Source organism: Peromyscus leucopus, chromosome 20 (genome assembly GCF_004664715.2).
Source record: "Peromyscus leucopus breed LL Stock chromosome 20, UCI_PerLeu_2.1, whole genome shotgun sequence".
In the NCBI taxonomy this organism is placed as follows: domain Eukaryota; kingdom Metazoa; phylum Chordata; class Mammalia; order Rodentia; family Cricetidae; genus Peromyscus; species Peromyscus leucopus.
In genome coordinates, this window is record NC_051080.1 from 39029829 (window position 1) to 39308364 (window position 278536).

The following is a 278536-nucleotide window of genomic DNA, read 5'->3' on the forward strand; positions in this document are numbered from 1 at the left end:
CAGCAAGAGTCAGAGTAAGCAAGCAAAGGGAACAAACCTCCTTTTCTTATGCCCTCTGTATAGGCTACTAGCAGGAAGTGTGACCCAGATTAAAGGTGGGTCTTCCCACCTCAAAAAAACCTGGATTAAAGGTGTATCTTCCCACCTCAAAGATCCAGATTTAAAAGTAGATCTTCTCACTTCAGATGATTTAACTAAGAAAAGAATCCCTTGTAGGTGTGCCCAGCCATCTGGGTTTTAGTTCAGTTGTAGTCAAATTGACAACCAAGAATAGCCATCGCAAGTCCACCCCTTGTCAACTCGACACACAGTCATGTCTCCTTATGTCATGCTTAATTTCCAAATGAAAACAATCATCAGATCATAATTATGCTAATTAATTATATATGATATAACTATCCCATGTAAAATTACAAATGTGTTATATATTTAACCAGATCATAGTTAAACCTAAAATATAACTGTATAAACTGACCACATGACAGATCCCTCTTATTGTCAAGGGGAAGGTTTTTATTGTGGATATGAGAGAGAGAATAGCTAGAGGCATCTGGAACAGTGTGGAGCAGAGCAGAGCAGAGAGAGAGAAGAGAGGAGAGAGAGAGAGATGGGGGAGAGGGAACAGGGAGAATGGCAGGATTCTAAGGAGAATGAGCAGCTGGGGAGGGAAGTCATTAGCTGGAGGGAGTTTAGGGTGGGGAGGAGGTGAGAAGGGTTAGTATGCTAGCATGGACTTTGAAATGTGCAGCAGGTCCTTGTGATACTCAAGGAGCCAGGAGCCCAGCATGCGCTTTGCTATGCTGATCGGTGCCGCAGGTAGTCATACGTCCCTTCTACCAGAGGTAAGGGAGCGACTCCTTTTGGTGGAGGGGACCAGTTTCATAAGTTCCTGAGGAATGCCGGCCTTTGTCTAACCACCAGAGATCCTATAGTCCAGGTTGCTCTTATTTCTAGAGAGGTGGACCGCCTTTGGAGTTCGGGGATTGGGAGTTTCCTTTGGACCTGATAACTATTCCTTGTTCAACCTCAAGCACATTATAAATTTAGATGGCAATGTCCCTCGAGGGTCAGGAACTCAACTTATTTTACGTTTTCTTAGATATAAAGGAGCAAACTCCAAGGAAGGAGAAAAGCAGTTAAAATAGAGTAGTTCCCAGCCCTGGCTTCACAACAGATTTACTAAGAGACTCCAGCAATGGACTCACATTTTATATTAAGAAAAATGATTTTCAGGGGTCATTGAGATGGCCCAGAGAGTACGGTTGATGACAAAGCCTGATGCCCTGAGTTCAATTCCTAGGACTCACATAATGGAGGAAGAGAACTGACTCCCAAAGGTTGACTCCACACACACACACACACACACACACACACACACACACACACACACGTAATAAAATGTTTTAAAAGGCAAAATATATATATATAAATAGGAAAGCATATATAAATACATAAGGAAATTCAACTAAAATACATTTTGAGATACATATATATGCTTACATTTGTGCACATTTAAGAGTTGTTCACATGGAGTACTTGGGGCCAGGTGTGGCGGTACATACCTGTAACCCCAGAATTTGGGGAAGATAGAGGCAGGAGGACCAAGGAAGGGTTCAAGATCAAACTTGGCTACATTGTGAGTTCAAGGCCAGCCTGGACTACATCAGACCGTGTCTCAAAGCGAACAATAAATAAATGAAAAATAAAGATATCTGGCTTCTTTGTAGAGACTCTCATTTAATGGTCTGGGATGGGACTTGGATACTGGCTTTTCTTCTTTTTGTTTTGGTGGTGCTGGGGGTTGTGATAAGCAGGCGCTCCACCATAGCCATGGCCTCAGTTCCATATTAGAATGTTTTAAGAGCCTAGGTGATTCTGGTGCGCAGCCTGAGTCAGGAACTGCTAATACAAAACAATAAATGTTGTCGCGTGTAGTTTAATGATAGAGACAGAGAAACTGATAGCAACTGCCACAGGCAAATTACCGTCGTGCCTTTAGCTTTAGTAGATGGGCCGTGATAGCGGGACTGTGGGTGGGTGGTTGTCTTCCGGTTTGTAATGCTGTTGTGTCTCCTCAGTCCTTATCCAGCTCACCACCCAGCTGAAGCTGGAGCAGATCATCCATTGCCTAGTGAACGAGTGCCACAGAGAAGTGAGTATGTAGCTGTGGGTCCTTGAGACCCCTCAGAATCCTCAGATTCTGTCAGAGCTCAGTCAGTCCTCCTTTGAGTAGGTGGGGAAATTGAACTCTAGAGATTTGCCGAAGGCCCCACAGCTGGTGCCAGAGCCGGAGTATGGCCCTGAGGCTTCCGATCCTGCTCTGGCACACTCAGCAGCTTCCTTCTACTTTCAGTATCCCAGATTCTGCTGCTGTGCAGAAGAGCCTCATAGTGCCTGTGCGGTCACCCCATAGCCCGTTCTCGGTGTCTTCCTAAACACAGCACACAGTGCGGTCATCCCATAGCCTGTTCTCGGTGTCTAAACACAGCGCACAGTGCGGTCATCCCATAGCCCGTTCTCGGTGTCTAAACACAGCACACAGTGCGGTCATCCCATAGCCGGTTCTCGGTGTCTTCCTAAACACAGCGCACAGTGCGGTCATCCCATAGCCCGTTCTCGGTGTCTAAACACAGCACACAGTGCGGTCATCCCATAGCCCGTTCTGAGTGTCTTCCTAAACACAGCGCACAGTGTGGTCATCCCATAGCCTGTTCTCGGTGTCTTCCTAAACACAGCGCACAGTGTGGTCATCCCATAGCCGGTTCTCGGTGACTTCCTAAACACAGCACACAGTGCGGTCATCCCATAGCCCGTTCTCGGTGTCTAAACACAGCACACAGTGCGGTCATCCCATAGCCTGTTCTCGGTGTCTTCCTAAACACAGCACACAGTGCGGTCATCCCATAGCCTGTTCTCGGTGTCTTCCTAAACACAGCGCACAGTGCGGTCATCCCATAGCCCGTTCTCGGTGTCTAAACACAGCACACAGTGCGGTCATCCCATAGCCTGTTCTCGGTGTCTTCCTAAACACAGCACACAGTGTGGTCATCCCATAGCCTGTTCTCGGTGTCTTCCTAAACACAGCGCACAGTGCGGTCATCCCATAGCCTGTTCTCGGTGTCTTCCTAAACACAGCGCACAGTGCGGTCATCCCATAGCCTGTTCTCGGTGTCTTCCTAAACACAGCGCACAGTGCGGTCATCCCATAGCCTGTTCTCGGTGTCTTCCTAAACACAGCACACAGTGCGGTCATCCCATAGCCTGTTCTCGGTGTCTTCCTAAACACAGCACACAGTGTGGTCATCCCATAGCCTGTTCTCGGTGTCTTCCTAAACACAGCGCACAGTGCGGTCATCCCATAGCCTGTTCTCGGTGTCTTCCTAAACACAGCGCACAGTGCGGTCATCCCATAGCCTGTTCTCGGTGTCTTCCTAAACACAGCGCACAGTGCGGTCATCCCATAGCCTGTTCTCGGTGTCTTCCTAAACACAGCGCACAGTGCGGTCATCCCATAGCCTGTTCTCGGTGTCTTCCTAAACACAGCGCACAGTTCTTTGATAAATTTATCAAGGAATAAGTTCTGTGTCTGAATTCTGTATTTCCACTTGGTTTTGAGTTGTGTGCTTGACTTGGTATCAGAATCTGAAGCAAATCTTGTACATGCATGTATAACATGCTTTCTTTACCAGGCTAACAGCCACTTAAACAGTATCTTTTGTAATATGCCTAAGACTGAGGGATAATATCAGAGCTACCTTTTTTGAGATGAAGTCTCACCATGTAGCTTTGGCTGGCCTAGAACTTGATGTGTAGATCGGACTGGCCTTGAATTCATGGAGCTGTTCCTACCTCTGTCTCTTGAATGTGGGATCAAAGGTGCATACCACCACACCCAGCTTAGAATCACTTTTTATTTATTTTTCAGAAGGAAGACAAATGTTTACCTTAACCTCATCAAGAGGAATGTTTAATTTTATATTGTATTTAAATTAGATAATTATTTTGTATGTGATTAATTAAACATAATTATATGTAAATACTCATCATGATGATGCCATTAACACTTACTGAACACTTGTTCTGTGTTAGGCACTGTGAGGTGATTTGTATGCAAGGTCTTTTTCTATCTTTTTCTCTTTTTGAGATAGAGTCTTCCTGTCTGTTGTCCAGGCATGGAACATTCAATCCTCTTGCCTCAGCCTTCCAAGTGCTGGCATTTTATACCACAATACCCAGCTTATATGAAATATCTTTTTAAATTAAAATGAAGCTTTTATTTTAATGCATATGGGTGTTTTGTCTGCCTGTATATCTGTGCATCACATGCATGCCCTTGGAGGCCATTGGGAGTTGTAGATGGTTCTGAGCTCCCATGTAGGTGCTGAGACTCAAACATGGGTCCTTTGGAAGAGCAGCTAGTCCTCTTAACCACTGAGACATCTCTCTAGACCCCCTCCCCCTTTTTGAGACAGGATCTTATTAGTAGACCAGGTTGGCCTTGGACTCAGAGATCCCACACCTCTGTCTCCTGAATGCTGGGATTAAAGGCATGAGTGGCCGTGCCTGGCCTATGTGCAGTATCTCATCCAGTCTCATCAGCAAACGTAGGAGAACACTGCTGCTGTTGTTTTCCACCAGAAGAGCCTATGCAGTGGAAAAGGTTGCTCTCCCTGTAAAGCACAAAACATTGTGCTTGCCACACAGAGTGTTCAATAAGAACTGAGCACAGTGGTACAGTCTGTTATACCCAGTCTCAGTTATATAGAGAGTTTAAGCTAGCATGGGCAACGTGAGATCTCAAAAAACAAAACAATTAAGGTTTGCCTCTATCATAAGTTCAGTAAAATAAAAATGATTACTCAAGTCATGTAATATTCATTATACTGGGAATATAGGTCAGTGGCATAGTGAAGTCCTGTTTTCAATCCCCAGTACTACATCCACAAAAAAAAGTTCAATAATGGTAGCTAAAATATGTAGGTATGTACATTTAGAGTCAGTGTTTTATCTTTATGAAGTTTCCAATTCTTATCTTCCAGTTTCTGGTTCTAAAGGAGGCCAAAAAATACTTACCAATTTATATATTTTGCATTTTAAAACATTACGTACATACACATGTACGTGTGTGTGTGTGTATGTGTGTGTGTGTACGTGTACGTGTGTGTGTGTGTGTGTGTGTGTGTGTGTGTGTGTGTGTGTGTGTAGATTGAGCCTAGGACCTCAAGCATGCTAGGCAAGTGTTCACCCACCAAACTATATCCGCAGCCAGAGTATGTTAATATTAATACAGTTTAACAAGCATGTACTGTAGTTGTTTTTGTTGTTGTTGTTTTGTTTTTGTTTTTTGTTTTTACTCTTTGATCTTTGAGGGCCCGCCACCCAGTTCCCAAATAAATACACAGAGACATATTTTTACTTATGAATGTCCAGGACTCACATTGTCTTAGCTTGACTTGTTTCTTGCCAGCTTTTCTTAAATTATCCTGTCTATCCTTTGACTTTGGGCGTTTATCTTTCTCTATTCTATATACTTTTCATTCCTTCTTATTCCGTGTCTGGCTGTGTGGCTGGGTGGCTGGCCCCTGATATCCTCCTCTCCTCCTTTTCTTGATTCTCAATCTTCTCTTCCCAGATTTCTCCTTCTATTGATTCTCTCTCATGCCAGCCTCGCCTATCCTTTCTCCTGCCTAGTTATTGGCCGTTCAGCTTTTTATTAGACCATCAGGTGTTTTAGACAGGCACAGTAACACAGCTTCACAGAGTTAAACAAATGCAGCATAAAAGAATGCAACACATCTTTGCACCATTAAACAAATAGTCCACGGCATAAACGAATGTAACACATCTTCAACTGATATTCCACACCAGTGTGCTAAGCTGGGCACTAAGGCCTTGGAGAGGAATTTGACTTGGTCCTTTCCTCGAGGAGCTCCTAGTTGAATGGAGGAGATGGAGACTTAACTAAAGCTAACTGTGGTGAGAGACATAACAGGCACTAACTTGGGGAGGTCAGCCATGATTCCGACCGCATGTGCTCACTCTCTTTAGCTGTGTAGCATGCCCTCCATGGGAAGCAGCCTGGCCACCATGACTCTTCTTGGCAAGCTGGTGGATGCCATCCCTGGTTTGGCGGATGAGCTGGTAATGGAGCACGGTGAGTTTCCTGTGGAGAGGGTGGCTTCTTCCCTTGACCTCCTTTGTATTTACTGTGTATGCACACTTGGGAAGGCATTGCTTTCCTTATGTACACTTTAGTTTTGTTTTTCATCTGCAGAATGTGTTCTATATTGGTCAGTTTGAAAAAAAGCCAGTTTCTTGACTCTGGTCTTTTTTGTTGTTGTTGTTTTGTTTTTTGTTTTTGTTTTTGTTTTGTTTTGCTTTGTTTTGTTTTGTTTTTCAAGACAGGGTTTCTCTGTGTAGCTTTGCACCTTTCCTGGAACTCACTCTGTAGACCAGGCTGGCCTCGAACTCACAGAGGTCTGCCTGCCTCTGCCTCCCGAGTGCTGAGATTAAAGGCATGCGCCACCACCGCCCGGCTGGTCTTGGGTTTTTTTTTTTTTTTTTTTTTTTTGTTTTTGATTTGTTTTGTTTTTGAGATAGGGTCTTACTACATAGTCCAGCCTGGACTCAAACACACAGTTTTCCCTCATTCTACCGAGTACTGGAATTAGAGGTGTGCACTACACACGTGAATAAGGGGCCTATCATGACCTCCCTTTTGGGTGGAAAGGCAACTTCATTCTGGGACACAGAAGCACTCTTACATTTTATTTATTTAGAATGTGAAGGTGCACACTTGTGTGCAGGTGTGCATGTGTTTCAGAGTCTGTGGGGTTCAGAGAACAGCTCTTGGGAGTCATTTTCCTCTGCTAGTTTGTGGGATCCAGAGGTCAAACTCAGGTTTTCAGGCAAGCCCCTCCACCCACTACTCACAGACACAGAAGCAGCTAAAAAAAAAAAAAAAAAAAAAAAAAAAAATCAGTGACATGCAAATCTGTATCTCCTAGAGGGTTATCCTTTAAGTGTTGACCTTCTGTTTTGGTTGTACATTTAGGAAGCATTTCTTGTAGGGAATTTAGGAAATCACTATTACCTCACTGAAGGCCGGAAGAGAGTATCACATCCCCTGGAGCTGGCGCTATCAAGGTGGTGCGAGCCCCTTGATATGGGTGCCGGGACCTGAACTCAGGTCCTCCGTCCGAGCACTAAGCGCTCTGGAACTCTGAGCCACTTCTCAGTCTCTAGTTTGGAGTGTGTGGTGCCTGACGCGAGACCCCTTGTTTGTGGCTGGAGAGGTGGCTTTAACAGTTCGGAAGACAAGTTCCGTTCGCAGCGCCCACATCCCGCCCACAACTGCCTGCAGCTCTGGATCTGACCCCCTCTGCCGCCCTCCTGGGGCACCTGCTGCCCTCTGCATTCCCAGGCCCAAACCCGCCCACAGGCACAGCATTAAAAATAAAACTTAGACGACTTCTCCTTGCTTCTTGGTTGCTTTCTGGACAGGCAACTTGATGGAGCATCTGTTGAGAGGCTTGGTTTACCCCAACGAGGGAGTGCAGGCTTCCATCTGTTACCTCTACGGGAAGCTCTACTCCTCCCCGCGGCGGCTGAGATGCTTTCAGGCCATTTCCGGGAGAAGCTGTGTCCCCTCTTCCTTTCCACCCTGGACACCGCCCAGACCAAGGAGCTGCAGTTCAACTGTCTGGGTAAGGCCGTGTGTTGGAGAGTAAAGGAAGAAGCTCTTGACTTGGAGGACTTAAGACGTGGGCTGTTGCAGGTGCTGCGGGGGTTTGCTGCATTGGAGAGAGCAGAAGGCAAGTTTGGGAGAGAGGAGTCGTAGAGTGTGTGCGGGGTGCCTAGATTTGGTGTGGAACCTTAAGAATGTTGTCTTTGGCAGGAAAAGATGGAGGAAAATAGAAGTTTGTTTTTTTTGTTTTTTTTTTTCATCTCCCATATAGTCACTTTCCTAGTCAGAAAATCCTCTATGCCTTCTTCTGGCCTCCAGGGTGAAGTTCAGGTTTCCCTGCTTGTTACATAGGCTTCTTCTTCCTCCTCTTCTTTCTCCTCCTCCTCTCCCTCCTCCTCCTCCTCTTCCATTTGAGACAATGTCTCAGTATATGGCCTAGGCTGGCCTTCAACCCTGTCTTCCAGACTTGTGGCACCATGCCTGGCTGTGTGAGGACTTTAGGAGCCTCAGTGTAGCCTTCAGGTCTCGTGTCCTGCTCCTCGAGTGAATGTACATGACCTGGTGGATGCTTCTGAGTAGTGAGCTGTCTGTGGACACTGTGGGTTGACACCGTGGATAGGTGACTGAGTGTGGGCTGGCTTCAGAGCAGGAGCCAGAGGGAAAATCGTAATCTACTATGACAACAGCTTCTTGTCACAGTCTATGCCAAGAGCTGTTAGGAACAGTCGGGCCACTCCGTTAGTATCGGTTCTGAGCCAGGCTGTGTGCTAGACTCTTGACTAACAAAGATGATCAGCCCCAGCTTCTTTCCTGAAGGAACTCACAGGCCATGTGGAGGACGGACATGGATGACTGGAATACAGTGTGGGACCCTGACGTAGAGATACAAAGAGGATGAGGGGAGCAGAGGACAAGAGAGACTTTAGGGAAAGATGCTCAGACTGAGGCCTGAAGTGTGCGTGGGAATCGGAGGGAGGATGAGGATGTAGAAGTCACATGGGCAAAAGGACCAGGCATGAAGCAGCCTAAATGTGGACCTTGTGACAGGGCAGTGTTGGAGTCAGAGCATCAAGAGGGGCATTGAGTTGAGATCCTGGTTGGTCCCAGAGCGGCCTAGGTAAAGAAGAGGTAAATCTTAGTTAATAATACATTTTAAATCCTATCTCTTCTCTGGAGCTTTCTCCCCAAACAGGTATGCAGTTATATTCTTTTTTAAAAGTTTTTTTTTTAGATGTATTTATTTTTATTTTATGTGTATGGGTGTTTGCTTCTCTGTATGTCTAGGTACCACATGCATGAAGTGCCTGCAGAGGCCAGAAGAGGGAATCAGATCCCCTCGAACTGGAGTTACAGATGGCTACTGTGGGCGGTGCCACCTCTGAGTAGGTGGACCTGGGCTGTAGGAGAAAGCAAACTGAGAAAACCTTGCAAAGCAAGCCTAGGAAGCAGCATCCTACGTGGCTCCTAACTGTGGTCCTGCTTGAGTCCCTACCCTGACTTTCCTAAACAGTGGGCTCTGACCTAGAAGTATAAGACAAATAAACCCTTTCTTCCGCAAGTTCCTTTTGTTCAGAGTTTATCACAGCAACAGGAACCCAGACCAGGACACAATCAAATTCCTAGACTCGTAGGCCTTATAGTTAGTAGGCTTTTCTTGGGTGCTTGTGGGAGAAAGCTGGGTTTCAGAAAGCAAACTGATGCCTAAGGATTCTAACCATACTTCATGTCTACAGAGACCCTAAGAAGTCTCTCAGGATGTCTGAGGGGCCCTCTTGGGAGGACTCTGGTGCCCTTCTGACCTCACCCAGCCCCTCTGCATCCTAGGTTTGCTAAGGCAGTTGTTGAAGTACGATCTCTTCGTGTCCGTGATCATGAACAAGTCTGTGCTGGCGGGGAATGCTGAGAGCGCTGAGCGGCCATCAAGAGAGACCTCTCTGCCTCTGGTGCTCAAAAAGGTAGTGGTGGGCCAGGGATCGTAGCTCAGCCGTACAGCATGTGGCTTAGCATGTGAGGCAGGAGGGTCAGGAATGCAAGATTATCCGGGCCACATGGGATCTTCTCTCAAAACAACAACGATAGCAGTAACAAAACAAAAACCACCACCACCAACAACAACAAAAAACCCAAACCCTTAAAGAACAAAGCAAAATCAAAAACAGCCTTCCTCAAAACAACCAGGTTTTGATGAGACACTTTAGTTGTGGGAAGATCTCTAAATTTACAATTGTCTGACCTAAATTCCTACCTTGGCTTTGCCTCTTCTCGTCTGTGTGGCCCGGAGTTTGACGGTCTGCTGAGAGGACGCATCGGACTGGACTGAGTGTTTAGTTAGATGTCAATAACTTCTTACACTGAAAGGCTGCAAACAAAATTGAAAAGGGAAAAGGCACATGTGGGGAGGTCCAAGGGAAACTGGACAGCGGTTTCTAGAGTCCTCTTCCGGGGTGCTAGAGCTCCTCCAGCCGTTCGTTGTGAAAACAGCTGGGAAATGTTGCCCACTGAGGGGGATCTTTATGTTCTAGAGTTTTGCCTGGAGCAGGGTGGTCACGAAGGTGCCCTCTGCCTCCCCTAGCCTGAGTTTCTGGGCTCCCGGAAGGACAGCGGCTGCTCAGCAGATTCATGTTCACATAGTTTAGTCGAGGTTACTCTCATTGGTTCTGGCACGAGCAGGGACCCTCCAAAAATCCCGAGTTCCAAACCCAGCCAGAGTTCAGTTTGGCAGACACGTCTCCCCAAGAGCAATAGCCTTAGGCTAGTTACACTAACTCTTTTTGACACACTCAGAAAAGCGGAGACCAGAGTGGCGGAATCTTCTCTCCTTGCGTCACGTGACTGCAGCAAATGCCCAAGCCAGAGAGGAGGAGCTTTTGCTAATGAATCCCTGTTTCTGAGTTGGTGTTCCTTTGAGAATTGTCACTGGTGGGGTTCCAGTTCTTCATTCTGTTTTTCACTGTGTTAGTCAGAGACTCATTTCCACAATCTGTAATTGTTCCTCTGTTGCCGGGTACTATGACAGGGGAACCCTGATGATTCGGGCTTCTGCCTGAGCCCCGTAGGTTGGGGCCTCTGGTCTTGTTGATGTGGCTGGGACGCTTTTCACTCTTTTTCCAGTTTCTGCTCTCCAGAGACGAGATCCTGCAGGTGGCTAGCTCCCACTGTATAACTGCAGTGCTGGTCCACTCCCCTGCGAAGCATGCTGTTGCCTTCATTCATGCTGACATCCCAGGTATGGGAAAGCTCTCACCTTCCTCTCTGGGGCCTCGAGAATTGTGACTAGAGCCGTGAGGTCGCAGCAGCAGCTCTGTCAGAAGATCTCTGATGACTCACCCTGGAGGGACCGGGGCAGGGCTGAGATCAGTTGTCTGTGAAGCAGCCTTCCTCGTCTCTGACGGACTCGAGCAGTTTCTTACGGGTTGTCATTCATTTGACCTTCCGTGTGACAGAAAGACCCGAGACAAGAAGGGCAAATGTCCGTCTGGGAGCTTTGAGGGGCCAGGAAATAAGCCTTGCGATGATTGCAGAGGTCAAATATTTTGGTGCCTGTCCTGGCTATTTTTACTTTTTGTGGCTCAGGGTTTCAAACCAGGGCCTGGCACACGCTAAGCAGGCACTCTGTCGACACGTGTCACCAAGCTGCACTCCAGCCCATCACTATTTTATGGTTTAGGAAACTGATTTTTTCCTAGAAAAGGTACAAACTTATATGTATACATGGAAACAGTGACACGGTACTCACCAGGCCAGTGTGAGCAGATACGCCTTTTTCCATAGAGGATGTGGGAAGATGTGGAACGCACTCAACTTTGAAGGGTTGGTTGTAAATGATAACTGAGGAGAATTAAGTTTCAGGGAAGGGAAATGACATTACAGATCAACAAGAACAGTCATTGGCAGAGATGTGATGGGTAGCGGAGACTGATTCTCAAAGCTCCCTCTTTTAAATTGTGCTGGTGCCCATCTGCCCTTCCTGAGAGTTTGAAAACCTGAAGTTCCAGTCTGCCGAACAGAAATGGCCTTCACTGTTCCTGTGGCTTTTTCTGGTCCTCAGTTTACCCATCTGTTAAAAAAAGAAATGCCTTTGTGACCCTGAGAACACTTGGAAGGTTTATCTGCGAATTGGCAGTTTCTGATGGAGACGGGTGTGTGGGCAGACGCAAGGAGAAAGAAGGGATAGAGTTCATAGTTCCCATGTCATTTGAAGGACTGTGACCTCCAGCTGTCATTGATTGTCTTCTCCTTGGTCAGAGTTCCTCTTCGAGCATCTTTCATCCTCCAGCGAAGTGCTTGTGTGGTCCAGCTACAACTGCTTGATCCTCCTGGCAGAAGAACCGCTCTTCTTTTCCAAGTGCCACACCGTGTATGGTTGGTAGTGTGGGCCCCGCGCCGGGTTCATGGCCAGCAGTTTAAATTGGGTACCGGCTACAGAGTCGGTGGAGGGGCTGGCATTCACTTTAGGGGGTGGAGCTCAGACTCATTCCATATGCAAACACTGACATCTAGGCGGTCCTGTTGAGACTCTTCATCAAGGGAAGGCCAGTCTTCTTAGCCGCTAAATAAATTCTAGCTGCACATCAAGCACTGCGGTGATATTTTGTGTGTGCTCTAACAAATAAACCTTGTCAGGAGATCAGAGTGTAGAGTTAAGCCACTAGTTAGCCATAGAGACCAGGTGGTGGTGGCTCACACCTTTAATCCCAGAATCTGGGAGGAGGAAGCAGGAAGATCAGGAGTTCAAAAACTCCTGGGCTACAGAGTGAGACACTGTCACACAAAAATCTCTCTCACATGCTTGGTTTCCTTCTCTTCCTCTTCTCTTCTCTTTCTTTCTTCCCTTCCTTCCTTCCTTCCTTCCCTTCTTCTTCCCCTTCCTCTTCCTCTTCCTCTTCTTCTTTTCTCTCTCTCTCTCTCTCTCTCTCTCTCTCTCTCTCTCTCTCTCTCTCTCTCTTTCTCTTTTCTTTCCCTCTGAATTTCTCTTGGTAGGCTGGTCACTATGGCTCTGGCCTGCAGAAGACCTTGCTTGGGAATGTGGCTCTAATGGGCTCTGGCAGGGCTGACTGGACTGACATGACCCATGCTATCTGTCCCAAGTGCTATGGAGAAGTCCCTACTTGAGAGGTGACCAGTGTCCTGTCTGCTGAGTGTGTGTGACTTTGTGCTGGCCCTTTTCTCTGAGCCCCAGTGCCTCCATCTGGAGAGGAGGGGCTGGTGAGATGTCTCCTTTCGGCTTTGGGAGTCAAGGCCAGCCATGCTTGCCCAGTGGGACAGTGCCTACCTAGCACTGGAACTCAGGCTGTCACTTAACTAGACTGGGCAGCTACATTGCTGACCTGTTGGTTAAATAGGGCCCCCCAGTCACTCTGCCCATTGACTTCACCCTCCCTGTCTCCTCTGCTCAGAGAGTCCAGTTTGAGCAGGACACAGTGGGGCTGGCCTGGGAGGGAGAGAAGGGGCCTTTGGTGGAGCTGGGCGAAAAGAGATTTGGTGGCTGGAGAGATGCTCAGTAGTTAGCAGTGTGTGCTCTCTTCCAGAAGACCCATGGACAGCTTGCAGCCACTCTTCCTGGTTAGACTTTTTTGTCAACTTGACACAAACTGGCATTTGGAAAGAGGGGACTCAACTGAGAAAATACCTCCATCCAGATTGCCCGTACACAAGCCTGTTGGGACATTTTCTTTTTCTTTCTTTCTGTTTTTTTTTTTTTGACAGAGTTTTTCTGTGTAGCCTTGGCTGTCCTGGAACTCTCTCTGTAGACCAGGCTGGCCTCGAAACTCAGAGATCTGCCTGCCTCAACCTTCTTAATGCTGGGATTAAAGGCATGCACCACCGTCCAATTTTTGTGTGCTGTTTCTCATCTATGTTGGGTACCAGACTGGGACCAGAAAGTTTAGAAATACATATAACATGGTCTCTTGCTCCCAAGAAAGGAAGAGAGGTGTGAAGAGGCAATTTTAATACAAGTTAATTCAGAGTCTCCTAAACAGAAGCAAAAAGGGCTCCTGGGGGACGCAGTTCACAGCTCTTCCTGGATGGAGATGGAGGGCTTTCTGGAGGAGCAGAGGCTGGACCTAATCTTCGAGGAGGAAGGGAGTGTGCTAAGTGGGAAAGATGTGACTTAATCAGTAGGGGTCAGTAAATCCCTCACATGCTTGAGTCTGTGTGGATGTAGGGGAACAGAAGTAAATAGATGAGGGCATGTCCTTGGGTCTCCACCCCCCTCCACCCGACATGCTGGTGCTTGAGCCCAGGCCTTTAGCACGAGGCAAGTATTCTATCATATATGATAGTCCCCGTCTTATGGCATCGGTTCAACCTTGTCAGGGTCCTTTCACGAGGGTCCTATAGCTTGTAGGTTCTGTTTAGAGTATATCACCCCTCCCGGGTGGTTAATGGAAGAACCACAGAGCACCGACCCCTTGTCTGTGGTCTGTTTGCCCGAGGTAGGGATCGAGGCAGTGGTGAGGAGCCTCCAGGGAAGCCTGCAGATGACCAACACAGAGCTGCAGAAGCAGGGTCTGCTGCTCTTTGCCGAAATTCTGACTCGGTAAGCAGAGACGTGGGCGTGGAACTGGAAAAGGAGAGGGGGACATTTATTCCGGGTGGGCCCGGGGATGATTCATTCCCTCGTTTCTCATCTACCATTTCCTAGGCAGCCAGAAGAGATCAGGCTGTTCACAAGTTCAGCCATGTGCAGAGACGCCAGCCGTGCCCTCCAGGAGGCGGTGAGCAGCCCCGTGTTAGATGTGGCCGCAGAAGCTCTGAGGGCCATTTCAGCTTTTCTGAGGTGAGAGGCTGAGGCAGGCTGAACTGAACATGCCTGAGGGGCTGTGGAGGCCAGGGAGTTTCTAGGGAGGCTTTCTTGTATCACTGTCCTCACTATTATTTGTTGTTACTGTTGTTTTGTCGAGACTGGGTCTCCTACTGTAGCCCAGGCTGGCCTAAAATTCACTCTGTACCCCAGGTTGACTTCAAACAATAATTTTTCTATCTCTGCTTTTTTATTTTTTTATTTTTATTTTTTTATATATTTTATTTTACAATACCTTTCAGTTCTACATATCAGCCATGGGTTCCCCTATTCTCCCCCCTCCCACCCCCTCCCCTTACTCCCAGCCTACCCTCCATTCCCACCTTCTCCAGGACAACTCCTCCCCCGAGGACTGCGATCAACCTGGTAGACTCAGTCCAGGCAGGTCCAGTCCCTTCCTCCCAGACTGAGCCAAGTGTCCCTGCATAAGCTCCAGGTTTCAAACAGCCAACTCATGCAATGAGCACAGGACTCGGTCCCACTGCCTAGTTGCCTCCCAAACTGATCAAGCCAATCAACTGTCTCACCTATTCAGAGGGCCTGATCCAGCTGGGGGCCCCCTCAGCCTTTGGTTAATAGTTCATGTGTTTCCATTCCTATCTCTGCTTTTTAAGTGTTAGGATTCGGCATGAGCCCCACACCTGATTTCTTCAGTTCCTTCCTCCTTCCCTTCCTCCTCCTTTTTTAAAAACTTGAGACGGGGTTTTTCTATACAGCCCTAGCTGCCCTGGAACTCACAATGTAGACCAGGCTAGCTTTGAACTCACAGAGATCCTTTTGCCTCTGCCTCCTGAGTGCTAGAATGAAAGGCTTTTGCCACCATGCCCGGCTTCTGTTTGGTTCTTTCTGGGGAAAGGTCTGGTGTAGTCCAGGCTGGCCTCAGAGTTGCTGTGTAGCAGATGATGACCTTGAATTTCTTAGCATCCTGCCTCAGCCTTCTGGGTACTGGGATTATGCAAGCATGTCCCACCTCCATCAGCCAACTGTGGTTTGAGAAGCAACATTTGTTCACATTTGTTGCTTCTCATTCTCTCAGCCCCACATCGCCCACCAAGCCCCCTCTCCTTTTCAAGGTCAGTTAGCTGTAACTTATTTTTACTGTTGTAAAGGTTGTTAATATTTATAGTTTCTTCCTTATATTTAAATCTTTGTGATTTGACTCCAGGGTGGTTCTAAAAATTGAAACAAAAAAAAATAACATTTACATTACAATAACTTGAGCCTGTCTCTCTTTCCTTTTGTGGTTCCTTGGATTTGAATCTCTAAATCTGGAGCATGAATCCCGGGGTGGATGAGATGAGTAAACCCACATGGTGCCAGAGGCGTAGACCGAGGGAAAGTGACAGCAGTTAGGCTCCTGTGCAGAGGCAGAAGTCTCCCACAGGAGGTCTGTGCTTCTGAGAGGCAGGAAGCGGCTTTCACGCAGGTGGTGGTATTTGAGCTGTGCTAGGAGGGCTGAGGGAATGCGGGCTGTGGAAGGATAGGGTTGGAAGCACAGCGTGTGTGTGTGTGTGTGTGTGTGTGTGTGTGTGTGTGTGTGTGTGTGAGAGAGAGCAGGGGTGCAGCCGTTAGCGCTGTTAGCAGGCTACAAGAAGTGAGCAGCACCAGAAACGCTGTTTGGTCCCAATTTCCGAGAGAGTTGGGGAGGGAGGTGAGTGAGTCCTTACTATTTTAATATTTGCATGATGCTGAGGGGATTGACTCTGTCCCCCAGAATGTCGACTGAAGTGGTCCCTCTGAGATGGAAGGGTTCGGAAGCTCTGGGAAACACAGCTAGAAGGGAGAATGAAAAAAGTGAGCTGCTAAAAAACAAACAGACAGCAACCAACAAATATAATGGGCCCGGGCCTTGGTGATCACTGTAGGGAAAAAGTTAGAGGTCCAAGATTTACATGGTGGTGCACCCCTGTAATCCAAGCCACTTGGAGGCTGAGGCAGGAAGGTTACTTGAGGTTAGTGAAAACCCATCTGCATGGGCTGGCAAGATGGCTCCATGGATCAAAGCACTTGCTGCAGAAGCCTGATGGCCTGAGTTCAGTCCCCGGAAAACCATGTTGGAAGGAGAGAACTCCCTCCTGAAAGCTGTTCTCTGACCTCCACACTCCTCTGACACACCGCCTCACACGTGTATCACACACCGCAATCAATAATTTTCAAATAAATGGTCTGTGCAGCATACTAAGACCCTGTCTCAAAAAGCAAAACAAAGGCCAGGTGGTGGTGGAGTACACCTTTAATCCCAGCACTTGGGAGGCAGAGGCAGGTCGATCTCTGAGTTCAAAGTCAGCCTGGTCTATAGAGTGAGTTCCAGGACAGCCAGAGCTGTACAGGGAAACCCTGCCTTGAAAAACAAAACAAAAACCAAACAAAGAAAACAAAAGAGTTTCCAGAAATGAAGGAGAAGCCAAGCCTAAACTATGTGCAGTTGACTGAGAACTTACTAGAAGGCCAAATAGATGACTCAGTGTTCGAAAAGAACCCAAGAAAGAGAGGTCATAGAGTGTTCCCTAATTACTATACTGAGTTTTTTTTTTTTTTTAATTTTTAATTTTTCCCCTGAGACAGGGTTTCTCTGTGTAGCTTTGGAGCCTGTCCTGGAACTCCCTCTGTAGACCAGGCTGACTTCACAGAACTCCACCTGCCTCTGCCTCCCGAGTGCTGGGATTAAAGGCCTGTGCCACCAGCGCCCAGCGTACTATACTGAGTTTTATAGAGTCTTTCCAGTGTCATGTCTGTGAGTATGTCTTAAGACATAGAGCTTTGTGGATATTGTCAAGTTAAGATAAACATACATAGCAGGGGTAGCAAATTCAGTGACTACTGTCTATATTATAATGTGCAGTGGTGCCGTTTACCTGTAATCCTAGCGCTTGGGTGGTGGAGCTAGGAAGATCAGGAGTTCAAGACCATCTTAGGCTACATAGAGTTTGAAGTCTACTTGAGACACCCTCTCAAAAAAGCAAAACATAACAAAAACAAACAAACAAACAAACAAACAAACAAAAACCATCCGGACCTGGTGGTGCAATGCCTGTAATCTCAGTACTTGGGAGTCTGAGACAAGAGAATTTCTGAGAGTTTTGGGTTAGCTTGGGCTACATAGTGAATTCTGCGTCGGTCCAAACTAAGAGTGAGACCCTGTTTCAAAAAGGTTGGAGTGGAGGACTGAGGCTGGAAAGGTGGCTCAGTGGTTAAGAGCACTGGCTGCTCTTGCAGAGGTCCCGGGTTCAATTCCCAGCACCCACCTGGCAGCTCACACCTGTCTGTAACCGCAGTTCCAGGGGACCTGATGTCCTCTCCTGGCACCCAAGGTTACCAGGCCCCACATGTTGTGCACATAAATACATGCAACCAAAACATTCCTATATACAAATCAATCCAACTTTAAAAGGGGGTGATTTAGACACAAGGTGACATGGATAAGAGGTGGGGAAAGATGCCATTGTGAAGATGGGTAGAAATTAGAGCAATGCCAAGGAATGCCAAAGATTGCTGGCAACCACCAACAAGCTGAGATAAGGCAAGATTCTCCCTAAGATGTTTTAGATTTGCAGGTCAGTCCAATCTTCTAACATTAGGACAAGACATTGTTGTCTACAAAGTTCACACTCAAGAACTATGCAGTTGAGCCCAGCGCTGGTGGCACACTCCTTTAATCCCAGCACTCGGAAGGCAGAGGCAGGCCGAGCTCTGAGTCTGAGGCCAGCCTGGTCTACAAAATGAGTTCCAGGACAGCCTGGGCTACATGGAGAGACCCTGTCTCAAAAAACCAAAAACCAAAACCAACACCAAAACAAACAAAAAACAACTCTACACAATTGAATTACAAATTCTCATAATATCCTAAATATGGTGGTTGGTCTAATGTCAACTTGCCAGAAATTAGAATCACCTAAATAGGAAACCTCACCCAAGAACTGTCCTGATGGCCTTGATTAATGTAGGTAGGAAGACCCACACTACAGGGTGGCCCCTTCCTTCTGCTAACAGCTAAAAAAAAGAAAGAAAGAAAGAAAGGAAGGAAGGAAGGAAGGAAGGAAGGAAGGAAGGAAGGAAGGAAGAAAGAAAGAAAGAAAGAGAAAGAAAGAAAGAAAAGAAATGTGTCAAAAGGTGTGTCCCTTTTTGTTCCCTGGCCTTCCCTCTTACCCTCTTCATTGATTTGCCTAACATGGTCCCCAGAATCATTCTGTGATGTTCTCTGCTATTCTCTTCCTTCCACAGAGGAAACTGGTGAGTGCAGAGGGAAGCATGTGCAGAAGCTGTGTGTCTTCTTTGGGCGTCCCAGTGCCCCAAACCCTGGGGGCGTGGATTTTAGGGCTACCTCGCCTCTCTGAGCTTATTCTTGTCTCCGTGGTTGTAGGAAGGACCATCAGAGCTCTCTGCCTGTGCAATACAGAGCACTTCGGGCCTTACTTGAAGCCATGCTGAGTCGATGTATGGAGTTTTCCCAGACACCACTGAACAGGAGGCCCCTGGTGAGGGAACTGCCACCATGCGTCTTCTGGAGCCCCTGCTCTAATGTCTGTCAGTCTGTCTTTTTTCTCTGCCATGAGACTGTAAGCATGCATCACCATACCGATCTTAATTTATTAGATTCTTTTATGTTGTAATACTGGGGATTGAACCTAGGGCCTTGTGTATGCCAGGCAAGCACTTTACCACTGAGCTGCATCTCCAGCTCTCCAATTTCTTTTCAGAAAAGCTATTTGTACATCATCTTATCTCCTGCGCCAGTTTATGGGCTTAAGGGTAACTATCTCCACTTTGGTGATGAGGAAACTGAAGCCGTAGGGGCTAAACACTTTTCTTTAAAGACCAAAATTTCGAAGTACCTTAGCAAGCAAGGCTCATACCTATCATCCTTATATTCAGGAGGCCGAGGCAGGAGGATTGAAGAGTTTGAAGCTAGCCTCAGCTACATAATGTCTCAAAACAATTTAACTACTATCCGAGTGTTGTTAATTACATCATTTTTCTTGTTTTGTTTTTGTTTACTTGTTTGTTTATTGTTGTGCTGCTGGGAATCAAACCCAGGGCTTCATGAGTAAGAGACAAGTACTTCACACTAAGCCACATTCCTAGCCCTACGTTGTAGGCATGGTAAAGATTCTCACAACATTACTAAATACCGGATGCTTTAGGATCTTAGAAAGACTCTGACTGATGTGTACTATGTTGTAATTATTGGCTTTTAATGGTTCATAGACTTCTATATCAGGAAAGATACTCTCATTATTAGTGTTACGTTTTTCAGGATTATAGTTCTCAGACCTGCTGGGGTGAGGATTTTCTTGTGTTATTGAGCAACAATGTGGACATTACAGCTACTTAGGCTATTGTTCACCAGCTGTGACAGCTTTCTGTATATATATATATATATATATATATATATAATATATATAGTAGACCAAGAGCCATTCTTGAGGTGCTTAGGCACATGGGGTTAATGTTATCCCTCTGCTATTTTTAAACGAGCTACTCAGATTTGTGAGGATACGCCTAAGATCCTTGGAAAGTTAGGTATATGCAAAGGGCGGGCTGCAGTGAGGGAGGGAGAGGTCTGTGGCATCCAGACCTAGGCTGGCACATGGAGTGGGTGTGTGACTCATGAGCTCCCCTCCCCTCTTCATCCCAGGGCCATGCTGGCAGTAGAAACTCAGAGAAGGCCACTCTTCGAAAGGGGAAATTCCTCCTGAGCACTCTGGAGGGGTTTAGGAATGCCTGCAGGTAAGGGCCTTCTGCAGCCTGAGGCTGGAGAGGAGGGGCTGGCTGCTTAGGCAAAGGACAATGCAGCACTTGGCCTCTGTGGCTCTCCAGAACTGTGAAAGGACTTTGCCTGGGCTTGGGGTATGTGGAGGAAGTTTCAGGACGGGTAGCTAGAGGCTGGACGGCTCTAGATTTCCCAAGAGCATCCTGGTGATGCTTCTGCTACTGTACCATGAGTTCATTTTAAAAACATCTTTTAAGGTTTATTTATTTTTATTTTATGTGTGTGGGTGTTTTGCTTGAATGTATGTATGTGTACCATGTCCATGCATTGTCCATGGTAGCTAAGAGAGAGTATCAAGCCGGGTGGTGGTGGTGGTGGTGGTGGTGGTGATGCACGCCTTTAAGCCTAGCATTTGGGAAGCAGAGGTAGGTAGATCTCTGAGTTTGAGGACAGCCAGGGCTACACAGAGAAACCCTGTCCTGAGAGAGAGAAACAGATCCCCCCCCTGGAACTGGAGTTACAGAAGGTTGTCAGTCACCATGTGGGTGCTGGGAATTGAACCTGGGTCCTCTGGAAGAGCAGCCAGTGCTCTTAACCACTTGAGCCATCTCTGCAGCCCTCATGAAGTTATGCCTTATTCACTTTTGTTCCTCCCTGAAACTAGCCTAACACTGTCACTCTTCTCTGAGCACACTTCACATAAACAGATGTTTGTCACATCTGTGTGCCAGACCTGGGGATAGAAAGATAAGTCGGAATGACGCCTGCCAACAGGGAGCTGACAGTGTCTGAGGGAAGGGACACTTTTGAGTATGTACGTGAATTCTCTAAGTTGTGTAGAATCCAAGAAAAGTGTTATAGGCAGGGAGAGGAGCATTGGAAAAGGCAAAGAGATGTGTATCAGCAGATCGCATGAGATGCTTGGGGGTAAACACAGGGAGCCATATGTGATGGGGCAGCAGAGACTTGGAGGGCTAATTAAAGCCCTGAACTTCTCCTCTTGAAGACTCTTAAAATTGCCCCCACTGAGGGTGGGAATACTTTCCCCGAATTCTGAGCTCAGTCTAAGAGGGTACTTCCTCTTATGGTGCATGGGTGTTAATAAGCCTACATACTGGTTTCGCAGGTTGGCTGTGGAATTCCAAGGTGAGCCTTGCGCCCAGGAGAATCCCTTCACGGCTCCCGGTGCAGAGAAGGAAGATACCTTGGAGGCCTTCTCAGAATTTCTTCTCCGAGCCTGTGACTCCCAGTGTATCCCTATGATGATGGTAGGCTCTTCTCCGCAGGCAGCGTGGACCTGGGGGACTAGTCAGCTAGCCCTCGGGCCCTAGCCATGGTATTCTTTGCAGCCACCTTTACTCTGGGTATAAAAAGACAGTGCATTTCATTATAAAACTAATAGATTCATCGGAAGAAAACAGTGAAACGAGCAACAGCAAAAATAATATGCAGGTGATGTTTGTAATGTGGTGCTTGTCTTACAGGCACTGTGTAATTCCATCCCTGTGGCCATGGAAGAAGGGTATTAGACGTTTCCCTAATATCTCTCCCCTGCCTCAGACCTTACACATGCAACCAGTGTCTGCTACTAAACTATACTCCTTAATTTCTGACTGATGCTCTTCTGCTGTTAGAAAGCATGTGCCAGGCCTGGTGGTGCACACATTTAATTCCAGCACTCAGGAGGCAGAGGCAAGCGGAACTCTGTGATTTTGAGGCTATCCCAGTAGTGAATTCCAGGACAGCTAGAGCTATGTAGAGAGACCCTGACTCAAAAAAAAAAAAAAAAAAAAAAAAAAAAAAAAAAAAAAAAAAAAAAAAAAAAAAAAAAAAAAGAAAAAAAAAAAGAAAGCAAGTGCATTACAGTGCTGAGAAAGAGCATGTAATCTCATCTTTATAGATTTTCTTGTTTTCTTCCCTCCTGAGTAGTTAGCAACAGTGAATATATATGATCCTTGCTTCAGTAAGGACATGTGTGTTCCACAAATCGGAGATACGAGTCCGAAATGAGACCTGGTCCCACAGAGCTTTGTTTATAGTTGACCTAGGATTAAGATGATGGGGGTGGGGTGGGCTGGAGAGATGGCTCAGAGGTTAAAAAAGATGATGGGGGAGCAGGTTGCAGAGTGGTTGGCTCTGGAGTCACCGAGAGTCCTCATTTTCTGAGGGTTTGAGCATCCTGTGAGCCTGTCAAGATTCCCTTGTTAGTCAGGGTGGATTATAGTTATTATGTTATTCCTGCTTTCTACTTGCCTTTATTTTTGTAGATTTTTCTTTAATAAGTGCATACTTATTATTATTTGGTTTTATGTTTTTGAGACAGTCTTACTGTGTAGTTCTGGCTGGCCTGGAACTTGCTATGTAGACCAGGCTGGCCTCTAACTAGAGAGCTACTTGCCTTTGCTTCCTAGTGTTGGGATTAAAGGCATGTGCCACTACCCCCAACTACTACTTTTATAATAATATATATGTATTTAAATGTTTTGTTTTAAAACTAAAGGACTGGCATGTCCAAGAATAATGTCTTAAGGGTCCCAGCTGTTCACACATAGGAACTGAAATTCAAAGAGGAGAACATGACTGTCTAAGGACATTAAAGAGGTGGCCCTGAATTGCGCTTGGCCTTGATAGTAGACAGATTCCTTTAACTTTAATCCTGAGGTACTATATCAGCCTCTCTCATGACTGTCCTAGGATCACATGGATTTAAAAAACTCAAAAAGCCAGGTGGTGGTGCATGCCTTTAATCCCAGCACTCAGGAGGCAGAGGCAGGTGGATCTCTGTGAGTTTGAGGCCAGTCTGGTCTGCAGAGTGAGTTCCTGGACAGCCAGGCTACACAGAGAAACCCTGTCTGGGGGGGGGGTGCAGGGAGTGAAGGCAGGTGACTTCTATATTACTATTGAAATTGTAACTGTAGCGAGAGAAACGTGTCACCCTACATTATGGCCTAGAAAGCGCCTTTGTACGTTATAACTCTCTGTTCCTAGGAGGCAGGAGTTCCTGTTCTTATTTGTGGGGAGGGGGTAGAGCAGAGGCCAGGGAGGTGAAGTGTCTGGTACCATCTGCTGGCAGAGTCAGTCCTTAGGTGTAGGTTTGTGACTTCAGAATCCCTGGATTTTCTTGTGTTGATCAAAGGAAAGCGGTTATCTGAACTCGGTAGTTTTGATGCCAGTTTCTGAAGATGTCTTCTCCGGAGACTCGGGCCTGTTGTGTTCTCCCTTCTGCTTCTTTCAGAGGTACTCAGAGGAGGCCACGCACCCCAGCCTGATGGAGGTTTTCCTCTCCATTCTGCACAGCCTCTTTGTCATCGTTCCCCACATGAAGGTGAAGTTCTCCAGGAAGCTTGGTAGGTGGCAGGTCATTATGGGTGGCTGTAGGGAAGGTGAGCCCCGTCAGCAGCTGTTGAGAGTGCTCGAGAAAGCATGAGCTAAAGCGGACATTTGCATGTCTGTTAAACTGTATATCCTTGTCTCTGTCCAGTGTTGAGTGGTGGGAGAATCATGGGGCAATCAAAGCCATTGAAGTCAGTTTCCCAACTTACTGATGCTTTCAGTGTTGTCTAGAAGTCCAGGAGGTTCGAAGCACAATCCTTTCCCCCTTCCTTCCTTCCTCCTTCCTCCCTTCCTCCCTCCCTCCCTCCCCCCCCCCCCCCCCTCCTCCCTCCTCTCTCCCTCTCTCTTTCTTTTTGAGACAGGATCTCACTATATAGCTCTGGCTGTCCTAGAATTCGCTCTGTAGACCAGGCTGGCCTTGAACTTACAGAGATCCACCTGCCTCTGCCTCCCGAGTGCTGGGATTAAAGGCATGTGCCGCCACTCCTGGCTCCCCCATTCCTTTCATATACCATATCCCCTGAGACTGCAAATGATGTGTAGGGGCTCTGGCTTCTTTTCTTTTTGGTCAAGATTTATTTTTAAGTTACATGTAATGAAAATTTATAAAAAATAATAAAAATACTTAATTAAATTTAATTAATGAATTAATTTTATTTATTTTTGTTTTTTTGAGACAAGGTTTCTCTGTGTAGCCCTGGCTGTCCTGGAACTCACTTTGTAGACCAGGCTGGTGTTGAACTCAGAGATCCACCTGCTTCTGCCTCCCTGAGTGTGGGGTTAAATGTATGCATCACCACTGCCCGGCAAAACTATTTTAAAGATCATAAAAATCATAAAAAATTCAATGAATTTCATGGATATGTGTGGTTGTGCTGATACGGATGGGTGAGGTTTTATGCATGTGAGTGCAGGTGTTTGCAGAGGCCAGAAGAGGGTGTTGGATCCCCTGAAGCTGGCTGGAGTTAGGGGTCACCTGACAGGGGTGTTGAGAACTGAACTTAGATTCTCTGCAAGAATGGTATGTGCTCTTTACTGCTGCGTCGTCTCTCCAGCCCCAGGATCTCTGATTTCTGAGTACTGGATGCTAGGGTATTAGTCATTGTGAAAACTGAAAAAGGTCTTAACATACCTCCAAGTGTCTTGTATGGGTGCAGTCTCACTCTGTGTAGAAGCTACTGTTTGTTGGTGTGCCAAGATTTCTTCCTATTTTATTATTCGTTCATCATTCATCATCCATCCATCCATCCATCCATCCATCCATCCATCCATCTAGATTGTGTGTGTGTGTGTGTGTGTGTGTGTGTGTGTGTACATGCGCACATCAAGGGACAACTTGCATAAATCATCTCTACTTTTCTGTGTGGGTCCTGAGGATCCAACTCAGGTCGTCAGTCTTGGTAGCAGATGCCTTTATTCCCTGAGCCATGTTACTGGCCATGTGGCTTCTGGGCTTTTTTTTTTTTTTTTTTAGCCTTCTCCATCCTTAATAAATTTAATAATTTAGGTTCTTACCATGTGAGACACTGTTTGAGATGCTTTACGTATAATGATTGATTGAAAACTCGTTGGAATTACACAATCCTCATTGAAGTGAGGAATAGACTGAGTATCAGGGAGATGAAGTAACTTGCCCAAGGTTATACTGTGAGTGAAAAGTTTGCTTTCAAATCCGGTGAATGTGTATTTAGAGCTTTCTTTCTTTTTGAAAGATTGTTTTTGAGGCGTGCGCGTGCGTGCGTGCGTGCGTGCGTGCGTGCGTGCGTGTGTGTGTGTGTGTGTGTGTGTGTGTTTAGGGTATATGCTCATAGTAGCAGATGGAGCCAGAAGAGGGCATGGACTCCCTGGAGCTGGAGCTACAGGCACTTGTGAGCCACTTGATGTGGGTGCTCGGAGTGAAAGCCCAGTCTTGTGGTGGACCGGCCTGGACCAGGGACACTAGCTCAGACAGAAGCTGTTGTCAGGTCTGTGGTGTGAGATCCAGTCTCCTTCACAGAGGCCACATAGAGATGGGGATAGGCAGCGATGACCACTGTTCTGTCCGAGTCTGAAACTAGAGTGTTTTCTCCAACGATGGGACGAAGGGTAGAAGCAGCCATGTCCTTCCTGGTGCCTTTAGAAAGTTCCAGGGGACAGGAGAGCATAATTGAGAGAGGAAGGAGGTGAGGGAAGCATTTGTTAGGTGTACTTATGCCCACCAGGTGGTGGAGGTGGTGGTGCCTGGGGCGGAGCACACTGTTGGGAGGCAGAGGCAGGTGGGTCTCTGTGAGTTGAAGACCAGCCTGGTTTACAGAGCAAGTTCCCAGACAGCCAGGTCTTCACAGTGAGATCCTGTTTCAAACAAACAAACAAACAAACCAACAAAAAGATGTACTTATTCCCAACCTATGGGGTAAAGATATTCAAAGCAGAGTTTCAGAAGTTACTACTACTAGATCCTGGTGAGCCAGACCCCATGACTACAAAACCAGTACTCTGACACCAACACCTGGAAGTTTCTGTGACAAACCTGGTTTGAACAGCTCTGCCTTCTTCCCACTTCTCCCAAGCTGACTCGTCATTCATACGACTGACCCTGGAGCTGAAGGCCAGGTTCTGCAGTGGCCAGAGGTATGTATGGTCCCTGGCAGAACTGAACAGCAAGGGGCCAGAAAATTTTTTGACTGGGCAAGTGCAAGTGTCTGGTTGGTGTTAGTCATGGGACCCTGGTGTGTTGGAAACAGTGTCAGTGTTGCCTAGCGACCAACACATGAGCTGGAGGTCCTTTTGTAAGTTGAGTTTCATCTGCTACGGAAAGGCCGTGTGTAAGTGGGCAGCTGTCACATCAAAGCTGGAAGGGCCCTGCCCCAGTTTCGTGTCTGCCGCTGCGATAAGACACCCTGATAAGACAACGTAGGGGAGGAAAGGGCATGTTTCAGCTCAGAGTGGGGAAGCGAAGGCGGCAGGTCCTTCAAACAGCTAGTCACATCGTACCCACAGTCAAGGGAAGAGACAAATGAACGCGTCCATGCTCACTCGCTTGGTTGCTTACGCTGTTTGCATTCTTTATTGTCACACGGTTCAGGACCCCCTGCCTAGGAATGGTACCACCCACAGTGGACTCAGTCTTCCTACACCAGTTAACACAATCTTCAAGGATGTGCCCAAAGACTAACCGAATGTAGATAACCTCTCCCTGAGACTCTTCTAGGAGAGTCTAGGTGGTGTCAGCTTAACAGTGAAAGCTAAATATCACAGGCTCTTGGAGATCATTTGTGTAATCTCATTTAAATGGAGAAACCAAGGCCCTCAGAGGTGAAAGGATACAATATTTCTCAACTTGTAGTTGTTGCCAGCCCAGCAATTTCAAAGGATCAATCTTTGTTCATGGTGGATATCACTGTTTCGGTGTCTTGCTAGTTTTCTAGAGCACCCCTCTGTACCTTCCCATCTGGGGTTTGCCACTGTCCAGAGCTTAGAAGTGACCACAGTGTCACATGTGGCTCTGCTTCCATAGCGTTGAATAGAGCACCCACATTCAAGAGAGTGTTCAGGAATCAGTCTGGGTTCAAAGTCAAAACTGCAATTCAGTGTCGTCGTCATCTTTTCTTCCTCTTCCTCTTCTTCCTGTCCATCTTCTTTCTCATCCTCTTCCTTCCCCTCCTCCTCTTCCTCCTTCTCCTCCTCTTCTCTTTCTTCTCCTTTCTTCTTTTTGAAAATGGTCTACCCCAGGCTGGATTTTGTGGCTATCCTCCTGCCTCGGCCTTGGAGTGCTGGAATTATGTACTACCATGTCTGGCAGCTCATTACATCTGTACTACTCCTTAGCCCTTTCTTTCTCTCATTTGTAGGTTTGGGTAGCTCTTGTTGGTTGTTTTCTTTACTTTTTTACTCTTAGCTCTCTGGGGGCCCACCACCCAGCTTCCAAATAAATCACACATGGAGGCTTATTATTACTTATAAATGCCTGGCCTTAGCTTGGCTTGTTTCTTGCCAGCTTTTCTTAAAATTATCCTATCTACCTTTTGCCTCTGAACTTCTCCATTTTCCTTCCTTCCTTCCTTCCTTCCTTCCTTCCTTCCTTCCTTCCTTCTTTCTTTCTTTCTTTTTCCCTGGAACTCACTCTGTAGCCCAGGCTGGCCTCGAACTCACAGAGATCCGCCTGCCTCTGCCTCCCGAGTGCTGGGATTAAAGGCGTGCGCCATCACCGCCTGGCTCATTGCATCATTAAACAAATGTTCCACAGCATAAACAAATGTAACACATCTTAAAATAAGATTCTACAACAGGTAGCCTTCCTTAATTTATTTTTTGAGGAAGCTTTCAGTGATTCCATATGAGCCAGGTGCCTATTGCAAATGTGGCAGCTGGTTCCATATTTACTTTAAAATATTTCTTGTTTTTATTTTATGTGTATGTGGGTACCTACTTGTCTGTATGAATGCTGTGCCTGTGGAGGCAAAAGAGGGCATTGGGACCCTTAGAACTAGTCGTTATGTGCTGTCCGTCATGGGTGCTGGGAACCGAACCTGGGTCCTTTGCAAGATCAGCAAATGCCCTTAACCACTGAGCCATCTCCAGTTTCTCTCCCCAACTACTCGCTTTCCATAGCCACCGTAGGGTCTCCTCTGCTGTGGCCATGGTTAGGCTTTCACTGGGCTCTGGTACAAGGCAGTGATGTCTTAGCACATGTCGGGGTTAACGGTGTTGGGGCTAAAGTAGTAATGCTGTCTCTTTCCTTCTCCCTTCTCCCTTTAAGTCACTCATCCCTAAATCAGGTGTGTTCCAGTTTCCTCTACTACCTGTGCCTCAGTCTCCTCTCAGCTCCCGAGAAGACAAAACCGCCCTCCCAAGAAGGTGAGATGAAGTGACCTGACCACTCCTGAATCCCATGACAGTTTTCAGTCTGGAAGTCCTGCTGATTGGCTGGATAATAAGCCAATACAATGTTTTCAGTCTGGAAGTCCTGCTGATTGGCTGGATAATGAGCCAATACAATGAGACCTCTTTGCTGGAAGCTGCCCTGATGGAATTCTAGATCGATTTCTTTTCTTTTTTTTTTTTTTTTTTTTTTTTTTGTTTTTCGAGACAGGGTTTCTCTGTGTAGCTTTGCGCCTTTCCTGGAACTCACTTGGTAGCCCAGGCTGGCCTCGAACTCACAGAGATCCGCCTGCCTTTGCCTCCGGAGTGCTGGGATTAAAGGCGTGCGCCACCACTGCCCGGCTCTAGATCGATTTCTAAGGAGAGGGGAATAACAGTAGAGAAACTGGGGGGATCCAAGGTTCCTGGGATGTTAGACTCCAGACAATTGAGAAAGACCGTGAAGCTTATCTGGTCTAAATCCTCTCTCCCAAGTGTCTCCTCTACATCATCAGCACTTTGCTGGTCTACATCCAGCTCAGGACTCACTGTCTCTCGAATCATCTGTTCCATTTCTCTGTTCATTCATGAAGTAGTTCTTGTGCATACATGGTGTGCCAGCCTGTATTCCAGGTGCTGCTCAAAGAGCTGGGGAGACGAAGCCCTGTTCTCTTCCAGTGAGAAAGGCAGACATTATACACTAGATGCAATGTCAGGGATGGATAGCACTGTGAAAGAAATAAAAGTGGGCAAAGGGATGGGAGAAGACAGGAGAGGAGGCCGTGCCAGACAGGGGACCAAAGGAGAGCCGTGCAGGACCCAGGCGGGAAGAACAGTGGGTGTAGGTAGGTCTCATGTTAGAAGTCTTCTCTTTTGTTGAGTATTCACCAAATTCTCCCCTATGCCTGGAGAGGCAAAGGTAGGTCAAACAATGATTACAGTGTTATTTCCTGTGAATTTCCCCTAATCTGGACTTCTCATTTAGTATAACATAAGGCGATCAATGTTTTATGTACTCACTCATATTATCCCGTCTTTGCGGGTTAGACTTGGTGTTGAGTGTATTTCCTCCTTTTATCACGATGAAGATTCTGTGTCATCCTCTGCTCCCCTGTCTCCCCCGCCCCGTCCGTTCCCTTTCTCACACACCGCGCCGAGACAGCCGGGAGTCCAGGCGAGCATTTCACTACTTCCAGCATGACCTGGGTCCCGATTCTTTCATTACCCTGGCCAGTCTTGGCTGCATGTTTCCCAGCAGTCTGCAGCTCAGGTATAGCTTGCAGAGAGAAGACCACAGTGCCTCTGCTGGGGTGACAGAGACTGTGTTGGCCACCACATCACCGTGGCTGGTCCCTCACACCCCCTCCTTTGTCAAGAAAACCCCTTTCACCCATTCTCTTGGGCACTGGGCACTTGTCAGACCTCAGAATGCCAGCGAGCATTTGACTTACCCCCACACTCACAGCTTCGTTTCCTTTTCCTGTTTGTGTCACAGGAGAGGGCAGGCAGGCAGGCGGATGTGTGAGGCTCCAGGACACTTATCTTGTTATGGAGCAGGTTGGTGGAAAGGGAGGTGAATTGGAATTAGAATACCTGATTCGCTGTGCTACCCTGTTGTTTGGGGGATCACCTCTGTGTGTTTAGGACTTGGCCTTAGCAGGATGTGGTCTCTCAGCTGGCCATCAGCTTGGATACCTGCTTCTAGTTGCGCATGCTCCAACCTGTCTCCACTCACTGCTGACGTAGCTACATGGGAGGTTTTAGCATCTTACTTCCTCTGCTCTTCAGCTGTGGTCCTCGCAGTCTGTGGAGCAGCGTCAGACAGTGGGGGGAGAGGTCGCTGGCCTTTGGTGAAATGTGGACAGTAAGGGTGATCGGTAACTTGCCAGGAGCTCTGAGATCCTTTCATTTTCTATTCCTCTGCTACCCTTCTTTGTAAAACAGGTTCCATAAGAAAACTAGGATCTCTGCTCCCAGGAGAACATACAAATGGCTTTTGCTATTTTGTTTTGTTTTGATATTTTTAAAGATTTATTTATTTATTGTATATACAGTAGTCTATCTGCATATATGCCTGCGTGCCAGAAGAGGGCACCAGATGCCATTAGGTGGTTAGTGAGCTACCATGTGGTTTCTGAGAATTAAACTCAGGACCTCTGCAAGAGCAGTCAGTGCTCTTAACCTCTGAGCCATCTCTCCAGCCCTTGATTTTTTTTTTTTTTTTTTTTTTTTTTTTTTTTTTTTTTTTTTTTTTTTTTTTGGAGAGAGGCTCTCACTAAGTAGCCCAGGCTGTCTTCCCTTCTACTTCAACCATCCTGATGTGTCTCCAATGTGTAACAGGAACTGCATGTACCACCCCACCCTGCCAAAGTACTAATGTGCCCGGCGGCTAATGTTCGAATTCTTTAAGCAGCATATGGCGTCTTTTGCAGTCACCTGATCCTATAGTCCCTGATGCCCCACACATGTTCACACTGAACAGAAATGTGTCCGCCTATGGCTCTGGGTCTCCAAACAGCTTGCTTCCTGTCCCTTGGACATTTCTCTCTCTCTCTTGCCTGCCTGTTTTCTGCTTTTCCTCTATGATTTTCTGCCCCTTAAGGTTGCCCTCTCCACCCTAGGTGGCCTGATTTACTCTTTCCACACTGGAACATGGCACTGACCATTTGTCTGCAACTGTTTGTCTCATCAATTGTTCCCTTCGGGGGGCTCCGAGAGGTTTCACAGTCTGATGGAGAGTGGCCACTCAGTGAACAGACATCAGAGGAATGACTGAGTGAGTGAGTGAATGAGTGAGTGAGTGAGTGAGTGAATGAATGCTGCATAAGGGGAAAGGAACCTCTGAGTCCCTTGGTGTTACCCTTGGTGCCCTGTGTAGCCTCCACATGCAATGGTTCTCAGGCGTCATTACCTGCTTTCCTGTGTTCTCTTTGTGGCCTTCCCCTGCCCGCTCCCTCCCAGAACTCTCTGCAGTGTCTGAGTTCCTGCAGCATGGGTTGCCCCAGATCAGCAGCCGGACCCCAGAAAGCCTTGCCTTCCTGTCAGGTCGCCAGTATGTGGAGGTCGCCGCACGCCAGAGACAATACTGCCTCCTGCTCCTCTTCTACCTGGCTCACATCCATGAGGACAGGTCAGTTCTCAGGGCCAACGGTGGTGTGAGTCCTGGGGCTTTCGTCTGTAGCCCAGTTCCGCGTAATGAATGCATGTATGTATGTATGTATGCACGTTCATCTGTGCACATGCATTTGAGTGCATTGTGTATTGCACATGTGTGACATGCTCTGGAAGTCTACACAACACACTGTGTGTGCATGGCAGCCTCAGGCTGTGGGCATGCTGGGGAAGGACACTGAGTTGAGGGAGGATGGGGCTCCACTGGCCTGGCCACTCTGCCCTTCTCACTCAGGCTCTTCTTGGTCAACAGGTTTGTCCCCGAGGCAGAGTTATTTGTGGCCGTGCAGAGCTTCCTTTTGTCTGTGCAGGACCAGGGCGAGTGCCCTCCGCCAGTGGTCTGCAAAGCCTCCGTCTATCTGCTGGCAATGTGCCAGGACAAGGACAGTGCCCTGGGTGAGGTACGGGCCAGAGCGCCTGGGGCTCTCCTCTGCGCCTCTCTGCACTGACGTCCTCTGGGGGAACATGATGATGTGTGCAGACAGGGGTGACAGAGAGAGGCCGAGGTGAAGTGCCATGGGAAAAGAGAGGAGGACAGTGCTGAGCGCAGTGAGCCTAAAACTCAGCTAGTTCTCTCAACAGCCCCCCCCGGGGGGGGGGGGATGGTTACTTCTGTTTTATAGGTAAGAGAATGGGGACAGACATGAAGGTACATGGGATCACACCTGTAACACTAGTGCGGTGGAGACAGTAGAGGCCCTCCTGGGTGACTGGTGACCTGACTCGAACGAACACACACCACCACCCTCTGCCTGCAAAAAAAGAACAAGTGAAAATAACTTTCTTTTGGGCACACGGGCCTGTCCTTGGTGCCACCTCTGTGCCATGAGAGAGTTGTGACGAAAGTTCATGAAACTGGGTGATCGTTGTTAGTTGGACTGGTTGTGGATCTGTGTGTGTGTGTGTGTGTGTGTGTGTGTGTGTGTGTAAGAGGAGGTTCTGGAGATTGAACCCAAGGCCTTCCACATGCTATGTTCAATTACTCAGCTATATTCCTAGACTCCCCCCCTCCCTTATTTTATTTTGAGACAAGATTTCACTAAATTGCACAGGCTGGTCTCAAACCTGCTTCAGTCTTCCAAGTAGCTAGAATTAAATGCTCTACCACACCTGGCTATTGGATTTTTTTTTTTTAACTTCTCCCCTACTTTAATGATGCTTATAGTTGTATTGTCCAAGTTTTCTCTAGCTGTTTTATAAGTCCTAGAAATCGAGAACAGTGTCTGACTCATAACTGAATTTTGCTTCTATGTCTTTTAAAAACATATCTTATTTTTATGGTTGTGTGTGTTTATCGAAGTGAATGTATAGCACATGTATGTGGTTACCTGTGGAGGCCGCAAGAGGATGTGAGATTCCCTGGAGCTGGAGAAATTAGAGATGTTTGTGAGCCATCTGCTATGGGTGCTGGGAACAGAACCTGGGTCTTCCGGAGGAGCAGGAAGTGCTCTTAAGTGCTAAGTCAGCTCTCCAGCCCCACTTCAGTTTCTTGACTGTGAACTTCTCAGTTGTTACCTAAGAATATATGTATTGTTTTTGTTTTTTGAGACAGTGTTTCTCTGTGTAACAGCCCTGGCTGTCCTGAAACTCCATCTGTAGACCAGGCTGGCCTCAAACTCAGAGATCCGCCTGCCTCTGCCTCACAAGTGCTGGGATTAAAGTGTGTGCTACCACTGCCCAGCTACCATAGATTATTTTTATTGCTCTGTTTACTTGTTTATTTTTTTCAGTGCTGGGTATTGAACCCAGCGTGCTGCATATGCTAGGCAAGTGATATATCAGTGGTCTACAGGTAACAATTAAGTTTTTGTTTTTTGAGACAGGGTCTTACTACGTACCCTTGGCTAGCTTAGCACTCACTTTGTGAACCAGGCTGCTCTTGACGTTTAAGAGATCTGACTGCACCGTCTCCTGAGCTCTGGGACTAAAGGAGTGTGACACCACGCCCAGCCTAACAGTTAACGTTGCTTCTTTTTTATTGCTATTGGTCCAAATGTGATGTAAACAGACTAAGTTTCATTGGAATAGAAGCATAAAGAACGTGGCTGTGTACGGTGTAACACACAGGGTCCCACTGTTTGTCTTTGTGGGTTATCAGCAGCCTTCAGTGAGTGTTGTCTACACTCATTACTTCCTTGGAGATTTCCACACAATAATATCCTAGTTCTATCATTCTTCTTGTTTGTAGATTAAAAATTTGATTATTAGCTGGGCGACGATGGTGCACGCCTTTAATCCCAGCACTCTGGAGACAGAGGCAGGTGGATCTCTGTGAGTTCAAGGCCAGCCTGGTCTAGAGTGAGATCCAGGACAGCCAAGGGTACACAGGGAAACTCTGTCTCAAAACACAACAACAAAGCTTGATTACCATTGTGTGAGTGTATATGTGTGCACAATGTCTGTGTTACGTGCGAGCACACACGCCGAAGCATCGTGTGTGGAGGTCCGGGGACTACTTTGTGGTGTTAGTTCTCTCCTTCTATCCATATGTGTGTTCCAGGGATCAAATTCACCTGCTGAGCCATCTCACCGGCCTGAGTTTATCATTCTTTATTTGTTTAGTTTTTGTTGTTTTGAGACCTGGCCTCACTTAGTTCAGACTGGCTTGGGACTTAGCTCACTCAACTTGTTTGTGTAGCCAAGGATGGCCTTGAACTCTTGTCCTCTTGCTCACACCGCCTGGGTGCTGAGGTCACAGGTAGAAACACCATTGCCCCACCACCACCAGTGTTAACTAGAATACTTTATCAACTGTTTACTTACTCTCAAGGATAGATTGATAGACTGGTTCCAGGAATGAAACTCAGGACCTCACGTAAGCGAGTACGCATTCCACCACGGAGCTGTACCCCCAGCCTCGATTCTTTATCTTCAACTAGCAGTTTTCAGAAAAGAAATAAAAAAGCATTTCTTATATTTTCATTCCTGCTACATCTTTTTTTTATGTGTACTGGTGTTTTGCCTGCATGCATGTCTGTAACAACATGCGTGTAGTCTGCACAGAAGCTAGAAACACCTGCTGCAGAACTCAGGTGGAGGTCAGAACACAGCCTGCGGCTCATTTCCCTGTGTGGACCTCGGGGACTGAACTCAGGTTCTCAGGCCCGGGTGGACTCGATCACAGACATGAGTAGCTGGGGCCACTGAAAGAAATGGGGAGGAAGTCACAGAATTTAGAAGTCGGGGTTCCGGAAGTAGGGAGGTGGAACAGAAAACACTTCCTCTCGAGAGACTAAAGGCCACGCCAGTGTTTGGAAGAGAATCAGAGTATCGGAGGGGAGGGGATGTTCAGAGAAGTTTGAGAACACAGACTTTTTCAGTGACTGGTTTCCAGAGGACACAGTGCAGACTTTGAGGACCTGAGTAAGACAGGACAGGAGGACAGCAGAGGGCGTGTTGAGCCAGATGGGGATGATTCTGGGCTTCTGTGGCTGCCAGAGACAGAGGAGAAAGGCATGATGGGAACTGTCTCAGTGGCTTCTCCATGATGGTGTATGTAGCAAGGTCTTCTTCACACTGCTGCTGGTGTGGGAGCCAAGCAGGAAGCAGATGGGACTCTGGACTTTTGCCCTTTTAGGCCTGAATCCATAATGTCATATAACACCTAAAAAACCCTACAGCCTTTTACAAGGCAGGCAAGCACTCTATCATGGAGCTATAGGTTTTTGTTGTTTGGGTTTTTTTTTTTTTTTTTTTTTTTTTTTTACATTTTATAAAATCTTTATTGACAAATAATTCACATAGTATATAGTTTGCCTGTTTGCACAATTTGATAGACTTTAGTCCAGCATCCTCATAGGCCCATGACACCATCACCACTTTCTATTTTAGAACATTGCTATCTTCAATTTCATACACACATATAATGTATGGTGATTACATTCTGCCTGATTTTTTTAAATGAATATAATGTTTGTAATTGTAACCATTTTTAAGTCCACAATTCAGTGGCATGAATTACATTCAAGATAGTAATTATGCTCATGATATTAATTACATTTGTGATGTTCATTGATTACATTTGCAGCATTCATTCAATAACTATACTTATGATATTCATTAATTACATTAATTATATTGGTTTATTACATTCATGATAGTATGTCCTGATACTACTGTCCGTTTGTGGGGCTTTTCCATCACACAAAACAGAAACTCTGTACTTAGGAAATCATTGTTGAGCTTAACTTTTACATAATATGTAAGTGATAATACACAACCACAACCTGATTTAAAGGCGTTAAGACAGGTCTCATGCTGTAACTCTGGCTGCTCTCAAACTTGAAATAATCCCCCTGCCTTAGCTTTCTTAGTGCACCATCATGCCTAGCACCACAACGTAACTTTATTTATTTATTTTATCTTTTTTTTGTTTTTCGAGACAGGGTTTCTCTTTGTATCCCTGTCTGTCCTGAAACTTGCTCTGTAGAACAGGCTGGCCTGAACTCACAGAGACCCACCTGCCTCTCTCTGCCTCTGGAGTACTGGGACTAAAGGTGTGTACCACCACTGCCAGTGATTCATCCCTTTTTTAAAATAATGATTTTAATTTATTCTCCCCCAGTCTTATCTTTCTGAACCATTTGAAAATAATTCTCAGACAATTTTTGATATGCTCTTTTTTCCTTAAATGCTTCAGTATGTATTTCCCAAGAATATCGGCCTTCTAGATTGGTTGTGGTGGCTTATGTCTGTAGTCACAGTGTTTGAGAATCTAGGGCAGGAAAATTTTGGTTAGCTTAGACTGCATATTAAGTTCTGGGCCAGTCTGGGTGAGGCTCTGTCTCAAACAAACAACAATCTAGAGATATTATTACTATACTCAATCCTTAAGTCAGTAGTCTAATTTCACTCTTTTATTTTTTTGAGTGCTCGGGATTGAACCTGCTGCTTTTGTTTTGTTTTGTTTTGTTTTGTTTTTGTTTTTGTTTTTGAGACAGGGTTTCTCTGAGTAACCCTGGCTGTCCTGGAGTTCACTATGTAGACCAGGCTGACCTTGAACTCAGACATCCGCCTGCCTCTGCTAGGATTGGAAACATGTGCCATCACCTCCGGCTAAGCCACAAATTTATAATGGAGTTTTTTCCTTTTCTCCCTTTTATTCCGTTTTAAGCCCCCACCCTCTTTTTGTTAATCTTTATTGTCAAGATTACCTAAGGAATCTGAATGTTGATCTGTTTTCCATGGGAAAGGAGTGGGGTTTTAGTGTTTAGTAAATGATTCAACACATATCTGCTTTCTCCCTTCTGAGCCGGGCCCTCTCCTAAGTGCCCTTTCAGTCTAGGGTAGGAGACAGACAGACAGACATATTGACGTATAATAATATAATATAATATAATATAATATAATATAATATAATATAATATAATATAATATAATGTAGTATAATATAATATGATAATATGATATAGTATGATATAATATAATAATATGATATAGTATAATATATAATAATATATACACACATATATATACATATATAATATAACTATATATAATATTCCATTACCCTGAGGTGTCACTGTAGGGCTGGGTTCCTCAGCCTTAGTACAACTTCTGTCTTGCACTGGGTTTTTTCCCCTGTGAGGGTCTTGGCTGGCATTGTAGGGTATTGAGCAGCATTCCTGCACTGTCCCTAGTAGATGCCAGTGGCACTTTCCCTGTCATGGTAATCAGAAATGTCTCCAGGCTCAACCAGATATCACACAGGGAGCAAATCGCTCCTGCTTGAGAACTGCTGTTAAAAGGCAAGCACTGTGGGGTGGGGTTTTCTCTCGAAGCCCATCGGGATGAGCAGTGAGATGGACTGGGATTGCTGAGATGCCAGTACGTTGTCCTCGGTCACTGGTTACGTTGTTGGGGTCTCAGGCCCTCTGCAAAGTGTATTTAGTTGCTTTCTTTTCCCTCCAGGCTGTGATCAGTGCGATCAGAAAATTCCTAGAGGGCATCTCAGACCTACACCTGGTCTACACTCACCACCCACTCCTGCTCAGATTCTTCCTGGTTTATCCAGGGCTGATGAGCAGGTTTGGGCATCGTGCCCTGGAACTTTGGTTTTCTGGGGAAGAGTGCAACTATGAGAACCTAGATGACGATTCGTCTCCCGGACGGACCATCTTTCCTGCCAACTTAGCAGCCCTGTTCCAGATGCTCAGAAGCACGCCTAGCATCCTGCTCATTTTGCTGGTGGGTGCTCTCATTCATTTCTGCATTCACAGACGGCAGGCTTTGGGAGATGCGACTCAGTCGACAGAGTGCTTGCCTAGCGGGCGGGAGGCCCATGGTTTCACCCCAGTTTGCATAAACGGAGCATGGAAATGCATACCAGTAATCCCAGCGCTTGGGAAGTGGAGGCAGGAGAATCAGTTGTTCAAGGTCATCCTCTACTATAGAGTGAGTTTGAAGACAGCCTGGGTTTAAAAGAATGAGAAGGAGAAAGAAGGAGAAAAGAAGGAGGAGGAAGAGGAGGAGAGAGGTGTGTGTGTGTGTGTGTGTGTGTGTGTGTGTGTGTGTGTGTGTGTGTGTAAGTGTAACTATGCTCTAGTTGCTCTGAAGGCCTTCTCCCTTTACCTATGGACTCCTGAGTCTCTGCCTCCTGCTCTTTATGTTTTAATTTCCTTCCTTGGCACAACCCTACTGTAATTGTCTACTTCAAGCTTTTCACCTCTATCTCCTTAACTGATCGGCCCTTTGGCTTCCGGCCCTGATGCTCCTGAAAACTGCATCTCCACGACAACAAGGATGTCTCCGTAACTAATACCATAGGCTTGTTGGTCATCATCTTAGGTGACCTGTAGATATTGATGGCTGTCCACTTTCTTTTTAGTGGCACATTCTGGATTTAAGGAATGCTATCTCTTGATTTTCCTCACCCTTCTCTTGAGGCTCCTTCTCAGTGTCTTGGAGATTTCCCTCTGCCCTGGCTAGGTCTTAAAGATGGTATTCTGCAAAATTCTGCCTGAGGAACTTCACTCACTGCGTTTCTCCCGGGTTGGCTCACCTGTGCCAGCCTTCTACCTGTGTGCTGATGCCAATGAAAGTCTACACGCCACTTCTGACCACTCCAAACTCAGTCTTTTTTTCTTTTCTTCTTTCTTTCTTTCTTTCTTTCTTTCTTTCTTTCTTTCTTTCTTTCTTTCTTTCTTTCTTTCTTTCCTTCTTTCTTCCTTCCTTCCTTCCTTCCTTCCTTCCTTCCTTCCTTCCTTCCTTCCTTCCTTTCTTTCTTTCTTTCTTTCTTTTTGTTGTTTTTTTGAGACAGGGTTTCTCTGTGTAGCTTTGCGCTTTTCCTGGAACTCACTCTGTAGTCCAGGTTGACCTCAAACTCACAGAGATCCGCATACCTCTGCCTCCCGAGTGCTGGGGTTAAAGGTGTGCACCACCACCGCCCTCAAGCTCAGTCTTAAAATGCCAACCATGTACTTAGTGGTTTTGTCTAACATGGAGCTCCTTGGAATGGAAGTGTGAATCAGTGGTAGAACGTGCGCTTGGAACGCACCAAGTACTGAGTTCATGAATAAGTAAACATGTAAATCTATAATGAATATGAAAAAGGTATGGCTCATTATCTCCTCTTCCAGTTCCTTTCACAGTTTCGGCCTTGTTAGGGTGGAGACTACCTACTTTGGCTGAAAACTGTCCTGGGCCACCAGTTTCAAAGAAAATAAGCTCTTAGGAGAAGCAAGCCAAAGAGAAAGTGAACCTCAGAAGACCAAACCCTTAGATTCTGTGTTCTCGGGAAGGGGTGGACTGCCCCGTTTTATCCTTCCGGCTCAGGCCTTACCCTTGGATGTATACTGTCCCATTCATCTCTTCTTGGAGGGGGCTGCATCAGGCCACAGGAGGCTTTTACTTCCCTTTGCCTAGAGCTCAGTTGGAAGGAGCTACCTTCATGGCTAGATGCTGTTTAGAGATCTGGGAAGTGGAGGCTTTCCTGTGTTTCAGGTGAAGTGGAGATAGCAGAAGGGCTGGGAGGTAGAGGAATATTAAACGGATACCGCATACAGATGATCACTTACTAATCCACTGGCTCTGAGTCTGAGCTAGATAATGTTCATGTCAGAGTTGCTAATAGAATTGCCCAAGGTAATAAGGATCATGGCCAGGATTGGAGACCACAGTCACTGAATCTTACTAAATTAGATCCTAGAAACATCAGTGGTGAAAAGAACAGCAAGAAACAACTTTGTTTTCTGTTCACACATATAATTCCCACCATTTCTTCCCAGCTTTTAGCCACAGGAGGGAATAAAGTCTAAAAATATGTGCTGGGACCAATTTCTGGTTTTGATATGGGTAATTAGCAGCTGAAAACAAAGCTGTTAATTGCCACTCTTATCCACGGGTGGTCTTTCACGTCCATTGTTCAGCTGTGGAACACAAGGATGTCACAGATGCTCTGTTCTGAGTCTGGACAGCTTTGGACAGTTGAAAATGCAGTGGGCCATGGGTCCGCCCAACACCTTCTCACTAACCCATGTGATGAGGTACGTATCAGCACGAAGCATTTACTGTGGCCGACAAAGACCTCGTAATCCCTTTCCTTTTAGACCTTTAAAACACACAGGCTTCTGAGGGACCAGTTTTGTGACCCTGTGGCAGGGATGGACCAGCAAAGGACAACAGGGTAGTAAAGGCTTGACCTTTACTCTCTTGACCCTGAGTAAAGTATTCTTACTTTAGATTTCAGCCTCACATTCTTTAAAGCAGAGGAACTGGATGAACTTGGGACCCACCCATCTCCGTCTCCTGAGTTCTTAGAGTTTCAGGCTTGTGCCACACATCTATCTCTGAAATTATCTAGATTTTCCTTAACCCTCTAACTTATGATTTTGTATTCTCAGAGATGGCTTTTGAGTCTCTGTGAAGTGACGGAGGTAAAGCGACCTCATTAACCCCCTCCCCTTCATACACACACACACACTAGAGTAGAATTTACAACTCTTATTCCGTAGCCTAGGCTAGCCTGGAAATTAATATATAGCCCAGGCTGGCCTCATACTCATGGAATTCCTCTCCCTTTTATCCTCCTGAGTGCTGAGATTGTAGGTATAAGCTACCACCTCTGACTCTCTACTACTTTCCTGATAGACAACTAGTTTATTTGCCTCAGTTTCCCCATTTGAAAATTGGGATGACACCTAACTGGAGGAGCTATCAGGAAGATGTGAAAATATACAGACAGTCAGGCATAGTGGCACATGTCTTTAAATCCCAGCACTTGGGAGGCAGAGGCAGATGGATCTCTATGAGTTCAAGGCCAGCTTGGTCTATAGAGCAAGTTCCAAGACAGCCAGGGCTACGTAGAGAAACCCTGTCTGGAAAAACAAACAAACAAAATGTATAGACAAATGCATGGCTACGATATAAAAACAGGGCAGCTCCCATGTTATTAGGTTCTAATTGCTGATATCATCGTTGTTTCTCCAAAGCCCATGCCCTATGCTCATGCTTCCACATCCTGCCCTGCCTGCCCAGTGGTCACCACATCAGGATTTGTTTGGCTGAAGTGCCCTGGGGTCATGTTTCTCTGCACTGGGAGCTGGCCTCTCTGTATAGAGTCTGCGACCTTGGATTCATAGCACCCTGTCCTAACTGGCCTGACACATTCGCTTGTCCAAAGGCATTGGCGTATTTGAGCTGGTAGATGCCAGGAGCTATTAGAGACAGCTACTGGTGCCCCTTCTGCCTGTTTTGCCTTCAACATACGTTCATTAAAATAACTCCAAAAGCAAAACAAAATAAAATGTCCTTTTTCATTTCCCGAATCCAAGACTTTCACTGCCTGGGGCAGGGATGGGCAGATGCCGTGGCAGAGAAGAGGCCTGACCTGGTCCTCACTGCCCGTCCCATACCCTGAATCTCTCCTAGCCTATCCTTCCCTTGGCCTGGGACATCTCTGTTCTCTGTGTAGTCTTCTGGTTCTCAGGTTCCTGGTCCTAAAAAACGATCTCTTCATGACCCTCATACTTCCAAGAGAGAGGCACCCTGAGCCCAAAGGTCTACATTTACACCCCTGGGGCCACTTACTACCTTTATGTGACCTCGGGCCCATTGTGTAATGTCCCGGGGCCTCTGTTTGCGTCTTGATGTGATAGGATGGGACTGTTCTCCAGGAGTTGTGAGCAGTCAGTGCATCCACCAGGGTATTTGGTACAAAATCAGGTGCAAAGTGAGACTTCACTCCGCTTTTGTGAAACCGTCAACCTGGCCGCATTCCCTGACCCTCTTTCTGGCACTGTCTACCTGTCCCTGACTGTGTGCTCTCTGAGTGAGCTCCGGCTTCTTTCTCCTCTCAGGACCTGGTCTATTCCAGTCCCATGGACACAGCCCGCAAGGTACTGATTGTCCTGAGGACCTTCATCCGGGAGAACGAAGACATCGAAGTGGGTGGTCTCATCCGCGGCCACTTCCTGATCATCCTGCAGCGCCTGCTGGTGGAGTATGGCGCTCCCACCTCCGGAGGTCAGTTTTCCTCGGACGTGTTTTGACACGCAGAGTAGACCATTCTATTTTGGTGGAGTGTGCTCTAAGAAAGAGAATCAGGTTTTGCAACAGAAGAAAAATTCAGGCCAGTCCCTACCACGCACAGCATGTGCTTGGAGCTGTTTGTCACAAAAAACGGCAGCTCCCAGAGGGAGAAAGAAAGTGGAAATCTGGAGGAGGCTGGGGAACCAGCAGGGCTGTGGGAGTAGGGTGGATCTGTGATGTGTTGAATCCCCAGTGAGCTCCAGGAGGATATGCTAGCAGTCACAGAAGCCGGCTTTTCAATATGAAGAAACTCAAAATTAGGGTTGATTTGTCTTTAGCTATTTTTAAAGAGGCTGGATTTTTTTTTTCTTTGAGAATCTGATTTTGGTTTTGTTTTTTGAGAGACGATCTCACATGGACTAGCCTGGTCACAAATTCATAGAGATCCACTTGCCTTTCAAATGTACCACCATGCCTGGCTCAAGAATCTGAATTTTTAAAAAATGCTCTCCCTGGGTAGCCGTGGCTGGCCTGGATCTCACTTTGTAGACCAGGCTGGCCTTAAACTCACAGAGATTCACTGACTCTGCTTGCTGAGTGCTAGGATTAAGGCTGTCATGGCCACACCTGGCCCAAGAATCTGATTTTTTTTTTTTAAACTAAATTTCTGAGCCATCAAGGGCAAGTGGGAAGAGGTTTGTGGCTCCCAGGCCCAGTCCTGAAAGAACACTGGAGTTCTGAGAGTCCAAGCACCTCCTTCCTAGCGAAGAACAAGATGTGTCTGGATGACAGTACTGTTTACAGTAAGGTTTGGGCCAGGGAACCGGCTCTGCAGGTAAAGCACTTGCTGAGCAGCCTGCCAAGTCGAGTTGGACTGTAATGTAAAGGTGGAAGCAGAGAACTGATTCCATGAAGTTGTCCTCTGATCTCCATGCTTGTGCTGTTGCACCCTCCTCCCGCCCCCCCTGCATTGCAGGTGCACACGAGTGCACACACACACTCTAATAATAATAATAATAACAAATAAATTTTAGGCCAGGTGTAACAGCGTGACAGCATCGGAGAGACAGAGGCAGGGGGATCTCTGAGTCTGAGGTCAGCCTGGTCTACATAGTGAGTTCCAGGACAGTCAGGGAGGGTTACATAGACCCTGTCTCAAAACAAAAGAAAATACATTTTTTTTTTTTTTTTTTTTTTTTTTTTTTTTTTTTTTTAGAGATTCACTATAGGCAGGTATGGTGGAGTATTCCTTTAATCACAGAATTTGGAAGGCAGAGACAGGCAGATCTCTGAGTTCGAGACCAGCCTGGTCTACAAGGGGAGTTCTAGGACATCTGGGGCTTCACAGAGAAACCCTGACTAAAAAAAAAGGGAGCGGGGGGAAGCCGTGGGACATGGAACTTTCTCCAAAATTGACCACATACTTAGAAAGAAGATTAGTGTTTTTATGGGATTCCTGAGTGTGTGAACCAGTGGGTTTCTGCATCAAGAAACATCACCAGTTTCTTGTGCTTTTTCTTGGGCTCTTTTCCTTCGTTTGTTTGTTCTGTCCTATTCAGATGTGTTAGTTTTGGTTTTCTCTTACTATAATTTATTTTATTTGAAATAAATAAATAAATAAATAAATAAATAAATAAATAAATAAATAAATTTTAAAAAGAAAGAAAGAAAAAGCCTTGGGAAATAGATTTAGATGTGTGTTCAATATCTGTCTTTGTTTCGGTGGTTGTAACGGAGCACCATAAACTAGGTGACTCGTGAACAAGAGGATGTTGTTAACAGGTCTTGGGAAATCCCGAGTCCAGATCCCAGCAGATTTGATGTCTGGTGAGAATCCACTATGTTCAGACATCTTGTATCCTCATAAGGCGGAAGGGACAAGTGACTAGTCTTTGGAGTCTCTCTTATGGGTACTAATCCTGTTCATGGGGACCGTGTCTTATGACTCAATCATCTTCTAGTGGCCCCACTTCCTAGTACTCTCACATTGGAGGTTAGGATTTCAGCATAGGAATTGGGGGCTTAAAAACATTCAGAGCATAGCACCCTGCCTTTCAGGAGCTGTGGGACCTCTGTGAGAAATGACTATGTGCTTTATTTTCCTAACTGCAAAATAGGAACAAAAGTCCCTGTTTGGTGTCTTTTTGCATGGACTTTAGTGAAGTAATGAATTCCCAATGGCTACCCAGAGTTGGCGTCCAGTGTATGAGCTACTACTGTCCCCATGAGAAGAAATGAGAGTCAAGTGGCTTTCCTCAGGGCTGTCTGTGGCAGGGAGGTGTTTGACCTTTGGGTGGGCTGAGGTCAGTTAGCTCTCTGAACAGCCCATTTCTGTTCTCCGTAGCCTCGGGGAACCTGCCGCTGCTGCTGAACCTCCTCTCCTTGGTGCAGCTGAGGAGTGAGCCGGAGCAAGAACTGGACAGCATGGCCATGAAGCTGCTTCACCAAGGTGCCTTGGCTGCTCAAGACAGGGCCCACGGGCCCGAGGCTGAGTATGGCGGGGCCCACTGGGTTCGGAAGATGTGAACAAGTCAGTTGTCTGTTCCTGGGGGCGTCATTGGATCTCCTCTACTCATTGTAAAGGAGTATTTGGGAGACACCCCCTCTAAAAACAAACCCAAACCCCAAATAACAAAGTAACAATCAGTGTATGATAGGCACCAGCTCTAGTGAAGTCAGAAAGGCCATTGCATGTTCGCTAGCAAAGCTGTGTGGACCTTGCCTGTGTAAAGCTCATAGGTAAGATGGACCGTCTCTCATGTAGATACAGATATGTGTTTGGGTAGATGTGTAGTGCTTGGCACACAAGTTCCTTCTGGATACAGTCTGTGCAGGTCATGCTTCCCAGTATCTGGCCAGCTGTCTTCCCTGTCTCGCAGCTGACTCGGATCTCTGGTCATCCAGTTCACAGCTCTCTGCGCATCTTTCTTTTTTAAAAAATATTTTTATTAGTTGAGTGGTTGTGGTTTACATGCCTTTAATCTCAGCACTCGGGAGGCAGAGCCAGGCAGATCTCTGTGAGTTTGAGGCCAGCCTGGTCTGCAGAGTGAGTTCCAGGACAGGCACCAAAGCTACACAGAGAAACCCTGTCTCGAAAAAACCAAAAAAAAAAAAGTACTTAAGAGGGAGAAGGATCAGGAGCGCAAGATCATCCTTTGTTATTTAGTGAATTCAGGGCCATCCTAGACTGCATTAAATGCTAACACAGAATGATTTTGATTAATCTGAAATGTGAAATATAGTAGACATTTACACACTGTTCTTGAGTCCTTCTGTCTGAGAGAGGAAAGGACTGTTTTGGGAGTAGAGGTGCTGTTGAGGGAGACTTCTTGCCCAGTCGACCACGAGCCGGTGAGAAGTCAGAGTGTGATGTGGCTGCCTTAAAGTGAAAGGAGACTTGGGTAGGATCCGAACGGTAGTGGAGAGGTGGGCGGGGCTTCCAGGATGAGAGGGAAATGTTGTCTAGAGTGCTGCTCTTTGGTGTCCTGACTGCTCTGGCTAGGAATGCAGACGAGCAGTCCAGCTGGGCAGAATGGTTACAGAGATAACCTGCCGACTGAATATTTTTTGTTTTGTATAGATAACCCGTGATGGCTTCAAACTTGGAATTGTTTTTGCCTCAGCCCCTTGAACATTGGTTATTACAGATGCATGCCATCGTGTCTGGCCTAAGCCAAATCTTTCTGAACCAATGTTCTATCTCATCCTCCCTCCTATCCACTTTTCTTGCCCAATCAGAGGCTGTCATGGAGGGTTCTGTCTTCAGGGCCTTTTCACACGGTTATTCCTTGCTTTAATAGGCATGCTCCCTCTAGGCAGCCTCAGTTGTGTGTCTTATCACTCAGGGAAGGAGCCGCGAGACTGACATTTATTATTATTCGGTGTGTGTATGATTTGTACGTGATCACAGGTGTGCTTCAGCATGTGTGTGGAGGTCAGAGGTTAACTCTGGAGCCAGTTCCCTCCTCACATCTTCTTGTAGGTTCTAGGGAGTGAACTCAAGTTTTCAGGCCTTGTGGCAGGTGCTTGGACACACTGAGCCATCTCTCCAGCAACTTCCTCATTTTAAACTTTGTTTATTCACAGCAGCTCCTTATAATCTCGTTCCGTATGTGTTTTCAGGGATTGCGCTTTGGTCCGTCACCCATTTGGGGGACATCCCTGTACTCACATACATGGTAGACAAAATTCATCAAGGGAGCGTGTCACCCCACATGGGGAAAGATGGCTCCCTGGGGATTTCTCCATGCATGCTCCACCTCAGCTGGCTTAAGCGTGACTGCGTATCTTACCCACCTCTGGCAGAGGCCATGTAATTGCTCCACTCTGCGTCATCTTTGGTTCTACAGTGTTTGTAATGCTGCACTGCTCTTCCTGGGGAGATGTAAGGAATGTCTGTTCAGCTCAGATGGGGCTCTGACAGACCAAAGAGGATTCCCTCCCAGTTCAGCCAATGAGGTTCGTGGAATTAAGAACATGGCTGACTCAAAGATAGCAGCACCACTGAAAAGCCTAGCTGGGTGTGGTGATGCATGCCTTTAATCCCAGCACTTTGGAGGCAGAGGCAGGAGGATCTCTGTGAGTTCAAGGCCAGCCTGGTCTACAGAGTGAGTTCCAGGACAGATGGGCTGCACAGAGAACCCCTGTCTTAGAAGAAGGAGGAGGGGAAGGAGGAGAAAGTGGAGGAAGAGTCCTGGCCCAGAATGGGCAGTTCATGAAAGCCTGCAACACTAGAATCCCCGACCTGAATTTTGGAGGCTGAATAGGAGTCGAGTTAGCCAGAAAGCAGCGATACAAGAAAGAGAACACACCGGATACAAGTGTCTACCTGTAACCAGAGAATTCTAGAGGTTGAGGCAGGAAGACTGTAAACTCAAGATCACCAGGACTGTACAGCAAGATTCTGTGTTTTAAAAAGGAAAGCTTGGAGTGGTGGCGTGCACCTGTAATCCCAGCACTTGGGAGGCAGAAGCAGGAGGATCAAGGGGGTCAGTACCATCGTCAGTGACTAGTCCAGGGTACACAAGGCTTGTCTTAAAAACCAGAGAGAGGGTGGAAGGAAGAAGGAGGGGGAAGAGGCAGGAGGATAGCAAGTATAGGACTTGTCCATCCAGCGTCACCGAACTCCCTTGGGAATGCAGCAGGGATGGTTAAGTGGCTGGGGGGCGGTCTTAGGGAGTGAGGACCACTGCTAAGGTAGCAGGCTGATGCATGCACAGTGAGAGGATTCCCTTGACAAGTGAACTCCTAACAGTGTGTTCAGGTTGCCAGTTGGTTGTGGGTTGCTTACGTGGCTTGTACAGACGGAGGGTGTGAACAAACATCCCTTCGAGTTTGTCACCGTCCTGCTCTCCGCTGGCTGTGCCAGAATGTCTGTGTTCTCCCCTGAGACTGGCCTCTGAAATTTGCCAGCTGTTGGCCAACATCTGTGTAAAGTGTAAGAGTACTTAAACCACGGAGCGCTGTGCCACATAGGCTACCTGGGGGACTCTGGTTTCTTGCAGTCAGCAAGCTGTGTGGGAAGTGCAGCCCTGCAGATGTGGACATCCTACAGCCCTCCTTCAACTTCCTGTACTGGAGTCTTCAGAGGACCACGCCCAGTAGCCAGAAAAGAGGTACAGGGGCCCAGGCAGAGTCACCGAAGAGGCCAGTGGCGGGGGTCCTCGGTGGTCTTGGGTTTCTCTTCTTAAAACATATCGAGGTGTTCGTGTGTGGTTGACGATGATGAGCCCGACCCTCCAGTTCTGGTAGTCTGTGATTCTCCGGGGTGCAAGGCTCCTCGGGTCCCCTCGATGAGCCGCGTTTGTTTATTTCTGTATGCTCGAAGCCCTAGCCGCAGGCGCCCCACACCACAGAGGTGTTAGGCTAGACGGCCGCCCCTGCCCTCTGCTCCCTCCTCGCAGCTGCTGCTGTTCTGCTGAGCAGCCCGGCCTTGCTTGAGCTCCTGGAGAAGATGCTGGCGCTCACCTGGACCGAAGGGGGCTCTCCCAGGACTCCACTGCTCTGCTCTGCCTGGCTGCTCACCGCCTCCTTCTCTGCCCAGCAGCACGAGGGCAATTTGCAGGTGAGCGTCTGGTGCCATGTCTTTGGGACAGGAGACAGCCCTCGAAGAAGTCCTGAGTCCCCGTCCCCAGCTCTGTGGCGTATTAGCTGTGTGACCTTGGCAAAATACTTAGCTACGCTGAGTTTCAGACCTACAAAGTGGGAATCGAGGGAGTCAGGGTCACTGACAGCTTGGTTTAAATTACTCTTCACAAACGGATCACCTCCATGTCAGGCTGTGTTCAGAGCACAGAAAAATAAAAATGCTTAGGGCATTCGCTCTCGCCTTAGGGAATGTGTTTTCTAAGTAAAGCCTTGAAGGAAGGTTCTGTCCGGCAAAGGGGCTGGGGAAAGGTGCTCCAGGGCTGAGTACAATAAGAGCAAAGACATAAAAAGGCGCCAATTCGGACCTGGGTACGGATTTAGTGATAAGCCGGTGTGTGTGTATGTGGCTAGAACGAGGGACTGAACGAATAGATCGGTTTAGACAAGAAGGCAGGAGCCAGCTGTGACCTTGCCGTGCCCAGTGGCGAGACGCAGAGTGCCACAAGTAGTTAGTTGTCATTGTCACCGTTGGAGGTGGGTGCAGGGGACACGAGAGCCGTGGACGTCTGCACAGAAAACCTCGTGTCCTTCTGGAGGTCCTTGTCAGCCCAGTGTCCTTTGTGAGCGCCACTCTTGGCTAGTTCATATTCAAGTATCTCTTTCCCCAAGCTGCACCTCGCGGTCCGTCTCCGAGCTTCCACAGTATCTGCCCAGCACCCCAGCACTCCCAGGCTAGTGATGGCCACACGGTTCATCTGTTAGAAGGGAATCAGTTTGGACTCCTGTGGTGGTGACAGACTATGGCAGTTATGTGCTGAGGCAGACCCTGTATGGTGTTGCCTGGGGTTGATTTTTGTTTATTTATTATTTATTTATTGAGAACAGGATTCCTCTATGTAGCCCTGGGGCTTGCTGTGTAGGTTGCTATGAGCAACCTATGGATTAGGTTGATCTCCACCTCATGGAGACCTGCCTGCCGCTGCCACTGGAATGGTGGGATTAAAGGCGTGTGTAACCATGCCTGTCTCTTTATTTATTTATTTTTTTAATTTTATTGAGACAGGGTGTCATGCAACCCAGACTGGCCTCAGATTTGTTATGTAGCTGAACCTGGCCTTTAACTCCTCATCCTTCTGCCTCTACCTCCCAGGTGTGGTTTTCTAGGTGTGTGTCGCTGTGACTGTCTCAGGGTTGACTCAGAACAGAAGCCTTCTCTGTTTTTCTTTGTGAGGAGCTTGGGCCACTTCTGTGGTGATGTGTCTGGGTAGAAGCCTGTCCCTCCTCCCCCCTTCTTGACCGCGCCTGGCCATCGGCATGTGCCTGGCTGACGACCTGCTCCCACCCAGCTCCACGGTCCTAATTCAGTCTAGGATGTTTAAGGAATTGCTTTGTGCTGGACTCTGAGCCAAGCCGAGTCGAAGTCGCTGCCCTCTGACAGTTCCTGTTCTGGTGGAGGAGAGCAGAACAGACCGGCTTTGAACCTGCCGCCCCGTCTAGCTCTCAGTTTGGACACCAGGCTCATGTTTACTTATGGTGCTCCTGAACCAGTCTCCAAAGTAACTCTGGAGGTAGCGGAAAGCAGGGAGCACCGTTTTCATTTCACAGGTGAGGAAAGCAGGGCAGGCTGAGAGAGATGCAGTCACTTGCGCACTATAGTTGTATAGTGATTCGCTCTATAATTCAGGCTGGCCTCAAACTCGCAATCCTCCCCTCTCAAGAGGACAGCAGGCATGTGCCACCACCCTTGGCTAGAGCCAAGGTTTTGATTTGGTGTGTCAGACTCTAGGTCTTCTGAGTTAGGTGAGGAGAGCCAGAGACCAAACCACACATGAGGCTGAAGGAGGCTTCCTGGAGGCTGTTGATGTCCGGGATGACTTCAGAGGGGAGTTAGTTCTCTAGGCAAAGGCTTGACTGTCCTCCTCACGCTGCTGACGTCAGGATGTCTTGATGTAGCAGGTGTAACAGGAAGTGGGCAGGCCATTTTCTACCCACGTCTCCAGAACATTGATTGGGCTTAGCCCCCCCCCCCTCACATATCCCCCCCCCCCCCCCTCCGCTTTTCTGCCAGGTTCATCAGACATTATCCATGGAACTCAGCCAAGTGCTGAAAGCTCTCAGCTTTCCAAAGAAAAAATCTGCACTCCTCTCAGGTATGGTGTGGACTTCCCAGCAGGAGAAAAGCCTTTCCCTCAGGTTCTGAGGTAGGGCCATGCACCCAGACCATAATTACTTATCAGCACCATTTCCCCTTCTGGGTGGAAGATGGGGGAGCGGGGAGGAACCGGGCGTCAAGAGTCTCCTCTTTCCAGCTGCCATCCTACGATTCCTGCGGACAGCCCTGCAGCAAAGGTTTTCTTCTGCCTTGGTGGCCTTGGTGCCCTCAGAGGGTCAACTGAGGTCAGCTCCTGAGGACACGGTCCTAGCTCCTCTGGGAACATCACAAGTGCTCTCCCTGCTCATCGGGCTTCAGAACCTCCTGGTGCAGGTAGGGCTCTGGCTGTGTGGGCCCCTGGCGGTGGGAACTCCTGTTTTCAGGGCAGCAGGAAAAGATGGTGTCCTCTCGGGAGACCGGTGTTTCCATCGGAGGCAGCCATTGTGTCATATACGTGAAATCCCGGCGTTTGGGAGGGTGGAAGCAGGAAGACCAGGAGTCCAGAGATCACTGTGTTCCAGATCTCTAGGGAACAGAACAGACAGAATGAATATGTAGTAAAAGGAGTCTGTTAGATTGGCATACGACGTACAGTTCTGATTCCAGCTGTGGCTGTCTCCACACCGGAGAGCTGAGAATCAGTAGCTACTTAGTCCGTGAGGCTGGCTACATCCATGGGCCCATTCCAGCGCTGGTCTTCCTGCCATGTTGGAAGGCTGAAGAGACTGGGTTCTGATGCCAGGGAAGGATGGGCAGCGTAGAAGGGCTGCCTAGCGAAACATAAGCCAGCAGGCACGAAGCAGCAGCTGCCCCTCTGCCCTGCTTACAGCGGGGCCACCATGGCCAAGGTGACGCCACACTTCTTCTGCCTCAGTTAGCCTAATCAGGAGAATCCCTCACAGGTGTGCCCAGGTTCAGTAAGGCTGAAACCAAGGTTAACCAGCACAGTTATCCTCGGAATATAGAGAATTCAAGGCTAACCTGGGCTATTTGAGACCCTGTCCAAACCAAACCAAACCAAACAAAAACCCAGCAATGATAACCAAGCCTGAGTTGGTTCCTGACTGAGAAGTGTGGGGGACTAATGACTTCAAACACAGTCTCAGGCTCGAGGACCTCTCCCTTAGCTCAGCTCTGTGCTCCTCACTGTCCCTTTGTTCTCACGGGCTGCATGAACAGCAGCTCCAGGCTGATATCCTTAATGGAAAGAAGTTCTTTCCCTGAAGTTCCTGGAACCGAGTCTCCTTACCCTGGAGTAGGGTATAATCACCATGCTCGCTTGGCCTGATTAATGCCTCCTGGAACCTGGGACATATATGGTCAACTCTGTGCAGCCTACATGGACTGAACATGAGAGATGATGGTTGCTTCTCCAAAGTAAAATTGTTTTCAAGGGAGAATGGATCCTAGCCAAGCAGAACGAATGTCTCCCCCTCTTAAATTAAAAAAAAAAAAAAATTGAGATGAGGTCTTACGTAGTTCAGGCTTGCCTTGAATGCCTGATCCTCCTGCCTCTGCCTCCCAGTGCTGGGTTCAGGTGTGCACCGCCACGCCCAGTTCTGAAGAAAGTAGCTCTTACTACTATAGTACACATTTGTATGTGGATAAATAAAGGTTTCTGGGTCAATACCCCAAAATGGGACTGTTGGGTCAAATGATGTATTAGTGATCTGTTTGTTTCTCTGTAATGAATTACCAAAAACATAGTGATATAAACACCCCCTACAGTCCTGTTAGTCCCCTCACAGTCCTATAGGTCAGAAGTTTGGGTGAACTCACTACTTAGGTCAGTGGTGTCTTTGTGTAGTTTAGGGGTCAAGCCCAGGGTTCTCACACACTAAGCAAGAGTTCGGTCACTGGGGTATCCGCATGGCTAAAATCAGTGTTAGCCAGGCTGGGAGCTCTGAGGGGGAAGTGAACTGTTCCAAGGGCCTCTTTCAGCTCTTGAAGGTTGTTCAAGTTATTTCTGACACAGTCCTTCCATTTTCAATACCACAATGGCACACGAGTCTTTAAGTTACTCTGATTCTTCTGCCATAGGGCAGAGAAAACTTCTAAACAGTTCACAGGGTTGTCAGTCTTTAATTTTAGCTCTTGCTGGGTGTAGTGACAATCTCATAGTAGTATTAATTTGCATCTCCCTAATGACTGGTGATAGTGAATTTTTTCATGTGTTTGTGAGAGTTTAAAGTTTTGTTGGATAAAGGAGAAAAAATAATTGATACCTACTGGTTTAGATACACTCAGGATACCTTTTAGATACCTATTAGTGGATCCCAGGGTTCATTTCCTTTTCTAAAACAAATCACTCTTTCAAAAAAAGTAACTTAGTGGTTTGGAGAGGCGGTCAGTGCTTTGGGGTACTCCTTCCTCTTCAGAGGACCTGGGTTCACTTTCCAGCATTCACATGGTTGATGGCAAGCATCCGTAACTCCAGTTCCAGAGATCAAATGCTCTTTTCTGGCCTCTGTGGGCACTGTATTCACATGGTATGCTTTCATACACACACACACACACACACACACACACACACACACACACACACACACATACATATAAAATAAAAATAAATAAATCTTTGGGGGCTGGAGAGATGGCTCAGTGGTTAAGAGCACTGGCTGCTCATGCAGAGGATCCAGGTTCAGTTCTCAGCGGCCACATGGTCGTTCACATCCATCTGTCACTCCACTTGTATGGGCTGCAACACCCTCTTCTGACCTCTGAGGGCACCAGGCACACATATAGTGTGCATAGACTTACATATAGGCAAAACACGTATACACATAAAATAGAAGTAAATAAATCTTTTTTTTTTTTAAGTTTGTTACAGCTGAGTGCCTTGTTGTGCCCCTAATCGTAGCACTTGGGAAGTAGAATCGGGAGAATTGCCACAAGTTTGAGGTCAACCAGATCTCCATAGTAGAATCTAAGTCAGCCAGGTATATAATAGTGAGACCTGTTTCTAGAAGAATAAAGAGGGATGCTTCACAAAAAGGTGTTACTTCATAGAAGCATTGTGCTCTGTATGTGACAGATGACTAACATTTAAAAATTATCTACAGGACTGAATTCTTTATCTGAAAAACTGAAATCTAAATAACTAAAAACAACATTTTCTTTATTAAAACTAAGCCATATATATATATCCTGGAGTTTGAGGCCAGACTGGACTACATGAGATACTGTCTCAGAAAAACAAATAAATCCTGACCCTAATTCTGTTTTTGTTTTTCTGTTTTTTGTTTTTTTTTTCTCCCCCAGAAAGATCCTCTGTTATCTCAAGCCTGTGTTGGCTGTCTGGAAGCCTTGCTTGACTACCTGCATGCCAGGAGCCCCGACCTGGGTAGAAACCTTCTTTATTCTCTTATTTTCCCATGATCAAGATGGGAGGGAATGAACCCTGTAATCCTCCTGCCTCAGTGCTTTGACAGCACTGAGAGAGGACACTGTCACGCCCGTTGTACAGATGTGGGCACTGAGTGTCAGAGTGTTCGAGCGCTATGCCTAACCCAGTCACAGTGCTCTGAAGTAGCAGACACCTCAGTTGTCTACCTCTCCTAGTCTTGGGACAGACTCACTGAGAGTCCATATAGGTGGGTAGAAGTCCAGGGCAAGAGACCTCATGAACCCAGTCTGCAACTGGCAGCCTTTTTTTTTTTTTTTTTTAAGCCAATAGGAAAGCCTCCTCCTTGGGCATGCTCCTGGGTCTCTAGAAGAACAGCATTAACTACTTGAGGACTGATGTTTCTTGCAGCACTCCATGTGGCCTCCCAGCCCTGGAATCGGTTTTTGCTGTTCACCCTCTTGGATGCTGGAGATAATTCCTTCCTCAGACCTGAGATATTAAGACTTTTGACTGTGGTAAGTGCAGAAAGGATAGTCCTGTGGTCGGAAGGTATCAGCAGGGTGCTGCTAAAGAGGTCCAAAACATGACGGTATTTTAGGTGACCCTAATTATCAAGGAGCAGAGGAGTTGGGTAGCCTTCACGCTACAAGAGACCTGCCCAGGGACTTGCTGTGAATAGCGACATCTAACCTTAGGACATATTTTCTCTTATTTCTTTCGTGAAACAGTGACCAGGGGTTGTTGCCACATGACAGGTCTAGGTACTAAGGATGTGGCGGAGCCACCCACATACTCCGCCTCCAGAGGTCCCTCATTCTAGGAAAGGAGAAAGACAAGTAAATGCATAACTGAGTTTGGTATTTTGAATAGTAGAGTATTTGGCACATAATAATTCTTGTTGAATAAAGAACAAAGGAACAAGCTCAGGGGTGACCGGGAAGCTCCCCCACAGACAAACCAGAGGTGAAAACGCAGAGAACAGTAATTGCTTTTGTGAAGAGTAGGTGATGTTTCAGCCGAAGCTCAAAGGATCCGTAGGCAGAAGGAGGCAGAAGTCTAGGAAGAGAGGTGAGTGTAGGAGGGTCAAGAGCACATCAGGGAGGCGACAGGAACCACACATCAGTTCATCTTGGCCAGGAGTTTGCAGTACAAGGCTGGAGGAGGGAGCTTGATGTGCAGGAGTCACCGAGGCCAGCTCTCCCAGGACTGCAGCCTACCTCATTTGCCCTGTTCTCCTGTGAGACAGCCCCGCCCATTCTCACCAGTACAGAGCCTAAAAGCAGGACCCTAGACTTTAGAATGATGTTCCCCGCGCAGTGCTGGGCACAGCAATGCACAGAAACGGCATCTCCTCTAATTACGGACATTTGGGGCTTTTCTTCTGGGCTAGTTTGTGCAGTACCGGAGCAGCAACGTCCTCTCTCGTGAAGAGGTGGGTCTTATTTTGCAAGGTGCAGCTTTGACTGACCTGTCAGCTCTCCCAAATGATACACTCAAGGCCCTGCATGGCTTCTTCCTGCAGGTGAGTAGAAAAAGGATGCTATGCAGTTATATGAGGCCAGACCCTCAAGACCATCTTCTCTGCGGAGGGTGGAAGCTCTGGCCACTTAAGCCATTGGGAAGTCAAGAATATAAGTGGTGGGGGACAGTTAGAGAGGCCTGTCTTTCCTGTCCCTTCTCCCATAGGTCCAGAATGTGGGTCTCCTGACTGACCACAATACAATCCAGACCTTGCAGACCTCTTGGAGGGCCTTCCCTCCAGCGCCCTCCCAGCCCAGCCACCCCTTCAAGACATGCTGTATCCTTTCTTGCATCTGGGGGCTTTGGCCTGGGCAACATCATCAAGGCTGTGAAGGCTGTAGCATTATGCTTTTCCCCAGTCCAAGTAGGGAGGGCTGGTGAGTGATAAGTCCTAAGAAAGCCTGGGGTTGAGACCAGTCATGGTAGCACATACCTGTAAATCCCAGCACTCAGGAAGCTGAAGCAAGAGGACCTTAAATTTTCATGCCAGCCTGGGCTACATAGCAATACCTTGTCAGAGAGAGAAAGGAGAGAGAGATATTAATCTCAGCACTCAGGAGAGGAAGGCAGAGCTCTGTGAGTTCAAGGTCAGCTTGGTCTACAGAGAGAGTTCTAGAACAGCCAGGGCTGTTACACAGAGAAACCCTGTCTCAAAAAATGGGGGGGGAGGAGAGGAGAAAGGGGCAGGGGAGAATAAAGCCTGGCTGTCCTGGAGGCCAGAGTTGTCTAGGTTGTGTTGTGCTGGAGACATTATAGTTTCTGTTCAAAAATTTAGAAGCATCAATGCTTTTTAAAAAAATAATGTATTTCTACTTTATGTGCATTTGGGTTTTGTCTGCATGTATGTCTGTGTGAAGGTGTCAGATCCCCTGGAACTGAAGTTACAGACAGTTGTGTGCCACCAATGTGGGTGCTGGGAATTGAACCGAGTTCTCTGGAAGAACATCCAGTGCTCTTAACTGCTGATCCATCTCTCCAGCCCGGCATCCATGCTCTTATCCGACAATTCTTGCCCTTTTGGGGTTCTGGAAGTGTGATATTCCCTCCCCTGCCCCTTTAGCTCCCTCTCTCTTCTATTCTCCTCTCATGTTGCGTACCAGCTGCCTTGGAGGTGTGTATGTCTCCCTGTCCCACATCAGAGGCTGAGCCTTAAGGATATAAAGGTCCAGACACAGAAAGAAGACCTGCAGACAAATTCAGGACAATTGTTGATAGAAAAATGACAATCTCAGTCATTCATCTGGACCCATTTTACTCCACCGTGGAAAAATGGAATCAGGAAATAAAACAAGGCATTCGCATTCCTGTGTGGGCTTTCGTTCTGAACTCATCTTTCTGGAACTTGTTCCACAGCTGGTCAGTCGGACACTGGGTTGTTTCCACAGAGGGTGGAGAGAGACAGAATGGAGATAGCATTTAAGGAGCATGTGCAGAGTGCCTCATAGTAGTTTGGTAGAGGACACGAGGAGGTCCCTGAGCTGGGAGGGCAGAGAAAGGCCTTGTGCTTGCAACTTGGAGAGGTACTTTACCTCAAATAGTCATGGGGAGAGGTTGAAATCTCAGGCAAAGAAAAATCAAACCCTCAGCCTGCCTCGCTGAGCAAATCTGTCTCAGCTCTCCTGGCTCCAGCCAGCCCCCTCAAAGTCCTTTCCTGTACCCAATGTCGCTGGCTGCTGGCAGACAACTCTGCGCACATCTGTTTGTCTATCAGTCCAGCCTGGGCACCGTGTTCTAACTGACCACTCCACCTGTCTTCTCCGTATCTAGCTGTCCTGACACCCGCCCCGCCCCCCCAACCCCGAGCAAAACTGAAGATGTATGAACAGACGGAGAACTCTGGTTTAGAAATTAGTGGACTGGAGGGGCAAGTAGGTGGTGCCCGCGGTCCGCGCTGCGGATTCTGCTGGTTCCTGTAAAAACTTCTTTGGATCTTGTGAACTGCGGTTTAAAGACGGCTCAGTTGAGACATCAGGCTTGGCACTTACAGCGCCCGGGCAGCCAGAGTTTCGGGCCGGGGTTTGCTGACGCGCTTTATGCAAAGTAAAGGCCCCGCCGCAGCTTAACTTCCTCCAACTCGACCAGAAACGAGCCCTGTCGCGCCGAGCGACACCTTCGACGGGACCACGCCGGGGCTGACAGCTGGGGCGACAGGCACCGGAGCCCAGCCGGGGCGGGGCCGGAAGTGAAGTCAGCGGAGCGCGGCGGTCGCGGCCCGCTCTCATTGGTCCGGAGTAGCGCAGTGGGTGGGACGGCCGCTGGTCCGTCTCCTAGCGCGGCTGGCTAGGTGCTCCGGAGTTCGGCGCTTTCCGCGGAGTTGGCTGCGTCCGGCAGTTGAGCTGCACGCGGAGGGGCGTCCGGCAGTTGAGCTACACGCGGAGGGGCTGCCCTCGCCTCCTTGCACCGCCGGTCCCGGTAGGTGGTGGTGGGGGTGCAGATCGGCTTCTTGGGAGGGGAGTGCGGAGCCCCCCGCACTGCGTCCGGGTTGCGAGACTCCGACACCTCTAGCAAGGGCTCCCTTAGCCCCTCGGACGTCCCAAGGTTTGGAACCAACCAGCGGCCGGCCACTACCTCTAGCTCTTCAAAACGAGTTCAGAGTCGCTTGCTGAGCCTGAAAGAGCTCTGGGGACGCTCTGGACAGAAGTGAGCTTTAGAAGCCGAATAGTAGAGTTACAGTCAAGAAAACCAGACCTGTCCCCACAGTCCGCCTCTTTCTTTCCTTTCTCACGTTTGTCCTGCTTGAATATCTTAGTTTGTGTGGTAAATTTCTGTTTAGCTAAGTTTTGCTATGGCCTGGTTCAGGTTCCCTTGGGTCCTGGAACGTGAAGCGGAAGGTGGAGGGTCCTGGATGATCTTGGAGTCCTCTAGGCTTCAACTGTCCTGTCTAAGTCGAGGTAGAGGTTCCCTAAGGGCCTCTCACCGAGCAACTCAAACTTGGGGCTGGCGTATGGCCAGCTCTGATATGCAGTGCCCTGTGACTATTTAGAGACAAGAGACGGTACACTGAACTGAGAATCGGACTTTGGGCTCAGTCTAGGAACAAGTGTGAGACTCAGGACAGCCACTTCATTCATTCATTCGTGCGTTTATTTTTGTCCCTTAGTTTCCACATTAGTAAAACTGGGTATCTGAGTCTGAGGCCTCTGTTGACTTTCTTCTTCCACCCCTATTCTATCCATTTTGGAGTTTTAGACAAGATCTCACCTTGTAGCCTAGGTTAGTCTCAAACGTAAGGAGGTTCTCCTGCCTCAGCCTCCCGAGTGGTGGGCTTACAGTCATGAGCACTCACTACTACTGGCCCCCACTTTTTACTGTTGCACCGATCAGCTTCCTCTCATCATTTTCTTTTTAAATTGTGTATGTGTTCATGTGTGCGCGCCTCTCTCTGTGCATGTGGAGGCCAGAGATCAATGTCAAATCTCTTCCTTAATTGTTCTCTGCCCTGTTGTTGAGACAGGATCTTTCACTGAACCTGGAGCTCCTAGATTCAGCCAGACTAGTTGGTCAGTGAGCCCTAGGGATAGTTCTGTCTCCAGCTCTAGGACCACAAACATGCACTGTGCCCAGCTTGTACATGGAGGCTGGAGATCAGACGCAGGTCCTCATGCTTCCAACTTTACCAACAGAATCATCTCCCTAGTCCCGTCTTTCTCTCTCTTTTTAAAAATATATATACTCGTGTATTTGTCGATTTGTCTCTTACACAAGGGGCCGAGTACAGGGTGTTTGGCTTGCCATACTTACAGTGTCTGTTCCTGGCTCTAGGACTTCCTGGGCTGTTGGAATAGGAACAGACGTTGCATGTGGTTCCTGTGGTTCCCGTGTGAGTGAGTGGTAATCTCCAAGAGTTCCCCACTTCCCTTCCCACCCTGTGTCCCTCTTTCTTTCTGATGTCGGAAGAAGTTGGAGGACAGGAAACCACACAAGTTTTACATACTGTTTCACGGCCTGAGACTTCCTGGTTGACCCTCCTAGGAGGCTAGGGCCAGGGAATTAAGAGGAATGCTATGGGCATTCCTCCAGACATAGTACATCATCCAGACCTGCCTCTCTGCCTCAGGAAAGAGACCTCCTAAGCCCTGTTTTACAGGTAAGGAAGCTTTGGTTTAGAAAGCTGGGACAATTGCTCAGGAACAAAGGCAGATGTGGTCAAGACCCCAACCTGCACTCTAGTCTCAGTTGGTCCCTATCCTGTATGATAAGCATTGCTAAAGTCTCTCTTTCTCCTACAATCCTCTAGGCCTACATTGTGTGCCTGCTAGTCACCAGCCCTGACTAGATCTTCAGGGCTTTCTTTCCAGAGCTGGATTCTTGGGATTTGGAGGTCGGGCCATGTCTGGGGAAGTTGCTTTTGCACTGAACTCGCTTGCCTTCTTTGGTTTGTTCCTCTAGCTCCAGAGTCTCAGATATGGGCCTTCGTCAGTTCCTGGTGTCCTTCTTTGTCCTGCTGTTGTCTGGCACAGAAGTCACAGGCACCCTAAAGAGCACCCTGGACCCGAGCCTCAAGATTTGTATCTCTTTAGGGATTGGGTGGGGTGGATGGGCTGTCTTTGATGGGCTGGTAAAGGAGGTCTCTCAGCACCCATAACTCCTTTGGGGGGAGTTCCAGAGATGAGCAGACAGAGTTGGTAAGAATGGGAGGGAGAGGAAACAAGCTCTAGCTAGACTGTGAGCAGGTCAGTTTTCTCCTGAGCCGGTTCCCCTGTATGTTAACTGAAGTTTGGGTCCATCTCTCAGATCTGCAAGGCGCAGTGAGGAGTGTATGTGTGTAGCACCTGACTGGTAAGACCCCAGGTGGGTCCTCCAGAACTTTGGATTGCTAGCTTGTCTTGACACTGGTCCTCTGAGCCATGCCTTGGCAGCATAAGGATGAGACAAGATCGTCCCTGATTTTGAGACATCCACAGAGCTAGAAGGAGAAAGCATGTGTCTTAGTTACTGTTCTGTTGCTGTGGAGAAACCATGACCAAGGCTGCTTACAGTCTCAGAGGGTTAGTCTTTGATCGTCATGGTGGGAAGCATGGCAGCAGACAGGCAGCCATGGTGCTAGAGCAGTAGCTGAGAGCTTATATCCTGAGGCTGGAGGCAGAGAGAAAGAGAGTGGGCCTGGTGTGGACTTTGAAACCTCAAAGCCCATCTCTAGTGGCACACCTCTAACATGGTCACATGTCCACCTCCTCATCCTTCCTAAAGGATCCAACAAACTGGGAACCAAACATTTCAATATGACTTATGGGGTCCATTCTCATTTAAACCACCACAACATCTGAACGAATGGCCTTTCTTCGCTGTGGTCGAGGCTCTGGTGGATACAGGAGGTCATGGGGGAAACACTGTGCTGTGTACCTTCTGAGCAAGAGAGAACGGTGGGGGCATCTCAGGCTGAGGTTACGGTCTGAGCAGATGGCTGGAGGTCCTGGAGCATGGAGGATTGTGAGAGATGACAGGGAGACACAGAATGGAAGGGTAGGTGCCAGGTCTCCGAGTGCTGGGATCCCGCTCTTTGAGAAATGGTACGTTACGGGACCTATATGCTACACAAGCAGTCTCTTCCCAGGGGGCATCTGGCCACGGCCATCCACGGCTTTTAGGGGTACAGGTTAGGAAGGGGCCCTCTGGGTCAGGGCCACTGCATTGTCCAGGTAGGGCTCTTGTGCTCATCCCTTAACTTCATGGTGCTCAGACAAGAAGATGTTTGAGGTGAAGCGGCGGGAGCAGTTGCTGGCACTGAAGAACTTGGCACAACTGAACGACATCCACCAGCAGTACAAGATCCTTGACGTCATGCTCAAGGGGCTCTTTAAGGTGTGTCGGGGGACAGGGCAGCTCACAGCAGGGCAGGGCTTGGATTTGTGCGCTGATGGATGAATAGGAGTTCTCTGAGGGGATAGTGTTCAAGGAGGGAATATGAACTGTCTAACCAGAAGAATTAGAGTGGGATTCAGGTAACGAGATGGAGCGAGGCTGTGAAGGTCTCCACAGAGCCACTCAGCTGACCCGGGATTCCTTCAGGTGCTGGAGGACTCCCGGACAGTGCTCACTGCTGCAGATGTGCTCCCAGACGGGCCCTTCCCCCAGGATGAGAAGCTGAAAGATGGTATGGTCTCCCCAACACTTCACTTGGCTCCCTGCCACCCTAGTATTCTCTAGCTGGTCCTTCTCTGTTCTTATCATTTGTTCCTGGGAATATCCTCATGTGACACCTGAAGAGTTGGCCTAGTCTATGGTTCTTAAACATTTCTGGAATCTGGAGCCACTCATAATTACAGAATTTTTCTGTCCTTAGCACATATTCCTTTATGTTCTTCTGTGGTTAGGGCAGGGGAACTAGAGAAGAGTCTGCCTACCACCGCTCCAAGGGCCAGGGCAGAGTCTGCCAGTCACTTTTGGGGATTGTTCAATAGGGATTGTTCCCATTGGAAGAAGTGACTGAGGCCTATCAAATAGCTGAGTGAGTGTGATTGCCAGCACGCTTCGCTACTATAGGAAAAAACCCAAACTCCTTAAGTCCCTTTTCAGACCAGGTGAGAAAAACAAGTAAGATGACGGGATGTTTCATGTCCCTTTATCCTCTCCTCACTCATGCCTACCAACAGTTCATGGTTTTTTTTTTTTTTTTTTTTTCTTACTATGTAACCTTGGCTATCCTAGAACTTGATATGTAGACCAGGTTGGTCTTAAATTATTATGATCAACCAATGTGAGTCTATTAAATGGGTAACAGAATTTATTAAAATATAAATTGAGGAAATACACTCATGATTACAGAATGGAGTAGATTCATTTGTAATCCCCAGTGAGGCAAAACTTTTCTTACTTCTTTAAATATGCTTTCTAAGGTGCCTAACTTTGGATCAACTAATAAGATATCATTCATATAATGATAAATTATGGATTGTGGAAATTTCACACGAATTGTCTCCAATAGTTTTTGCACAAAATATTGGCATAGGGTAGGGCTGTTTAACATTCCCTGTGGGAGGACCTTCCATTGATATGCCTTCTCTTGACTGCCTGGGAATTGTTATAATTAGGTACTGTGATGGCAAATTTTACTCTATCATTTTCTTATAAAGGTGTGGTAAAGAAACAGTCTTCTAAGTCAATAACTATTATAGGCCATTCTTTGGGTAACAGAGAGGGCAAGGGTATCCAATTCTGTAGGGAGCCCATAGGCTGGATTACTTTATTAATAGCTCTCAGATCTGTCAGCATTCCAATTACTAGACTTTTTTTTTTTTTTTAAATAACAAATAGAGGATAATTCCAAGGGCTGGTAGATTCTTCAGTGTGTTGAGCATTTAACTGCTCTTGAACCAGCTGTTCTAAAGCTTGTAGCTTCTCTTTTGTCAAAGGCCATTGTCCAACCCAGACAGGTTTATCAGTTAGCCATTTTTTTTTTTTTTTTTTTTTGTTTTTCGAGACGTTTCTCTGTTAGCTTTGCGCTTTCTGAGCTCACTTGTAGCCAGGCTGCTCGAATCACAGATCGCCTGCTCTGCTCCGAGTGCTGGGATTAAAGCAGTTAGCCATTTTAAAGGAAGGGCTCACACCTATAATCCTAACTTTTAGAAGAAAGATCATGAAATCAAGGCCAACCTGAGCTACATACTGAGTTTTAGGTTAGCCTTTGGTCACACAAAGACACGAGAGGTGGGGGGGGGAACTTAATAGAAAATTAAAGCTAGTTATGGTGTGCACACCTGTAATCCCAGCTCTTGGTGGGTAGAGACAGAGTTAGGAGTTCAAGGCTATCCTCAGTTACATAATAGGTCTCAGTCCTACTTGGGCTGCATGGGGACCCCCCCCCCCCCCATCAAGCAAAAAGAAACAAAATTAAATGGAAAGAATATTTTAAACAAAACTACTACAACTCTCTGCTGGCCATCCTGACAGAACTGACCCTGCACAGACAGTTAACACCAAGACACACTCTGGACACTGAGTTCCACGGCTGGGGAGTTGGCATCTTTGTACAAAACAATGCCCATCTCCGAGTCACAAAGTAAATGGATTTTTTTTTCCCCCAAAACAAGGGAATACCTAGGATTTTATGTAGCCCAGGCTGGTCCCATGACTCTATAACCAAGGATAACCTTGAATTCCTGAGCCCTGGTTTTGGACTGCCCAATGCACTGCTGTGCCTGACTTCAGCAAGTGAGTCTTCCCAGCAGCAAGTTGTGAGTCTGAACACATTCCCAGGTTTGCAGCCTGGTTTGACCCTCATCAGTTAGTAAGCACCAGTTTCCTATCTGTGTCCAGGTTTGCTCCTGTTCCTGTGATAAACACCTTGACCAGAATCAACTTGGGGTGAGGGGGTGGGAAAGGGTTTCTTTTTGCTTCCGGATCACAGTCCATCATTGAGGAAAGCCAAGGCAGGAACTGACGGAGAGACCATGGAGGGGTGCAGCTTACTGGCTTGTTCCGCATGGTTTGCTCAGCCTGCTTTCTTGTATAAGCCAGGGTAGCTCACAGGTGGCACCCACAGTAGGCTGGGTCCTCACATTAATCCTCAGCAAGAAAATGCCCCACAGATATGCCCACAGACCAGTTCTGATAGAAGCAGTTCTCTGAGGTTCCTTCTTCCCAGATGACTCTAGCTTATGTCAAGTTGAAAAAAAAAAAAAAATCCAACAACAAACAAAACAAACACCTAACCAACGCAGTCTGTAAAACAGGAGCAGCAGTTGTCTCTCCCTCTGAAGTCCGTCAGTGGGGTAGAAGACTCTGGCACATACTGCACATGCAATGAACAGCCTGTCTCAGTGGGTGCCAACCCTTCTCTGATTGGTGGGTTTAGTAAATGCCTCCATTCCTGGAGGAGGTCTGGGGCCAGCTAGGTGGACAGAGGAGAAGAGCAACTAACCCCGACGACTCACTGAGATCCTCTTGCCAGCTTTCTCCCACGTGGTGGAGAACACAGCCTTCTTTGGTGATGTGGTACTGCGCTTCCCGAAGATCGTACACCACTACTTTGACCACAATTCCAACTGGAACCTCCTCATCCGCTGGGGCATCAGCTTCTGCAATCAGACGGGCGTCTTTGACCAGGGGCCCCACTCACCCATCCTCAACCTGGTAAGGACTGGTAAGAGGGCCGGGAGCCCTGTCACGTGGTGGGCTGGCGGCCTCACATCTGTCTGTGGTTGGCCTTATCCGTTATCCTTGGTCGGGAATACTTAGCTACGTTTGTTTGTGTATTTCAGGGCACTTTGGGTCATGGAGGCCTAATTCAAGGGGTTCTGTGCTGACCTGGAGGGTCCCTAGGGATTGTTTTTAGCCTACATCTGGCCCAGGGTCTGAGGCTTAAGTCCCTGCATGGTAGGAATGGCTCTCTGGCAATCAGGAGCCGAAGGCGGAAGAGGATGACGAGCTTTTTCATTCACAGATGGCCCAGGAGCTGGGGATCACTGAGAAAGACTCTGACTTCCAGAACCCATTTAAAATAGACCGGCAGAGGTGAGCTGCTGGGGCCGGCAACTGTTTGCTTTCTGTCTGATGGGCATGGGAGGCTGGGTCTGCAGGGGCTACGGCCTAGGGAAGGCTGTGAGAGCTTTGAACCTGGAACCCGATACTCCAAGAATATGGATCCAGAAACCGTTCCTCAAGTCACTGTTCCTCCCTAAATGTGTACCATAGCTGGAAGTGGAGTGGAGATTGGGGGGGACTCCTGAGACTCTGATCTTTATCTCATCGCACACTGTGTACCCCAAGTTGTGAATGTGAGAGTGACCAGGTGAGGTCAGACCACATTCTTCCCTGCTTCGAGCCTCTGATACCGGTACCCTGGGGCTTCTGTTCTTACTCCTACACATGCCTTTCTTTCATCTAGAGTTCTAAACTTGGCTCTGGGGGCTAACAGCTGCAGTTTGAGAAAACAGATGGTGACACATACGGGGGGAGGGAGCAGAGGGAGCAGGGCAGGGCCAAGCAGGGCTGGGAGGAAGGGCCCCTCCCATGCCTAGGAAACTAGGACGGATGCCTGTGTAGAGAGGGGCGTGAGGATGACGCGGCCGAGGTGGTACGGCTTGCAGGCTGACCAAGTAGCCGGCCACTGTTGACAGATGTCAGCGGGTCACAGACGCTCTTCAGTGCAGCAAGAGCGGGAGCTAGACTGTTGGGCTCATGGTCTCAGGAACCCTTGTTCTTCCAGGTCTTTCCGTGGAAACCGGGCAGGTGTTGTGCATGCAGTGGGTTTGCATTATACCTGCAGACCGCTGTGCTTGGAAAGTTAGCCATCTTTCTTCATGACAAATTAAACAGATTGATGCTTTGTCCTGGGAATGATTCCTCAACCTTCCAAGATTAGTCTCTCTGCAAAAAATAACCCTGAAAAGTGGTCTGGGTCAAGTTGCTAGAAGGGAGGTATAGTGGTGCTCGCCTGTAACCCCAGCACTCAGGAGGCTGGAGCAAGAGGCCACCTTGGCTATATAGTGAATTTAGGCCAGGCTGGACTAAAAATGCCTTAGAACAGTTATTAATCCAACTAGAGAACTTACCAGATTTTGCATTACTATGCTCAGCAAGAACATAGGATGGTGCCCAGTGCCAATCACAAATAGCCTACTGCCTGATCAATCTGAGAGGCAGTGACCAAATCCATTCAGTTTGTTCCATGTCATTTATTGAAGCTGCAGTTAGATGTATTGCTTTTTGATTGTTGATTTGACTTTTAAGACAGCCTTACTCTATAACCCCAGTTGACCTTGAACTCTCTACATTCCTGCCTTAGCCTTCTGAGTGCTGAAATTACAGGCACAAGCCACCACACTATTCTGAATGCTGGGGTGAGGCCAACCTGCAAAACTGACGGCAGTTATCATGTTCCCAGGGTCCCTGACTCAACTAGTCTTGGGGGGGACTAGTGTGTCTCATTTTGAACCATCAGAATATCATCTAAAATTAATGTATTAGCCATTACACCCACCTGAAATTTAGATTTTTACCTACCAATCTCATTGAATGTATTTGTTAATAATTTTAGGAAGCAATAGATGGGCCCAAAGCAACAATCATCCACCGAGAGTAGACATTCCTGTGGCCCTTTCTCTCCCACTTTACACTTTTAAGTCTTCAGTACATTGTTTGCCTTTCAGTGCATTGAGGGTATTTAGCTGCAGAATTTTAACCTAGGTTGCCTGTGTGGTTTAATCCAAGGCTGCTCAGGCATTAGGAATAAAAGACAGGCCAGGCAGTGGTGGCACACGCCTTTGATCTCAGTACTCGGGAGGCAGAGGCAGGCGAATCTCTGAGTTCAAAGCCAGCCTGGTCTACAGAGGGAGTTTCAGGGCAGCCATAGTTTGTCCGTGAGAATAAAGCAAGGCTGTCCTATGCTTTGTGTGTGCATAGGTACTCGGAGGAGACCTTTGATGGGGTGGGACACAGACTCGTTCAGGGCTGACTGTATCGATGTGAGTCTCCATCATGTGGGTGGGAATTTGCACACCAGTGACAGTCAGTAGTGTCTGCCCTGTGTTGTTCTCTGGGCCTTCTAGAGTCTCAAGCCATTCCTAGGTGCTGGAGTCATTGCTGAATTATTCATGTGTCCCATCCTGATACCAATAACTTCTCTTTTCTCTAGTCACCCGCTGCTTTCACCTAGACCTTTCAGAAGGTTCAGATATTAGTGGGACAAGGGAGTTTTTACAAGGTTATAGAGACCTGTTGGCCAATTGTGGTGGCACATGTGATCCCAGCTATTTGGGAGGTTAACTAGGACAATCACTTGAGCCCTGGAATTTGACACCAGCTTTGACACATGGGACAAAGTCCAGGGAAACCAGCTTTCTGTATATATTATCTCTCAGTGGTCACAGATGTATTTAATTCCCCTAGCAACAAGTTGTAACATGTGTGAGCTTGCTTTGTCAACTTACTAGAGACCTAGTACCCTGGTTTTTACTGGAAGTTGGTTATATGAGTACCCTGTATCTAACTAGTACCCAAACTCCAAGCTGCTGGAAGGAAACTTACCATAAACCATATTGATTTCACAGAGTTTGAGAACAGTGAACCACTCTTACTGATCAAGACTATGGTTTCCAACTGCCAGTCAAGGGCCAACTTTAGACACATGGCCTTTAAAAGATAGCAACCAGACCTGCAACTCTTCCTGGGTTTCTCTATTGTTTCCTTGTTTGTTTTGAGACAAGGTCTTATGAAGTCCAGGGTAGCCTGAATTCCTGATCTTGCATTTACCTCCCAAGTGCTGGGATTCCAGGCATATGCTACCATGAACGGCCACACCTGCAACGTTTGCTAATTTCTGGTCAGCAACTTTGTTTTGAACCTAGCTGAACCACAGTGGACCACGCCTGATTATTTACATCTAGCAGAACCTCTGAGGTTCCTGTTGAGCCAGAGTTGTTTTCTGTGCCAAGGGTAGGGAATATGGTTTCCCCCTGAAAGTAGCTGCTGCTCCTTCCCAGTGGTACACCCCTCAAGGCTGCATGCTGTAATCTTAACTCCGATAAGTAGCCCTGGACAAGACCTTGATTCTAGGTGTACCTAGTCAGTGCATGCAGAGGTGCTCAGGGCCTTGGAGAGATTCTTTTTGCCACAAGGGGGCACCTAGGGAAATGCTTTATTTCTGCAAGTAGGCGCTTCTCATCCTGCAGTCAGATATGCCTCTGTCCCACAGGAGGGCGAGTCAGCTAAATTCCAGGATAAATTTACTGTAACATTATGATATGCTCTTAGACATGACCATAGGAGCAATATAATTTCCTTCTTGTTGGCTGGGATGATCCTGATAGTTTTACCAATCCTCGCTCCCCTCCTTCCCCTACTGGGACTTAAACCCAGGGCTTTATACATAATGTAAGATGATCCCCAGCCTGCCCACTTTTTTTTGTATTCAGCATGGACCTCTTAGTGAGAAGATTCTCTTGTGAGACAAGAATGGTAGGTATCTGGGAGATGAGTGGGATGCCTGGTTGGATTAGTCCTAGTTAGTTGGGCGTTCCATTAGCTGTGTGGCCTGAACACATCATTCCTGTCTCAGACCACTCTTGGGACGTCCCCCTTTTCCCAGAGGCACGGACTACTTATGTGGCAGGTAGGTTATGCCACAAGGTGGCACTCTTAGTTTGTTTTTAACGCCTACCTTGATCACACTTGTCAATTTTGTCCTAAGAATACATAAAAGGGGCATATTTCACAACCTAAGTTTCGGATCCTTTTGTGTTTATAGTCTACTGAGCCATTCATTCATTCTGTTAGAAATGAATGAAAAACACTGAATGCTGTTATGGTGCTCTGTGCTTGGGACATAGTGGAACACAACACCCATACCAACATTCCGTCTTCATGAGACATGCATGCTGTTGTAGGTGACAATCACAAAGTAGGTGACCACAAAGGAGAAGCACAAGAATAAATTAGTACAAAGTTGAAGAGAGGGTGCCAGTGAAGAGGCAGATGCCACTGAGGAGGCAGCCATGGAAGAGGTCCCAAGGGCAGTGGTAGCGGAATTGGAGCAAACGAGATGAAACCGACAGGCCTGGGAAGGGCATTCTGGGCCTAGGCCACAGCATGTTCAAGGCCTGCAGGAGTGTAGTCATGGGAACCACGGTCTGTGACAGACAAACAGACACAGAGATGCAGGTTTGATAGTAATTAGCCACAGAGACCAGCAGAAGCTGTGGGTTAGGGGAGACTTCTGGAAAGGATGGAGGGAGAAGAGTCATGACCTGGGGTTGAAGTTGAAGTTGCCCCCAAATCCTTGTCCTCTCCCATCTCTGTCTGCCTGGCCTTCCCATCTCTTTCCCTTCTGATCCGCTTTGCTCCTGTGTCCCCCTGTGTGAGCACACTGTCCCCTGTGTGGGCACACTGTCCCCTGTGTGGGCACACTGTCCCCTGTGCACAGGAGGCAGCACCTGTCGCCTAGGACTCCAGCTTGCCTCGCTCCGGAAGGGTGTCAGGCAGCTATTCCAAGAGCCACACTGCTCCCTCTTCCTGGAAGAGAGTATTTGTTTTCCAGTTCATGCCTCGGCTGACATCTCCTGTCTCCCCTATCTGCCTGTCAAGCCCCTGATTATCTCAAGATCTAGTCAGCATTTCCTTGAGCCCTTTCATCTGATTCCTTGTCTGAGACTCCCTAAGGGCAGGGCCTTCTCCTGGAACCTTCTTGTTTAACATTCCAAGAGTTAGCTCGGAGGAAACTCTTTGCTACTCCTAGACTAAATCAAATCACTCTGCTCTCTCAGTTCATTCCTAGCACTGACCCTTTCCAGAAGGCCTTGAGGGAAGAAGAAAAACGCCGGAAGAAGGAGGAGAAGCGGAAAGAGATCCGAAAAGGCCCAAGAATCTCAAGATCTCAGTCTGAATTGTAGCCCTGGAGCAGTTTGGGACCTAAGGGATCATCAAGAGGCCAGTCAGAAGAGTCGCAGCCGTGTGGCTGTGGTATAGCAGCATCAAGCACCATGGTGAGCACCAGCCACTTCCGGATGGAGACCCTATGTTTGCTGAGTCCTCAGGAGCTGGGTCTGAGCCTTGGCCAAAAAGACTGAGCCTCTGGGATCTTAGGGCACACCAAGGGGTCTTGAGAGGACACTGTTCTGTAGACAGGAGCTTGCAGAGAAGCTGTTGGGGGAGGCTGGCTGAGGGACTCCTGGTCTGGATCCTCTTGGTGAGAGTTGCAGGCCAGCTGCTGGCCTTTGTGAGGAAGCGGTAGAATCTGGCTCTGAATTACAGGTGAAGGTGTCATGCTTGTAGCTGGCCTCACTGTATTCCTGGACTGCCTATCACCATTCCAGCTCTCTGCAGAGCAACGCTAAAAGGCAGCAAATTCATTGGCCTCACCAAGACTGACGAGGAGGCTGTAAGGACACCAGGAGCTTCTAGAAGCGGCAGGACCAGCCTGGAGTATGTTTCTGCCTCATCAGGAGGGAGCCCCAGGCCTTTGCATTGCAGAGAAACAAGAACAAGAAACAAGAGGTTTAGGCCTCTCATTCACTCACTGCTGCCCTTCATAAGGGATCAGTTTGGAGGGGACCCAGAAGTGTCCTGGGAGGGTGTTTATTTCAAGGAGACCTTAAAAGAACATGATCTCTAGTCTCAGATAACTGGGGACAGTCACTGAGCTGGTTCAGGGGACAATCAACTTGTTCTCTCTACTGCTAAAGCTAGAGCCTGTGTGGGGGGTGATGTTATAGGGGACAGGTTACAGGAAGCTGGCTTGGTAATGGGACTACTGTAAACTGCGCTGACCAGATGGTGGGCTTCTCAGTTCAGGGTTCAAGCAGAGTCTCATGGCCACAGGGCAGGGAGCTATGGCAGGAGTTAGGCCCTCGGAGGGCAGCCTGGTCTCTATGAATTCCAAAGCAGGTGGCTGCCTTGCCTCTATTGAAATTACAGTGCTACCTCTTCGATCTTGTCAAGCCAAAATGTATCCCTTAAAGGCATGGAGACACCCACCATCCCTGTGTCATCCCCAGCCATACCCCTACCTTCAGGAACACTCTTCCTCTTACTGCTGACAGTGGTGGCGAGACCTGAGCCTTAGCCCGACTGACCTTGGCCTACTCTCTTTCTTCCCTGAGCTGTGCCTTCATTGGTAAAATCAATTGGATGATGTCTGAATCCTCTGCCAAGCTCTAACCTACATCCTTGGAGGCTTGCCTTTCTACTGGCCAGCACAGCAGAGGGAAGCCAGGTGTTGGGGAGGCTTCTTGGAAGGTCCCAGAGTAGCCTGCATCTCAACAGTCATGCAGGAAAAGTATGGGGATGAGAAGTAGTCGGGAGGAGGGCTGGAGAAGTTTTCCCATAGAAATGCTTATCTGATGCAGAAGAGATACACAGCTGGCCCAAGAGACCTGGGCTGCATTCCCAGCCTGTCCCTTTCCAGCTGTATGACCTAGCCAATTCCTGTGAGGTTTCTATGATATGACAGCACTAGAGTCTGGGACTTCCTGGCCTATGGAAAGGATGAGATCTACCCATCATCGATTGAACCTGTGCTCGTGTTGTGGGACTAGGGGCCAGAGGCAGCCATGAGGGTCCTCCCTGTTCCCTTCCTCTTTGAGAGAGGTTGTGGTTGATGGCTTTGCAAGGAAAATGCTTCTTCCTTTAACTGAAGGAAGAACTTCTAAGGAACCAGGTCAACTTGGCTGTGGACCTGTCTTTCTTTTCTGTGATTTTGTTGTTGTTTGGTTGGTTGTTTCTTTGAGACAGGGTCTCACTATGTAGCTCAGACTGTCCTGGAACTCACTCTGCAGACCAGGCTGACCTCAAACTCACAGAGATTAATTCTGAGATTAAAGGTGTGTGTCACCACACCTAGTGGTGGGTGGGAGGGTGGGTTTAGAAAACAAAAACACAAAACACTTGAGGGAGGGCACTTGCTTCTCCAGCTCACTCAGTGGCTGGGATTCAATTATGTGACTGTAGCTCTACCAATTGTATGTTTAGGTAGTGGTCGTGGCCTAGGTAACTGTGTATGTTTTCTAGTGGCCTGACCAGTGGCCATTGCTATGGGTGCTCATGGTGGCAATAATGACAGTGTAGTCTTGGATGTTTCAGCCTTCTAAGTCCAGTCCATGGCACTCCTGGAGACTCCAGGAGTCCCTTAATTTTCCCTTAAGCAGGGCATTTCAACAGTGTGGCACTGTTCACATTTTGGACCACTTTACTTTTGTATGAGAAGGCTATCCTGAGTGGTGTAGGATATTTAGCAGTATCCCTGCTCCCCACCTGCTAGATGCCAGTAGAGTCCCACAGTTAGGACGACTAACAATGTCTCCAGCCATTGCTAGATGTCTCTCCTTCCCTCCTCCGTTCTGTTTTCCTCGGCCCTCCTGAGTCAGTGTCCAGATGGACGAGGGCTTTAGGGGATGATCCTTCTGGGTTGTTCTTGTTCCCAGCTCTGTCCTTGGTCAAAGTCTGCTGTCTCTAGTAGTGTCTTCCCTTGGCGTTTCTTTAAAGGAATAGGTATTCTGGCCTAGCTTCCCTTCCCTTGGCTTTTCTTCTTGGACAGTCACAGCTTAAATCTGCCCTGCTACCACCTGACAACCGTCATTTCCTGTGTTTCAGCTCAGTCTAGCCACACTCTTGATTGATCCAGCCAGAAAGCTTCCTAGAGGTAGTGATATCCGATAGATGGGGGAAACCTGAAAGCAGAGCTCTTGGAGGAAGTCAGTGGGAAGTATTTCCATGGTGTACAGCAGCTACCCAATGCACAGTAGATATCTGGACATAACACTTAGTCCAGTCACTTCAAATGAACAACCCAAGTCCTGGGGAGTAGCTTGTGCAGCGGGAGCCAGCTGAAAGAGACAGTCAGTTATGTGGGCAAGGCTAGAAGGAGGTGTCAGTGTTTGCTGAGGTTTGGGCCGGGGCAGTGACCATCTTATTACCACTTATTTTTTATTTTTATTTTATTTATTTATACTTGGTTTTTCAAGACAGGATTTCTCTGTGTAGCCCTGGCTGTCCTGGAACTCTCTCTGTAGACCAGGCTGACCTTGAACTCAGAGATCTGCCTACCTCTGCCTCCAGAATGCTAGGATTAAATGTGTGGGCCACCATTGCCCTGCTTAAAAAAAATAAAGATCTTTCAAGGAAAAAAAAAGTCTAGTTCAAGGACAACATGTACTACATATAACCTGTCCCCACAGAAAAGGTGTGTGCCACCAGTCATTTCCACTGGGCCTTTATTTCTGTTTGTTCGGGTCAGTTCACCAAGCATACACGGAAAGGCAGAACTTACGGGAATTGGTTCTCTCCACTTGGTGAATCCCAGGGATTGAACTTGGGTCATTGGGTTTATCGGCAAGCACCTCTACCCACTGACCCATCTTGCTGGTCCCAGGCCAGAGTCTTGATATCACAAGGCAGGCCCCTTGTGAGTCTCCTCACACCTTTTCCTTGGTCACTTGTACCATTGTCTGTTACTTTTATGTTCAGTGTTTTTGTCATTCACAGACACACACAAACACACACAAGCACTTAATGTAAGGCCCTCAAGTGGCCAGGTCCTGTCCCCAGAGTACTCTAAGGTCCCTAAAGGCAGTTTTCAGCCCCTCAAGATACAGGTGGCCAAGCTCTGCTCTACAAAAAAAAAAAAAAAAAGGAGGAGGAGGAGGAAGAGAAGGAGAAGGAGAGAAGGAGGAGAAGGAGGAGAAGGAGAAGAGAAGAAGAAGAAGAAGAAGAAGAAGAAGAAGAAGAAGAAGAAGAAGAAGCCCAAGATCAGCCACAGAAACTCACCAATCCCTACTTGCTCCTAAGATCAGGCCACAGAATCCTGCCAGGAAACCTCCATCCACACATACCCTCAAGCAACCCTGTATAAAGCCTGCCTCCTGCTCAGTTCTCTGCGGCTTCTCCCAGCCACACTCTTGTGTCTGTGCCTGTAAATCTCTTGTGTGAAGTTTGTTACCTTTCCCCTCAGAGCTGCAACACTTGAGTTGGGAAAACCTTTCCCCTCCCAGGGCTGCAACACTTACACCTGGAAGGCAAGACCTGTTTGCTTGCTACAGAAATCAAATAAATGTGAAAATTGCCAGGTGACCTGTGCTGTTTTGAAGATAACAAAACCGAGGCTTAGCAACAGTTGCCTACCCAGCCCAATTGCACGGATTAATGGAGCCACAGCCTGTATGACCCCTAAAACAGCTGCCTCAAACTCAGGAAGATTTTCCCATGTATGTCATGAAAGCTTTTTCCTGTCAATAAATACACACGTCTTTCTTCTAATGCCCATGCCATAATTTTTTTAAGGATGCCATGATCTTTCACTGTGGAGGTAGTTTATATGGTGACTTCCTGGGCGTCTTGGGTTTTCCCTAGTTACAAAGAACTCTGTGATGAATGTCTTTGGGTACGTGTATTTACTCAGCATTTCTCTGAACACTAATCTTTGTTTCCTCGGGATACATTCTTGGAAGTTTGCACCTTGGTGTACTATGTGGCCACCTGTAAGATGATGATGCAGTGAGGTGACCGACTGCTGGCGTAGGATGCTTCAGGATCCTCCCGAGTCCCACCTCTAGAGACCAGGGGTGGGCTTGGGCGAATGACCCTGTTCAGAGGTCTTGAGTGATTGCGAGGTTCCCAGGGTTGAGGGCCAGCTGTAAGGTGTGGACAGCACTCGGGCGATCCAAGACCCTGTCAGGTCTTGGGTGGAATAAAGTGACTGGCCGGGTCTGGACCGTCCATCCCTGCACTGTGCTTCTTTTCTGTTCAGGGCTAAGAGCCAGGGAGCGGCAACTGGGGAGATGACGTAATGTGCTCACAGCGTCCCGGGGGTTGTGGGAGGCGGCGCCCGGCAGCGGTCTGTTAACCCTTCTGGTCCTGGACTCGCGCCGCCGTCGCTCCTGGAGCCGATCCAGCGGGAAAGTAGCGGCTCCTTTAAAGCAGCGGAAGGCTGGGTCGAGGGCCCTGCGGCTACCCTCCGCGGGCGCTGGGCGGCCGTGAGGGGCGGGGCCCCGCCATGCAAATCCGAGCTGCTGATCGATGACGCGCCATCACCCCACGAGCCGCTCGGCACGCCGATTGGCTAAGCAGAGCCTGGTCCCATTGACAACAAACATGGAGGCGCGCGCGGGGAGGGAGGAGCTGGGGGCGGGGCCGCGATGGGCGCGGCCCGGGCGGGGCGGGGGGGGGGGAAATCCCGCCCCGCCCCTTCCGTGGAGTCGGGGCGCAGCTCAAACATGGCGGCGGCTGGCACGGGCCGGTGAGGCGGTACCAGGTGGGGGCCGTCGGGTGTCATGGGCGGTGGCGGCGGCACCGCCTCCGCGTCTCCCTGAGCCGGACCTCACGGCCGGGGCGGGGGTGGGGGGGACGGGACGGGACGGGAGGACGACGACGACGACGACTCTGCGCCAAGCTGGGCGATGGAGGAGAGCAGCGAGCTGGGCGGTCTGGAGACCATGGACACCCTCACGGAGCTGGGCGACGAGCTGACGCTGGGGGACATCGACGGTGAGTGGCGGCTGGGTGGGAGTGCGGGGGGCCGCGCGGGGAGGAAGGGGTTACGGGCGGCGCTCGCGGGTGCGCGTGCGCCCACCCCGCGACCGCCCCGGCGTGCGCGGGAAGGGAACCCGCGGACCGACCGGGGCTGCCCCGGCGGTGCCCGGTTCTGCCTTGCTCAGAGCCTGAGCCTTCCCCCACCCACCCACCCCCGGGCCGCGGCGCAGGGGGCTCCCGGAGGCCGGAGGAGTCCTGGGCGCCGCGGGGTCTGAAGCGGGGCTGGGGCTGGGGGGACGTCGCGAGCGCGGCCAGAGGAGGAAGCGAGGCGGCCGCCTCCCTCGCGCGCCCACACGCGCTCGCTCGGGTTCGTCCGGTCTCCGTCGGCCGGCGTCGCACCTGTCACTTCCCTGGCCGGCCGCCGGAGCGGCTTCGGGGTTTCCCGGACTGGGCTCTTAGGCTCGGCTCCCCCCACGCCCCTGCTCTTTCCGCGACTGACTTGACAGCCGGGTCTCCAGGCGCTCTGGAAAACTTGGGGGCAGCAGCTGCAAAAGCAAGTTACGGAGGGAGCGGGCCGAGCCGGCGGCGCGGCGCGGCGCTCTCGGCCGGAGACCTGGGCGCTCCTGCCGCCGCCCCCCTGCAAAGGGAGTTGAGCAGCAAGAATGTTGAGTTGTGGCCCCCTCGGGGTGCAGACTAGGGAGCGGGTGGCCTTTGTTTCGGCAGCCTTCACGGCGAAGTGGACGAACTGGTAGGAGCCCAGGGAGCCTCCCTGCCAGTCCTCTCGCTTTTCGGCCCCGGGAACGAAGGTTTGGAGAGGGTCCCAGACTTGCCCGCGGTCATCGCGCTGGTTAACAAAGCCCAGTTCTCTCAGCTCCTGAGCCAATGTTAGTTTCTTTCCACTCCACCTTTGAGGATTTGGAGTCCAATGAATAGGCTAGCAATTTAGTCAGTAATTGGGTTCTTTTGATAGTCCCAGTCCCAAATACTTTGCGTTATTTCATTTATTCCTTGCACAGTCCTGTGAAATAGGTATCATTCTCGTTTTTTACAGGAGTGTTGTCTAAGGTCACTTACTTTAGTGAGTCCAGAACTCTTAAGCAGTGACTCAGTTTATTGGAGTGTTATTACATCTAGAATCCACAACCTAGCAGGCAGATCTGTTGGCTACATCCTCATTTTGCAGATGAAGAAACAGGTAGAAGGTTCTCTTCTGTAAGAAGAAAGAAGTGACGACAGTTGTTTGAAAAGAGGTGTTTGCCCTTTTCCTGTTTTGCTTTTGTATCATTTCCCCCCCTTGGTTTGCCCTTACTTTTTATTCTGGTCATCCAGGCAGTGTGACAAGACCCTGTAATCGAAGTTCCACTTTTAACCACCGATTCTTCCACTAAGTATTGCTAAACACAAAGATAGGTTAACAGATGGGAGGGGTTAGTTCCTGGAACACAAGGGTAGCTGGTGTGTTTTGAGCGCTCTGGTGCAAGACACAGTGTTCAGCACTCACTCCCATTCTCAGTCCTTATAATAGCCCTGCCAGGTAAAGATGACTGTTAACCAGTCATCTCCTCCCACCATGGGTGCTGAGCCTGAAGCCCAGGACTCTTCCTTAGCTTCCCAAATGTTCCAGTCAGTAAGAACTAGATCTAACTGCCCACTATCAGGGGCACAAGAAGAAATTCATGGTTTTTTGTACTTATATTTTATAATGGCCTTTATTTGTCTTAATTTTCAGTATGTTAAGTTACCTAGTGCTTGACAGTACCTTTATCTTCATAGGTTGTTAAATCTGTGCATAAGTAGAATGCGTACTCTAGAAACTACAGCGATGGGCCAGTGCTTTCATAGCCTCTGTGCCAAGCTTGGGAGGTGCTTCCTTGCTTCAAGAGCAGTAACTCGAGCGCTGGCTTTGGTATCTCGGTTGTAAGGAGCCATGGAAGATTAGAAAGATGGTGTTTTATGGCCACGTGGGATGAGGTGAGGGCTACAGTGCTGAGCATACAGTAGCTTGTGTTTGCATGGGGCAGTGAGTGAAAGTCAGGGGTGAGGAATCTGGCCGAAGGCTCCTTTACCAGGAAGATCTCACCAAGGAGACAGCCATTGACCCTTAAAAGACAAGAAGAACCAGTTGGACAGACTAAAGGCCATAGGTCTAGAGACAGAATTGTCCCTTGAAACCCATCTGTTCCCCTCAGCATGTTACCACCACAAGGGAAAGGACTTTTCCTCTTCTTCCCACAGTTCTTTGCACCTAGAACAGCACTTGGGACAATGAGACTGTTCACTAGGTGTCACCAAGGAATGCCTGTATCAACACCTGGGACAGGATACTAAACGATTAGGATTGGATTAGGTTAGGTGGCCAGCCCATGTGCTTCTAGGATGAGGAGAGATTATATGAATGCATTTACTTTTGTGTGTAATTGGGGGTAATTCATGACCTAGAGATCCCAGTGCCTCAAGGAAGTCCTCTTTGGAGCTATGAGTCTAAAACCAATAGGGTCTCTTTTCATAGCTTTAAGTTTTTGGTTCATTTGAATAAAATAAATGGTGAGTGAGTTGGGAATATAGCTCTGTATAGGTACTTGCTTGGAATGTGTAAAGTCCTGGGTTCAGTACCCAGGACTGCAAAGACAAGCATAACGTGAACGAGCATAGTGGCACACAGTTACAATCTCAGCTACTTTAGAGGCTGAGGCAGAAGGGTTGCCTCGTGTTCCAAGACCAGCCCAAGCAATTTAGTGAGACCCTCATCTCTCTAAATATAAATAAATAAATAAATAAATAAATAAATAAATAAATAAATAAATAAATAAATAAAAATAAATAAAAATCTCTCTAAATAAAAAGTAAAAAGAGAAGTGGGGGCCTAGCTCAACAGTAGATCTCTTGCTTAGCATACATGTGGTCCTGGGTTCAATCCCCAGTACTATCAAAAAAGTAGAATAAATAAACAATTTTAGCAGGACACTATACAATGGAATGGGGCTATTTTATAGAGAGTACTGAGATAACCTAGTTTAGATTAGGTAGTAGAGAAAAGTGTCTTAGAATATAAATGCCATTCTCTTTGAAGCAATGTCAAAGTCTAGATTTTTATGTGAAATCTTCAGGTTTTTAAGCATTGGCTTCATTATCTTTTTTCTTTGTGTGTGTACATGTGAGTCCAGCCACAGCTGTGCCATAGTGTTTTTGTGGAGGGTAGAGTCTGAGTTCAGGTGTCAATTTTGGCTTTCATCTTCTTTCAAGCAGGGTCTCTCTTTTCTCTCTTTTGTTTGACACTGCATACACTCTCTGGCCTCCAGCCTTCCACGGATTCCCCTCTTTCTGCCTTCCATCTTGGCAAAGGAGGAGCACTGAGATTGCAAACTTGCCCTACCATACTTAGCTTCATGTGGGTTGTTGGGATTTGAACTCAGGTCCTTACACTTGTGTGACATTTCTGCAGACCTTATTTATTTTTTACATTTATTTATTCAGTTTGTGAGTGTGCATTTGCCCATGTTTGAGTGTATAGGACCAGAGGGCAACTTTTAGAGTCTGTTCTCTCCCTCTGCCATGCAGGTTCTGGGGATTGAACTCACATGGTCACATTTGGCAGCATGCCCCTTACCCACTGTGCCATCTGCTGGCTCATCCTCTTAAAAATTATGTTTGAGAATTCCATACATGTGTACAATGTATTTTGATCATATCCATCCACCAGACTCTCCCCAAACCCCCACCACATTTCCCTGCCAACCCCATGAACTCTTTTCTCTTTTGAATAACTCACTAGTCCAGTTAGTGCTGCCCATATGCACATAGGTGTAGGACCTGCCATCCACTGGAGCATGGCCACCTTCCTTCCAGGATCCACACTCTTGGAAAGAACTGGCTCTCTCTGCCTTATCAGCTGTTTCCTTGCTTATTAACTGTTTGTTTTTGAGACAGGGTCTCTCACTCTATAGCCTTGGTTAACCTAGAACTTGCTATGTAGACCAGGCTAGCCTGAAGCTCACCAAGATTGCCTGCCTTTGCCTTCCAGGTACTGAGATTAAAGGCATGTGCTACTAAGCCTGTCTTGTCCCTCTTATTTTTAATGATGAAGAGACAAAGGCCTAAACCGAAACTCTAAAAGAGCCACTTGTTTTGGCACATCTTGCATATCTCTCCTCAAACTTGAACTGGCTTCCCACTTGGCTTGTGTTTCAGAGTAGGGTCTTTGAGGATGTCCTTGTTGACAGCAGCCAGGTCTGTCTTTTTGGGGGGGTGGGGGTGGAGTTCAAGACACGGTTTCTCTGTGTAGCCCTGGCTGTCCAGGATCTCATTCGGTAGACCAGGCTGGCCTCAAACTCAGAGATCCTCCTGTCTCTGCCTCTTGAGTGCCTGACTCAGCCAAGTCTTTTATAAGGGCAAAAAGATAGAATCTTCCACTGGGATTAGGAAGGGCAAAGTCAAGAAGGTGATTTTTTGCTAGGCACAAAAGAAATAGGTGTCAGGGCTGCAGAGATGGCTCAGCAGTTAAGATCACTGATTGTTCTTCCAGAGGATTAGGTTCAATTCCCAGCAACCACATGGTGGCTCACAGCTATCTATAACTCCAGTTCTGGGAAGTCCAATGCCCTTATAGTGCACAGATATATATGCAGGCAAAGCGCCCATATACATAAAAATGAATTAATCAATTTTTAAAAATAGGTGTCAGGAGCAGCACTGATGAGCATATAAAAGAATAACCAAGCTACCTTAGAAATAAAAGGCTGCTAAAGATGTTTTGTAATTAACATTATGTGTAAAAAAAATATTGAATGAAATCCAAGAGGTAAGTTAGAACTAAGTTGTGTTCTAGATACAGGTTTTTTTGTGGAATTTTAGGAAGGTAACTGTTGAGCATGTCAAAGTAGAGATAACTCTTACCATAGGTTTAAAAATTTCAACTCTGTCGGTAAGAAACTTCCAGGTTCACGTGAGGGTGTGACCTCTGTGGAAGGTTGACCCTGAAGACAGAGCATAGGTGGAATTGTAGGATTCCATTGAGGCCTTGAGCATGGGCTTTGATGAAGCTTAGAAGGGTATCTATACTAGGAAAGCTTGCTGGGGAGATGATGAGATTTAGTCTTAAATGGGCGTAAGTGGGGAATAGTCACAGAGTAGGAGATGGGAAACATATTCAAAAGGTCACAACTGGCACAGGGGATTGAGAGTGGGAAGAGAACTAGAGTGGTTGATAGAGAAGTGTAACAAGAAGAGGTGAGTTCTCGAAGAGCAGTCAGCACAGGATGGACAGTGCTGCAGAGAGCAGCAAGGATGGTAAGGCATGAAAGGAGCCAGGAGCTGAGCAGGAGCTGGTCAGGAGCTGGTCAACCTGGGGTAGAGCCATCAAGTGGAAGGGTGGGGATCCAAAGCTAGATGGCCCAAACAGGAATCCGAAATGGAAGGGTGAGGGGCAGGCAGAGGCAACTGTTCTCCCTGGAGGAGACTGAAGAACTGGAAACTGCACCCAGGGCCTTGTGCATGTGAGGCAACCACTCTGCCACTGAGCTGTATTCCCAGCCTCAGTTCTACGCTTCATTTTGAAACAGGGACTCACTAAGTTGCTCAGGGTGACCTGTCTCAGCCTGCAGGATAGCTGGGGTAGCAGGCCTGCCACTACCAAGCCCAGCTTTACTTTCCTGTCTTGATGAGTTGTCTGTTCTAAACATTTCGTGTTCATGGAACCAGAGCCCGTGGCTTCTTTCACTTAGCACATGTTCAGATTCATCCTTGTTGCAGTGTAGTGTTCCAGTACTACATTTTGCTAACTCACTTGTCAGCTGCCAGACGTTTGGACTCTTTCTCCCTTTTGGCTATTAGGAGAGAAGCAACTGAGAACATGTGGTTTTCTGTGGGTATGTGTGTTCATTTCTCTCGGGTAGACGACTATCCATGTTCTTGTTTGTACGTTTGTATCCACTCACTCACTTTCTTAGTTTCCCTGGTCAGTTCTTTCGTTTCTTGGGGCCCGCCCTTTGTCTCCCATCTCCTGGGTAGGCCGGCCACCCTTAACTAACCTACAGAGTGATGTTGAAGTTCCTGTTCCTGGTTCTTAGTTTGGGGTGGTCAGGGTGTTTGCTTCCTTGGTGTTGCTTGATATTGAGTTTAATGTAGCCCAGAATGGCCTTGGATGTACAGCCACGGTTTGAACCCTAGTCTGCTCACTTCTGACTTTGGACGCCTCCCTTTCCATCTGAGGGCTCTACTGAAGGTTGACCTGAAGTTCTGGAACCACAGGCTTGGCTTGGAGGTCAATTTTGAGGACTGGCCTGTTTAAAAATACATAGTCAGATCTCACTCCAACTTAATAGTTTGGTTGAATTTAGAGTTTTAGGCAGAATTTTTTTTTTTCAAATACAAGGTTTTGTTGTGCAGCCCTGGAACTCACTATGTTGAAGAGGGGAGTGCTGGGATTAAGGGTATGTACCACACCCCCCAGCTAAACATGCTGTTTGAGACCAGGTCTTGCTCTGTAGCCCAGGCTGGACTTGTGATATTCTTAGCTAGGCCATTGGAGTGCTGAGGTAATAAACCTGGTGTGCAGGGCAGGTAGGACAGAGTTGGTATCGGAATTTTGACGAGGTTGCGTGTGCTTTAGCTTCTAGTAGTGGAGAATTCTGATCCTAGTGTGTAGCACAAGCTTATCTAGAACTCATATCCCCCTGCTTCTACACCCCCCACCCCCTGCCCCCATCCCATAGTGATGGTAATAAAGGTATACACTGCTATCCCCATCTTGCCATTGATGTACTGGGAACTGAATTCAGGTCTTTGTGCCCACCAGGCTACACTGAGCTACAACCCAGCCCCACCATTTTGATTTTGTAGTTTTCTTCTGAAAGCTCTTGAAATCTTGCTGTTGTCCACAGCTTGTTTATTTTCCGCATGCTTTAAGTTAGTTCTTGGTTTTATCTAGTTATATTTTCTGGGGCTTCTCAGACCACCAGACTAGAGTCCTCTTGAGTATCTCCTCTCCCTGTCTGATCTCACCCTTGTTAAACATTCTCTGTGTTCACACCCAAGCCTTTGGGCTAGTAATGTTCTTGAGCATTACCTGTTTCTCATTGAAGTCTTTAAAACTGTTTTTAAATTTTTTATAGTTTTTATACTCCACTCAAGATCCTGATACTTTTTAAAAAAAGTGTGTTTTTGCTTCTATCTCAAGTAGATCTTGTTCTTAAGTTAGTACCGAAAAAGGAAACTCAAGCAGTTATATCAATTAGAATTTCCTGGGGCTGGGTGTATAGTCTAGGGGTTCATTCCTCAGCACCACATAAAGCAGTGTGTGGTGGCCTACTTCTGCAGTCCCAGGCTAGCTGAGCTACAGAAGATCCTGTCTCAACAACCAGCAGCAACAACAAAATAACCCCTGAGTATCAGATTGTCTGTATCCTTTTGCACTCTTTTGTTTGTTTGGTTTTGGGTTTTTTTGAGGCAAGGTTTCTCTGTGTAGCCTTGGCTGTCCTAGAGCTTGCTCTGTAGACCAGACTGGCCTTGAACTCAGAAATCTGCCTGCCTCAGAGTGCAGGGATTAAAGGCTAGCCAGAGCTTTTTGGTTTTGCAAGACAGGGTTTCTCTGTAGCTTTGGAGCCTATCCTGGAACTTGCTTCTGTAGACCAGGCTGGCCTCAAACTCATGGAGATCCACCTGTCTCTGCCTTCTGAGTGCTGGGATTAAAGGCGTGCGCCACCACTGCCCGGCTAGCCAGAACTTTTAAAGTATATACATAGTCATCATATTTTCACACACAGATCGCCATATGTTGCAGTAGTTGCAGTATAATAGTAGATAATTGAGTGTGATCCAGCCAAATAGACAACTCACATGTCTCTGGCTCTGTTGAACATTTTTGTTATTTGTAACCTCTCATTAGCGTAAATGCTCGTGCTGCAAACACTTAGGAAAGTCACTTTGGAGTTAGGTCATGAGTGTGTGTTACCCAGAGAGGAATTGCAGGTCAAGAGCTGGAGTCCACACTGCTAGCTGTAGCCTTTTCAAATTTTTCCATTGCTACAAATTACTGTGGTGAGTATTTTATTTTTTTGGGGGCGGGGTGTTAGGGAGGTGCTGCATTTATATGGTCAAAATTTTAAACGTGTAAAACAGGGCTGTGGAAAGTTTTGCTCTGTCTACTAATCTCCCTAAACTACACTTCCTCAAAAGTAATCACATTTGAGCTGGAGAGTGGGTCCACTGGTAAGAGCACTGACTGTTCTTCCAGAGGACCAAGGTTCAATTCCCAGCCTTCACATGGCTAAAAACCTTATGTAAATCCAGCTCTAAGAGATCCAATACCCTCTTCTGGCCTCTGAGGTTACTGCACACACATGATCCACAGACATACATGCAATGCAGGCCAGATATCCATACAAATACAAATATATCTCAAAAAAAAAAAAAACAAAAAACACTTTTTTAAGTTTCTTTTACCTCCTGCTAAACTTGTTATTATAAGGACAAGCAAAGACAGGTGATATGACTTAGCAGGTAAAGGTGCTTGCTGCCGGAGGACCTGACTCAATCCACAGAACCCCAAAGATGAGAGGAGAGAACTAACTTCTGCAAGTTGTCTCCTGACCTCCATATTGCATGCACTACACATACACACATTGTAAAAGGAAAACAAAACAAAACAAACAAACAAACAAAACAAAAAAACAGGTATGGTAGCACTCAGGAGGAGGGAGAGGCAGGCAGGCAGGTCTCTGAGTTCAAGGCCGGGCTGACCACTTTTCACCATAATCTTCAAATTCAGGAAATGCCCTTTTGTGTTTTTTCTCATAATACTTTTAATTTAAGAAAAAAAATCCCTCCTGAAGGACTAGAGCAGTGGTTCTCAACCCGTGTGTCATGACCCCTTTGGAGAGGTTGAACAACCCTTTCACAGGGGTTGCCTAAAACCATAGGAAAACACAGATATTTATGTTATAATTCATATCAGTAGCAAAATTACGGTTATGAAGTAGCTTTGAAAATCATTTCATGGTTGGGAGTCATCACAACATGAGGAACTGTATTAAAGGGTCACAGCTTAAGAAGGTTGAGAACCACTGGGCTAGAGAGGTGGCTCAGCAGTTAAGGACTGTACTGCTCTTACAGAGGACCTGAGTTTGGTTCCTAGAATCCATATCAGGTTGTCCTCAACTGCTGGTAATTTCAGCTCTGGGAGTTTGGGGGAGTCCATTGGCCTCTTCTGGCCTCTGAGGGAACCTACTCCACTCGTATGCACATACTCATATACAGATACACAGTTATATACAATTAAAGTTTTTAAAAAGTTTTGTTTTGGTCAGCCTTGAAGTTGGGCTTGGTAGTGCACACCTTTAATCCCAGTACTTAGGAGACAGAAGCAAGTGGGTCTCTGTGAGTTCAAGGGCCGGCCTGGTGTATAAATGGGTTCCAGGCCATCCAGGGCTTGCATAGTGAGACCCTATCTAAAAAATAATTGGCTTTGGTAGTTTTTCTAAACTGGTTAGGGACAAGCTTTCTCTTTATTTCTTGGGCAGGGTTGGACTGCAACTAGTGATAGCTGTTTTCCATGGTGGTTTTTTGTGTTTTTTTTTTGTGTGTGTGTGTGTGTGTGCATACATAAAATTGCATATAATTGTTTAAAAGATTAATTTCATTTGTTTATTTAGTGGGAGGGGGCATATCATGTATCTCGGAGTATGTGTGTGGGGTTAGAGGAGTTGGTTTTCTTCCACAGTTGGTTCTCTAGTTCAACATGTGGCCCTCAGGGTTATCAAACTCAGCTCTTCAGGCTTGGTAGCAAGTGCCTCTATCCACTGAGCCATCTTGCTGACCCAGGACCATTTATTTGTTCTTGATTGTAGATATTGACACTGATGTTCTCCAGGTAAATGTGACTTGTTTTGTTCCTTATTAGTTACTAGCCATCTGCCTTAGTTTGTTTTCTGTTGCTGTGATAAAACCCCGTAACCAAAAGCAATTTGAAGAGGAAAGGGTTTATTTTGCTCACACCCCTGGATCACAGTCAATCACTGAGGGATGTCAGGGTGGGAATTCAAGGCAGGAACCTGGAGGCAGTAACTGAAGTGGAGGCCATGGAGGAGTACTGCTTACTACTGGCTTGCTCCATGACTTGCCCAGTCTGCCTGCCCAGGGGTGGTACCACCCACAGTGGGCGGAGTCCTTCTACATTAATCACTATTACAATCAATGACATTAATCAAGAAAATGCCCACAGATTGGTTGACAGGCAATCTGATGGAGGCATTTTTTTTTCATTTGATGTTCTTTTTGCCCAGATGACTGTAGCTTGTGTCAAATTGACAAAAACCAACAGCAAACTAACCAGCACACTGTCCCTGTAATCACATCTACGTTTTGATCTTCACATTTTAAAATCACATGTAGGCCGCAGTCACCATATGCTCGGCACCACATCTGTTCAAACCTTTTCAGAGGATCTGTTTTGTAGTATGCCCTGGAGTGGGACACTGTCAGAGATAAACAGAACCCCTGATACCATGACATGAATGTGTTGGCCCTGAGTTCCAGGCACTATTTGCTCTCTGAACTATGTTGTTTTCTAGTACAATTTTGTTTTTAATCTTTTCTCTAGTTCTCCAATAACTTAGGATCTGAAGCCCATGCCACACAACTAGAAATCAGTGTGTTGGTAGCTTTAATCCAGATGTGTCCAGTTCTAAAACCTGTGTATTTTTCCTCTGGTCCATGCCACATTCCTGTCTGATGTAAGCAGGCTTCTGGATTGCAGATGCAAAGTAGTGTGATGGAATTCAAAACTAGAGAGATGCTAGATTACGTATTAAGTTTCATCTTCGGTGAACGTGTGCTTAATCCCTGGGCATTGGAAGTGACTTCCTCTGGGTCACCTGGCTCTTCTGTGCATTCCTTTTATGTGTAGGGTAGGGGTTGGGATATCTGTATCTTGGGTACTTGAAGATGAGGTGAACTAAAAGCACATAGTTGGAGGGGGCAGGAACTATTTTTTTTTTTCTCTACTAAGAATAAAGGAATTGAATGAACTTCAATTTGATTGACTAGAACCAAGGGTGTTTTTTTAGAACAGTTTTAGAAAGTTTATTTTTTCCTTTTGAAAGGGCTTTTGTAAGTATGTTGGGTGGGACACAGGAGCAGTCAGAGTGTGGTATGAAACATTCAGTTTTCCTCCACAAGACTCATGAGTTAAACTTTTTGATGTGGTGGAAATTTTTAGAGGATATCAGAGTAGCCTGGGCCTCAAGGTAAAGCTCTCTGTGGAACTCCTCTTAGAAACTAACCTCTGAGCCCTGAAGGACTCACAGACTGGGAGATGGCTTTTTCTGCATCTCTCTAGCCTTGGGAGTTGCTAATGATCCTCATAATCTTACTCTTTCATCTGGCCTGGGAACAGGTCTGTTGGGTTCAGGGTCTGGTTTGGAGTGGTGATGAAATTCTGAGCTGCTGAACCAGGTATGGAGCCGCCTTGTTGAACCTTCTGCCTTTCCCTGGCTCTTGCCATCCCACAGCTTCAGGGGAAATGAGCTGTTTCCTAAGTGCTAACATTCCTGTGAGGCCTTACACTTTACAAAAATCCTCCTGATGGCATTTATCTGCCTAACAGTGCTGTGAGGTTGATCCTTGATTTTTATCCCCATTTTTCATGGGCATCCATAGAGGTTCTGTAAAAGAGAAAGAAAATGATTTATACAGGACTTTCTATGTTGAGCAGAGTGTGCCATTCATCCTCTTCCTTGCCCTGTGAGTATGAGGTGGGAGATGTCCTGATGTAGGAAGCCTGGTTGTCTAGGAGCCTTTTCTCTGGTCAGAAGTTGCAATGAATGAATGCCATATATTCATAGCCCACTGCTAGAGGATATTTGAAATTAATACAACAGTCCCTGTTTTGGGGGAGCTTTTTCTTTTGGATTTCTGTACTCAGAGTACAAGCTTACATCTAACTGTTCACAAGGATAAAATGTAACAGGCACCATCCAGGAAGAATTCTAAGGAATGGACTTCGGGAAGTGTTCACAGGTACTTTGTCACTTGGGCTAAGTTATGAAGAGGGGGTGAGCAGATCCATTCTTGATAAACTGTTAACCTCAAACAGTTTTGGTCAGGTTCTTCTTTGCTTCAGTGTATTCTTTTTTTTTTTTTTTTTTAATATTTATTTATTTATTTATTATGTACACAGAAGAGGGCGCCAGATCTCATTACAGATGGTTGTGAGCCACCATGTGGGTGCTGGGAATTGAACTCAGGACCTCTGGAAGAACAGCCGGAGCTCTTAACCTCTAGAGCCATCTCTCCAGCCCCCAGTGTATTCTTTATCTGGCTAGCTTGAACTAAAAGTCGGGATTTATTTGGGGAGGGTAGTATGTGTATTGACCAGAGAATCTCTAGAAAGCTGGGCTTGGGAAATGGGTTTGAACCCAGAGAGGCTCAGCACCAGAGCCCAGCCATGGTTAAGCTAAACAGCAGCCTGCTTAGGACCCCACCATCCTTGTGACCTGTTTTCTACTTTCCTGGGTCGGTCCCTGGTAGGAGCATGCTTTAATCAGAGCTGACTGTAGGAAGCCTTGTCAAGACATGCCTGGTAGGCATTCTCCAGAGGAAGATCAGGGTGTTCGTGGGGATCCTGACCTGATGATGGACAGATGAGACAAGAATGACAACGGTCCACTGTGCTTCTACTCTGTGATGATGGCATTAAGGCCTTTTACATTTTACCTGTAGGCAGCTCTATCCAGCCCCTTTCCTTCTACAATCTCTGTTTTAACAACTTGCAGGACATTTCCTGGCGCTGTGTTTTGTTGTTGTCCCCCCCCCAAACTTTCCTTTTTTTTTTTTTTGAACATTTTTCTATCCTTTAACTCATAAAATCCTTTTTATCCTAGGTTTAGCTTTCAGTCTCCCACAGTGGATTGGTCCTTTACTCTCTGACAGCCTTTTCTTTTTGAGGCATTTGCCTGTTCTCCCTTATGTTAAAGTTTGTGGAATTGGTTGGGTTTCTGTCCTTGCTGAGATTTTCTCGAACATGCCAGGCAAGCATTCTACCACTAATAGCACTAAGCTACAACCCTAGTGTGCCCTCCCCCTTTTAGACACTGTCTCACTGCAACAGAATGGCATCAAATTCACAAGCTCTTGTTTGAGTCTCCCAAATGCTGGGGGATTAAATCCAGGGCCTTATACATGCCAGGCAAGCACTGAGCTACACCCCGGAGCGTCTCTGAGATTGAAGGGTGAGAACCAGCACTTTTCTTTTTTCTGTCTTCTTTCTCTCTTCTTTCAATCTTCTCTCTTATTTTCCTGTCTTCTGAGATGATGAGGTTTCCCTTTGTGTCCTAGGCTGGTCTTCAGTTATCATCCTCTTTAGCCTGAATGTTGAGATCACCGTTGTGAGCCACCATGCACACAGCTCAGTGCTTTTGTCTGCTCTGTACAGGGTCTCACACGAGGCATTTATATAAGATCCTCTAAGCTATCAACACATAGTAAACATCACAGACAAGGTACCAAGTGGATGTTTGTATATAATTTAATAACCTACTTTGCATACATTTTTGGCCTTAGTTTTAGGGAGATTTGAGAGTATGATAGTGAATTGTAGAGTCTTGGTGTCTTACATTCCTTAATGGTTTTAGGACCAATGGGGGTTAAGGTCCTTTGCTTTGTGGACTCTGCCCCCAAGAGCACAATTCAGGTGAAGTGGTTTGTGACTGACTTTTTGACAGCCAGTCATCTGTCATTGTGAAACACGAGGCCCTCTTAGAGCACAGAATTATGTAGGATCAGTTTCTGGAGCATCTTGCTCAACTTTTACTCTGCTGTTTGAAGAGCATTAAAAGAGCCGTGTAGCACTAGGGTGGGGACAGATAATGAACTAGGAAAGACAGGAAAGGCCTGAGAGGATGACTCGTCCTTTCCTTCCCGAGCTTGGGTGTTCACTCTGCTCACTCATCAACGAAGCCCTCACTGAGTATCTGCCCTGTCCTTCTGCTACCAGTCTTGGTTTGCTGCGATCCATGTGATAATGGAAACAGAGCAGTTGTGCAGTGACTGAGCTTGAGTTAAGTCCCAGCTCCACTACCTGCAGGTTGTGTGACTGTGGTCAAGTTACTTAACCTCTGTGCCTTGTTTCCTTGTCAGAGGGGGTGATGGCAGCACCTATCTCCAAGTATTGTAGAGATCACACAAGGAAGTCCATGCCAAGTGTTCAGTGGGGCACCGTCATGCTGGTTTTGTTACTACTCTAGTTACTAATCAGCCCAGAGCCATTTCTTCTGGATTGCTGTACTCAGAGTGCAGACATATCAAAGTAATACGTGTGGAACATCATGGGGACAGCCCTTGAAACATGGGGTGCCAAGAGTCCGGTGTCTCCTCACAGCCGTAGGTAAGAACTAGAGTGCCTGCAGAGGGTTCTTACATGGGTGGGAACTCCCATGAAACACTCTAGAATCCTGCTACTGTGAGATGGGGCCGTCCTAGGGAGGGAGTTCTTCAGGAAAACCACTCTGTGTATGTTTATGGGGATAACTTCTACAGTAGGATGCTTGTGGGGGAAAAGCAAGACATCCCCACCCCATCTATCTCTCTTCTCATTTATATGCTTAAGACTATGTCCAAAACTCTTCTTTGGACTTGAACTTGTTTTCTTAGGCACAGTCAACTCCACATTTAAGCACTTCAGAGCCAGGCAGTATGTAAAATGCCTTACACGCCAACACTTGAAAGCGGAACCTCATGGGGTGATGTTGAAGATTATACAACAATGTGTGTGAAAGTGTCTAACAAGGTTTACAGGGAAACAGCAATGGCAGTGCTAATGGAGTTGTTTTCCAGTATTTAAAACCATGTTTATACTTGGCTAATAAACATACACAGACTCTGCACAAACACAGGTAAAGGAACAGCAGCGAAAATGCAGCATCTTGTCAGGCAGCAGACCCCTTCTTAACAGTCCCTGTGCTTTGTGCCCGGCCCCAACAGATGTCTACACAGGCTTTCACCACCAGAATCTGCCTCTTGGAGGCATTCACTTTTGTGACTGGCATGTCATAGGATCTCAATGAATGTTATTCCATGCATGTCTTTCTTGGTTTGCTGTTTATTAAAGCAGAAGGGGCTAAGGAGACACTGCTTTGGAAGGAATATCTTGTCAAAGCAGATCTCCTTTATAGAGTGAGAATTTGGATAGAGAAGTATACCTGTAGAAAAAGCTACAACCAACCAGGCAAGACTCTCTCTTCCCTATTTCCCTCCATGAGTCAGTTATACACATACTTACCTCAGGGGGATGTTCTTCAGTTAGCATGGTGTGTGTGTGTGTGTGTGTGTGTGTGTGTGTGTGTGTGTGTGTTTATGATGCTGAAGATGGAACCCCAGGGTTTGCTGAGCTCAGTCCCCAGATCTCTTCCATTGACATTTAAATCAATATTGAACGCAGTCTGTGGATTATTTCCTAAGTGCCTTCTAACACCTTCATTTTTTCTTTATTGTCACTCAGGTCTGGATTGCATCTTTTTCCCAAGTTGTGATTCATAAAGTATTAAGACATATTTGGGAGCCAGGTGTGGTGGTGGATGCCTTTAACCCCAGCACTCATCAGGAGACAAAGTCAGTGGGATCTCTATGAGTTTGAGGCCAGCCTGGTCTATGGAGCAGGTTCTAGGACAGCCATTAACAAGAGACACCTTGTCTCAAAACAAACAAATAAACAAACAAACAATAAATAAATGGGCATTTTGGAAACCAGGCATGGTGACACATGCCTATAATCTTAGTACTCAGGAAGTGGGGGCAGGAGAATCAGGAGTTCAAGACTAGCCTAGGATACATGAGGCCCTATCTCAATACCCTACACACACCAAAAAAGGGAGGGGGCAGCAGTCAGTTGTAACTATTGTATTATCACATAAAATTAATACAAATGAACTTGACTTCAATTGTAAAATATAAATATGCTTTCTAAATAGAAAATAAAATTTGCTTTTAGACATAAATAGTGTAATGGTTTGTTTTTTTTTTGTTTTTTTTTTTTTTTTTTTTTTGTTTTTCAAGACAGGGTTTCTCTGTGTACTTTGCGCTTTTTGGATCACTTGTAGCATTGTCGACTACAGAGATCCTACTCTGCTGAGTGCTGGATTAGCGTGCACAGCCGCTTTTTTTTTTTTTTAAATGATTTACCTACTTATTTATGTGGGAGGCACACATGGAGGCTACAGGACAACCTGCTGGTGTCGATTGTCCCCGTCTACCACACGCATTCCAGGGATCAGCTTGGCTCATCAGACTTGGTGCTGCGCCTCTCTACTCACTAGACCATCTTGCTGGCCCTCCTTATTTTTTTTTCCCCACTATAAGAGTTTATTAAGGGGAAGAAATAGAAGGGGTTGCTTAGGACTATGGAAAGATCGTGCAGGAGGCCCCCCTTATTTTTTAAAAAGATTATTTTATTTTATGTGTGTGAATGTTTTGCCTGCATGTAAGTGTGCTACATGTATGTCTGTGCACCATGTACACACCTGGTACCTACAGAGGCCAGAAGAGGGCATTGAATGCTCTGAGACTGAAGTTGCAGATTGTGAGCCACCATGTAGGTGCTGGGAATCAAACCCAGGAAACATCCTTAAGAAGAGCAACCTATGGTCTTAACCACTGATCCAGCCTTTATATTTTGTTTTTCACAGAGTCTTGCTGTGTATCTCAGGCTGTTTTGGAACTCCTGCCTCACCCTCCTGAGTGCTGGAATTATAAGCATGTGTCACCACACCTGGCTCTCAGGTCTTTGGTTTGTTTTCAGTGCTGGGGTAGAACCTGGGACCTCTCTCTGTTAGTCAGCTGCTGTACCACTAAGCTGTATCCCCAGCCTAGGTTCTTGTAGAAGAAATCTTGTGTATTCAGGAGCTAGCAGGTGTGAGGTGGGGAGTCCTTGGCAGAAGCCAGCAAGTACTTTGAAGTAGGATGTCAAGACAGCTCAGAGGAAGAGTGAAGGCGACCTCAAGCAGAAGTCAGGACACAGTGGTCTCAGCCTGAGAGTGACTGCCCAACCCCAAGCCTGTGCCGAAAGGGAAGTGCGTGTCTTTCAAGGGTAGATGAGAAACTAGTGAGTGAGAAGTGAAACCGTAAGAGTTGGAGACTGGGGCTGGAGAAATGGCTCAGAAGTTAAGAGTACTTGCTGCTCTTCCCGAGGACCAAAATTCGATTCCAAGCACCCACAGTAGTTGGCTCACAACCACCTGTAACTAACTTGAGCTCAAGGGAATCTGACTGGTCCCCTATGGCACCACATAAGCTGAACACACACACACACACACACACACACACACACACACACACACACACACACACACACACACCTTTAAAAAAAGAAAAAGAACCAGGTGTTAGTGGCGCATGCCTTTAGTCTCAGCACTTGGGAGGTGGAGGCAGGTGGATCTCAGAGTTCCAGGATAACAAGGCTACATAGAGAAACCCTGTCTCAAAAATACAAACAACAGGAGTCAGTCAGAGCAAGTGGTAGGAAGCTCTGAAACTTGTGTTTAAGAAATTTGATTTGGATCTAGAGAGATAGCTCAGCAGTTAAGAGTACTTGCTACTCTATAGAGGACCTGAGTTCCGTTTCCTGCACCCACATGGCAGCTAACAACCATTTGTAACTAGTTCCAGGGTATTTGATGCCCTCTTCTGACCTTTCTGGCAGCAGGCATACATGTGCAGGAAAAAGTGGCAGCACTTGCTGTTTTTGTGGAGGACTTGGGTCTGGGTTCCAGCACCTACATGGCAGCTCACAGCAGTCCTTAGCTAAATTCCAGGAGACCAGTATCCTCTCTTCTCCTCTGTGGGCACCAGGCATACCTACAGTGCACATTAAAAAAAAAAATAATTTAAAAATTTTAAATATGATTAGAAAGATGGTTCTCCCAATCAGATACTCAAAGCTAATGCTATTGGACAGGAGACTGGTTGAATTCAAAGCATGATATAGGATGGAGTGATTGATAGCTGCTGCAGAGCTGCCTTAAAATCACATCTAACAACTTCAGGGTGAACTTGTGGCAGAGTAGAAACCATTGAAAGTGGCCTTGAAAATAGCTCCTCCAGCTGGCCTAGGCTGGAAACCAGTGAGCTCTCCAATCCATCTCTTTCAGCCTCCTAATTCTAGGGTTATAAGCACACACTGCCATGCCCAGATTTTATGAGTACTAGGGATTTGAACTCAGGTCCTCATGCTCACAGAGGAAGCACTCTTATGGACTGAGCCTTCTGATTTTTTTACTTTAGTGTAATATATGTGCAAAGGAATCTGTAAATTTTTAGCTTGTTATGAACACAAGCATTTGAGAACCTCTGTCTCCCTGTCCAGTTTTCTTTTGTGGTTTCTTTGGCAATTAAAAAGAATTTACTCATCTGTCACTTAAAAGTCTGATAGCTAGCTGGGCATGGTAGTAATAAACATCTTCAATCCAGCACACATGAAGCAGAAGCAAGTGGATCTCTGTGAGTTTGAGGCCAGCCAGGGCTACATGGTGAAACCCTTAATCCAACTCATTATGACAAGAATGACCTTGGGATAACCTTGAACTCTCTGCCTCCTTCAGGTTCAAGGTTGCAGTCATGTACCACCATGCCCAGCTTTTCATGTTTTTTGAATCTTGTGACCCTGATGCATTTTTCCCGTAAGCCCCTTGTTTATGAAGATTTCTTTTTCAGGATTTATTAACTTCATTTGTGTGTGTGTGTCACATTTGTGTGGGTGCACATGGAGGCCAGAAGAAGGTGTCAGAGCCCCTGGCCTGGAAGCTAGAGTCACAGGTAGTTTTGAGTTGTCCGACATAGGTGCTGGGAATCAAACTCAGGTTGTCTGGAAGAGCAGCAAGTGATCTCCAGACCCCGGTTTTTATTAAAGTTTTTGTTGTTGTTGTTTTGCTTGCTTGCTTGCTTGCGTGCGTGCGTGCGTGCGTGCGTGCGTGCGTGCGTGCGTGCGCCTCTGTGAGTGATTTATTTTGTCTATGTGAGATTTGTCAGGGAAGGGGGACCGTGCCACAGTGTGTGTGTGTGTGTGTGTGTGTGTGTGTGTGTGTGTGTAGGTCACAGGACAACTCTCTGGGGTTGGTTCTTTCCTTTGCGTGGGTTCATTCCAGCAATCAAACTCCAATCTCAAGCTTGCATTGTTGGGTGGAAAGTGCCTTTATCTGATGAGCCATATTGCCAGCCCTTGTAGGTAATGCAGAAGATTTTAAAGCAACCATCTGTTTTCACTAAGTGATTAAATGATTAACTCTATGGCACCGATATTATAAAATATAGTACTGTAGAACTCCTGGTTTTGGTGGTGGTGGTGGTGGTGGTGGTGGTGGTGGTTTTTTTGTGTGTGTTTTTGTTTTTGTTTTTGTTTTTACAAGGTTTCTCTGTGAAGCCCTGGCTGTTCTGGAGCTCACTGTTTAGACCAGCTGACGCCAAACTCAAGAAATCCCCTTGTCTCTGCCTCCCAAGTACTGGGATTAAAGACACATGCTGCCACCACCACTTGTTCTGTTTTCTAAATTTGTCTATAATGAATACATTCCTTTCATGATTTAAAATATTGTCTAAGGATGGCAAGATGTCTCAGCAGGTAAAGGCATTTGTTACCAAAGCAGATTGATGACCTGAGATTCATCACCAGAGCCCACATGATTCGAGGAGAGAACTGACTCCTAAAAGTTACCTCTACAATTGTGCCCTAGTATGCACATGTCCCCTTACCCCAAGGCAAATAAATATAATTAAAAAATAATTAAATAAAAATAAATTATATTACCTTAACACAACATTTATAATAAATATAAAATGTAAGAATAACATTTATGAAAGTCTCGAAGAATTAATAAAATGTCAATTAAAAAAATGAGTAGTGGGCCTGGAGAGCCTGCAGAAGACCCATGTCCAGTTCTCAGTATCCACATGGCAGTTAATAACATCTGTAATTCTAGGGGATCCAATGCCCTCTTCTGTCCTCTGTGAGCACCGTGTGCACATGGTGCACAGGCCCATTCAGGTAAAATACCCATACAATAGAAATAAATACGTGACCTTTGCTGTATGTGGCCACTCACAGTGTAATGTCATGTCTGAGGAGTGTAGGAGAAGCCAGCCTTGGTAATGTGGTAAATTCCAAGTTATGTGGTAAGTTGTGTAGTAAGACCCTGTCTTAACACTTCTTCCTACCCCACCCCCACAAGAAGCAGAGAGTAATGACCTCTGTACCAGCTCTTCCCTCACCTCCCAGGCTAGATAGCAAATACCTAAAGAATTAAGACATTGTTACTCCATCTGGGATAACTCCAGGCCCATCTGATGTTACCCCATCAGGGGCCTAGAGTGATGGCTCAGTGGCTGCCCTTTCGGAGGTCCCAGGTTCAATTCCCAGCCACCCACACACATGTCAGCTCAAAACCATCTGTGACTCCAGTTCAGGGCATCTGACACCCTCTTTTGGCCTCTTTGGGCACGATGCTTACACTTGCTGTACAGACATATGTGGGTAAAACATCCATATACATAAAATAAAATAATAAAAATTTGATCTGATCATATTTCGGGTTATTTTATTGCACTCGATGCTGTGGGGTTAAGCCAGCCAAGATAATTTTTGTTGCCTCTAGGTCATAAACTCCATAGAGCGAACATGAACTTGTGTTTCTGAAGCATGTTAACTATTTGAAATACATGGATGCTAAACAGTGCCTCTAGTTTTGTTTCTTGCTTTTAAAGAGACAGAACCCAAATGTAGTTTCTTAGTGCTCCAGCAACTTACCTCTAAATTTTAGAGACAGCTAAGGCTGGCAATATGGTGTAGAAGAGTGAGGTGAGCTTGGATGTGCCGGTCCACTTCTGGGAAGCCTTTTTTGCCCTTGTGCTCTGTTCAGCTGCAGCTGGAACACAAACTCCATTTTCAAAGCTTCATAAAACCTTTCCCCAGTCGTCCCTTTTCCAGGTCTCATGGCTCTCTGTGGAAATGAGAGTCCATGTAATTGCCTGACACAAAGCATGGAGCAGGGAACAGTAAAGAGGCATTACGAGGCTCCTGCACAGTGGAGCGTGGAGCGAAAGAGCGTGACCGTTCCTGCAGCCTATAGCTTAGCTCACTGGGGTCCCAAATGGTGTCCCTATATGGTGCCCCTTCTCACAAATGCTCATCGTTCCTTGGTTAGGGCCTGCTGCCCAGCTGTCAGGGATGGTGCCACTGGAGCGCTCATGAGAGTTAAAAGGGATTCTACTTTAACAAAACAAAACAAGACAAAAACCAGGCAGTTCAATTCCATCTGCCTATACACTCTTAACCTGCTTTGTCAACTAAACCTTGTGACCTCTGCACACCAGCCTATGTGTCTCCCAAGCAAAGGGTTTTGGAGAGCAATTGATGAAAACCCAAGTGGGCCCAAGTGCCTGTGTAGTGGGTGCTCGAAGGGTGCCACTAATGAGGGGCTTCGTAAGGGCCTGCCCCTTGCAAGCACTCTGCATACATTATCTTATTAATCCTCAGAGCAAAGAATCAAGTGTGTGTTTCCCAGACAGCCTTCTGTGGTGAGGAAACTGAGTAGAGAGAAGTAATTTGTCTTCACAGCTTTTTAGGGTGCCTTGCTGAGACCCAGGCCCACAGAGACCAAAGCCTGTGTCCCTCCAGCAGACTGCTCTTTTTTTATCTTGGCTTTCTGGAAACTGTGAAAGACTCAACAAATTGTTAGGTTTCTCTTGATGGTTTTCTTAAAGTTTTCTATAATCTATGTTATGCTTGAAATGTATGAACATTAGATTTGTATTTGGTTCATATTTTGTTCTGAGATTAAGGACGGCTCTTAGTTAAATTGTGTGAAAGAAATTGGCCTTAGTTGACAGAGTTGCAATATCTGTGGTCTGCCCGCTCTCCCACCCACATACAACAGGCTAGTGATGGCAGAGCAGAGTGATGAGGTGTTCATAAGTACTCACACTGTGGGAATTGAGCTTGGCAGAACAGTTATTCCCTATGGTTGAACTGACGGAATACTTAGAGTACTGCAATTGAAATGCTAAGCTCCAGTTACTCAGTTTGGAGCACACCAAGAATCTCCAGTCACACGCTGCTTGCCGCACATATAACTGACTCTGCTACCTCTGACATCTCCCCACAAGGTCCCTCCCTCCTTTAAAGACTTAGAAAGGATTTGCTGCAGGGATTTGGGGGAATGCATGGAGATGGTGCTTTTCTGTTTGGGTGGTTGGTTTTGTCTTTTATTATTATTATTTACATTATTGTTTTGTGTGTGGGTACACACGCCATGACACGTGTGGCGGTCAGAGGACACCTGTGAGAGTCAGTTCTTTCTTTCCAACATGTGGATTCTAGGACTCAAACTCAGGTCATTGGGATGGGCAAGTGTCTTTTCCCACTGAATCGTCTTGCCAGGCATAGTGGCTGTTTTGGTTGTGGTGGTTTGTCTGGTGTCCAAATCAGAGCATCAGTGGCCAAGAGAATTTGGAGAGAGGGATTCTTGACCACTTGAAAATCACTACAGTGACCACAAACAATCACTAACTTCATGGGTACATGTAGGTATTAGAAAAGGAAGAAATGAACAGTGACACGGAGATCTGAAAATAAGTAGGACAAAACTGAAGCTCCAGGCATCTAGTAAGGAACAACCCTAAGAACAAGAAGCAGTCATGAGAAATCAGTGGGGCATGGAGTAAGCAGAGTTTAGGTAAGCCTTTGCAGGCTTGAGACTTTGAGGGCTAGAGATTCAAGGGTTATAGTCACTTGGAATATGATCTAGAAAGGGGAGCATGGTTTCCAAGTGCACACATCTTCTTGGCCCCACAGATTTCTTTCCCAGAGGGGAAAGGACAGTCAGAAGTCCAGAAGGGCCCTGAAAAGCATGGAATCTGGTTCAGGACCAACTGCTGCGTCTTGGCCTTCAGACAGGGCTCTGTGGTACCACAGGTGAATGAAATAGTATGGCAGAAAACTAGATCTGAACCTGGCTGTGTGCTGACAATCCGTGTTACCGTGTTCTAGTTATTTCCAGGACTTTACATGTGATCTTTTCACCCGTTCTTCCCCACAAAATTCTTGACAGTTTCACTACTGAATGTAGCGTAGGCTGGCCTCAAACTCATGAGCTGAGCCCCTGCTTCTGCCTCCTGAGTGTAGGGATTACAGGCATGTGCCACCAGGCCTTGGGCTTCTGAGGATACCAGTAATACCCAGACATGTGCCTTGGTTGGAGCAGATGACCAACCATATGAGTCAGTATCCCATTGAGGATGAAAGAGTTGAGAAGAAGTAGAGTTCTGGTACAGCTACAGCCCCCAATAGCTCAAGCACTGCCATCAGGAGCAGTGCTGAGGCTGGGGATTGCTTCACGGCCAAGGCTACTGTACTCCAAAGCTTTGACAGTGATAACCCACCCTCTGCCTTAGGGTGGGTTGTATAGACCCATCCTGATCCATTTTTGCTTTAGTCTTAGAAAAGTCATTGGAGAGCTGGAAATAGTGGCTTACACATGTTATCTCAGCACTGAGGTGGCAGAGGCAGGAGGATTGATGCAAGTTCTAGACCTGGCAAGGATATGTAGCAAGACCTTATCTCAGAAAAGACAAAACATTAGATTTTCTTTTGTTTTTGTTTTTTCCAGACAGGGTTTCTCTGTGTAGCCCTGGCTGTCCTGGAACTCACTCTGTAGACCAGGTTAGCCTCGAATTCAGAGATCCACCTGCCTCTGTCTCCTAAATCCTGGGATTAAAGTCGTGTGCCACCGCAGCCTGACATTAGATTTTTCATTCCCTATATTTTCCTGTTTTGTGTTACACTGCTTATGGTACCAGAAATGGAGCCCAGAGCTTTGTGCATTTATACAAATGCTGAGTGCCACCCCAACTTGAATGGATCATTTCTTTTTTTTTTTTTTTTTTTTTTTTTTTTTTTTTTTTAATTTCTTGTAGTTTTTTTAGCTCATTTACCAGCTTGAAATGGATCAATTTCTTAATCAAGTTTAAAAGTTAATATTTAGGAGCTGAGGATGGAACCCAGTGACAGAACACTTGCCTAGCATGCACCAGGCTCTGAGTTTAGTTTCCTGGCACCTCAAAAGAGTCACATTAAAGAGAAGTTGGCTCTCAGTTCAGCTGTTAGCCAAGAGCTCTAGGCAATAGGATTACACCTCTTTGCGCACACAAATCCATAGGAACCATTTGAAAAAAAATGTGCTTGTATTTCATCAGCCTACCATAGTGGCACCTGCCTGTAATCCCAGAGCTTGGGGGACTGAAACAGGAGGATTGTTTTGATTACCATCCACCCAGGTCTACATAGCAAGGCCCTGTCTCAAAAGACAAAACCAAAAAAGTTTATATTTTGGGTAGCAATACAATTACTTCTTTTCTTTTGTTCACAGAAATGCTACAGTTCGTCAGCAATCAAGTGGGAGAGTTCCCCGACCTGTTTTCAGAGCAGCTATGTAGCTCGTTTTCTGGAGGGGGCGGTAATGGTAGCGGCGGCGGCAGCGGCAGTGGCGGTGGCAACAGCAATGGCAGAGGCAACAGCGGTGGAGCCGCAGACCCTGGAATACAGCGGTCGTTCAGCCAGGCCCCATTACCTACCTTCTCCCCCTCAGCTGCCTCCTCCCAGGCTCCAGCCCTCCAGGTCAAAGTCTCTCCTACCCCACCAAGGGCAACCCCTGTTCTCCAGCCCAGGCCCCAGCCCCAGCCCCCACCTTCAGCTCAGCTTCAGCAGCAGACGGTAATGATCACCCCAACGTTCAGCACTGCTCCACAGACGAGGATCATCCAGCAGCCTTTGATATACCAGAATGCAGCAACCAGCTTTCAAGGTGACTCAGAAATCAGAGGAGTTGGTTGGTTCCAGAGCCCGTGTGTCAGTGTGTAGACACTGCGGAACTATCACCTGAGCATGATAGAATATTTCAGTATGGTCCTGTCTGGACGAGTTTCTGATCAGTGGCAGAGTGGTACGGGAACATGTCTCCTTCCTCAAAGATCCTAATGTTTATTTAGACCTACTTTGAGTCCAGCAAACATGGTAGATGCAAGGTTGTCTTGATAGCCAGAGGTGGAGTCCTGAATAAAATTAGGTCTGAAACTTACATAGTCAACATCAGATCTGGGCATCCACAGATGAGAACCGTGCCCTCAGCACATAACTTCTAAACAAGCACTGTACAGATAAACCACTTTGAAAATCGGTGCTACATCTCTGAATAGTAGCCCTCATGGCGGGCAGCATTCTGGATATGTGGAGTGAATGAGTGACTGAAGCACTTATGCTTCCTGGGATGTGCTATATCCAGTGACAGTGGGGAGCTCTGGGTAGGCTCAGTATTGCTCTCAGTTTGAAGACTCACGTAGTTTGCTGGTGGGTTTTGAGACTTTGGAAGAGGCGGTATAAAACAGAGCAGAGACTCTCATCCCAAAGCAGATTTTCCATCTAGAAAGGCTGGGAGGCAATGAGACTCTAGGGGGTTGTTGGTTCCCAGCGTCTGTTAACTCCATTGCGGGTGCAGCCGTTTGCCAAGTAGCTTCCGTTACTTTCCCTCCAGCACCCAGAGTAATAAAACAATTTGTACTCATTCTATCAGAAACTGATGCAGCCCTTATGGGATGTTCCTATCCTCTAAACCAGCTTGTAAATGGTTGTGCGCATCTTCTTCAGCAGCAGGTGGGAAGTGGAAGTCATTATGAGACACTCCATCCTCAAGTTATGCTGCAGCTACAGTGACATTGTGCATTTCTTATCCATGTCACTTTTTTCTCTTCTCCCCCAAAGTCCTGCAGCCTCAAGTCCAAAGCCTGGTGACATCCTCGCAGGTACAGCCAGTCACGATCCAGCAGCAGGTGCAAACTGTACAGGCCCAGCGGGTGTTGACACAAACAGCCAACGGCACGCTGCAGACCCTTGCTCCCGCCACGGTGCAAACAGTTACTGCACCGCAGGTGCAGCAGGTCCCGGTAGGTGGCCTGGAAAGGATTCAAGGGGACCTGGGGGGAGGGGGGGCTCAGAGCTATTCCTTGGTAGAGACTTGGGCATGCTAAGAAGGGTCATCGAGAGCGTGCACAGAACAGCTGGGAGGACTAAGAAGGGAACCTGGACAGGCTATGCCTGTGAGTACCATACAGCGACTGACTGAGCCTTCCCTGGAGATAGACTCCGGCCTCCCTGGCAAAGGCTGGTATAGTGACTATATAGTGTTGACTCCTGGTGGGTATAGAACTGGAAAGAGAGCGAGTGAGTTGGCTCAGTGGACATAGGCACTTGTTACCAAGCCTAAAAACCTGAGTTCAGTCCCCAGGACTCACAGGGTGGGAGGAAGGACCAACTCTTACCAGCTGCCCATGACTTCTGCACCTGAGTTGTGGCATGTGCTCACCCCCTGACCCTCTCCATACATGTAAAACTAGTAACTGTCAGGTAACTGTCTTTAATTTCGTTTTCCCTGTTTTGCAATGGATACTAAGTGTGTATGGGGGTGGTGGTAAATGTGCATTATTTTTGTAATTAAAAAGACAAAAACAAAAAACATGTTTTAGGGGGCTAAGGAGATGATTTAGTAGATAAGATTGCTTGCTCTGTAAGCATTAGGACCTGTGTTTGATTTTGTTTTGATTTTTGTTTGGTTTGAGACAAGTTCGCTCTGTAGCTCTGGCTGTCCTAGAGCTCACTCTGTAGACCAGGCTGGCTTCAAACTCAGAGAGATCTGTCTGCCTCTGCCTCTGCCTCCTGAGTACTGGGATTAAAGGTGTGCACTGCCATATCCATTAATCCTGTGTTTGAATCCCCAGTACCCATGTAAAAAGCTGGGTATGGCTGCTTGTGCCTTTAAACCCAGCTTTGGGAAGGGGAGAGATAGGCTATCCCGAGAGCTTACTGGCATGCCGGTCCACTGAAAGGGTGATAGCCAAAATGGAAGCTTTTAGTTCACTAAGATCTCTTGAAAGGCAGTAAGGCAGAGAACCGGTGTCCTGCGCTGGCCTTCATGTCCTCTTAAACAGATGTGTGTATTTGCAAATACATGTGCTTTCACTACACACAAACTGTTTTCTTACTAATAAATCTTTTTTTTTTTTTTTCTTTTTTTTTTTTTCTTCGAGACGGGGTTTCTCTGTGTAGCTTTGCGCCTTTCCTGGATCTTGCTCTGTAGACCAGGCTGGCCTCGAACTCACAAAGATCCACCTGCCTCTGCCTCCCGAGTACTGGGATTAAAGGAGTGTGCCACCACTGCCCGGCCAATAAATCTTTTTATTACATTTTAAAATATTTGTGTGTGTGAGTGAGTGGATGGGTGGGTGGGTACACACATGTGGAGATGAAAAGATACCTTGTGGGAATTGGTTCTCTCCTTCCACGTTGTGAGTCCTGGAGCTCAAACTCATCATCAAGCTTAGTGACAGGCACCTTTACCATGGAGCCATCTTGCTGGCCCCAAATTAATTTATCATAAAAAACAAACAAACAAACAAATATCCTGGCTCTCTCTCTCTCTCTCAGCTCTCCATTATGAGCCATCCTTCCTCTGTTCCTGCCACACAATAGCATTACTAGCCTGAAAGCCCGAACGAAGCCTTAAAACACTCTGCAGCTGTCCCTCTCTCCTCTTCAACACGGGATGCAAGCTGCACAAAATAGCCAACTTTGGGAATCGTCTGTAGGGATTTCCTTTTTGTTTGTTTGTTTGTTTTCGGTTTTGTGAAAATGTTTTCTTACTCTTTTGTGATGAGTCTATGTAACAAGAAACAAATGAAAAAATATAAAAATAATGCTCCTTTTTGTCCTTCTCGTAGGTCCTGGTTCAGCCTCAGATCATTAAGACAGACTCCCTTGTTCTGACCACACTGAAAACAGATGGCAGCCCTGTCATGGCTGCAGTCCAGAACCCAGCCCTTACTGCCCTCACTACCCCCCTCCAGACAGCTGCCCTTCAAGTACCAGTAAGAGTTGCATTCTCCTTCCACTGCACTTCAGAGTTTTTAAAGCCTACTGCTAAGTAGACGTTGGGAGCGTTTATGGAATATATTCGTCAGATTGTAAATATCTCTGCACTTTTAGTTTTGCTTTTTCCCTTGAAATGTTGCCAGGGTATGTTGTATTAAACCTTGGGATCTTGCAAGAGGGTGGAAAAGACCCCAGATGAACCCTGCAGCTGGGCAGCAGCTCCACACAGGACCAGCATCTCCTAGGCACTGTTGTTGCCATGGAGCTTTGACTTCTAGGGTCACCAGACTGGGAGAGATGTCAAGACAAGGAAAGCGCCATCCTTCAGTTACGGGATCCCAGCCACTTTGAGTAAAAGATTATTTAAGTTTTGGAAGCACTATCTTTATTCATAAAAAACAAGAACTAGGGTTTGAGATGTATCCAGTTGATAGAACACTTGCCTAGCTTGCATGAGGCTCTGGGTTCAATCCCCAGAAACACATAAACAGGGTGTGGTGTCACGTGACTGCACATGACTCCCCAGCATTGGAGAGGTAGAGGTTGGAGGTTCAGAAGTTCAATGTCATTCTCAGCTACATAGCAACCTTGGGGCCAGCTTAAGCTATGTGAGACTTTGTCTCAAAACGAAATAAAAGCTGCCAAGAACTAGAAACATCCAGTGTCCATCCCTGGGATAATAGCTCACAGCGCACCCATAAAATGGAAGTGTTGCCAACAGTAAGAAAGGGGACTATTGATGCCTAAGACAACCTGGCTAAACCTCAGAATGACAGAGAGCAAAAGAAGCCTGTCTCGGAGGTTCATACTGGTGATTCCATTGGTAAGAAGCTCAGGAGATGAAACGTGGCTGTGGTGATTGTCCCAGCAGGGTTCTGGGGCAGGACATAAGGAAACATTCTCAGGATGTAACATCCTAAGGTGAAGGGTTTTTGTCTTGACTTGGGTGCTACATGTTGTGCTCATATGTAAAACTTCATCTCACTTCTAAAAATGATATTTGTTATGTGTAAATTATTATTTGTTTTGCTTTTATTTTGTTTGTTTTTATATAGGATCTCTCAGGTTGGCCTCAAACTCAAAATCTTCCTACCTTGAGCCTCTGGGGGCTATGGTTATAGACATGTGCCACCTTGCCTGGATGACTTTTTTTTTTTTTTTTTTTTTTTTTGGAGACAGTGTCATTATGTAGCCCTGGATGGCTTGGAACTGACAGAGATCTACCTGCCTCTGCCTCCCAAGTGTTGGGATTAAAGGCGTGCGCAGTTACTACCAGCCGAGTGAAATATTTCTAATTCTAATGAGTTAGAGCAGGTTTTTGTCTCTTTAAAGAAATAAGAATAAACATTAGTAAACATGGGAACAGGGAAAGGCAGAAATGAGGGATAGAAGCCTCTGTGGTTGAGCTGATTAGTTAAGCAAACAGCTCTAAATGAAAGTATGAGTTTTACCTTTGTAATCTCTGATGGTCAAACTATAAAAAAAATGTAGGAATTTGTCATTTGAGAAGAGAAAAAAATGTGTCACACACTCAGAGAAAGTTTTCTCTTGGCCCAGTTAATGTAGTTCATACATGTGTGTTCAGAGGTGGCTGACAGTTTGACAGCAAACCATACAGCTTTTTTCCAGCACCCCCTAGATCAGAAGTTAAGGCTGAACTAATCTTTCGGTGGTACAGCTTATTGACAGTGACTGTGAGGGGAAGGTAGGCACTGATGAGCTTTTGGTCAGCTCTTCAGGTTTTGGGGGACCTGGCCTCATTAACCTAGGAGGTGTCAGACCACATGGAGCATTCCCAGATGACACCCCATATGTAGAAGCATTCCCAGCTGACACCCCTTATGCAGGAGCGAGCCACTTTGTGTTGGGAGGTTACTTTGTTTAAACTAACAAAGGATAACTCTGCCCTTGTTCTAGACCCTGGTGGGCAGCAATGGGACCATTCTGACCACAATGCCTGTAATGATGGGCCAAGAGAAAGTTCCTATTAAGCAAGTACCTGGAGGCGTAAAGCAGCTAGAGCCCCCCAAAGAAGGAGAGAGGCGGACAACACACAATATCATTGAAAAGCGGTATCGATCCTCTATCAACGACAAAATCATAGAGCTGAAGGACTTGGTCATGGGAACAGATGCCAAGGTAGGTGCCAAGAAGAATGGAGATTCGTGTCTCGGTGTCTCCTGTCTGTCGTGGGAATAGGGAAGATGCAGGCTTCAGCTGAACAGACACAGAAGTGAGTTCGAGGTCCATGCTCATGGAAGTACCTCAGTGTTGGACAGGATTACAAAATACTGCCCAGGAGACACGGCAGGAGAACTGCAAGTTCTAGGCCAATCAAGGCCAAAAGTCAGTTCCATAAATGAATGACTGACTGAGGAGGGCTGGAGAGCTGGCTCAGAAGTTAAGAACATGTACTGCTCTTCCAGAGGGTTCTGCTCCCAACACCCTTGCCGTTGCTCAGGACAGGCCATAACCATAGTTCTGGGGACCCAGCGCCCTCTTCTGTTCTCAAGCACTGGGCACACATGAAAGGCAGGCAAAATACTCATAAAATAAAAATAAGTGCAAATTATCATCTAACATAAATGGAATGTTGAGAATTGATGATGTGGTGACCTCCTAGTACCTTTGAGTCCTTCAGCCATGCTCTGTTGTGACTGTCTATGACACCCAACGTAAGGGATGCTCTGCTATGACAGACACCCCAGTGTTAGCGGGAGATACAGCTTCTTACCTAGTGGTAAGTATAGATAGGATGGTGTACCTTGGAGGCAACTAAGGACATTCTTGACGTATTTTGAGTAGTATTCCCTTTTAGGGGAGAAGAGAGAGTGGTGATTGAGTCCTTTGACCAAGAGCAAAGCAGAGGAAATTAATTTTCATATCTATATATATAGTTGAGTTTTTTTTTTTCAATGAATGTGTCTCCTGGGAAATGGGAGGGGTTGCTTGTTTGTCTAAAATACCAACCCTATTTTAAAGGGAAGTTCATTGATTTCCTTACAGTCTACAAGAGTATAAGTATAAGTTAAGTAGAAAATATATATTCTTATTTAAAATAGCAGTTGAGAAATGCTCTGGGTTTTTTGCTTGTTTTAGTGTTAGACTGAGTCCATGGTTTATACGTGCTAAGCAAAGCACTTTGTTACTAAACTGCCTTTCCAGCACAGTACTGGTTTGTTTGTTTGTTTATCAGCCTGGGTCTCATTAGCCCTGGCTGGCCTAGAACTTTCTATGGATCTCTCAGGTTGGATTCAAACTCAGAGAGGTCCACCTGCCTCTGCTTAAGTGCTGGGATTAAAGGTGTGCATCACTATACGCAGCCTCCAGTGCTATTATTGTGTTTGTTTGCCACGTGTATTCCTTAAAGTTTTTCTGTTGTTGTTGTTAATGGGTTTTTTGTTTTTATTGTTTTTTGGTTCTGGTTTTGGTTTTTCTGAGACAGAGTTTCTTTGTGTAGCCCTGGCTCTCCTAGAACTTACTCTATAGACCTGGCTGGCCTTGAACTCGGAGAGCTTCCTGCTTCTGCTTCCCAAGTGATGGAATTAAAGGCATGTGCCGCCGCTGCCCAGCCTTAAAGTTTGTTTGTTTTTTTTTTTTCTTTTTCTTTTCCTTTTTTTTTTTTTTTTCTGGTTTTCCAAGACAGGGTTTCTCATGTAGCTTTGTGCTGCCTTTCCTGGAACTCACTCTGTAGTCCAGGCAGGCCTCGAACTCACAGAGATCCACCTGCCTCTGCCTCCCAAGTGCTGGAGTTAAACGCGTGTGCCACCACTGCCCGGCTAAAGTTTGTTTTTATGTTTATGTTTATTATAAGAATTATAATTATAATTAGCCAATATTTATATGTCAATTATATGTCAGTACTACCAGCCTATGGTTTACATACTGTCATTATTCACATGTTAAAGATTAAGGGGAGGGCTTAGTAAAGATTTAGCTCATGATAGAGTTAGAATGTTCCAAACCCTGGATCCAATCCCTAGTATTATCCCATCTCACACACACACACACACACACCCCAAAAAAGAAAAAGAAAAAGAGGCTCAGAGTTAGGGTGAGTTTTATGCCAGATAGCCAACATTTGAACCAGTGTTTGACACCTCACAGCTGTGCTCCTCACTCGTGAACTCTGGGGCTCTGCTCTCTTTGCTCCAGCATGCACTGCTTTAACTGTGTTTCATCTATCTTCTTCCCAGATGCACAAGTCTGGCGTTCTGAGGAAGGCCATTGATTACATCAAATATTTGCAGCAGGTCAATCACAAGCTGCGTCAGGAGAACATGGTGCTGAAGCTGGCAAATCAGAAAAACAGTAAGTCTTTGTGTTGAGAAAGGCCTATCAAACCTCACAGTTGTTTGGAGAAGTCCTGTGATGGGCACAGGGAGGACTCAGATGTGTTATGAGCCCTGTCCATGTGGGATTTTGTAAAAATTGATAGTTTTCTAAGGGGGAGTTTTCTTTGCAGAGCTCCTGAAGGGCATTGACTTAGGCAGTCTGGTGGACAGTGACGTGGACTTGAAGATTGATGACTTTAATCAGAATGTCCTTCTGATGTCTCCCCCGGCCTCTGACTCGGGGTCCCAGGCAGGTTTCTCCCCCTATTCCATTGACTCTGAGCCAGGAAGTCCTCTGCTGGACGATGCAAAGGTATGAGCTTTTAAAATTTCTCACCCTCAGAATCTCTCATTTTCCCTAAAGCAATAGTGACCACAGAGAGGTGACAGGATCAGTGCTTATCCAATGAGGGGTGAAGAGGACGAGGAGTTCTGTGACATTAGCTGCATTTAAAGAGGCGAAAACTGCTAAGTGTGGTGGCGCATGCCTGTAATCCCAGTGCCAGGGAGGCTGAGGAAGGAAGATCTTGAGATGGCAGCAAGACCATCTCAAAAAAAAAAAAAAAAAAAAAAAAAAAAAAAAAAAAAAAAAAAAAATCCAAAAAGGAACAAACTGCCTCTGGATGAGGACACAGACAGACTCAGATTTAACAGGTCCTTATAGAAAGGCCCATCAGAGAGGAATGAGGACACAGAGCAGCTGTCAGGCGGGTGGGCTCTGGGAGTTGCTAGATGTGCTCCATTACTTCCTCTGCCCATAATGGGCCTGGCAAGACCACTTTCTGAGGCTGCTATGCTAGTTTAGAGTGAGGCCGCCTCTGGGTGCTCTTTCCGGAAACAACTACAATTTGCAATCTAACAGATAACATTCTACCAACCCAGGGCTCTTAAATGGTCCCTGAACAACAACAACAAAACCCATGGCAATTGAAGTTTTAATGAGTTTCTAGGAACCTTTGGAGTCACTGGATCCTATACTGCATCTTGACATTGGTGTTTCCAACTCCAAAAGCATATGGTTTCCTTCTAGCATTTGGTTTTGTTTGTTTGAAGGTTATCATGTTGCTCTGGCTGGTCTAGAAGTTGCTATGAAATTTAAGAAGACCTTGACCCCCCCCATCTTCCTGTCTTTTTACCAAGTTCTGGGATTACAGGCATTGCCAGTGCCTTCCATGCATGTGGTACTGAGAAGCCATACCCAGGACTTTGTGCATGCTAAATAAGCATTCTTCTTCCTTCCTTCCTTCCTTCCTTCCTTCCTTCCTTCCTTCCTTCCTTCCTTCCTTCCTTCCTTCTTTTTTTTTTTTTTTTTTTTTTTTAAAGATAGGTCTCACAGTCCTAGCTGCTTGTCTGGAACACTCTATTTTCTATGTAGACCAGGCTGGCCCAGCACACAGCAAACATTCTTTTTTATTATTATTATTTATTTTTATTTCATGTGCATTGGTGTTTTGCCTACATGTATGTCTGCTTGAGAGTGTCAGATACCCTAGAACTGGAATTACAGACAGTTGTTAGCTGCCATATGTGTGCTGGGAATTGAACCCAGGTCCTGGAAGAGCAGCCAGTGCTCTTAACCTCTGAGCCATCTCTCGAGCCCCACAAACATTCTTTTGAAACTTTTTTTGTAAATATGGTTCTGTTTGGTAGTAGTGGTCCATATAACATACAATTTGGAATATGTGCATCAGGGCTTGGGGAAAATCTTGGCTCCGATCCTCTTCCTCACTCCTTATCAGTTCCCTAGGGCCTCTGTTTCCAGTTCTGTAAAATGAAAGAGACACAAAAAGCACATTCTAGTTTTTGTTGTTGTTTTGGGGTTTTGGTTTTTCAAGACTGGGTTTCCCTGTGTAGTTTTGGTGCCTGTCCTGGATCTTGATCTGTAGTAGATCAGGTTGACCTCGAACTCACAGAGATCTACCCGCCTCTGCCTCCCGAGTGCTGGGATTAAAAGCGTGTGCTACCACCGCCTGGCTGCATTTTAGTTTTAATAACCGACCTTCAGCTTCTCTCTCCTCTTCAGTGTTTCCCTGACCACTGAGGCGAGACAAGCTCAGTTCTCAGTTGCTCAGCTCTGCCACCATGGCTGTCCCTGGTATGAGGAACTGAAACCTCTGAGTCCATGAACAAAAGCAAACGTCCCCTTTAAAAAAGTCACATTCCTTTTCTCTAAAGCATAGTTTTCATCATTATTGGAGTGTGGTGTAAACACAATGAAATAGTCAGTAGGATGGCCCAGCAGGTACAAGTGCCAGGCATGGGACCTGGAGCACCTGAGATCCAGAACTCACGTTAAAAAGCCAGATTAGTGGGTCAAATTTGTAATCCCATCTACAGGACTCTTAATCTGTTTTTAGCCACAACACTTTTGCTCATGTATACAGCAAAGTGGCAAAAGTAACAAGAGACCCTGCCTCTAAAGCAAGGCTTGGTTTCTTTGTAGTCATGGGACTGCTCTTTGATCTCCACATCTCCAGCCCCAGTATGCTCTCTATTGTTGGGGAGAGCCGTTTTGTAAGAAAGTTGATCTGGCACTCAGGAGGCAGAGACAGACAAATCTGTGAGTTCAAGGATCATTGTGGTCCACATAGAGAGTTCTAGGCCAGCTGGAGATATATAGTGAGATCTGTACTCCTTACTTTTGTTCTGTGGAATATGCTCAGTTGGTAATAGAAAGATTATTCCAATGTTTGAGTAATAGTTTGTGAATCGTGGACTTAGGTCCCTCCTGGCTTTTCTCCTCTCTGACTTAATGGTCTTGAACTTAACCCCCGCAGTTTGGTTCTTGGTGTATATATAAAAACAGTGTCTTGGGTACTTTTCTGTTGCTGTGACAAAACACCACGACCAAGGCAACTTACAGAAATAAGAAAGCATTTGATATGGACTTATGAATTCAGGGGTTAGAGTCCATGATGCAGAGCAAAGAAAGCCAAGGTGGCAGGAACAGCGGAGAGCTCACGTCCAGATCTACAAGCAGGAGGTGGAGAGAACACACTGGGTATGGCGTGAGCATTTTGAAATCTCAAGGCCATTCCAAGTGACATACTTCTCCGGCCACCAACTGGGTGCCAGATACCAAATGCCTGCGACTTCTGGGGGACGTCACATTCAAACCACCCCTGCAAAGTGCTGTAAAAACACAAATGGTAATCATTCTAACCCTGAGTTGCTGTTTTGAAGGTCAAAGACGAACCAGACTCTCCTCCTGTGGCCCTGGGCATGGTGGACCGCTCTCGAATTCTGCTGTGTGTCCTCACGTTCCTGGGCCTCTCCTTTAACCCCTTGACTTCCTTGCTGCAGTGGGGAGGGGCCCACGATGCTGACCAGCACTCATATTCAGGCTCTGGCCGCAATGTACTGTCACTGGAGTCAGGTAGGTGGGTCCCCTAGTACTGCCTGGGTTAGGTGGACTGCTATGACAAAAGGGCCCTGTGTAAAACTGCATCGTGTATCTACCTCGTCCAAAACAGGGGTGGGCCTCCTACCTGCTGGCTTCCGACAGGGGCTGCCTAGTTATGTACATACAATAAGACAAACTTAAGTTTAGTTGGAGCAAGCTGGAACCTGCTTTGTTACAGTTACCATGGAGAGAGGGGGTGGGAGAAATAGGGGAAGTGCCTGCTTGAGGGACTGTGTGGTATTAGGTCAGGTGTGAGATCCATGTCCTGATGTGTCCTGTAACTGAGCTTTTTGTGGCACTCAGCTCCATGGTGCCAGGGGATATAAAGATTCCTATTAGGCTATAGAATTGTCTACCATTTCTTCTGAAAATGATGCAGAAGGCTCTTTGATCTCCCACTTCTGGAGCCCATCAGGTGCCTTGCTGTTCCTCAAGGCCCTGCCTGGTAGTCTCAGCTGAGATGCCCCTCTTTAGGTTCTGGGGGCTGGTTTGACTGGATGATGCCAACTCTCCTCCTATGGCTGGTAAATGGTGTGATTGTCTTGAGCGTCTTTGTGAAGCTGTTGGTCCACGGGGAGCCAGTGATCCGCCCACACTCACGCTCCTCAGTCACCTTCTGGAGACACCGGAAGCAGGCGGACCTAGACCTTGCCAAAGTGAGTTCTGTCATCCACCTTTCTTCACCTTCCTCTGTGCTCAAACAAGAACACAGTGAATGTTGTTGACTCCCCGGTGTGTAGGAAGTCCTGTGGCAGGTGCTGGGCTGACGGGCAAGGAAAGGGCACTGTACCTGTACCAGCCACAGGGCAATGCAGAAATCAGCTATGGATACTGGATGGTCTTTGTCCGTTATGACATGCGGTGCTGTGAGTCTTGGGGTATAAATGGCGCTGTCCTGGTCAAGAAAGACAGGCAGGCAGGCAGGTCAGGACCTTTCAAGCTGATAGTGCCATAAGTAATATCTTAGTCACTTTCTCTCTGTTGTAACCAAGTACCTCACAGAAGCAATTTAAAGGGGAAGTTTATTTGAGCTCAAGTTTTCAGTCCCTCCTGGGAAAGGCTGGTGGTCATGGGGCAGGAGCTTGTGGCATGGTATCCCGACATCTCAGCAGATCAGGAAGTGGAGCATTCATACAAGAACTACAAGTGGAGATCACTCGCAAGATCTGCCACTAGCAGCCCACTTCTGTCAGCCTGGCCTTAGTCCCCAGGGATCTATGACCTTTTAAAGCATTGCTACCAGCTGGGGACCAAGTGCTGGAATACATGAGCCTGTGGGGGAGGCATTCACGTTCAACTATGACAGAGTAGACAGAGGATATGTGTGTCTAAAATGCAGGCTATGTCGAAGAGAGATGCCAGTGAAGGCTAGTAGTGTAGTGGTCCACATGTGCAGAGTTTTGACTAGCAACTGAGTTAGGTGGTTTTTTATTTATGGGTGTGTCTGTGTAGAGGTATATGCACATGTGTGCAGATGCCCACTGAGTCCAGAAATGGAAATCAGATTCCCTGGAGCTGGAATTGCAGGTGATTCTGAGCTCCCTGGCCTGGATGCTGGGAACCAAACTTTGATCCTCTGGAAGAGCATCAAGTGCTCTTAACTCTGAAGTCTCTCTGACCTCTGAATTAGGTTTTTATTTCCAGTTCACTAGTGAATCAGGGAAGATTTTTGAGCAGGAAAATTAGCTGAAGGTTTTTGTTTGGAATCAGTATAAGGAGAGGTTATAGGGAGGGCTCTGTGGCATCTTGTGACACTGAAGGATGTTACTGTTAAACATGCATACTTCGGGAGTCATGTGACTCAGAACAGTCCTGAGCAACAGTAAACCCAGTCCTTACTCTCCCTTTGGCCCATTGAAATCTGTGCCCACAGCCCTGGGTCCTAAAATACAGATGTGATGGCGGGGGGGGGGGGGGGGGGGGGGGGGGGTTTTTGTTCACAGGTATATCGTAGAGGCGGGTTTAAGGGTGTTGCATGATGCCATTCTAGTGACTGTATGAAGAGTAGGTTGGGGAAAGGAAACATGAAAGGTACAGAAACAGTTTAAGAGGCTCTTAGAATGGATGGAATAAGAGATGAAAACCTAGAATTTAACACTTTAAAATGGTAGAAGTGAACAAATATTTTGAGATGTAAAGTAAGTAATAATGGTGTTAACTCAAAGATGGAAGAGGCTAGAAGGTGTTGAGGGCTCTTTTGAGGCTATTGCTTGGAAACACGCAGATGCCTTTGTATGTGAGCAGTGACCAGGAGGCAGGCTGCGGGGCTGACATGAGTCAGTGCCTGAGTGGGGAGCTGCATTCTTGCTAGGAGAGGATGTTTAGGGAGAGTTGGGCTGATTGAGGCAAAAGAGCAAAATCAAAGCCATCCTGAAAAGCAGCGAGCCCTCTAGGAAAATAGCTTCTGGTTGTCATTGACAATCTCTCAGTTACCAATATCAGCAGGGTGCTGTAGACTCTGTTAGACCCGCAGTGGGGCAGAGATCCCAAATTGAGGTAGTTTAGCAATGTAGCTGTGAATTGGCCTTAAAGCTGTGGTTCATGGACTTCTATAGGCCACAGAATCATAGGCTACAATTGCAGGGCTGTGATTAAGCAACTCTGAGGTGGGGCTCAGCAGAGTTCCAGAATCTAAGCATGTACTTTATCTCAAAACTAGTTTCTACCTATTTATAAAAGCTACTGTGGCAGCTGGCTGGTGGTGCTGGCAGCACAAGCCTTTAGTGCCAGCACTCGGGAGGCAGAGGCAGGTGGATCTCTGTGAGTTCGAGGCCAGCCTGCTCTACAGAGTGAGATCCAGGACAGCCAGGACTACACAGAGAAACGAAAAATAAAACAAAACAAGAAGTTGCTGGAAACTGCCAGCATTTGCTCAAAGACAGAACACAGCACAATTTAATTTGGTAAAAAGGCCAGGGAGTTCTTCAGAATGTCTGTGGTAATTCGTTGTGGGGAATGAGGTTATAGGTAGCTTCTTTTTATGTTTTTGTAGCTTTCCAAAGTTGTTCTTTAATGGAAGTTGTGTTTTATTCTAATAACAAACATGTTTTATACTCATAACAAGATGGGTAAAATAGAAATATCTTAAAACAAAAAGGCCATGCTTGGCAAAGCCAGTGACCATTATTACCACTTGCTGCTTTATAGGGTGATTTTGCAGCAGCTGCTGCCAACCTACAAACCTGCTTGTCAGTTTTGGGCCGGGCACTGCCCACCTCCCGCTTAGACTTGGCCTGCAGTCTCTCCTGGAATGTGATCCGGTATAGCCTGCAGAAGCTGCGCCTGGTACGCTGGATACTGAAAAAAGTCTTCCAGCGCTGGCGGGCTACCCCAGCCACTGCAGCTGGCTTTGAGGATGAAGCTAAGAGCAGTGCGAGGGATGCAGCCCTGGCCTATCACAGGCTGCACCAGCTGCATATCACAGGTGAGAGCACAACTGCTGCCTGGTTTGCTGTACAGGGCCCTGCACATCGCCTCCTTAGCTTGCTTTGCCAGAGCTCCACTCTGACAGAAGCCACTTTACATGGTTTAATCCAGCCATCAGCCTGCAGCGTCTAGAGCTGTAGTTTACCATTTCTTTCTTTCTTTTTTCTTGTCATTTATTGATTTTATGTGTATAGATGTGTACCACATGTGGGCAATGCCTTGTGGAGGCCAGAAGAGTGCGTCAGATCCCCTGGAACTGGAGGTACATATGGTTGTGAGCTGCCATGTGGGTGCTGAGAATCCAATCCAGGTCCTCTATCTGTAAGGGCAGCTAGTGCTCTTAACCACTGAGCCCCCTCTCTAGCCCCAAGTTTACCATTTCTAGGATGGACATCATTCACAGTGACAATGACACTTCTCTATCTACTTAGGCCTGGCCGGCAGGCACACACCTATAATCCTAGCACTAGGGAGGTTCAGGAGTTCAAGATCATCCTTGGCCAACTTGAACTACATGAGACCCTGTCTCAAAAAAAAAAAAAAGAAGAAGAAGAAGAAGAAGAAGATGAAGAAAATGAGGGTCCAGCAAGGTGGCTCAGTTGGTAAAGGCACTTGCCACCAAGCATAACGTCCTGAATTCGATCTTATTGACTCCTGTGACAGGAGAAAACTAACTTCCTCAAGTTTTGCTCTGACTTGCACACACATGCCCACAGGCATACACACATAAATTATCAGTAAATATTTAAAAAACCAAAAGTGCTGCTTAGGATGGCTTCCTGGCTTCCTGCTAGGAGTTTGGTTGAGCAGTGGTACCACTGACAGCTGACGGAGACAAGAGGCAAGTTGTTTTCCAAGGAAGGGTGTCATGCACTGTTTGGGACACTTGCCTATGAGACACAGAGGAGAAATTTTCAGTAGACATTGGACCTATGGGATCTGCAGCCAAGATAATGGCCCTGGGCCTTCAGGGGAGAGAGAGAACCAAGGGTGTCTAGAATATCTCACCAAAGGACAGGTAGAGCAGTGTAGTCGAGACAGGTGCTGCCTTGCTAGGCATGGTGGCACATCCTTTACTCCCAGCACTTGGGAGGCAGAGGCAGGTGGATCTATATAAGGAAGTCCAGGTCAGCCAGGGGTACATGGTGATCCCTGTCTCTAAAAACAACAAACAAACAAAGCACTGCCTGAGAGGGGCAACAGTCAAATGTCAGAGGAGAATCAAGAGGTTTGGCGTGTAAGAGGGACAAGGTAAGGACAGAGATGGTTAAAGAAGAGAAGGCTTGTGCCGGGTGGTGGTGGTGGTGGCGGCGGCGGCGGCGGCGGCGGCGGCGGCGGGGCGGCGCACGCCTTTAATCCCAGCACTCAGGAGGCAGAGGCAGGAGGATCTCTGAGTTTGAGGCCAGCCTGGTCTATAGATCAAGATCCAGGACAGGCACCAAAACTACACAGAGAAACCCTGTCTCAAAAAAACAAAAAAAGAAACAAAAAAAAAAAAAATGAAGACGAGGAGGTGAAGGTTGCTGCTGATGTGTCCACTAGTAGTAGATGAAGTCAGAGATACCTGTAAGGGTGGTCCTAACGTATAGAACATTCCTTGTGAGTTTGAGAGGGAGCAGGCCTAGTCATCTAGGATGGAGGAGGGACCAGGAGTTAAGATTGTGGGCATCAGCTTTGACAGGAAATCCCTAGCTGCAGATCTCTCCCACTGGTTTGTTTTTTTTTTTTTTTCCTGCCGCTCATGGTACCCTTAGAGCAGACTCGACATCCCAGTCTCTGCTCAGGAGATTAAGCTGCTAGGGTCTAGAGTTCCAAGCCAGAACACTTCACACCACTCATCTCCACACTCACTGAACATTCTCAACCCTGGGACCTAAGGGGGCTCTCCAGGGTTAGGGGTGCCCACAGCATGAGTTTCATGCTGTCTTCTATCCTCTCCCTAAAGGAGAAAGCTTAGAGCTTCGTGGGGAAAACAGGTAACCCACACTATACAGAATGAACTCAGGGACTAAGAACTCCCATGCTGATAACACAAAGGCAGCTGGGTAAAAAGAACCCTCAGCTAAAGAGGTTAAGAGGGCCTGGTTGCTGCCTGACCTCAAAGCCAGGAGACTGCTAGTCCTTTGTTACCTCCCAGCTTCTGTATGAGGACCAGAGCAAGAAACTAACTGTATGAATGCTTCAGGACAGCTAGGATGGGTCCTTGGGTCTGTGCTGGGGCAGGCACTTTGTCCACTGATCTCATAGTGGAAGCCTTTACCTACTAATCTAACGTGTGTAACTGGCACTGTTCAGTGTTCTATTTCCTTTTCTGTGACGCTTATGGGAGGAGGCTGATGAGAATCAAATCCATTCTGTTTTTATGTTGTGTTGTCTCTCTTCAAATATTTGGAAATTCAGACCTTTGTCAACAGAATGAGGCCATGCTGTTGACACTGCTTTGGAAGAGATTGCACCACACACCTCGGAGTTCTATCCAGTGACCGGCAGTTCCAACAACTCCATTGTCACAGAACCAGAGCCGTGTCCCTGTCGGTTTGGGAGGTAGATGAGCACAGCACATAGCTAGTATCTTGCTGAGCCTGCATCCCATCTGGACCTACCTGATCACAAAGGTCGCTCCTTTCCCCTGGCACCTCGAGTATTCCTTGCTGTGCTTACAGTGAGGCAGAAATGAGAGGAGTCGTTTACTTTGGCTCATAATTTGGAGAGTAGGCAGAAGGGAGCTTTTAGCCACAGGTAGGAAGCTGAGTCAGACCGGACCTAGAGGTGTGCTTTAGCCCTCAAAGACCCACTGCAATAGCCTCCACCTCATAAAGGTTCCTCAGCCTTCCCAAACATCACCACTAAGTGGGGACCAAGTGTTGAAACGTCCGAGCCTGTAGGTGACAGTTTATGTGGAAAGCCGAGCATTGTTAGTGATTGTGCTGGGGACAAAGAGACTCTGTTTAGTTCGGAGACTCTGTCAACATCAGTGTCTGTTTCTGCCTGCCCTAGGGAAGCTTCCTGCAGGATCTACCTGTTCAGATGTACACATGGCTCTGTGTGCTGTGAACCTCGCCGAGTGTGCTGAGGAGAAAATCCCGCCAAGCACACTTATTGAGATCCATCTGACAGCCGCCATGGGACTCAAGACCCAGTGTGGAGGCAAACTGGGCTTCTTGGCTGTGAGTACCCTTCGATTCCTGTATTAGTTACTTTCCCCATCACTTGTGGTAAAGTACTGGGACAGCTTAAAGAAAAAAGGATTTATTTTGGAAAGGGTATGGTCCATGGTGGCAGGGAGGAAGAATCAGAGATAAACCAGAAGCAAGGCCAGCCTACAACCCTCTTAAGTATCTATACTTTTAAACCCTCTATATCTCTGATCTGCTAAGTAGGCCCCATGTCCAAAAGTTCCACAATTTCTAAAACAATGCCACCAGCTGGGGACCAACTATTCAGAGAGCCTGTGGGCAATATTTCATTCAAACTATAGTGTTTCCACTGAGCACCTTCCCAGCCTGGAGCTAAAAGGCAGTATGTGCCCCACCACTTAGGGGTTGGTTTTCACTTGTTCTTCCACAAATACGTAGAGCAATGAAGAGAATACAGCAAGATGTCCCCCTGGCTGGGGTTTTCAGGCATAAAGCCTTATTGGGGACATTCTGGTGCACTGAAGTAAAAGTATCAATCAGTTTGTAGACATAGACAGCTGTATGTGGGATTCATGTTTGACTTCACTCTTAGAATCTTGTTACATCTCTGATCTCTTTAATTCACCCAAAAGCTGCTTTGGGGGGTACCTTGTATTGGTCTCAGTACTATAGATCCAGAAATAAAAGCCAAGAGCTCTCTGCAAAGAGCTCAGGTCAGATGCAAGGTGAGAACTGAAGTTAGGAGGCACATCCTACTCTCTTGGCAAGGTGCCAGCATTGGTTCCTCACAGCTGGCTGGTTCCCAATCCTTGTTATCAGCTAGTCCACAGCATCTGCTGACCTCAGGCTTTCTCGTACTCTAGCAGAGACAGGCACATTTTACTCAGTGCCCCACACATTAGCTATGTTGAAAATGGAGTTCTCTTATCTCAGCTTGTTGCCAGTTGCTAATGGAGGTGATATGCTGAGAACAGACCAAGAACATGCTGTGTGGTAACACTGATCCATTGCCTCAAGTGGCTCATTGCAGTCTACAGGACAGAGAATTCAAGAAAACTCTCCACTCTGTCTTTATGACCATAAATGAGACATCCATTGGTTGATTTCTTCAGCAAATTCTGCCTAACTCCTGTTCTGGACCAGGCACTCCCAGAGGGGACATAGAAGCATAAGATCTGTCGGGAGACCCAAGAGGGTTCAGGCAACAAAAAAACATGTGGACAGTGCTGGCACAGAATCACTTTGTCACCCTGAAGTCCCACTTAGATTCAGTGTTATTGCTGAAATACAGCTACTTTTATAAAGGACTCGGCCTGTTGGAGTTAAGCACACACGTGGCAGCTGAGGATCAGAAAAAACGGCTCCATTATAACTGTCTCTAAAAGTGGGGCCTAGGCCATACCTTGTTGACCCGTCTGCTTGGGAGGTTGAAGCAGGAGGATCACTTGTGCCTAGAAGTCCAAGGCTAGTCTGGGCATCTTAGCCAAGCTTATCTGGCACTGCTGAGGGACGTTTGGAGCACCTCCTGTACTTGCCGTTATAGACTGCTACAGAGAGGAAATGTTTTTACATTGTCACCCACCTCTGTGAGCTTCCTCATACTAAATCTCGAGTGACAATGCTCCTGGAGCAAAGGGTTTAAACACCTGAGACTTCAACGATGATGCCCAGTTTGCATAGTCAGTAAGGTGGGGGAGGAGAGTGAGGGTGGCCAGCATGACCAGCTCTTTCTGTTCACCCCCTTTTGGAGCAGCTGAATTAAGAGATGCAGACAATAGACACTTTGATTTTGATGAGTTAGATTTAGTTAGCAAATGAGCCAGGTGTTGGGAGCAAACAGAGGGCTCACCTCTGAAAACAGTTTAGACCAGAAGCTCCCAAACTCTGTGTGTGTGTGTGGCACTGTCAAACTGATGTTTTTATGGTACTGAAAGAAACACCTTCGAGTTGGTCAGTCAGTAATGGCAGTTTGGTTTTGTTTGTTCAGTTGTTAGGAGTTCCAGTATCCTAAAAAGGATTTCTGTCTTAACAGCTTTGTGGAAAAAAAAAATAATAGGTCAATTGAAAGAAAAGATGATGTCTAATTTGTTTTAGATTTTTGAGACAAACTTTTAAGATTTATTTTTCTTTTATGTGTCTGGGTGTTTTGTCTGCATGTATCTGTGCACTATGTCCATGCCTGTGAGCCACCGTGTGGGTCATTTGAAAGAACATCCAGTGCTCTTAACTACTGAATCCTCTCTCCAGCCCCTTCCCTCGGCTTCTCTTTTCCTTTTGACACAGGGTCTCTACTTACCCCCTGGCTGTCCTGAAACTCACAGAAATCTGACTGTCTCTGCCTCCTGAATGCTGGGAATAAAGGTGTGAGCTACCACACTCGGCTTGCCTCCACTTTTTTTTTTTTTTTTCAAAGATTTATTTATTCATTATGCGTACAGAAGAGGGCGCCAGATCTCATTACAGATGGTTATGAGCCACCACGTGGGTGCTGGGAATTGAACTCAGGACCTCTGGAAGAACAGTCAGTGCTCTTAACCTCTGAGCTATCTCTCCAGCCCCATTGCCTCCACTTTTTAAGTATGGCTATTACAGACATGTACCACCACATCTTAGAATCAGATTAGGCACAATGCATTCCCCATTCCCTGTTCCATGCTGATTTTCACTTGCTAATTGCTGTTTCAAACAAGACAAAACAAACAAAACCAATAGCTTCCTAAAACTCATCTTTACAAAACATGTGGTGAAGGTAGTATAGCCTGGCTTTTCCAATGCCGAGCACTTGATCTAGTATTTTACATAGTGTCCACGTGATGTTGAATGTTCGTATTTTAATCAAAAACTTCAGATATCACTTGGCTCCCTGAGCACTCAATGTGGCACTCAGGGTACTTGGCACACAATTTGTGAACTGTGATGGTGGGGACTGGAGCTGGGCCTGGTCCAGGAGTGCTAGATAGCTCTCAAGATCTAAGCAATGCTGGGGCTCCTGCCTAGCTTCTCATGTCAGGCAATGAGCAGATGAATTGTAGGAGAGAGGCCTCTGTGCTGCAGCTCAGGAGTGCTCTGGTGTCTATAAAATTTAGAGGGAAAGTTGTTTTTTTTTTTTTTTTTATTAAGAACAGTATAATTGGGCTTATAAAGCCAAGAAAATTAAAAGAACAATAAAAATTATTTTCCCTTATAGAAGCCAAGTTGTACTGTTCATCCAGGATTTCTGTTTCTTATTAGTTCAAAATGCTAAATTCAGGTCTCCCCACAACCTCCCATGGAGATTTCTTATTAGCTTATGCTTCTTAAAAATTCAGGCAGTTCAGAACTGCCTGTCACTCCAGCTCAGGGAACTCCAACACCCTCTTCTGAACTCTATGCGTACTGCACTCATGTGCAGAACATAAAATCTTTAAAAATTCTTTTTTTTTTTTTTTTTTTTTTTTTTTCTTGTGTAGCTTTGCGCCTTTCCTGGAACTCACTTGGTAGCCCAGGCTGGCCTCGAACTCACGGAGATCCACCTGGCTCTGCCTCCCGAGTGCTGGGATTAAAGGCGTGCGTCACCACCGCCCGGCTAAAAATTCTTAATGTCAGGCCAAGTGTGATGGTGCACGCCTTTAATCCCAGAACTCAGGTGGCAGGGGCAGATGAATCTCTGTGAGTTTAAGTCCAACCAGAGCTACAAAGTGAGATTCTGTCAAAAAAAAATTTTTTCTTAATGTCTACAGCATGATTTCAATGTTTGTTTGTTGTTTTTCTTTTTAATTCAGCTTAAAATTTTATTTTAACTTAATAGTTTCCTGATGGTTTCTGTAGACTTTTCTTGCCATCTGACCTGACAGACTCTGTGCTTCTCTGTTGTCCCTTGGGACAACCACCTTACCTTGCTGATTAACCCTGTGGCCTGGAGAGAGTTGCTCAGTGGTTACAAGGTTCTGGGATGTAAGAGGCCCTGGAATTCACACACTCACATGCACGTGCGCGCGCGCACGCGCACACACACACACACACACACAACACACACACACACACACACACACACGCAGCCTCTGTTGTCCCACAGTTGTAGTTATAGTTGAAGGTCACAGCAGGTCATGGAATTCTACTCTGTTTGCTTTCACAACACCGTGTTGTCAGTGCTGGGCAGTGTCTAAGAGACTGGGTCATTGTCCCTTTGATTTAAATGAAATGCTCTCCTGGGCCCATAAGCTGCCATGAAAATGCCAGTAAGTATCGGTAGAGCATTTCAGCCAGGCAGCTGTCCCCATGTCCCCCTGTAGAGTCTCCCCATTGCATCCTTGAGTGGCTGTGCTTTGGCTGTGCTATTTCTGACTCTGGCATTCAAGTTTTCTGAAGCTGTTACATTAACTGATTGCTGCTTAAAGTCTATTAAAGGTCAGAACCATCAGACTACCAGACCATGAGATAGATGCCCTCATTGTGCCTAAGCTAGAAGAGGGAAGTTCCCAGACCAGCAGCCCCTGCAATGGATGCCCTAAGCTCCATGTATGCTTCTTCCCCCTCCACCTCTGCTCAGCTCCCTATTCAGATTGAGTAGTTTTATAGATTGAAATCATGAGTTTTAGAGTAGAGATTTTATCACTCAAAAAATGATAGAACTAGAGGCTGGGGTTGGTGGGGAAGGATTTCCAAAAACACCCAACAGCATTGTCCTTGTGTGTGTTTTACACTGGGGCCCTAGATGTTGTCCCGGCTAGGGCCCTGGTGGTTTGAATTCCAGGAAGATGCTTTCAACATCTTTTTTTGAGACAAGGTCACTATGTAGCCCTGGCTGCCCTGGAACTCACTCTGTAGACCAGCCTGGTCTTAAATCTCACAGAGATCCGCCTGACTCTGCCTCCCAGGTATTGGGATTTAAGAAAGGCATATACCACCACACTTGGTTCAACATCCCTTTCTTATGGAACTAGCCTAGATGTCTATCAATAGATGCTTGTAGGGTAATGAAAATGTGTGTGTGTGTCTGTCTGTCTGTCTGTCTGTGTCTGTGTGATGGAATTATTCAGCTGTCTGTGAAGGAAAACTAAATCATGAAATTTGTAGGAAAATGGATAGATCCATTCATTTTCCTGCAAATTTTTATATTGAGCAAAAATTATTATATCAAGCAAAGTAATACAGCCTCAGAAAGGTAAATCCCACATTCTTGGTCATATTCTAGTTGGGGTGGGGGCAAAGGCATGAAACTAGAAAAGAGACTGTGGAAGCAGTGTAGAGGAAAGCGTGAGAGCCCGAAAACAAGCGGAGACAGAAAGGCCACCGGAAGTGGACGGGTAGGGGGCTGGGAGAGGGGAAATGGAGGAGAACCAACACTTTGTTTGTTTTGTTTTGTTTTTCGAGACAGGGCTTCTCTGTATAACAGCCCTGGCTGTCCTGGAACTCTCTCTGTAGAACAGGTTGGCCTCACAGAGATCCACCTGCCTCTGCTTCCCGCCGTGCTGGCATTAAAGACGTGTGCCACCACCACCTGGCTGAGAATCAACACATTTTGTTTGAAAATGCCAAAAGAAATCTAATCCTTTGTATGTTAATTTTAAAAGGCTGGAGAGAAAGCTCGAGGGCTGAGAGTACCTAAGAGTACTTGCTGTTCTTGCAGAAGACCAAGTCTGGTTCCCAGCACCCACACCCGGTGGCTCACAACCACCTAGAGCTTCAGTTTCAGGAGCTGGAGCACCTCTTCTGGTCTCAAGGGCACTCACGTGGTGCACATATACATAGGAAAATGTTTATGTCGTTTACACTCAGCACCATTTTAGGTTTGCCTAGGGGAACAGAAGTCCATTTCTGGTCTTTCCTCTCAGGTTGGGGCTCATGCAAGGAAGGCATGAGACTTCCTGAAGAGGCTTCCTTCCAGGGTCACACATGGACACACAAATGTACCATGGTCCTGGGCAAGTCTCCTGCTGCCCGGTGTGGTACCTACAGCTGGCTCTGGGTGTGCACACACTCATCACACTCAGGGAAGAGCTGGAAAGATTAGTCAAACAACACAGTTTGCCTAAAAATACTCTAGAGATTGTGCAGTTTAAATTTCTTGAGATGTCCCAGGATTGAGGGGCTGCTTGGTGAGGCACTCTTGGTATCACAGATAAAGTTAGGGACTTCTGAGGCCCCTTCCTAAGTGAATACCTGTTGAATACTAGCAGGTGAAAAGAGAAGTAGACTCTGGAAGGCCGAGACAGGCTTACCAGGACAGGGTGGAGCAGGAAAGTGCATCATGTGCCCTGGCCCTGCTCCTGATGCCACGTTCCCCAGATCATACCAGCTTTGCTACTTTCTCTGGTTTCTGTGGTGGGATCACTTCTAGGGCTTCATGCAGGGCCTATGCTCTGTTGATCCACCTTTCCCCAGCAGTTAGCTCTTCCTGATGACTAGGCAGGAGCTGCAGCCAGCATTCTGCTACCTTGGCATCACTCCTGTCCTTTTCTCTTACAGAGCTACTTCCTTAATCGTGCCCAGAGTCTGTGTGGCCCAGAGCACAGCACTGTCCCTGACTCCCTGCGCTGGCTCTGCCACCCCTTGGGCCAGAAGTTTTTCATGGAGCGAAGCTGGTCAGTCAAGTCAGCAGCCAAGGAGAGCCTGTACTGTGCCCAGAGGAACCCAGGTGAGGGTGCTGTCTCTACTGCTCAGAGCTGGTGACAGGCTAGGTACAAGGGAGACAGGAGACCTGGGTGTCTCCACCTTAGTATCTTTTTTAACGATTGGGTCTCATAAAGATGAAGTAACTTTCTTGAGGTCAAGCCCTTCAGAGCCTGTCTGTAACTTAGCTCAGTTCACAGCCCTGCTGTGTAGGGCAGTCATTGCCTGTGGTCACAGCATCACAGGGCCTTACACACGTGGTAAGTTGTGATTAAGCACCAGCTGTATTCTTCGCCCCTGTTCTAGACACTCAGGAGAGGAAAAAGGTGTGGGGCTTGCTGTTCCCTGGCCTCTGGGCCTTCTGGTCCCATTGGGAAAGCAGACAGACATATATGGAGCAGTTAGGGAACAATAGGCGGCAGGCACTCATCAGTGCTCAGAATGGTGACAGGGACAGGGCTCCAGGCATCAGAAGGCCAGGCAGGCTTTCTGTCCCTGGCATTTGATAGTGATTGGAGTTGACTGGCCCAGTCTTAGCGTGCAGAGGCTGGCAGGGTAGACTCACACAGGGAACACTTGAGTAGTGTTCTTCTATGGTTTCTCTGCTGAGTGGAGAGTCTGAGACAAGGAATCATACCCCCTGAATACAGAATGGATATCAAATGAGTTTTTTTTTTGGGGGGGGATCTTGTTTTTTTTTTTTTTTTTTTTTTTTTTTTTAAATAACTGTTGTGCAGTATAAGGATGATGTTTGACACCAAAAATTAAAGAATAAAAAAAAAATGAAAGGAAAAGTGACCTCAAGTCTTCTGACAGCCTCGTCACAGGGTAGACCTGCACTCCCCAGGCCGTTTTGTCACAGAGAAAGTGTCCAGAAACACCCCTCTTTCTCTCAGCTGCATCAGGGCCAGAATGGGAAGGGCTGGTGATGCTTGCTCTACAGGCCTGCCAGTGAAGGGACTTGTCAGCCATTATAAGCTTTGCCGGGCCCCTTATCCAGTCAGCTTAGTCACAGCTAGAGAGAAATAGGGTTCTTTATAGTCTAGAGTGTGCAGAGCCTACCGCTGTCCTTTACAGCCTCTAAGATGGGGTAGTGTATAGAGATGCACCTGCACGGACACACACACACACCCTAGGGGGCTAAGTCACAACGACACAAAGGCTTGCGCTACCTTGGGGCAGTTTTACAGGGTAATTCTTTTCCTTCCCTCTTTCTTCCTTTTAGTCATTTATTTGTTTTGTGTGTGTGTTTAGTAGAGGCACATGCCACAGCATGCATGAGGTCAGAGGACAATTCGTAGGAGCCAGTTCTCTCCTGCTGTGTGGGTCACAGGGTTGAACTCAGGTCATCACCCTTGGTGATATGTTCCTTTGCCAACTGAGCCATCTCACCAGCCCCTGAAGGGTAATACTGGGTTTGGTTGAGAAAGATTTGCTCCCTGTTACAGGCACAGCTGTTTCTAAGGCTCTTTCCATGCCTTTTTCACCATAAAAAGGTCTCTGGTTTATTTGGGTTTTTTTGTTTTGGTTTTGGTTTTTTCCCTTACTGTACAAAGACTTCACAGATGTAAACATGTATTCTCTTGCTGAGTACACCCCCAAGTCCAAAGGTGCTCACGATTAAGACCCATTTAACCCTTCTTTCTCTTCAGCTGACCCCATTGCCCAAGTCCACCAGGCTTTCTGCAAAAACCTACTGGAAAGAGCTGTGGAATCCTTGGTGAAACCTCAGGCCAAGAAGAAGGCAGGCGACCAGGAAGATGAGAGCTGGTAAAGTCCCAGTCCCCTCGGGCAGCTCTCCTAGACCAGTCAGCCAGGAAATGGAATTGGGGGTTATTTCTCAAAAGCAGAGCTCTGATTTAGACCCCACGGTGTCTGTCCTTTTTTTCACCTTTTACATCTCTTCACCAACTGGGGCGGTTGTCAGAGCAGGTTAGAAACTGGATGAATTCGCTTTGCTTTTGGGGACAGAGAGCAGTGAACTGTTGAGAGAGACAGGAGTGAGGTATAGAGAGCTCACCGGGCAGCCCCATCAGGCCAGAGTGCTTGGAAACCCAGCTCTGCAGTGAGTGTGCTGTTTTTAAATTCTTACATAGTTACCGAACATGAGCTTTCCTTCACAGATTAAGACCCGATGAACAGAAAGGTATCAGCTCACTCACATAAGGTCCTGGTCCTGCACAGAGTGCCCCTGAGGAAGGAGGGAGGGGCAGTTCCACTAGGCAGTAGCAAATATCTGGGGGACTGTGGCATTAGAATCTAGTCTGGGGAAGAGGGGTCAAGGTTGTCTATTGAGGGAAGAAGAGACAGATCCTGCCCTCAGGATAACCTTCCTAGTAGAGGGAAGAATATCAGTGCTCTCCTAGAGATGCCTGACAAAGCTTGGCCTATCAAGCATGTATATGGTATGCATGGGCAGAACTTGGTGAGCTTGGGATTGGGGGAAAGGAGCCACAAAGGGCTATTCAGTCTTAGTACTGGATCTCTAAGCAGGCAAGCTTAGAGATGTAAGTATGTATGTGAGTGTGTAAGACAATACATTAGTATGTTCTTTCTGTATGTTTAGTGAATTTTCCGGCGCCCTAGAGTATTTGAAATTACTTCATTCTTTTGTGGACTCTGTGGGATTTGTGAGCCCACCATTCTCCAGCAGTTCTGTGCTCAAGTCAGCCCTTGGTGAGTATCTGTGGGTGGCTCCACAGTCCAGAGAATTTACTCTGTCAGGCCCACCACCCCTCCAGTGTGGATCCAGAATGAGTGAGGAGCATGTCTCAAAGCATCTTCCCTCGTCCTGAGTTCGTATCTGTCCTCCAGGCTGCCCGGCCCACAGAGGGCCTGGGCAGGATTCTTTGAGCAGAAAATAATGGAACAGTGAGTGGTGGAGTACCCCACTGAAGCCCTGGCTAGGTAGTCCACGTCAGGACCCTTTCCATATGCACAGGCTGGCACCAGAGTCTGAGTACCTGGAGCGGGTGGGGTTTCACCCTAAGCACAGAAAGCTCTCGGAGCCGGGTGCTAACGCTCGCAGCCGGCAAGGCTCCATCTGTGCCTCTCCCGCTCCGCTCCGCACTGCCTCAGGTGTAGTCTCCTCTGCTGACTACAGAGCTGAGATTTTATCTGCTTCTCCCTCTCAACTGCCATCAGAATGACAGCACATCAGCTGCCACTTCTCAGCTTCTACAGCTCCTTGGGGTATGGGTTGCCAAGCTACCCTTGCCCGCTCTTCCTAGGGAGAGAAGGAGCCTAGAAAATCAACTCTGGTAGCATGGTCTCTACTGACGTTAGCGTTTAGAAGATAGTGTTCTTACTCCTCTTCTGTCACTGGCTGTCTCTCACTGGTTTGTGAAATCTCCGTAGTTTTACAGTTGAGAAACCTGAGGCTCAGAGAAGGAAGACTGTAGCAACAAAAGCACAAAAGGGATGTGCTGCTACATCTCTTGGAAGAGCCCTGTCCCTGGGCCTGTTAGAACCTTACTTACATTTACACCTAAGAACAAGCTGAGCCAGGTGTGCTGGCGCACGCATTTAGTCCCAGCACTCGGGAGGCAGAGGCAGGCAGATCTCTGTGAGTTCAAGGCCAGCCTAGTCTACAGAGTGAGTTTCAAGACAGCCAAAGCTATGTTCAGAGGCCTTGTCTCAAACAAAACAAAAGAGAAGAATAACAAGCTGGTTGGGAATGGAGCGGTGGCTCAGCCCTTGCTGCTCTCCAGAAGACCCTCGTCGGGTTCTCCTCACCAGTATTAGGCAGCTCACACCTACCTGTAACTTCAGCTCCCAGGAGATGCAGTGCCAGCTTCTGGACTCTCTGGGTACCTGCACTCATATTCACACACCCACATACACGTAATTTAAAAAGAGAGTAAATGTTTTAAAACAAACAAAACATGAGCAGGCCTCACATCTGTAACCCCAGCACTTGAGACACGGAAGCAGGAGGATTGCCACAAATTCAAAGTCAGCCACATACTGAGATCTTGTCTCAAAAAAGACCTAAAACAAGCCAGACATGACAGCACATGCCTTTAAATCCTAATACTTCAGAGTCAGAGGCAGACAGATCTCTACGTTTGAGGCTACTCTGGTCTACATAATGAGTCCCAGGATAGCCGGGGCTACAAAGAAAAACCCTCTCTCCGAAAATAAACAAAAATCTAACCTTAAAAAAGAACATTTTTGTTAAACTTCTTTTCAAACTGGTTTCCTAATGATGGAGTATCAAATATGGGATTAATGGATTAATAGGCGTGAACATGTTAAGGTTCTTGATACATATTGTCAGATCATGTAGGCGGGTAACCCAAAGAACCTTTACCCATCACCACAACATGAAGATGACACATGCCATTGAGGCCACAGAGTTCCTCAGACTTGGTTCCAGTGGGTACTAACGGGTGCTTCCTGCGGCTGTTCCCATCCAGGTCCAGATATCATCTGTAGGTGGTGGACATCCGCAATCACTATGGCCATCAGCTGGCTCCAGGGAGATGATGCAGCTGTGCGCTCTCATTTTACTGAAGTAGAACGGGTCCCCAAGGCCCTGGAAGTGACTGAGTGCGTAAGCTCCTCAACTGTTCGTCTACTCCTCTCCAAGGGAATCTTATGTGAGGTAGCAGAAGGGAGCAGGTCCACAGAGCCATGCTGATCTGGGGTCAGAACTCTACAACAGATGGGAGCTGGAGGAGGGGCAAAGGAGCCACAGAGACATGATCTAGGTCGGCACAGCCCTCCCTCTGTGTGTGTTCTGCGTAGCTCTTCGGGCGCCTTAGCAGCTATCCCTGATGCTTAGGCCACCTCCTCCCTTCTGCTTCCGTGATGCCATGTGATACAGATGAAAAGAGCATCACCCCTGGCAAATTCAGAAGCAGCAGTGGGATGTAGTTATGGCCACTGCAGGGAGTCCTGCAGCTTGTGTGGACTCTATTTCGGTTTCCTTACAGTTTCCACTCCCGTCAGCCTTGTCTGCTCTGTGTGTGTGCATGCACATCTACTCAGACGTGTGCTTGTCATGGCGCACATAGAGAACTCAGAGACAGCTTACAGAAACGTGTTCTTCCCCTCCGCCTGATGGGTTCGGGGACCAAAAGGCCATCAGGCTTGGTGGCAAGCACCTTTACGTGCTGAGCCATCTCTCCAGCCCTCAGCCTCTTTTATTGCTAAAGTACCTATAGCATGAAGCATAGCCAGAGACTTTGACGTTCTTGTTGTCTCAACCTTGGAGCTGTCTAACGGTTGGTTAATGATAAACAACCCTACCTGCTGATACCCTGGCTGTTTTTGGTGAGATCTGGGTGTTTGTGGTAAAATTATAAAATGCTATAAGGCAAAAAGTCCACCTGGGGTTCTGTCTTGAAAGCCAAAACACATTTCTTGCCAAATAGAATTCTTCCCAGAGCACAGAAGGGCCGCAGAGAGTGGGAGGGAGCAGTTTGAGCTGTCCCCGTTTCGTTTAAGTGGCCCTATGTTTAAGTCCCCATCCATAAACACCCAGCCCTGTACCCACCCTGCATAGCTGTCCCACCTGAGTGTGTCTGCCTTGACTCACCTAGAGACTGAGGCTCAGCAGTATGTTATCTAAAGTCGCTTGGCCACTGAGCCGCAGAGCCACAGCAGACAGCAGCCATGCCTCATAGGCATCCCTCTTACCAGTGTTCTCGGCTCCTCTGCTCCTGAGAACGGGTGAGTGGGAACCCTTGCCAACTCAACGCCATCACTTCTCATTCTCTCCCCAATCCAGAGACGTTAGCACCAAATCTGGGTCTCTGGTCACCTCTAGCACCAAGTAAAGGAATACCGAACAGGTAAAGGCTTGACTTGGCTCACAACCAGTGTTTCCTAACTGAAGCTGGCTACAGGATATCACTGTGACATCAATTATAGTGACAGCAGATACTGCAGTGATAGAGGGTGTGACGATCCCAATCTGAGGCTTATCCACCTGTTTGTAACCCAGCTAATATGCTCTCCCCTGCTTTCTCCTCCGGTTCCTGCTCTAGGAGTCCCTTGGTGAAGGCCGTCTTCTATGCCTGTAAAGCCATGCATGCCTCACTCTCTGGGAAAGGAGATGGGCAACAGAATTCCTTCTGTCATTGTGAGAGGGCCAGTGGTCACCTATGGAGCAGTCTCAACGTCAGTGGAGCTACTTCTGATCCTTCACTTAACCATGTGAGTGGGGACCTTAGCCCCTCCAGACAGACAGCACTGGGGTCTGGTCTGTGTGAATGCTCCCACGCCAAGTTTACCTAGCCTGTCGGATTGTCTAAGAGACACAGAAGCCAGAATAGTAGTTCCCTTCCCCAGAATGGGTCCTCCTGGGGCAGGCATACCTTTTGGTTCCTGGGGCAAATGTGTTTGCACCTTCTCCTCTCCTTGGCTCCCTTAATCCCAGATCCTGCTAGCCGGCAGCTTCCTATAAGCCACAAATGAACTGGCCAGGGCTCTGCATCTCTCCAGGTAGTCTGTGCTACCTCCTGAGACTCTACAGTCCCTCAGGCCTGTGTGGCCCGCTGCACACCTGGCGGGTTGCTGTGGTGCATTGTAGTTGCATTGCATGTTCTGGCCGTACCTGTGCAATGTTCCCACAGTGCATCACAGAGGCCTGCCCTGGCTTCCCACTGTACAGTGACCAACGGTCTCAACACTGGAGGGGACACTGGTTGGAGGGCACTGCTAAAGGCCGAATCCTCCTGGGAGAATGAGGAGGATAGAATGTCACAGCTGGTCCCCTAGGAATGTGTGGTGTAACTCCAGAGAGGAGGGAAGGTCAGAACTAGTTGCTCTCTGGGCTTTAGTCCCAAGTAGCTGGGCTAGACTTTCAAGGTAGTGGTTGTCAGCAGGCATAGGTGCTTCATTGAAATCAGGACAGCATGTCAACCCTACAAGGATAGCCACTGTTGGGCTTCCTTAGGTCTCCCCGTGTATATCTTCATGAGGAAACCATTGTCAGCCACATTGGAGGAACTAGAAAGTTTGTAGTGGCCATCCTTGGAGCTGTGGTTCCTAGGTAGCAGTCCAGGGTGGGAGAGCGTTGTCAAAGAGCAAGATCCAGGCCTGGCTACTTTCCCACACCCAAAGATGTTGTTCTGACACCTACAACTTAGAAATGCCAGCTTTGGTAGGAAGTTTCTCATCTGTGTTCCCCCCTGAGGCTGTCAGCAGCCATAAGATGGTAGCCAAGGGTTAGGGACTTGTGCAGGCATGGGGCAGTCCAGGTCTGGGCAGCATGGTACCCCAAGTCCAGTGCCTACAGGAAAGCAGAAACCACCGAGGTGAGATGAGAAGTGGCCTGCAGGAAATCTCGTGGTCCATTTAGAGCAGCTCTCCTTACTGCTGCACGTGGTCCTGGTGGGCTGTGGGGACAAGGAGCTGCCTTGTCAGCCGTTTCGGAGTCCACACAGCTCCTGCTGTGCATGCAGAGCGCAGTTTTGTAAATGCTCGTGCAGCTGTGCTGCCATGTCCATTTTATAGATGAGGAAACTAAGGAAATCTGTGCCCTGAGACCCACAAGGACTTTCTCCCTGCCCCTACTCCCTGTGCTGTGTCCCTTTTAGAGCTTTCATTTTCTTCCTTGGGGAACGATGAAACAGACCTCCTACCTCCTGGGGAAAGGATTAGGTTCCCCACAGCTGTCCTTTCAATGCCAGCCCCTGGGTTTTGCACTTCAGGCCCTGGCGCTTCTAAGTGTTGGGCTGAGGGAAGGTCTGCAAGGTGCTGGGGACCTTGCATTAGGCATAGGCCAATCACCTGTCTCTTCCTTTTGGTTTATCCCCTAGGTGGTCCAGCTGCTCACCTGTGACCTACTACTGTCCCTGAGGACAGCACTCTGGCAAAAGCAGGCAGGTGCCAGCCAGGGTCTGGGTGAGACCTACCATGCATCAGGCACTGAGCTGGCTGGCTTCCAGCGGGACCTGGGCAGCCTGCGCAGGCTGGCCCATAGCTTCCGCCCGGCATACCGCAAGGTGAGGCCTAGCAGGCTGGTGGGATGTGCAGATTAGCATGTGTGGGTCCTGGGCCCCAGGTCCCTTCGTAGGCATATATTGTGAAGGTGACTCTCTGAAGTCAACCACATGACCTGTCAGGCACCTACTGGGACTCAACACTAAGCTGGGTGCCATGTGTTCCTTTGCATATGCCCAGCCCAAAGCCATGTGTCACCAGTCAGGCACACAAGAGCTTCAGAGGGCAGAGGAGCAACTAAGGATCTCCCAGTCCTGGCCACAAGGGAGTCTGGCAGTCATAAGTAGTTGTCAGCCTTACCCTAGAGCCACTCTCAAAGCGAAATTCACTGACTCACTTTCTAAGCCACTTGGGAACTGCTCTGCCGCCTTCTCTCCACAGCACCCCAGCTCCGGCTCTAGGAGCCGAGCTCAGCCTCTGAGGACAGTCGCACAACTGCACTGATACTAGGCTCAAGTCATTCCTTCTGTTTATGTTGCCCACTAGAATGATGCACTGGGCCTTTCGTTTTGTTCAGAGCAGAGTCAGTATATTGCCTAGGCTGGCATTGAACTCCTGGCCTCAAGTAATCCTCCTGTCTTAGTCCGTCTCAGCACCTTGTATAGGGAATTGCAAGCACATACCTCCAAGCTTAGATTGCATTAAACATTTCAAGTTGGGGGACAAGGGGGTGACTAGAACTTGCTGTGTCAACCAGGCTGGCCTTGAACTCAGTGAGATTCATCCAACTCTGTCTCCCAAATGCTAGGATTAAATGGTGCACCACCATGCCCAGCTTAACAACGTATTTAAATTTTTTATTTGTCACATAATAATTAAACATTTATAGGTTGTATATAGAATACATATTTATTACAAGTTAATCTATACATAATGTGTAATAATCATAGTTGGCATACCCTTCACTTCATTTTTTGTTTTTATTAGATTATATTAATTATACATAATGGGTTTCATGGTGACATTACTATGCATGTACACATATGGATATAATGTGCTGTCTTCCTGTTCTCTCCTGTTACCCTCCCCTCCTCACTCCCGCAGCTCCCGTTCCTCTTCCCGGCCAGTCGCTCTCTGCTTCCATGTTTGTTGTTGTTTTGTATTTTAATGGCCCAGTCAATTTCATCAAGTTTGTTCTTAGGCTCATGGGACCTTAACCAGTGGCTCCACCGCTGACGATAATGTCTCTCCGTCTCCCATCAATCAGTTATTGCATATAGATCTCACGAGAGGGCTGAGACCACATGAGCTCCACCTGTTCCATGACAGGAAGTTGTTGAGCCCAATCCTGTGCAGATCTCATGAAAGCGATTTTAGCTTCTGTTCATTGCAGAGTACAGATCCAGAGTGCACTGGCTGTGTCCTGCCCAGAAGCCAGTGTTCCACAACACTGCCTCACTTCTGCTGGGAAGAAATCCCTTATCCTAAGGTCCAGCCTCATGGTGGTACTGACACTGTGTGCAGCAAGCCGTGACAGTGGTACAGCAGAAAGATATAGTCCTCAGAGCACCGGACTGGCTGTGAGAAGTGTGCTTGCCTAGAGCGCACAGAGCCCTGCATCAGTCGCCAGCACCACATGAGTCTCAAGTGTGAGGATGGCACACACTGAAATCTTAGCACTTAGGAGATAACAGCAGAAGGATCAGGAACAACCCAAAGTCACCTGAGGCCACATAGTGAGTTCGAAGCCAGCAGGGGCTATATGAGACCTTACCTCAACCAAAAACGAGAGAGAAGTGTACCCCAAAATTTGGGCCGCACTTACCTTATGGAATGCACTCAGGTCAGACCTCTGGTCTGCTCACAGACTGGCTGGCATTGAAGACCTCCTTTAAAATGCCTTCCCTTCCCCACCTCCCCAAATTTCCTCCCAGCATCACTGAGGAGCATCACTGCCTACTCAGGCTGGAGCAGGAGTATTGCAAATTCAAGGCCAGCCTATACAACTTAGCAAGACCTCCTCTCAACGTTTAAAAGGCTGAGGATACAGCTCTGTGTGGAGAGCTTGCCAGGCATGTGTAAGGTCCTAGTTCCTATCTCTACTACTGGGGAAAGAAAAACAAGTTAGAGACCTAGACCTGGGCCTCCATCCACCAGTGATTCTGTTTACCTCAACGCTGCTGCTTTAGGCCAGTGATGGCTCAGCAGGGAAGGACGCTTGCTTTCAAGCTTGATGACCTGAGTTCAGTCCTCAGCACCCATATGGTGGAAGGCGAGAAGCAACTCCCAGGGGTCATCCTCAGACCTCCATGTGCATAATGTGGCATTTACTCTCCACACTCACATGTTCACACAACAAAAGACATTTTTTTCTTTGAGCTGCCATGGTAGGTGGCTCACGCCTTTAATCCCAGCACTTGGGTGGCAGAGGCACAGGGATCTCTGTGAGTTTGAAGCCATTGTGGTGTACAACAGGAGTTCTAGGCCAACCAGGACTACACAGTAAGACCCTGTCTCAGAAACAAACAAAGAGCTACTGACTTATCCCAGGAAACATGTCCCGGGCCCAGCCAACCCACCTACAGCCCACCTGTGACCAAAGAGCAACGAGTGGCTGAACACAAAATCATAAACTTAAGAGCCAGGTGTGGTGGCGCATGCATGTAATCCCAGTACTCGGGAGGCAAAGGCAGGTGAATCTCTTGAGTTCAAGGCCAGCCTGGTCTACATAGTGAGTTCCAGAACAGCCGGGACTACACAGAGAAATGCTAAGAAAAGAAAAAGAAAAAAAACCCTGAACTTATAATGAGATTTCTGTGTATGTGATCTTTTGCCAGTGGGGAAGGGAGGGAAGGGGAGGGGAGGGGAAGGGAGGGCTGGTTTTATTGCACAGTTCTTAGGCATGGCCTTGTAGAAGACAGTGTTGGGTTGCAATGTCAAAGGGCCAAACAAGACTGTGAGTCCAGACTCCGTTCCTTTCTGAAGAAATAAGATATTGAACTTGATACCAACCTAGCCGTTGCCCCTCATTCCTCTCTCTCCTCCTTTGTCCTTTTGGCCTACTGGGACACAGCCTTCAAGGACAAGGCTTCACCCTAACTCGCCTTCAAACCCTAGAGAATACCGCAGGGCTTTGTTGCCACCAGGAAAAGCTCCCTCTGGCCTCTGGCTCATCTAGTATTGCTCCTGCCCAGCGGCTGGCCTGTGCTCTGTCCCCATTCCTACGGTTCATCTAGGTTTCTAGCTTGACTTGAGGACAAGGTAGGTTGCTCTGCAGGAGCGAGAAGGGCAGGGTGATATGGAGAAGAGAGAGGGAGGTAGAAGAGGAGGTTGCTCGAGACATAGCCACTAGGATTAGACGGGCCAGAACCCAAGAGTTTGACTGAGGCCCCTGTACCGTCCAGGTGTTCCTGCATGAAGCCACTGTGCGCTTGATGGCCGGAGCCAGCCCCACCCGCACACACCAACTGCTGGAGCATAGCCTGCGGCGGCGTACCAGTCAGAACAGCAAGCATGGTGAGTGCAGCAGCTCCCTCCCTCACCACAGGCCTGCCTGGGGGGCCTTGCACTCAGGGAGGAGGGAGGAGGGAGCCCTGGTATCTGGCAGAGTGTGCTCTACACACTTGCCTCTCTTGGCTACTTAGTGGAGCTGGCACTTGACTCAGTGGGCAGCAGGGATGGTGTTAGCTGAGTGTCATGAATGGATGTCGGCTTAGGAGATCGTCCAGTGCAGAAGCAGGGAGGAGTGATGTGGTTCACATAGCTCAGCCCACACAGTGGCTGTATGTCAATGGCCCAGTGAATTTCATCATCAAGTTTGTTCAGAGGCTCATGGACCTCACCAATGGCTACACGCCTCCAAGTCCATCTTCTGTCCTGTGAGGAGGACTTGGGAGAGAGCAGAACATATCTCCTCACAGGCTGAGGGGTGAGTTCAACAAATGAGGCCACACGAAGTCCTTGGGACCAGGCTTACATAAATCTCACTCCCACAGGAGAGGTAGACACCTGGCCCGGCCAGCGAGAGCGAGCTACTGCCATCCTGCTGGCCTGCCGCCATCTTCCACTGTCTTTCCTGTCTTCCCCGGGCCAGCGGGCAGTGCTGCTGGCTGAAGCTGCCCGCACCCTGGAGAAGGTGGGTGACCGGCGTTCCTGCAACGACTGCCAGCAGATGATTGTCAAGCTGGGTGGTGGCACTGCCATCGCTGCCTCCTGACCACGCCGGGGCTTGGTCCACCTCTTTCCACCTTTGTCTCTGTCTCCCAGGATCCTCCCTCTGTCTCTCAGACTGTCTCCCCATCTGTTTTCCTCCCTCCTCCAAGAGCTGTGAGGATGAAGGCAAGACTGACTTTCTGAGCTGGCACCTGTCAAGGCTTTGGGATCATTCCAGGCCAGTAGCGCCATGGGCAAAGCTCCTTAAGACTGCTGCGGTAAATGCCCATGGCTAAGCCCAGGTGGGCTGAGAAGAAAGGTGGTCTGAGCAGGAATGGGGTGATCGCCTCCCTTGAAAGTAACATGGGGTGCTGCCGAGCCCCGCCCCAGCCCTCTGGAGACTCTGAGTGCCCCTCTCTGCCTCTTTGGGGTTTTGTTATGTTTTTCTTTTTTCTTTTTTTATCATCAGGCTTTCTCTGGGAGCTAGGTTTCTGTGCACCAGAGAGCATTTTGGACTTATCTGGCATGCCCCTTTTTATACAGATGTTTTTATATGTGTGTACTTGGGCCTGCCACGATACAGGGCAAAGTTGCTATGGCATCTAGATTTCTCCCTGGGCCTGCATTCTCTCCCCTAGGCCTGCCTAAGCCTGGTCATTGTTTTCTCATCATTACAAGGGACAGCCAGGGAAGGAAGGGAGCCCAGCCCTGGGGAGGTGGGTGGGAGGCAGGGGCAGGTCTAGGGATGGATAAAATAATGTTGGCATTGTTTTTTAATTTTTTTAAAAAATAAATGGTATCTTATTTAATTGTCCTGTTCCTTCCCACTCTTCCACCCCCTGAGATGGCAGCCTGAGCTCAGGGTAGGCCCAAGGGGCTGGACAGGATGAAGCCACCATTGGGTCTGGGATCCAGGGGTCTTCAGCATGATTTTTTTTTTTTCCTTTCTACCCCCAGCCTATATCCTACCTCCCATAGAGCCTCTTTTTATCCCTAATCCTGTCTGTGAATAGGCCAGGGTGGCAGACGCTGGTCCCAAGCCCTCCCCACCAGCAAGCCTCTCTCTTTCAGGGTAGGCAGCAGGAATCAGGTTATCTTGCCTTGAGATGGGGGAGTCCTAGGAAGAAGAGTGGTCCTGCTTTTCTGGACTGCTTGGCTCAGGGCTTCCTGCGAGACTTGAGAGGAGCCCTCCCTCCTCGTGCTTCTTCAGGCTGGTTGAAGCAGAGAGTAGGTGGGGCGGGCCCTTCCTATGCTTGGACCCCACCTATCCTATCCTCTGTCTCTATATCCCGACTGTCACTATAATTTATGGCCCCACCCATGGGGCAGCCCGGCCCTTGTGTCCTGTGTATATACTGTGCCTTTTCTCCTTGTTGAGGGGTGGGAGGGTGGTTTTTCACTGAACGGGATACACCTATGTCTTCCTTCATTCACCATGTGCTAGACATAGGGTTATTCAATAAACACAGATTGGTACCACCTAACACAGGCTGTGTGAGTCTGTAGTATGACCTCTGCGATGACTTAACCAAATGACTGCCGAACTTGGCCAGCAGTGAGCTAGGGACTGAGCGCAGCCAGGTGGCTGCAGTCCGATGGGCCTTCCTTGCCCACAGGCGTACCTGACACGCTGTAGGGATGGGTGAGGGTCTGGGTGAAAGGGCTGTTATCCGGGTTCCAGCCCCTTGCCTGGCCGTGGAGCTGGCTGGCTGGCGGCACGTCTTTGAACTTGAGGTGTCAAGTCACTCCTCCATCAGGTGGGCCACTCCTTCGTTTCCACTTACTGGAGGCAGGTCCTAAGCAGCTCACCAGTTGGTGGCCACGTACAAGTACCGTTCTGTATTTCCCAGCAGTCGCTTTGGTGAACTGCCCCGAGCCTCCACTTGCATGCATGCAGAATGGGATGGCTAATTCCTACCTTTGACCTCAGCACCGCAGGCGTACTGCTCGTTTAGAGCGATGTGAGACATGTGAATTACCAGTGTTCGGTGAGTGCTTTGTGAAGCTGGTCAGAGGTGGGTGGTAAGACCACACGGAGTATTTGGGCCTTGGTAGAGGTAGAATGGAGGATTCATTCCATCTGAGAATGAGCCCGAGGCTGAACTGTTTGGTGTGTGGCTGTGTCCTGTTCATCTGTGCTCATCTGGCCGAGGAACAACCCTGCACCACATGCTAAGGGGCAGCAGCAGAGGAGTACCCTGCAGAGGTTAGAGCAGCCAGGAGGGCCAACCAGCACACTCACTTGGCCTCCGCCTAGCCCCGGCGAACACACAAGGCTCTTGAGCAGAAGGGTCACGCTTCAAGACCTTCATCAGCGTGGCAGGTGGCCCGAGTGACCCTGGGCAAGGTACTTAGGTCCCCAAACCTTCATCTCCTTATCTGCAGACAGCCCCCCATAGGTCTCTTAGGATTAGAGATGGCAACAAATAGTACCAGTGTGCCAACCCTGGGAACGAACGAAGGGCATATACCTCACCTGGCTGTAGCTAGGGTATCCCCACACACACCAGAACCTGGAACTGAGGGACTTGGGGAAGATGCAAAGAGGCTATGACAGTACCCTGGGCCTCGGCCAGGTACTGGGAGCTTCTGGCAGGAAGCGGGAGAGAGCTGGCTGTGCCAACCCCCTTGCAGCGGGAGCACCCCAAGGGAGGGGCATTGCCAGGCTTGCATTCCAACATCTCCATCCCCCTAACCCCAGAGCAGCTCCCGGGAGGAGGCGAGGCTCCTCTCTCCTGAGCACCAGATGTCCATGTGGCCCATACCCATTAGGGGGGTGGCCCTGGGCCAATCTGGCCAAGCAGCCTGCAGGCCAGGAGCCGGCCTGGGGCCAGACTGAGGATCAGCCAGGCTGAGCTAACTCAAACTGTTGAGTGAGAGATCAGATGCGGGTGGGGAGGGGCTAGCCTCTAGGAGAGCACATAGACACCCACACACACACACACAGGGGTCCAACAGACCCTCTGCCCTGAACCCAGGCCTTAAGATGACTCAGGCCTACCTGCTCTCTTCTATGACTCCTTCAGCTCTGAGCAACAACGTTTGGCATTCACCCGAGCCACGCTCTCTGGCTACTTCTCTCTGGCTTGCACTACGGTCTTGTACAGTCAATGACTGACGATCCCCTTGGGACTGGAACCACATTAGAGGGTTTATTTACACAGGTACGGATAGCCCTACATTCCCAAGGGCAGAACACCTGGCCCTACCCTTTTGGCCCCTTGAGCCACAGGCTCCAAATGTCCCCAGTCCCGTCTGGATCGAAGCCAGCACTGCCACTCCACGGCCTGGGGCCCAGGACCACGCAGAAGGCTCGATCAGTTCGGCTTCAGACGGTGACCTCGGCCTTGCTGTTGGTGCTTAGGTGCCGGGGCCCTCTGCCCGCGCTGCTGTAAAAGGTGGCGGGCTGCGCGCTGAAGGCCTCGGGCAGCTTCTCCACGCTGAACTGACGCCGCGGCACGTGGCTGGGCCGCCGGGGCGCAGGGGAGACCTGAGCCACCAAGTGGCCGCGGGGAACCGGCCGCGCGGGGCGGCCCGCGGTCCAGGCCGCATAGGGGACCGAGGAGACAGGGCCGGCGGGAGGTACGTAACCCGGAGGGGCCCAGGGACAGGCTTCGAGCAGCGCAGGCAAGTCCTCCGGAGGACGCGGGGTCCGCGCAGGGAGGGTCCGCGGAGCCGGCTCGGTAGAGGGAAAACGTTGATAGAAGTCCTGGGGTGCAGCCTCTGCAGGGGCGGGGGGCGGGGGAGGGACAGGACGGAGCGGGTCAGGCATCGCAGCACCTGCCCTAGGAGTCGGGGGTCAGCTGCTGAGGGGGCTGATTGGCTGCTTGGGGACGTCCTGAGCTCTGATTGGCCAAGCCGGCTACCCTTGAGGGCAAGAAGGTTGTATCCCTGCATCCCTGGGGAACTGGCGCCAGCAACATGCACCTCACCTGTGGCCTTGAGGGCTGCTGCTTTGAGAGTGGCGAACTTGGTGTAGTCGGGCTGCAATGTCAGGCTGCCGCCACCCTGCAGCCGGGGGCCGCGCGGGGGACCCGGGGTAGCAGATCCCAGAGGTGCATTATTGAGGCGTTTCTTGTCTAGAGGGGAGTCGGGGACGGGGGGGGGGGGTAGAGAAAGAAAGCCGACCTTGCCTACGCCACCACTCTTCTCAACGCCCTCCCCCACAGCAGCTCCAGGCAGCTTGGAGCATGGATGGCTGTCCGAACGTTCTGGCTTGGCTCACAAAAACATGAACAATGGCCGCAAAGCCCCGAAGGATGCTACCCCATTGGATGGCTTGCTCGCTAGCAAGGCGCTGCTGAATCCCCACAGAGATGCAAGGGCACTGAACTCCTCCGGAACCCGACATGTAGAAGGTTGGGGGAACCGCCGAGAAGACCAAGAGGGTGGGTTCCAGACCCCACAGGCCAGAGCCTGGGAACCACAGCCCTAGCCAGTATATCCTGAATCTGGAGCCTTTCTCACAGCACCCTTGCCCAAGAGATGGTTCCTCTCCACCAGGGCTTGGTCCAGACCCCAATCACACTCCTGCACCGGCAACACATAGGGCAGCCGCTGTCCCACCCCCGCTCCCTAGCCAACCAAGCGACTCTCCCCACTCCCAGCACCTCCTCCACTGACTCCACAGATGGGTCGATGCCCATCCACTAGCCTACTCACCTGTGTTGTTGAGGGGGGAACCCCGAAGAACACCATCACCCATTTGGACCTGGACACAGTTCCCCAGGTGTGGGCCCAGAGGTGGAGGCAGGGGTTCCTGGGGGCTCGGCTGCTTGAGAAGTTCTGTCAGTGTCCTGTGGAGAAGGAAAGATGCCTAGGGGACTTACAACCCTCTGCCTCCCCATCAGCCAGATAAGGCTGGCAGGAGCCACCACTGTCTCCTTCGTTTTGTTTTGATCCCTCCCTCACCACCACCACACACACACACACACACACACACACACCCCGGAGCTGAGGACCGAACCCAGGGCCTTGTGCTTGCTAGGCAAGCGTTCTACCACTGAGCTAAATCCCCAACCCCTTATTTTATTATTTTATGCATATGGTGTTTTGCCTGTAGCACATGCTTGCTTGGTGCTCTCAGAGGCCAGAAGAGGACATCCGATTCTTGGAACTGGGGTCACAGGTGGCCATAAACCAGTGCTTCTCAACCTTCCTCATGCTGCGACCCTTGAATACACTTCCCCATGTTGTGGTGATCCCCCACACACACCCATAAAATAATTTTTGTTGCTACAGGTCCTCTGAAAGAGTAGCCAGTGCTCTTAACCACTGAGCCATCTCACCAGCCCCCCACGGTCTCACTTTGTATCTCTGGGCAGTTCCTTGAACCTCTCTGGACCTACCCTTCTGTCCTTTCTAGTGACTGACCTCAGATATCTCATTTCCCCTACCAGGCATGACCCGTCAGCCTCACTTGTGGTCCCAAGATGGCCATCTCCCAAAGCAGGTCAGGCAAGTAATGAGGTCATATGGAACGAGGGCCACCTCGTCTTCCTGAGGTTCCTTCCCGAAGTTCACTCCCCGAGACCCTCCCTGTTGAGGTCCCAGCAAAGCTCTCTGCATCCAGTCCCCTTCTCTTCACCTCCTCCCACACTTTTTTTTTAAAGACAGGGTTTCTCTGTGTAGTTTTGGTGCCTGTCCTGGATCTCTCTCTCCGTAGACCAGGCTGGTCTCGAACTCACAGAGATACTGGCTCTGCCTCCTGAGTGCTGGGATTAAAGGTGCATGCCACCACCGCCTGGCTCCTCCCATACTCTTATTCATTCAGATGCTGCCAGAGTCCCTCCTCCAAGGTCTCCCTTACCTGCACCCTGCAATGTAGGTTTCTGCTGGGCCTGGGACCTAGCTGTCCCACAGGCAAGGAAGGCAGACAATGAAGAGATTCCCTCTGTGACAGTCCTGCACCCAAAGGCTGTGTGACCTTGGCTAGCTGCCTCCCTGGGTCCCCAGCACACCCAGCCCCCACCCAGCTGTGACAGTGTCTGGCTGAGCCTTTCCCATAGGCAGCCCGGCCTTCAGCCCAGCTGCCTGCAGTACCCAGAACCCATGATTTCCTCCTACTCCGTCTGACCCTCCTTCTGGGACTGGGTTATGACTAATGAATGAAGAGGCCTAATGGAAGACACCTGAAGCGGCCAAGGATCAGCTGCAGGCAGGGTGGCAGGGTCTAAAAGGGTCTGCAGCCTGCCTGAGTGGACACATACCAGGACGAGCACTGATAATCCAGTTCTCCCAAGTAAAGGCGGAATTATTGTGCCTCTGGGCCTTTGCACACACAGACTCCAAAGCCTGCGTCAATCCCCTCCGTGCCCTCCGAGACCTCCCCTAGCCATCTGTATCGGCATGGCAGAATTAAAGAGACATTTGGGCAGGGGTTCAGAACACACCCGCCTAGGAGCCCAAAGAGGAGAGTCAAGGCACATTCTCATGGGCATATAACCAGATCGGGATTTGCAGACAGGTGTTGCACATGAACAAGCCGGCTATGGACTAGCCCAACCACCCCTCCACCCCAATGGGTCTCAGCTCCCATTGCCTCTCTGACCCACTGCTACCTCTGTCCTGCACCAGAGATCCCAAATTCAGAGGCTGAGCCTCTGCAGCATTCAGAACACACACACACACACACACACACACACACACACACACACACACACACACCACTCATGCTGGCCATTCAGTAGCTAGGGGAGAAATCCAGGATCCCATCCCAGTTCTGCCCTCCAGCTGTCTGGAAGGGATGGGCTAAGTGGTCCGGTGGCAACAAGTCCCCTGCCTCTGCCCCATCCACATCTGGTCCACCAGGTTGGGGGAGGGGGACCTCTCTCTGCTGTCACTCCCGATGGCAGCCTGTTGCACGTGGTGTCAACAGTCTGACCAGGCTGGGACGTGGGTGGATAGGGAGAGCATACAAGCAGGACACAGGATTTGCTGGGGACATAAGCGGCGGAGGTGGAGAGAGAGCTCCAGGGTCAGGACAGAATCTCAGCTTTCCCATCCGGCTGAAAATTCAAAATAAGCTCAAAACTTGAGCCAGCACCTGGCAGATCTCCGAAACACACAGGTCTCTATTTCCTCCAACACTTGAGTCCCATCTGAGCAACCAGAGAGACAGACCTTTGCCTGGGGGCTATTGAGGGGACGCGCGTCTGAAACTCCAAGAATGAAGGTCAGGTTTGAGTCACACTGGGTTGGGGAAATGGATGGAGGTGGGAGGGAGGGAGGGGAAAGTGGGAGACGCAGCAGGGGAACCGGCCAAGCACCACCCTCTCCCTTCTCTCCGCCCAAGACCACCCTCCATACTGCCCCAGTCCGTGTCCTGCCTGGCCATCGTCCATGCATGCCCCCTCCCCTGGACGCCGAATTTTTGTCTTCCGCAGAAGAGGTTTAGAGCTACAAGGAGAACGACCCAGAGCCCAGGATAGGCAGGGAAGGTCAAGGGGAGAGGATATCAGGTGGCTCCTGCGGGGGCAGGAGAGAGAGATCCAGAAGAAACAAAAGCAAAAAGGGAGAAGGAGGCTGCCAAGAAGCCTAGACTTACAGGGGGGTCGAGAAGGGTGCAGTTGCAGGGGAATTTGGACCCAGGCGGGGACGGTGAGGGCGCGGCGGGCTGGAGGGCGCGCTCACCTGGTCACCGTGCGCCGAGCGCGCGGGCTGTGCGCTCTCTCCAGGCCCAGGCGTGCCCCGATGCCAATCAGCACGAGTAGCGCGGCCACACCGCACACCGCGTAGACCGCAGTGTGGCTGCGCTCGCGGCCCGGATCGCGCGGGGCGGCTGTGTCACGGGTGCGGGCGGGCGGCCGGCCAGTCTGCACCCAGGCCGGCGTGTCGTAGTTGGAGCAGCGGCTCTGGTCCAGGCGGCGCGGGCCGTCGTGGCAGCAGAAGCGGTAGCCGCACGTGCCGCAGCAGAAGCTGTAGACACCCGAGCTGCAGTTGAAGGGCGGGTCCCACTGGCCCATCACGTCGTAGTAGCCGCGGCAGCGGTCGCCTCCCTCCGGGGCCGCGGTGCCCGAGGCTGCGGGCTCCTGCGCCTCGGGAGCCCCCGCGCGGCCCGACGGCGACCCAGCCAGCAGCAGCGCCAGCCGGAATGCGAGCGGGAGCCCATGCAGGCGCCGGCCACCGCGCTGTCCCCGCGCCCCAGCGCGCTCCATGCAGCCGGCGCCTCCTGCTATTGCGCCCCGCGCATGGCTCGGCGCGCGGCCGCTCTGCCCGGCTCCCCCGCGCCCTCCGGGACCGGTCGCCCCGCTGTCCGCGCTGGCTCCGGGCCGACGCCTCCTGGTACGTCCGCGGCTCCAGACCCAAGTGAGCTCCGTGTGGAGTGCGCTGGGCTGGACCTCCGGTGGGCGCGCCCTCCTCCGGGGCTCACCTCGGACTGCTCACGGTGGAGCCCGGCGGCGGGGGCTCGCCGGCGCCGTCCCCGGCTCCCTCTGGCCCCGGCGGGCGGGCGGGGCCGGGGTCTTTCGGGGACTGAGCCGGGCGGCGGGTCGCCGGACACCGCTACCTTCCCGCCGCCCGCTCCGCGCTGCCCGCGCTCTGGCTCCGGCTCTGGCGCGGGCTCGGCGCGGGCTCGGAAGGGCGGGAGAGGGAGCGAGGGGAGGAGGGCGGGAGGGAGGCAGAACCGGGGGAGGAGCGCGGCCGCTGCGCCGGGAGGGAGGGCTTCTGTAGGGCCAGCGCTGCGGGCGCGCCCCACCAGGGACCCTCTCCAAGGCCTCCCTCAAATTGTCTGAAATGGACCCTCGAGGGGGCTCATCTTAGGGCTCTGGGGACTCGGATCTGGCCTTGGATGAGAGGTTCCCTTCTTTTTAAGTAAGGGGACAGAGGCATAGAGATCAAAGCAGCCTGGAATAGGCCGGGAAGGGTTGGCACCATCACCGCCCCCCCTCCCACGCCCCAATGTTCCTTCCTTCTATCTATTCTGATCGTGACATGAGTGAAGTCCTTCTACAATACAGGACCCCCAGCACAAAAATGGCGAAGAGGCAAACTTGGATCAACCCCTCGCTGGTCTGCCCCAGAGCATGCGCCCTGCTACCAAAACCTAGAGACATTTGGCTGGGGTCCTGGGATATCCCAGTTCTGGGCACAGCCAGGCCAGAACCCTCAGTGGTCTGCTCCCCTCCCCAGCCTCTGCCTTAGAAGGCTGACCAAGTCCTGGGGACCAGGTCAGTCGCACTCTCCTGTACGTACGTCCTTGGTCTCCCACTCCCAGCCACTCCCAGGTCCTTTCACAAGCTGAGGGAAAGAATGGCAGGGCAGGACCCAATCATCACCCACCCCCTCCAACCCCCGTTGAGTTTTTAAGGGGAATGTGACCCCGATGCTGGGCCTTGCTTCTCCCTGCTTCAGTGGTTACTGGTAAAATCAAAAGGTTTCCTGATACCTGCAATGATGAAGCAGTTCTGTAGACTCGGGAGGCTGAAGTGGGTAGACCACTTGGACCCACGACTTTGAACATCCTGGGCTACCCTGTCTCAAAATGCAAACAGAACAAAATAGTGTCCCACCCCTCAGGATGAAGCAGGGGTTGCTTGAGGCTGAATTGGTCTACATGGTGAGTTCCAGTCTTGATTGGAAAACCCTGCCTCAAGAAAAGAAAGAAAGAAGGAAAGAAAGCTAGCAATTTGGGTTTGGTGGCACATACCTGCAGGATTAGGAGTTCAAGACCAAGCTGGGCACTGGTGGCACACACCTTTAATCCCAGCACTCAGCTGGCCAGAGGCCTAGGCAGGCAGATCTCTGAGTTTCAAGACAGCCTGGTCTACAGAGTGAGTTCTAGGATAGCCAAGACTACACAGAGAAACCCTGTCTTGAAAAACCAAAACCATAACAAAACAAAACAAGGGAGCCTGGACCATAGGAGACCTTATCTCAAAACCAAAACCAACCAACTAACCAACAACAACAACAACAAAAAAAAAAAGTGAAATAAATCAAAACCTTTTCCTGAAGGGCAGGATTCATAATCCATTCCTTCCAGGAGGAAGAGATTATCAGGCCACTTCTCGATGTCCAGATGGGGACACCAGGAGGACAAGGACTAGGTTTCCAATTCACCCCAGTGTCCCTCTGTCCCAGCACAGGCGGGTGCCTGTCAGTATCTGCTGAAAGAGTGAGACCCTTGCTTCTAACTCCTGTATGATGAAGAATTCACCCACCTTGGGGCTTTCCTCCTCCCTTCTCTCCCTCCCTCTTTGGAGCCTGGAATCAGCTTATGAAAATGGCGAGTATAGCGGGAGGAAGAGGAAGGATTTACATCTTAAGGAGGATCGCGTCCTTCTGTTGGGAGAGATGAGGGGCTGACAGGCTATTAGTGGGTTAAAGCAGGAAGGGGGGCGACCACCCGCCCCGTGCCCGTCAGGCCAGCTCCATTTACCCTAGCTAAAAATGACCAGTCCCCTCCCCACACACATGCACACATACCCATGTGATTTCCAGCCAGACCCCCTCCCCCCATTCCCCATAAAGACTTTCTACATTGTCATTTAGAAGGTGGGGGGGCAAGATGGGCAGGGATATGACGAGCTTTAATCCCATCGCCACAAGCGGATCGCACATCACCGCCTCTGTTGGGACCGGTTTTTAGTTCGGGGTTTTGTTGCTCTGTTTGTTCGGGACTTAGGAGCTGTGCTTTCTGACGCATCCTTTTTCCTGCTTCCTTCCCTGGCTTTCCTAAAGATGGGGCAAGCGCCACCAACAGTGCTGTGTACTTAGGTTCCTGTCACCCTGCCGAGCTGACCTTGGGGCTGCAGGGGCTCTGAGGGTGCTCTCTCTCCGACCCCATTTCTGAGCAGCGCTCTGGGACTGTGCTGTCTTCCTAGGTGCAGTCTGCCCTTGTTGCTCCTCTTCTGGGGCCCTCTCTCTTACCCTATTGTGTTGGTGTCTGCTCAGCGCTTGACCTCATATTGACTCCTCAGGACCAGCAAATACCTGTAGTGTAGAGCGATTCTGTCGGGCCAGCAAAGGAACTGATTCCAGCTCCCCATCCTACACAGGGACCCATGTCCAAACCTCACCCCATCCCCAGCTCTCTCCCCGTCTTAGCCCGACTCTACGGATTCTATGGTCAGTCAACAACCGCAAATGCCATCAGCTACAAGGTCTGTGCCAAACATTCAATGCCTGTCTGAATGGACACGTGCTCTTGGGGTGAGGGGAAGCGGGAGAGAGATACAAGACACAGCTGGTCTGTGTTCTGGGGTCTGACTGTCCATGCAGCTGATACCCCACTTCAGGAACATGGCCACGGGCAGAGCTACCAGTTCTAAGGATAATGCAGTTCAGTGAAGGACAGACAGACCTCTTTATCCCGGACCCCAGGGTCTGTGATCACAGCAAGGCTCTGGGGCACCCGCCCCCTGTCTTTCCCCTCCCAAGCCTGTGTCACCAAAAAATCGTCCATTGATCCAGGCTTAAAATAACCTCTGGCATCTGCAGTGAGCCCCACGGGGCGGGCAAGAAGAGCCGAGTGTCTGCCTGAAGGGCACCCGCCCCGCCCCCCCCAGCTCCCAGGGCTGGCAGCTGAGTGTAAGTGTGCAGGCGGGGTGTGCTCCTGGATGTGTGTGTGTGAGAGAGAGAGAGAGGGCATGTCAGGGGCAAGGGTGACTCTCAGGGACTTCCCTGCACTGTGGGTTTACATGGGCATTTCACTGCCTGACTGGCTGTGGGAACCCGACATTCTGTGGGCATCAGCAAAAGCTTGTGTTGGGCCCCAGTGTCCCCATCTGAGATGTTAGGTGACCCGTCTTCCACTCTGTGCGGCGGCGGCAGTGGACAGGAAGGTTTGGAATTTACTAGACAGAAACCTAAGAACAGGGGAGAGGAAGTGACTTGCTGGTACAAAGCCAGGAGGAGCCAGGGGCTGACCTGGAGCCGTCCTGCAAGCCCGGAGCCTGCCGTGGGCCAGCTCAGTATACATACGGCGGCTAGAAGCCCTCGGTGTCCCAGGGAAGCATTTCTTCCCCTGACCCGCATATCGCCAGCCAGTGCAGAAGGCCTCCCCGGGATGGCTGTTCTTGTGATGGCGTTTCTGTTCATTGTGGAGCGATGCTTGACTAGGTTACAGTTCCCACTCTAGGTGGACCCATCCATCCTCTAAATCTTAGTTTTCTCATCAGCAAGATGGCAGCCAGCAGGTCCTTTCACAGAGCTACAAGGAGGCGTGAAAAGGCCGTGACTGGAAACACCTAATATGGAAACCCACCTGGGGGTGGCCCCTGCCGAAGATAGCGATGTGACATCAGCTGCCACTCAAGTCCGAAGGCAGCGTCTAAGTTCTTCCATTTCCCCCAGAGGTTCTAGGGATGTTAGACTCCCTGCTAGTACAGATGCTGACACCAGGAGGGGGTCTGGAGGGAGGGCCCTGGGCTGCCTTTGTCTCCTGAGAGGCAGCTCGTGACTCAGGCTCCAGCTGCCTGTGGGAGGGAGGGGGCGATCGGGCTCCTGAGGTCTCAAGGGAGCAGCAGGATTGGGGTGGGGGTGGGGGAGCTGGGCTCTGAAACTCAGCCTGCCTGCCCCAATATTTATGCACTGTATCCTGGCCTCTGCCTTCTCCTGCCTGGGAGGCTCAGGTAACCTCTCTGTGCTTGCACCCTTCTGATTAGTGTCCTTCAGGAGCCTCCAGAGACCAGAGCTGGTGAGGACAGGGCTGGATGGCGACTAGACAGTGCGGCCACGGGGTCAGGAAAGTCCTTCCAGCCCAGGAAGCCCACGCCCGGGGGGCAACTCTACCGAGTCAAGCTCAGAAAGTAGCATGTGGGGGTGTCCTGATTCCTGTCATTTGTACCACGTCCTAGTGTGTGTGCTCTGGAAGCGCAGTTCTCTGGAAGCGCCTGGAGACAGGGACCCCTCGTGGAGAGAGCGGGAGGGGAGTAAGGGTTTGTACTTAGCGGCAGGGAGCTAGCCTGGTGAGCACAAGGGATTCCATCTTCAGCAGCACGGAAAGAACAAAAAAAAGCTTGGCGTGGCGGCGAACATCATCATTTGTAACGGGGTTGACCAGATCAGGAGTTCAGGGCCATTCTCCACCACACAGCGAGTTTGAGCCCAGCCGGGACTACTGGAGACCGCGTCTTAAAACAAAACAAGAAGGTACAGTTGCCTCAGACCCGACCTGCCCTTTATCAGTCTCCGCCCTTGACCTCACCCCTTGGATTGGCCTCTGGCCACACCCCTTTCCTGCGACCCCGCCTCTGCTTGGCCCCGCCCCAGGCCCCGCCCCGCCCCTCTATTCCGACCCTCTAGGCTGCGGCTGGTGGTCTGTCGCTGACTTCCTGAGCTGCGCAGATCTCCCACCGCGGAGGCAGGGACGACTGGCAGACCAACTTTCTAAGGACGGTCCTGTCTGTTCATCTCTGCTGACAAAGAGGAGGTTGGGGGCGGGGGTGGGGGGGATGGTCAGCAGGCCTTCTTATCTGGCTTCGCTGGTGGGTCCCCACCTCCACTTTGAGCACCCAGGCCCGGAGCTGCCAGGCAGGAAGTGAAAACAGCCTGCAGGAAACACCAAGAGGAACGAGACTTCTGCCCTCTGCCCCCACCTGTTAGTCCCTGGGGACCTTGGGGAAACCAGACCCTCCAAAGGAAACCCCAGACAGAAGCAGGCTAGGGGGTGTCGGGCTGTCTCCCTCTCTCCCCACTTCATCCAGTGTGTCTTCCAGAATCTACCGTGGGCCAAAACTAACGCCAAAGACAGGTCTTGGAGTAGTGATGAAAACAAGACGTGGGGTCCAGCCATTCCCAAGAACCTAGCTTGGGTAGGTGACCCCCTGTTGGGTAAGGCAGACCAGGTAGGGGCAGGAACCCCAATAAAACTCAGCCCCATCGCCGGTTGTGATTTGTGTCTCGGAATCACATAATCACGCTTGCAGATATGAAATCGTCCTAGCCATCAGGAAAGGGGCGTCACCCACAGAGGTCATTAGAAAGGTCAAGCCTGGGGTGGTGGTGCACGCCTTTGATCCCAGCACTCAGGAGGCAGAGCCAGGTGGATCTCTGTGAGTTCGAGGCCAGCCTGGTCTACAGAGCGAGATCCAGGACAAGCACCAAAGCCACACAGAGAAACCCTGTCTCGAAAAACCAAAAAAAGAAAAAGAAAGAAAAAAGAAAGGTCAAGGCCATTGTCACTGCGGTCCTTCTGGAAACAGAGACCACGCAGAGGTTTTTGCAGAAGGAGGCACTTGCTCTGGGCCCGTGACGCCAGCAGAGCCTGCAAAGGACCAGATGCTTCATGGAAAACTTGACAACTGTTGAAAAGCCCAACTGGGAGTATTTAAAGACAGACCCTGCTGTGTGTGAGACAATCGAGATGGAACTTAAAGAGAAAGGTATGGGGGCACAGTACACACTTGCGGAGGTCGGGGGGCAACTTGTGGGAGTCAGCCCTCCCCTTCCGCCACGTGGGCTCCAGGATCAAACGCAGGTTGCCAGGCTTGGCAGCCAGCGGCCTGACCCGGTGAGCCATCTTGACCCAAGATGGGGAACTTTTAAGACTGCAATGATTATGGCAGTGAACCACGCACTCGGCGCACACAGAAGCCAGCTCTTAGGGCCATGGTCAGCTCTCCCCAGCAGCCTCCACTCTGCATTATCACAATGTACTTTCCAGCTCATATGCAAAGGGAGTATCTCGATTCCTCCGTCCCCCCCCCACCACCACTCTGTGTAACAGCCCTGGCTGTCTTGGGATTTACTTTGTAGACCAGGCGGTCTTCGAACACACAGAGATCCGCCTGCCTCTGCTTCCCAAGTGCCTGGCTTATTTTTAATACTTTTTAAAACCAGACAGGAATCCCTTCCCCCTTCCAGGTGTTATTAATGAAAACAAAGTGCAGAATGGAAGGGTTAGGGTTTCTTTCCCCAGAAAGCAACACCTATGGCCAACGGGAAGGTGCTGATTTCACTGCCTGCCCTTGGGGGAGGGGACAGTGTCCCTACTCCTCGTACCCTCCACTTGCTTTTCCTGGCTTTTTCAAAGAGTTTCCTTTTTGTTTGATTATGATGGCGAGGGGCAGGTTCTCTCCCTATGTAGGCCTCGCTTTCCTCATCTGTAAAATGGGGATGTGTGAGACTTCTCTCAGGTTCCTTCAGCCCTTCTCCTTTAGGGGCCAGAGACCAGGAAGAGAACTTTGTATCCACCCCCCCCCATTTTCTTCAAAAGAAACAGGTTGAGGGGAGACCGCGTACCAGCCAGAGGCTTAGCTGGGATGAAGAGGGCCAAAGGTTTGCATGCCGTGGCCCCACAGGGGTTTCATAGTCCTTTTTACCTCCAGAGCCTAGGTCCACCCCCCCCACCCCCCCACCCCCGCTACAGCTGATACAGGTGACCGGGGACAGCTCAGACTTTTCCAGCCCCAGGCTAGAGTGGACAGCAAAGGTTTGACTGACACCTGTCACTCACTGTTTGCCATCCGACCTCATCCTACTCACCTAGCCCCCTGGAGAGAGGGGCATCTTGGAAACGGATGTCCAGGTCCTGGAGGCTCTAAACGCCACCCACTAGCTACTGTTTTCTAGACAGAGAGACTGGCAGGCAGGAACAGCGCTCAGCCAACGCAGAGGGATTCCATTTCTGACTCCCGGGCCAGTGCTCCTCCCAGCAGAGGCTAAGCGGCGACAAGTTCCAACAAGCTTCACCATGAGGAGGGCAGGCAGGAGACGTGATGGCTGCCCATGAGTGCAGGGTGCCCCCGGAATTGGATAGAGAGGATGTGTAGCTTCAGAGAGAAGAGCACACTGTCAGGGAACAGGTTCCACGGGGGTGATGTCGAGCCTGGGGTTAGCACAAGCTTTGGCCAAGAAAGCCCAGTTCAAGGGGCGAATGGTCCACAGAGGGAACACAAAGGACCTCAGCTCAGCCTGCTTCAGAGCCAAAGGCCTGCCCCGGCCTCTCTATGAAGGAGTCCCATAGGCCACGGCCCTATGTGCGGCCTAGCGGGCTGTGCCCTGGGGACACTGGGCCCCAGGTGCTCTCTGGGGGAGAATACCACCGTGGTGTCCCTTCAGCTGGAGTTTAGACTCCAGCCTGAGACTACAGATTTCTTCCTATGGCTCTAGAAATTGCCACTGGGGTGAAGATGGCATCTTCTGTCCCAGCGGACGGAGCCAAAGAAATCCACGGTTATTCCTGGGTTGCTGACAACTGAGACTCAGGACAGCCCAGCCAGTCATTTCCCCCAACTCCCAGGTTATTTCTAAAAACGGACCTGACGGTTGAGATGTAGCTCGGTGTAGACCACTTGTTTAGCATGGGCCTGGTCCCCAGTGCTATGAAAAATGAAAATTCCAGAGAACCTTGCACTAAATACCCAAATCAAACCATCAGCTCGCTGCCGTCACCTGCATCAGCGTCAAAGCAGGAGAGCTCTCAAAGCAAGAGGCGGAGAAACGCGACACCCAGATACAGGCTGAGCATCTTCCCCCCGACCTTTATTCAGATTAATTCTGGTGTACTGGCACCTTCCCTGCTACAAGGAAAGGTTCTTGCTCACAGTGCCTGTGTCAGTCTGTTTTATAGTATTGTAACAAAACGCTAAGGCTAAATAAATCTACAAAGAAATAAGGTTGACTTAGCTCACAGTCCTGAAGGTTCAAGGGCCCACATCTGATGATAGCCCTCTTGCTGGCAGAGCCCAGAGTGGGCACAGTAATCACAGGGCCAGAGAGAAGGGGTGTTTGGTGCTACTTACTGCTTCGTCCTGGTGACTTTCCCTGACCTTCCAAGCATACCACTTCTAAACACCAGAATGAGATTAGTTATCTAAAAATAATAATAATTAGAGGGAAAAAAATCAAAATTTAAAAAAGATTTTATTACTATTATTTTGAGACTTGGTCTCAACTATATAGCTCTGGCTAGCCTGGACCTTGTTCTGTAGACCAGGCTGGTCTCCAACTCACAGAGATCCGCCTGCCTCTGCCTCTTCCTCAGTGCTAGGATTAAAGGCGTGCGTCACCACATCCAACCTGTATTTTGTAATATGTAAGTGTGTGGGGGTCTGTACATGGAAATGAAGATGCCCATGGAGTCCAGGCATCTGATCCCCGGAAGCAAGAGTTAAAGTCAGTAATGAGTCACCTGAAGTGCATGCTGGGAATTAAACTCTGGTCCTCTGGAACAGCAGTAAGCACTCCTAACCACTGAGCCATCTTTCCAGCCCCTGTTTTTAACATTTTAAACTGTGTGTGTGTGGTGTGTGTGTGTGTGTGTGTGTGTGTATGTGTGTGTGTGTGTGCAAGCGAATGAGGTTGGTACCTTTGGAGGCTTTGGATCTCTCTAAGACTGAAGTTACAGATGGTTGTGGGCTGCCAGACATTTATGCTGGGAAACCGAACAACTGGAGTCCTCTACAAGAACAGTTCATGAACCTAACTGCTGGGCCATTTCTCCAGTCCACCACGCAGATTTTGTAGAAAGAGATCAAGTGTCCAGTCTCTGCCTCTTCGAAGAGATTAACATCCAACACTCAAGCCTGCCCAACCACTGAAGGCATAGAAGCTTAAAAACAACCTCAAAAATGGAATGTTCTCGAGCCAAAGGCTAGCACAAAAACAGTCTCATGCTGGTGGGAGCCTGGGGCCTGTAGTGTCTGTGGTTCTGCTGGGTTCCCTCTGGGCAATGGGCTCCGTCCCTGAAGAGCTGAACTCCTTTTCCAAGGCCTTGGGTGAGAGTCCAAAAACTCCATAGGGCTCCCTCAGTTCCCTCCACAGCTGCTATTCTTCAGGGCCGGCTGTCTTGGTGGTCACCAGCTCAGTGGAGCCCAGTTCCGTGGCTGGCACTGGGATGCTATGGCCTGGCAGCGTGGTGTCTGCATCTTCTTTGGGGGTAGGCCAGACGGGAGCGGAGGCGTGAAGGGTTTCTGAGGAGGACACGTAGACATTGTCCAGGGCCTCTGGGGTAGGGGAGGGACCAGGTAAGGCAGGTCAGGATTGAATCATAGCCTCCCTGCCTGTTCTAGAAGCCTCCTCTGGAACAGCCCTCAGTGGAGGAAGTGGACAGCACATGACAAGTCTTCAGGACAGGAAGTGCTGAGTCCAGAGACTTGAAAAGATGAAGAGGTGGGGGGTGCTGACAGGGGGAGAGGGGTGTCTGGCCAGTCTACTGGACATAACATAGGACCAGGCCCCTCGGGCTCCCAAAGGGCAGGGCAGACACTTTCATCCCCAAACATCTGTCCTGGGCTCTGAGTCCTTTCTTGGATTAAGGCTTGAGAGGAGTCGTCCTCCTTGCGCCCTTGACAGCCTCAGAGCTGACTCTTCAAGACCCCCTCAGTCCTGGGTCCTGGTCCTGGACCTCCCCTAATCACCCAGAGTTGTGCCCCCCACTCCCAGCCGCCATTGCGCTCCCCCAGACACGGTTCTCACCTTCCTGGACTCCGTCTGGGATGTCCGGGGAGGCCATCCTGCGCTGCTGCCACCACCTCCAGGTCACCAGGGCCACCAGCAGCACCAGCAGCACCAGTCCCAGGAGCGCGGGGGCGCCGAAGAGGAGCCCGGGCAGCGGCAGCGTCGCGTCAGACCCGGGCCCCATGCCCACCGACTCCTGCGGCTGCAGCGCTGTCCCGGGCGCTGATGGCGAAGGGGATGCGGATGGAGGGCGGGGGACCGAGGGACCGAAGGCTGGGCGGGGGGCAGGGACAGAGAGAGACGGGCGGTGAGGGCCATGGGGGAGCGCTGGCCCCAGGATCAGCAGCGGGGGCACGTGGCCCTGCCGGGCTGGGGACCTTGGGCCGGGTCCCGCCTGTCACCGTGGCCTTGCTTACCGTGCCGAGGAGGGTCCGGCGTGCGGAGGAGCTCACAGGCCACGCAGTGTCGCACCAGAGGGTCGAAACACAGTGTCTGAACGCATGGGGTGGGCACCGGGCTGTCCCGGCTTCTCCGGCTTCTGGTCCGGCGCTTCCTGGCGTCCATGTCGCCGCCGCGTGCAGGTGGGAGAGAGTTGAGCCTGGGCTCTGTGCCCCTCTAGTCTAGAATGAAACCCGGACGGGACGCGCATCCTCGGCCCCGCCCTGGCCTGCTGGGGTGGGACCGCTGGGGTGGAGCTGCAACCTCGCCTGGAACCTCAGACCTCTTTCACCTGTGGTTCCTGTATCAAACCACTCATCTGTCACCGCAGACGACAGCTGAGCATTGCCAGCGCCGGGGGCTGGAGCGGGGGCGGGGGGGGGGATGTCAAACTAGAGCCTGCTCTTGGACAGCAGAGGGGATGGACCCAGCAGTCACCTACCTCCCTCAGCCTCCTATGGCCTCTGCTGTGCCTCACCAAGACCGGTTGCTCCCACTAGCCATCTGGCCCCCAGTTCCTTCCTCTTCTGCTCTTCCTAGGGTCAAGACATTGAATGCCCACAGTGGTGACGGAGGACACGGATAGCCTAAAAGGCTTCCTAGTCTCGCTACCCTCTTGTCCTCCATATTCTTGTCCTCTGCCCAGCCCTGCCCGCCTCCCCATCCCCGTTGAGAGTAGTGTGGACAGGCAGCCAGTTACTCTGAGCTCCGTGGGAGTGGGCAGATGCCAGGCCTGGCCTGGGGGGCCACCGGCACAGGTCACCACCAAAAGTGACGGGGAAAATGTAAGAAAATGACATGGCGTTGATAGAGAGGTGACGTCCAGGGGTCCGTGGTGGGGTGGGCAAAAGCCCAGGAGCATAAATGGGGAGACTTGGGGGAGGAGGGCAGGAAGCTTGGACTCTGACAGCAGCATGCTGGGGAGCTAAGCCGGCTGGGCTGGAAGCAAGCAGAGTCTAGGCAGGATCTGCAGATTATCCAGGGACCTGTTTTTTTCCCTGCAGTTCCTTTCCGGGAGCTGCGACCCTGCTTGTGACCCCCTTGCTTGTGACCCTGCTTGGTCGTGCCTTGTCCATGGCCCTGCTGTATCAGGCTCTGGTTCCCAGTATTAGTCTCCCACCAGCATCGCTCAAACCCCGTCAATCACACAAACCAGCTCTCTGGGTCTTGTGACACATGCAGCCCCCTCTCCAGGGGTCATGGGCTGAAGGGCACCCGAGGGAGCTCCCAGCTAGGAGCTCGGGCCTGGAGTCCCCTGGTGGGCCTCACGGTGGGCCCCCGCTTAGGCTAGGGGCTGAGGGATGTCTTTAGCATCTTTAAGGGGAGGGAAACATGCCCTACAGGAAATGGCAGGGGGAAGGCCCGTGACAGCGAAGGGCTGGACAGACTGGGGGACAGACTGGCCAATGCTGGGTGCTGGGACATGTGCACCATTGCTACAGATGGACGGGGTCCAGCTGGAGACAAGGCCCGGCAGTGAGGAGACATGGGGTCCTGTTGGAGTGTGCATCTCACTGCCTTGATTCAGAGGGGCCCTTTGGCTACATCCAGAGACTGGATGGAGAGGCAAGGAGGCTGGCGTTCTAGTCCAGGGCAGCGGATGGTGCAGAGCTGACCGTGGGGTAAGGGAATCAAAGCTGGCCACAGGAGATCCTGAGGACCCACACAGCACCCTAACCAGTCAGCCTCTCTCTCGGGGTTCTGGCCTGTTGCCTCTCCATCCCCTTGCCTATGGGCCAGCAACTCCACAGCAGGAAGGTGTAGGCGTCCAGGGTAGCTGCAAAGGAGAAGTGGGTCTGGGGAGGTGGGTGTGGGTGTGAGTGTGGGTGTATGGGGAGGTGGGGGGAGGGACGGAGCACGGAGAGGAGCCTGGGCAGGGTCAGCACTTCTTATAGGAGAGCGGCATGAAGGTTAAGACCAGAGGCTTGGCTGCAACCCTCTGCCCACACCCCCTCCATCACTACTGGGCTGCTGTTACTCATCGTTAGGGCCACGGAGCCCTGCCCATGCACCAGGCATCTTAGCTATTGTCAGACACCGGAGCTGAAGAGCCCAGGGCTCATGGGAACCCAGGGACTGGAATCTCACCCTGGGAGAGGGCAGCCCAGAAGGGCCGGGGATGGGAAAATTCCCATGGGCCACACCAAGGAAGCCGGTCAGTAAGGAGATGCTACGTCACAACACAGCAGGGTCACTCCTGCTCAGGCTCCTGCAGCGGACAGAGGTCACCTCAGGGTATGAAGGGAGAGGGCCGTAACTCACAGTCACAGTGACAAAGCCCTTCACTTCAGCCAGAGAGGGACGGCTGAAGTCTGGAAGGACAGAAGCAAAATTACTCATTTGACACAAATGTTGACTGGGCATTTCCTATGGGCCCCATTGAGACAGGCGCCAGACTAAGCCAGCGAGAGCAAAAGGCCTGTGGGATTCAGGACTGTGGCGTGTACAGGTGCTCGACCTCAGGCAGATATTTTCACTTGCGCCTCTGTGGGGGCGGGAGTGGGGGTGGGGGTGGGGGTGGAGGCTGCGGCAGTCCTTGAACCTCTGCCTGGATGATTTCATGGTTAAGAAGAGAGATGCGGGGACTAATGATGGAACTCCGTTGTAGAATGTTTGCCCAGCACGCACGAAGCCGCTCTGGGCTCCATCAGGACGGCAAATTGGGCATAATGGAACACACTTGGAAACTCAGGCAGAGCACTAGGGAGGCAGAGGCAGAAGAGGCCCCGGAGTTCAAGGCTACCCTTGGGCTACATTGTAGGTTTGAAGAGTCCATCCTGGGCTACAGGAGACCCAGAGAGTAAGAGGAAGACCAAGAGGAAGAAGGAGAGAGGGAGGGAGGGAGGGAGGGAGAGAGAGACAGAGAGAGAGAGACAGGGAGAGACAGAGACAGAGAGCGCTCACCAATGCAGGAAATGTTAGACTACATTTCAACTTCTTGTTTTTTTCATAGATGTTAAACCAAGTTGTTTATTATTATTATTTGAGACAGGGTTTCTCTGTGTAGCCCTGGCTGTACTGGATCTCACTACATAGACCAGACTGGCCTTGAACTCGAGATCTGCCTACCTCTGCCTCCCAAGCAATGAGACAAAAGGTGTGTGCCACCACACCTGGCTAGTTTATTACTTTTTAATATTTTGTGTGTGTGTGTGTGTGTGTGTGTGTGTTTTAAGTGCATGTCTGTGCAAGAACCCTCAGAGGCCATAAAAGGGTGAAAGCTGAAAGATCAGAGAAGCAGAACAGCCAGCCACTAGTTCTCACCTCTACGACATCCTCAGCCTAAAGAGAGCGAGTTCCCGTTTGCTCACGCCTTATATACCTTTCTCTGCCCTGCTATCTTACTTCCTGGGATTAAAGGCGTGTGTGCTTCCGAAACAAAGGCATGAGATCTCAGGTGCTGGGATTTATGGTGTGTGCCACCACTGCCTGGCCTCTGTGTCTAATCTAGTGGCTGGCTCTGTCCTCTGATCCTCAGGCAAGTTTATTAGGGCACACAATATATCACCACAGGGTGGCATAGTTTCAGAGGTTCAGTCCATTATCATCATGGCAGGACATGGCAGGCAGACATGGTGCTGGAGAAGGAGCTGGGAGTGGAAAAGGCTCTACATGCTGATCCCACAGGCAACAGGATATAGTTTGAGACTGGGTGTGGCTTGAGCATATATGAGACCTCGAGGACCACCCACACAGGGACACACCTCCTAATAGTGTCCCTCCCTCTGGGGGCCATTTTCTTTCAAACCACCATGTGTGAGTGGAGGCAAATGTGCCACAGTGCACATGATGTCAGAGGACAACTCTCAGGAGTTCTGGGAGACACGTTCAGGTGCTAGGCTCAGGAAGCAAGCCTCTCTTGTCAGCCTGTACATCTATATATTCTTGACCTTAAAATGAGGGACTTTGTTGCTGAAACGCCTTCTAATCAAATTTTTGTCTTACTGATCTCAACTATTTTTTTAAGATTTATTTATTATGTATTCAGTGTTCTGCCTGCACGCATCCCTGCAGGCCAGAAGAGGGCACCAGATCTCATTATAGATGGTTGTGAGCCACCATGTGGGTGCTGGGAATTGAACTCAGAACCTTTGGAAGAGCAGCCAGTGCTCTTAACCTCTGAGCCATCTCTCCAGCCCCGATCACAACTATTTCATTGACTCAGTGCTGGCTTCAAACTCACTACATAGCTGAGGATGACCCTGCACTCCTGATCTTTCCATCACGTGCTAGGGTTGTGGGCATACCAGTAGGCCCAGGTCAGACGCCTCTAACTCAGGGATCTGCCTGCTTCTCTGCCTCCTGAGTGCTGGGATTAAAGTCCCTAACACCATGCCCAGCTGCTCCTTAAAAAAAAAAAAAGAAGAAAAGGGTGATTCATTTGGGGGTTGGGGTGGGGAATTCTTGCTGTGAAAATTTCCCCAAAGGGCATCAGATGCAGAAACAGGCTTTCAGGGGCAGAGGGCTTTCAGAGGATGAGGCGGCAGTAATGAAGGCCTGGATGGGGTCTGCACCCACCTAACTGTGAAGCGTGGCCCATAGTCTTCATGCTTCAGGGACAGGGTCAGGGAAGTAAGGCCACTCTGCCATCTATGGGACAAGCCCTGTGTGACGGGGGGTGGGGTGGGGTGGGGGTGGCAGCCCCTGGGGACAGAGAGGCCCAGCCCCCCAGATCTAGATGTGAAACTGCTCTGAGACCTGGGATGTTCTCCGACAGTAATGTTGGTTTTAGCTGTAATCAGGCCAGGATGCCCACACAGTCTCACTAAAAGCCCTTCAAGACTGTAGTTTCTGAGTTGGAAGTGGTGGCCGGGCAGTCTCCGTCCCCTTGCCCTGGAGACTGCTCACACACAGCCTCAGGTCCACACATGCAAAGGCTTTTTGTTCTTTTGAGAAACATGAGTCACAACATGGAGTGCCCTGGGGCCTTCCCAGTCACCCTGAATTGGTTCAGGAACTTCACGCCCACCCTCTCAGCTCCACCCCATTTTCTCAGTGTCCAGTTCTCAAAGCAGAGGTGCCCTTCCCCCCCCTCCCCCTTGTATCTCTGAGAAACAAGGACACTGTTGGAAAGTCCCCTTCAGTGGGGACAGAGGGGAGGACAGTGTCAGGCTGTCTGTTCACTGGAGAGGGGTGGGAATGGCGGGGAATCAGTAGTGTCCGCAGGCCTGAGCAGCAGGAGCCCCAGGCAGAGCAGTGGTCAGGGTAGGCCCTGTCCTCTCTCCTCGACAGTCAATGGCAGGCCACGCCCTTCCATGAAGCAGTACTCCGCTCTCTCTGCCTAGCCCAGGCTACTCCCAACCCCCTCTCCATACGTCGTGCCCCCCCCCTGTGCTCTGTCACACTTTAAGCTCGCCCTTGGTCTCAGGACAAGAGGCCACAGGACTTCAACCTCTCAGAGTCCTGCCTGGGGGGAACCGTGGGCAGCCGTGCACTGGACGGTGAGACTGTGAGGAGGAACGGGAACGTTCCTGCTTCATTCAGGGCATCACAGCCGAACAAGCTGGGGCTGGGCTCGGCCTCACGCAGACCCCACACAGGGCTATTTCACCAACCAGCCCGGTGCTGACTCCGCACCAGGCTCCCCCTCGTCCCGGAGCAGAGCAGCAGCAGGCAGCCTGAGCCAAACTCCAGCAAGGAAGCCGCCATCTAGTAGGTGAAGGCTGAGGGGGGCTGAGGAGAAAAACCCAAGGAGGGTACCAGGGAACGAGGGGTGTGCTTCTGTCTTTCAGATTTACTTGGGGTTCCGTGAGAGACGCTGACTCAAAAATAACATGGAGAACAGGAGAGGAAGACATTGGATGCAGACCTCCACACTCGTAAGCGTAGCCTGTGCGGGGTGCCCCTGCACACGCGTACCGCGTGGAGGAAACAGGGCAGCGAAGGATCAGGCTCTTGTTTTCAGCCATGAGAACCCCAAGAGGCAGAGCGGTGGGGCTCAAAGCAGGAAAGCGAGTTGACCCACGTCACAGGGCCTGGCGGTGAGACTTGCGGGCCTGGTCCTTTCCCACTTCACTACTTCCTCTGTGGCCAAGCAGCCCAGGCCTCTGTTCTAGGGGGTGATATTTTTCTTCTTTTTCTTTTCTTTCTTTCTTTCCTTCTATCTATCTATCTATCTATCTATCTATCTATCTATCTATCTATCTATCTATGAATGACAGGGTTTCTCTGTGTAGTTTTGGTGCCTTTCCTGGATCTCACTCTGTAGACCAGGCTGGCTTCGAACTCAGAGATCCTCTTGCCTCTGCCTCCCGAGTGCTGGGATTAAAGGCGTGCGCCACCACCGCCTGGCTTAATTTTATTCTTATAAATGACTTTGGGGAGGCACGTTCACACATGGAGGTCAAAGGACAACCTGCAGGAGTGAGTTCTGAGATGAAATTCAGGTCATCCAGGTTGGCAGCAAACACTTAACAGCTGAGCCGTCCTGCCTTGTTGGCCCTGGTTTGTTCAGATGGTCTCATGTAGCCCAGATGGGCCTCAAATGCACTGTGTAGCTGAAGATGACCTTGAACTTCCACCCCTGAGTGCTGGGATTACTGGTTTGAGCCATTATGCCTGCACGTGATGCTATGGATTGAACTAGGGTTTCACGCATGCTAGGCAAGCGCTCTACCAACTGAACGGCACCCCAACTCCTTGTAAAAGGTATTAATATTGCAGCCTGTGAGGTCAGGGGGCAAGTTTCAGGGTGTACTCCCCCGTCTTTACATGGCAGTCAAGCTCACACAGTAAATGCTTTTACCCCACAGACCACCTCAGCTGCTTCCCACTTGCATGAATTGGTCTTAAAGTGTAGCCCAGGCTGGCCTGAAAAATCACTGTTCTTCCCATCCCTGTTGGCTACAAACGTGGGCCACACCCAGCTGGGTAGAGGATCCTTGGTGATCCTTTAGGCAGGGACAAGAAGAACCCCCGGATTATTGCCCACAACACTTGGGACAGCATCCTCCTGCAGAGACCTGAGCTTCCTGGAGGGGTATAAGAACTGCCCGTAGCAGGTAGCCTAGGGACAAACGAACCTGTGATGTAAAGCAAGCTCTCCCACAGGATCTTAGCCCTAACTCAGGCCGCAGGCACCTGATAACATCCCGAGTCTTTGAATCACTCCACTCCGCCACCTCAGCATCAAGCCCAGCCCTCGTGTCCTCAGCCAGACATCCTGCCAGGAGCAACCGCTCCTGCTGTCTTTGCTAAGGTCTCAGGGCACCTGCCTGGCATTGAAGTGCCGCTCAGCCCTCAGGGGCAGGCCAGCCCAAGCCCAGAGAGGCGCCTCTAGTTCCAGGGTCCCTGCCAAGCTTGGCAGGGAGCTGGCAGTAGTGAAAGCCTCAGGCTCCCCCAGCTCTTGGAAGGCTCCCAGGCCCTCGCTGGAGAATGTGGTGCCACTTCTCTTGTTAAATGGCACCAGGTGGCAAAGAAAACGTGGTACAGGGACCTGAGGGAGAGGTGTGCACATCATGCTAGCTGGGCCAAAGGTAAGGAAGGGGTGAAACTTCCTATTTTCATCAAAAGGTGACAAACAGGAGAGGTGTGCCCAGGCTCCCTTCCTCTCTAGCTTAGGTACCGCTCCATCAGCCTTCCTGCAACACTTTAGAGCCCAGGGTACTGAGGGGTCGGAGACATTGCCCCAAGACTGCTGTTCTCTCAGGCACAAAACCTTGTGTTCCCATCTCGGGCCCTCCCAGGGGAGATGACACCCCTTTTGTGGAGCCCCACAGAACTGGGGGGCAACGCAGGCCTGCCACCCACTGGCTATGACTCTGGACGCACCTTCAGGGCGGTCTGTCTCAGGGACTCTGAAACGGGGAATCAGCAACCCTGCAGGCATGCTGGGAGGTCGGCAGGAGCTGCTGCTGCGTGAGCAGAACTCTGTGAAGCGTGAAGTGCTCTCTGCATGTGTCAGGTGACATGTGTGGCCTCACAGGGACCTCAAAGCTGAGGTCCCTCCTGGGACCCAAGGGGCTGCCAGAAAGCCAGAAAGGTAGCGTAGCCGGCTGGGGTGGTTTGCATCTTTAACCCAGCACTCGGGAGACAGAGGCAGGTGGATCTCTGTGAGTTCAAGGCCAGCCTGGTCTACAGAGTGAGTTCACTACACACACAGAAATCCTGTCTCAAAAACAAACAAAACCCCCAAACACAAAAAAACCTACAACAACAACAACAACAAAAATCCAGAGAGGTACGTCGAACTCTTCATACTAGGGGCAGAGCATTGGGCTGTTCTGGAAGGCAGCTACAGGCCTCGTGACATCCAAGTTGGCTGTCCCTGCCAACCACTGATGGTCTGTACTCTCAACAGACCCCCGCCCCCCACCCCCGCCCCCACGTGCTAAGCCACCTCCTGCAGCCCTGGGAACCTTGACCGGGCTAACAGAACTTCCCCAGTCCAGCCTGGCCCGTCTACAAACTTCTCTTTGGGTCTGAGGGGAAGTGTGCAACGGCTCCCAGCCGGCTACTCCCTTCTCACACTCTGACCTTGCTGGTGTCACTCCTGAGGTGAGATGCTAAGAATCAGCTCGGGCTGGTTATACCTGATTGTCACTGTCTGTGAGTGCCTCGTTGCGGCTGTGCGGGGCACGACAGCATGTGTGACCTACCGGACAAACAGACAAGTCGCAGTGAGCAACGCAGTCTCAAGGCAGCATGTCACCTGCCGGTTCATTCAATCCTGTCAATGTGACATGAGGAGAACCGTCTCCATTTACACCAGGAAAAAACGGCTTCCCAGGAGCAACAGCCAGGCTGGGCCAGCACGTGACATTTCCCTGGGCTCCTGGAAGCCGCGCTCTGCCCCCTTAATTGTACTGAGTCAGTTTCCTCATTTACAAAGTCAAATGGTGGGTGAGACAGATTTTTTTAGGTTTTTTTTTAGCCACGGCTCTTTGTTCCAAAGAAACCTTAGGTGGATACACCCCGTCAGACAGGTGAAGATAGGGGGCCTCCGTGGGGTGGGGGCCTCTGTGGTGAGCCGGGAAGCATGGGTGCCCTCCCCACTCCTGCCCAGCACTCATGGGGGAGCAGAGCTCAGGCCTGCAGTCAGCAGGCTGCCTCCCGGGGCCTGTCAGGCCCTGACTGGTCTTCACCCACAGTGACTGCTTCTGGAGCGGGAGCCAAATGCAGGGAGGGCAGGCGCCGTGCTCACAGCTCCTCGGTGCTCACAGCTCCTCGGTGCTCACAGCTCCTCGGTGCTCACAGCTCCTCGGCTCACAGCTCCTCGGTGCTCACAGCTCCTCGGTGCTCACAGCTCCTCGGTGCTCACAGCTCCTCGGTGCTCACAGCTCCTCGGTGCTCACAGCTCCTTGGGCGCGGGGCTGTTGGAGCTCCTCAACAAGGACAGCAGGTTCAGCGCTGAGACCCCTGGCACGTGGCCAGCGCAGATCTGCAGCATGCGGACCAGGCGCTGGGCCGCGGCGGCTCGAAAGCTTTCCACCTTCAGGGAGAGCAAAGAAGAGCCGTGCGTGAGCGGGGGCTGGCGCTGTGGACACCCTCAGTATGCAGAGGCCGAGGCGAAGCTGGGGGCCGAGGTGCACGGGGTACCCCAGGGTTGTGCCACCCCTTACCAGGCAACTTCCTACCTTGTTTTTCAAACCCAGAGACACCCGGAGACTGAGCCCTGATCAAGATAAGGGATTTGACAAGACTGGTAAGGTCTGGCCAGGCCATGGTGGCACACGCCTTTAATCCCAGCATATGGGAGGCAGAGGCAGGCAGATCTCTGAGTTCGAGGCCAGCCTGGTCTGTAGAGTGAGTTCCAGGATGGCCAGGGCTACACAGAGAAACCATGTCTCGACAAACCAACCAACCAACCAACCAACCAACCAAAAGAACTGGTAAGGTCAACTACACAGTCCAGGGTCACAGAGGAGTGACCGCAGAGCTGAGACCTCAACCATGGCTAGTCCCAGCCACTGAGGGGCACCCCAGGAAGACGCAGGGGCAGAAGGGAGGGTGCACAGAGTGGCCCTCAGCACAGATAAGGCCGTGTGACCCACACCCACGTGTCCTTTGCTGGGACGGAGGGCTCAGGGGAGCTGGGGGTTCCGAAGATGCCCTGGCCCTGGACCAGCGAGTTCTAGGCAAGGGACGCTGACAAACGTTTGCCTGGCCCCGGGGCACTGCCAGCCGGTCACCGACTCGGCTCCTCAACTCTGTCTGCCTCATCTCTGGAGGCAGCGCCACCTACCAGCTGTCATGCCGGAAGCCTGAGCTGTCCCTGACTTGTCTCCCTGTCACCTCACATCTGGCCACCAGCACATTCTGTTGACTGTCCAGGAAACAGCACGGACTACGGACCATCCCATGTGTCTTCTCTGGACACCACTGAATCCAGACCACTTGACCCTTCCAGAAAAATCTCTCAACCCTGTCCTCGTTTCTGCCTTCCTCTCTCTTCATCTAGTCACAGCCAGAGCAAAGCCCGTCCTGCTGGGCCCCAAACCTCCAGCAGGTCCAGCTTTATTTGGAGGAAAAGCCACAGCCTTGACTGACTCCACAGCCTCACCCCGTCATTGCTGCCGCTTCCTGTTACTCTGCCCTCGGGGCTCAGCTATTCCACCCAGGCCCCCTGAAGGACCCTCACCACACCAGGCAGCTCGGGCCCTCTGCACTTTGCTGACGAGCACTCTCTGCCACACAGCGAGAGGCTGTTGCTCACACACGAGCTCTCCCCTTCGGATCCATTCTACCCCAAAGCTACACCCCGGACTCTCATCCCTTCTACCTCATATTCATTCTCATTCTCATTTTCCCTCCCTCCCTCCCTCCCTCCCTCCCTCCCTCTCCCTCCCCCTCTCTCTGTTTTTGGTTTTGGTTTTTCCAGACAGGGTTTCTCTGTATAACCTTGGCTGTCTTGGAACTCACTTTGTCGACCAGGCTGGCCTCGACCTCACAGAGATTTGCCTGTCTGAGTCTCTAGAGTGCTGGGATTAAAAGCGTAGGTCACCACTGCCTGGCTCCAGTCATTCTTTTTCACATTGCAAACAAACAAACAAGCAAACAAGCCCACGTGGCTAGTTGTGTTCCTCGAGCACAGCCAGGGCGTATATAAATATATAAGTCTCACTCTTCGGCTCTCTGCAGTGTCTCTGATGCCTACAACGGTGCCGGGTACACTGTGTATGTGTGACAGGTATTTTGAACCCTCAAAGGTCTGTATTTCCAATCTGCTGCTGCTGGAGTCTGAATGCCACAGCTGTCTCCTGTCACTCATGACCCACACTGAGACACGCCCTCCACACTGTCCAAGAGTGTTTCCCAGGCTATAAAAGAGAGCTAGCAACTCTTGCCACACAAAGGCCTCCAGATACGTTGAGGTTCCAATCGGATAAGAGAGAAAGTATGCTCTGAAAATGACTACTTAGACACATGCAGGGGGGGCCCGACAGCCCACAGACGGGGCTCTTCATCTGAGGGACCTAGGCGTGTGTTCCGGGCAGGTATTTGTAGCCTCTGCCAGCTGGGAACAGACTGCGGCCTCTGCTTTCCTCTGCACAGATGGCTCCGTGACTTTCCTTTCTTTTTAAAACTATGTTTAGAGAGAGAATGCGTGTGCGTGGTGTGTGTACACGCCCATGCATGACGGCCAGAGGTCAATTTACAAGGAATCCCTTCTCTCCTTCTTACCCGTGGGGCCCAGGGACAGAACTCTGGGTGACAGCAAGTGCCTTTACCTGCTGAGCCTATCACTGCCCCTAGTCTAGGCCTCAAGCGCCATGAAAACTCAAAAACTGGTGTGGCCTGCCACCTCGTGGCCACATATGGAACTGCGACAGCACCTGTTACATGGTTACCAGGCTCCACCACCACCTACCTGCACCTGAGTTGGGAAGCAAAGATGATTGATTCTTCAGTAAGCGATCATAAAGCTACCAAGAAGATAGCTTTAGCTAGACGTTAGTATGGTATAAGGAGACTTGCTGGAAGCCACATGCTCAGCAGGCCACAATGGGGAAATCGCCGCCCACTAACTGTCTGGCCCTAACTTTGTGTGACTGAGCAAGGTGACTCTTTTTGGAGTGTTTTCTCAGAGGTTTGCTATGGCGAAACCCTGCAGGGTGAGACCCTTCAGGTGTGCCGGGGGGTACAGAGTGTCGTCACCTATGAGAGCAGAGCCTGGATCTAGTCAAGGATTCTGAAAACACTGTTAATAAGAAGAGACAGATTGTACAATGGCATGCAAACCCTGATCATGCTGTGGTCTAGGGTGGTCTAGGGGCAGTTTAGCAACCAGATCAAAGTAGCGACGAGGTCTGCCCTAACATGTAAATGAAAGCATCAGCAGCTCTGTGTGTAGGGGTGTTCTGCCTGCATGTACATCTGTGCACCGTGTGTGCCTGGCGCCCCAGAAGGCCAAGGGTATCAGAACTGGAGTTATAGACAGATGTGAACTGCTATGTAGATGCTGAGAACCAAACTCCGGTCCTCCGCAAGAACAGCAAATGCTCCTAGCCAACAGCCAGCACTCCAGCCCCAGCATGCTGTGTCTGTCGGTAACTGCTAACTTCGCTATTCCCACCGACACTCTTGGCTCATTCATGAGCTCGCCTCCAGCTAAACGTTAGTATGGTGCTGTGGGGGAGGGGGTAGACGCTACTTCTCATGCAAACTTATAGGTCACCTGGATTCTGCCATCACAGGCACAGTCCACAGACCACATAACAGGAAACCCTGGGCCACAGGATGTGTGGGATTTTGTCCTGACCTGGTTCTTACGGAGTTACTTCATCTTAGGGAAAAGGTCCCAGACCCAGGCAGGACACAACTGTTCAAAACAAACCTCAAAACTAACAAAAAGATTCCCCAGAGCAACTGAGCAGGCCAGGTATGTGAGTGGGGCAGTTCGGGCCCAGAGGACCTTCAGTAATTCTCCCAGGGAGTGTACATCAACTCCTGCTGATGTCCCACATTTCTGGGGCTCCAGAGCTGGCTGGGTGGGAAGTGTGCTTGCTGTACAAGAATGCATTGTGACCCTAGCACCCATGTCCAAATGTGTATATGTCTGTGAGTACCAGTGACTCTAGTGCTGTGGGGGGAAGGGAAGGGCAGAGGCAGGAGGATTGCTGGGACTGGACAGCCACCAGTCTAGCTCCAGATTCGGTGAAGACCCTGCTGCTGTGGAATAATCCTTCTGTACACTGTGTGGATATATGCCGCTATGGTTGGCTTAATAAACAAGCTGGCTGGCCAATAGCTGAACAGGACAAAGTTAGACCATCAGAGCCAAACTGAGAACAATGGGATGAGGAAGGGTAGAGTTAGCGAGTCGCTGGCAGACACAGAAGAGAGCAAGATGGGCAAACAGTACTGAGAAAAGGTGCCAAGCTACATGGCAAAGTATAGATAAGAAATATGGGTTAATTTAAGTGTTAAGAGTTAGCTAATAACAAGCCTGAGCTATTGGCCGAGCATTTATAATTAATATAAGTCTTTGTGTGATAATTTGGGAAGCAGCTGCCAGTTATTTGGGAGCAAATGGTCTGGAGAGAAAAACTCCACCTATACTCTGCTCAAGAGAATTAGGCAGAGCGTGATAGAGAAGGACACCTGACATCCTTCTCTGGCTTCTGGGCATGCACAGGTACATGATCCTCCCCCACACATGTACACACAACACATACACACAAAATAAAAAGAGAAAGAAAATGCATACCTGCTTTGCTATGGCCACACAGGGCTCACCTGGTGAGCACATGTACAGAAGTGAATCAGGGTGGAACCAACACACTGTCCATCTACCTACCCAGCTACCTGTCCATCTCATAAACACCCCCATTACTTGCTGTGCGTCCTGTCCTGTGACACCTGGGACAGACAAGGTCTGCAGTCCATGGAGGTTAGGATGACATCAGGCACTCTGACTGCCAGACGGACCTGACACCTCATATCATAAGTACTTATCCCCCCGCAGGAGACTGCACTATCGACAGGGACTTTCAAACACACACACAAGACTTACAAGCCAAGCCTTAAACCAGAATCACATGCCTCCCTCCATACCCGGGCCACCTCCCCTGGATACTTGGTGACCCTTCGGTAAGCATTCCCCATATGCTTACCGTGTTCTCACTGGCCCCAATGACCAGAGTTCTTACCTCTAAGTCACAGAAGAGCAAGGGGCTTCGGTAGGTGTGGGCCAGTTTTATAACTGTGTTCCGGTGAATGGTGCAGTGGCTCTCCTGTCCAGCTGCAAAGAAGCCAGGCACATTTCAGGCTACATCAGCCAGAGATCCACCTGCCTCTGCCTCCGCCTCCCAAGTGCTCTATGGATAATTGGATAATTGAGTTTCTTCACTCTTGAAATAAGAACAAGAGCACCCACTACACAGAGCTGCTCAGAGTCAGCCGAGCTGATACTGATGAGTCCCAGGCATTCACCGGAGAGAATCATCACCACCATCACTATCACTACCATCACAGGCATCAGTGAGAGACTCTCCCCTCAAAGACCTCAGTGTCATAGGGAATGCTGGCAGATCAGACAGATCGCTGACCCTGAGCAGAGTGTTTTGGTATTCCCGCAGGAGTCAGCCAGACAAAGAGGAGAAACAGGACCTGATAGGAGCCCCAGTAATCATTCAGAGGACAGTCCTGATGCCAGGCATGGTGACACAGAGTTTGAGGATAGCCTGAGCTACATATTGAGTCTCTGTCTCAAAATGTAAAGAAACTAATGAAACAAAGCAAAAACCCAAAGAAAGAAGGTGATGGACGGCCCAGCAGCAGGACTGTGAAGCTCGGCTCCCCACTAATGAGCTATAGGGCCCTGGGCAGGCCACTTACGCTCAGTCTCCTCGGCTGTAAATCTCAGGTAACGCCTATTGTAATAAAAGACCTCAAAGACCATTGTAGCCGGGCGGTGGTGGCGCACGCCTTTAATCCCAGCACTCGGGAGGCAGAGGCAGGCGGATCTGTGAGTCAAGCAGCCTGGGCTACCAAGTGAGTTCCAGGAAAGGCGCAAAGCTACACAGAGAAACCCTGTCTCGAAAAACAAAAACAAAAACAAAAAAAAAAAAAAAAGACCATTGTAATAAAAAAAGTGTTTGAGCAAATGGATTACCAGTAATCCTGCCTCCCCTCAGGACCAGCAGGACCTTTTCCAGAGAACTGTGGCTGCCCCAAAGAATGAGAGGAAAGGAGTGGAGATGAGACACAAAGGCAGAGGCTAATAGCAAAATCCTGGAGACATGACCTCCCCACGCTGTTGAGCCAGCCGTGAACTTTCAGTAATGCCCCTGCATGCTGCTCTCAAATTCCTGTTCCTCCTGCCTTAGCGTCCTGCGTGTTGAGATGAGAGGTGTGTGGAAACTTCCAGGTTTGCCTCTCGAGAGGATTTGAATTTCTCTCTGGAAGCCACAGGAGTCAGTGAGGAACTCCAAGCAAGAGCGCAACAATCAGCTACCGGGGTCAAGTTAGAAAGCCAGGAGTGTCGTGGCACACGCCTTTAATCCCAGCACTCAGGAGGCAAAGGCAGGTGAATCTCTGTGAGTTTAAGGCCAGCCTCATCTACATAATGAGTTCCAGGACAGCCAGGAGTACATAGTGAGACCCTGTCTCAAAACAAAAACCAAAGTACATTCTTAAATGGGGGCTGGTGAGATGGCTCAGCAGTTAAGAGCACTGACTGCTCTTCCAGGGGACCCAGGTTCGATTCCCAGCACCCACGGTGGCTCACAACCATATGTAACTGTAACTCCAGTTCTAGATCTCATGCCCACTTCTGATCATCATCACCTTAGGCAAAAGAAAAAAAAAATCAGGAGCCGGCTAAGGAGAACCGCTCTGCCGACCGCCTCAGCAAGGGGTCACAACTGCTATTGCTCTAGCTGGGGTAGGAGAGCAGCAGGAAGAGGCCACACTTACCCCCTGTGACCAGGAAGCAGACTTTCCCCAGGAAGAAGCTGCTGTCCACATGGTTCAGACACTCCTCCACGTTCCGGAAGCTGGGACACAGGGCCAAGCAAGAAAAGACACCAGAAGATAGAATTTCACAGCACAGCCCTGCGTGATGGCACACACCTTTAATCTGAGCGCTCAGGAGGCAAGGGCAGGCAGATCACTAACTTTGAAGCTAGGATGGCCTACAGATTGAGCTCCAGGACATTCAGGGCTACACAGAGAAACCCTGTCACAACCACCACCACTACCACCACCACCACAACCCCCCATATTGAGTCCTGGGGTTGAACTCAGGCGATCAAGCTAAGCCATCTTTCTGCTTACCTCCGCCCCCCTCCCCCACTTCTGAGTCAAGATCTCATGTAGTTCAGGCTGCCCTGAAGATGACCTTGAACTTCTCATCTTCCTGTCTCCATACCCCAAATGCTGGGATTCCGGTCTGCTTTATTTTTAAAAGGTTTTATTATTATTATTTTAAACTATGTGTTGACCGCTGCAAGCATGAGTTTAGGTGTACATGAGTGCTGGTGTCTGTGGATCCCCCAGAGCTGGAGTTACAGTAGGTTGTGAACCTCCTGCTGTGGGGGCGGGAACCACATTTTCGGCACCACTGAGCCACCTGCCTAGCCACATATACCCTGTTTTAAAATTTACTTTTACTTACAGAGAAGGCCACAAATGCTTATAAAACAATCAAGCAATAAATATGAATATATATATGTACACACACACAGATATAAAGAATCCTCTTTGAATCACCCTTCACTGCCAACAGTTTGGCGTGTGATTCTTCTAGGACTCTTCTTTCATGTGCAAATACAGCGGTGTGTTTACACACCTACTGTTTTTCTCAGCCACTGTCCCACATACTACCCAACTCCTGATTGCTGTGGTTTGATATGGTTTAGGGCTAAGAGGTCATGTGCTGAAATTTAATCCCCACGACTACAAACAAGATAAATAAACCAAGGGCAGGAGTTTGGGCCGGAGAGAGGGCGCAAAGGTTAAGCACACTGACTGCTCTTCCAAGAGGACAGAGCTTGCATCCCAGACCCCGCCTGGCAGCTCACAACTGTGGTAACTGCAGCTGCAGGGGGCACAATTCTCTTTTTGGCCCCTTAGGCAGTAGGCATACACGTGCTAATTGACCGGTGACGTCATGGTTTGTCTTCCAAACCACCCCGCAGCCCTCCCTCCTCATCCCTCCTCACCCCCGGAGCCTCTCACTGGCCCCTGCCTTCCCATCTAAGGTTACTGGTCCAGCACAGGCCCTGGCCAGGTCCTCCGGCGCCCAGTCCTGGCTCTCACCTGTGTTTGCTATGCAGGTTAATCACAAACACAATCAGGTCAATTCGGGGCCGGTTCACATTGGAGGGCAGAGGGAGCGAGTTGGCCAAGTGGCTGAAAAAACAAAGTGCGGGACTAGAGACACACGTACTCACCTCACAGTGACTGTTTGCTCACACAGTGTCCTTTACAGAAAAAGGAGCTGCCTCAGAGGGAGCCCAGCGCTGAGGCAGGGCACAGCCAGTTCTACCCAGACCTCTCTGGTCTGGTCCCTCGGCCGGAAGGGGCTGTTGGTAACTGCTGTGACAAGAGGACCCAGAATCCGCGCACACACACACCCGGGGGGTGGGGTGGGGGTGGGGAGACCAGGCTGGGGCACGCGGGGGTGGAGTGGGGGTGGAGGGTGTGCTGGGCTGAGACAAGAGGATTTAGAAACCCTGCCTGCTGGGAGAAGACCAGGCTCAGGGGAGGCGCTGGGCTGAGATGGTTAGGGGATAGACTGAATGAATCCCTTTGGTGTGAGGTAGAAACAGGCTCGATCTGGTTTTGTCATTTGCTAGCTATAATTGCCAAACCCCCACCTGAAGGCCTTTCATGAATTCTTCCACCCATTCTTTGTATATATTGCACTCTTTCCTTTTCTTTTCTTTTTTCTTTCTTTCTTTCTTTCTTTCTTTTTTTTTTTTTTGGACAGGGTCTCTATGTAGTTCTGGCTGTCCTGGAGCTTGTTATGTAGACCAGGTTGGCCTTGAACTCACAGAGATCCTCTAGCCTCTGCCTTCCAAGCTCTGAGATCAAAGGTGTCTGTCACCGTGCCTGGTCCATCACTCTCTTTCTTAGATTATAATTCAAGGAATACCAAGCGTATAAAACTTTTTTTATTTTATTTTTTTTATTTTAATTTTATTTTTTGATTTTTCAAGACAGGGTTTCAATGTGAAACAGTCCTGGCTATCCTGGAACTCAAACTGTAGACCAGGCTGGCCTTGAACTCACAAAGATCTGCCTGCCTCTGCCTCCCAGTGCTGGGATTAAAGGCATGCGCCACCACCGCCCGGCCCAAACTTATTTTTAAAATTATTGTCATTTCTTTCCTAACACATGGTCTTCTGCAGCCCAGATGCAGCCTCTCACTTCCTGTGTAGTTGGGGCTAACCTTTGAACCCCTAATCTTTTTTTCTTATCTTTTCTTTTTTCGTTTTTTTTTTTTTTTTTTTTGTTGTTTTTTCGAGACAGGGTTTCTCTGTGTAGCTTTGGAGCCTGCCCTGAAAAATCACTCTGTAGCCCAGGCTGGCCTCGAACTCACAGAGATCCGCCTGGCTCTGCCTCCTGAGTGCTGGGATTAAAGGCGTGCGCCATGCACCACCGCCCGGCCACCCCTGATCTTTTTTGACTCTACCTCCAGGTGTTGGGATTACAGTCTTGTGCCATCACGCCTAGCTAAAACTACATAAAACATACATTCCCTTTTCCCACTTTGGTAGATGGGATTACAAGCTCACTGTTCAAGGGCAAATGCATTTTTAAAAATCCTCTTCTGTTTCTGAGTTATGAGATTGGTCTGGTGTTGATGTGTTTCATATTCTCAAGCCTGGAAGCCTGGTGAGGTTAGAAAAATGAAAGGAAAACACACAGTAATTACTGTTCCTCCAAATCTGGGGCACTAAAGAATTCTCCAAATTTTGTTGCAGGCATAACCATGCCAGAACAGTTTTCACAACCAGCGAGGCTTTCAGGTTTTTTTTGCTATTTTCTAGTTCATCTCACTGACTAGTTCGCCTTCATGTCACCAAGCTTTCCTCAGAAATCCCTGCCTTACACTTCTACTAGCCTGAGACATTTTTAGCATTTCTTGGATCATGAATTAACCAGATTAACTCAACAGTTACTAACTGAGCTACTGTGTGCTAGTTACTGCTTAAGGCTCTGGAGGCTCACCAGTGAACGGAGTCAAAATCTGTCCTTAAGGACTGATTGTGTGTGTGTTGTGTGGGTTGGGGAAGGACCAGACACAAGCCAACAGGTGGGGAGGTGACTTCTTTGTATTTTGGTTTGAGACAGGGTCTTTTGGAACCCAGGCTGGCCTGGAACTGGATTGTAATGGAGAATGATGGTAGTGCCTCCTGTTTCCACCTTACAAATGCTGTAAGCCCTCATGTTGGGCTCTAAACGTTGTTCATTTCCCCAGGGGCTTTGGTTACTCTCTCTTATGGTTACTTTTCAATCTAGAGTCACCTGGGTATGTGTGTCTGTCTCAATGAGAAACTGTCTAGATTAGGTTTGCCTATGGGCATGCCTTGTGAGGGATTTCCTTTCTTTTTAATTTCTTAATTGGGTTGAGGAAGGCAGAAGGATCCACTACAGGTGGCACCATTTTCTGGGAGGGGATTCTGGATTACTAAGCCCTAGCACACAGGCATTCCTTCCTTCCTCTTGACTGTGGATGTAACTGCTTCAACTTCCTACTGCACGGACTTCTGCAATGACGGGCTACAAGTAACCTGGCCCTGCGAGCCGAGAGTGACTTTTCTCCCTTAAGTTGGTTTGGTCAGGGTATTTTATCGCAGCAAAAGGAAACGAAAGATCTGCTTTGCTTTTAGGCACTGACGACCAAACCCAGATAGATCTTCAATGAAGAAATGGGTTTTCGGCGTATGTAGGGGTCATGAGCATTTGCGGAGACCTGTAAAGGAGTCAGCTCCGCAAGGGTGGGCAGGGCAGTAAGGACGGAAAGGCGGCAACTGGGAGGAGTTGGGGCCCTCCCTCTCCCGCAGGCTCCCTTCCCTTCCCCTCAGGTCAGCCCAGAGTTCAGGCTACACCTCAGCAACTTACACCCTCAGCTCGGATGCACAGTGGTCTTTGAGCATCGACTCGGCCAGCCGCTGCAGGAGGCATCCTCCTTGCCCACCAGCTGCGAAGGGAGAGAACCAGACAGGTGGAGACCCGAGCAGGGCGGGCGGCTCCTCTCGAGGGCCCAGCACTTGGCATCCCTCCTGGGGGGCGGGCACCTTTTCCCGAGAAGGGGACCCCGAGGAGCCACACTTCCTCAGAACGCGGGAAACCCACGTTCGAACTGGAACGCCCACTCAAGCCTATTGCAGAGCCAGACGCGCGCCTATTGGTGGAGGCGTCAGTCCGCTTCCCGAGCCGCCGCTCCGATTGGTCCGGAGCAGTGCGCCCGCCCACCGCCGTCCGAGCGCTCTGTGGCTGAGGACGCGCCCAGGCCTGGGCTTGCGGGGAGCCGGCCCAGGGGCGCCGCCCGCACCTACCAAGATGGTGGCCCCGTTCAGGTCGGGCAGCTTGTCCAGCGGCCTCAGCACCGACATCTCAGCGGCAGCCGAGCCACCCCGCTCGGCGCGCCGACCTTTCAAACCGTCCCGAGTCCCGCCTCCCGTGGGCGGGGCGGGGCTTACAGGTCTGGGCGGGGCTTCCTGCTAGCTCGCACTCTTAAAGGAACCACTACCTCATTGCCTGCCCGTCCCTCCAAGATGTCTTTTATTTTTAATTATGTGCATATTGTGTGTGCATCCGCGCTCATGCGAGGAGAGGTGGCTGCGGAATCCAGAAGAGGGAGTTGGAGTCCCTGGAACTGGATTTCCAAGCCAAGTTCTGAGCCACCTGAAAAGGGTTATGGGAACCTAACACAGGTCCCCTTCCTGAGCAGTATGTGCTCTTAACTGCTGAGCCATCTCTCCAGTCCCTACCATTCTCCTCTTTTGAAAAGGATTTATTTCATTATATTTTTAAAGTTTTCTATTTAAATTTCTTTTCTTTTATGGGTATGGGTGTTTTGCCTACATATGTATCTGTGTATCACGTGCACCATGCCCCAAAGAGGGCATCAGATTACCTTGAAACGCGTTTACAGATCTCTGTGAGCTTCCATATGGGTGTTCCGAATCCAGCCTGGGTCCTCTGGAAGAACAGCCAGTGCTCTTAATGGTTGAGCCATCTCTCCAGATAAGTACAGCCTAAGATTCCCATCTACCTCTTCCTGATGGTGTGATTTCTCTCCCAGCTGGTCTGGGACTCCTCCCCTCCCCCAACTAACTTTCAGAACTATGGACCTGAAAGTTCCAAATGTATGATTTTTCAAGTTCCTCCACTTAAACTTCTCTCTCTAGTCTATATCCATCTTAGCAGATTTCCACTTGACTGACAGACACCATCCAGGAATCAGCTATGGATCACAAACTGTTCTAAATGGCCTTCACGCTCTGGACTTGCTGAAAGGTGATGTGAACTACTCCGGCCTATGTGATTGCTCCCAGTCTCTACTGCTGGGTCAGTGAACCAGATGCTTCTGATGGATGCCCCTTTGCCTGAATCCTTCCTGGCCTCTGACTAACATTCCAGCCTTCCTGGTCCCTGACAATGATGTCCTAATTTAGCAGGAAATAGTTACAGAAGAGAATACATCACCCCTTGTTCTCTCCAAAAGGCTGGAATGTTAGGTCAAAAGGAAACACCCTGGCATATATGCCTATTGGAATACAAAGGAAGATAGCTACTAAAACCAAATAAACCCAAATCTATCAACAGACAAATTCATTAGCTGACATAGTTCTATAACATGATAGGGCACTTGACCTGCTTTATACAGGACAAGGAGGTTATTGTGTGGCTTAAGAAAAATTCTTGTTTCTGTGCAAACCACTTGAAAACCATTAAAGAAAACTGGCAAGGGTTTGGCCTACTAACAGTGGAGAATGGTGGCCTTTGCCTATTCCTCAAGGAGGAATGTTGCTTCTATGTTATCCATCAGGTATAATAAAAGATAAAGCCAGGCGGTAGTGGTGGTGGCGGCAGAGCACACCTTTAATCCCAGCACTCGGGAAGCAGAGGCAGGAGGATCTCTGATTTAGCCAGCTTGTCTACAGATAAGTCAAAAGCTCCAAAGCTACACAGAGAAGAAACCCTGTCTGGAAAAACCAAAATAAAATATAAAAAATAAAATAAAATAAAATACAAAAATCTGACAACTCTAAACAGATCTCCAAAAAACGTAAGGAACAGCTCAATGCCTCTGGCCAGTGGATTGTTGACAGCCCAGTATGGAATTGGAGTCTGCCTTTTTGTTTTGTTTTGTTTTTTGTTTTTTGAGACAAGAGTTTCTCCATGTAGTTCTGGCTACCCTGGAACTCACTCTGTGGACCAGGTTGGCCTTGAACTCACAGAGATTTGTCTGCCTCTGCCTCCTGAGTGCTGGGATTAAAGGTGTGGGCCACCGCTGCAGGGCTGGAATGGTTTCTCTTTTTAAGAGTCTCACTGGTATTGGAACCCAGGATCTCTTGCATGCTAAGCAAGCATTTTACCTCTGGCGGATCTCAGCCACGTATGGCCCTGCTTAACCCCCTTCTCTTCCTTTTCCTGATCCTACTCATTGCACCCCGGCTCATAAGCTTCTTGTCTAGATCTCTTCAACAGTAGATACAGAAGATTTCTAACCAGATACTTAAGTACTTACTTGTTATTACGGGATTATCAGCCCCGACCTGCTTATAACAGGATCATCAACCCCAGAGGCCTACGACCCCCATTACACCCAGATGGTGAAGATCATCAGGCTTGCTGCTCAAGGATAGTCTCATACCCTTACAGCAGGAAGTAGTCTAGCAATAACCACCCCCTACCTTTTTTTTTTTTTTTTTTTTTTTTGAGACAAGGTTTCTCTGTGTAGCCCTGGCTGTCCTGGAACTCACACTGCAAACCAGGTTGGCCTCAAACTCAGATATCTGCCTGCCTCTGCCTCCTGAAAGCTGGGACTAAAGGCATGGGCTACCCCCTGCCCATTGTTTTAGTAGTTAAAAAAAAAGCCATTACTCCAACTCCTCCCCCTTTCTAAGGGGACATTTCAGCTCTGGCCTCAGACATATAAGGTACTAGGCAGGCCTTTAGGTTAACGGCCTCGTTAATGGTAGCTCCATCTTTAAGGTTGTTCAGAATAAAAACTTGAGGTGACTTTTTTTTTTTTAAGAAAAGTTCTCACCCAGACAGTGGTGGCACTCTCCTAGAGTACCAGTACTCTAGAGGCAGAGATACGTGGGTCTCTGTGAGTAAGAAAAGTTCTCACTCCCTATACTCCAGATGGCTTTAATTCATTATGTAGCCCAGGCTGGCCTCTGCCTCCGAACACTGGAATTACAGGTGTGCTGCACCAAGCCCAGCTCTTTGGTCTTGACTCTTATTTAGGATCCACATCTGGTGAGTTAGCAAATCTGTGTGTTTGTCTTACCTCCCCCGCCCGCCCCCGCGCCCCCCCAACAGGGTTTCTCTGTACAGCCTTGGCTGTCCTGGAACTCTCTTTGTAGATCAGGCTGGCCTTGAACTCACAGAGATCTGCCTGCCTCTGCCTCTCAAGTGCTGAGGTTAAAGGTGTGTGACACCACGCCCGGCTCTGTTCTGCTTTAAAGACACACCCCACCCCTTCAGTATCAGCCAGGACTGCTGCTGTCTTCTGTACCTGGACCTTCTCACCAGCTCCCGCGCTCACTAAGGTTCCCAGGGCAGCCAGCCATTCCCCACATAGCATCTGGGTCCTTTTGAGGCAGAAAATCAGAACATGCAACTTCCTTGATCCAAACCAGCCCATGAATCCCATCTCAGCGTGCTGCAGACATCTGGCATGATCCCCAGGCGTCCTGGCTCCCGACAGCTTCCCTGACCTCATCTTCTGCTCTTCACCCCTCAATGAATAGTCGCACCAGCATGCTAGCCGCTGGCCGTCCTTGTTCAGGACTTGGTTCCCTCTGTTCCCTCTGGATGAAATATCCCAGATAAGTCAGAGCTTGTCTCCTCACTCCATTCATGCCTCCGCTCCAGTTTCAACCTATCACAGGGGCTTGCTCTTTCCTGTGGCTTTTCTTTTGTTTTTGAGACAGGGTTTTACTCCAAGACTCCAGCTAACCTCCAACTCTGGGCAATCCTCCTGCCTCAGCCTCTCCAAGTACTGGGGGATTAGAGGCAGGAGCCAACATGACCAGTTAGTCGGTGGGCGACTTTCCTTTTCACCTGTTTATTTGACATTTTGCTTACTTACCTTGTGTGTCTGTATGGGCATGAGTGCCATGGTGTGTGAGTGGAGACCAGAGGACAACATCTGGTATCTGGTGCTTTTGCCCCACGGTGCATGATGGTCAAAGTCGGCAGCAAACACCGTTAGTTACCCAGGAGGCCCATTTTTTAAAAATTTTTTTTATTAGCACGTATTAGTTATATGTATAATAGGTTTCATCATGAAAAGTGTATCCATGTTTTGGTTCCCCCTGCTCCCAATCCCAGCTATATCCTTCTCTTCCTAAGTATTCCCTAGAGAGGCCTTTTCTTTTTTTCTTTTTTCTTTTCTTTTCTTTTTTTTTTTTTTTTTTTTTTTTTTTTTTTTTTTTTTTTTTTTTTTTTTTTTTTTTTTTTTTTTTTTTTTTTTTTTTTCTTTTTTCTTTTTTCTTTTTTCTTTTCTTTTTCTTTCTTTCTTTCTTTCTTTTTTCTGCCACAGGGTTTCTCTGTGTAGTTTTGGTGCCTGTCCTGGATCTTGCTCTGTAGACCAGGCTGGTCTCAAACTCAAAGATCCACCTTCCTCTGCCTCCCTAGTGTTGAGATTTAAAGGTGTGCGCCACCACCGTCTGGCTTAGGAGCCTTTCTCACTGACCCTACCTGAAATCACAGCCCTCTCTCTGCTTTGCGGTGACCTTTCCTGTCTCTGGTCTCCATGATGACCTTTCCTGTCTCTGGTCTCCATGGTGACCTTTCCTGTCTCTGGTCTCCATTCTCCATTGCGCTCACCTCTCCGTCATTGTCACGAACTCCCCAGTCCCGCAGAGTCTGTTCTACTTATAAACTAATAATCTAGCTCATTCCTGTTTCCTGGATGCTTCCAGAAGACAAGCCCTTCCAGGAAGAGATGAAGGACACGTAGCTTTATTTACTTTACGGGAACAGTATGAGCTGGAGATGTTGCTCAGTTGGCAGAGTGCTTGCCTCAAAGATACAAAACTCTGGGTCTGGTCCCCAGAATAACAGGGTGTGGGGGTGCGGCGAGCTCCTCTACCAGCGAGGAAGAACGACCACCACGCGAGGATTCTTCTCAGATCACACTTTACTGGAGCGCCTCTTGGTTAAGGGAGAGCAGGAGGTGAGGGGCCCCGAGGACTAAAATGCAGCTGCTTTATATAGGGAATCAGGCAAACGTGCCATACTGTGATTGGGTCCCGCCAGAATGCGAAGCACGGGGAGCCACGGGATAGGCTGAGGACATAAGGTCGATTACCAAACCCGCGCATGCGCAGGTCACAGGACACGTAGTCCTAGGAGCATAGCCAAATATGGAGTTGTTTACAGCTGGGCTACCAGGAAGTCAGTGCCATCTTAGAATGGCGGCTCCCTACGTGGGGGCACACACCTATGATCCCAGCACTGGGGAGGTAGAGGCAGGAACAGCAGAAGTTCAAGGTCCTCAGTTCCATATGATTTTGAGGCCAGCCTGGCCTACATGAGGCCCTGTCTCTAAAGTAAAAACAAATTAAAAGCACCAGCTAGTGTTGCTTTCCCATGACTCTTGGACTCCACAGTGGGCACACTGTGGATCTTGTGAAGCTAGTGGGCAGCTTTTTTTTTTTTTTTTTTCTTTTTCTTTCTGAGACAGCCCTGGGTGTCCTGGAACTCACTGTAGACCAAGCTGGCCTTGAACTCAAAGATCCTCCTGCCTCTGCCTCCTGAGTGCTGAGATTAAAGGCATACGCTACTACTGCTTGGCCTAGTAGGTAGCTCTATATTGGCTGGTAAACATGTCTGTTCTTTGCCCCAGGAGGGGATATGACCCTACCCTTCCAATTCTTTTCTACAAATACAACTCTGAGCAAAGGCTTGAGTACAAAGCTGTTGGAGTCTTGCCTTCTTGGCCTATCCAGAAAGAAACATCCTGAAATGTTCAGGGCACATAGCAGATTGCTTTCTTTTAAAAATGTTTTTCTTTTTTATGTGTATGAGTGTTTTGCGGATAAGTGCACCACATATATGCAGTACTTGGGGAGGCCAGAAGAGGGCATCAGATTCCCTTGGAACTGGAGTTACCGAGTGGTGCGTGCCATCACGGCCCAGCGAACATTTTTCTTAAGACTGGCTTCTATGAGGCCCTCGTGGGACACCTATAAAAGAAAGATGCGGGAATCTGAGTGTTGAGGTCCAGAGATCTTATCCTTTAACAGAAGCCACCTCAGCTTTACCTCTGTTACAGGTTTCCATGAAGCTTTTCTATGACTAAAAGAATCACTGGCTGTAGTGGTTTGAATAGGCATAGCCCCAAGACTCATGTGTTTGAATGCTTGGCCCATAGGGAGTGGCACTGTTAGGAGGTGTGGCCTTGTTGGAGTAGGTGTGGCCTTGTTAGAAGAAGTGTGTCACCGTGAGGGTGAGCTTTGAGGCCTCATTTGCTCAAGCTATGCCCAGGGTGGTACACAGTCTCTCCTGCTACCTGTAGATCAAGATGTAATAACTCTCGGCTCCTTCTCCAGCACCATGACTGCCTGCAGGCTGCCATCCATGCTTATCACCATGATGATAATGGACTAAACCTCTAAAACTGTACCCAGCCCCAATTAAATGCTTTCCTTTATAAGTGTTGCTGTGGTCATGGTGTCTCTTCACAGCAGTAAAACCCCGACTAAGAAAGTGGCTAAAACAATACCTACAGACCATTTATCACACACTTTACATATTTGTTGAGACATAATTGACACACCGGAAGTTACTGTACACGCTGAGAACGGGTGGTTCAAGCCTTTAATCCCAGCACTTGAGAGGCAGAGTCAGGTAGTCAGGAAGATCAAGGCCAGATGGTCTACGTAGTGAGTTCCAAGACAGGCAGAGTCACATAGTTCTGAAAAAAGAAGGAGGAGGAGAAGCAAGGTTTGGTGATGCAGAGCTCATACTTAACACACGAGAGGTTATGAATTTCATATCTAGCACTGAAGGAAGAAAAAATTGGGCCAGTGAGATGGCTCAGCAGGTAAGGGTGCTTGCTGCCTCAAACCTAATGACCTGAGTTCGATTCCTGGAATCCACATGGTCAGCTGTCTCTGACCTCCATACACAGACTGCAGCAGGACACAAAAATAAAATAAAAGCATAACACACAATTAACGCAATAATTTAAAAAAGATCTATGGGTCAGGCGGTGGTGGTGCACGCCTTTAATCCCAGCATTCGGGAGGCAGAGGCAGGCGGATCTCTGTGAGTTCGAGGCCAGCCTGAGTTCCAGGAAAGGCACAAAGCTACACAGAGAAACCCTGTCTAGAAAAAACAAACAAACAAACAAACAAACAAAAACCAAAAATACTATAGGTCTAACAGGTGTACTTCACCCGATAGTATACTTTCCCTGGTGTACTTGAAGTTTAAAATCCCCTGGAACCCCACCCCTCCTTAACTCACACACATCGGGACGGACCCACTACATCTGCAGAGCTCCCAGGTGGCATGGTGACATGTCAGGGTACTGAGGGCCCCAAAGCCACCTCACCCAGAGCGCCTTCTACCTCTGCGTGACCTTGGGTTTTCTGGGAACAGACTCCGGGGGACTAGGTCCTCCGAGCATCTTCTGGGTCCTTGGGGAAGCTGTTCCATCCTTTTGAGACAACAGCCATTGCTGTTCAAAGAATGTGCACTGGATGAGAGACAGCTCACAGACTCCAGACTCCAGCTAGAGCCCCCAGGGGAGAACCCAGGCTGAGAGCTTGGGTCCGGTAACCCCAACCCTCACCCGTGATTTTGAATCAGCAACTTCACTTCTCTGAACCTAGGCGGACCCTTGGCCAAGCAGGCCAACACCCAGCCAGCAGGAGGGCTGAGGGGGGATGCTAGTGCCTGGTGAGCTGTAGAGATGATAAGGTGTGTGTGTGGGGGGAGTGTGGGAGGTGTGTGTCGGGGGGAGCTGTCAGAAGGGCTCTGAAAGCAGGCTAGTGTGCCTACCTTGGCACGCTCTTGTCCAGCCTTGTGACCCTGGATGAATAACAAGTGGGTTCACAGAAATGAAGGACTGAAAAGTGTCTAGCCAGGAGCTAGACACTGAACCAGCCCACCCTGGCCCTCTCTCAGTCCTGGGTCATCCTTTTATAACACGGAACACTCATCAGCTCTGCCTGGTACTGTTGGTGTGTCCCTGTTCACCTGACAAAGACCCTAATCTGTCCTGGGTTCCCTCCTCCCTGCCTGCCATCCTTGGGACCTAGTTCCTGCTGGGTGACTCTCATCCCTCCCTGAATTCCGCTCTCCCTGTCATCTGCTGAACCACGTGTACAGTAGAGGGATCCAGAAAAGAAAGCTGGTTGCCAGGGCAACAGAGGATAAAGCCCTTGCACTGTCTGGCTGCTGATTGGCCGAGACAGGTCCCACCTCCTGCCATCCTGAATGTGGGGGTGCCGAGGGAAGGGTCTTGGATGGCAAGGAGGGTACCAGGGTGCCAAGCCGGCTGGGGACTGTGGTCTTTTGGCCGACTCAGAGGCCACCAGGTTAGAGAAGCTCCATCTCCTGCGTGGGAGTCTTGGCCTGTCACTCTGCCTCTGGCTCCCACAGCGGCCACAGATGGCAGTGTCTCTGGGGACGGCAGCTGTGACTGAGTCTACTGGCCAACACTGAGCCGCCACTCAGGCTGAGGCAGCGTGCTTTGTGCAGAAACCGCAGACCGGGCATCTACGGGTATGAGGTGAGTCTGCAGGCGTGCTGGGGCCATGAGGATTGCTAGCGGCTCGGGAGATAGGGAGTGGGAGCTCTGTAATCTTTACACCAGCCCAGGCAGAGCCTGGGCTCAAACCGGCGTGGTGATTTTCTTAGAGATCGTCTGGCAACCCTCATCCGCACCCTGCCATTGTGCACAGGGAACCCTGTAGCCTGTAGAGGGTGAGGAGTGGTCCAAGGTCACAGAGAGAGCCTGTGAATGTGTTCCTCTTCACTTAGGTCAAATTCCCTGAGAAATCGGGAAGAGGTCCAGGAGTCCCCTGTTGCCCCAGAATGCATGGATTTTTGTCTAGAGTATTGGGAAGGCAGGGGCCCCCATCTCTGTAAGTGAAATAGATAGATACTGCTTTGTCCCAGACTCTCGTTCTCACACTTAAGTTTCGGTCCTGGGGCCCCTTTCTCTGCCTCCCAGCACAGCATCAGCACCCAGCAGTTCTGAACTCTTTATTTGGCTCTCCAGAAAGGACAATGTGTGGGAGGGGGCTGGGCCCTGCACGCTGTCCCTACCTCAGCTGCTCTAGTCCTGACTCAAGACAATAAACCACCTTTAATATATCCCTCCAGAAATAGGGCACCTTTAGCTGTTGGCTGTATTTCAGGACAGCCAATGGGAAGCCTGGGGAAGGGAGATCCAGATGGACACGGGACCGGAAAGCAGCGTCTCTCCCTATCCCAAGGCTACAGGCCACCTGGGAATAGAGGGGGCAGGAGGAGCTGGAGTTGGGAGGTCAGAATAATGACATTTCTCTTTAACCCGCTCTGGGGGTGATCCTGTCCACTCCCCTGCCCCACTCACCACCAGAAGCCAAGGCGGCTCATTGCGTCACGCTTGGGAAGTTTTTTTCCCTGTCGCAGAGGACTCAAGCCTCAGGCCTTCACTGGGAGTCAGCTCTGCTACTTCTCAGTTGGGTAATCCTTTGACAGTTAGCTTGTCCAGGCATCTGTGTTGTCCTTGGTCTACGGACAGTGACACCCAGCCAATATGCCCTGGTTAAGCCTGTGAAAATGCTGTCCCTGCCAGCCATGCAGAAGGGGCCTCCTCAGACCCCCTTTCTAGACCTAAGGGAGGTGTAGGGGTGGGGTAAGCAGACCCTGCCTCTTTCCATCCCTGAAGAAGGCGTTTGGGCTTTTGAAGTTTGCCCAATAATTGAGAATGCGAAGAACTAAGGCAGATCAAAGCAGACGTAAGGCTGGGGACTGCAGGGCAGCAGGTGACTGGCACTCGGTTCCGTGATAGCACACAGCGTGGGACATGAGGTAGGGAGGCTGGCAGAGAGCAGATGGCGGCTGTATTTGTGACTTTTCTAGTGCCGTGACAAAATACAAGGGGACTTGGAGAGTGAGTTGGGCTTATGGTTTCAGATGACGGTGGAACTAAGGCATGATGGCGGGAACAGCTGATGACTCACATTTTTATCCACAAGAGGAGGCAGAGAGAGAGAGACAGAGAGACAGAGAGACAGAGAGAGAGAGAGGTGGGGGGGAGAGCTAGCTAACTGGGATTAGTGTGGGCTTTTGAAGACTCAAAGCCTATCCCTAATGACACACCTACTCCAACAAGGCCACACCTCCCAGTCCTTCCCAGACAGTTCCACCAGCTGAGGACCCAATGTACAGACATAATGAGCTTGTGGGGACCATTCTCACCCAAGGCACCACCAGGACAGAGTCTTAGGAGTCTGGGTTCACATGACTTTTGTGAAGCACTTTACAGGCTCCTCTCCAAGTTCCTGCTTTTTCCTTTTGTGGCTCAAAGTAACAGTCGCTAATATTTGTTGTGTCTGGCTTGGCCTGAGATGGCATTGTTCCAAACCCACAGAACAGGGCTGGGGTATATTTAGGAGAGTGCTTGCTTGGCTGCACGAAGCCCTGGGTTTGATTCCCAGTACTTCGTAAACCAGGCAGAGTATCACACTCTTGTAATCCCAGCACTAGGGAAGTCAAGACAGGGGGATCAGAAATTCAGAAGTTTAAGGTTATTGTCAGCTACAGAGTGAATTTGAGGCCAGCCGGGACTATATGAGATCCTGTCTCAAAACCTTTTTTTTTTTTTTTTTCAGGACAAGGTTTCTCTGTGTGTATTTTTGGAGCCTGTCCTGCATCTTGTTCTGTAGACCAGGCTGGCCTCGAACTCACAGAGATCCGCCTGGCTCTGCCTCCTAAGTGCTGGGATTAAAGGCGTGTGTCACCACCACTTGTTTTTTTTTTCTTTTTCTTTTCTTTCTTTCTTTCTTTCTTTCTTTCTTTCTTTCTTTCTTTCTTTTTTTTTTTTTTTTTTTTTTGAGACAGGGTTTCTCTGTGTAGCCCTGGCTGTCCTGAAACTCCCTCTGTAGACCAGACTGGCCTCAAACTCAGAGATCTGCCTGTTTCTGCCTCTGGAGTGTTGGGATTATACGCATGTGCCACCATGTCTGGCTAAAAGCATTTCTTTTCTCCGAGCGGTGGTGGCACACACCTTTAATCCCAGCACTCGGGAGGCAGAGGCAGGCGAATCTTTGTGAGTTCGAGTTCAACCTGGTCTACGAAGTGAGATCCAAGACAGGCTCCAAAGCTACACAGAGAAACCCTGTCTCGGAAAGAAAAAAAAAAAAAAGCATTTCTTTTTGTTTCTCGGAGCTGAGGACTGAACCCTTCTTTTGTCTAATGGGCTGGTGAGATGGCTCAGCGGTTGGAGTCCCTTCCTGCCTTGCCTGGCAACCTGAGTTTAATCTCCCGATTCAACACCTGGGTGTTCTCTTCCTACCGCCATCCTCATGCTATGAGACTCCTGCACGCGCATGTGCACGTGCTCGAATGCATGTTTCAGTTTCATTTACAGTGCACTTAGGAAGTGATCCCTAGTTGCATTTCTTTCTGCAGATAAGGCAACTGAAGGTCAGAGCATAAGAACGACATTATAGCACCTCACATAGGGCAGGCCTTGGTGTGGGAAATCTTCCGCGCACCAACCCACTTAACAGCCCCAGACCCCTATACCACTCAGGAGCCGTTATTTCCCTTTGCAGCCAAAGAAGCTCTCATCTTACCCAAGTTATATGGAGCCAGCGTCGGTGGCCTCATAATTCCAAAACGGGGCTGCGTAGATGCTATGGATACCAGGCCGAGTGCTCTGGGGACCGGTGTTTGAATACTATATTTTCACCAGGCCACACCTTGCCTGATGTAGCTGTGGCCTCGGTCATCCTAGCATGTGTGAATGGGGGGGTGAGTGTGTGGGGGTGTTGGCAAGCTGCAGAAGACAGGGTTCAGCCAGGCCTCAGGGTGCAGGGAGACCAGAGGAGGCTCCTCCCACTTTGTCCTCTTACAGTGAGTGCTTTGTGCCCCCGCAAAGATCAGTCACTCAGTGACTGCTCACCATGACCTGTGCTGGGGTTGGACTAGTTTCCTCTTCCATCAGAGGAAGCTGAGACCCGGAAGCCACTTGTCCGAGGGCACAGACTCGGGAGCCAGCACAGCTCTGGGCTGTAAATCTCTTTCTTGAGCGATGAGTAAGAGCTGAGTGTCCTCATGTGAAGGGAACAGCATGGTGCGTGGGGGGAAGACTGCTGAGTCACCCTGACGTCTTGGTCAGGCACTGTCCCCCACTCCCCTAGGCGGTCCCCCCATCTGTAACATGATGCTGGAAGGCACTCGGGTCTCTCTCTCTGGGTGGGTACTACCAAGGAGCCCTTCTCGTGTCCTCATGACTGTGTCTTGGCAGCCAAAGCCGCCGCGATGCCGCACTTTCTGGACTGGTTCGTGCCTGTCTACCTGGTCATCTCCGTCCTCATCCTGGTGGGCTTTGGAGCTTGCATCTACTACTTCGAGCCTGGCCTGCAGGAGGCGCACAAGTGGCGCATGCAGCGCCCCCTGGTGGACCGTGATCTCCGCAAGACGCTGATGGTGCGGGACAACCTGGCTTTCGGAGGCCCAGAAGTCTGAGACGAAGGACGATCCCTTGATCTTTCCATCCATGCATCTGTAGCCCAGTAGAGGCCCTTGTTGTTCAGGGAGGCCCCTGCGTAGAAACCAGGCACTTGAATATCTATCTTATTTGCTACTCCAAGCTCAAAAGCTCGGCATCAAGCCTGCTCACCCCATGCCTTCCCTTCCTAGCTCTGGGGACATCCTCCACTGGCCCTCAGTGCCTTTAAGTGCCGTCCAAGCTCCTGCACCTCCATCTGGAGTCAGTTATGACTGTCCCACGGAATTCCCAGTTGCTTCCAGCTCCTATCTCTGCCTCGCAGCTGCGCCGCGGGGCTGCTGCCCTCAAGGCTGACCCAGGAAAAGCATTTCATCAGAAGGATGCCAGCTTGCTTCAGGCCAGCCCCACCCACCTCGGTGGGCTCTGGCTTAGAATGAGTGATAGTGTATGGTGGAAGTGTGCAGAAGGGCAAGACTTTGAGAAGGGTGTGTGTGTGTGTGTGTGTGTGTGTGTGTGTGTGTGTGTGCCGGCAGGCTCTAGTAGGTGAGAGTTATGTGTGTATGAGAAAGAGAATGGGGGTTCCCGGGTAGAGCAGGCAGTAGTTGGGGTGGAGTGGCCTCTGTAGGGGCTGTGTGGGGACTCTCCACAGTAGGCTCCAGCCCCTGCCTTCTCTGCTGGACTCGTCCACTTTCCCCCTAGGCTGAGGTGGTCCACAGGAGCCCCTGCCCATGTTCCCTCTCTGTCCCATGCTGCACTTCCAGGGCCGAGCCTGGCCCTGCCTGCTCCCTCTGGAAGCTCGTCCTGTGTGGAGACGTCATTACTTGACTTTGTGGTCCAAATGGGCAGCCTTCATCTCTCTCTTCAGGTGGGGCCTCCATCTACATTTATTCAAAATTCTAATAAAGTTTTCATGGCTACGTGTGCAGGATTGCTCTTTCTCAAAAGCAGGATCGTGCCTGTCTGGGGCTGTGTGAAAAGCACATCAGCTTGGTGGTGATGGGAACAGCACATCTCAACGAAGGTGAGCAGAGATTCTCAACTGACAGCATGGACCATGGGTGGCTGGGGCAGAGGAGTGTCCTGGGACTGCAGGAGATAGCAGCTAGAATTCTACCCACAAGAAGCCACAGCATTAGCTGCTTCTCCTACCAGGACAATCAAAATGTTTTATTTTACATCCTCACATTTTCTTGCTTTGTTTTATTTTTAGACAGGGTCTCATGTAGCCCAGGTTGGCCGCAAACTGTACAAGCATCAGTTTGGATCCTCAGCATCCACCTAAAATCTGGGTGCAGTGGCATGCATCTATATCCCTAGCATGGGTGGAGGGGCTGGGGGAGCAAGTGACTCCTGGGCCTACTGGCCAGCCAACATCACTGAAATGGTTAGCTCTAGACTCAGTGAAAGGCCCTCTCTCAAAAACAATAAGGTTGAGAGAGATGTTGACCTGAAGTTGACCTCTGGCCCCTACATGTGCCTGCATGGGTGTGTACATCTGCACACACACACACACACACACACACACACACACACACACACACACAAAACAAGGTGGATGGCTTCTGAGAAATGGTCCATGAGGGTGACCACTAGGTCCATATGTACACATGTGCACACACATCCACACCTACGTAATAAGTGTGCATGCAAACAAACACAAATTATCTGGATGATCAAACACTGAAAGATTTATTTTTATTTATATGTATGTGTTTGTATGTGTATGCCACGTGTATATGTGTACCCTGGGAGGCCAGAAGATGACGCTGGATCTCCTGGAGCTAGAGTTAGAGGTGGTTGTGGGCCACCTGACATGGATGTTGGGAGCCAAACTTGAGTCCTCTGGAAGAGCTTGAACCATCTCTCCAGCTCCTGGGGACAATCAAACATGTTACCTGGAATCCCTGGAGTTGAGGACAGGCCAGAAGATAAACATCAGTCACTGAGATGAAGACAACAGGGTCCTAAGGCAAGGAGGCTGTTCAGAGCTGGTTTGGCGGCCATTTCCATTCAGGGTTCCTCATGTCGCTTGGCCTGGGATGCTGTCTGCTCAGAGTGAACTGGTTCCCATGCATCCTGAGCAGCTGAGCAGCAGAGAGATGGGGTGGGGGTGGGGTGGGGGGGGGTTGATGCTCCCTGGAGGGACTCTCTGACAGTGGTATCCACGCATCTCCTCTGCTTGATATTTAATCACACATGTGCTATCTTAGCTGCAAGAGAGTCTGGGGGTGTAGCCTTGAGTTGGGTGGCTGTGTATCTAATTAAAAAGCCTACCTAGGGCTGGGAGTAGCAGTGCACGCCTTTAATCCCAGCACTCAGGAGGCAGAGGCAGATGGATCTCTGTGAGTTTCAGGGCAGACAAGGCTACACAGGGAGACCCTGTCTTAAGAACAACAACAAAAAAAACAAAAACAAAAACAAAACCTTAAGGAAATATAGGGCTGGAGATGAGCTCATTAAGAGCATGCTGGCAGAGGACCTGGGTTCAGTTCCTAGCACCTACACGGTGTGGCTCATAACATCTGTAACACCGGTTTCAGGGAATCTGACACTCTCTTTTGAACTCTGAGGACACCAGGCATACACATGATACATATACATACATTATTGGGCAAAACACGCATAAAAATAAAAAAATAAAAAATAAAACTCTTTTTTCTTTTTTTTTTTTTTTTTTTTTTTTTTTTTTTTTTTTTTTTTTTTTTTTTTTTTTTTTTGGTTTTTCAAGACAGGGTTTCTCTGTGTAGTTTTGGTGTCTGTCCTGGATCTCGATCTGTAGACCAGGCTGGCCTCAAACTCACAGAGATCTGCCTGGCTCTGCCTTGCGAGTGCTGGGATTAAAGGTGTGTGCCAATTACTGCCCAGCTAAAATAAATAACTCTTAAAAAAAAAAAAAAAAAAAGCCCACCTTGGGCAGGTGAGATGGCGCCTACACTCAAGCCTGACAAGTTGAGTTTGATCTCCATGGTGGGAAGCTGGCTCCTGCATGTTATTCTTTGGCTCATCTGTACCTCACCCCTACCCCAGCCTCTTGACTCCAGATCAGGCCTTGTGCTCTGTCTTAAAGGCAGGGAGAGGAAAAGCAGCCATTTTTAGGTTGAGAGACTGGGCTGTTATTTGTCCACAGGCCTGACCCAGGAACGGCATGAGCTCCTCAAGGGCACCTCAAGGTCACATTCTAGCAAAGCTCGTGTCCTCTCCTCGCCTCTCTCTAACGATGGCCCTCACTACCTTATGTCTTACTCGGCAGCTCTGAGAGACTCCCACCTTCCTTTGCACATCTGAGGAGTGGCCACACCTGTCTCCTCACTGCTGAAGACCAGGAGTAGGTGAAGGAGGCCAAACAGGACAGATAAAAGAGAGAGGCTCAGTTCTAGACTCAGCCTGCCTGGGGTTAAGAACTTCAGGGTGTTATCAGGACACTCTCTCTCCATCCCTGAATTTATCTTTTTTTTCCCCATAGATTTCATGTCTCCATGTGGCTGCCAGGTGTTCTTTCCAGTTCCCAATTCAGACTTACACAGTTTTCAGTACCTTCAAGTCTTAAAAAATTTTTTTCACTAAGCCTAGCAGTGGTGGCACACGCCTTTAATCCCAGCACTCGGGAGACAGAGGCAGGTGGATGTCTGAATTCGAGGCCAGCCTGGTCTACAGTGTGAGTTCCAGGACAGCCAGGGCTACACAGAGAAACTCTGTCTTGAAAAACAAACAAAGAAAATTATTTACTTTTATTCTATGTGTAGAAGAGTTTTGCGTACATGCATGTAACGTACGTGCACCACATGTGTGCAGAGCCTGCAGAGGCCAGGAGCGCGTGTTCGAGTCCCTGGAACTGGAGTTACAGAGGTTGTGAGCTGCCATGTGGGTGCTGGGAAACAAACCCGTGTCCTCTGCAAGAGCAGCCAGTGCTCTTAACCACTGAGCCATCTCTCCAGCCCCAGCGCCTTGATTTCAAAGAGCAAGTCTCAGGAAGCAACACTCTAGGGACTCCCCAGCACATCACTTCCTTACAGTGTACTCAATAAGGAATCTTCTAGAAAAAAAACTAAACAAAACAAAAACTAAAAAGAGGAGGAACATGAGGAGGTCACTTAAAACTGAGAAAGTTCAGAAGATAGACTCTTACTAGCCCTGAAAGCCTGTGAGTTCTGGTTGGGATACCCTGATTGGCCAGACAGCTCTGACCATGACTAGGGAAGGGGGAAGGATGTTGGATGAGTGAAGGAGAGGAAGGAGGTTATTATTTTACAAAGAGGAAACAAGCTTGCAGAACGGAAGGGTCATTAGGGTCATCCCTGGTTATTGCCACTTGGGTTAGGGTCTGGAAGTCTGAGGGCGGGGTATGTGGCTAGCAGTCCCTAGAGTTTGGTGAACCTGAGAGTTCGGGGTCTGAGCATGTGCTTTGGGCAAGCAGAAGGTCGCGGAGAGATCAGCAAGGGAGTGGGTTCTATGAGGCCCTCCCCAGAGGGTAGAGCTCTTGCTGTGTTTTTCAGATCACCCCACAAGATCATGGGGGCCAACCCACTCACTGGGTACAGAGCCGAGGGTTGCCTCAGGCTAGGCCCTGGTGTATTCGGAGACTACTCCTCCTCTACAGGTTATCGAGGTGGCAGGTGGCAGGTTTCACAAGAAGCCACTTGTGACATTTTTCTTTTCGTGCTAATCTAAATGGCAAGAGGTGTGAAGCCAAGACCAGAAGCTCAGTGTCGCTATTTTCGGAAGACAGCCATGTCCTGAGGCAGGGGGCTGCAGAGGGCCCAAGCAGAAGCCTTGTGCATAAGTTAGGGGTGATGGCTTCTGGGGGGCAGAAACCTGACTCCCCCAGCTTGAGCAGGGAAGGGAAGGGATCAGAGGACTGTGAGCTCTAGACCTTTACAAGAAAGCTCACGAGGGCTCAGGATCTCTAGAACCAGGCAGACCCTGTAGGATTTTTTTTTTTACCTGCCTCAGAGATAGAACCTAGAGTTGTGTGCACGCTAGGAAAGGTCTCGACCCCGGAACCACACCTCTGTTCCTCTCCAGCCACCTTCTAATCTTGCTTCCATGTACCTTTAGTTGATTTGTTTGTTTGTGTTTGTTTGTTTGTTTGTTTCAAGACAGGCTTTTCTGTGTTAGCAGTCCTGGCTGTCCTGGAACTCACTCTGTAGACCAGGCTGGCCTCTGCCTCCCGAGTGCTGGGATTAAAGGCGAGCGCCACCACGTCCAGCTTTCTGTGTACCCTTTAATCAGCCATTGACTTCGTCCTTTCACCATGGGAGCTGCTGGCAGCCTTTCTATTCCTTTCTTCCTTCCCTCCATCAAGTTACCAGGGTCTCATACAGCCCAGGCTTGTCTTAGACTCACTATGTAGCTGACACTGGGCTTGAACTCCTAACCCTCCTCCTGCCTCCACCTCTCAGGTGCCGGGATCTCAGGCATATGCCCCTCACCTGGTATTCAGGCCAGCACTTTTCCTGTCCTGTATCTCCAACCATCTTGGACAGGCTCACATGTTCCAGGCTCTTGCTGAAGTGCCAGTAGCTCAGGAGAGGGACTCATCCCTTACCCTAGGCCAAGTGCCCACTTTGAAACGATCTCCTTAATATGGCGCAGGGCCCTACACATGGTCCAGCTTGGGTGAGGGCCCACTTGGACTGACAACATGCCCTGGGCCTAAGTTATCTCAGAACAAGGCAGCTCTCTCAGACTGTCTTGAGGGGAAGGTAGGTTCCAGAATACTATAACTCACGCCCCGTTCACCAAGCCATACCAAACAGGCCCTTTGGGAGTAGCCTGGGCTTGACCAGCTGAGCTGGGGAGGGCCTTGGGCTCCCATGTGGCCTGCAGCCAAGTCTGGTTTATTCCCCAGCGTTTTGAGAAGCTGCAGTTGGCTGCTAGCATTGGCAAGTCAGGGGTTCACATTAAAACCTCATTTCTGACTCCTTTAAAAATAGAATTCGAGCCGCTCTGGGTCTGAAGTGTGAAATTCATGACTCCGAGCAAGACTGTGACAAGGAGAGTGTTGACTGGACTCCAACCAGAGCCTCTGAAGTCCCCAGAAGAGCGGCCTCTGTCCAACATCTACCACCAAGTGTTCTGAAGCTGGGGATGGTTGGGGTGTGGGAGGGTCTCTGGGGATTCATCAAGCCCTCTGGTCTCAGACTGGGATCTCTTTCCATTCTCATCATGGGCCTTGTTACATAAATGTTCACTCACATTTGTACTTTCCAGAAAGAGCCGCGAAGGTTTCAGCCGATCCCTCTCATGTCTCCAAGGAGGAAACACAAGTGGTCCTCAACTCACTGTGGTTTGACCCATTTCCAGTGTTGTGATCATTCACAGAACATAGCGCATGGGCTGGGAGTGGGCTGGGGAATACCTCTGCTGCTGGAGTGCTCGCCTGGTCTGCACAAAGCCTGGCATTCAATCGTTGTGCTATAAACTGGACATAACCACCTACTCCTGTTAATCTCAGCACTTGAAGAGGTAGAGGCAGGAGGGTCGAGAGTTCAAGGCCAGATTGGGCTACGTGGGAGAGACCCTGTCTCAGGAACAGCAGCAAGACAAACAGAACCCCAGGAGACAGTCAGTGGAAAGCATCCTTTCCATTTTTCTTGCTATTGTTATTGCTTTGGTTTTTTAGAGACAAGGTTTCATTGTGTAGACTTGGCTGTCCTAGAACTCACGTTACAGACCAGGTTGGCCTTGAACTCACTGAGATCTGCCTTCTGAGTGCTGGGGCTAAAGGCGTGTGCCACTGTGCCTGGCCCTCTCCAGGTTTGTTTTTTTGTTTTTTGTTTCGGTTTTTCAAGACAGGGTTTCTCTGTGTAGTTTTGGTGCCTGTCCCGGATCTCACTCTGTAGACCAGGCTGGTCCCGAACTCACAGAGATCCACCTGGCTCTGCCTCCGGAGTGCTGGGATTAAAGGCGTGCGCCACCACTGCCCGGCTCCTCTCCAGGTTTTAAATGGATGAAGCTCCTCTCCCTTTAAGGCTCCCCGTGCTGTCTGCCTCCACGCACTGTCCCTCTTAAATGTTCTCCTACTTCATCCGGCCGCCATGGTGACGAGGCTCTCTCCCGACGAAGCTCATTCTGGAGGGCAACCGCTCTGAGCTCCTTTCTCAGCCGACCCGCATTTCTTTTGTTATCACAAGGCGATGTATGACATCACTTACATCTTATGACAGACTCATTGTGATGTCACCCTGTCACGCGTCATGAAGCGTTTGTCCTCTTGAAAAGCTTATCCCTACCATCATACTGTTATTATCCTCGAGTTTCCTGATGGCCGGAGGGAAAAGAGAAACTCGAGGAAGTCTGACGATGATTATTTTACATGAGAGAGGAAGTGACTCTTCACGGAAGGTGTGTTTTCTGCCTCTCAACGGTGGAAGGACGTGTTCCTGACGGGATAGAAAGAGCAACAGAGCCAACTGTATCCTCAGCATTTCTTTCTTTTCTTTTTTCTTTTGTTTTTTCACGACAGGGTTTCTCTGCACCTTTCCTGGTACTCACTCTGTAGACCAGGCTAGCCTCGAACTCACAGAGCTCCGCCTGCCTCTGCCTCCCGAGTGCTGGGATTAAAGGTGAGTGCCACCACCGCCTGGCTTTCCTCAGCATTTCTTATGGGGTAAGGAGGTATGGCCACCTATAGCCACAGGCCAGTACTGGTGGAGGCAAAGTTTTTCCATTCACCTGGGCATGCCAGAGGACAGGGCAGGGAACAGCCTGAAGCCAGGGCCTGCCAACAGGAAACCCAACAAAAATGGAGATTGAAATGGCACATCCTCTGATAAGCCGGCAGAATCCACAGAGCATCTCCGTGTGCCAGGCACCGACATCACAGACGGGTCAGGCCAGATACATGTCCCCTGCCAACACCTGGCCCTGGACTCAGCTCTGTCACGTTCTCTGTGGATACCTATTTATTGTCTCTTTTTGGCTGTTTTTCAAGACAGGGTTTCTCTGTGTAGCCCTGGCTGTCCTGGAACTCGCTCTGTAGACTAGGCTGGCCTTGAACTCAGAGCTCCGCCTGCCTCTGTCTTCTGAGTGCTGGGATTAAAGGTGTGCACCACCACCACCACCACCACCACCACCACCACCACCACCAGGCCAGAGGGTATCTTTTCAAGCACAGCTTAGACTCAGGAGAAAACATGCTGTCACCTCCTTGTCACCCCACCAGTAACTTATTTCTGCCCTAGTTTATATGTGATTTATTTATTGACGTCATGGAGAAGTGTCTGGTCATGGTGACCAGTAGGCCTGGTGCCCAAGCAGGGACCCCGGGGGCTTACCAGGGGCTGCCATCTGCTAGGAGACCAAGACGGCAGGGGATTTTTTTTTTTTTTCAACTGCTTTTAGGAGGTTTTGCAGAGTCCCAGGAGCTGGCAGGGCATGGCAGGGTGGGTGTGTATGGGCTCAGCCCAGAGTGAGAGGACAGGGAATGAGAATGTGCAGAGTCCCGAGCAGGAATGAATACAATGTTCAGCTTGCAGCCGAGAGGGCAGGACAGGCTTCTCTTTGTCCCTCCCCCAGTCTTCTCCACTGTGCCTGAGCTTGAGGGCTGCTAGAGGCTGAAAGACCAGCTAGAGAGCAGAGCGGAGGCTGTCAGCATCCTCTAAAAGGTGGCCATGGGAGTTGGCCACGGTGGTGCATGCCCTTAAGCCCAGTACTCAAGAAACAGAGGCGGGTGGATCTCTGTGAGTTCGAGGTTAGTCTGGTCTACTAACCTCGAGCAAGTCCCAGGATTACCATGGCTACACAGAGGAACCCTGTCTTGAAAAGCAAGACCAACCAACAACACCCCCCCCCAAACAAACAAACAAACAAACAAACAAAAACCCACAGTCACGGGGCTGGGAAAATACTCCTAGGTAGAAATGCTTGTTGTGTAAACATGAGTTGCCCTCCCAACACCCACATCCAAGTCAGGTGTACCTGTAAGGGAAACCGAGATGAGAAGTTCCTGGGAGCTCACAGGGCAGGCAACCCAGCTAAATTAGTGAGCTCCACGTTCATTGAGAGACTTTATCTCAGAGAAATAAGATGGAGAGTGATTGAGGAAGACATCCAACATTGACCTCTGACTTCTACACGCAGGCACACACCCATGCAAGCACAACCTGTCCATACGTACACACATGTGACCAGGGCCGCACCTACAGTGGCCACAGTGTCAGTTAACAATCTTTTCCGAGGACCCAGGTAGGCAGATCTTCTCCCTCTCGCCCCATAAAGTGAGAGCCTCAGAACTTGAAGTATGGAGATCTGAGTGTCCCGCCAATGACTATGTGACTGCAGCAAGTCCATTTCCCCTTTTGGTTCTGTGGCTTTGAATAGCTTTCCACAGCTTCATGGAAGCCAAAAGAAATTATAGGGGGTGAATAGACAAGAAAATAGGAATTCCAAGGCCACAACTGTGCATGTGTATGTATGGCTGAATTCACGGTTTTATACACACTATGTACACAATCTACTACCAAGCTATCCCTAGCCCCAGAGATCCCAATTTTCATGGCTTACATGGAGTGAGTGTAACATATCCTAACAGGGCCATGAGCGTCTTCGAAACTCCCTGAGGTCATTCTTACAGCAACCTGTGAGTCTACATCACTGCTTACCAAATATCCCTGGCTCCCCAGCTCTCAGTAGGCAGTAGGATTTTACTTTCCTACCTTCATGTGATAGGTGGGTCATCCTGCTAGTTCTGGGCAATGAGTTGATATTAGGCCAAAGCCTTTAGTAGCTGGCAAGGAGTTCACTAACCTTCAGTTTGTCACAATCACTGGCAATGCTCTGGAAGGCTCTGTCAGGTCCTGGAGTGGAGATGACACCACATTTAGTTGGTCCACGGTGTTGTGGACAGGAGGCATGAATGAGAAACCAGCTTTCGGTGTGATAAGCCCCGAGGGTTTTGGAATGGTTTGTTACCCAGGCTGTCTAATCCAACCCCTATTACAGGACAACGTGGAGCTCAGAGAGACGAAGGGATGTTCAGAACCACATGGCTGCAGAATCACATGTTTGAGAAATCTCATAGCCCGGGCCTCTTGTCAGGGAGTGGAGGTCTCCGTCCTTGGAGGACACTTGTCAATTTCTCAGTCTTTGATGAGAAAGTGTGGATGTAAAGGAGGGCATTGTCACCTTCGGCCACTAGAGGGCAGCTAGACCCAACTTTGCAATGGCTGGACAAGCAGTGAACTCTACTAACCCCAGACTGTAAAAACTGTGGGTGGCCACCAGTAACTGAATGTGGAGGTGGTAAAAACTGGGCAACAGTAAAAGGTTTCCGAATGCACAACAACCACAAATTAATTCAAAATCAAACTCGAAACAAATCTGTAGGTTTCTGGCCAATTCCTGTGTGTTGGATGGGCATACTCTCACTGTCCACCCTTGGTATTGAACATTCAGTGTGCACACTTTGACCTGCACTCCATATACCATCAGTGAATGCCACCTAAGGCCTCGCAGAGACGATGGTATATTATACATTGCAGTGCTTTTAGTGCCGTCATAGATGGGAAGCGACGTCAGTGTCTTCCTACTGTCATTTCTCATCGCCTAAGGATAAAATTCGCCCCATCCATAGCAGTGCGTAAACCAGGTGCTGGAGTGCTCATCCACAATCGCATCCTTCAGCAGTGGAGGCCCGAGGAGCAGAAGCTCAAGGTCATTCTTGGAAGTTTAAGGCCAACTTAGAACCTGTCTAAAACAAAACACTGCTGTTTCTGTTGCTGTCTGGAGTTCCAAAGAGTCATTAAGGAGAATTTGACTTGGGAGTAGGGAAGAATTTCTAACAATTTCTGAACACATTCCTGTCATTATTATACTTTTGATTTATGCAAAGCAGGCATTCTCAGCCTTGTGAATTATAAAAATCAAAATACAGGACAGGCATGGTGGTGCACACCTTTAATCCCAGGACTCGGGAGGCAGAGGCAGGCAGATCTCTGTGAGTTTGAGACCAACTTGGTCTACAAAGAGAGTTCCAGGACAGCCAGGGCTGTTATACAGAGAAACCCCATCTTGAAAAAAAAAAATCAAAATATCCATCAAGTCTAAAAAATACTGAATGCTTTACATTCTATAGCATTGAGTAAACAGCTAAGATTTAGTTCTTTATGTAAAAATAAAGTCATCCATCTCATTAGTATGCAAATTTGTTGTCTTTAACAAATGGTAGAATTTTATGTGTACCAAAGAATTGGTTTTTTTTAATTTATTTTCTATGTATGAGTGCTCTGTCTGGAAAGACATGTGCAGGCCAGAAGAGGGCATCAGATCCCATTACAGATAGTTGTGAGCCACCATGTGGCTGCTGGGAATTGAACTCAGGACCTCTGGAAGAGCAGCCAATGCCCTTAACCACTGAGCCATCTCATCAGCTCCCCCCCCCCACAAAGAGTTGCTTTAAAATTTCTTTTTCTTGTCTTTTCTTTTCTTCCCCCCCTTCCCCCCGGAGCTGAGGACCAAACCCAGGGCCTTGTGCTTGCTAGGCAAGCGCTCTACCACTGAGCTAAATCCCCAACCCTAAAATTTCTTTTTCAAATTAATGTTATTTATTTTTTGTGGTTCTGGGGATTGAACTCGTGGCCTTAATACATGCTTGTTGAGTGCTCTGCCACTGCACTATACCCCCAGGTAAAATGAATCTCCCTGAATTATTTATCAGTAAGTACTGGGTTTATATACTTACATTATATACCTGTACACATGAGGTTGAATACACGTTTCCTGCCTACAGGGGCTGCAGATGACAAAATCCTAAACAGCTTGCTCGGAGCCAGCCAACACTGGAGGGGAAGGAGAGAGGCAGCCCGGAACGTGGAAAGCAGAGATGGACGAGACTCAGGTCCTGCTCTGAAAGGAGGGAGGAGGGAGGATTCTAGATCTTTAGGCTGGAAGAAATCGCATGAGGGCATCTAATCTCTAACTGAAAAGACAGCTGAGACCTAGGAGTCTTCCTCCTCCTCCTCCTCCTCCTCCTCCTCCTCGAGACAGGGTTTGTGTTGCCCTGGCTCTCTTGGAACTCACTCTGCAGACCAGGCTGGCCTCGAACTCACAGAGATCCACCTGTCTCTGCCTCCCGAGTGCTGGGATTAAAGACGTGTGCCACCACTGCCCAGCCTAGCAGACAGGGGTCTTATAGTGAGAGTGGTCAGGCAAGGAGACCACAGGGCCCCTGACTCCAGCTCAGGATGCTGGACCCCCAGGAGGTAACGTAATGGAGCAGAGGTTGGCTCTACAGAGCTTGCTCCCCAGGCTGTCCAGGCAGATTTTGTGTCTTCCCCCAGCCACTTCTTTCTTTCCTCGGGGCCTCAAAACACGTAGGGAGGGGGGAGAACTCAGACAGTGCCCCTCCCCCCTTCCACTGTGATTTCTTGCAGGTTGCCCTGGTAACCAGAGCATAGCCAGCTTTGGAAACCTAAAGCTTGAAGGGGAGAGAACGGATGAGAGGGGAGGATCCCAGGCCCACATAGTCACCATTTAGTCACTCTACAGAAACATACTCTGTGGTTCTTGCCAGGTCCTGGGGCCCGGAGAAGAGTAAGAGGCAGGTCCTTCAGAACTGTGCTGTCCGGTACAGTAGACACACATTCAAACGAAATCAAATGAAACCGCCAGGTCCTTGGTCATCAGAGAATCATGACGAGTACTCAGGAGCCACCTGTGGCTAGTGGCCATTTTATTGGGCAGTGGCGATATAGAACATTTCCATTATCACAGAAAGTTCTATTGGCCAAGCCAGAAGGTCATTCGCCAAGGAGCGTAGTACATAGGACCCACAGTGTTGTGGGGTACAGTGTCCTCATTGGCAAAAAGCAAGCGACAAGGTGATGATTAGGAGACATGCCCGGAGAATGTTTAGCTTAGCTCCTGGGTCAGAGTGAGTGTCTGGGGGATGTCCCTGTCACGTACTCTGTGGCTAATACTGTGAGGAATCTGCTTACATATCTGTCTTCCTGAGCAGACTCTGAGTTCCCTGAGCCTGGCTCAGTGCCTGGCACAAAGTAAGTAACTAGCCAGTGGTGGCTCTTCCCACCACGGTCCCTTATTACACCATTGTGTGACAAAGCCAGCCTGGTGCTGGGGCACACAGGAAAGGGTACCTATTCCAGTCCAGTGGCCAGGGGCTGCTGAGAATCTGCCTCACCAGAGCCAGCTTGGGTGGATTTGTGGATTTCTTTGAGGTCTGGGCCAGGGCCAGCCTGAGTCTTAGTCTAGGATCTGTCTGGAGCAAATGGGATCTCAGAGAATGGTTTTGAAGGGTATAGATGCATACTCAAAAATTGCAACTTGAGGCAAGAACTCAGGGGCATGGGCACAGGTAGCTCCAGGGTCACCAGACTTCTGGAAGGGGGGTGCAGAGGGAGGGCAGAGGGAAGTTGCGTGGGGCAAACAATGGCATCATCATTGGAGTAACCCTGTTCTCTCTTACTGGCGATACCTCTCAAGGGGCCAGTCAAGGGTTAGGTGGAACACCAGGGCATCCCCCTCCCTGCGTGGCCCTGTGTTCAGGGCAGCTCAGCTGGCTGACTCCCATAACTCTGTAGGATTCCAGAGACTCAGAGCAGCCATTCACTGCCACCCACTCTCCAGCCAGATCTTCCCTGCCCAGAGCCCAGCCCAGCCGCTGGGGATGTCGCTAGAGGGGACAAGTCAGGAGAGAGGTGACAGGCCCCTCAGCTTGTGGACTGTGACTGGGAGGTTGAATGAAAGCCCCTCTCCCTCCCCAGAGGACCCAGGGAAAAGAGGTCTCTGAGCCAGGCCACATGGCTGGCCTCTGGGTGCAGAGGAGGGGGCGGGGTCTGCAATTGGTCCAGCTTCTCTGACTGAAAAGCTACCGGCCACTTTCCTGCCCCTTTTCTGTCTTCTGATCAAGGTAGGTGTAGTGTGTGTGTGTGTGTGTGTGTGTGTGTGTGTGTGTGTGTGTGAGAGAGAGAGAGGGGGGGGGGCATGTGTGCACCTGCCCATTGGCAAGGACAGGACCAAGGTGTTCATGGCACATGGGGCTCAGTGAGGAGGTAGGGATCTGGTGGCATAAGAACAAGGCGACCTCAGAAGTTTCTGTCCTTGGGCTTGTGGCTAAGTGCAGTGTGAACATGGTGCACCCAAGTGCGTGTGGTGTGAACAGTGGACAAGAAGAGGTCAGGAGCTGCAAGGATGTGCCAGATGGAGAAGGAGCCAAGGCTGGACCGTCTGGATACAAATGCATGGCTAGAGATGAGGGCTGAGGTTGTCCCTTAAGGTGCAGTGAGGATGCCTGGGCTTCCTGCCTTTCCTGTCTCCTGTTCCAAACCTCAGAGAGATGGCTAGGACGTCATTCTCCTCTGCCAGCTCCTTACACTCAGATGATTCTCCCCACCAGCATTGGCTTGGTTCCTCAAGCAGCCTGTCTGCCTATGGTGTTAAAAGTAACGGAAATAACTTTGCCCCAGAGGCTGAGTTTTGTGCTGCTCAGAGAGGCCACCAGCCAGCCCCTGGGGAACCCTGGAGACCTCCTTGGGGAATGTGGTTCATCCATCCAGACTACCTGGCAGCACTGGAGCATCAACCTGGGTACCCTCTTCTCTCTCATCTCCTTGCCCGCAGCAGCCTTCTCCAATCCCATCCCTGGCCCATCTCACAGCCACAGAGCCCTTTCGTCACACCCCACAGACCGCCTACTCTCAATCCCATTTCCAACAATGCCTCTTTCAGCCTGCCTTCGAATGGCTGTTCCTAACCACAGATGGGCCCAGGTTAACTTGCAGAACCTGAACCACTTTGCAGCCTGGTCTGGCCCCTGCTAACTTTCAGCCTTATCTCCACCGCGTCAGGCACAGCCTGGGAGCCCTGTGTTGGATTTTCAAAAGGAGGCTTTATTTTCTCACTTTTGGGCTATACTTAGGAGTTGCCCAATGCACCCAAACTGACTCAGGCTTCCCCCAGATATCTCCCCACCACGAGCCCAGCTCAGAGGTTCTTTCCTGGTTGGAGCAGAATCCTCTGATTCAGACTCTGCTCTGAGGCCATTTGGCCATTCCAAGGCCTCTGACCCAGACACCTGGATTCTTGTTTTGGCCGCTGTGGGTGGCTTCTGGAAGAGAGACCGACTGTCCTTCTCCAGAGTCCCTGCATAGGTATGCAACCTCCACAGAGCTGTCCGGGGAGAGCAGTCACACTCAGACCCAAGAAAAGAAAGAGCTGAACCCCATCCTGGGTTCTTTCACGTCAGGGGCAAGTTGCTCATCAGCAGGGCCTCTATTGGGCTGCTGCAGGGGCAGGTGTATAAGGCGTGTGTCAGTCTCTAACAGCTGGAAGCCGTTGGGCTGTAGGAAACACACACTCTACTAAGGACTCAACAAGTCTCCAAATGAGGTCCCTTCAGGCTGGCAGTGCCATCTGCTGGTTGGGACGGGGAGAGTTGAGACCTCATCCTTGTTTGCTCTCCTTTCTTGTGATGGCCTCAGGGAAAGCCGAACAGCCTGGATGGACCACGATTTTGCACCACCTCCTCCAGAGATGCAGCCGCGCAGAGCTTCAGGCTCCAGAACTTCTTTCTCTCGAAGCCACATGCTGGGGCGCCATACCCACCAAAAGCTCACTGGAGACGTGTCCCCTCTCATCCCTGCCATCAAGAAGACCGTCCATTTGGATGCCTTCCCCCAAAGCAGTGTCCTACAGACTGCCAGCCAGCCAAGCTTTAGATCCAGGGCCTGGAGTATGTCCCAACGGGGCACCCTAGGGCCCCTAAACTCCCTGCCTCCCAATAGTTTTATGCCCAGGAAACTCAGCTCCATTTCCTTAACGATTCGCCAGAACGTCCCCACACGGCCCCTGGATGCCCCACTTTCTCATTGGGAAGAGTTGCCCAATTTGGGCAAGGAGGCTGTCACCCAAGGAGAAGGGAGGCTGTTCACTTCAAGATCACCACCCATGGCCCAAATGTCAGAGGTCAGGACCTCCTCTGAAGGCCATGGGAACCCAGATCTTACCAAATCCAACAGGACACCCTCAGGGGATAAGCCACTGGTGTCTTCATGTCTGGCTTTACCTTTCCAATCTCAGTTTACTCAGAGTTCAGGCCCTGTGGGTCAAGCCCAAACCAGAACCTCTCCAGGAAGAGGCAAATCCAAGCCCAGGAGTATTCCCAGATCCCGAGCGTATCTCCAAAGGGTTGCTACTCCTACAAACTTGTCTGCTGTGGGCACAAAACTAGATATAGCCAGAAATTTAGGCACCATGGCCATCAACAGACCTGAGCTGGCTATCAATATGTCCACACCAAACCCGTCTAGAATGGTCAGAGACACTGAGCTTCCTATTTTGGGTGCCAAGATGGGCATGACCATTGACTTACCTATAGCATCCAAGGCAGGAAAGGCCACAGATTCGGTGATAACAGGCCCAGCCAAACTAGGCACAGCCATGAATTTAGTTGGAGCAGAGACAACCAAGCCAAGCCAAGTTCTGAAGCTGGTGACTGCAGACTCCGACAAGCTGGAAAATGTCATGGTGGGGGGGACGACAACGGCGGCGGTGACGGCGGCGGCGGCGGCGGCGGCGGCGGGCTCGACCATGGCTTTGGAAATACCAGATCAGGTTGATTTGGGCATGACCAGGATGGACACAGCCACGGCTTTGGCTGGAGCCGATCTAGCCGAGCTGGATACAACTACAGATTCTTCTGTGTTGGACACAAGCGGACAGGGTATAGCCATGGATTCAGTTGTGCTGGTCTATCCACTGCCAGCCGCGGGTGAGACCAGTCACCTGACCATCTCAGACGCCGCAAGCTGTTTTCTAATGCCAAGCAGAAGCACAGGCCCAGGCCAGGACCATGCCACTGTGGATGCTGCCACAGACAGCGCCACCAAACCTACCTCGCTGAAGCTGGCCAGAGAACCCAGAGGTAAGAACTTGGTGAAGTACCATGGCTGGGGGAGCAGGGACCTTGTCTCGATAGGTTGAGGAAGAGAGCAGGGACTCTAGGGTCAGAATCGAATGGGTGGCAGAAAAGGAGACAAGGGTTGAGGGTCTGAAGAGGATTGTGTCCCCTGAGCTAAGCTCCTGGAGGTCAGGCTGAGGGAAGCTACCAGAAGGAAGGTTTACAGCGTAAGCTGTGGAGAAGCAGTTACGCTGAGCCCTCTCTTGACCATGACCTATGCTTGTTTCTTAGTTCTCTGAAAAGGCAGCATAATTGGGTGAGCACAGCCTGAAGGGAAGTCTGAGTTCGAGGCCAGCCTGGGCTACAGAGCGAGCTCCAGGACAGCCAGGGCTACACAGAGAAACCCTGTCTCAAAAAACCAAAGACAAAACCGAACGAACACCAAGTCTAACGTCGCCAAACACAGACAAGCTCTTCAGTCTGCTGTAGCTTCTCTGTCAGCAGTCTGACATCCCAGAGTTTCTGTGGGTGGGAGATAATGACCCAGGGAGCCCTCAATCACTTCACAAATAGCTTTGTAGGAGATCTGCGATTTAAAAGGTCCATCGTTGATTGGGAGATAAAGGCAGGGGATAAGTAGTTCAAGGCCAGTCTTACCTGGAAGTCTTTCTTGGTTACAGTTCTTTAAAGTTGAAGGTGTGTGTGTGTGTGTGTGTGTGTGTGTGTGTGTGTGCATCCTACACACAGATCTATAAACAGGTCAGCACAAGGGCTAGAAATACCATGAATGTCTCGGAGAGGTTTGTGGCATACCGAAGTCACACCAGAGTTAAGTAAGTGGTGGCAGAACATCGATTGGAAACCAGACCTGGCCAACTTGGAGCAATCTCCTTCTCAACATTCCCAAAGCTCAGGTTCTGGGTCAGGACGAAGGCTTGGAAAGTACCCAGTCCAGCGCTTGAACTGGGTCCTGGGCTTGACAAAGCCTTTCTGGTCCCACTAGGCGCACAGCCGAGTCCTCAGTCTTTGCTCTCTGACCCTGGCTCTCCATCTTCAGCTCGGCTCTCTTCTGAAATACAGACAGCTACATCTGCTGGACTCCTCCGTCTGCGTGTCTCCGGGACATGTCTAGAGGCAGGGAGACCCTTTCTTCTAGAACAGTGGTCCTCAACCCCCATAGGGGTTGCTTATCAGATATCCTGCATATCAGATATTTACTTGATTCATAACAGTAGTAAAATTACAGTTATGAAGTAGCAACGAAATAATTTTATGGTTGAGGGTCATCATGACATGAGGGACTGTATTAAAGGGTTGCAGCATTAGGAAGGTTGAGAACCACTGTTCTAGAAACAGCTGCCCTCCTCCCCCATCTCCCTCTCTCAGCTGCAGGCACCACCCACCTTTGATCCAGTGATTAGATCCCCAGGTAACCTGCCTTCCTCAATTTCTGTCTCCATCCTATTCTGTCTTTTCTCAATCTGATTTATGTGGCTCCTCTGTACTTGACCATGTGGCTGTCAACACTTTTTTTTTTTCTTTTGAGACAATGTATCTATGTAGCCCTGGCTGTCCTGGAACTAACTAGTAGACCAGGCTGACCTGAAGCATACAGAGATCCAGCTGGCTCTGCCCCTGCCTCCTGAGTGCGGGGATTAAAGACGTGTGCCACCACACCCCGCAGCTGTCACAGCTTTGTACCCTCCTGCTTCTCCCGTCCTCACAAAGCTGCCACAGAGACTCAGCCATTTGGTGGCCGAGTTTTAAAGTCTCACTGTTACCACCTCTAAAGCTCGCTGCTCAGCCTGCCTCTCCACTCTCTTAGCTGGGGGCAGTCTTTGTCCGTTATCTTTCCTGCCTCAGCCCAGGTCAGCGTTCGGAGTTATCCACTGCACTGCTCTGTCTCCTCTGGGCTTCGCAGGCCCCGTTGCCTTTCCCCGGAGAATGCCCTTTTATTCCTTTTTCTCATCACCATTTGCTTTTTCACGTTGGCCCTCACCTGCTCCAAATCTTTCATTATCTCCGTGGGTGCCTGTTTGCTAGCACTCCATAGCACCTGAGTGAACCAGCTTTCGGATTTCTGTTAGACCCTAAACCTTTAAGGTCAAGGTTTGGTCATCCTCAGCCCTGTGCTCCCAGGGTCGACCAAAAGCCATTCGTCAACGCATCCAAGACTTTTCGGGTGGGTAAAGGAGGCTTAGGGAAGTTCCCGAGTAGTTCAAGGTTATAGGGTTCAGGATCCAGGCTGGGAGCTGGGCCTGGAACCCGGTTCTCTGATTCGGAGCTCTGTCTGTCAGCAACCGCGCCTGGGCAGAACCGCGGTGAGCCAGCGCAATATTCCAATCACCGCGTGACTCACGCACGCGCACGGTCACCGGCAGCTGCCACCGATCTCCGGCGCCCCAGACCTGGTAGGGAGCTGGGGACAGATTCTAGGGAGAGAGACAGGTATTGCGATGCAGGCACCTTCCCCGGCGGGGCAACGCGAGCTCCCGTACCTGCTCCTGCGTGCTGGCGCGGGAGCCGCGGGAAGGGGAGGGGCCCTCGGCGGGGCCGGCAAGCGCGCGGGTCACGTGGTGCCGGTGGCAGCGGCAGCCTCGGTGCGCGCGGGCAGGGGCGGCTCGAGCGGAGGCGAGGTCCCGGGCGGGCGCGGGGCGCAGGGGCGGCGCGGCCGGGTGGCGGGTCGGCCGGGTAGGCGGACGGCGCCGAGGGGCGAGGCCCGGCTGCAGGGGCCGCTTGGCCCAGAGGGAGCCCGCGCCCGGCTCAGCCTTGCAGCCCCGCGCCCTGAGCATCTCCCGGAGGACCCGAGACAAAGGAGGATTCATGTCCAAAGGTAGGGCTGTCGCTTGGGCGCCTGGCACCGGCCGGGAGGAGGCTACGGCCCCAAGCGCTACCAAAGGGAGGGTTTGCTGTGCCGAAGACCCCACGTGCAGTGACATGTGCATGGACACACGCACACCAGGTGGCACACACTTGGAAGCATAGTCTCGGGAAAAGGCATACACAGGAGCTTGGGGAGGTATGGAGGAGACCCAGATGCTTAGGGAAAGCCCCCGCTGGAGCACACCAGGATACGCACACACATGCACAGCATGTACTCCAAGCATGGGTACCAGACCACCTACAACCAGTAAGAGACCGGTATGCTGACAGTCCGTCCCCTTCCCCCACATAGAGACCAAGCGCAGAGACAAGCACCAGCTGGTGGTCTCCAAGGGAACTCATTGGCTTCCTGACTAGAATGGGGGGAGGGGGGTGTCCCAGGGCCCTTTGCTTCTTTTAATGGGGAAGGACTTGTTTCCTTTTTTTTTTTTTTTTTTTTTTTTTTTTTTTTTTTTTTGGGCTGCCCGAGGCTGGAGCTGGGATGAACTAGAATTGGCTCTGTCTGCGGTGGGGGTGGGGTTTTTAAAGCTGCTGGTTACCACGGGGCCGGGGGAGACCCCCTCAGCTTGGGAAGGAAGAGATAGCCTAGCATTAAGCTCAGCAGGCAGGTATCATTCTAGAAAGGTCCCCTTCTTCTATTGCTACCTTTCCAACAGAGGGGTGGGGTCTCTGGACCAGACAAAGACAAAGCCATTCATTTTCCTGTAGGAGAAAGCATGACATCCTTGCTTGCCTTAGGGATGGAGTGGGCCGTGCTGTGGGGCCAGAGCTGAGTCAGGTGGACTGTCTCTCTTCCTGGAGCACTGATATGGCAGGTGGTACCTGGCAGGGGGTGCTGCAGACAGATGTAACCCTCTCTAGGAGAGCTGGGAGCTTAGGAAGGGGTCCCAAGGGCCATCTAGGTGCATTCTGCTGTGAGCAGTTATGAATTCTTTCCCCACTCTTGGGAAGCCCCCAGGCCAATCTCGGATGCAGGGGATGGAGGAGGAGGTCTCTATAGGTAGGTGTACCTACCTACCTTGACCATGGCTCACACAACAGCTATTTGTAGGTGGGGGGTGGGGTCCCGGTGCTCTGGACAGGAAGCAGTGGTGTCTGCAGGGACTCCTGCCTTGTGGGGCTTTCATTCATTCACCATCTGTTCATTCATCGCTGAGTATCTATGATATGCTAGGATGCACTGAGCACAGAGAACGATAAAGCATGGCTCCGACCTCCAAGAGGGCTGGAAAGCAGCATCCATTCAGTGACAGGTCATTTACATTCATGTTTTTGTATGACTTAGTACATGTTTTGTATGACTTAGGAAGGCAGGGACATTCCCCTCTCTTAGGAGTCACCTAGCCAGGACTCATGCCTGTATCAGCTGCCCATCCAAGGATGGCCTGGTGGGACCTAGGCGGGGGGTTCCGGGGAGAAGAGCGTGGAGCCACAGAGGCCAACTCCAGAGCAGCATTTGATCTGGACCCTGGAGGTCCTGGTGTACTTGTTAGGCACCTTCACACACAGTGGGTCCTCAGGGGGCAGTGACCTTGTCTTGGATACAAATATATCCTGGGCATGTAAGGCAGCCCTTGGTTTAGTTAGGCTTCCATGGGCAGCGTCTAGAATGACCTGGAGTGAATGGATATGCTAAGTACTGTAGAACCTGCAGGGCACTGAGGCAGCTCACAGGGGGCGGGATCCATATCAGTTGGGAAGTGACTTAGCTGGGGTCTTGAGGAGGGGTATAAGGTGTTCCAGCAGAGCTTGTGGCACAGTGGCGTCTATGGTATTTGTGGTGCTTGATCAGTGGCGGACGTTAGCCTGTGACTGGCATGTGATTGGCATGCGGTCGGGAGGAGGCCGGCTTGCTAGTAGGTGCCCTGTACCTTCCTCATCGTGGATGCTAACACGGCTCCTTGGGAGAATGAAAGTGAGAGCCGCTCATTGCCTGGGCTTACATCAGGCCAGCCAGAGACTCTAGGAGTTGTTTGGGCATCTGGTCAGCTCCCTCCTTCAATCAGGGTCGGACAGACAGAGCCGAGTGGGCCACGGTGAGGAGACATGCTTTATAAGTATTTGCAGCCTCCGCATATACAAGTCCCTTCGCCTGCCGCCCAGGTGGCTTATGTCCCAACACAGGCTGTGGGTACCAAATGTGCCTGGCAGGGCACGCAGGAAACCAAAAGGGCCGGGCTGTGAGAACAGCAGGAAGGAGAATCGGGGCACTGGCTCCCAGGGCAGATGTGCTAAAGGGGGACATGGACCGTGTGTGGAGTGGAGGAGCGGACTCGGCCTGTTCAGAGTCAGCTGTCACGGGGCTGAGCCAATCCTGCTGCCCTCTGGAGCCCCTTGGGTTGGCAGCAGCTTCCTGGGAAGCAAGAGGGAGCAGAGCCAGGCTCTGGGGAGGTGTTGAGGCTTTGTTGGGTTTAACTGTGCCTGAGGGGGGAACACGGGAAAGTTTTCCATCAGGAAAGAAGATCTTGCCAGGACCAGGGGAAGGACCAGGTGGTGGGGGAACAGGAGCAGACTCCTGGCTGGGCTTGGGAATGGGGAGGGAGACATGTTCCCACTTCCTCCTGCCCATCTGCTGTTCCATCAACCCTCCTCACAAGGCTGAGACGCAGGGTGGTAACCATGAACCGTAGGGTTTTAAAAACGGCACGGCTCCCGGAGAGCACGGCGGTAAAGAATATGCTTCTGAAATTAGGAACCGGGGCACCTCCGCTTCAGAGATACTTTCATGTGCTCAGGTTCAATCCCCCTCCAGAAAGCTGAACTTGAAAAGGTGAAAGGTAGCTGGGCGGTGGTGGTGCACGCCTTTAATCCCAGCATTTGGGAGGCAGAGGCAGGCGGATCTTTGTGAATTTGAGGCCAGCCTGGTCTACTGAGTTCCAGGACAGTCCGGGGCTATGCATTGAAACCCTGTCTGGGTGGGGGGAGTGGGGGAGACAAAGGCAAGGGCAAGAGAGCATGGGTCTGTGAGGCTGGACTCTGGGCTTATAAGCATCATAGCTCATGTGATGCTCACCACAGCCTTAGTCATGATCCTACTATTCTACAGAGGAAGAAGCAGGCTCGGAGAAGGGAAGTGGCCTGGGCAAGGACCAGCTGACACATAGCAGAGCCGAGATTTTTTTTTTTTTTTTCCGAGACAGGGTTTCTCTGTATAGTTTTGGTGCCTGTCCTGGATCTCGCTCTGTAGGCCAGGCTAGCCCCGAACTCATGGAGATTCGCCTGGCTCTGCCTCTGGAGTGCTGGGATTAAAGCTGTGCGCCGCCAAGCCGCCGCCGCCGCCACCACCACCACCACCACTGCCCGGCCACGCCGAGATCTTTTTCACTTCACCCCCACACCCATTTTCCAGACAGGGAAATGAAGTTGATCTCTCCTAGAATGTACCTTGCTGGACAGTGACCTGCCACATCTCTCCTGTGTGTGAACATGCCCCTGGTCCACCAAGGGGACCTTTGACCTTCTTGGGGGGGGCTGTTTCCTCAGCCTCCCCCTTCTGTTGCTTACTAGTATGAAAGCGCCATCTTAGGCGAGCAAGAGTCCTGGACCGGGTATCATTCCTTCCTTGCTGGCTCCCCAGGCTCAAAGCTTCTCACCGGAGGTGTTGGGAGACCCTCTGCGGCACACCGGCTTTGAAACTCACCGCACAGAGGGGAGGCTGGGGTTGGAGTCATGCTTGCTCTGCAAAGAAAGGCAGCACTGATTGCTTCCGAAAGACCAAGTAACCGAGGCCGCTGACAGTTGATAGACAGTAGACCTAGAACCCTAGAGCTTCCCTGTTCCTTACTTGGCAAGGCAAGATGCAGGTCTGAATAACTGAGACATTTGATAGACCAGTGCTCCTTTGAGGTGGAGTTGCCCCCGCCAAGAAACATTTGGTACTCCGTAGAGAGACTTTTGGTGCTTGCATCTGAGAGGTCCTTCTGGAAACCAGCAGAGACGGTGGGTGCTACTAACCATCTGTAGACACAAGACAGCCCCGCTGCAATAGTGTTATCCAGGTAGCAGCAGAGCTAAGGTGAAGGAGGCCCTGGATCGCATATGCAGATGCAGTACTTTGGAGCAGCGATGTGTTTGAAAGTGTCCAGCAAATGGAGAACCCGGCTGGGGCTAGAGGGATGGCTCAGTGGTTAAGAACGATTACTGCTCTAGTAGAGGACCTGGCTTTGATCCCCAGTACTTGCATGGCGGCTCACAGCGGTTTGTAAACCCAGTTCTAGCATGATCCAGTGTCCTCTCCTGGCTTCTGTGGACACTGAATACACATGGTGCATATACTTACATTCAGGCAAACACTTATACACATAAGATAAAAACAAGTAGATCTTTACATAATAAACAAACTGGAAAACCTGGTACTGGTACAGGTTTTGCAACTGACCTAAAACAGTGTTCTTGGGCAAGTCCGCCACCCACCCACCCACAGGGCATCAGTGGGCTTTTCATCTACACAGTTCGGGACCCAGACTGGATGATATTATGGTCTCTTCTGGTCCCAACTCTATGACTCCGTATCAAATACTGTGGTGCCTTTCACGAAACCCCTGCTTTCCTGTCACTCACCCTGCCTGTTCCTCCCACCTTGGCTTTTCAGGGCTCCCAGAGGCCAGGACGGACGCAGCTATGTCAGAGTTGGTGCCTGAGCCCAGGCCTAAGCCGGCGGTGCCCATGAAGCCGGTCAGCATCAACTCTAACCTGCTAGGCTACATCGGCATCGACACCATCATCGAACAGATGCGCAAGAAAACCATGAAGACTGGTTTTGACTTCAACATCATGGTCGTTGGTATGGAAAGCCATGGGGTCACTGAAGGCCTAGTGGTGGGCAGCGCCAAGGATCCCATTTCTTTCCCCCGAATGACCTGGCTTCTCTAGGGTGAGCTCTTTCTAAGAGGGAGGATTTCATCATGCTGATCACGAAGGTCTGGTTCCTTCCTCCTAACAGCTGATTCAAGGATGGGAGATTTGGGTGGACGGCCAGCCTGGCTTCGCCTAACCCTAGCTGAATGTAGACAGGCGGCCAAGTCATCACTCTGAGCTGGCTTTTAGGTTTGTGGAATGGACATCGTCAGCCCTCTCCCATCTCCAAGAGCTGTGAGAGGACTGGTGTGAAAGATGGTCTAATTGTTCACACCTTAAAGCTTCAAGATTTTCCAGGGTCTTAGTCACTGAGTAGCATCCGTGAGTCACAGTATGTAGCAGGAAGGGACATTGGCTTCATCTGAGTTGTTCACTGGGTGTGGAAATGGAGTGAGGCAGCCTCCTCCCTCCTCCTTCCCCCATTTAATCAACAAGCCCTGTCCCTTTAACCTTGTAAAGATCTCCTTAGGCCTGTCAGCTTCTGCCCACCCCCCCACCGCTACCCTAGGCTAGCCCACCTGGGGAGCGGCAGCTGCCTGACTCAGTGCTGGTCTGCAGAAGGCTAAGACCCTTGGCCAGGGTAGACTCATTCACAGATGTTTTGCTACAAATACACCAGCTGAGCTGACAGTGTGCTCGGTGACATGGCTGTTTTAACTTTCTGGTACCAAAGTCTTAGCTTAAGAACCGGAAGTTCTTAAGCTGGGCGGTGGTGGCACAACACCTTTAGTCCCAGCACTTGGGAGGCAGAGGCAGGTGGATCTCAGTGAGTTTGTAGCCAGCCTGGTCCATAGAGTGAGTTCTAGGACAGCCAGGACTGTTGCATAGAGAAAACTTGTCTTGAAAAAAACAAAAACCAAACCAAACCAACAACAACAACAACAAAAAAAAAAACCCTAAACAAAACAAAACAAAAAGCAGAAGTAGATGGTAGATGGTTCATGGACACTTATGGCTGTGCCAGCTGGGGTGCCATTGACCCTCCTGGCTCTCGATCTCCTTTCCTCTCCAACTCATTGTCCACTAGCTACCCAATGGCTTCCCCAACATGCCGAACTCATTGGGCCATCCATTCTAATTCCATAACTCTTTTAACCTCGGGATAAATTTAGACTTCTATCCTGGCTGGGAACTGCTCCAACGCAACTCTTAGCAATCCCCATCTACATCTACGCATGCACACAGAGAGGCTCTCGACTTGCGTGTTCTTTCCTGCAGAGCCTTCTTAACATAACGATTTCAGTGGCTTCTGCCAGTTCCTCAGGTGGGATGAGAAAATGCTTCTCACCATTCCCCGTCTCTGCCAGTTCCCTCCTTCCTTACCCATCTGTAAAGAGACGATGGCCTAAGGGGATAGCATGACAAGCCGAAAGCGGTGAAAACACCACATATACATACATCCCACATAATACACATGTCACATATATACAGGTACACACATAACATGTACCACACACATACACACATGCACACACAGACAACATGAGCATATAACACATATACATACACAGAATGAATAAGTCGTAAAAAAAAAAAAAAAGAAGCATGGTTCTTGGGATGTGAGCCCTGATCTGTGTTCCCTCACACATGTTACATCTTAACAAGGGGAGGTAGGTAGCTCTGCTGTGAGATGCACAGGGGTGATACAAAGAGTGATTTTGGGGGTGGGGGTGGGGGTTTAGTTCTGTGTTAAAGAGCCTGATAATGAAGTACAATGCCCTGGTTTTCAGTCCCCAGCACCAAAAGTAAAAAGTAAAAAGACCAAGTTTACTAACAGATGGGGAAGCGCTCAGGCACTGTGAGGCAGGATCTGCATACAAAGTAATCCTGTTCTCACTTTAAGTGTTATTAAAGATGGAAAAGCTAAGCTGAACAAAAACACAAGCCAGACCAAATCAGAAAACTACATCTCACACACACCACAAATGTACAAGTTGTGCCTTCTCCCAATGGTCCTGGGGTCCATGAAGGAACATGGACTCCAACTGCCATTTCTCAAGGGTCCTTTCCATTGGACATTCCTACCTAATGCTCATCCCCAAGGGGTGTTCAAAGAGGGCTTGGATCACAGCTCCGGAGCCCTGTAAGCTCACAGGAGGGCTCTGTGGCTCAGGAGGTAGATGTGCGGCCTGTCTCCCTTTCTCCTGTCTCCTCCTCCCTTGCTACAGGCCAGAGTGGACTGGGCAAGTCAACGCTGGTCAACACACTCTTCAAGTCCCAAGTGAGCCGAAAGGCCTCCAGCTGGAACCGGGAGGAGAAGATCCCTAAAACTGTAGAGATCAAAGCAATCGGGCATGGTGAGGACTAGGCCAGCATCCTCTGTGGGCATCCTTTGGAGGGGCCCTGATGCCAAGTAAGAGAAAGGGGGCCTCTGGGGAATAAGATGTGAAAGGGAAGCACAGAGTGGAAGTGAGCTCCAAATTGTGCAAACTCCGTGCGTTGCTAGGCCTAGATAGTGAGGTGGGAGTGGGGGGGAGTGTGTGCAGAACTGAGAGGTGGGTCTTGAACTAGGTATAAAACTCAGGATTCAGGCAGAAGTAGACACAGAAGAAGTAGGACACTGTCTTCTAGGTGTAGGGAGGAGCCTTCGTAAAAGTGCTCATGGGAGACGGCCGCGGCTTGCCTAATTTATTAGCTGCTTCTAAGAGTATGGGTGCTCCTGGCCAGCAGGCTGCAGGGCCCCTGGGGTCAACTGTAGCATTGACCTATGTGGTGCTCTTTCTGTTCTCTCCAGTGATAGAGGAAGGTGGTGTCAAAATGAAGCTGACAGTCATCGACACACCAGGCTTCGGGGACCAGATCAACAATGAAAACTGGTGTGTGCCTGCCTCTGAGATCTTGTTCCTAAATACTCCGCTAGGAAGACACAGTGCAGATTCATTCCCTTTGAGAACGACCTGCATCCTCCTGGGAGAGAGGCTGGGTCCCCTGGGTGAAGTCTGCCCTTGCTAACCATCCATGGAAAGCCATCCATGGGGAGGCTGAGGGCGAACCCGTCATCGGGGAGAGAAGGGAGGCTAGGATGTGAGATGGGTGTGAGGGGATTGGGACCTGACTGGGCCTGAGAGGCCCTCCTGAGTCTGTCCTCTTGATGTATCCCATCCATGTCTCCCGCCGCAACCCCTCAGCTGGGAGCCCATTGAGAAATACATCAACGAGCAGTATGAGAAGTTCCTGAAGGAAGAGGTGAACATCGCCAGGAAGAAGCGCATCCCCGACACCCGCGTCCACTGCTGCCTCTATTTCATCTCCCCCACAGGACACTCGTATGTACCAGACCCACCCCTACGACCGGGCCTGGCTCCGGTTTGTGTCGTTTGTGCCAAGGATTGGAGAATCCTTACCTGGACTTAGCTGGGGAGGGTCAGATGGCTGGAAGGTCATGGCCCTGTGACCTTAGGGTTCCCCAGGATTTCCATAAGAAAGAGTAAAGCTGACCATCACTCCCCGGCCCTGGTACTGTTTACTGGTACCCAGCACATCACCGCCCCCCAGTACTGTTTACTGGTACCCAGCACATCACCGCCCCCCAGTACTGTTTACTGGTACCCAGCACATCACCGCCCCCCCCCCCCCCCCCCCCCCATACTGTTTACTGGTACACCAGCAGCATACATCACTGCCCCCCATACTGTTTACTGGTACCCAGCACATCACCGCCCCCCAGTACTGTTTACTGGTACCCAGAACAGCCCAACTATACCAGCAGAGAGAACTTGAGCAGAAAGCACCTCATTTGTTCAACAGATACTTGCTTTGGACAAGGCTTGGGGTGTGGGGGAGGCAAGAAAGGTAACGTAGGGAGAATCAGGGCTGCTGGATTGGGGGCTGGCATCTAGGCAAGATGTGGAACTTAGCTGTAGGTATCTAGACAGGGGCCGTTCCAGCAGGAGGAGCCAGACATCCAGAGATGAAGGCTGTGCTGCGAACTTGGTTTGTAAGTAACAGATGGGCCCCGTGATGAGCAATGTGGGAACAGGCAGGGGTCAGGGATCTCAGTGGTGTTTCTAGCCACCTTCCGAAGGATGCTGTGTCTCTCTAAGCCCTTCTGCAGGGTCAGAACTTAAGTTTTTGAGAGGATGACACACAGCAAGGTAGACCCTCCTGAATTTTGAAGGAGCCAGGGGTTCCCAGCCAATGTTGAGTGATAGAGGTGGTGAAATAATAAACGTAGGTCAGACCTAGGAGCTCAATAAAATGAGGGCTTTTTTGTTGGTTTTGTTTTGTTTTTAAGACTGAGTACTGGGAATTGAACCCAGGGTCTCACACATGCCAGGTAAGCACTCTAACATTGAGCTATATACACCAGCCCTCTTTTTACTTTTTAAAAAATATTTATTTATTTATTTATTTATTTATTTATTTATTTATTTATTGAGACAGGGTTTCTCTGTGTAGCCTTGGCTGTCTTGGAACTTGCTCTGTAGGCGAGGCTGGCCTCGAACTCAGAGCTCTGCCTGCCTCTGCCTCCCATGTGTCACCGTGCCCAGCTCTTTCACTTTTTATTTATTTTTGATTTTTTAAAAATTTTATGTGCGTTGCTGTTTTGCTTGCATGTATGTCTGTGTGAGAGTGCCAGGTCTTGGAGTTACAAACAGCTGTGAGCTGCCATGTGGTTGCTGGGAATTGAACCCGAGTCCTCTGGAAGAGCAGTCAGTGCTCTTAAACGCTTAGCCATCTCTCCAGCCCCTCTTTTTTTTTTTTTTTAAATGAGGTCTCACTTAGTTGTCCAAAATTGCCTAGTACGTACTCTGTAGCCCAGGCTGGCTTGGAATTTGAGATTTTCCTGCCTCGGCTAAAACAATAGTTTTAGCTTTTCTGAGACCTTGGTCCACAGATAGTGGGAACTATCAGACATCGGACTCAATGAATCCCCTCGACTGCAAAGTAGAGTCGGACCAGGGCTCTAGAGCCTGGCTCTACAGGATGGAACGTGGGTGCCAAGGTGAGGCTGTTAAGAAGAGTTCAGTTGGTCATGGCCATCCATGTATGTCCCCCAAAGAAAGAAATTCCTAGGTCAGAAACGGTGTCATGGAATGATTTGAGGGGGTTTGAGGAGAGACATGCTTTACATGGAAACTGAGGAAGGAAAGGGAGTGCTTGGTTTGATGGGTTGAGGGTAGAGTTGGGGACACACAGCGGGTGCTGAAGCGGTGGACATGTGCCAGGGGAGAGGCTGCAGCTGCGTGGCCTCAGCTAGATCCCCAGACCGGTGCTCCCCCAAGGACGCTGTGGGGAGGGCAGGGGCTGAGTTGGTGACTCTGACATTCCTGCCTCCTCTGGGCTCCAGCTTACGACCTCTTGATCTTGAATTCATGAAACATCTCAGCAAAGTGGTGAACATCATCCCTGTGATTGCCAAGGCTGACACCATGACCCTGGAGGAGAAGTCTGAATTCAAGCAGAGGGTGAGCCACCCCTCTGCCCTTTTCCTGTCCAGGGCTTCCTTCCCCTCCTCAGGGTCCAAGCCATTTCCTACCTGCCCTGTCTTCCACTCCGCTCCAGTTTCCCATCCTAACTCCCTCCCACTTAACCATCCAGGAGGCGAGGGCTAGAAGTTCCTGGGCCAAAGGTTCGTCCATGCAGTTCCAGGCTGCCTCTGACCCACCCTCCACATTTGTCTGCAAAGGCTCCCAGATACTCATCACTGGGAACCCGAGATCTTACTTCTCCAATGGTAGGGTTACTAGAAAGACTTGAAAGTCCGGCCCACACTAGTACTCATTGGATGAAAAGAAAAGAACACTGAAGAAATCCTGGAGGAAGAGACTGAAGCTGGCCTTAATGGTGGGACTCAGCTGTGCTGTTTGTCTGAAATCCCAGAGGCCTGAGCCGGCTCTCACAGACTCCTCCTCTTTCCTCTCAGGCTGGGCGGTGTCTTTTCTTGGGATCTTTCTGTTGCCCAGGGCCTAGGGATTCTCAACACTGTAGTGCCTTGCTCCTCCTCCAGGTTCGCAAAGAGCTTGAAGTAAACGGCATCGAGTTCTACCCTCAGAAGGAGTTTGATGAGGATTTGGAGGACAAGACGGAGAATGACAAGATCAGGGTAGGTGCCTCCTCAGTGCCTCCTCAGTGCCTCCTCAGTGCCTCCTCAGTGCCTCCTCAGTGCCTCCTCAGTGCCTCCTCAGTGCCTCTGGGCCGTGCCTCTGGGCCGGGCCTTCAGGCTCTTCCTTCGCTTTTCCCTTACCACACCCCCTTGTCACTCCCTGATCAGGAAGCAGGAAGACAGTGACCCTCACTAGGACTGTGAGCCCACAGCAGGGCTTCCTGTACCCAGTCCTTCCACCACCAGATGATGATAGAAAGCCTCCCTGGCCTTCCCAGGACCTGGCAAAAGCCCAGTGTTAGGAGAAGGGGCAGCAGGCAGGGAAAGCATTGGGATGGGGCCCAGGGGAATCTATGCTCTAGCCAAAGTTTGTCTCAGTTTCTTCCTTTATAAAGTACAGAAGCTGGTGAGTGGCTTATAGGCTTTCTGTCTCCCTAGAAGAACTGTATACAAAGCAACCAAGGGCCAATGAGATTGCTCAGTGCATAAAGGCTCTTGCTGCCAAGCTGACGACCTGATGCGTTGGATCCCCAGGATCCATGTGGTGGAAGGAAAGAACTGACTCCCCAAAGTTCCTCCCTGATCCCTGTACACACTTGAGAGAACACACACACACACACACACACACACACACACACACACACACACTATGTAATTAAAAAATTTAAACAAGCAAAAACCCTTAGAACTCGAGTACACAAACCACCAGAACAGAACTACTTTGGCTGAGTATCGTGGGCACAGAACCCTGCTGTCCCAGCAGGTGCTAAGATGCCTTCTGTGGCTCTGGCCCCACCAGGAACCGGGCTTGGAGACCATGGGCTCCATGCCTTCTAAGGTCTTGCCCCCAATTCAAAATTGCTACAATTCTGTGATTCTGCATCAGAAACCTGGGCCCATTGCCCTACCCAGTCTAATCTGTGACAAATCTCTCACCTCACGGCTTAGGTTTTAAGACCCTTCTAGACTCATTTAGAAAGTTAAATAATCTAGCAGAAGCCTTTTATCTCTTATAGTTGGATAGATACTCAGTTGAAAGAGGCAAATGAATTAAGATTATCACTTAAAATATCCTTTTTTTTTTTTTTTTTTTTTTTTTTTTTTTTTTTTTTTTGGTTTTTTGAGACAGGGTTTCTCTGTGTAACAGCCCTGGCTGTCCTGGAACTCTCTTTTTGTAGACCAGGTTGCCCTTGAACTCACAAAGATCCACTGCCTCTGTCTTCTGAGTGCTGGGATTAAAGGTGTGCCACCACTGCCCAGCATTAAAAAACAACAAAAAAAATTTTAAAATGACATTAATTTACTTATTGGGATGTTGAGGGAGTGGAAGTTGGTCATGCCTGTGGCATGTGTGGAGGTCAGAGGACAACTTTGGGGAGTTAATTTTCTCCTTCTACTATGGATCTAACTCAGGTCATCAGACTTGGTGGCAAGTGTCTTTATCCACTGAGCCACCTCCTCAGCCTCAGATAGTCACCTTTAAAAGTGACCTCTACAAATCTTGAATGTCTAAAAAGAAATAGTTTAGGAAGCTAAAATGTTAGAGTATGAGTCACATCCATCAGCCTTCATATTTTTGTGGTGCTGGGGATGGCATCACACACACACACACACACACACACACACACACACACACACACACACACACACACTGGGCAGTACTCAGGATCAAACCCAGAGCCTTCGGTGTGCTAGGCAAGCACTCTGTCACTGACCTGCGCTCTCAGCCCAAAGTCCATCCTTAATGCCAAAGCAGTTCATGTTCATTACCTTTCTGCGCGAAAACAGCTCTACATGTATGTGTCCTTGGTTTACATACGTCGTTCACGTGCTGCACGAAGAGATTTTGGCCAGTGAAGGGCCACATAACGCAGTGCTTCCCTGCAATCCTGTCACCTGGTGACACGCACGGTAGCTGTCTTATTAGTTTGCACACTTCTTATGCTATGAGTTCGCCCCATGGCACAAAGGCCCATCAACTTTTCTCACAATTTTTTCTTGTCCTTAAGCAATACATGACTCGTTTATCGGATGACAATAACACACACCAGGCAGATACATCCGGGTGCTTGTCCTGATAGAACAGAGCAGCCTGGAGCCCTGAGAGTTTAGTACCTGGGCATCTGCCAGTAGGTTCCATGGGAGCCACATAACACATCTCGGAGTCTGGCTGGCGCCCGGGGCGGGAGGGTGGGGGTGCTGTTTGTGAGAGTCCGACCTAGCTAGCTCACAGAGCGGTTCCAAATCAAATGAAACTATGTGCTCAGGCACAATGAACCGCACAAAGTGCTCTCTGGTTGAAGAAAAGCCAGCTTTCTGAGGCTAACCAGCCAGACCACAGTGTAGTCAGGGTTCCCAGAGAGTCCCAGCTCAGTCTTTTCAAGGGGCAGAGTCTTGACCTTACCCCCAGGAGCATCATTGAATGAGCAACAAAGGAAGTTGTGAAAGGCTGTCCGGCCCTGGGACGTTCGGTGTGGGGAAGAGGACGACTGGCATGTGTGTTGGCTTGTGTCTCCGCCATCCAGCAGGAGAGCATGCCCTTCGCTGTGGTGGGAAGTGACAAGGAGTACCAAGTGAACGGCAAGAGGGTCCTGGGCAGAAAAACACCCTGGGGGATCATCGAAGGTGAGTTGGCCCCTCTCCGGAAGAAGTGGCTATCCAGAGGGCGGCTTAAGCATCCGGAGTCAAAGTGCCGTCCTGGGATACCGATGCCAGCCAGTGGCTGCCAACAAGGAGCTTACAGTCTGGGATGCCAGTCCCAGGTGGGATGCAATGGCACCATTTAACATGTGACCAGGCGGCAATGACTTGGCCTGTCAAATGAATGTAGAACCCGGAGAAACTACTGAGGGTGGAGGGAAAAAAACCAAAAACCAAAAAACCAGAGAAAGGGTTTCATATGTGACCTGGCAAAGTGCCAAAGGGTGGTTCGGCTGTTGTCTTAGTCTACCATTTATTATGGATAGATGTGACCTCGGGTGGGCCCTGATGATTCTGAAAGTTTTCAAGAAGTTACTTCAAGGGTCTCATTCGGGTGTAGCTAGAGTTTTCCTGCCTTGCCCACAGTCAGGACAAATCTCTGTCACCCGCCAGTCCCACAGCTGCTCAGACCCAACCAAGTAAACACAGAGACTTATATTGCTTACAAACTGTATGGCCGTGGCAGGCTTTTTGCTAACTGTTCTTATAGCTTAAATTAATCCATTTCCATAAATGGCTCGTGGCTTACCGGCATTTCACATGCTGCTTGTCATGGCAGCGGCTGGCAGTGACTCCTTCCACCTTCCTGTTCTTTCTTTTCTCCTCTCTGTTAGTCCCGCCTATACTTCCTGCCTAGCCACTGGCCAATCAGTGTTTTATTTATTGACCAATCAGAGCAATTTGACATACAGACCATCCCACAGCATTCAGGGATGGGGAGTAGCAGCTTAGTGATAGAGCTCTTGCTTTAGCATGTGCAAGGCACAGTACAGACAAAACCAGACCGAGAAAACAACCCTTTATTCAACATGGTAGCCCTGTAAGGAGTGCGCGCCAGGTGTTCCCATCTTGAGAATATGAATCTCAGACAAGTTAAATGCTTTGCTTTGCAAAGGTCACACAGTCCCCCACCCACCACCAGCCGCTGTGCTGGATAGTAAGCCCAGTGCTTTTCCCGTGCTAGTGAAACTTGAACTTCAGATTTGGATATTTTGATGAGATTTACTCCACTGTCCTGAATTGTTTATTGTTAATAATTTTTGTGGTCCTGGTCATAGAACTCAGGGCCTTACTGTGCTAAACTAGTGTGCTACCACTGAGCTAAATCCTTAACTAGTGTTTTTTTTTTTTTAATATGTAATTTATTTTTTATTTTATGTGCATTGGTGTGAGGGTGTTGGGTACCTGGGAACTGGAGTTACAGACAGTTGTGAGCTGCCATGTGGATGCTGGGAACTGAACCCAGGTCCAGTGCTCTTAAACATTGAGCCAGCCCCTAACTAGAGTTTTTTGTTTTGTTTTTGAGACAGGTTTTTCCTCTGTATCCATGGCTGGCCCTGAACATGTGATCCTCCTGTCCCTCCTCCCGCATGCTGGGATTGCCCTGGTGAGCGCCTGTGCTCACCACACCCAGTACCTCAGGGTTTTCAAAGTAGCATTATCGCATTGTTCGCCTTGAATTAGAAATAGTGATGAGAATGTTATATACACATTGTGAGACCAGAGTCTTGCCTTGTCCTCCTGTTCCCACAGTTCTTGCTGTGTGGTTTGTAGACAGCGGTCTCTCCATCTCTGGTAACTGGGCTTTTTGTATAGAGTGTGACCTTTGAGAGCTGGTTCATGTATGAGGTCCTGTGTGTTTCACTTTGTTTCAATCATCTTAGGCCTTCACAAGTTTTTTTAAACTTCCGCATACTATTTTGTAAAATATGGGACAAAACCAGTCTATATTGAGATTCATTCTACAGTGTCTAGAATAGTATTGTGTCCCTTATACCTGATTAAAAAGTAAAAAAAAAAAAAAAGAAAAGAAAAGAAAAGAAGGAAGGGAACCAGGCCACTAAAGAACCTGTCTAGATCCCCACCCCCCCACCCCCCCACCCCCATTTCTCTTTCTGGTTTTCCAAGACAGAATTTCTCTGTGTAGCCCTGACTGTCCTGGAACTCACTCTGTGGATCAGGCTGGCCTTGAACTCTGAGATCTGCCTGCCTCTGCCTCGAGAGTGCTGGGACTAACGGTGTGTGCCACCACCACCCAGTACCTCATGCTCTCTTTAAAGCTGCCTTACCTTCTGGGCCCTTCGCTACTGAACCAGCCACCCATTTTCTTCTGTTTTATCCATAGTGGAAAACCTCAACCACTGTGAGTTTGCCCTGCTTCGAGACTTCGTCATCAGGTAAGATGGGCTCCCTCTCCCCAGGGGGCAGGTTTAATTATTTGGGATTGAGGGCCATCTGCTCAGATTCACGTCCTGGGTTTCCATGTCTCTCTGACAGAGCTTTCTGGCCCAGTTCTAGCCCCTGTCTCAATGAAGGAAGAGTTGAAGAAGTGTCATTGGCCCTCAGGAGTGGGGCCCAGTCACTGAGTCTGGTCTACCAGAGAGATGTGTTAGCCTCAGAGGTGGATCTCTTCCTCCTCTTCCGACACTTAATTGCATCCCCTCCTCTTTTTTACTCTGTCCTTCAGGACTCACCTCCAGGACCTCAAAGAAGTAACCCACAACATCCACTATGAGACTTACAGGGCCAAGAGGCTCAATGACAATGGAGGCCTCCCTCCGGTGAGCGTGGACACAGAGGAGAGCCACGACAGTAATCCATGATGACTCCTTCTCTGTGTTATCTGTCACACATCCCACATTCTCCAAACACACACATGTCCCAGACACCACCTCCAGCCACCTTTTCCTTTCAGCTCTGTCCCACGGGCCTGTCTGGTATTTGTGGAGTATTTTGTCGTGTGTGTGTGTGTGTGTGTGTGTGTGTGTGTGTGTGTGTGTGTGTGTATGAGAGAGTGCCTGAGTGTGTGTGCTCAGGGGTGAGGTATTTTCTTTGCCCTCTCTGGAAAGTTCTCTGTTAGTCTGCCTTCTCCATGACTATCCATTCTGTCTCCTTTTTTCTTGTGCTTCAGAACACAAAGCTGTACACCTGCAAGAGGTCTGGGGAAGGTTTTATTTTAAAATGCTGGGAGCAGGTGAGCCACAGGAAAACTCTTTCTTACTTCTAACCCACCCACCCACACACTGGGGCTGCAAATACTCTTCACAGACAGGTGGCTGAGCTAGCCCGTGGTGGGGTGTCGGGTTCGGAACAACCTTCACTGTGAGTTGGGGTGGCCTAGAGGAAGGCTAGGACTTCTTGGAAAAATGAAAAGAAAGGTCATGGGGAGCAGAGAAGAATGTGGAGGGGGTTCCTGCAGGATTAGTGCCTGGACATGGAGCTCCACCCTTGGGTCTTTGTCAAGGTCACTGTCAAGCAGCGCCATCACCATTACAGACCACTGCTTTCTGTGTTCGCTTCCCATCTCAGGCTGGTTGGTTGTCTCCTCTTCCCGAGTTCTCTCTCCACCCCTCCCCCAGCCTCCTTTCTTCATATATTCGTACATTCTCCATCTCTCCTGCCTGTCTCTTCCTTTCACTTCCTGTTCAAGTAATCTATGTTAGCTTCGTTTCTGTATTTAGAAATCATACCCAGCCTACTACTTCCTAAATTGACTTTCTGCTGCCCTGAAATAAAATTATAACTAGGGGGCTGAAGAGATGCCTCTGTGCTTAAGATCATCTTCCACTCTTGCAGAGGATCCGGGTTCGGTCCCCAGCATGTACTTGGCAGCTCAAGACTATTTGTGACTCCCCTTCCAGAGGATCAGAAGCCCTCTTTTAGCTGCCATGAGCATAATGTATACATACATACACAGAGACAAACTCTCATATGCATAAGATAAAAATAAATAAATAATTTTTAAAAGTCACAAGTAAAAGCATGGGACAATACACACTGAGACTGGAAGAGAAATCAGAGCTATAGGGAATATAAACGTCAGTTTCTGCAGCTGAACACTGAAATTTGCCCTGACCGTGGGAGTAGCCTAGGCAAACAGGGGAACTTGGTAGCTTGGGCTGCCTGCCCCCAGTGTTCTGTTCAAGGAGGCACACACACTGGCCAAGTGAGGCAATTTTTGAGCGGAGGACGTTACGTTTTCGAGCTAATTCTGAAATATCAGAAAAAAAATATATGGGATTTCTTAGGGGTCTGGGCTTTGGAGACTCATTCTAGGACACGTTTCCCTTTCTTTAGAGCCTTCTTTCTGTGGTAAGCTGGCTTTTCTGTGACTTCGCCTCATATAAACCTGACTCATTTTTCTCCGTTCTCATTTGTCTGTCTGTCTCGGCTTCTCCCCCTGACCCAGTTCTCCTGCCTTCTGATCCTATGGATGTTCCCAGGAACATTTAGCCTTCCCTCGCCTCTTTCAGGAGCCCTGTAGTAGTTAATGCACACGTCCGCTGCTCCTCGCACACACGCTTTTCTTCCTGTAGTTTCTAAAGCTGCTTCAAGGAAAACAGTTTAGGCCTTAGGAAAGGGAAGCGACCGAGGGATTTTGTTTATAATTGGTCTGAGCCACTATCCCATCCCCTGGTCCAGCCTGGGTGTTTAAGTGGTCCTCACTGAATGCCAGCATTTATAATCCCAGTCCTTTATCACTCAGGTGCTAGGAAAAAAACAAAAAAGATGGAAGACCCATGAGTCAGTGGACCAATTGAAAGAGGAGGGAATGATCAGATCACGTGACCCCTCTCCTATGGTCTTAGCCTCTCCTGGAGACTGCTCTACCCTCTATCCAGCCCTCACGCCTCATCCCTACTTCCCCATACAGTTACTCCAGAGTGGGCACCTGTCAGGCTAGAGTGACAACTGTGTTATGGAGCTCCCTGACTACTCCAGCGAGCTGTCACCTGTGGTGACATGGACCTGGGTGCCTCGGGCCAGCAGGGGATGAGGATGGTGGGCATTGGACAGGCTAAGTAGGAGAATGGTGCCTAACACCACGCCCCCCCACCCCTCCCACCCCCCCACCCCCCGTGGTCTCACACTCCCCAGAGAAAGCTGTTTTATGTGTCTGCTGTGAGCTGCTGGTCTCCACACCCTCAACCGTTCTCAACTCCCCCTGCAGGGAGAAGGCCTCCTGGGCACTGTTCTTCCACCTGTACCAGCTACCCCCTGCCCCACTGCAGAATGAAGGCCATTCCAAGCGCCGCTTCTCCCTCATTCCTTCCGGCTGCCATGGCTGCAGGGCCAGGTCCCCATTTAATGCTGTGCTGGTCCAGCCCACCGCTACCAGCCCCGCTCAGCCCTCAGCAGGTGGGAGGGGCCAGCTGCCTCTGTAGGATAGTAGCTTCCTTCATGTAGTCAAACCACTCCTCTCCTCCTAATGGAATGGAGTTCCTGCCAGCCAGCCTTGCCCTGCTCCATCGTCTGTCAGCAGCCCCTCCCCGGCCCATGCGCAGAGAGAAGGAACTCACCGAGAGCTTCTCCTGCCCTTGCAAGCCCATACCAGCGACTTGTAACCATCTTTAAGGGAACCGGGATTGCTCCCTAGCCATTCATCTGCATGAGTACTCTTCTTGGCTCCCTCAAACGGTCAAGAAAGCAATTTTTCTGCTTGTCAAAGTCATCTGTGTGAGCCCTCCTGTGGGACAAGGGTGTCTCCTTCATTGCTTAAAGGTATTTATAAGGGTGATTCATTACAGATGTCGGGGAGCAAGAGAGCTAGCGTCACTTAAAACAACAACAACAACAACACACCACCACTGGTGGCTGGCCCAGTGTGTGTATGTATGTGTGTGTGTGTGTATGTGTATGTGTAGAGAATCTGTTTACCCCCCAAACCAGCCATTTGGGAAGTGGTTTTCCTGAAAAGATGTTGCTGGGTTTGACTTCCTTATCCCCAAACTAAAAAAAAAAAAAGTGAATTAAACACACACACACACACACACACACACAAACCACCCCAAACCTACAAGCTATACACTCTAGGAAGAAAAATAGCACCCCTTTGCACCCCTTTGTACATTTAGCAATAAGAGGGATCTCTTCCCACCTGCCCTGACCATTCCTACTCCCACCCCCCACCCTATTAATGTGAGCAATGCACTAGCCTGACCACAGGTGGTCGCTCTAGGCTAATGGGAAATACTCCACGGAGGGCCAAGCCCTCATCAGATGCATGAACGTTTGCGAATGTTGGCTGCCACTGCCCCCCCATACACTGTGTCTTTATGGAACCCTGCCTTGGCCGCCTCACCTGCCATCGCCACCCGGATACAACTTGCTCAAAGGCTGGTGACTTGTGGGCCACTCATCTACAAGTCCTGTTGGAACAAGAGGCCCAAGCCTAGAGGATGCAGGAATGACCCGTTTTTTAAAATGCTATTGGTCCCCAGCCACTGTTTTGGTGATATTCCAAGTTTAATTTCCCAGTTGAAAACAAGCCAACAGACACTCAGACTGGTCATGTAAATGTTGCTAGCCTCTGTGTTGTACAACTAAACCTTGCTGTTTGAACAATAACGGCCTGGCCTTGGTGTTATTTGTGCTCCTTGCTCCTCGATCAAATCAGCCATGAATGACATCATCTCACCTGTGTCTGAGCTAGGGACCCTCTTGGCAAGAAGTAGCCACAGGTACTAGAGATTGAACATGTGTGATCTATTCATTTTCAGGTGACATGAGGTCATATCCCAGTCATTTTCCTGGAACTTTGTAACCCCAGTGAGTGGGAGAGCTGATATTGGATCTCACAGGTTCTGTGTTTTCCAGAAAAGGATCCAGTTCCATTTACTTAACTTCTTAGTGTCCGCTCTTTTTTCCTCTGAAGGCACAAGAACCAATGAAAGCCTAGCCTTGCCTAGAAAACGATTTCACCATGAACATATTAAAAGTATAAAGGGGCCAGTGAGATGGCTCAGTTGGAAAGGGCACTTGCCGACAACCTGAGTTTGATCCCTGGATTCTACATGGTGGAAGGAGAGAACTGACTTCCATAAGTTGTCCTCTGACCCCCATGTGTTCTTGTGTATGTGTACACACACACACACACACACATCGTTTCACAGCGAACACGGGAGGTGAGTCAGCCGGTAAGAGTGATGACTGTACAATCATAAGACCTGAATCAGATCCCTAACGTCCCCCATTTAAAAAAAAAAAAAAAAAAAAAAACCAGGTATGGCGCCATGCTTACCTGGGACTTGCTGGTCACCAGCCTGTTTCCAGGTTCAGTGAGATATTGTTTTAAGGAAATAGAGGGGAGAGTGATAGGACTCCCTTCTGGCCTCTTCAAGTGCACACAGGCACGCACAAACACACGTGCACATATACTAATCGTACACACAGAGGAAGTTAAACACTAGCCTTTTTCTTGAGTTTAGGACAATCTTCCCCTCACCTGGAGCTTATTAAACGACACAACTCTCATCTGCTGATTATTTCCCTAAATGTTAGTGTGAACTGTAAGCAATCATTTGGGACCTTGACTCTCTGTGATATGAACAAAAGGTATAAATGAATGAAGAGACCCAGTTCGGAGGGGTCAGAATGGAAGAGGATGGGTCAAGAGGCTCTGGAAACCATGCAGGTGAAATAATGAAGATGGCAACTCGTGGCAACACAACGCAGATGAAGTGAAATTTGATTGGTGGACATCAACTATCACAACTGTGGGAAACCCAAGCACGGTTCTGACTCAACAATATTGTACACAGACGCTAAAGTCCAGAGAGTAAATTTTTTTTTTTGGCTTTTCGAGACAGGGTTTCTCTGTGTAACTTTGGTACCTGTCCTGGATCTCACTCTGTAGACCAGGCTGGCCTCGAACTCACAGAGATTCGCCTGCCTCTGCCTCCCGAGTGCTGGGATTAAAGGCATGTGCCACCCATGCTAGAGCAATCTTCTTGTTTAAAGTTGCATTGATCCTGGCAGGAGAGGCTAGATCCGATGTTTGCTCCTCTGCTCTCTAGTACTGAATTTAATTTTTAGTTCTAGTAAGTCTTGAACTTTAAAAAAAAAAAAAAAAAAAAAGAGGATCTGTGCTACATGTGGTGGCACATACCTTTAACCCAGCACTTGGAAGGCGGAGGCAGGAGGACCTCTGTGAGTTTGAGGTCAGCCTGGTTTACACAGCAAGTTCCAGGATAGTCAGAGCTACATAGACCCTGTCTCCAAAAAAAAAAAAAAAAAAAAAAAAAAAAAAAAAAAAAAAAAAAGAAAAAAAGAAAATCTGAAATCTGGACATGTCTTAGAATGACATGTCTGATTATTTGGCAATTTTTGTTTCTTCACTGGCATATTAATACTCTAGAGTGTCTTCAGTAATCCAATGAACGTCACACCTACAAAGGCCCAGTGGATCCTGGAATTGGACCCACTGAAGGTTGAAATCCACAGTCCACTTCCTGACCTAGCTCACTTTTTCTGGATGTTCTCTCACAAGACCATTGGTTCTGATTCTAGGCCTTTTTTGATGGAAAAAAGCATGGAGGAATGTAGACCCTTGATCTGGATTGGCTTATGGTAATCTGGGCTGAGATTTGGGGCTAATGGATGCTTTTTTTTTTTTTTAAGATTTATTTATTATGCATACAGTATTCTGTCTGCATGTATACCTGCAGGCCAGAAGAGTGAGCCAGATCTCATTACAGACAGTTGTGAGCGACCATGTGGTTTCTGGGAATTGAACTCAGAACCTCTGGAAGAGCAGCCAGTGCTCTTAACCTCTGAACCATCTCTCCAGCACTAATGGATGCTTTTTAAACCCCCCAGCTCCTAGCAGGACCAAGGGGGGCCTGGCAGTAGGTCTACACAACAAACTGTAGGATAGATCTACACACCCATCCTTCAGCCCCTCCCCGCTCTAGGGGTGGAGCCAGTTCCACGAACATGCCCCTCTCCCTCATCAGGGCTCTCTGGCCCCTGACTCCAGCAGTTCCTCTTGTGACAGCTGTCCACTCAACTCCAGGTTTCTGCGCCATAATCTCCGCCCTCTCCTCAGGGCCCCGCCCCCTGCTTTTGCAGGCCCCGCCCCCTTCCCATTTGAAGGGCGGGGCGGTGGCGGGAGGGGACCAGGAGCAAGATGGCGGTGAACCAGAACCATTCGGCGGACCGCCGCGAGGCCCTCATCCCTCATGGCGAAAGGTGCCTGAGGGGACTTCCAGGCTGCTGTTGAGGGAGGGAAGAGATGCTCAGGGGTAGACTTGCGCGCTAGGAAGCCCTCCGCCAATCGAGGACTTTCCCGCCCTTTCCGGCCGCGTTCCTCTGAGCTCCGCCCCTGACGTTTGAGGGCATGCGCCGTCGCGGGCATTGGCGGGGGGTCTTAGGCGCATGCGCGGGGCGCACGAGCATCCTCGAAAGGCCTGAGCGAGGGGAGTGTGAAGAGCGGGTGAGGTTGGCCCTTGGCATCCACTGTGTGCGACTTTACGGGGTGACCGTCACCCTGAGGGCCCTGGGTGCAGCTCGCATGACCCGGGGTAGGAGAATTGGAAGAATTGGGGCTAGGATGTGGAGTGTAGATGACTGTAGAAAGATCCCGAAATGTCGAGGCCTTTCTCAGAATTTCCCCCAAAGCTCCCTTTTCTTGTTGCTTCAGCCTGGGAGTAGAGGTGTCCAGGAAGAATGGCGCCCTCTTACTACCGGCTGAGGCTTGTAGGGTGGCTTCCGTCAGGAGAAGCCTATCTCCAGGCAAACTCAAGACCTTGACCCCAATCCCTTCCTTAGTCAGCCCCTCACCCACTTTTCCTTACATTCTGTCTCCACCTCCTCTGGATAATCTCTGCTGATTTTTCCTTTGTTTCCCACCTGGCAGTGAGACTCAAATTCAGTGCCGTGCTCTAATAGAACCCCGAGGTCAGTTCGAGGCCAGGCTGGTCTACACAGCAAGTTCTAGCACAGCCAGAGCTGTATAGTAGAAAGACCCTGTCTCAAAAAAGGAAAGAAAAGAAAAATCTTGATTTTTTTGTTTGTTTCTTTAAAGTTTTAGAATCTGTGCTCTTAAATATGCACTGATAGTTTTCATTGAACAGCTAATTATGGCAAGTATTGCTCTTTGTGCTTCTAATTGCTGTGTCTGCAATGAGGATCAGGACTATTTTTCTCATTTCACAGGTAGGAATATTAGAAATAATTTGCTCAGAATCATTTTAAGTGCATATGGGAAAGCCTGGATTTGGGTTTGAAATTACATGCATCCATTTCTCTTGCTATCCTTTAGAAAAGTGTTTTCTGCTTTCTCTCTATCAAAGACCCTATTGGTTATCAGGCTTTCCCAGATACAAACTGTTGTAAGGAAATAGTTGGGGGGGGGGATGTTTGCGGATTGGCTCTATTTTTTAGTTTTCCTTACAGTTACGATACACATTTGAGAGTCTAGTTACAATCCGTGGTGTGTTGAGTGTGTTGAGACTTAAGTCTTGCTATTTATTTATTTATTTAGCTATTTAACTTGTGATTTTTTTATGCCTCAGCCTCCCAGTGAGTGTTTGTAGTAATTAAACAAATACAACAAAACATCCCAGAATGTCTCAGATTTGGGTTTGAGCAAGGGTTTATTTACAGTGGAATACCAACCATTGACAGTAATAATATAGATACTGACATTAAAAAGCATCCCCAATGTATTTTTTTTTTTTTTTTTTTTTTTTTTTTTTTTTTTTTTTTTTTGTTTTTCGAACAGGTTTCTCTGTGTAGCTTTGCGCTTTCTGAATCACTGGTAGCCAGCAGAGATCGCCTGCCTCTGCTCCGAGTGCTGATAAAGCGTGCGCCACACGCCCCCAATGTATTTTTAAATGAGGAAAATAAGTTACAAAGGGTGGGGGGAGCACATATTTTAGTGATGAGGAAGAATTTAGTGATTAGAGTTAGAGTGTCTTGTCTGTGTCTTGCCTTGGTATAGTACATGTTGAACAGACCTAATTAAAAACCTAAAATGCTCTATTGAAGCCAGATGTGGTGATGCAAGTCTGCTGGGATTACAGATGTGTGCTGCCATACCTGGCTTGTAGAGAGTTTGTCATCATGGCTGAGAGGTCATAAATGTATGTATGGGCCAGGGTGTGTTGTAAAAATGGAAAAGATTAAATTGCTTTATTTCATCCACTTAAAAAAAATGGGCACATAATACTTGATGTCCAATAGGAAAATCAGGGGGAAAATTACCCAAATTCCAGTAGTTTTTGCATCTTAGTGTGGCTTTCTCTGCACTTCTCCCTAGGAAACTCACACTTGTTTCATCCTCCCACCAGCTTTCTAACTAATTTTCCTCATTTGCCAGTATATTGGGGCAGTTTCCAGTACCCATATCTACATCATTACTGTCAATGGCTGATACTCCAGTGTGCATAAATCTTTGCTTAATTCTCAATGTGAACTATTCTTAGGCTTTCCCCTCATTTATAAGTGATACTATTTGGAATTCTTAAAAAAATTAAAATTACATGTGTATATGTGCACATGCCACAGCACATATAGAGGTCATAGGACAACCATGTGGGTCCCAGGGTTAAATAAAACTTAGCTCACCAGGCTCAGTGGCAAGTGCCTTTACTCATGGAGCCATCTTGCCAGACCTTGCTTGAAAATGTATCTTTACCAGTCTATCACAATGTGTCTTTGAAGCTGGTACCACCTGACTCTGTGCCTTACCTGTGATGCCAAGGATGCTGTGGGAGGCAAGGAAGAGCCCGGGCTGAGACTCTGTTTTGGTGTCCTATCCTACCCCATGTGAAGAACGGTAGTGACTTGGTTTCCAGTAATAGCACATTGTATGCATCCGATTTGCCCTTTCAGCCAACGAAAGCGTACTGGGTATTGTTTTCCAAGTGTAGTAAATTGTGAAGGTGACCACATTGAATGACAAAGATACTAAGAACTGTAAAGGAAGTGTGTTTACCAGACTTTTGGATAAAAGTGACAGCAGAGCAATAAACAAGCAGTTATTTGATGAAGTGATAAAGGTAAGCATTGTTGTCAACAGTAGAGCAGTAGCTGAGTTCATTTGAGGGTGAAACTACTTTGAAAATCAGTTAGGGACTGTGGAAGAAGGGGACCTTCAGGTCATTTCTGTCCTAGAAATATGCTTGAAGCACGTCAGTCTCCAAAAAGGAGCAAAAGAAAGCATAGAAGTTGATATGAAGGGAAGATCCTGCTGAGTCAGGCCAAGGTATCCCAACAAACCAAACCAAAGAAGATGAATGGAAAACCAGGGCAAAGGCCCCTCAATATCAGATTCAAGATGGCCAAGGATAAAGGAGGACTTAGGGTCTGGTGTTGTAACTGTGTTAGTATCATTAAGACAAAGGTCTTGTGGAATACAAAGTTCAGCTGGCCAAAAATTAGAGATAATAGTTTTTTTTTTTAAATAGTTTTTTTAAAAAAAAATGGTTCATAGAAAACATTTTAAGAACTTTAAAGTGTTATGTTTCTATCTTGTTTTTGTCCAGTACACATTGAACATCCCTGATCTAAAAATCCAAAATCTAAAATGCTCCACTAAATTCAGGTGTGATTGGGTTGGAGACATGGCTCATCTGTTAAAAGTATATCCTGTTCTGCTAGAAGACCCAAGTTCAGTTCCCAGAACCTACACTAGATGGAGCACAGCTGCCTGTAACTCCAGCTCCAGAGGGGTCTGTCCTCTAAAGGTACCTGCAGACATGCTTATACCACCCTTTTCTCTCCCCCACCTCCCACAGAGGGCACATGAGAGGAGAGGAGGAGTTAATTAATAATTGTTTTCAATAATTAAAAACAATTATTCTGGGTGTGGCGGTACATATCTAAAGGTAAAACTACCTTGAAAATTGCAGCACTCAGGTTGATGTAAGAGGATTGTGAGTTCCAGGACAGCTTGAGCTATATAGCCAGACCTCTGTCTCAAAAACAAAACCTTTCAGCCTGGTCTACAGAAAAGCAGGATAGCCAAGCTTCACATAGAGACTGTCCAGAACAACACAAGAGCATGTGGTGCACATAGTCAGACAGAGGCAGGTGGACTCTGTCTTGAGCAACTAAAAAAAAAAAAAAAAAAAATTTAAAAAAAAAAAAAAAAAAAAAAATAAAAAAAATAAAAATAAAAAAACAACAACAACAAAATCTTTGAGTACTACCAAATAATTCATCTGGAAAATTTCACTCCATAATACTTTATTTTATGTATAACATTGTTTAAAATATCATATGAAGTTACCTTCAGGTTATATGTGTAAGGTATATATGAAACTAATGAATGTCACATTGAGACTTGGGTCTCATTGCTCCCAAATCTCTTATATATGCAACTATTCCAAAACCCAAAAACTGTTCAGACCCTAAATAGTTCATTAAGAGATACTAAAAAAAAAAAAAAGAAAAAAGAAAAAAAAAAAGATACTCAAGCTGGATAGTGGTAGTGCATGCCTTTAATCCCAGAATTTGGGAGGCAGAGGCATGTGAATCTCTGTGAGTTTGAGGCCAGCCTGCTCTACAAAGTGAGTTTCAGGACAGGCATCAAAAGCTACACAGAAACCCTGTCTCAAAAAAACCAAGAAAAAAAGAGAGAGAGAGAGAGAGAGAGAGAGAGAGAGAGAGAGAGAGAGATACTTAAGTTATACTAAAAATCAAGACTTGTCAGTAATTAATCTTGAATTAATTTTAATAAGAGTAGGAAAACAATAACTATCACACTAATGTTGTTGGTCCCATTATAAAAGCTTTATTAATTTTTGATTGGTTTATGTGAGAATTTTTGTGTTTTGTGGTGGTTTGAATGAAAATGGCCCCCATAGGCCATAGGGAGTAGCACTATTAGGAAGTGTGGCCTTGTTGGAGGAAGTGTGTCACTGGGGGTGGGCTTTGGAGTTTTAGAAGCTCAAGCCCAGCTCAGTGTCACTCTCTCTTTCTGCTGTCCGTTGATCCAGATCTAGAACTCTCAGCTCCTTCTCTAGCACCACGTCTGCCTATGTGCTGCCATGTTTCCCACCATGATGACAATGGACTAAACCTCTGAACTGTAAGCCAGCCCCAACTAAATTCTTTCCTTTATAAGAGTTGCCATGGTCATGGTGTCTCTTCATAGCAATAAAACTCTAAGACATTTTTATTTTTTTGAGATTTATTTTCATTTTGTATGGGTGTTTTGCCTGCATGTGTATCTGTACATGTGTGTGTAATGTCTGTGGAGGTCAGAAGATATAGAATCCCTTGGACTGTAATTACAGATGGTTGTGAACCACTAATCCAACCTAAGTTGCCTCCAAGAGCAGTTAGTGCTCTTAACAACTCAGCCATCTCTCTAGCACTGTTTTTTTTTTTTGTTTGTTTGTTTGTTTTTGAGACAGGATTTCACTACAGAACCCAGTGGATCACTATATTAGCTGAGGATGAAAGCCTTGAACTGTATGCATGTTTGTGAGTGTTTGGGCTGTAAGTATAGTGGATGTGTATGCATGTATTTCTGTGAGGAGTACAGTGGGTATCCTCTTCACTCTCCTCATTTTCTGAGGCAGGATCTCTCACCGAACCTGATGCTCACTGTTTCAGCTAGAGCAGTGAATGAGTGAACTGTGATCTGCCTGTCTCTTCTCCCCAATGCTGGGGTTATAGGTGCATGTGGCTATTCCTATATTTCGAGTGGATGCTGGAGATTTAAACTCAGTTCTTGTTGCTTTCACAAAAAATGCTCTTATCCACTGAGGCATCTTCTTAGCCCTCATGAACTCTATCCTCTTGCCTCAGCTTCCCAAGTTCTGGGGTCAGGCATGTACTACCATGCCCAGCAGGTGGTTAGAGAGTTTAATTCATTTATATTTAATGAAATTGTTAAAGGACTTAACATCTGCAATGTTGCTATTTGTTTTCTATACATTTCTGTCTTCTGTGTTACTTAACTTCTTCACTACTGCCTGTTGTATCTGAGAGTTTTCCTAGTATACCATTAATTCCATCCTCATTTCTTTTTTGGATATATTTTAGTGATTTTCTTTATATTTGACCTGTTGATTATATTTAACATCTTAATTTACAGTAATAGAACTCAAATCAGTACCAACTTACTTTCAATAATATACAACATCTTTTGTCCTATGTAGCTCTGCCCACTCCCCAAACTTTACTGTCACAAATTACAGTTTTATATATTACCACTATCACTATAAATGTATAATTATTATTTTATGATCTTAAACTGATCCTTCCACTGTATCACCCCTTCCTCAGTCATGTAACTTCCCTGCTGAACAATCTAGAGCTTGCCATCCTTCTTGCCTGTCACTGGGTTCCCAAGCTCAAATCCCACATGGCTTCCCACCTCGGTCTCGCTGTTCTAATGTTACTCATGCTGTGTTCATCCATGTGGCCCATCTCCTTCCAAGTAGGCAATTTGCTTTCCATTATCTGCATCTCCATGTGTATTAATGCTATTGAACCCCATTTGAACTGTTCCTGCTCCATTACCTCTGCCTATTTAGACACTACCTATTGCTTAAGAATCAGCTCTAGCTGATCCTTTCTATGAGATCTTTCATAGTTGTTTCCACCATAACATCCCTCCTGTTAAATTACTGGACATTTTTGTGCCATTTAGATGGTACATGTCGTCTGTTACTTGCATTATGTTCTCTGTTCCTTTTACCTTCTTCATTTTCTTAAAATAAATATTTAGTAACTTACACCTTGCTAGAGCTATAGTAGTGAAGCAGTTATCTCTAATAATCATCAGGGAGGACATTGAACAAATAAACTCAAAAAACACCTAGATTCTCTGAGTGAAGAGGACACAAATTGTCTATTCAGAGTGAAGCCAGAGTAATGTGTGGGCTGGAGGGGGGCAGGGTGGGGGGAGTGGAAGTATCTATCTGTGCTTTGCTTTCTTTACCAGCTAAACATCCCAAGAGCCCAGTTCTTCCTGGTTATTGCACAAGAAATTTAAGAATTAGTGACAGACATTGAGACTAGAAGCAAGTTTGAGAAGACAGAAAATCCAGTCATAAAAAAGGAGAAGAGGGGCTGAAGAGATGACTCAATGGTTAAGAGCACTTCTGGCTCTTCTAGAGGACCCAAATTTGGTTCCCAGCACCCATGTTAGTCAGTTCACAATAGTCTGTAACTCAGTTTCAGGGCATCCAAAGCCTTCTGTTAGCCTCTGTGAACATACACACACACACACACACACACACACACACACACACAAATGTATAAATAAAAGTAAAATAATTTTATTTTAAGAAGTATTGTGTGTGTGGATGTTTTACACACAATAGAGGGCATCAGATCTCCTGAAACTGGACTTACAGACTATTGTGAGCTGCCGTGTGGGTGCTGGGAATCAAACCTGGGTCCTCTGGAAGAGCAGCCAGTGGTCTTAACTGATGAACCATTGCTCCAGTCTGAACAAAATCCCTTTGAAAAGGAAGAATAGGAGTAAATTGCCCAAGAATAATATTGCTTGAATCCATTTCATTTCCCTAAAATAAGAGTAGCAGCTAGTATTTATTGGCTGACACCTTTGTTTGTACCATTTTGGTGTCTTCTTTGGTGGTGTTGGGGATCACACTTGGCCTAGCATGTTCTAGACAGGTGCTCTAGTCTAGAGCTGCATCCCCAGCCCTGTGTGTGTTGGTTTATGTACTTCTTAACATGTGCTGCCTGACTTGCTTTCTGCAGTGTCTTGAAGAAGTCTCCAGATGTGGACTTCTCCTTCCCTCAGTCACCGCCAGGCTCCAACTTCTTCAGTGGTACAAAAAGGGGGGTGCTCTTTCTCACCTCATACCGGGTAATTTACACTTTTCTTGATTGACTGATTAGCTTACATTTATTTTCCATAAAGCTGAAAAAGTTAAACATTGGCTTTTAAGGTGTTTAAAAACACTTTTACTTTGAGACTTTCATTTTGAAGAAGTATGGAAGAAAAGAGGTGATGTTTTTCAGTTAGGTCACAGTACCCAAGTGACCTTGGCCTTGCTTCTGCAAGCCTCTATCCATGGACAAATTCTGTATTCCTTTTTCAAAGTTTCCTTCCTCACTTAGGTGATTTTTGTGACTTCACGTTCACTCAACGACCCCATGTTGTCTTTTATGATGCCATTTCATCTAATGAGTAACTGCACTGTTGAACAACCAATCCTCGGAGCAAACTACATCAAAGGGACAATCCAGGCAGCTCCAGATGGTAGGTTTTTCCGCTTAGAAGTGCCTCCCTTATACCCCATAAAGATTCTAGAGAGTTTAAGATTCTGACCTGTTTCATGTTAGAATTCAAACCAAAGCTGAGCTGCTTGTTTGAGGGTGCCTTCCTCAGGGCTTGTAAGTATTGCCATTTCTGCCCCCAGGTGGCTGGGAAGGATCGGCTACTTTTAAAATGATCTTCAGGAAAGGAGGTGCCATCGACTTTGCCCAGCTGATGGCCAAAGCTGCCTATGCTGGTGAGTAATAAACAGAAAATGCTTTAGTGGTTAAGGAGTTGGAACAGTACTATTACTCAGCAGAGACTGGCTAGCCTATGGTCAGGCATTTGGTATTTCTATGTGAATTCAACAAGCATCTCCTGAGTTTACTATTATGTGTCAGATCCACACTGTGTGCTTATCTACCTCATCCTGTCCTGGAGTAGCTGGGAGCCTGTGCTCAGTTACCTACATGGCTAACTGCCTCCAGCATATCTTGGTCCTGGAAGCTGGACTGGATCGACTTGGGAGTGAACAGACACACGCATGTACTAAAGGCTGGGATCCGGTGGGCTGTGCTCGCTCTGATGGAGCAGCACCAGCATGCAGCCCAGAAACTCAGTGTTTATATGAACAGCACGATGGAGGGCTGTAGCAGGAATCTTAAAAGTTCTTATTAATAAAACAAACCTGGAGCCAAGTATTGGGGTGAACACTGGAAGGTCAGAGAGACAGAACAAGCCACAGCTAACCTCACCTGGCCAGCTTCTCAGCTGATCTTGTTTCCTCAGACTGGAAGCTTCTGTGTCCTCATCCCAATGTCTCCTAGCTGAACTGTGCTGCTCAAAACCTAAAAGCTTAACCAGCCAAATGCTTAACCAGCCAAATGCTGCTAGTTCCTGGTCTTCACGCCTTATATATCTTTCTGCTATCTGCCATCACTCCCTGGGATTAAAGGCTGCTTCTTGGGATTAAAGGCGTGAGTCACCATGCTTGGTTGTATCCTTGAACAGATGGATTTCTGCCTCTGGAATGCTAGGATTAAAGGCGTGTGCTACCACTGCCTATCCTAAGTATCCAGTGGCTTTTCTGTTCTCTGACCCCAGATAGGTTTATTAGGGTACACAATATTTTGGGGAATACAATACCCCACCACAGAGGGCAGGTAATCCCGGTAGGGGCCTATGGGAATGGTCTCAGGCTTGAAGAGCCCAGAGGAGCCAGTGTCGGTCCATGCTTTCTGTACTCCTGTCACTGTTTGTGCAAAGCACGTCCTCCAGCTCCCCGAGCCTCCCCTGGGGAGGGCTCTGTCCCCTGCATTTTGATCTGCTTCCCTTCTGTGTGCTCCTACTGTCCCTGAGAGGGGAGTAGGGACACCTACTTCCCTACAATGCCGACCTAATGGCTGTACCAGAGAATGCTTTCTGTGACTGAGATGCTCATTTATGCTGTCTGTCTGTCTATCCAGCCTAGCTTCACTTCATGCCGCTCACACTTCTTTCCAATTCCGTCAGCCCGCACTCTGGGCCGTATCCACTCTTCTCTTGAGCTGTCATTGTGCTCTTCAGGAAGGCCCTTTCCCTTTCCCTTCCGTTGTCCACCTCAACCCCAGTCTAGATGTTGAAAATGCAGCCCAGGAAAGATGGCCATTTGCAGATAGGTATATATCTGCTTTAGTGGAAGCATTGAATATGGTGCCCAGATTCAATGGAAGAGTATAAATGTCTAGGTTAGTGAATGAACTGTGATACTATATCATGGTCAAGAGCCATATCAGTGTAAGTCTGAAAGTAAATGAGTTCCATTTAAAAACATGTAATTTAGTTAGTGCTTTTAAATGTTTCTGTGCTGGATAGTGGTCTAAGCCCTTCACAACCATTGGTTGAATGTTCATAAAACCTTATGATGTAGCCGGGCAGTGGTGGCGCACGCCTTTGATCCCAGCACTTGGGAGGCAGAGGTAGGTGGATCTTTGAGTTCGAGGCCAGCCTGGTCTACAGAGTGAGTTCCAGGGCAGCCAGGAATACACAGAAAAACCCTATCTTGAAAAACCAAAAAAAAAAAAGAGAGAGAGAGAGAGAAACCCCTTATGATATATATACTAATATTATGCTTACTTGATAGCTGGAAAACCAAGTGATGATTGTATAGTAAGTACTATATTAGGTCCTAAATAGCCACAGGCAAAAGACAGAATTTCTTTCTTTCTTTTTCTTTTTTTTTTTTAGATTTATTTATTTATTTAATTATGTATACAGCATATGTGACTGCAGGCCAGAAGAGGGCACCAGATCTCATTACAGATGGTTGTGAGCCACCATGTGGTTGCTGGGAATTGAACTCAGGACCTCTGGAAGAGCAGTCAGTGCTCTTAACCTCTGAGCCATCTCTCCAGCCCCAAAAGACAGAATTTCTGCTCTGAAGAAGTATGTGGTTTAAGAAAAAGGCCACATGTATTTTTACTTGGCAACAAGAGTATTGTTGGCTCACATGTAAGGTGATAGTTAATACTGTTAATTATTCAGTTCATAGCTACTTATATATTGAATTTAAAACAATAAAGAGTTCTTATTTTGCCATATTGTCTTCTCAGCTGCCCAAGGATTTCCACTCATAGTTCCAAGTTTCTGGATGCACCCTCTAGGAATTTTTGTCATAGCTGGGCAGAGGAGCATGTGTGGCCCACAGACATGCCAAGGTGAGGTATGGGGAGAGGAGCATGTGTGACCCACAGGCATGCCCAGGTGAGGTGTGGGGAGAGGAGCATGTGTGGCCCACAGACATGCCAAGGTGAGGTGTGGGGAGAGGAGCATGTGTGGCCCACAGACATGCCCAGGTGAGGTGTGGGGAGAGGAGCATGTGTGGCCCACAGACATGCCCAGGTGAGGTGTGGGGAGAGGAGCATGTGTGCCCACAGACATGCCAAGGTGAGGTGTGGGGAGAGGAGCATGTGTGGCCCACAGACATGCCAAGGTGAGGTGTGGGGAGAGGAGCATGTGTGGCCCACAGGCATGCCCAGGTGAGGTGTGGGGAGGAGCATGTGTGGCCCACAGACATGCCAAGGTGAGGTGTGGGGAGAGGAGCATGTGTGGCCCACAGACATGCCAAGGTGAGGTGTGGGGAGAGGAGCATGTGTGGCCCACAGACATGTCAAGGTGAGGTGTGGGGAGAGGAGCATGTGTGCCCACAGACATGCCAAGGTGAGGTGTGGGGAGAGGAGCATGTGTGGCCCACAGACATGTCAAGGTGAGGTGTGGGGAGAGGAGCATGTGTGGCCCACAGACATGCCAAGGTGAGGTATGGGGAGAGGAGCATGTGTGCCCACAGACATGCCAAGGTGAGGTGTGGGGAGAGGAGCATGTGTGCCCCACAGACATTTCAAGGTGAGGTGTGGGGAGAGGAGCATGTGTGCCCACAGACATGCCCAGGTGAGGTGTGGGGAGAGGAGCATGTGTGGCCCACAGACATGTCAAGGTGAGGTGTGGGGAGAGGAGCATGTGTGGCCCACAGACATGCCAAGGTGAGGTGTGGGGAGAGGAGCATGTGTGGCCCACAGACATGTCAAGGTGAGGTGTGGGGAGAGGAGCATGTGTGGCCCACAGACATGCCAAGGTGAGGTGTGGGGAGGAGCATGTGTGCCCCACAGACATTTCAAGGTGAGGTGTGGGGAGAGGAGCATGTGTGCCCCACAGACATTTCAAGGTGAGGTGTGGGGAGAGGAGCATGTGTGCCCCACAGACATGCCAAAGTAGGGAGAGATGCCCCCTAGGACATAGAAAAGAATGCCTTGACTTGAAGACAGTTCACCACAGCCTTGTTTCAGGTCTGCTTCGAGAGAAGCCCCAGGGTTTGGGACTTTCATGGCTTTGTTTCCTGGTTGAAACCCAATAGCAAGCCAGCAAACGATTGGACTTGCATTTCAGATTACGTTCTATGTGTTTGCTTGTAATTTTGTGTGCGTGAGACAGGGCTGGCCTGCACCTCACTGCGTCAGCCTCCTGAGTGCTGAGGTGTTTCAGACTTACTGTGACGGTGATGTATGAGTGCAGCACATCTAAGCAACTCCTGTGAGTGAGGAGCTCGCTTAGAGCTCCTAGAGCCTGAGCAGAAAATGTAGCTCTGCCTCCTTCATCTTAGTTTACACTATCACGGCCATCACACCTGCTCTGCCTTCCAGCTGCACCCTGCTTCATGACCTGTGCCTTTTAACATTTGGCTTTCCTTAGATGGATAAAGTTGCAGGCTTCAGTGAATACCTGGCCTGCTCAACAGAGCATGAGCAGTCCTTTTATTTGTGATATTTTTGAGATAAATGCTACTGATGTGTTAAAAATGATCTTTTTGAAATCCAAGATTTAAAAAAATGTATACATATCCTGCCACATATTGATTACAGGTATCCATGTCCCAGGAACATTTATAGACTAGGAATGGCCATCAGCAGTTTTCACACTTGAAGTCAGACTTGAGACCAAATGAGACTGTAGTGTCTGAAGGGCTAATGATGCACCGAACGCAGTCACGGTAACGAGAAAATGAACTGAAGCGAGTTTCAAGAGAGCCTTTATGGAGGTTGGAGGGGCCTCAGTAGTTAGGAGTACTTGCTGCTTATCCAGGAAATTGGAGTTCAGTTCCCGGCATCATAGTGGGTGGCTCACAACTTCCTGCAGTCATCCCCAGGATGACTATCTGACGCTTTCTTCCAACCAGTTCACTCATGGAACACACACACACACACACACACACACACACACACACGCACGCACGCACGCACGCACGCACACAAATAAATAAATAAATAAAATGCTGAGTCTGGTGGCATAGGCCTTTAAACTCAAACTCCAGAGGTAGAAGCAGCCGGATCTCTTAAAGTTCAAGGCTAGTCTGATCTACATAATGAGTTCCAGGATAGCCAGGGCAATATAGAAAAATCCTGTCTCAAAAAAAAAATATTGTTTTTAAAAAGAGCCTTTGATGTTGGACCCCAACTTCAGGGTGCAGAAAATGAAATGTTGATTCTTTTCCAGAGTTCCCATCTCTCTATGTGTTAGATCTCTGCTACTGTAATGCAATATCTGAAAACTTTAAAAGTAAAGGTTTTGTTGTTATTGTTTGAGACAGGGTCTCAAGTAGCCCAGGCTGGTCTCCAACTCACTGTGTAGCTGAGGCTACCCTTGAACTTCTGATTCTTCTGCATCTAACTCCCAAGTGTTGGAATTACAGGTGTCCAATAGCATACCTAGTTTTTATTTTGTTTAAAGACAAAAATCTCACAATGTGTTTAGTCTGGCTTGAAATTTATTATGTAGGCCAGGTTGGTCTCGAACTGTGACAGTCCTCCTTGCCTTTGCCTTACCTGGTGCTGGGGTTATGGGTGTCAGTTTGTGTGTGTGTGTGTGTGTGTGTGTGTGTGTGTGTGTGTGTGTGTGTGTGTGTGTGTACATGCTGTGGCATGCATGTGGAAGTCAGAGGACAACTTGTGGAAGTCAGTTCACTCCTTCACTCTGTGGGTCCCGGGATTGAACGAAGGTGGTTAGGCTTGGTGGTACACCTTTATCTACTGAGCCATCCTGCTGGCCTTTGTTTTTATTTTTGTTGTTGAATTTTTTTTTTGTGGTTGTTATTGTTTTATTTTTGAGACAGGATCTCACTGTATAGCCTGGGCTGACCTAGAACTTACTATGTAGACAAAATTGGCTTCAAATGAAAAGATTTGCCTGCCTGTGCCTCAGGATTAAAGATGTGTGCCACAGTTCCCACTGTTCTTTTTATCCTTGAATTCAGCAAGGAGGTAGAAAGATTGTAAGAGCCGGAGATGATAGATGATTCCAAGTGTCTTCTAGACACACAGGACTGATGCACACAACACAGAGAGACAGACAGCACATACAGGACCTCACAGGTTCAAACCAGACAAAATCCCAGCCTGGAGAAGGGGAAGTGGACACCAAGTGCTATTTGTAACTAATACCCTCTGGGAAAGGGGAATCAGTTTCTCCAATGGAGCGTCACTGGGCTATCAACCACACTCCAGGGCACACCCTGTGCCCAGTAGTAGCAGGTCAACACCAAACGGTTTTTGTTTGTTTCTTTGTTTTTATTTTATGAGTTTAGGGGGAGGAAGAGGGAGAGAACATGAAGTATGGAAGGAGGTGGGAAGATCTGTGAGGAGGTGAGGGAGGGGAGGTGGAATTTACAAATGGTTGTGTCATGTGGGTGCTGGTCATTGAACCTGGGTCCTCTGAAAGAGCAGCCAGTGCTTTTAACTACTGAGCCATCTCTCCAGAGCCACCCCTCCTTTAAAAACCACGTTTTCCCTTTTAGTTATAGTTATAATTCCCTCCAAAGTATCCTCCTCACTGAGGGTGTTTTCATAAACAGAACAAACTTTAACAAATAAACTATGTATCTGCACAACTCTAAGTGATGACCAGAGGCTGTTTCCAGGTAATTTGGATCGCCTCACCGGAAGAAAGCTAAGCCTTTCCTCTGCCGATGGCCAAAGAAAAGGTTTTAGCACAACCGGATTCTCGTGTGTTTCCCTAGGCATTGTGTTTTGGTGTTCTTCAGTTATTCTTTGCTCACAGGGTAACAATTTTTTTTTTCCTTTTTGCCATTTCCAGTTGCCTATGGAGTCCCACCTACGGGATACGGAGCCCCACCTCCCAGTTATAATGTCGTGCCTCCTGGATACGGAGCTAGGGGATATGGAGCCCCTCCTCCTGTATATGGAGCTACCCCTATGGGCTATGGAGTCCTGCCTCCTGGATATGAAGCTCCCACTATGGATTCCGGAGTCCCACCTCCCAGATACGGAGTCCCACCTCCCAGATACGAAGTCCCACCTCCCAGATATGAGGTCCCACCTCCCAGATACGAAACTACAACTGTGGGATCTGGATCTCCACCTCCTAGCTATGAAACACCACCTATGAGTTATGAGACTTCTCCTTCAGGACATAGGTTCATACCTCCTATATCCAGTGCCTCACCTGCAGCACACGAAGCTCCACCTGCTAGGTCTGAAGCAAGGCACCCCACTTCTGTGGCAGCCCAGACTCCTGGATTCCAGGCATCTTTTCCCTCTACCTCATCTTCACAAGCCCATTCTCCCTCTTCTAAGATGTAAACCTTGAAGTTCACCAAGCAAAACTGCACCCTAGCATCGATGTCAAGAAAGAACACTTAGGTTTATGATCCCAGACCCATCCTAGGTAGTTGATCCCTCACCTTGGAAGTTCAGTCATAGGGCAGAACTAAGCTTGATCTCCATGCCAAGATTTTAGAAGCAGTGTCAACTCTTGATTAGCTGGATAAAGGAGGAATAACACCAGAGGGCTAATTTCCTAATGGCTTGGTTGGCATTGGATGCATTTTAAAACATAACCTTGGTGTGAGCTTGCAAAAAAGCCTCCTGCCTTTCTCCTCATCTGCATTAGAAAATCTTTATAATACTCTATTTGCTAGATACTAAGATCTGCTAAAATAATCATGTTGAGAGCTGAGCCTGGTTGTGCAGGCTTATAACACCAGATGCCATAGAGGATGACACAGAAGGATGGCAAGTTCAAGGCTTGCCTGGACTGCAGAGTCAACGCCAGCCTGGGCACCCTAGTGAGAGTTTGTCTCAAAGACTAAAAAGGGCTAGGGATAGAGCTCAGTTGTAGTGTGCTTACCTAGTATGCTGATGGTCCTAGGTTTAATCCCCAGTACCAAAATTAATTGATTAATTGAAATTGCAGGTGCCAGGCATGGACGCACATGCCTGTAATCCCAGCACTTGAGAGGAAGAGGCAGAAGGTTCAGAAGTTCAAGATCATCTCTGGCTATGTAGGGAGTTAAATGTCAGCCTGGGTGGGCTACATTAGAACCTGTCTCAAAAACAAAATCAAAGCATCACATTGGACACAGTTGTTTCTTAGAGTATTCTTTATATTAGAGACAAAATGGAACAACCTTAATTTCTGGTGAGAAGGGATCTTATAAATTATAGCATATACATACACTAGAAGAGTAAGTATGTAGATGTTATAGAGAAGGCAGCCTTTAAGACCAAAACAAAGCAATAAGGGGAAAAGATCACAGGTCCAAAGCAACATGCTAGGAGGGAGTAATTTCTTACATGTGTATTAAAACTTTTAAGTCTACAGTCAGAATATGCAAAGAGCTGGGAAAAGAAGCAGGGATCAGGGGAGATGGCTCAGTTGCTTACCTGCTTGTCACAAGCATGGGGCCTGCCATTGATCATTAGTACTCATAAGAAGCACACACCTGTAACTGCAGTTCTGGGGGTGCAGAGACAAGATCCTTGTGGCTTGCTGGCCAGCAATCAGGCTGAATCTGTGAGCTCCTGGGTCAGAGACCTTATTTCAAATAAGGTGGAGAGCTATTGGGGAATACATCCAACATTGACCTCTGACCCTTCATGCCCATGCACAAATAGGTGTGCACATCTGTACACACTTTTTTAACTTTAAAAGGAAAGAAATGTATAAAACGCGAATTACCAGTTACCAACTGAAGCAATAACTGTGTCATAAAATATATGACAAAATACTTAAAAGGATGTGCAATTCAAGTAGTAGTAGGGAGAGTTGACTGAAATAAAACATTTCCAACACTGAATGGGTTTGTCCTGCACTGCTGAGGATTGAACTCAGGGTCGCGCATACACCACAACTGCTCTACCCCTGAGATGCCTTCTCCACCTCATTAGAGATCTACCTGCCTCTGCCTCCTGAGTGCTGGAATTAAAGACGTGTGCCACCACTGACTGGCTCTACAGCTAGATCTTGTGGAGGCATTTTCTCAGTTGAGGTTCCCTCCTTTCAGATAACTAACTTGTGTCAAGTTGACTTAAAACTATCTAGCACAACACAGTGAGACCCTGTTTGTCTTAGTTACTTTTCTGTTGTTGCAATAAAACACCATGGCCAAGGCAATCTGTTAAACAAGACACTTTTGGGACTTCCACCTTCAGAGGTCAGAGTCCATGACCATCATGGCAGCAAGCATAGACCCTCACTATAACTCCTCTTGGATATCCAATATTGCCCCAAGTCATGCAGATCCTGTGGTTATTGTTCCACAGGACTAGTCCCTTCCCATGCTCCAGTAGGTCATAGATGGGGTAAATGTTAGGGTAGGCCAATCCAAGGCTCAAGATGTGGGTATAGGTGGTACCTGAGCTCGTTGGTCGGGCCACTGGGGCCACCACCCTCCAGTGAGGGACAGGGCCACTTCTCCTGTGCCCATGATGAGAGTTAGGACCATCTCTTCCGGTGCAGGGTCAGCTCTCCTGCTGCCAGTGAACAGCAAGAGGCAGGGCCAGCCCTCCCAGGGACAGTGAGGGGCAGGACCAACTCAATGCAGCCCTCCAATTTCAACATGCATGGTTCCGATGACCCACCCCCCATGGCAATATGGGCAGTAGACTTCATCACAGACCCCGGCTGTATCAGGAACATGGACTCAGACATAGCCTTCAGCATCAGCTCAGGCCAAGACCTCACTATAGCCCCATTGGTGGCACAAGCCACCCAGACCAGCATGGCCCCAGTGGTAACACAGTCCTTGGGCGCCAACATAGCCACAGGTTAGACTCCAGGCATCTGTGTAGCATTTGGTGGTACCACAGGCCACAGACACCAATGTAGACCCGGGCTGCTGTGGGACCATGGACCCAGACATGGTCCTTGGAAGCAGCCCAGAGCCAGATGGCACAATGGTCCCAGGTTGGTATCACTCTGGCTTCAGGGTAGTCCTCAGGCCCTAATATGGCCCCAGGTGAGGGCCCAGATTCTGAGCATCCACATGACCCCTGATGTTGACAGGTGCCATGAACATCAACAGAGACCCTGGCTGTAGCAGGGCCACAGACCCACCAATGGCCCCTGGCTGCAGCTTAAGTCTGGAGGACTTCATGGCCCTGGGTGACAACCCAGGCCAACCAGATAGGGATAATCCCATCTGTGGCTTGGCCTTCAGGCACTACTTGGCCATGTGTGGTAGCCCTGACCCCAGGACTCTTCAGGGCCCTCAGTGGTAACAGGCCAAAGACATCTACACCACCATGGCTGTAGTAGGTTCACAGACCCAGACATGGCCTTTGGCAACAGCCTAGAACCTGACAACACCATGTCCCCAGGTGGCAAGTAGTATGACAGTATGTTCTTCATGGCCTTCTCCTCTTCAGATTCATCTCTTTCTATAGGACATTGTCTTAGTTATTGTTCTTATTGCCGTGAAAAGACAACTTGACATTCTCTTACAAAGAAAATATTTAATTGAGGTGGTATCTTACAGTTCAGAGGTTCAGTCCATTATCATGACTGGGAGCATGGCGGCGTGCAGGCACACATGGAGCTGGCTACATCTTGACCAGAAGGCACCAGGAAGTCGACTGCCACGCTGAAGGAAGCATGAGAAAAAGAGACCTCAAAGCCAGCCCCCACAGTGACACACTTCCTCCAACAAGGCCACACCTCCTAATAGGGCCTCTCCCTTAGAGGGCCATTTTCTTTCTAGCCACCACACTCTACTTCGACAGATCCAGGAAGAATTTAGCTGGGCCTCCTGCTTACCCAAAGCATTGTGCTGGGTCCCACGGCAGCCCACTGACATTGGGGGGCACTTCCTGGGTTGTCAGATTTCACTCCTCTTCCTGTCTCTTTTACCTTCCATATAGAAGTTATGGTTACTTGCTCACACAGTCTGTATTAGGAATATGAAGGAGTGGAAAGAGTGACTGCCCTGACAGCGGACTCACAAAAAGAACCCCCAGGTGCTCCTCTTGGCAGGTGAGTACATGCCCAAGAGCCTGCCAAATAGAGCTTTCCTTTGTCAACTGTCCTGAGAGATCCAGGAAGAAATATACAGGTTGTATAGCTGGTGTGCTTTCAATCCATAAAGAAACCGTGTATGTCCTTGTTTCTTCAACTTTAATTTTGTTGCTAAGGCACCCCTCGTCATCTCGCTAGTTGATGTGTTTTCCCAGGATTTTGCAGAAGTATCTCAACATCAGACCACTACGGTTTGGTCCTGCAGTTCCATCAAGTCTAAGGGCTTGGGACATGGGGACTGAGGGGGAGTGTTAAACCTCTGTGTGTCAGAGATCCAACCTTAGGCCAACACTGCTCCAGATGGATGGTGTAACGGCCTTACTGCCCAGACTCTCTCCAGATTCCCAGACCCCCTTTTCTCAGCTGCTATGGGTCTGTATGGTCTCCACCTCCTGAGTATACCCAGGTATAACCTTGAAGTTCCACAGAACATAGGGGTGGGCCTTCGAGTACCCGTTGACTTGCCCTTCCTTGTTCAGAAGCTGGCCAATGGTTTGAAAATCTTGTATGTGTGAATATCTTCAAAACAGAGACAAAATCCAGATTAATACTGCAAAATCTCAGTTTGCTGCAGAGGTTACTTAGACACTGGGTAGCAAGTGGGCTGTAGCATCTGTCCTGGCCTTTCGCTTGAGCGAATTCTGCGGAGGGAAAGCGTAGGGCACACTCATCCCACAGTGCTGGAGAACACTCTTCCAAAGGTAACATCATGGATGGCGCAGGGGGATTCCAGCCTACGCCCGTGACCAAAAGTTCCTGCCTCTTGTAGGTGGTTAGTCCTGACCACCCGGCTTCTTCCTGACCCCAGAGTCCTCTGCCCTTCCAATGCTACCTACCTTGTCTCTTCACTTGTAACCTCTCTCGCGCTCTGGTGTTTGCTGCCGCTGGTACCCTAGTCCTAGTCTGTTCTCCAGACTCCAGCTGAAAGGCAGGCAGACACCTTCTGACACACTAGAACAATCTAAGCATCTCTTTAAAAAAAAAATTTTTTTTTTTTAAGTTTTATTTATTTCATATAGTGTTCTGTCTGCATGTATGCCTGCGTGCCAGAAGAGGGCACCATGTCTCATTGTAGATGGTTGTGAGTCACTATGTAGTTTCTGGGACTTGAACTCAGGACCTCTGGAAGAGCAACCAGTGCTCTTACCCTCCAAGCCATCTCTCCAGTCCCTGTAAGCATCTCTTGCGGGAATGCTGGCAGATGTTAGAAAATTTCCCAAATAATCCAGGCAGGCACAGCAGTGCACAGCACTCAGGGTCAATGCTTTCCTCCTACCATGCGGTTCCGCAGGATTAAAGCCAGATCCGCAGGATTGGTGGCAGCTGCCATTGTCTTCTGAGACATCTTGCCATACTTGGGAGGCTGAGTTAGGAGGGTAGTGAGCTGGAGGCCAGTCTGAGCTGTATAGTCAGGACCCTGTTACAAAACATAGCAAAACAACCATCACCATCGTGCAGCAATATTCTAACCTCCAAAATATAATGAATGAGAGAAATTGAGTCACAATTCATCCCATTTGTGTCACCACTATGCTTATGTATGTGGTAACCAAGCAGGTCTTGGGGAGAACTTCGACAGAGTCAATAGGTTGCTTCTGGGTGGGGAGATGCATGAATTAGGGAAATGACCCGAGGGAGACTATAAACTCCATTTGTACCTTTGAATTTTGTTCAGTGTTCATGTAAAACCTATTTTTTTAAATGAATAATTTAAAAGATAAGTGAGTAACTTGCCTAGTTCTACTTTGCTTCCGAACTGTATAGTGGCTCCCCACAGTCTCCGGGGTAAAGGCTAGACTTCTGGTTCTTGTGTATACAGGACCTTGTTAGTATTCATGCTCTATCTGCCCGACTCTGACCTCTCCAGCTGTGTGATCCAGCTGTGCTGAACACAGGCAGACACTGAAGTGAGCTGGCTTTGCCTCTGTGCTTCCTCCCCACATCATTCCACTCATCTTTCAAAACAGCCCAGAAGTCCTTTCTCCTAAGAGCGTGCTCTGAGCTCCGCTTCTGGGCTAATTGCCTTCTGCTGAGCTTGTGGAGTGCCCTTTGTGTGTTCCAGCAAAGGGCTGTGTGAGTCCTGGAGGGACTGTGTGTGGATTTCTCTCCCCTGCAACCAGGAGGCTGGAGGTTCCTGGGGAACAGAGGCTATGTCTCATTGCTGGGGCTTGGCATAGAGTAGGTGGTGGCTACTAAGGATTTGTTGAGTGAAAAAAAAGACCGTGTTTCTGGATTTACTACACATGCGCGTGCGTGCACGCACCCCCCCCCCACATACACACACACACTGCTGACTTCCAGCCCTCCAGATGAAGGTTATAATGTGTAGAATCAGTTTTGTTCGTCAGACTGTTAAAAGAGATTAGAAATAAAAAATTTCAGATTTGGGAGAGAGCTGTGCTCTCTGGCTGCTTGAGATGTTCTGTGTTGGAGACAGGCCTTTATTGTACCTCCTCCCATGCCACAATCATGGTTTACAGGGTTCCAGCTGGCCAAAGCTGGCAAGTTCTATGGTCCCACAGGATTCTGTGTTCAAAAGGCTTTTGAAAATGCTATCATAGTTGGTTGCTAGGCAACATGCCAACTTAATCCTACAGTGATCCAATGAGGTAGGTGCTGTTCATAGCTTCATGTTACAGCTAAGCATAAAGTTTGAGGACCTTAGAAAACCAGAGCGTCTACAACCATTTAAGGGTGGAGGAGGCCAGGTGTGGTGGCGCACACCTTTAAATCTAGAGGCAGGTGGATCTCTGTGAGCTCAAGTCCAGCCTGGTCTACATAGTGAACACCAGGCCAGCTATGACTGCAGATTGAGAATTACAGCTGCCTGACCCTGACCTCTGGAAAGAGACTGTGGTCACCAAGTTTTCCTAGCAGGAATCTACTGACCATCTTGTGAAAAACCACACCAAAGTCTCTGTGTGGAGGATTCTGGCTCCAGTTATGGCTACCATGTAAGGGTTTTTGTTTGTTGGTTTTGCTTTTGGTGTTTCAAGACAGGGTTTTCTCTGTGTGGCTCTGTCTGTCCTGGATCTCTCTCTGTAGACCAGGTTGGCTTCAAACTCACAGAGATCCACCTGCCTCTGCCTCCTGAATCCTGGGATTAAGTCTGCTGAGAGAGAGAGAGAGAGAGAGAGAGAGAGAGAGAGAGAGAGAGAGAGAGAGAGAGAGAGAGAGAGAGAGACAGAGAGAGACAGAGAGAGCGAGAGCTCACCCTCAAGAATAGGCAGGTGGGGGAAACTTAGATGTAGTCAGATTTTTCTTTGGGCCACCAACTCACAAATAACAACATGGAGACTTATTATTAATTATGAAAGCTGGGCCTTAGCTTAGGCTTGTCCCATTAGCTCTTATAACTTAAATTAACCTGCTTTTATTAGTCTACATTTTACCATGTGGCTTTCTTTATCTTTCTTTCATCCTGTATGTCTGACTCCTTCCATGTCTCCTTGGCCTCTCCTCTGTGCCTCAATTATCTCCTCCTACTTTCTCTCTCTGCCCGGAAGTCCCACATATACAGCCTGCCTAGCCACTGGCTGTTCAGCTCTTCATTACACCGATCACAGCAACACATTTTCACACAGTGCACAGATATCTCACAACACTTAGGCTGCTTATCTGGAGAAGTGGATCCAAGTCTTATGACTTCCTCAACTCCCTAAAGCATCTGTGAATATTTTTAGTTTACAGAAAGAGATAAAAGTTTTAGGTATATTAGCATTACCATTGTTTGTAATCTGTACTGAAATTTACATTGTAGAAAAAGCAGCCAACAAGTGTCTGTACAACTGCTGGATTAGACTCACCTTTGAGCTATAGCAGAAGCTATGACTTTGGGTTAAAAAGCATGAACATTCTTTTCTCTGTCCTGAGGGCTGGACATATAGACTGGACAGAGATGTTTTTAGCCCAGTGAGAAGGATCTTTAAGTCTATACTTAGAAGACAACTGTCTTAGGATTTCTACTGCTTTGATGAAACACCATGACCAAAAACCAAGTTGAGGAGGAAAGGGTTTATTTGACTTATACTTCCACATTGCTGTTCATCACTGAAGGAAGTCAGGACAGGAACTGAAACAGGGCAGGAACCTGGAGGCAGGAGCTGATGCAGAGGCCACAGCTTCCCCTAGCTTTCACATCTTGCTTTCTTACAGAACCCAGGACCACCAGGCCAGAGATGGAACCACTCACAATGGGCTGGGCCCTCCCCCATCGATCACTAATTGAGAAGATGCCTTGAGAAGATGCTGGATCTCATGGAGACATTTCCTCAACTGAGGCTCCTTCCTCTCTGATGACTCTAGCTCGTGTCAAGTTGACATAAAACCAGCCAGTACACAACCAAAGCAAATCTGAAATTGTGAACTGTGACTAATAATAGTAATCAGTGCTTTACCAGTTTATCCTAGTTCCATTGATTCATGTTAAAAGCTTGAACTTTTGAAATATCACAACAGCATAGAGGAAAGAAATCTGAAACATTTCTCATTTTTAAAAATATACCTTAAATCACTTCCTTAGACCTTTCTAACTTACATTTATACATTTTAGACCCTGATACTCACTTAAGCTTCCCCATCCTCAGACCTTTACAACCTGTATTTACCTTAGAGCACTTTCTTAGACTCTCAGGACATACATAAACTTTGAACTTTTTTCTTTGCATCTAATCATTTACCAGAGATGCAAGTAGTTATTACCAAAAGCAGTCATTGCAAAGCAAGTTTTTTTTTAAATAAAGGAATAGTAAAAGTTATGTCTGAAGTCTGTTTATCCTGTTTATGTTCATCCTTCATATTCCATATGAAGCCTGTTAGCAAGGCAAACGTGTCTGCCTTTTCTCAACAGGATGCCTAGGAGCTCTAGAAAAAGCAAGGCCTGATTTTTCGATATGAAATGAACTAAGGAGGTAGCTGCAGCCTTGGGGGAAGGAGCTGGTTGCCTGTTGCTGTAAAACTGACAAAGCTACAGTTAGCCTGGCCATCAATGCCATCGGAGATCTGAGACAGATAAATTATAGCAGGTAGTATAACCCAAACACGTACGTGTCAATTAAAATGACAGAGACTTACCTAGACAGTTACCCTAAGATCCCATGGTCTCAATGACTTCCTCAGGGGCAAATATCCTAGCCCAGCATAGGCCCAGAAGATCTGAGAGACTTTTCCTGTGGAGGAGGAACTAGGGGATCTGCCCCACCTTGTGTAGGCAGAGTGGAGCAATCAATCAATTCTCCAGCATCTGGCCTGTCCACAGTTTGGGCAAGGGTCCTGGCAGTGGGTGAGGCATGGGGCAGTTTGGTCCAGTGGTTCATGCTGCCACAATTCAGGTAGTGTTGTCTGTGCCCCATAATCTTCTTTGGAGACCTTAGGGTCGCTGCTAGGAGTTTGCATTATGTCTATCATGGAAAACTTTTTTCATTAAATGTTCTAAATGCCATATTCAGTAGATCTATGAAGATTTTGAGGACCATGATCTGTTAAATATATCGGAACCAAAAAACTTTGTTTTTAGTTACTGGCTGTTGGCATTCTGGCCCACCCCTTGGGGACCCACCCTTCATCCTGATGTAAAATCTCCTCCTCCCTTCTTCTTCCTCTTCCCTTCCTCTCTTTCTTCTTGCTGTGAGGTTTGTACACCTCCACTTTCCCTCTCTCCTCTTCTCTGTCTCTGTCTCTCTCATTATAAACTCTCCGTGTGGATGCTGTGTCTACATGGTATGAGTGACTTTTCACTGTGCCACACTGCCACCTGCCACGTCCACATGGCAAGTCTCCCTCACCCACAGGGCACCTTGGCCCCACCCGCTTTAGGCTTAATCTTGAAAACACACATGGGAGGCTAAATAATGCTTTTCATTATAAATGAATTACATTTGAACTTAGCATGGCTACAAGCATAGTTCTGAGAACATTAAAGAATTAATTATTGTGCCAGGAGGCGGTGGTACACACCTTTAATCCCAGCCCTTGGGAAGCAGGGGCAGGCAGATCTCTGTGAGTTCAAGGTCAGCCTGGTCTACAGAGAGAGTTCCAAGACAGCCAGGGCTACACAGTGAAACCCTGTCTCAAAAAATCCCAAAGAATTTGATTATTTACCAGGTGACTATTAACTCATATGTATCAGTTTACAACAAGTTAGTAGCTTTTATAAGATTAGGATTTTACAGCTTTATCTTTGTTAAGTTTGAGCCTTAATTTTGAATATTTAACTGGAGATCTTTTAGCATCAAAATAAAGCTTTAAACCATAAATACAGTCCACAGAGACTGGGAACTTTCCTGATCCTTTTATAGTGTACCATTACAGAATACTACAGTTTCTTATATGGCTCAGTTTATCCACATAGCTAAACCTTAACAAAGTTCGCAAAGACAAAGAGGCTAGACATATATTGCTGTGAACATGAGTAGACTTTAAGAATTTATAAATTTTATTTGTCAAACATATCTATGTTGTTCCTTATTTGACATTTTCTAGAAGCCTGGTGTTGAACACAGTTGACATAAGTAGTTAGACACATATGTCTGTATCAGTTTGTGTTAACCTGAGTACACCTTAGGTAAGGAGAGGCATTGTATAGGCTCTTCGTCAGACTGCTCAGGTCATTGTCCTGCTTCATCATAAGATAGGGATATCCCAATTTCTGATGTTTAGTGTTTGGTGCTCATAGCTGTGACCCTAACTCTTTAGCCATGTATTTATTTATTTTATTTATTTATTTACTTACTTACTTATTTATTTATTTGATTTTCAAGGCAGGGTTTCTCTGTGTAACAGCCCTGGCTGTCCTGGAACTCTCTTTGTAGATCAGACTGGCCTCGAACTTACAGAGAGCTGCCTGCCTCTGTCTTAGTGCTGGGATTAAAGGCATGTGCCACCACTGTCTGGCTATTTTTTAAGAGTACATATTATTAAAGATATAATATAAAACATTTTATAAACTTAAAGTATTCTCGACTGGTAGGATTAACAAAGTGTGTATGTTAATATTCTGATCTCACCCCTTGGGGCACTCCTGTGTCCTGATGTAGAAGCCTCTTCTTTTCTTTTTAATTATTAAGAAATTTTTTTATTCATTTTACATACCAATCAACAGATCCTCCTCTTCCCTCCTCCTACCCTTCCAGCTTTCCCCCTCAACGCCCCCCCCATTCCCTCCTACAAGAAGGTAAGGCCTCCCATGGGTTGTCAGCAGAGTCTGGTATATTCAGCAGAAGCAGGTCCAAGCCCCTCCCCCTGACTCAAGGCTGTGCAAGGTGTCCCACCATAGATAGTGGGCTCCAAAAAGCCAGCTCATGCATCAGAGGTGGATCCTGATCCCACTGCCAGGGGCCCCTTAAGCAGATCATGCTACACAACTGTCTTGCTTATGCAGAGGGCCTAGTCCAGTCCCGTGGAGGCTCCACAGCTATTTGGTCTACAGTTCTTGAGTTCCCACTAGTTTGGCCTGGTCTCTATATGTTTCCCCATCATGATCTTGATGCCCCTTGCTCATAGAATCCCTCTCCTCTCTCTTCAACTTGACTCCTGGAGCTCAGCCTGGTGTTTGGCTGTGGATCTCTGCATCTGCTTCCATCAGTTACTAGAGAAAGGCTCTATGATGACAGTTAGGGTATTCACCAATCTGATTACTGGGGTAAGCCAGTTCAGGCACCCTCTCCACTATTGCTAGTAGTCTAATCTGGAGTCATCCTTGTGGATTCCTGGGAACTTCCCTATCACCAGGTTTCTCCCTGTCCCCATGATGTCTCCCTCTATCATGGTATCTCTTTCATTGCTCTCCCACTCCGTCCCTGTTCCAGCTCGACCATCCTGTCCCCTTATGCTCTCATCCCCAATCCCCTCCCCTCTATTGCCCCCCATCCCCAGTTTACTCATGGAGATCTCATCTATTTCCCCTTCCCAGGGCAATCCATGTGTCCCTTTTTGGGTCCTCCTTGCTAGCTAGCTTTTCTGGAGCTGTGGGTTGTGGTCTGGCTATCCTTTGCTTTACATCTAGTATCCACTTATGAGCCTCTTAAGGAAAAACTCTGCCTATTTCTCTCTCTCCCTCCACTCCCATGAGGTGTGCATCCCTTGACCCCCACCTCTGTCTCCCTCCTCCTGTCTTTTTTTCTGCCTCTTCATCTCTCTATTATAATAAACTCTTCACGTGGATGCGTCATCTGGGTTGTGTATCACCGGCCGTCGCCATGACCGCCAGCCCGCTGCCGCCGCCGCCGCTGCATCTGTGCATCATGCCACGCCAGCATAGTTCCCTGTGCACCCAGGATACCCTCGCCTCCCCCCACCCAATAATATATCACAACAGTGTGCACCCGTGCGCACACATACATGAGACAGTAACCACCAAGACTGAAAGGTGAAGAGGAGGTGAAAGGTAAACCTCTGCAAGAGTCACAGAATACGTAGGACACGTGTAATAGGAGTCCAAGGAAGGAAGAGACCCTCGCAGAACGAAGGGGCATCTTCCAGGGGTGGGATGAAGAAACTCCTCCCCTTAGAACAAGGGCAAGAGCACAAGCTGCCCCCCAGGAACCACTCAGAGTGCGGTGAAGTGGCTAAAATGCCACCCTCAGTAAAATCTTATCCTTGAAGCAAAGGAGACGTATTTTCTCAAACAAAAATTGAATTGGTCCTTGGTAGAGCCTTTGGGGAAAGAGCAGCTTTCTCTCGTAACTCAACTGCCAGATTGGTCAGAGATGGTGGCCTCATTCAGCAAAGTTCCAGTCACCTTAGCATGACGTGTTCATTTTATTTATTTATTTATTTTTAAAGATTTATTTATTATGTATACAGCATGTATGACTGCAGGCCAGAAGAGGGCGCCAGATCTCATTACAGATGGTTGTGAGCCACCATGTGGTTGCTGGGAATTGAACTCATGACCTCTGGAAGAGCAGCCAGGGCTCTTAACCTCTGAGCCATCTCTCCAGCCCAACGTGTTCATTTTAAATGTGAACATGCCAGAACCTGGAGTCATCTGATCACCTGCCTCAACTGAGGATTGTTACCTTCAGCTTGGCCTGTGGGCTTGTCTGTGGGGCGTTGTCTTGATTGCTGTAGTGATATGAAATAGAATGGCCCCCATAGACTGGTGTGTTTGAATGTTTGGCCATAGGGAGTGGCACTATTAGGAGGTGTGGCCTTGTTAGAGTAGGCGTGGCTTTGTTGGAGGAGGTCTCAGAAGGAGGTCTCAGAAGCTCAAGCCACATCCAGTGTGGCATTCTTTTTTTTTTTTTTCTCTCGAGACAGGGTTTCTCTGTGTAGCTTTGCACCTTTCCTGGAACTCACTTGGTAGCCCAGGTTGGCCTCGAACTCACAGAGATCCGCCTGGCTCTGCCTCCCGAGTGCTGGGATTAAAGGTGTGCGCCACCACTGCCCAGCCAGTGTGGCATTCTTTTCCTGCTGCCTGCTGATCTGGATGTAGAACGCTCAGCACCATGTCTGCCTACACCCTGCCATGTCCCACCATGATAAGGACGAAACCTCTGAAACTGTCAGCTACCCCAATTTAAATGTTTTCCTTTTTAAGAGTTGCGTGGTCATGGTGTTTCTTCACAGCCATGGAAGTCCTGACTCCGCCAATTGCCTTAATCCCTATGGGAGAACCCAACCCAAATTCGGGCAGCACCTTTTAAAGGCAGCACAGCTATAGGACGACACAGGGATGGAAGGTGATTGGCTCTTCTTATCAAGTTAATTTACTGCTGATGAGTTCTTTGATATCAGAATCAACTTTTCTGGGCTTTCAACACAGACTAGAGTGGCTCTCCAGAAACCTCCAGGCCTTCCATATCAGGCTAGGACTGCCTAGGCACTCAGCCTCACGGACTGAGCACTGCAGGGCTGTCGGCCTCTAGGATGTGAGACAGCCGTTGTTGGACTATGCCTGTGGAGGCATCAGCATCCAGCCTCAGGGACGCGGCAACTGTGGATTCTTGACATTCCAGATGTGAGACAGCTACTGTTGGGACCACTTTGACCATATTTCCAATTTGATAGTTTGTTCTGGTTTTTTTTTTTTTTGAGACAGGGTTTCTCTGTGTGTGGCTTTGGAGCCTGTCCTGCAACTCACTTTGTAGCCCAGGCTGGCCTCGAACTCGGAGATCCACCTGGCTCTGCCTCCCGAGTGCTGGAGTGCTGGGATTAAAGGTGTGTGCCACCACTGCCCAGCTTAATAGATCCTTTTAACACACACACACACACACACACACACACACACACACACACACCAGTTCCTCTAGAGAATCCATATATGACACTGTCAAATGTGTTGTTCTAGGTTTTTCACACCTTAATGTAAATTCAAGGACCTCAAACCCTGAAGGTGGATTGTAGATCTACCCAGAGGAAATCTCACTGGCAGGACCAATACAAGGCCTGAAGCACAGGGCACCTCTGCACTTAAGACACGAGAGGGACCTAGCTAGCCTGCTCTGCCACCAGCCCTGTGAATGGCAAAGAACTAGAGCCACCAGGTAAAAGAGGCGTCCCATATCCTGAGCTAAATAAAGATATGGGCTTGGAAATCAGAAGCAGTAACAGGTGGTCCAGAGCTCACCATTTTTGACTGCTGCTGCTTTCTTAGTCAAAGACAGAGACACTAGGCCCCAGGACAGAAAGAACCCCCAGACTTGAGAACACAGCAGGGAAATCTGAATCTCTGCTGCCAGCCTGGGAGATAAAGAAAGTGGGGATGGTAGTGCCACCAGGCTGAGGAGCTGGGGGACCGAGGGACACCGCTGGGCAGAGCTTATGCTGTAGGGCCTCGGCATACTGCCACACGCCACCTGACTGTTGCCACCAGCTCACCAGGGACGGCCCCCTGTTGGGAGGCAAGCCTGGCCTCTCCAGGAAGCAGAAGACGCAGGAAAAGGAATCTAAAAAGGAATCAGGTCCAAATGTCACTCTGGAAAACGACGGACCAGAAGGTGCTATACATCTTCCATGTGGGATGAGACTGGAAGCCAGCATCTGGGAAGTGCTACCCAAAGTTCCTCACTGAGCCCCAACCCCTTCGCCCCAAGTCTATAACACCACCACTTGATTAGAGAAGAGTTAAAAAATAAACAGCTTTATTGGTGACCCAAGGGAGCTAAGGTCTCCAATCCATCCCTCGCTCCCCGAGGTGTCAATTGTAAAGGCCTTCTCCAGGAGGAAGGCCAATCACGTGATTTGTGAGAGTTCCTGGCACCGAGTCAGCTCTCTATTCTTAATTCGAAAAATTCCAAATCCTGATTTCTGAGTCAGCAAAGTCAGAGGCTAGAGTCCCATGGGCATCAGTGCCCTGCCTGTGGGGGCTCAGGTGGCTGGCCAAGTTGTTCAGCAATATCTGCAAAGCTGTGGAGGCAGAGGCCAGAAGGCCACAGGAAACCGCCCCAAGATTAGTTTCCAAGAGGGCCCCTGCTCTGGCAGGGCATGGAAACTGGCCCTGCAATGCACTTTGGGTATGATGGGGGTCACATCGCCAAGCAGCCTGGGGAGGACAGAATCCTGCCATGTCCTTGGCATGCCAAGGCTCCATGGTCCAGGCTCAGGGGGGCTGCCATAGCCTGTCATCCTTGGGTCCTCACAACCGGGACATCTGCGAGGAGAGCCCCTGGCTCTTGATGGGATATAGGTACCACATCACAACCCCCGAAGGATTGATGACCACGCTGAAGCTGCTTTCACTCTTGAGGCCACTGATGATGTCCCCTGTGAAGACATTCTGGCCCTGTATTGAGGAGGTATACATCATTATGAAGGCTAACGTGAGAACAGCAGTTATACAGAGAGGCCGCCCTCAGAAACGCCTAGAGGCTTGTACTTCCGCCTGTCTGTGCTAGGCCTCCAGGACACCTCATAGGAGTGGGGAATGTCCCACTCACTTATTAAGCAAGGCTGACAGATGTCCAAGCAGACGATAGAAAAGGCCCCACCCCGTGGAAAACTGTAAGAACGGTGAAAAGCATGCCGGCTGACCAGTGAGTGAGGAGCGGCTTGGGATGGCAAGGGTGCTCACTCACACCCAGCAGCGCCATCTACAGGGCTAAAACAAGAGTGCAGGCTCTCAGGCATAGGGCCACCACGTGGGAGCCGGGATGCCAGAAGGCTGGGCCGGGGGCTGCAGGGGACCGGGCACTCACCTCATATACTCTGGATCTGGGGTATTTCAGGTCCAAGAGGGAGGAGTGGAAGTGGTGAGGCATGTCTGTCCTGCGGCTGAAGAAGACCAGGGCGCTGGCCTCATTGGACAGGTGCCGCTTGTACACTTCGATTTGGGATTCACTCTGGGCGTGAAAGAGAACCACTGGCTAGAGTCCCGTGTCCAGTCCGGTCCTGACATCCCTGCCGTCCATACCCTCCCCTGCAGGCTCTCTCTTTAATCCCGGCCCACAGCTGTGTCACAGAGACTTGAGGCCGATGTGGTATCACAGCCATCCTTAGCCCTTTTCTCTCCCTCCCTTCCTGTCTCAGCAGAGGCTAACTAATTCTGTGCCAGGCCCGGCACAGGATGGCAAGAGGTACAGACACCGAGAACTGGGGGCACACCCTGCGAGCACTGCTAAGAGCACTCCAGGGCTGCAGTTGGGAGCACGACTAAGAGAGGACAATGACGGAGTGGGGGGAGGGATGCAGCTGGCCTCATGTAGAGAGCGCTTCATTATCCAGAACAATCCTCAGGCACAGCTCCACCATTGGCACCTCTGGCAGGGACTAGTTATCTCCTTGGGACATCATTAACTCAACAAGGGCCTTCTTTTTTTTTTTTCTTTTTGGTTTCGGAGACAAGGTTTCACTATATAACAGTCCTGGCTGTCCTGGAACTTGCTCTGTAGACCAGGCTGGCCTTGAACTCAGATATCCCTCCTGAGTGCTGGGATTAAAGGTGTGCACCACTTCCACTGCTCGGCTTCTTCTTTCTCCTTCCTTCCTTCCTTCCTTCCTTCCTTCCTTCCTTCCTTCCTTCCTTCCTTCCTTCCTTCCTTTCTTTCTTTCTTTCTTCTTCTCCTCCTCCTCCTTCTTCTTCTTCTTCTTCTCCTTCTTCTTCCCTTCTTCTTCTTCCTTCTTCTTCTTTTCTTCTTCTTCTTCTTCTTCTTCTTCTTCTTCTTCTTCTTCTTCTAGACTGATTATTTTACTTATATGTATGAGTGTTTTGCCTGCATGTATGTAAACTTACTGCATGCATGTGATGCCTGAGGCCAGAAAAGAGTGTCAGATTCATGGAATTGGAGTTACACACACCACATGCATTCTGGGAACTGAACACTGAGTCCTCCAGAAGAGTATAAGTATCCTTAACTACTAAGCCATTTTTTCAGTGCCAACTTTTATTAACTATTAATGTGTGTGTGTGTGTGTGCTGTAAGTACATCAGAGAACACGTGGAAATCAGAACTTGTGGCATTTGGTCCTCTCCTTCGACTTTGTGGGTCTCAGGACTGAACCCAGGCCATCAGGGTCTCAGCTTTTCCAGCTGAGCCATCTTGCTGGGTCTCTACAAGTCCCTTCTATAGTTTGATAGATTTCTTTCATTAGAGGCAGGGATTTGTGCGCAGAACTAAGGCTTTGGGGAGACACTATTGAATTCAAGTACAAATGCATGGCCTTGGGAGAAAGTTGCTTAGATTCTGGAAGTTCTTTTTTTTTTTTTTTTTTTTTTTTTGGTTTTTCGAGACAGGGTTTCTCTGTGTAGCTTTGCGCCTTTCCTGGAGCTCACTTGGTAGCCCAGGCTGGCCTCGAACTCACAGAGATCCGCCTGGCTCTGCCTCCCGAGTGCTGGGATTAAAAGCGTGCGCCACCAACGCCCGGCAGATTCTGGAAGTTCTAATTTCAGTAAAACAGAGTTACTGAGAAAATGCATGCAGGATGCCCAGCCCTCGGTGGTGCTCAACAGTAGACACCAGCAGAAGTAACAGTATACATACAGCAGACACGGGCAGTATACAGTAGACACTGGCAGGAGTAACAGTATACAGCAGACACAGGCAGGAGTAACAGTATACAGCAGGCACTGGCAGGAGTAACAGTAGACAGTAGACACTCACAGTATCAACAGTAGACAGTAGACACTCACAGTAGCAACAGTATACAGTAGACACTTGCAGTAGCAACAGTATACAGTAGTCTCTGGCTAAAACCTTCTTGAGACTCTGGAGAAAAGCACTTATTTTCTGCAGGATGTCACCTGAGTGTGGCTGCTGTGACTCACTGCTCCTCTTTGCTCATCGTGTCTCCCCACCCTGACTCTCAGGAACTGTCCTGCTCTGACCCAGGCAAGAAGCCAGCAGTCCCAGCTCCCTAACCCCATGCCACCAGGAGGGAGACCCAGCCCCAGCTCCGCTGCTCAGGGGAGCCCAGCTCCTTAGCCTCCTCTTCTTTTCACCCCGATTCCAATACCTTGAAGATCCTGAGTCCTGGGATGCCTAAGGGGTCCTGGTTGATTTTGATCATGAGTGGATTCTGAAGGATGTCCATGTTCTGAGGGGAGATGGTACGCAGGTCCGTGGACATGAAGAGGGGGGCTGCCAGTATTGTCCACAGGGCCATCTGGGCCCGGGATTCCTCAAAGCTGAGGCCGAAGTTCCCGATGATCAGCTGGGCACAGAGGAAAGGAGCAATCAGTGCAGGCCTCCCCAGGGAGGTGGGCACCAGCGCCTTTGCCAAGCATGTGGCCAAGGCAAGAGCAAGCAGGGAACGGGGAGAAAGATGCACGTGGAGGCGTGGCTCAGCACACACAGCCAAGGGGCACTAGGGCGAGTCATACCCTATCTGGCATCAGCTTCCCCTGTGCAGAGGGGGTGATGGTCTTTTGGAGCTGCTCAGATGATAGATACAATGGGATCCTATGGCCAGAAAGTTTGCGAGTGGGGAGATGCAGGTTAATAAATACAAGTTCAGGGCCTGCTCTGGGCCAGAGGAAGTTCAGGGTTAGCCTGAGCAATTCAGTGGGTTTGTCTCAAAGTAAATAACAGAAGAAGGATGAGTATATAGCTCAGTGTAGGGTGCTTGCCTAGGATGTGTGAGGCCTGGGTTCAACCCTAGTACTGGGAGAAGAAAAAAATCAAACAAAAAACAGAGAAGAGGCTGGGCTCTGTGGCTCCGCCTATAATCTTAGTTAGCACTTGGGAAGTGGAGGCAGGTGAATTTCCATGAGTTCAAGGGCAGCAAGGTCTACATAGCCAACCAGGGCTATCCAGAGACTTCTGTCTCAAACAGAAAAACAGAAATGAGAAAGAGAAGGAAGGACAGATGAGAGAGAAGTGAAAGGAAGAAATACTAGGGAGAAGGGGAGAAACCAGCTTAGGGAGAGTGCCTATCACTGCCGCCGGCCACCCTTGGCCACAGCTGGATGGATCACAGGGATTCCTGACTCCACAACACCCAACCGGTCCATAGTCAAGATGCAAAAACTCCTGGCTAATGCTGTGGTCACTGCCTTTATTCTCACTTTCCCAATGACAAGACCGGGGCATTGAAGATAGTGAGGATCTGGGCATCCAAGCCAGGGTTAGCACACGTCTTTAATTCCAGCCCTTGAGCTAGAGGCAGGAGGATCTGTGACTTCCAGGCCAACCAGGATTCCACAGTGACACAGTGAGACCCTGTCTAAAAGAGAGGGGGAAAAGAAACACACACACACACACACACACACACACACACACACACACAGAGAGAGAGAGAGAGAGAGAGAGAGAGAGAGAGAGAGAGAGAGAGAGAGAGAGAGAGAGAGAGGAACCATGGAACTGGTACGGGCCAGCTGACGTTGAGAGCTGGAGCAGGTGCGCCAAGGCAGGTGAGTTCAGCTCTCCAGGCTGGCCCTCCTCCTGCCTCATCCATCATTGTCATTGATCAGTGATGCTTCCTGACTCACTGGATTGATAATCCTGAGAGTATCTGTGCCAGTCACCAGGGCTAGGATTGAGGTCCGAATAACTAGAAGCAGGATGGGGGGGGGACAGCAGTGCTGGGGGAGGGGCTGGGGCAGGGCTGAGGGCTTTGCAGGGTGAGAGGGCACAGCATCAAAGGAGCCAGAGGAAGGCCGGATGGATTGCTACAGATGGGCTCTCTCTGAGACATCGGAATGTCCTGGGAGGTACTTAAACAACAGGTATTCCCAGACTATGCTCTTGAACATTCTGATGTGAAAGAGGGGGTGCAGGGAGGGGCTTAGAAGACCCCAACACACCCAATCCAGTTTAGTGTTGCGTTAGGCCCTACCTAGAACAGTGGTTCTCAATCTGTGGGTCGCGACCCCAAGGTGGGGGTCACATATCAGATATTTACATTATGATTCATAACAGTAGCAAAATTACAGTTGTGAAGTAGCAATGAAATAAATTTTATGGTGTGTTGGGGGGGGTCCCCACAACATGAGGAACTGTATGAAAGGGTCGAAACCTTAGGAAGGATGAGAACCACTGCCCTATAAGGAAGAGAGCACAGGGTGGTGGGATGCAGGGATGGCACGGAGGGTGCGGCTAGAGACCTCCCCTCTGCTGTGGGTTGTTCTGTATGTGCTGTGGGAGCCTCGTGGCGTTACCCAGCAGGTCCACATAGAGGATGATTAGGACCACGGGCCTGAGTGCAGGTGTCTGAGATGGTCTGCACTTGGCTGTGCTGGGGGATGGTCTGTATATCAAGTTGCTCTGATTGGTCAATAAATAAAACCTGATTGGCATGGCTAGGCAGAACATATAGGCAGGACTAACAGAGAGGAGAAATAAAAGAACAGGAAGGCAGGAGTCACTGCCTGCAGCAGCCGCCAGGACAAGGAAGATGTAAAGTACCGGTAAGCCACGAGCCACGTGGCAAGGTAAAGATTTGTGGAAATGGACTAATTTAAGCTATAAGAACAGTTAGCAAGGAGCCTGCCACGGCCATACAGTTTGTAAGCAATATAAGTCTCTGTGTTTACTTGGTTTGGTCTGAGCGGCTGTGGGACTGGCAGGTGACAGAGATTTGTCCTGACTGTGGGCAAGGCAGGAAAACTCTAGCTACACCCCTCCCATGCTAGTACCATGTCTGGGTCATTCCAGTGTCCGGGACCTGCCACCGGCTGCAGTATGTCCTGGTATTTCACAAACCAGTCCACAATGGAGACCACGCTCTTCCAGGAGTCCTGGATATCATCATAGTTGCGCCAGAGATTGCAGGTTTTGGCCATCAGAGTGTAGTTCACCTGGATGTCGGGGAAGCCAGCACAAGTTACCCTGATGCCCAGGGACCACCTACCAGCTGGGGAAGCTCGCAGATGGAGGCTTTGAATGAGGCGGTGTGGGTCCTCAGGGGTGTGTAGTCGGGGAAGGCAGCCCCACTCAGGGGCTGCCCAGGCCCTCCCTCCATACAGGGGATGTGCCCTCACCCTCCCCACCACGTGCCACGTACATGATGTGCATTCCCATTTCTTTGGTGGCAGCGCCACCACTTGCCTCCTTCAGGTTTGGAGGTCTGAGCCCTTCTGAGGCTCTGCCTGGCCTCAGCAGCCTTCTGGGTCTTCTGGCCCACGTGGGACAACCCAGGATTCTGACCACTTGCTGAACATTGTACCTGTGGCTTGCTTGCCTGCCTTGGGTGCCAACACCAACAACCTACCTGATGAGCTGGCCGAGGCCTCCTCTATGGGTCAACAACCCTACAAATGGGTGCGTTGGCTAACTATGAGGAGAACAACTCTGGCTGTAGCAGCAGCCTGCCTTTGCCTGGCGTGTAGGAGGTGATGGGGCCGGGGAGGGAGAAGCCATGGCAGGCAGGTACACAGAATGGCTTACCTTGGGGGGGAGGCCCCCTTCATAGGCTGGCCAGCTACAAGAAAAGGCAATGGGACGGCCTGTGGCATTCAGGGCAGCAGCCATCTTGGGATACCCTGCAGAAACCCCAATGTGGTGACTGAGTAGGGCACAGGGGACAGTGTAGGAAATGCCTCCCCGTACCTAAAGATTTACTTCCTGGGTGCCAAGCTTTAGGCGGTAACTACGGTGCCATTGCATCTTTAGGGGGCCTGGGAGTTGCAAGCAGCGGGTGAGGGATTTGGGGAGACTGCCACTGCTGGGTGGGGGGGGCAGACTGAGCTCCACAGCTGCTGCTCCTCTCCGCATGATGGTCCAGCCAGGCATGAACTCACCCTCTGCACGTTCTTCGTCTGTGGAGTAACAGCCATCCAGCTTCAGCATGTCCACCTTCCACTCGGCGAAGGTTTCGGCATCCAGCTCCACTTTGTCTAGAGTGGTGCCGGGGTAACCCATGCAGGTCATTTTGCCCATGTCCTCATAGATGCCCAGCTTTAGACCCAGGGAATGAGCCTGTGGGGGTTGGAGAGACGTATAGGGGCTCAAGTGAGAACCTCTTCATAGGCATCTTGACAGAGCTCATTCAAACCCCCAACGGCTCTTCAGACACCAATATGGCCCCCAATCTTAGGTGTCTGAATGGCCTTTGATGGCAACAGGAGCCTTGGACATCAGCACGGACCCTGGCTGCAGCAGGGCCATGGACCCAAACATGGCCCTCAGCTGCAGCTCTGGCCCGGACGCCACCATGGCATTGAGATGATGGTGTACCAGACACGGGAGGCCTAGAACCAGATCCGTGACTCATTACAATGAGCATTTGCTACTAAAGCTGATAGGACAAAAGGGCATGCTATGTGACGCACCGAGGCCCCCAGTGCCGCCAGGGCGAATGAAGAAGTGTTGGAGAGGCAGAAAAGGAGAGGTGAAGAGGTCTTTGTTTTCTGTTTTTTCGTTTTGTTTTTATTTTTGTTTGTTTGCTTGCTTGCTTGATGTGTTTTGTTTTCTTTGGGGGGAAGAGGGGGAGGGTTTGAAGGGACCGGGAGGTGAGCGGAATTGGGATGCATGATGTGAAACTCTCAAAGAATCAATAAAGAAATTAAATTAAAAAACAAAACAAACAAACACTTCAATGGCTCCCAGGGCTGGGGATATAGCTCAGTTGGCAGAGTGCATACCTAATGTGCACAAAAGCCCTGGGTTCTAGTCCCAAACACTGCATGAACTGTGCATAGTGGCAAGCACCTAAAATCCCACAGCATCAAACTGTGGGTTTGTTTGAGACAGGGCCTAAGTAGCCCTGGCTGTCCTGGACCTCTCTATGTAGACCAGGCTAACCTTGAACTCATAGATCTGCCTGCCTCTGGCACGTACGATCACACCCAGCTAACAACCAGACATTTAAGGTTATCCCCAGCTACAGAGTGTTGGAGGCCATCCTGGGCTACACAAGACCCTGCCTCAATGAAATGAAGTAGACACCCTGGGACCAAAAGGCCAGCTGTGGTCATTTTCCTCTAGCTGTCTCTTGCCTTGAGGCCTTTTACTGCCCCAGAAGCCTCATCTCTGGGATCAATTCAACCCGATGCCTCCTCCAGGGGAAGGGAGAGGTGTGGCCCTCATACCAAGGGGCAGGGCTGGGGCGGGACTTACGTAGTCAGCCAGGAAGGCAATGCCATGAGGGAAGCGCTGGGGATCCGCTATCAGGCGGCCACTGGCATCCCGCCCGCCAATCCAGCAGTCATCGATGTTGAGGTATACATAACCTAGGTCCCGCCATCCGTCCTGGGCCAGCCGGTCAGCCATCTCCATGAAGAGCTGTTCGCTAGCAAGGAATAGGAGGATGCTGTTGCTCAGTAGCCCAGGCTGTCCCTCATGCCTGCTCTTTCCTCTGCTCTGAGTGTGAATTCTGGCTATAAAAAATCACACCTCTCTCTAGCCAGTCAATGGTGGCTCACGCCTTTAATCCCAGCACTCGGGAGGCAGAGGCAGGTGGATCTCTGTGAGTTCGAGGCCAGCCTGGGCTACAGAGTGAGTTCCAGGACAGCCAGGACTACAAAGGGAAACCCTGTCTTGCAAGACCAAAAGGAAAAAAAAATCATGTCTCTGCTATCAGCTGAGGACTAGGCTAGATAAGAAGAGTAAATGACTCCCAGGATTGTGTCAGGGTGGGGTGAAAAGGGTGGTCCGGCCCCTAGGCCAAAGGGCAGGACTAGGCCAAGGGAAGCATGTGAGGCCTGACTGGCCTTTTATCTCTTTTCAGTTACTTCAGGGGCCAGGTCCACCTCAGGGTCCCTACCCACTGAGGCCCCAGGTAGGTCACGGGGTTAGGTATCAGCCTGCAGTCTCTGCAGGCTTGGTGATTCTGACCTTGTACTTTTTGCTAGTGAGTGTCCTCCATCCCCAAACCCCATTGTGTTGCCCCGGATGTACAGATCTTACTCACCTGATGCAGTTCTTTGGGTCCTGGTCACAATCAATGTTACATCGGAAACGTTCCCAGGCCAGCCAGCCCATGGGTGGCGTTCTCAGGAGCCCATTCTCCAGCATCAGCACCTGGGTCACCAGGGCCAGTAAGAGCACTGGGGGGAAGGTGGACGGTGACTTTGTATGTAAGTGGCTCCCACAGTCTCTCATCCTAGTCATCACCTCACCCCACTCCCACTTTGCACAGCCCAGTGGGAACTAAGACTATCCAGTTCAGGTTAGAGTTGGGTCAGCCTGCAGTTGTGGGGAAGGTATGCGGCCGGTCAAGGCAACGTGCTCAAAAAGCCGGGCGATCCACTTGCTGTTGCCACAGGCTGGGAATCAACATAACTGGCCCCTGAAGTCATGGCCTTGATATATGTGAGACCAGATCCCTCCTTCTCTTCCGACACAGACGTGGCAGCACATTGTGGACAGAGAGGTTTCTGAGGCCTTGGGGCTCTTTGTTCTCCACCTCACAATGCCTCGGAAGGGCCTGACGAGGTTGGTCAGGATGGACTCACCTACATGAGCCCTTTCCTCTTGGGAGTTCAGTATCCCTACATGTAAGTTACTGTACCCACTTTACAGGGATGCTATGGCAGGCTGGTACCCGGTAGGATGGGCCTCTACACTGGAGCAGGGCTGAGAAAGGAAGTGCCCCTCTTGGGAGGGGAAACGATTCCTGGGTGGGGAGCATCTCCTTGCTTTTCCTGACCCAGTTCCAAGAAGAAGAGAGGAAGTGTTCTCCTCACATACCTACATCAAGAAAGAGGAATAAGTACCAGACAGGCCTGGAGCTTCCCCCTCCACACCTCTCCCCCCAAAGCCACCCCAGTAGGTTGTGGGTACCTGTCTTCCGCAACATTGTCTTGGAATCAACTCTCAGGACCCAACCGAATCTTCTCTGCTCAGATCAGCTTTATATGTTGAACTGTGGAAGACAACATGGTAAAAGTCTCATCGGGCATAGTGGCGCACGCCTTCAATCCCCGCACTCGGGAGGTAGAGGCAGGTGGATCTCTCTGTGAGTTCCAGGCCAGCCTGGTCCACATAGCGAGTTTCAGGCCAGCCAGAGTTGCATAGAGAGACACTGCCTCAAAAAGAAGAGTTATGGCCGGGTGTTGAGGCGCACACTGTTAATCTCAGCACTCTGAGAGTTTGCGGATAACCTTGTCTGCATAGTGAGTTCTAGGACAGTTGTGGTATCAAGTCGCTTTCATCACCGTCTCTCCTTCCCCAGCCGTCACTTCCCGGAGCCTGGGCTCTTCCTTTAGAACTACACTGAGCCCAGGACGCCGTCCTTTGACCAGATCAGTGCCAAAAGTGGCATGACTGGTTCCAGGAAGCTCCGGAAGAAGGGAGGCGTTGGGCCCTACCAGGCTCCGGATCCCCATGCGGGATCCGGGTTCTCTGCCTCAGCCCTCAAGATCCCAGGTCCAGGGTCGCCTTTGGTCCTTACCTTCTCGCTCGCTCGCTCGGTCCGCTGTGCGCTCACCCTCGAGAGCCCCCAGCCGCTGCCACACGTACCTATAGCGACCCGGAGGCGGGGCATCGCGGGGCAACCCTTCCGCAGCAACCAATCAGAATCCCCTAGCAACGCCGTGCCCTCCCTCTATGCCCCAGAACCCAGCCTCCATAAGCTCCGCCCATTTAAGTTCGCGTTCTGCGCGCTCCCGAGGCGCGACCCCGTAGGAATCGGCTCCAGGACTCTGTGCGCGCTCGGCTACGCGCGCGTCTGATTGGTGTCCTCCGTGCTCCGCCCCAGAGGGCGCGGGTGGTGGCCGTACTGCTCGCTCTCAGTAAGTGGCGGTGCAGTGAGTTTCTACTGAGGGCGAAAGGAGACAGCCCAGAAACCTGGCCCTTAACTGCTCAAAAACCGGTAGTGAGGAGGCTGGGTGGGATTTCAGCCCTCGAAAAGTTAGGAGGCTGTCCCCTCCCCTCCATCTGACACCCAAGGGGTTATTCGCCCACCTACTCCCCAAATTCATTCATTCAATTATTTATGGAACATAGGCTGGTGCCAAATGCTATTTCTAGATGCCTTCACACTGATGGTAATCATAACCCGTTCCTAACGGAACAGTGCCGTCTTCCACATCTCAGGCAAACGTCTCTGTGCGGCAGCCCAATGCTCAGTACATTCTACTCTTTTCCTTGTCCTTCACATATAATTCTCCCAAATCCTGTGCTCTCTACCTTCGGACTTCACCCCTTGTCTCACACTGCGAGGCTGGGCTCATCATATATTGTCTGGATGATTCACAGAAGCTCCTCAGTGACCTCCTGCTTCCAGCTAAGGTTACTTTCTCAACAGCAGCCAAGGCAAACCTTGAAAACTCAGCTCTGTGGACTGGAGAGATGGCTCAGTGCTTAAGAGCGCTTGTCGCTCTTGCAGAGGACATGGGTTCGGTGTCTGGACTCACATGGTGATCAGGGGATCTGACACCCTCTTCCGAACTCCGAGGCCACCAGGCACGCACACGGTGTACACAGACATACATGCAGGCAAAACACTCATACATGTAAAATAACCTAAAGAGAACCCCAGCCAGTCCTGGCCACGCCTCTCTCAAGCCCATGTTTGTCTACTCTCTTAGTTTGGAGCAATGGCCTTTCCAAGCCCCGCCTCTACCTTTTGGTCTTGTTTCCGGCTGTCCCCTTTTCCTCATTGACCTCCTTGTGGCTCTTCCAATACAGTAGCCCTGGGGTGGGGTGGGGGTCCTTTGGACTAGCTGTCCTCTCTGCCTAGAATGCTGACACCCTCATATCCCGTAATTATTTGTCAAAGTGAGGTCTACCCCGGCCATTCTATTTAAACCACAAGCTGCCCACCCTGAGAAGCCCGTGCTCTATTTCCCCAGGCATTTTTCACCTTGTAACATTTTCACTCTAGACGATACTATTAATTGAAGAGAAGTTCGTAAACAACAACAATAACAAAGACCCACTGCACCCCACAAGAAACCATCCAGCTAACAAAGCAGGGTGTAGCCCATGCTTCTCTCTCTCCATTGTGAGGTCAGGCAGGGGAGGGACCTCAGAGCTGAGACCTAAATGTCAAGGAGCCCTGAGGCAAGCAGTGGGGGTAGGGTGAGAAGAAAGGGCCCCCTCTGGACTTCAGGAACTGCAAAGCCGAGGGTGAGGTGAGAACCCACAAGCTCCTGGGCAGGCATTTGAACGCATTTGCCTTCAAGGGCTTCTGGGAATCCCGCCTGCTTTCCCGCGGTCCTCCCTGCAAGCCTTGGATGGACAGACACCAGGTAGAGCCTCGGGACCACAAGTGGGCTGCAGACCGGCACCGGCGGGTGCTAGAAGCCGTAATGGCCAATTTCGAGAGGCAGAGAGGAGGCCGACCCGAGGACTTGGTTGAGAAACTCGACAGGTTTTGCAGGCTCTGTAGGAGCTCGCCCTAAGAAGCGCCCCTATCTGATGACTTGCCAGGCTTGGCTCTGCCAGGGTGGGGTGGTACTGGATGGCCGAAGAGTGGGAACTTTTGTGGGAAAAACAGGACACCCGAATTCTTCTTCGGTGGTGGGCTGGAGACCTGTGGGTAGCCTGCGGTTTGTGCTCGGGATTCGAGGCCATCCTTCACCGACAAGTCCTGCGACTCAGGCCGGTCCCCACCCTCCAGGGCCTCAGTTTCCCTCCGGTGTGCGTGCTGAGACGACTTTGCAGATCCCAAGGCCTGGTGGGTACTGGGCGGGGAGAGGCCGGGGCGGTAACACGAGCTTCACGGGCGGGGTCTCCCGGCTCCCGCGGCCACGTTCGCCGCCCGGGCGGAGGCTCGGGATTCGGAGCAGGGGGCGACCGCATCGCACCCGACGAGCCAGGCTCGGGTTCTGGAGGTGAGAGAGGAGGGCCGGGCGGGCTCCGGGAGGAGGTGACCTGGAGGGCGTGGCTGTGGACGTGGCTGGAGAGCCCGGGCGGGATCCAGGGACCCAGGCACCAGGGCTGTCCCAGGGCGAGGCCTCATCTCCAGGCGCTCGTGGGCTCGGCCCCTCGGTGGGGCCCACGAAGGGCTGCGGCTAAAACGGCTTCTTCCTCTATTCCGGGCCTGCTTGCTTCTCTCTGGAACCCTTCTCCTTCCCCTCGCCCATCCTGGCTGCGATTTCATCACTCACTGCTTAAGTCATTATTTATTTAACTGTATTTGCTTACTGCGTGTCTCTCCAGCCGCAAAGTAGATTTCAGGAGCACGGGGACCTAGTTTTGTCCACTGATGCATTCCCATGAATTCAACAAGTCTGCACAGGGCTGATCATTGGAGGTTACGGGGCAATCAAGCTTAAGTGATAGACTGGGCAATCAAGCTATGGTGATAGACATCCTGCAAATGGGGACAGTGATAAATGAAAACACTGGCGACGGCGGCAGGGGGTGGGGGGAGTTGGAGAAAGGGACAAAGCCAGAAATGGAGGACTGCTGGCCAGCTGACCTTAGAACAAGCCACTCTGGATAGATACAGCAGCAACCAGGAGAGGTTTCTGCCGTACTATGGTAACAAGTGCTAGAAGGGAAAGCCTTGGCTGGCACTTCACTGACCTACCTAGCCCCAGAGGGCCCATAGCTACAGTCAAGAGACTGTGGGCCGAGACACAGAGGGAAGCTCAGTTGCCTCGCGGTGGGGGGTGGGGGGGTGAGTGGGGCATTCAAACAGGGAGGCAGGGCTTCCTGCAGGAGGCTGCCCTTTCAGTGGGCCCTGGTGTTAGAACAGCAATTCTCACGTTCTTTGAGAACTGTGTTGCAAGCTCCCTGGGTGGCAAACATGTGGCTGAGCTGTGTGGTTAGATAAGAGGCCACCCTGTCCCCTCTGTAGGCTTTTCTGATAAGTGTGTCACCAACAAGACCCCACCTAGAAAGTGTGAGACCGTGTGCAGCTTTTCCTTCATTATATGGCCCCTGCCGGTTCAGCTGCTCTATAAGGAGCAAGAGAATTTGGTGGGTATATATGTCTTCAGTGTCCCCAGTGCCACTGGAGTTTATAGAGCTGGTCCCCTTTGACCCGTCACTGGCTGGTCCTTCTGCCTCCATGTGGCTCTGAAATCACAGGTTCTTATTAAGGTGGGCCGGACACCACTGAGAGACTGGTAGGGGCCCAGGAAGGTCATGGGACCTGAGCATGGCAGCAGGTGTGCAGTCCCAGGACTGGGAAGGTGGAGACAGTTGGATCAGCTCAAGAGCATCTTTGGGTACATAGTGAGTTAGAGAGCAGCCTGGGCCACCTGAAACCCTGTCTTTAAAAAACAAACAAGCAAACAAAAAACCACCATGCCGATGTCCTGCCATTGTTATAGACTATTACTTTAAGGTGTGCTTCTTTTGTTTATGTTGCATTTGTCTAACCCTGTGAAACTGTGTTACTGTGCCTGTCTAAAATGCCTGATGGTCTAATAAAGAGCTAAATGGCCAATGGCAAGGCAGGAGAAAGGATAGGCGGGGCTGGCAGGCAGAGAGAATATATAGAAGGAGAATCTGGGAGGAGAAGAAATCTAGGAGCCAGAGAAGAAAGAGGACTCCAGGGGCTAGCCACTCAGCCACACAGCAAGCCATGGAGTAAGAGTAAGATGTACAGAAATAAGAGAACGGGAAAAGCCCAGAGGCAAAAGATAGACGGGTAATTTAAGTTAAGGAAAGCTGGCAAGAAACAAGCCAAGCTAAGGTCGGGCATTTATAAGTAAGAATAAACCTCCAAGTGTGATTTATTTGGGAGATGGGTGGTGGGTCCCCCAAAAGAGCAGAAACAATATTTCATTCTTGTTCTTCTGATATAATTACTGTCTTTTCTATTACAGGTTTTTGATATCCAGGTTTTTTTTTTTTTTTTTTTTTGACCCATACATGACCTTTGAGATGAATGGCAAGGAAGACTAGTCAGTCTCCTTCACAGATGAAGTCTGAGAGCTGCAGTAGGAGCCACAGGACTGGGCTGCAGGCCTTCTGAGCTACTACCTCTCTCTCTCAGCCATTCTGGTGGGAGCCATGAAGCTGAACAAGAGGAGTGTGGCCCACTATGCTCTGAGCGATTCTCCAGCAGACCACACTGGCTTCCTTCGTACTTGGGGAGGACCAGGGACCCCCCCTGCTTCCAGTGGTGCTGGCCGGAGATGCTGGTTTGTTCTCAAGGGCAACCTACTGTTCTGTTTCGAGAGCAGAGAAAGCCGGGCTCCTCTGAGCCTGGTGGTATTGGAGGGCTGCACGGTGGAGCTGGCTGAGGCTCCCGTGCCCGAGGAATTTGCCTTCGCCATTCGCTTTGATGCCCCTGGAGTGCGCCCGCACCTGCTGGCCGCGGATGGCCAGGTTGCCCAGGAGGCCTGGGTGAAGGCCCTGTCCCGAGCCAGCTTTGGCTACATGCGACTTGTGGTACGAGAACTGGAGAACCAGTTGCAGAATGCCCGGCAGAGCCTGGCCTTGCATCGCTGTGCGTCCCAGAAGTCTGTTGCCGGCTGCAGTAAGCCTCAGCCTCCGGACCGGCGGGCTCCGGCCCCTGAGAATGGCCACCTTCTCCCCAGGGACCGAAACACCAATGGTTCTGTGGAAGAAAGGGGGAGCAGGCCAGTGGGTCGGGATTTGACTGAGTGGGAGTTACAGGGCCCTGCCAGCCTCCTCTTAAGCCGGGGACAGAGCCCTGTGTCCCCTGAGACCTCCTGTTTCTCTACCCTGCATGACTGGTATGGGAAGGAGATTATGGAGCTGAGGCGAGGTTGGCAGCAGAGGGCCAGTGGGAGCCAGCCGGAGAGCAAGCAACAGAACAGCCCCTGAGCCAGGACCTCTGAGCTGTGGCCCTGTCCTGCTGGTTGGGATGCTGGGGTCAGTACTTCAGGAGTTAAATGTTTACTCACTTCCCATGGTGTGTGTGTGTGTGTGTGTGTGTGTGTGTGTGTGTGTGTGTGTGTGTGTGTTTTCTGAGGCCAGGTGGCTGATGGGAACATAAGGTGATGCAGGAAGGAGGCCATGCTCCCCGCCCCTCAAGGACACTGTAGCCATAATTTCCAACACAAGAAGTCTTGGGCATCTACATGCCAGAGGTGACTGCGGAAGTTGCTTCAGGACTGACATTGACATGGTTTGGGTATGGCTCTCTGTAGGAGAGGCTCTTCCGGTGCTACAAGGGATTCCCCCCCCCTCCCCCCCCTGCCCCCTTGTCCGTGTTGAGTGCTGGATGGACATTGCCCTGGGAGAGGGACATTGCCCTGCCTAGCCTTTATACAGAGCAACCCTTCCTGATCCGTTGTTCAGGGCCACTCCCGGGACCCTTTCACCGATCGCTTATTTCCCAAGGCTTGTCTGCCAAGACCCCTCATGGCCACTCTTGTATATCAGTCCAAGTATCCTTTTCTTCTGTTCTGAGAGGTCAAATGGCTGGGCCTACAGCGCCAGAAGCCAGGCCCACCTGTCCCCTTTATATAGGCGCAGTGACAGTGACTGTGGGGGAAATGTGGGGCTTGTACCCCCTTCCCAAACAAAGTCTGCCTCTTCCTGACCTCCCTTCTTTCCCTCTCTGGGGTCTTGGGGCAGCCTGATCAAAATCTATCCAGGCCTAAAGGCCAAACTCTGGCCTCCAGGAGACTCAGTTTCATGGTCTTCTTGGCCAGGGCCAGGGCCTGTGATGCCAGCCATGTTTTCTCAGGCCTGCTTGTAGCATCATAGCCAACTGCCCTTGACTGTACGCACAGGTACTACGCCTTTGCTAACTTTATTACAACAGTAGTTAGTGTTCGTTCTTTAAATAGTTTGGTTTTTGGAGACCGGGTCTCACTTTGTAGCCCATACAGGCCTGGATCTCATTCTTAGCTTTGCAAGTGCTGGGATTATAGATAGGAGCCATCACGCCCAACTTGCTTTTGTGATTTGTTTTGTAGCAGGACCTGGTGGGAAGGCCTGCCAGCCTAGCCCCTTGTGTGAGCACATCTGGCTTCAGCTTTGTTGTTTTCCTTATAATCAGAACAGCGAAGTTTGCAGGGTGTGGTAGCAGAGGAGCTAGAGGAGGACCAGGAATTCAAAGACATCCGTGACTACATAGTGGGTTTTTTTTTTTTTTTTTTTTTTTTTTTTTTTTTTTTTACTAGACTGGGCTCCTCTCATAAAATTATTCGTTTTCGTTATTATAATCTATGTTTACAAATGAAGAGTCAGGCGTTAGAGCTGCGGTGTCCGAGGCTAGCAACGGAGTGAGCCCGGGAACCTGTCTTGCTGGTGCAACCTCCAGCAGGCAATCCCGCTGCTTGCTTGCTCCCAGCCCTGTCTGAGAAGCTTGCTGCCCACTGCACCTGTGGTTCGAATGCTCACGGACACTCTGGGCTCTCGTTAACTTTCTATTGTTACAGTTCCTTTTTTATAAATTCAAATGCCAAGTAAAGTTTTTCATCATACATTTCGGTTTCTTAATTAATTCAAGTCTTTAAGTGGTGAAGGTCCCCAATATCTGCACAAGGGGAGCCCCAGACGGACGGCCCCGCCCTCCGGAGCCCGGGAGGCGCGTCCTTGTCCTCCTGACGTCACCACGCCGGGCGGGCGCCCAGGGCTTTCCCACCGCGACAGGAACGCGGGCACTGCGCAGGCGTGAGGGCTGCGTCTTCCGTGTAGGTCCAGAGTCTCGCGAGGCCTGGGGGCGGGTCTTCTGCGAGAGGGCCGCACCGGACGTGCGGGGTGTGGATCCCTGAGGCGAGGGGCGGAGCTGGAGATGGCGTCCGCGGCGGCTTGCCGGCTGGCCCGGGTAGCAGTCCGACCAGGGCCTCTCTGGAGCAGGCCGAGGGGGACGAGAGGTGGCGATGTTCCCGCCGCACCGGGTAGCTCAGGTCGCAGCCTGGTACCGGCGAGGTCAGTCATCGTGACTCGCAGCGGAGCCATTTTGCCCAAGCCGGTGAAAGTGAGTGTCTGACTGGAGGCGGGGCAAAGGGATCGAGGCCAATCACTGGGGGAAACGAGTGTGGCCTGTGCTGATGGACAGGCGCACGGGCCAATCACAGTATTGGCATGGTTTGGGTCGTGGACCTCAGACTCAATTGTGCCCAGTTGGGTTGCGGACTTTGACAGGTGGTGGGAAATGTTAAGCTGGGTTCCTGGACACACGCTGGAAGGCAGCAGCGGGACGTGCACTGTCTTATCTCGAGGGGCGCAATGACCCATCTTCTGTGGCCAGAAGAAGAGTCGATTGTGTCGATTTATAGAGGTCGTGCAATCTCTGCCACAGAGGTGATGGGATAAAACAATCCTGAGGAAGTGAGGAGGCAATGCGGAAGTAATCTACTTAGTAAAGACGCGGAGCAGGCCCTTCTATCCCGAGAAGTGTGCAGAGAACCTTGCAGAAGGGTTTTTAACAGGTGAATCGGGGCAGAGCTGGCGTCCGAAGCTGGTAGCTGAGTTAGGTCTTGACAACCCGGGACCACGTCCTGTTTTTTTTTTTTTTCCCCACCACTGAACGCTGTCATTTGCCCGCAGTGCCCCTAAGGAAAATGTAAAGTCTCGTAGACCAAAGGTGTGCTTTTTAACCGCAGGGCCGTGTGGAGTTGAAGGGAAAACGGAATCTTTTAGAGGTAGTCTGACCTGTACTCACAGTTGACTGCAGTCAGGGTCCACAGCAAGAAGCAGGAAGGTGCAGCTGCTTTATAAAAAGGCACAGCTGGGAAACCAGAAAGCAAATGCCA

At 49.2% G+C, this 278536-nt stretch overlaps 11 protein-coding genes, 3 long non-coding RNA genes and 1 pseudogene across 24 annotated transcripts in view; 8 read left to right on the top strand and 7 right to left on the bottom strand.

The window, feature by feature from the left end:
• Nucleotides 1–7472: 7472 nt before the first annotated feature.
• LOC119086378 lies at nt 7473–12396 on the top strand (annotated as a pseudogene).
• A 1056-nt stretch (nt 12397–13452) lies between these two features.
• Nucleotides 13453–56416, top strand: LOC114694314 (meiosis inhibitor protein 1). The gene is given in 23 exon segments (XM_028871236.2): nt 13453–14228; nt 14334–14468; nt 18853–18967; nt 20128–20219; nt 21329–21470; nt 23438–23549; nt 26085–26145; nt 28274–28371; nt 31336–31504; nt 31799–31946; nt 37456–37731; nt 41841–42006; nt 44357–44461; nt 47517–47627; nt 47916–48076; nt 50168–50249; nt 50409–50584; nt 53513–53594; nt 54006–54112; nt 54988–55119; nt 55284–55335; nt 55338–55395; nt 56219–56416. Coding segments are annotated over 23 exon segments (2781 nt in total). The 5' UTR covers nt 13453–14073; the 3' UTR covers nt 56265–56416.
• Nucleotides 54439–56302, bottom strand: LOC119086379. The gene is made up of 2 exons (XR_005089653.1): nt 56216–56302; nt 54439–55113 (listed from the first exon to the last, which is right to left on the bottom strand). It is a non-coding gene; the product is annotated as an uncharacterized LOC119086379 (long non-coding RNA).
• Nucleotides 56417–57353: 937 nt separating the features above from the next.
• On the top strand, nt 57354–71305 carry Ccdc134 (coiled-coil domain containing 134). Of its 3 annotated transcripts, none has more exons than XM_028871239.2 (7): nt 57354–57530; nt 59508–59626; nt 60799–60920; nt 61128–61212; nt 64009–64190; nt 64501–64571; nt 69292–71305. In XM_028871239.2, exons 2-7 carry the CDS (start codon nt 59524–59526, stop codon nt 69443–69445), a joined length of 717 nt encoding a protein of 238 aa, XP_028727072.1. In that variant the 5' UTR covers nt 57354–57530; nt 59508–59523; the 3' UTR covers nt 69446–71305. The 3 variants fall into 3 exon arrangements, with proteins under 3 accessions (XP_028727072.1, XP_028727070.1, XP_037053591.1); XM_028871237.2 differs by having other exon boundaries at nt 69320–69445; XM_037197696.1 differs by lacking the exon at nt 57354–57530 and adding an exon at nt 57549–58938 and having other exon boundaries at nt 69320–69445.
• A 3450-nt stretch (nt 71306–74755) lies between these two features.
• On the top strand, nt 74756–137389 carry Srebf2 (sterol regulatory element binding transcription factor 2). Its single transcript, XM_028871240.2, has 19 exons — nt 74756–75032; nt 99419–99853; nt 100807–100988; nt 102819–102965; nt 104887–105108; nt 107166–107280; nt 107435–107616; nt 110487–110679; nt 111181–111362; nt 113854–114130; nt 117130–117299; nt 123717–123885; nt 125513–125630; nt 126427–126536; nt 128279–128411; nt 129854–130022; nt 131630–131815; nt 135158–135269; nt 135749–137389. Exons 1-19 carry the CDS (start codon nt 74945–74947, stop codon nt 135967–135969), a joined length of 3411 nt encoding a protein of 1136 aa, XP_028727073.1. The 5' UTR covers nt 74756–74944; the 3' UTR covers nt 135970–137389.
• A 1646-nt stretch (nt 137390–139035) lies between these two features.
• On the bottom strand, nt 139036–145515 carry Shisa8 (shisa family member 8). The gene is made up of 4 exons (XM_028871242.2): nt 143538–145515; nt 140568–140701; nt 139838–139984; nt 139036–139628 (listed from the first exon to the last, which is right to left on the bottom strand). The coding sequence occupies exons 1-4, from the start codon at nt 144059–144061 to the stop codon at nt 139234–139236; spliced, it is 1200 nt and encodes a 399-aa protein (XP_028727075.1). The 5' UTR covers nt 144062–145515; the 3' UTR covers nt 139036–139233.
• A 267-nt stretch (nt 145516–145782) lies between these two features.
• LOC119086380 lies at nt 145783–152733 on the bottom strand. Its single transcript, XR_005089654.1, has 3 exons — nt 151332–152733; nt 148111–148978; nt 145783–146837 (listed from the first exon to the last, which is right to left on the bottom strand). It is a non-coding gene; the product is annotated as an uncharacterized LOC119086380 (long non-coding RNA).
• A 330-nt stretch (nt 152734–153063) lies between these two features.
• Nucleotides 153064–156780, bottom strand: Tnfrsf13c (TNF receptor superfamily member 13C). 3 transcript variants are annotated; one of them, XM_037197697.1, is made up of 3 exons: nt 154664–156780; nt 154266–154520; nt 153064–153760 (listed from the first exon to the last, which is right to left on the bottom strand). In XM_037197697.1, exons 1-3 carry the CDS (start codon nt 154809–154811, stop codon nt 153615–153617), a joined length of 549 nt encoding a protein of 182 aa, XP_037053592.1. In that variant the 5' UTR covers nt 154812–156780; the 3' UTR covers nt 153064–153614. The 3 variants fall into 3 exon arrangements, with proteins under 3 accessions (XP_037053592.1, XP_037053593.1, XP_028727118.1); XM_037197698.1 differs by having other exon boundaries at nt 153064–153793; nt 154266–154469; nt 154664–156760; XM_028871285.2 differs by having other exon boundaries at nt 153064–153793; nt 154664–156751.
• Nucleotides 156781–163898: 7118 nt separating this feature from the next.
• Cenpm (centromere protein M) lies at nt 163899–175288 on the bottom strand. 2 transcript variants are annotated; one of them, XM_028871250.2, is made up of 6 exons: nt 175132–175288; nt 174699–174777; nt 171888–171980; nt 170544–170623; nt 168776–168867; nt 163899–164115 (listed from the first exon to the last, which is right to left on the bottom strand). In XM_028871250.2, the coding sequence occupies exons 1-6, from the start codon at nt 175190–175192 to the stop codon at nt 163975–163977; spliced, it is 546 nt and encodes a 181-aa protein (XP_028727083.1). In that variant the 5' UTR covers nt 175193–175288; the 3' UTR covers nt 163899–163974. The 2 variants fall into 2 exon arrangements, with proteins under 2 accessions (XP_028727083.1, XP_028727082.1); XM_028871249.2 differs by having other exon boundaries at nt 163902–164115; nt 175136–175287.
• A 19423-nt stretch (nt 175289–194711) lies between these two features.
• Nucleotides 194712–227186, top strand: Septin3 (septin 3). Of its 5 annotated transcripts, XM_028871243.2 has the most exons (13): nt 194712–194841; nt 199226–199333; nt 202935–204376; nt 211827–212018; nt 214261–214389; nt 214827–214908; nt 215221–215358; nt 217383–217500; nt 218043–218138; nt 220664–220763; nt 222964–223015; nt 223306–223399; nt 225790–227186. In XM_028871243.2, the coding sequence occupies exons 3-13, from the start codon at nt 202954–202956 to the stop codon at nt 225853–225855; spliced, it is 2490 nt and encodes an 829-aa protein (XP_028727076.1). In that variant the 5' UTR covers nt 194712–194841; nt 199226–199333; nt 202935–202953; the 3' UTR covers nt 225856–227186. The 5 variants fall into 5 exon arrangements, with proteins under 5 accessions (XP_028727076.1, XP_037053594.1, XP_028727079.1 ...); XM_037197699.1 differs by lacking the exons at nt 194712–194841; nt 199226–199333 and having other exon boundaries at nt 204043–204376; nt 220667–220763; XM_028871246.2 differs by lacking the exons at nt 194712–194841; nt 199226–199333; nt 202935–204376 and adding an exon at nt 206700–206763.
• On the bottom strand, nt 200139–203910 carry LOC119086381. The gene is made up of 2 exons (XR_005089655.1): nt 203825–203910; nt 200139–203092 (listed from the first exon to the last, which is right to left on the bottom strand). It is a non-coding gene; the product is annotated as an uncharacterized LOC119086381 (long non-coding RNA).
• Nucleotides 227187–229707: 2521 nt separating the features above from the next.
• Wbp2nl (WBP2 N-terminal like) lies at nt 229708–246560 on the top strand. The gene is made up of 6 exons (XM_028871286.2): nt 229708–229808; nt 237306–237414; nt 237669–237810; nt 237971–238063; nt 240399–240503; nt 244429–246560. The coding sequence occupies exons 1-6, from the start codon at nt 229747–229749 to the stop codon at nt 244932–244934; spliced, it is 1017 nt and encodes a 338-aa protein (XP_028727119.1). The 5' UTR covers nt 229708–229746; the 3' UTR covers nt 244935–246560.
• A 13139-nt stretch (nt 246561–259699) lies between these two features.
• Nucleotides 259700–270444, bottom strand: Naga (alpha-N-acetylgalactosaminidase). Its single transcript, XM_028871251.2, has 10 exons — nt 270352–270444; nt 269742–269823; nt 268870–269005; nt 268077–268248; nt 266759–266936; nt 266406–266500; nt 265655–265816; nt 263035–263232; nt 260781–260924; nt 259700–260368 (listed from the first exon to the last, which is right to left on the bottom strand). The coding sequence occupies exons 2-10, from the start codon at nt 269755–269757 to the stop codon at nt 260222–260224; spliced, it is 1248 nt and encodes a 415-aa protein (XP_028727084.1). The 5' UTR covers nt 269758–269823; nt 270352–270444; the 3' UTR covers nt 259700–260221.
• Nucleotides 270445–270590: 146 nt separating this feature from the next.
• Pheta2 (PH domain containing endocytic trafficking adaptor 2) lies at nt 270591–277261 on the top strand. 2 transcript variants are annotated; one of them, XM_037197701.1, is made up of 2 exons: nt 270591–272737; nt 274685–277261. In XM_037197701.1, exon 2 carries the CDS (start codon nt 274872–274874, stop codon nt 275649–275651), a length of 780 nt encoding a protein of 259 aa, XP_037053596.1. In that variant the 5' UTR covers nt 270591–272737; nt 274685–274871; the 3' UTR covers nt 275652–277261. The 2 variants fall into 2 exon arrangements, with proteins under 2 accessions (XP_037053596.1, XP_037053597.1); XM_037197702.1 differs by having other exon boundaries at nt 270591–272580.
• A 243-nt stretch (nt 277262–277504) lies between these two features.
• The window catches only part of Smdt1 (single-pass membrane protein with aspartate rich tail 1), a 3896-nt gene continuing 2864 nt past the window's right edge, over nt 277505–278536 (top strand). The window contains exon 1 of the mRNA XM_028871252.2: nt 277505–277758. Within this exon, the coding sequence (XP_028727085.1) occupies nt 277573–277758 (186 nt within the window). The 5' untranslated portion in view covers nt 277505–277572. The remainder of the gene's footprint in view (nt 277759–278536) is intronic.

Excerpts from the sequence above, each read along its gene's own strand:
- Srebf2 (XM_028871240.2), top strand. The coding sequence starts at position 74,945 with ATGGAGGAGAGCAGCGAGCTGGGCGGTCTGGAGACCATGGACACCCTC. Across the intron at positions 99,854-100,806 it reads TGCAGCAACCAGCTTTCAAG|TCCTGCAGCCTCAAGTCCAA; the intron begins GTGACTCAGAAA and ends TCTCCCCCAAAG. Across the intron at positions 123,886-125,512 it reads CTGTGCCCAGAGGAACCCAG|CTGACCCCATTGCCCAAGTC; the intron begins GTGAGGGTGCTG and ends CTTTCTCTTCAG.
- Septin3 (XM_028871243.2), top strand. The coding sequence starts at position 202,954 with ATGGACCACGATTTTGCACCACCTCCTCCAGAGATGCAGCCGCGCAGA. Across the intron at positions 214,390-214,826 it reads GATCAAAGCAATCGGGCATG|TGATAGAGGAAGGTGGTGTC; the intron begins GTGAGGACTAGG and ends TGTTCTCTCCAG. Across the intron at positions 217,501-218,042 it reads AGTCTGAATTCAAGCAGAGG|GTTCGCAAAGAGCTTGAAGT; the intron begins GTGAGCCACCCC and ends CTCCTCCTCCAG.
- Naga (XM_028871251.2), bottom strand. Across the intron at positions 266,937-268,076 it reads TTGCCTTCCTGGCTGACTAC|GCTCATTCCCTGGGTCTAAA; the intron begins GTAAGTCCCGCC and ends CAACCCCCACAG. Across the intron at positions 263,233-265,654 it reads ACTGGAATGACCCAGACATG|CTGATCATCGGGAACTTCGG; the intron begins GTACTAGCATGG and ends CTCTGTGCCCAG.
- Cenpm (XM_028871250.2), bottom strand. The coding sequence starts at position 175,192 with ATGTCGGTGCTGAGGCCGCTGGACAAGCTGCCCGACCTGAACGGGGCC. Across the intron at positions 168,868-170,543 it reads CTGCTTCCTGGTCACAGGGG|CTGGACAGGAGAGCCACTGC; the intron begins GTAAGTGTGGCC and ends GCTTCTTTGCAG. Across the intron at positions 164,116-168,775 it reads TGCTCTTCTGTGACTTAGAG|GTGGAAAGCTTTCGAGCCGC; the intron begins GTAAGAACTCTG and ends CTCTCCCTGAAG.
- Pheta2 (XM_037197701.1), top strand. The coding sequence starts at position 274,872 with ATGAAGCTGAACAAGAGGAGTGTGGCCCACTATGCTCTGAGCGATTCT.
- Tnfrsf13c (XM_028871285.2), bottom strand. The coding sequence starts at position 154,811 with ATGGACGCCAGGAAGCGCCGGACCAGAAGCCGGAGAAGCCGGGACAGC. Across the intron at positions 154,521-154,663 it reads GCCGGACCCTCCTCGGCACG|CCTTCGGTCCCTCGGTCCCC; the intron begins GTAAGCAAGGCC and ends CCCCCCGCCCAG. Across the intron at positions 153,794-154,265 it reads CCCAGACGGAGTCCAGGAAG|AGGCCCTGGACAATGTCTAC; the intron begins GTGAGAACCGTG and ends CCCCTACCCCAG.
- Shisa8 (XM_028871242.2), bottom strand. The coding sequence starts at position 144,061 with ATGGAGCGCGCTGGGGCGCGGGGACAGCGCGGTGGCCGGCGCCTGCAT. Across the intron at positions 139,985-140,567 it reads TTCCCCCCTCAACAACACAG|ACAAGAAACGCCTCAATAAT; the intron begins GTGAGTAGGCTA and ends ACTCCCCTCTAG. Across the intron at positions 139,629-139,837 it reads AGCAGCCCTCAAGGCCACAG|AGGCTGCACCCCAGGACTTC; the intron begins GTGAGGTGCATG and ends CCGCCCCTGCAG.
- Ccdc134 (XM_028871239.2), top strand. The coding sequence starts at position 59,524 with ATGGGCCTTCGTCAGTTCCTGGTGTCCTTCTTTGTCCTGCTGTTGTCT. Across the intron at positions 59,627-60,798 it reads GGACCCGAGCCTCAAGATTT|ACAAGAAGATGTTTGAGGTG; the intron begins GTATCTCTTTAG and ends CATGGTGCTCAG. Across the intron at positions 60,921-61,127 it reads TGCTCAAGGGGCTCTTTAAG|GTGCTGGAGGACTCCCGGAC; the intron begins GTGTGTCGGGGG and ends GGATTCCTTCAG.
- Wbp2nl (XM_028871286.2), top strand. The coding sequence starts at position 229,747 with ATGGCGGTGAACCAGAACCATTCGGCGGACCGCCGCGAGGCCCTCATC. Across the intron at positions 237,415-237,668 it reads TCTTTCTCACCTCATACCGG|GTGATTTTTGTGACTTCACG; the intron begins GTAATTTACACT and ends TTCCTCACTTAG. Across the intron at positions 238,064-240,398 it reads GGCCAAAGCTGCCTATGCTG|CTGCCCAAGGATTTCCACTC; the intron begins GTGAGTAATAAA and ends TTGTCTTCTCAG.